Source organism: Acipenser ruthenus, chromosome 22 (assembly GCF_902713425.1).
Source record: "Acipenser ruthenus chromosome 22, fAciRut3.2 maternal haplotype, whole genome shotgun sequence".
Classification (NCBI taxonomy): Eukaryota; Metazoa; Chordata; class Actinopteri; order Acipenseriformes; family Acipenseridae; genus Acipenser; species Acipenser ruthenus.
This window is the reverse complement of record NC_081210.1, coordinates 29,790,672-30,021,003: the sequence shown is the minus strand read 5'-3', so window position 1 is coordinate 30,021,003 and position 230,332 is coordinate 29,790,672. Positions and strand designations below refer to the sequence as shown.

Genomic DNA, 230,332 nt, shown 5'->3' with positions numbered 1-230,332 from the left:
CTGAGCCCCCTCAAGCACGGATTGCAGCTCAGAGAGCTTCTCTATAGCAGGAGCACCGTGTTTAATTGGAAATTCCTGGGGATTTAAAGGGGACCAGAGGTCTTAATTTTCTCACTCGGATCGCCAGACCCCCTGGACACTCGAGATCCCAGCTCCCTTTGAGCTGCGGTCAGGGAGAGAGCGGGGAGAGCGGGGAGAGAGGGGAGAGAGAGCTGAAACCCCATTGAAATGAGCCGGCCGGATTATGCTGATGAGGCCCAGCTCCTGTCTCAGTAATGCTTCTCAATGAGCAGGCTTGCAGAATGCAGGGAGATACAGGCTTGGGGGTTAATTCCCTCAGGGTCTAATTAAAAGAATAGACGTCAGGGCCCCTTGGTGTGAGTATTGAAGGGGCCGGGTACTCTTCAGTCCAGAGAGACGGCGGGCAGAGTAAAGCACAGAAACAGCACTCCGAGGAGAGGAGCCGGCTGACTGGGAACATGCTTGTGTTGGCTGAGGCTATTTTTGTTTTTGCTGTAACTTGTTAACACTGTACCTGGGAAAGGTATGGGGTACAAGCTGCAAAGTTGAAAAGAGTGCATTGGGCATTACAAAATGCTTAAACAATGAATAAAACAAAACAATGAAACACGAAAGGAAAGAACTAGTAGAGTAAATATCCATATATACAGTATATATACGGTGTATATGGGCATTTACTCTACTGAATGTTTTTCTGCATTCGCACTGCCTTGGAACCCTCACTCCACCTCTATCCCAATAATTAGTTTATTAGTGAATTAAAAGCCCCCCCCCCCCTCCCCTTCTCTGTTCATTTGCAGACAGGTTTAATATGCATTCGGAGCGGCACAACAGCCCTCCCTTTCATATGCAAAGCACCGGTATACGGAGCGAGCCAGTTTTGTGGAGGGAGCCCCAGACAGCGCGATTGAGGGGCAGTGGGGCGTAACGAACGTCCTTCTCCCCTCTGCTCGGGGTCCCGGGGGGCCGCCGGAGACAAAGACATCAGCATGAAATGAGGCTTGCAAAAGCTCAGCGCTGGCTCCTCATTGAGATGTCAGTCTGAATAGCAGCTCTGTGATGAGGCCTGTCACAGCTGAAGATCCGCTGATGGAGAGATGGACCGGGGGGGGTGTGATCCAGTGCAGAAGCAGCACACTTATACACTACAGTAAGAGCACAGCAGAGTAACTGCTGTGCTCTTACTGTAGTGTATAAGTGTGCTGCTTCACAGAAAACAACCCGTTTGGAAGATGGTTATCTTCTTTCAGTTCTCCTTCATCCTTCATGGCACAGGCTGCTGTTTCAATCCCCTAACCCTGAACCCCTTTGTGTTTATGAAACAGGACAGCCCCATGCAGGTGAATGTGGAGCCTCAGTACGTTGCATCATTGTAAACGTTGCATTATTGTAAAATGATTGTAATCTGCAGACCTGATCCGTGCTGGTTACAGAAATTCCACCTTGCTCAGGACTGTCCTTTATCACTGTGCGTGCGTGCGTGCGTGTCTGTGTGTGTGTGTGTGCACGTCCGTGCGTGCATGCGTGTGTGGGGGGGGGGGGGGGGGGGGGGACAGAGAGACAGAGACATTGAGCTGGGATTCACAGGCACTCCGGAAACCTCTTCCCAGGGAAAGCGGAGAGCTGTCATCCACACCTTAGAGCCGCTGATGTGTGGGGCTGACCCATGACCTTGGAGAGCCCCTCCCTTCCTGTGTGATTCCCACACTGAGAGACTCCAGCAGCACTGTCCTTCCTAAAAACATTGGATTATTCAGGGCATTGTGGAAATAGAACGCATCGAAATGTACCAGACAAATACTATTTCAAAAGTGTAGGCAAGAGGGCATTGGCTTCAATATATCACCGGCAAGTCAATGAATTCAGAATATTGCATTTGTGTAGTTTGATTGGGGTGTGATAGAGCATGATCTTTAAGCACTAAAGCCACACTGTCTCACAGTCCTGCCTCACAGTGAGCACATAATATATGTATGTAAGTTCTGTTTAATATGAAACAGATGCGCTACAATATATTGTAATTACATGCAACATTTATGGCATCACAAACATGTGTATGGGGAACATATGTATGTCTGTTGGGTATTGGCTGACTCCCAGCCCCTCTGCTCTAACCACTAAGCCACACTGCTCCCAGTTCCACAGTGTGCATGCCTGGCGCCCGGACTCGACAGCTGGAATGGTTGTGTTGGAACCACAAAAGGGAAGTAACTGAATAAAAGAAGAAAATAAATTAAATGATCAATTAAAAAAATAAGTGGCTTTTTGGTTCAAATTACAGAGGTCAGTTCCAGCAAGCTTTCCTGGCTCACAGATCTCTTGTAATGTGTTCTCAGTTCTGTCTTTGAGTGGGCTGGCTGCTCGCAGATCCCTAGTACAGACTTGTGTTAATAATGCATTGGCTTTGCTCTCTCTTAGATCACCAGTACAGAGTTCCCTGCTTGAATGAGCTGCCCTTCGGATCCCCAGTAACCAAGTTCTCCATACAGTGCTAAACTTGCCAGCTCTCGAGCCCCACGGTGCAGACTTCCTAGTACGGACTGTGGTGTCTATCCTTTCACTTGCGTGTTGAAATTCTCGCCCTTACTTGGTTGTCAAAATAACTTCTTTACGTTTGTTTGTTTGAATTGAAGACACTCACATTTTGTTTTAATTACTCCCCCGCTGGGCTGGAACATCTCAACCCCAGCAAGGGGTCCTACCTCTACCCAGGAAGACTGTGAGAGACAACACAGGAAAGGGACATGACCCTGGGTTGCACACACTGAGGAGGTGAGGGTGCTGGGATTTCAACTCCTGGCTCCCAGTCCTGAGCTTGCACTGCTAAGCCATGCAGCATCCAGTCACATGGCTGCAGATTCATGTGTCTTTAAACAGAACATCGAATGAACAACCCTAATTAACGTATACATTCTATGTATATATTTATTTCTGTGTTCATTAAGGCAATTATAATTTACGAGGTAAAACAGCAAGTAACCACATCAATCGGGCCTATATCCCAGAGATCATTCTTTCTGAAACGTCCTTCCAAGAGGCGCTAGCAGTGCTGAGAGGGTTGTGGGCTGCAAAAGCATTAATTTGCAGTCTTTATTACAATTCAACAGCCAGCATGTCTGCCCTCGCGCTGGTTTCTTATAACAGAGTGCCTTCCTAACTCACAATGCACAGCTTGTAGAGAGGGCTCTGCTGCTTCTCTGCAGTTTGACACAGGTTCTTGGTTTTAGGCGAATGTGACTGACGCAGAGGTATTACTGTCTGCAGATCGCATGCTTATTCTCAGCCCCACATCCGCTCTGGTTGTAATATCCACAGCCCACAAATTGGGACCATGTGTCGACGCTCCGCTGGGACAGCTTCCAGACCGAGGCTGTTATTCTTGTAATTCCCTTCAGCGGAGAAAATCCCCCAGTGTACTGACAGGCTCTCCATCAACATGCAGAGAAACCTCCTCCCTGTCTCTCAGTGCTGTCACAAGCAGGTCCCAGGCTTTACCAGTACAGGGAGTCCCAGTGTCTTCCATTGCATTTCTCACTTCTCCTAATGCAGCGTCAATGGTTATAGAGTAGAGACGGGAGTCCCCAGCAGCATGGAAACCCAAAAGAACAGTTAGTCATGCCTTGCTCTGACCTACAGGATACAGAAGACAGGTGCCTTTGACAATGCAGTCATTGTAAAAAAGGGTTAGTGTTACTCTTTCAGTCTCACACGCTGAGTGATTCACGCCCTGTAAACATTCACTAACAAGCAGGAGAGTTCACCAGGGCTCTCCTGAACTCTAAAACATGCTTCGAAACAATGGGAAAGGCGCTGTACAACCATGATGATAATAATAAGGATGGAAACATGAGAAGTTATGTGGAACTACTGGCACTGATGAAGCTGTTAATGTGTGTTTGGAGCCGGAGGTACAGCTGATCTAGGTGTGGGAATGCTCTGGGTTACAGATAGCGTGGGGGAGTAATGGTCTTGCTAAACCATGTGACATTGCTGAACCCTGACCCCCAGGGAGGTCAGCCGTTCATCTTACTGGATTACAGCCTTCCCTTCATAAACACTGAGCTTTCCTTTCATTAATGTTTTTAAAATGCCGTGACAATAACATAAAACACGAAGGGCTGAGCTCACCAAGTATTTCCAGCTGAATCAGCAGCCTTCCAGGAGAAGCAAAAGAAAGCCTCTTCTTCTATCGAGCGTGAGCCAGCACTGTGCAAGCCACCAGCAGCCTGTGGGGAAAGCACTCATATAAAACACTTACTTTATATATATATATATATATATATACACACAGTATATTTAATTAAAGGGATCGCTTGTCCTTAATACTTCTTGTCCTTTGTTAAGTGGCCAAGAGTCGTCATGACGAGCAGACAGACAGACAGACAGATGTGGCAAACCCTACCTTAGTTACCTCTAGTAATAACCCCCCTCCTCCTCCCAGGCTGTGTCCTGATTTAGATAAATATCAATTCCCCTCCACGCCGGCCCCTGTGCTTTCTTGTTAAATTGGATCCCGGTGGAGCGCCTGGCTGCCCACCTGGATAAACAGGACCAGCCCGTCAGCGTGGCTGTGATGCTCCCGGGAATGCGTCCCGGAGCAGAGTGAGAGGCTGACCTCCTCAGGACCCTGCCGCGACCCCCGGGTCAAGTTTATTTACCCGGTGAGAGGCTGAGAGGGGACGAGGAGGCGGACAGGTTGAAATGAGAAAGTTTTGTTCCGAGGGGAGGAGGGTAAACATGTCGCCCCATCCCGCTTGAGGTCTGAAAAGCCCCACAGGTGACACCAGCAAGGCTGGAGATCTCATCCCAACACTGCTGCAGAGGTTATCTTTCACAGCTGGGATTATCACCCTGACGAGACCGCACCAGTATCGTTCACACCAGCAGCCTGGCTCAGTGGATCGCTCCAGCACAGTGTGCCTGCCCTCTGTATATCTGCTCAGATAGATATCTGTCTGTCCAAGGCTTTTACTTGTGGTTTGGTCCTCTAACAATTGTCAGTTGACAGTATTTGCACAATATAAAATATTATTGAGATACGCGTCTAAAGCAGATTGTAGAGGGATTGGTTTGCCATGAAAAGCTGTTATATGACTTTAGAAGTGTAGGTATGCAAGCGTTCACTAGCAGCTCTACATGCCTAAAAGGCTGTAATCCCAGCTCAAGGTTTCGTTAACATCGATATGCATCCTTATTATGCAGCGTTGGGTCCACACTGCTGTGTCCTTTGTCCTTTATTCTGCTGAGGAGAGGGAATTCGCAGAGCTCCATTGTGACCTGTCTCTGTGGATGACGTTACCCTGATGAAAGCAATGCCTCCCCTGTGCCCTTGGACTGTCCTTGGGCTAGTTACTGATTTACCTGGGCAGGTGATTGCTCAGCAGAGCCTGAAACCACACACAATGAAACAGGGAGATACGCCAGCCAACACCTGCGGCGCAAAATCAACAGCCTCTCAGTCATTCAGAAATGAATTCATACCATCCATCAGCCTCACCAGCAGCAAGCTTCAGCCACTTCTATCAAACACTTCATGTGAGGAAGGTGAGCATGAAACCCTAAACACTCCTTCACAAGCTTTTCATTAATCCAAAGATAAAAGGGACTCTTTTTAAAATGCATTACCTGGTAATAACTGGAACACCAACATGTTAACACGGCACAGCTAGTAAATATATATTTACCTATTTATAAACATATACCAAAGGTAGAATAAAGTTAAACACCCTCCAGTCGCTGACATCTTTAAGAGCTGCCGTTCCATTCTGAAGAAACCCCCAAACACTATTCCACCCTACCTCTCAATCTGTGTTGTCTCGGGCACGCGATGCCAACAGACACAAATTATACAGACGTGGACAACGGCTACAATTATGCCTGGTTTTCTCTTGAGAAGACACCTTATACCATAGGAGACAGGAGCAACTATACATATTAACTTATATTAGCGGTAAAAAAAATCAATGACCCTTGAACTTTGGAAGGCAGTATCTATCTGTTTGTAGAGCTTGTGAGTAAAATGTTATACAACTCTCTTTATTCCCACTGCTAAGCAATAAACCCAGTCTGCGGTGGATTATAAACCACGTAGATGCTGCTGATGTGGACAAACCACTGACAAAATCAGATAGCCTCAAGCACAGGGCTCGGAGGGTACAGCAGATCACGCCTATGGGAGATACTAATGTATTTATTTAACCAGGATAGAGCCCTTTAGATATACATCTCATTCACAAGGGGGTCCTGGCAGTAAGAAATAACATTATAAAACCAGTGGCAAAAGTAGACAAATCATTCAAACACGACAAGTCATTAAAAAACAGTAATACAAAACAAAAGCATAGTGATGAACTGAAGTAAATAGCTTTGGGAATTTAGCGCAGTGTTTATAAATACTCTTGTGTAAGTGTTAGGGAGAGGGGTGAAAGGTGAATAGTGAACACAGGCATTCCTGGAAGAGAGTGGCTTGTATCAGACATGTTTATCACCTCAACACTAACACAGAGCACAGGCCAGGCACTGAGAGAGATAACCTGGACCCTGTAGCGACTCCAGACCCAGGACTGGGCTCAGGCCCTGATAAGCTTTGTTTACGTTAAAAGGTACAGTAGAATCACAGTCCTGGGTCGCCATGACTACCACAGAGAGGGGTAACTGCCGACAAACAGCATTGCAATGTCACGTGAGCGCTATTATCGAGTATTTTAAACAAACAGGGTCATTTAATTCACACCAAGTGGAACAGGGCAGCAGTGTGGAGTAGTGGTTAGGGCTCTGGACTCTTGACCGGAGGGTTGTGGGTTCAATCCCCAGTGGGGGACACTGCTGTTGTACCCTTGAGCAAGGTACTTTATCTAGATTGCTCCAGTAAAAACCCAACTGTATAAATGGGTAATTGTATGTAAAAATAATGTGATATCTGTATAATGTGAAATAATGTATAATGTGATATCTTGTAACAATTGTAAGTCGCTCTGGATAAGGGCGTCTGCTAAGAAATAAATAATAATAATAATAATAATAACTCCCCATTCCTGACTCTCTGATTTCCATACGTCATGTCATATCTTAAAAACATATATAGATTTTAAAAGATTGCGTTTAAAAATGGGCGGTTCTCTGTTTGATTGTGTTCCTGATCAGAAAGATTAGATTTAAATATCCTCCTTAACAGATTGCCCCGTTTCGCCCAACCTAAACCCTCTTTTCACAATGATCCGCTGCCCTGTTTCTCAGATAATATTCCCAGTCTGGAACGTGGAGATCCTGAGATAGCTCTCTTGCGAGCTCAGCCTAGGAAATATCTTTAATAATGTTTTCTTCCCTGGTGTTCTCAATGAGCAGCCCTGCGTGAGTTAGAGTGAGTCAGAGACACACGTCCCAGCAACACGAGAGAGGGGAGGAGAATGAGCCTCACAATGCACACCTCTTTCCTGGTTTTGTTTTTTGGTTTGGGACAAAGGGAGGCACTCTTGGGCATTCCTTTCTGAAGACCCCTGTGCTAATCAGCATGTGTCTGGTTTAGAGCTGACACAATGGGGAGTGCAGACCATGGCTTAGCTAGGGCGTAACAAGCCGGCCACTCAGGTGGGAATGGGCTGTGGGCCTGGCCGTTTCCCAAGCTAGAGCAATTGAGAGATTACAGGGACAATATCATCCCGTTACTGTAAGTCCCTTAGCTCCTTAGCTTTTCAGCACACCGGCGGTTTGAGCAAACAGGTTGCTGCTGTGCGGATTTAAACCCGGATTACTAAAATCTCAAACAGTGCCACGGACAAGCAAGAAGGGGAGGGGATGAAGTCTGCCTTGAAGTGAGATAAGGAGCCCTTTATAAAATAGGAAAAGCACAGCAAAGTGCAAAAAAGCACTGAGAAAACATGCCGATGCATCGCAAAGACCAGGAAGGTATGGTAAAGCATATTAAACAAAGAATCATGGGATATGCATGGTATAACCATAGGAAAAGAATTTGCACAATTACTGTGCAAATTAACCGGAGTAAACTTTTATAAGGGGCTGGACCACCAAACCACAACCTTATTTATTTATTTCTCTATCCTATACCCTCCATACAGGTGCAAGCCCCCAACCCCCAAGCAGACTTCCCCAAGTGAACTTGGAAAGAATATAACATTGCATGGATGAGGAGAGGAGGGCAGGTTCGGGAGCCTTGCACTTTATTCTGTCAGCCTCATTTAAAACTGAAACGCCAGAGATACTCCCTGTCAGCCACTGCCAGATAAAGCTGTCCAAATAGAATTTACAACCTCCCCCAATAAAAGTGCCCCTCCCCCCGAGCCTCTATTCCATTGCCAGCTTCTTGAAATCTTAATCGCTCCAAAACTTTCCCACCAGCAGCTCTCCTGCGGGGGGCTGCCGAGCAGACAGGATCGCTGGCTCCACTCTTAAAGGGCTAGAGGCACTCAGTACAGGCCAACATCACAGCACCATAAAAACAAACGGCCTCCTCGTTATCACAGGGTCGTATAGTCCTGTCTCCTGGCCCACCCTCGCTCTCAGGAGTCTGGGGCAGTGTGTCTCTCTGTATCTCATCCATAGCTATTGCACACTACCACAGCTTTATAACTGCATCTGCTCTTTATCATGCCAACTCCCCACACTGTCACTGTATCTGACGTTATTTGGAAAAGCATGTCATTGTTGTTCTGCAAAGATAAACTGCAGTACTAAGAATAGGATGGAGCAGTGTCCATGGGAGAGATTTCTGCGCTGTACGTTCATTCATTCATTCTTTCGCATCTTGTTGAGCTGCTGCTTGTTCATTGAAACTGCATTGAGAGTGAAGGTACACCTCCTCATTCTCTGATACCCTCCCACTCTATCTGATTAATTCAGTGTCAACCACTCTGTGTTTCTCTTTCAGACGGTTAAAAGGAATAGCCGGCATGTTAAACCGATACATTTGCATGTCACGATCACCCAGTAAAAATGAAAATGAGTCTGAAAACAGTTTGCATTTTCCTCCCCACATCCCCTCACTGGCTCTGCTCCTTGTGCCAGCCACTAATGTTTTGAACTTAGGCTCACTGCCAAGTCAAAACTCTTTACCCGTTTTCCAACAGTTTGGTTTTCCAAACCATTACACAGAGAGAGGGTAACCCACAAGCCCAGTATTCAAGGAAGCCACCATTTCCTGACTTGTGGCGAATCCAAGGGAAATTGTGTCAGTCCGGTCCAACAGAGCCCCACCCTTCCCCTTTGAAAGCAGGGATATCTCTGGGGATATCTCCCTGACCTGCCTCTTCAGGAGAGCCTTGTCTACCTGTGCTTCCAATCCAGCCGGAGAGCGTGTGGTTCTGAGGGTCCATAGACCACACGGTAACATGCGACAGTGCAATCTGTGACCCCACAAAAAGGCTTTAGAAAAGCATGTTGAAAAACGTTGCTGTGTCCTGTTTTGTGAACAGATTTCACGTGACGCTAACCGAGGGAGACAGCCTGACTGCGTCCCGTCACATGTGGCTTTGGAAGGCGTTTTCTCCATGATTATTAAGAACTCCAGCCAACTTGTTTGTTTTTTTTAACGGAAAAAGCAAGCAAGTATTTTATTTTTTTATTTTGTTTCTTTTTTCCTGTGTCAACAAAAATAAATAACTAAATAAATAATGAGTGAATCTCACCCATAGTCAGAATAAACAGGAAATCAGTAGGGAGAGAGAGAGAGAGGGAGAGAGAGAGAGATAGAGAGAGAGAGAGAGAGAGAGAGAGAGAGAGAGAGAGAGAGAGAGAGAGATAGAGAGAGAGAGAGAGAGAGAGGGAGAGAGAGAGAGAGAGAGAGAGAGAAGAAGAAGAAGAAGTTTAGCCATTAGTGCTGTTGGTCCCTCACTTTTCACAAGGGCTACAGACATGCCTTGTTCTCCGCTCCCCTGCATGGTCCTGGCTGGACCAGAGAGAAGGAATTTTACACCACACGGTGAGAAATAACATACACAAGGAAATGTCTCTTCAGCCTTGCATTCCTGCAGAAGAAGGGCCTGCATTCTCCAGACAGGAGCTCGTATATCCAGGAGCATGTCTTCCCCTAATATCCACACTACCTTTGAAAGCTGAAGAGACCACTACAAATAAAGTAGCTTAATTTTAGTTTTGCGGTGCCGGCATAGTAATTACAATTAAACTATGTTTCCACAAAAAGAATACTACATAGAATACTAAATTAGTCCTTTGTGTATTTATATATATGGTTTTTCCCAACATTACATTCCAAAGTTCTAAATCAAGCAGCAATAAAATAGAGCCCCATCTACACTGTGGTACTTAATGAAGTCTGCATTTCATAGTGATAAATCTTGAGCTGCTGTAAATGGAAACACAGAGATGATCAATTCAGCTGAACTACAGGACCTCCTCTGCTCTTACTTTATCCACTTCAACTTAATTCAAACAACGGCACTGACAAAAAACAAATGTTGTGCACAATTAGTGTTTCTTATTGTTTTGCTGTTTGTTTTCCTTTATTGGCTTGATTTCCAGGCATTAAAGTCCAGTACAGAAGCAGAGTCTCATGCTTTAGTAAAATCAATTTAGAAAACATTCATTACAAGAACATCTAAACTGGTGGGAAGCTTATTTCTGTCATGTTCCAAACTTTTAAAACTTTATTACGATGCCTTAGTCACATTTTTATATAAAAGCTAAAGCTTCTTCTTCTTCTTCTTCTTCTTCTTCTTCTTCTTCTTCTTCTTCTTCTTCTTCTTCTTCTTCTTCTTCTTCTTATTATTATTATTATTATTGTTGTTGTTGTTGTTGATCTCCCTATGGAGCTGAGCGCCTAACTCTGCCACATGGACCTATCTGCTCCTGTCATCTAAATCTGATTTGAGTTGCTGTGGGTACTTTTACTTCTAGGGGCACTCCTATTCTCTTTATCTCGCTTACAAAAACATTGTCAGCATTTGCAACGAAGCGAAATAAAGCGGTATAGAGGAAGGATCCTGTGCCTTTTTCGCTTGAATAAAAGGTGTTGTAAAATGAGGCGGATATCAGTAATTTGTCTTCAAGGTTGGTTGGAATTAAAAAGCGTGCCAGCTGGTTTATTCACCAATGGAAATCTCATCACAAATCCTTGAGCATCGTTGGTGGGCATCAACCCAACACCTTTTGCGCTGCAAGGGCTAAAACGCAAACTGCAAACCGTACAGCTCTAAGAAGTACTCAATCACACTGCCTTCCACACTGCAGCCCAGCACTCTAACCATTGAGCTACTCAAACCCACTGCCTTCCACACTGCAGCCCAGCACTCTAACCATTGAGCTACTCAAACCCACTGCCTTCCACACTGCAGCCCAGCACTCTAACCATTGAGCTACTCAAACCCACTGCCTTCCACACTGCAGCCTGGCACCATGATTGTCTTGTTGTGTAAATCCTCCAGAGTTAATAACTCCAGGCAGTTCTGTATAATCTTTGTTCATTAAATTAGGTTCAGGAACTTTTGTTGCCCTTTTGTTGCCCCATGACAGGATCTCCTGAGAGTTCCAAACCTGGTTTCTAAAGGGAGGTTTCTAAAGGGAGGTTTCTAAAGGGAGGTTTCTAAAGGGAGGTTTCTAAAGGGAGGTTTCTAAAGGGAGGTTTCCGGCATTTAAACCTGTACCAGATTTAAAAAAACAAACAAACACAACATGTTTGCTATTTTTATAACCCTGCCTGAACATTTCAGCTGCATGCTACTCTTTGAACCAACATTTGGAGTAGTTATTTCACAGATCATTAATACAGATAATGAGTGATAATTTCACCAAATACCCCTTGTGCACTTCCGTCCCCCGGGCTGGGTTCCAAAGCAGCCTTCTGCACACCACGCGCCCTGCGATGAAGACATTATCATATAGGCTATACATTTCCAATAATGACCCATCCCAAAGAGATAATGCACCAGCTGGAAAATTACCTGCAAAATACCTGGAACGTTGTAATGAATTGCCCTATTGAATTGAATGGAGAGGCGAGGGCTGGCCGCGAAGCGCACACCATGCAGTTCAAAGACGAACGGCTTAGTCTGGTTCAAGCTGGGGATGCATACTAGCATTGCACCTTCAGGAACTCATTCTCAAATGAATTCATTTGTTTGCAAGATGCAAAGATGCAAGAATCCCAACATCTCTGTACTCAGTGGTGAGTTCCAATGATATGTGGATCTTCAGTAAGCCTGTGGAGTATTAAAGGTGTAACAGTAATATTAAAATGGGTTAGTTCAGCCCCCTCCCTCTGAAATGCTTGTATCAGTAACACAAGCCTCTGATCTACCTGTCAGCAGGAGGAATCAGAAACTCCTCTTGTCAATCACCGAGACCTGCAGGGGAAATACCAGCAGAGCGTAAAGACAGTAATTAAGCCGCTGTGGAATCCCCCCTCTCTTTCTCTCCCTCTGAACCCTCCAGGACACATTGAAATGAATCACCTGGACTCCAGGACCACCTGCCCACCCATTGCTCTGACCCCAAACCAGCAATGTCTCTCCATCCGCCTGAGCAGAAATACCTTACTGATCACCCACCGCTGCACATCCAACTGCAGCGGGCATGAAAATACAAAATGTAAGGCACAAGGAGCATCTGTGTCCCACAAATAAATGATGCTAACTTTCTTATTTTTGCAATGAGGTGCACAAACAGGGTTTGAAATGGACTGACAGGTTGGATCTGGTCATCCAAATGGTCAGTTCCCTCTTGTGACCCTTGAGTCACTCTCCAATGTATCTTAAGAAGAAGAAACCAGTATTATATAAAATGGTGATGCCAACCGTGCCAGCATTACCATGGTGCATGAATTGAATAAATCAAGAAATACAAAACTAAACAGATAAATAAATAAAGCTTTGTTTGGCTTTCCAGGAAAGCAAAGTACTGTGGAAGTGATGCCCAGGACATCTCTTAGGCTGTCGTTGTTAGTGCACAGGGCACAGCTTTAGAAACAACAAGAATAAGTGAAGCACACAAAGCATTAGTGTGAGTATGCAGCTTGGGGCTGCTCTTTATTATTGAGTTTTAGCAGCAGCAGACACTTTTAACAGCTCGTAAAAGCAAAGCATCCACAAGAGGACCACACAGAAAGGCTTTGAAAAGCAACAGCTTTTTATTTTCTGTCAGAAAACCAAGAGGCTGTACGAGCTCAAGTAGTTTAATCCCAGGACTGACTCACATTAAAGGACAGGAAGATGCTGCGCTGAAGTAATGGACCGGTTGTGAGCCTGCATCTCACTGTCAGCCTCTTTGTTCCAACAACATTCCTGTAAAGTGTCTTTCTCTGTACTGTACCATGTGTTCTGGTTAGTGTCTAACTTGCTTTCACCATGCTCGTTGTGCTAGCCCGTTTTCTGGTGCTATAGAAATTTTAACTGTATTGTATTTTTGTATAACCAACTCTTTAAAGTCCATTTTAGCACCTCTTATAAGCTTCGTTAACTTTTCACAGGTCCCTCTTGTGCAGGCTAGTAAAATAATGTGTAATCTTTTGCTGCTTCACTTTTTATTTTTTTTACATGTAAATATTTCAGGGGCAAAACTATCAATAAATTCATCCTTCACTGTAGGTCACACGGTCGGATTGCTGCTAGACCATTATTGAGACAACAAGGCATGAAGTGATCAAGTGCCAGTATAGAACACAAGCAAAGAACCAAAACAAACAGCCAGTGCTAATGTTAGACGTGCATTTTAAAACCTGGGTTAGAGCTCCTTTAATGGGCACTTGGCTGTGTTTTTACCTTGCCACATAATGCTTGCTCAGAGCTTCGTAAAGCCTGAGGGGCCAATGAAGTGTATGAATGCTGAGGCAGCGATATGAATGCAGTGCTCTGTGTCCTGTGAGTTATTTACATCTGGGCTGTGCCAAGCTGTGCTGCTGGGGCTGCTGCACTCCTGCTAGAAGGAGACTGTATTGATGCAATGTTATTGGATTTAATTGGTGTGCTAATCAGCTGCAGATGGGGCAGCATTTCAACTTCTAGTGTGAGTCAATGAGGAGGGGGGGTTATGAGCACAAAATAACAGAGAGAGCCCCCTCCGAAAAAAAAAACCCAAAACACAATAAATGCACTGGACAGTACCGGAGTGCTTATATCATTGATGCACACGGTATCTGTCATTGGCGTTGCCTCGAGCACTGTATAGCAGGTTCAGCTCAGGCTCTGTGTTATTATATTGCCATCTAATCAGACTGCTCTTCAGTCTGACAACTCTTTTGCTGTCGGTTTTATTGTTTAGTTCCTTTTAAGAGCTGGATGGGTCTGGTGTTCCCCAGGTCCAGATCACTGCCCTGCAGCACCTCAGAAATAAGCCCTGGCTGTCAGTCTTTTTGAAATGATTTCTGACGGACTGATTAGCACCTCTTGAACTGTAATCCCTAAAGCCCGTCCGATGCTCAGGGATGGTTATAGCTGTCACACACACACACACACAGAGCAACTTATTGCATGGAACCTGATCCCCACGGAATGTACAGATGTCATAATGAGTGACAGGGAGAAGAGGTCTCCAGCAGAATCTGTGACAGTTATTGACATTCTGCAAAACAGCAGTGAACATATATATATATATATTTGTTGAAAGTAAATTGACATGCACTATAGTGTATAAGGGACTTTCACTAATTCACTGTTTTCCACATTTCACAATGTTATGCCATATAGTTAAATAGGCAGCACTGTATATATAAATGTATACATCTTTTAATAAGCCATAATAATGCATCTGACTTGTCACATAAAAAGCTAGGAAAGATCTCAGAAATCACGACTGTTCCTAAAGGGGCCTGCACTCACTCCATGCATTGTCTCTGGGCTGGAATTCAGCACATACACAAATAGGTGGCAATATTGATGAGACTCTTAACAAACACAACATCAGAAGCTTTACCCCAGCTTTAAGAAAACCATTAGGTAGGAAGCAATCTTCATCAGGCTTAACCTTAAAATCAGGTCCCTTTTAATGAGTAATACCATGTACCACATAGCAAGCAACTTAGTTTAAAAACAGTACAGCGAGCTAATGTAAAGCAAAGTAAATTCCAGGACCTTTGTAAGCAACACAGCGAAGATAATGGTCAACTCAATCTGGAGTTGGTGGAAAACCAAAGCGGCTCAGGCACGGAGCGATCGCTTCCACGATCGGACACCGGCCTCCGGATCCCTGATATATGCTCTCAGGAGTTAGAAACGGGACTCAGACTCCGTCCCGCATGGGAATCAAATCCAGGCGGACCGAGCTGGAATGAAGCTGAGATAACAAACCAATAGCTTGCCCTCCCTGTGCAGCCCAGCCCCCGCTGTTTTGTTGCCCATGAATGCAGATCAGAATGAATCACTCCGTTTCTGGGATGTACCTGCAGCGAGGCAGGCGCTCCCAGCCCGGGCATGAGGATTTCTTTCCCTGTTGTTTTATTTTCCGCAGACCGCAGGATGTCATGGCTGTGAAAGTCAGGTATGGAGCTCTGCACAGCCAGGCAGGAAGCTTTCAACACTTCATTGCTGCAGAAATGCTTATCTCTCTACACCCTGGAGACCAGGTGGGAATGTTTTTGTTTTTAAATTATTTATTGAAAAGGGAAATATTTTTCCTTTTTTTCTTTTTTTTTTTTACCATATTTTGAAGACACACCTGTTGGTTAGATAAAAAGAAAAAAAAAGGCAGTAATTGAGACACTAGACTCGGGGAGCAGTCAATTATTAAGATCCGGTGTAGGTATATCTAATGGAGGGGTGAATAATGAATTTCTCTGTTATTTAAACAAATATGCAGAGAACCTTAAACCAAACCCTTATAACAAAAATACTATTGCTTTCTACCGCTTTCACCAATGCACTTAAATACAGTTTACTACAGCATGCTACATGAAACGCCCTAGATTTCTATAAACCAGGGGCCACAGCAATGGAACGGTACTATAGTATTTTTAAACATTATATTAGTAAATAACATGTGGAATCCCAGGGTAGGGCGCAGGCACTAAAGTTCACTGAAATTGCAGAGTCAGTTTTTGCTTTATTGGTACTAGGGGCTTGTAAAAGGTCTTAAGTGGCTTCCTATTTGTTTTAGAACTATATTGACAATGTTTTCCTTCAGAAAAAAATGCATTAAGCAAATGAAATTTTGGAGGAAATAGCTTTTAAAATCGGGCCCTAAGTATCTCAGTGTACATGTCTGCAAATATTTGTAAACACGGAATCCTAAGAAATGTGTATTCCATAACTGTTCGATCACGGCCTGCACGCAGAGCCATTTACACAGACCTACAATTTATACTTTAACAGTGTCATGAGATAGAGTACCGACCAACCCCCAGCCTCTTTTGTTAAACAGATTGAACACACGGTAGTTTCAGAGCATTGACCAATGTTTTCTATTGTCATTGCACACAATAAACCCTGCGATTTGCCATTCGAAAGTAATTCATGGGAAAAGTGCAACAGATATGAGTTTGTGACAGGCGGACAAGCCATCAGGATGACCAGCCTTCCCCAACCTCGGAGACGGTTAAATACACGGATTGACCGATCAGATGGAAAGAGGATCACTGTTTGAAACACTCCCTCCGCCCACAGCACTTCAATGAGCATTTAAAATGGAGCAGCAAACTCGTTTGAGGATCTGAAATGTCTCTTAATCAGGGCAGACAATGGCGCCTCTAATCCCTTATTGGCAGTGCAGATCACAGGAAGATGAACCAGGCCATTGGCTAGCAGGTATATCGGGCTCCTTCAGTAGATGCAGCTCAGCTGGGTGCTTGGAGGGGAGACGAACCCCTTAATTAAGAGAGGGATTAACAGGGCTGATTTAAAGCTTGCTCCTGGTCTTTGAACCCCCGGCACTGGGGCTCAGTGGGGCGCACTGATGTTTATCTCTTCCGTCATTATTATGGAAATGGGTTCAGGAGCTTCATGGACCTGCCCGGGGCTTTGCTGCTCTCCATTGTGAGGGCCAACACCCAGGAAAGCCAGCTGGATGGATCCTCTCCCCCTCAACAGAGTCTCTCTCAGAGAGATATGGATCATCTCCCCCTCAACAGAGTCTCTCCCAGAGAGATGGATCCTCTCACCCTCATCAGAGTCTCTTCCAGAGAGATATGGATCCTCTCACCCTCATCGGAGTCCTTCCCAAAGAGATATGGATCCTCTCCCCCTCAACGGAGTCTCTCCCAGAGAGATGACCACTATTTACTGTTACAAATTATCACAGCACCCAGGGAGACTGGACTGCTGTTGGTTTTGTGATGTGGATGGATGTCCAAAGGCTTGTTGAATTCGAACCCAGGGTTCCAGCAAGTGAAATGCATAATGGGTCTAGTCATTTAGTGAATCACCCAAGAACTACAAAGTAATTTAAGTACAGTATACATGTTTTATTGGTAGATACTCTATTATTGGTGCAAATAAGGCACAGATGTAGGAGATAGGCTTTTTCCTACCCCTGGGACAGCAGGGCACAGTTTTTCCTACCTCCACTACCTGTGCCCACATTTATGATTCTCTGTACGCTGTGTCTCATCTACAGGACTGAGGATATTCCAAGGCCTGTTATGCTGCTGTCACATGACCCGTTTCAATCTGGATGAAAACAAACATCACAAAGGGCCCCCTTCACAGCACTGCACTGCCTGCCGCTGAATGACGGATGCAGTTGAAGTCTGACTCTAAATAAAAGCAGACCATGTTTTATTTAAAATCATACACCATGTGCACATTGTTGCCCATGACTCCCTCTCCGTTCCTCAAACTGCAGTGACTGGTTGTAATGAGCCCACAGTGTTACCACTGAATTGTAATTTGTATTAGCTGAAAATGGGGTGGCTGTGTGGCCATAGACCAAGCCACTTTTCAGAACGGTCTTGAACTCATTTCTTTATCTGTCTGTCATGCACCCTTTTATTTACGCACTGTATATATTTACACACGAGGCGTAAAGCCTCTATTAATTGTCTTAAGCCTGATGGCACTGTTTCTCTTCCAGTCATTTCAGCTGGTAAAGAACCTCAGCTCATTAATGCAACAATAACATCAAGACAATGGAGCGTTGTCTTAATGAGCAGTTGGCCTCACCTGACTGTCACACCGTCTCCTGGGGTGGTCCCCATAAACATTAACCCTCCTCATCTCTAATGACCCCCCCATCGATTCGATCAGCAACCACCTCCGGGATCCAGTCTCCTGTTCACATAGCAGAACAAATACAGTTAAGGTAAAGAATATAAAAATAAACCCATATGAAGATTATAATAGCATGAATGTCAACCCTATACTGCACAACTGAGCGAAGCAACCTCTTTTGACCATATTATAAGCAATACATTTTTTTTAGTAATAATTGTTTTTAAAAACTTTTTTTTTCCCCAATGGTTTGGAGGCACATGTTAAAACTTTGTTTTTTTTGCCTCACCATACAGAGTCTTATATCTTGCAATGTTCAATTAGTGTTCCCCCGTTCCCCTTGATTTATAATTGAAGCCCTCATGCAAGTGAAAGACCTCCAGGCTGTGTTAATGTGTTCATTAGGCGAGATCTTTAAGACCGCTAAGCTTCACTACAGCAATGCATTCAAAGAACATGAAGATTTGCTGTGGCCTTCAAAGAAACGTTAGATAACTGGAAGACTTATTAATCTACAGATTTCATAAGGATGGTTTTAACGTAATTACAAAATGTAATAAATACACACACCATCCATACAATTCATTTTAAAGCTACCAGGGAGCACTTCTCTGAGACGACACCTTGCCATGTTGCTCCTCGACTGAACCGGCTCAGTGTAAACTGGACCTGGAGGAGCAGGTCTGTGTTACAAAAATAAAACCCAGAAAGGCTTTCACAAAACAGAGAAGAGAACTCCTTATCTGAAATTCCTCAGGGGTTTCACAGCCATTTGTAGTAGAATTCACAGCTGCAGGTTTGAGTGTCGGTGAGAGTTTTTTCACATCTGATAAAAAAAAATAAAAAAAAAATACGTAGCTGTGAACTTCAAAACAACAGTTTGTGATAAGAATTCTTATCTCTTAATTGTGAAGAGTTCAAGTTTTATTCTTGCGAGAAAACAAAACATGCATTTACGTTGCGCCACATCAATCATTTATTTTATTTTGTGTTGTAATAATGTTATGACTATGTTCCTACTTTCAGCCCTGTTCTTTTTGCATATTGCACATTTATTCGTTTTTTTATTATTACTTCACTGTACTTGTGGGTGGTAGTAACTGGCGCTAATGCACCCAATAGCTCACTCGTACAGTTAATAATGAACCTGCTAACGAGGTACATCAGCAGAGTGACACAGATTATACTACATTGGCTGCAATGATTTCTACTCTTGTGTCGGTTAGGATGGTTAATAGGAAGCCTGAGTGTTTGAATGTAAACGTCTTTTAATAATCAATGCGGTTCAATTCAATTGATCTGAAAGCCAGTTGATTTTAATACAACTGCTGCTTAAATAATTATAATATGACAAAAAAAAAAAAACCCAGGAGGTTCCTATTTGAATGTACTGTGGCTGGTTAGGGACAGTGCAAAACCATGATGTTGAGATAAATGATCTGAGGATCTAGACGCAACACATTTGTATTTCGATCCCCCCAGTGAATGTTTTAAATGATGCTGACGTCTAGATCTTTCACTTTTTGGTTCAAGTCAATACAGCCCAGTTGCTCTATTGGAATATCTGGGCAGTAGATGTTACCCACGTGACCCATCTCATCGCATGGTTGATTCTCCACTAAAAGCTCCCTGGCCTCTCTGGGATCAGTCCTCCTTGCCAGTCCTGCCAGTGCTTACAGAAGCTAAAGAGATCCTGTGAAGCCAGCAGTTACAGCATCAGACCCTGACACGGGACACGCAGGCATTCCCTGCCAGTGCTTCTGCAGTACCAGCGCTGCTTGCATTACAAAGCAGCCCTCTCCATCACTGCATTGTCACAGCAGTGCCTCTAATTATTAACATCAACAGAGAACAATAGCTCTGAACAGACAAGCCACGCTGTTAATGTGTCACCTAGTACACCCTCCCCCCCCCACCTCACCTCACATTCACACCACTGCATACCCCCCCACCCCCGAGTTCAGGGTGAGTCTTGGGACAGCCCAGGCCAATGGATAATAATTCATCCCGGCTAATGATCGTCACCATTGTTTCCTCATTCAGCCTCACCGTATGGCGATTCTATTTAGTTAAGTGAATAATAACAAGCGGTTTCATTTGGCGTATGTTGTATAGAAGGCAATGCTACAGATTTTTAATGATTAGCTTTCCGTTTTGCATGTTGACCACCGGACTGTGCAATAATTAAGAGCTGTAGGACTTTATCAATGTGCCAGTATTTGTGGGCCGTTATAAGAGTATCCATGGGGGGTAATCAATAGCAGAATTGAATATCTCACTTCCAAGGGCATCCTGTTTGAGTGGCAGCGGCGTATTGTTACTAAACATGTTCAAAAGCACGACCGTTATTACAAGCAATCCCACTCTTGGGTCAAATCATCCCTCACTAGAACTTCAACCCTTTGCAAAGTACTGGAGGCCTTTACTTTCATTGCATGCAGAAGCAGCTCTAGAGTCAAGGTAGAGAGTGCCAAATCGAGCCCTGAGCCGAGGAACTGTTACATTTCCTGTGCTTTGAGATCCAAGAGAACACTTTCTATTTAAACACTGAAGCACCCTTAATAATGCCTGTGAATTGAGACCCAGTTATTCCAAGGGTACAGTCCACTGTCTGAAAGCCATGGTGTCCATTGTTACAGCAACTAGACACCTCTCCTGTGCATACTTCTCAACTGACCCCCCAGACCAGAGGAGACTCTTAAAAATACCAAGCATCAGTATCTAACATGAACTTCAAAGCTTTCAGAATCAAACAACTCTGACAAAGGGCTCGATCCGATAAAAGATAAGATCATGTGCAGGGGTACACCTTCTTATCTCAGGGGGTGCTTTCTCGGAGTTACAGATATTTATTCTTCATTTCCTCTTCGGGGAGAGAAGGTGAGAGATTTACAGATGACGTCAGATAAGACGTTTCAATCAGATCAATTTTTGTCTTACTCTGTCTTTTTATCTTGTATAGGATACGGCTCAAGGACAGGTCAAGTAGATTAGGAAAACAAAATGTTATCAGAACCTTGTCATTATTAGGTCTGCAGGTCCGAAAGTATTCTATTTAAATAGAAACCCGTGCCCCTCTGGACTGCATTGGAAATCTCTGGACATTATTTGGCAGTATGTAAATGTCATTCATGATGTGAAATATACAGTGAATGTATTTGATTATTCACAGCCCTCCCTCTGTCCCAATCACATTGGCTATGTTTTTACCATGGGAGACTTTAATAAGGGTATATGGTCGGTATGGCTATAAACCAGTTTTTGTTTGTGTATAGTAAATACAGAATCTGTATTACATGTTCTCTAGAAATATGTTTTAAATAAATAATGCAACCCCAATCCCTCCCCCAACACACACACACACACACACACACACACACACACACACACACACACACACACACACACTCAAGCTCCCTCATTGACTCACACACACACACACACACACACTCAAGCTGTCTCATTGACTCACACAGTATTTTCTCTTTTGTTTAAATGCTAGCCCATCTGCAGGCCATTAACACAACAATTAGATAGAATAACACTGTACCAATACAGCCTTCTTCTCATACTAGAACTGCAGCCTGGCCACCACTGTTTGGACAGCCCAAATAAAATGAAGACACTGGATTTCTCACTGAGACTCGTGTTAGATTTTGATTGCTTTCTTAAACTGAGATTTGCACGGTGCACCAAACCTACTGACACATTGGTAATCCTGGTCATAACCTTGCCTTGGTCTTTATGAAGAAGTGACCAGCAAAGTACACATTCTGATTCTTCAGTGAAATATACCATGCACAGTATACTGGACCACAATGAACTACAAATATGGATGCACCTCCAACAGTCCAGGACAGCGACATGTACGTCCAACTTTATTAATCTGTCAAGAGAGACCCTTAAAATGAGCACTATTTAAAGTACTCAGAGCTTTGTGCAAAATGGCTCAAATATAAAAATGCATGTCCTTTGTATTAAGCAACGTGTGCATCGCACACTTAGAGAACAGTCAAGATCCAAAGCTGGCTTAAAAGCTCATTTAATGATCATGAAAATAGCCATCTAAAGTTGGCAAAATAAAACCTCTGATTTGCCTGGCAGAAAGAAGAACTGGATAAGATGGAGCCATTGAGAAAGTGGAGAGTGGGGGGGATGGGGGTAACAAAGGAGGCACAGATAATAGGCTTTAACGGGGCATTCAGATTGAAGCAGCCGGAACAAAACGTAGGCCCTTGGATTTAGGAGTGAGTATGATTGGGGGGCGTGAACAGCACGCTGCGTTAATGCTAGCTGGGCGAACCGAGCTTGCTGGGACTGGGGGAGGGGAGGGGAGGTGGGGGGGCGCTTTTGAAGAGACAGAATGCTTGCTTGTTTGAAGTGGGATCCACAGAACACGGAGAGAGAGAGAGAGAGAGAGCGAGAGAGAGGGGGGGCTTAATCAAGGGTTTCATTAGCCCCATGTCCTGCAGTGACCAGGCAGGGCTCACTGAGAATGCAACTGTCTCAGTCCGATACGGATACAGTGTCACACATTGTCCCGCAGCTCAGCCCCAATCTGTTCACTTCCAGCCCTGTGCAGAAACACTGCCCGCGCTGAGATGCACCAGTGTGTGGCACAGTTGGCTACGCACAAACCCTTCAGCTTTGGAGGCCTAGGCTCAAATCTGGTTTAACCCTACTTCAAAACTAAAAGAGTCAACCTGATCAAAATGTATCAAACCCTCCAAAACATAACATCCAGGTCATTGTTTTTAAAAAAGAGACAATAAGATAGGTACCATGAAAAGTATTAAGTATTAGCACCTGTGCATCAACACCTGTCTGCCTGTAGCCTATGACTATTGCTATTCCTAACCCTCCAGAGCTATCACCTGTGTAGCATCTGATCACATTAGTATGCTTCCCTTCCAATTCAGTCACTGTGTTATCTGAATACAGCATCTCTGTGTTTCTGTGACTTCATTTAGAAAGGTTCACACTCCTGAGATAAGTTATCTAAAGGGATTTCACTCACCTGGCTCTCAGCAGCAAGTGTGTGTGCTTTCTTATCTGCCTGTATCTGTATGTGTTTCACTTGATCCAGTGGAACAGATAAATACCCTAAATTAATCAGGATGGTGTGACAATGAAGCTGCCCCCAGTAAACGAGCCCCTCAGTGCTGCCTGGTGTGTACTCAGCTGGGGAGGGTTTGACTTGAGGACAAGAAGGGGATAACCTGGATGAGATGAGATGAGGTGAGGTGAGATGAGATGAGATGAGATGAGATGAGATGAGATGAGATGGGACGGGACGGGACGGGACGAGGCGAGGCGAGGCGAGACGGTACGGGACGGGACGGGACGGGACGAGACGAGACGAGACGAGACGAGATGAGATGGGATGGGATGGGATGGGATGGGATGGGATGAGATGAGATGAGATGAGATGAAATGAGATGGGTTGGGATGAAATGAGATGGGATGAGATGAGATGAGATGAGATGAAATGAGATGGGTTGGGATGAAATGAGATGGGATGGGATGAGATGAGATGAGATGAGATGGGATGGGATGAAATGAGATGGGATGAGATAAGATGAGATGAGATGAGGTGAGGTGAGAGGGGATGAGATGAGATGAGATGAGATGAGATGAGATGAAATGAGATGGGATGAGATGAGATGAGATGAGATGAGATGTGATGGGGGTTTGATTCTCCAATACAGAGCATCGCTAATCAATTTCAGCTTTATGAGACAATATCAGGGAAAGAAGCATTACTATTGTATCACCATGACGACCCTATCTTCTGTTGCCTCCATTCATGGCCAACTTAAACTAACGGTATTGATTCGATCTGGAGCAATTGTCTTCAGGGTCTAGATGGAGGTTTAATTGCTTCAATTAAACAATTTGGAGCAGTATTGGAAGAAAGACCAGGAGTGGAAGGGCCAGCTTTGGACACCCCTGGTTTAGACGTGCAGTCAATCTGAACACACATAAACACATTAATGCTTATTTGTATTTGTTTTTAATAAGCCGTCACATGCCTGAAGCACACATACATCACTCCCCTTTGATTATTTCAGGTTACACTGCAGCACAAACTGTGCAAACATTGCTCTGGTGCAAAGGGTCAATAAAACGAGGGCCAGGTTCGATAGTCCACGTAAAGTTTACACACATCTGACGTTTTTTTTTGTATTATTATTATGCTCACAATCACAGTATAAACTTCACACACTCTGCAGGATCATTTAGCCTTTGTCCCTTTGCATAATGAGGGTGGAGAGGTGGGGCTGAGTGAAGGAGGGAATGGTTCATCCAATCAGAACCATGCACAAGGTGACAGTGAGGCAATCAGAAGGAAATTCCAGAATATAGCCCTTGAAAAAACAGAAGAATTCCAATAGAACCCAAAACAAGATTATATTGCATTAAACAGATTTCCATTAGAACAGTTCTAATGTCTGCACAGTCTTAACAAGGTGGTGAGTAGGCAATAGTGCACAGATACTCTTATTAAAGCTTCCCCTACTAAAAGCACAGCAACGTGTAATAGAGCACAGTGAAAACAGAGTAAAGCATAGGGAAGCATGAGGTATGGTAAAGCATATGACCATGGGAAAAGCATGGGACAAACTACAAAAATACCATGCAAAAATACTGTGGTAAACTTTTATAAGAGTACTGTATATGACAAATAAAGCTTCAAGGCTAAGACTTATTTTTGTGTTTCCTAGTTTTCAAATACAGACATGTTTTTAACTAACTGTGCAGCATGTATGCATTATATACAGGAGAAGCACACACTGTCTGATATATCAGGTCGGTTCACCCAGACCACTAAACAGGCAGAGAATGTGTTTGTTGAAACCATACCCTGACACCATTGTTTCTAATAGGCACCACCAAGAAAGATATTACCTTTGTCTCAACCATAAAATAATTGTCAGTGACATGAGATCTACTCATGGTGTCTAACTTGTTTAAACGTGATGGGGGAGCGCTGCTGGTTTGAGGCTGCTTGCACGGCACCCCTGCCCTCCGAGTGAGGGGGGCGGGGGTCTGGCTCAGACTGCCGAAGCTCAGACTTCATTTTCAGATTACGCAGATTCAGTGTATTAAACGGCGTCCATGATCTCAGCAACCTAATCCTGTTCCCTTTTGTCAGGTTGGAGTACAGCGCTTAGTGGGACATGGCTCTCATTACAGCGGTACGGCCCTTTCTCGGGCTCCTTTCATTTCCTTTAAAGCACTTTATAACTCAGAGCCTGTCACACCAGAGCTCACCATTTGAAGCGGCAGATTTTCTAGTTTTGTTTTGTGTATTTACTTATCCAAGCAGATTAGAGCAGAGTGGTAGCTCTGTAAAGCAGCCGTCAAGGAACTCCAGTGTACTACAGTATGCTCTATGGAATACTGTGTGGACTATACACATGAGCTCCTGTGCGTTTGCCCTCTAACCTACTACAGTGTTTTATTTATGTAAGTGGATTACTGAACCGCAGTGTCCATTCTCTGTAGAACCAGCTCATGGCTGCAATGCAGCAAGCATGAGTGGCCCATTGGTATTGAGGCATTAAGAAAGGGGTTTTTTTTAAAGTCAAAAGGTTTGACATTGATTTTACATTGAGTGTATTTTATTTGCATGTCTAGGTTTGCCACTTCTGAGTGTTTTATATTTCTGGGTGACATCAGCAGGCCAGTACAGTTGCACAAGACTCTTGTAAAGCATTACGTTGTTATTGTTTCTGTGGGCTGAGCCAGTCATTTTCAGCCTTATCTCGTTTGCTGGTTATTGTTGTGAGAAGCTGGAGTCACTTCCACGTGAATGGTTATATCTGATAGGAACTGTGTCTCCAGTGCAGGGTACTGGCTGGCTGGAGAAGCGATATTGTAAAGCACCATGTCAGGGTCATTCTCAATTCATGTATTTATTGAAGTACTTGCCTGGGAATGCTAGGCAGAGATTGTGTTCTATCATTTCATCCTGCCGATAAGACACACTTCCGATTAAACAGAATAGTTCAGTGATCAGCAGTGAAACAGTCATGAGTTACATTTTTCAATAGGCTATAGACAGGATTGGATCATTGTGAAGTAATCAATGTGATCAAAGCGCATTAAACACGTTTCACAATCTGCCTCTGACGACATCCTCACATGAAAAGAATGTATTCACAGGTCTGTATGCAGATCACATCAACAAGACTATATGAATATTTCAATGATGTGGTCGTTTTACGATCGTCCCTCCTCTCGTTTGTAAACTGTCTTAAGTTTTTATACATAAAACATAAAGCACACGGTGACACGCTTACAAAAAAAATGTATTTTAAAATTGCTACCAGTGTTCTTACATAGGATTCGTTGTTTTCTGCAGCAAGGATCTATAGCTAAATGAATAATCGTGTAGTAATCGCAATGGGAGATTACAGGATGTGATACACACGCGTTTATCTTTTTAAATTTCCTATCACGATTTAATGAGACCGAAACCGAGGCGCTATTGTAAGTGACTCTGCAGCAGCAGTTGTGATGCATAGTTCACCCCCTAGTCTCTAAGTCGCTTTCGATAAAAACGTCTGCTAAATGACTCATTAATAATAATAATAATAATAATAATAATAATAATAATAATAATAATAATAATAATAATATGAAAGCACAACATAGACTGTGTAAGTCTACCATTCTTTCCCCACGCAAATAATGATTTGCATTTCGCACCATGCTCCTCAATACCAAGGCTTTCTATTTTGCGGTTACTTTGCCATTGGTTATATTTCAGTAAACGGGATAACGATGCTCAAATTACACAGCGGGATACATATCCTTCATACGTGTCATACTGCTGCAGTTTATGGAAAGAATGCGTTGGATACTATTTGGTTGCACAAGTTTAAAAGTTTGTGCGTCGTTTTAGATATTTAGATATAGCTGTTTAATTTGGCTATATATATATTTGCAAATATTTTGTAGAGGTTCTTCTTTATTATAAAGTACAAATGTTGGAGCCTTATATATATTTTAAAAAAAAATAATTATACAGGCATGAAATAGCTAATGTTCATTAATACCAATGTAAAAGAATCGGCTAACAGTCGGTTAATTCCAGTGTGAATGGGGCTGGTTGTACGGAGAGGTGCATTTGGAGGGGGTGGTGAGGGGGGGTAGAAGGATTTGGTTCTAGGGGGCGTGGCTGTGACCAGACCCCCTCCCGTCGTTCTCGCTCTTTATAGCCTATTGTTGTTGTGCTTCTACTCATAGTCCCACAGCAAGAACGCCGGAGCTGTGTAACCGGAGAGTCGCTAATTGAGATTTACAAATGCTCCAGTTTCCGTGAGGACAGATCATTAGAGAACGGGCAGAGCATCAGAGAAGCAAGCATGCACAGATAGCGTTACAAAACAACCACAAAACACGAGGTATATACAGATTAGCATAGCAACACCAAACCGAGCACTTTCTCGTTTATAAACGGAACGAGGGTTGTCTTTATATTTTGCTTACATCAGACTACAGAGAAATTAGTCAGAAATCAAGAAGCAGCAGCGTCGGTGTGCTATTAGGATAAGTGGACACTCGCTGGACTTTGTGCAGACCAGTTTATACCGTCCACCCCCTGCTCTTCTCGGGACTGGAGACGCCACGAAGCCGAGCAGCGATCTATTGTTGTGGATATCTGTATTAAACTCGAGCGCGGCGCACAGCTCTCCTCTCCGTGGGACACGATTCCAGAGGGTCGCATATTCATTTTTTGTTTGAACAGAAATCATAACCAAAAAAAGGATTGTGGAGAAAATACGAATGTTGTGGGAATAAGTCAAGGACCAGCGAAGGAAATAACCGTCTTCCAGGGCTGAAATGGGGAAGCCAACTTGTGTACTTTAAAGAAACGCTGTTTAGGATTGACCTTGCAGAGCAGTGTGGAGACCAGCATCAGGGAGTCTAATAAGGGTAAGGACGTTATCACCTCGCCTTAATCGAGGGCATTGTTTCGATTTATAGAAGCAGGTAACCCTATCTATGCCTACAACTAAGCTGTTTACAAAAATGTAGAATATCCTCTGGATAAAAAGTGATTTAGTGTTGGAGACCAAAAACATATACAGTAATGCACAAATATATGTCGGCTGTGGCATCTATTCGGCTTGTTCTGTTTAATATATTATAGAGTGGTGGTGGTGATGATGCTAATAATAATAATAATAATGCATATTAAAGTTCTTTTAAGAAGCAGGCCCAGTTTAAAATGGTTCCGAGCCCGTGTTTAATTGTACGTGGGTTCATGTTTAATTCTAGGTCTCCTTGGCAGTTTGGAGCGGGGTCTCAAGTGGCCCGGCTAATTTTGTTCTTTCAATGAAATTCTAGAGAGTCCTGATGCTGCATAGTCTAGGGGCGCGTACGCAACCCCGCACCGACTCCACAGTGCTTCCGCTTAGATAGTCTAGCTCCTTTTTGATTAGATATCTACCGTGTCACCAAAGGGCAGCATCGGATAGATTCCATAGTTATATAATGCAAAAATAATGATATTATTAGTAGTAGTATTATGTACGATACTATGACAATTCTAAATAAATAAATATTCTCCAATTTGTGTTCCACCAGTGAAGTGGTGTGCATATATTATTATTATTATTATTATTATTATTATTATTATTATTATTATTATTATTATTATTGTGTCCAATACAAGATAACGTAGCACCCTGTCAACATCTATAGGTCATTTTCAAAGTTTTTTTTTTTTTTTTTTTTTTTTCCTGAAAACACAGTTGTTAATCATTCACAGGTACCCCCACCCCCTGATCGCACGCACGCACACACACACATATATGAATGGATACCCGGCGCATAAGAATACGTTCAGTGGGTGATTGATTAATACGGAGATTAACAGTGTAGCGGCGGAGTCGCAAGGACGCAGATGCTCGCATTATCTGTGCTGTTTGCATTGAGTTAAACTTTAACCAGTGGTACCTAACGACAAAACTGCCATTGGCTGTGATGTGCAAAGCCTTTAAAACTCAAGTTGTAGATTATTTTAAACGGGGAAAAACAATGTGGGAATTGTACGCTTGGATATTGTCGGATTTTTCTTTTTTTTTTAGTAGTAGTTTATTTTTATTTATTTTTTACAGTGGTTTGTGTACATTTGTTAAATCCAATATTTAGATCCATAATATAATAATGAAATTCATAGTTGTAAGGGAGGCATCCTTTTTATAACAGGTAAAATGAATGTGCGTAAACAAAAAACACAGTCTAATACCGTACAGATACAGAACGCTGCTATGATTAATTGGTGCGAATGGAGTGTTGATTACTTAACGCGAGAGATTTCACAGTCGCTGCTAAACTGCGAATGCACCGCTCAAGAGAGGCGCTCCTAATTGGGAATAATCGGCGATGACTGTGAGCCCAATCAAACTTGCACGTGTGCGTTATTAAAAATGTGCGCGTTTTTGAAGCGGAATGGGGTTGGCTCAGGTTCCTTGTAAAAACATAAATCCCGCTACTCGACTGGCGCCTGTGCACGGCTGCCGTCCCTAAAACAGAATAAATATACAATCCAAAAAAAAAAAAGTTCAAAAAGCAAGTTCACATAGACCAGCACTGTTCTCCTCCCCCCACACCCTTGCCACTTGAAGAACGATGTAAACATGCTTATCTTTAAGAGTCACGATGGAGGTTATCTTTTTTCAGAGGGAGAGTGCAGTGTTAAGAAAGTAAGAAGCTCTTTTGTTTGGGGGTGGAAGAAAGGGGAGAGCAGAGAGGAGCAGATGGTGCCTGCCACAAGCTTAGCTCTGTGTTCCTGCCTGTGTTGTTGTTGAAGGTAGAAGTATGGGGAAAGGACTTCTAAAAACTAACACAGCTGATGCAAACTGACTTTTAATAGCAGTGTGCCAATGCTAAAACTGGAGCAAACTCTTAAACATAGTGGATTTTTTTGCAGTTGTGCAGTGCACATTAACACATGTATATGCTGTAATAACTACGCTGAGCGAATATCCCCACCCCTATCAAATAATAATCTGTTTCAATAAGGCAGCACTGTTCATCCTGAAGCATGTTATGACAACACGAAAAAAAAACCCTAGTAAATTTGGGGGGGGGGGGTTAATTACAGGATACATTGTGTTTTCTGTTTAAATTCTTGTGGAAGATTTAATATTTATTTTCCCTAGGATTTTCGGAGGGAGTGCTGGGGTGTGCAGTTAACTTGTCCATGCTGGGACCCTGACTGAAGCCAGCTTCCACTGACTGCTTTTGGTAGCCCCCCCCCCTCCCCCCTCTGTGGGAAGATGAAGACTGTTTGCAAGCTGTGCCTCCTCTTCCTCACCCTGGCTGTAGCTGTGCTGGCAGACTCGATGCATCCAGGAGATCCCAGAATGAAAGGTAGGCGTGGTCTCGCATCTGGATTCATATGCGGTACCAGTTGTACCAGTTGGAAGGTGCGTTTGGTTCGATTAGGTTAAAAACGCTGAAGCTGATCACGGTGTAGCAGGGGATGGAAGATCAAGTGGTGATGTAATCCCTCTTTGGAAAGAGATCTGGATGATAACAGTGTTACTCGAGCCCGCCAAGCCCCTGGGTGTGGAAGTTAAGATGTGCCTGTCCCGGTGCCAGCAAGGAGGGGAGACAGCTGAGCAGGGGAAGGCAGATGTGGGGGGCTGAGATAGAAACTCCAGGAAGGGAAATGTTGGTGAGAAAGCATTTTGTCCCCTCATGTGAGCTGGTATCTTGCTGGTTTTTTTTTTGTTTAATAGTTATTCGGAAGTACTGTTTTTGAATTAATCTGGAAGTAATTTCAGAAATAGAACTCAAAGGCCAGGTCTGAATAGGTAGCTGCTGTTTCAACAAAGCCCTTTGTGTTCTGTTTTCTTATTATGATTTTTCTTTAATCTGAGTTGTAAACTTGGCTCCCACTTTCCCAAGGATAAGAAGCTGGTTTGGTTTCGAGTAACAGTTAGCGAGGGAAAACAATGTGCTATTGAGCCCCTGCCAGGAGAAATTAAAGGCATTTACAGGAGACAGCGATTGCAAAGGCAGAGTTACCTACTAAAAAACATTTAAAAGCCCGAATTCAAAGAAAAAGGTTGCCCTTGGGATATCATCCAGAAAACAGAGGTGGCATGGAATACTCGGCAAGGTTTGAAGCAGCAGTGATAACACGTTTTAGAACAAGTGTTTATCTGTTAGCCAGGAGAGCTGTGCAGAAACCCTGGCTGTGCACATACTCTGCTTTTGTTAAAGCTGTACCAAGTCTGTGTTCCCAATTGTAATTAGTAAGGGGATGAAACTATTAAATTAAAGGGCATTCATATGCAGCAGCGCATGGGAACTTGACTTGCAAGCTCTGGGCTTGGTTTGGTTATTTTTACTATCCATTTTCTTCTCCTTTATGTACGTGGTGTGATGTAACGGGTCCCTCTGAGGTCGAAGCCAGGTCAGTGCCCTGGATAGGACTTGACAAGTTCGTTAGTGTTTACATACAGCAGTAGGGGGTGCAGGAGTCCTCCCCTCTGCATTTTGGGTGGCTTTTGGCTCACTGGCACAGAGGAGAGCAGTTCTAATTGCTGCACCTTGCACTGGCTAGATGTGAGGCAAACTGACTCTTTTTATTATTGTTATTCTTGTTATTTTTATTGGAAAGAAATGCTGCCAAGCTGTCGGTACCAATGAGCAGATCAGGGATTTCTTCGTAGAAGGATGAAAAAGATTATATAAGCAGGTGAAAGGCTTGTTTTGAGAGAGGCGAGAGGTCAGTGGATCTTGGTCTGCCGCAATCCATTTTTCCCCATCATTCATTCCTTTTACACAAACCAAACCAGCATATGGAAAGTAAGGGATTCTGGTCAGGAAACTAGGACTGCATTCACCCATAAAACCCACAGGAAGCAATTTGTGAGGAAATTAGTCTAGAGGTTTTTTCTTCTTCAGTTATTTACATAAAAACTGAAATGCCTGCGTGCATAATGCTAGAGGACATTAATATTGATGGCTTGATTTAATTTGTCCCTCCCCCCCCCCTCATTATTAGAGCATTCCCGATCCCTTCTGCAGCCGGGTTTCCCTGCTAACAGCACCGCGACGGCAGGCAGCACCGTGAAGCTGATCTGCCAAGTCTACAGGACAGGCAAGATGCAGCTGCAGTGGCTCAAACACGTTGAGAGGAACGGGAGCCGCGTAGGGCCTCATGGTCTCCCTTATGTCCAGGTCCTAAAGGTGAGAACGTAACATGATCATTATGGGCACTTGAGTGAGCTGGGCTGATTTGTGCTGACTATTTTCTTTTATATCTTTGAAATATATAATTTATTATTTCTAACTCCATTTCGCTTCATTTTATCTAGTCGGCTTATATGAACACCTCTAAGGTGGATGTCCTGCTCCTACCCAATGTCACGTTCGAAGATGCTGGACAGTACACCTGCCTGGTTGGAAACTCTGTTGGACTTATTTCCCACCAGTCAGCCTGGCTCGCGGTCATACCAGGTAAGCTTAAATTAAGACGGGTGACATAACTGGAGAGAGAGATGAGGGATATAATGCATGCAGGGATTAAAGGCTGGAGAGTTCTGGCTCCTAGTCCCTGGCTCTCATCATCCAATACCTTCCTTCTCAGAAATACGTTTGTGCTGCTGGGGGGGTGGGGGGTGAGTCCCATCATGCTGAGACATGTTAATTCTTTGTCCGCTTGTCAGGCTGTTTGTCCCACAATCCCCTGCAGAGTCTCTGTCTCTCTGAGAATAACTATTTATGTTTTGGAGTTCAAAGGGTACCAGGAGTTTAAAGGTCATGCATTAGGGGTGGGTGGGGGGGGGTTGGGGTAAACATATTTGTTACAAATTTTACTTATTCAGTCAATATGCAATCCATTCTTACTTTTTTGTTCTTGCTCTGACAGGGTTTTCTGGAGCCCAGGCTGAAGAAACTGCAGAGCACTTCCTGTTGGACCAAGGCGACGTGCTCAAACTGACCTGTGAGACCAACCGGACCGTGGGCATCAACTGGTACAAGGAGGCGGTTCGCGTCCAGGCTGGCGACCGGGTGCAGATCAGACCCAGCGTTCTGGAAATCACCGACGTGACTTACGAAGACTCTGGTCTCTACCTGTGCGTAGTGCGTGGCACGGGCGAAGTCCTGCAGAACTTTACTATTACTGTCATAGGTAAGGCGTCGCACCTTCAAAATATACCTGTAATACTTCACAGCTCAAATCAACAAAACTTCACTTTTTCTACAGCCCATTGCAAAATGATAGTTTATTCATTTTCCATTTGTTTTGTGTTTTTTTATTTTTATTTTTTAAATAGACTCCTTTGCGTCGGGCAATGATGATGATGATGATGAAGACAGCGGTTTGGAGGATGAAGCCACAGAATCGGACGATGAACGCGTCTTCTTCAACAGAGGTGGGTCCTCTGACTATGACCGCTTTATTTTCTCCTTTGTTTGCTTGATGACCTTGTCTTCAAGACTTTTATTGTGTTGTCACTACCGCTGCGGTTCTAGAGAGAGCCCAGCCAAGCAGAAAGGTTGTTGACTTTTGGCCCCCCACGCCCATTGTGCAACGTATCTAAAGAGTCCCGTCCCCCTCCCCCAGTCTCCCTCCCTGCATTGTACTGAGACAAGAGCTGAGATGTGGGCACCTTCATCAAATAGTCACACCGGCTTTATTTTTTTGTGTAAAGCAGATGTTTCTCACTGGGGTACCTAGAGGAGAACCTGCTTACTGCAGATAGCAGAAACTACTTTTTGCCATAAACTCTTCTCTTGAAGCATGTTTATACAGTAAACAAAACCTTTAAATAACTGAAGGCTTGCAACCGAAAATAAACAGAAGTCTGGCTGTGCCCCTCCTGATGCCCTTGCTACAGACTGCTGGCTGCATTCCAGTACAAATTGACCACATCCGTGTATATAGCTTAATTATTCTGGCAGTAAGAGAAGAGGGGGAGAGGGGCAGGTCCTAAACTTTCCTCTTTGCTACTGGTTTAGTAGAAGATGTTCCCTGAGGCGTTGTATGCACCCTCTATCTGCCTGCTCCCTTGCCCAGGTGCAGTGTTCTCAGTTTTTTAATCTTGCTTGTTTTTCTCTTGGCAGCACCTTACTGGACACACACTCAGAGAATGGAGAAGAAGCTGCATGCAGTTCCAGCTGGGAACACAGTGAAGTTCCGCTGCCCCGCGATGGGCAGCCCCATGCCATCCATCCGCTGGCTGAAGAACGGGCGCGAATTCCGAGGGGAGCACCGCATCGGGGGCATCAAGGTAGGCTGGCATGGACTGCGTTTGGAATTACAGCATTTGTAGCTCTTAGGAATGTAGTGAGGGTTAACAAGCATTGCCGTTGATTCCTTTTGTGAAGGTTTTTAATGGTGATCTTTTTTTTCCACCTTTCAGTTACGGCATCAGCACTGGAGCTTGGTGATGGAAAGCGTGGTGCCTTCAGACAGGGGCAACTACACATGTGTGGTAGAGAACAAGTATGGAGTCATCTTCCACAGCTACATCCTGGACGTACTGGGTAAGAGCTCCGCTCCACTCCCTGTTCAGCTTCCCACCAGAATTAGCTTTTCGTTTCTTAGAATTGCAATACGTTCACGTGGTCTCAAGCTTGATTTTTATGCCTATAAATGAGTAGTAAATTGCAGTGTTTGTTTCAAATTCAATGTATTTGTGTTTGCTCCAGAGCGTTCCCCACACCGACCCATCCTGCAGGCAGGTTTGCCAGCTAACACCACTGCGGTGCTGGGAAGCGACGTGGAGCTCTACTGCAAAGTCTACAGCGACGCCCAGCCGCACATCCAGTGGCTCAAGCACATTGAGAAGAATGGCAGCCACTACGGGCCTGACGGCTATCCCTACGTCATGGTCCTGAAGGTGGGAATCAGTACTCCTTCCGTTACGGGTTACTGCACTGCACTGCACTGCACTGCACTGCAAGGATGGAAATCAGACTCCTGCTGCACAGCAGCATAGCAGATTTACCTATTCCAGGTTTTACTCTGCCGAAGAGCATAGGCAACAAGCTCAGGTGTCTCTGATTAAACTTGTAGTAAAAATAACAATGGATCATACTGCTATGTAATGGGAGTCTTATTTCCATCCCTGTACTGTATATTCCTTGTATAAATGCAAGTTATAAAAACTGGTTTTCTTTTGCAGACAGCTAGTGTTAACACCTCTGAGATGGAGGTCCTGTATCTTCCCAACGTCACCTACAAAGACGCTGGCGAGTACACCTGTCTGGCCGGGAACTCCATTGGGATCTCCTTCCAATCCGCCTGGCTCACCGTCATACCAGGTAAGCTTAACTTCACTTCACACAGCAGGTTAAGCAGTGACTCAGGACGCCAGCAAGCCTGGCTGGTTAGAGTCAAGGGGACTGGGTGGTATATTAACGCACCATTGTGTTTCGCTCTCTCTTTTCAGAGGAGGAGCTAGAACTAGAGATTGACATGACCGAGACCAAGTACACCGACATCATCATCTACGCCTCGGGCTCGCTGGCCGTCGTCATGGCGATCGTGATCGTGGTGCTGTGCCGCATGCAGTCCAGTCCAAACAAGGAGCCCTTCGAAGTCCTGCCGGTGCAGAAACTCAGCAAGTTCCCCCTCCGCAGACAGGTATGTTGAACTGCAGCTGTGCAATATGGGGAGGAAGAAGGAAAGGTCATGGAAAAGAGAGACTAACTGAAGCGTGTTCTTGCATTGACACCTGCTCTCCTGCGTTCTCCCTCCACAGTACTCTCTAGACTCCAACTCTTCCGGCAAGTCGAGTGCTTCGCTCATGAGGGTCGCCCGTCTGTCGTCCAGCTGCACCCCCATGCTGGCTGGGGTCATGGAGTTCGAGTTGCCCCTTGACCCCATTTGGGAATTCCCGCGGGACAAGTAAGTGCTGGATTTTCTTTCATGCAACCTTTTTGTCACAACAACAAAAGCAACATCCTCCAATTTCAATTGCATTTGGTGTTCTTGGCATGTTCTTAACTGTGCTGATTTTGTATTCATTTTGTTTTCTAGCTTGGTCCTGGGAAAGCCTCTTGGTGAGGGATGCTTTGGTCAGGTAGTCAGAGCAGAAGCTTATGGGATGAGCAAGGAGACTCCTGAGCAGCCCAGCACTGTAGCGGTCAAGATGCTGAAAGGTACGAGCTCCACTCTCTCTGTCTCAGCTGTTCATTATATTTGCAACTCATTCCAATTTGTTGCACATTTTGTCTTGGATGTAAACTAATACTATGATTCATTTTGCTTTATGAAGATGATGCCACAGATAAAGACTTGTCTGACCTGATCTCTGAAATGGAGTTGATGAAGGTGATGGACAAACACAAGAACATCATTAACCTCTTGGGGGTCTGCACCCAGGACGGGCCGCTCTACGTGCTCGTTGAGTACGCCTCCAAAGGCAGCCTGCGTGAGTACCTGAGGGCACGACGCCCCCCGGGCATGGACTACACCTTTGACGTCACCAAGGTGCCCGAGGAACAGCTCACCTTCAAGGACCTGCTGTCCTGCGCTTACCAGGTAGCGCGGGGCATGGAGTACCTGGCGTCCAAACGAGTAAGTACCAGTCGCCCCTGCAAACCCCTCCCACCGTCCCAGATAGCCTGCCTCTGAGGGAGTGTGTGAGAGCAGAGTTGCCTGGTTAAATAAGTGTTTCAGTTCGTTAAGTCCTTCAGTTAGGCAGTCAGGCAGTAAGTGGGTCGGTCATCCTTGAAAGGTGTTTGTACAGGCTAGCCCTTTCAGACAGGTGGAATGATGGCTTGACAGCTCCCATCTGGTAACAGGACCTCTTTCCCTGTGTAAATATTTCAATAAATCTGTAAGCAAACAGGAGTGGCCCTGAGCCCAAGAGTCAACTTGAGAAACTTTCTGTGCCTCGGCCCATTTGGTAGTTTTTTCTTCAGCTTCTCTTTTGGGCTTATTTATTTGCTCTTCCATTTTGTATTTTAACATTTGTTTTTAATTTTTTTTTTTTTAAGTGTATTCACCGAGATCTAGCTGCCAGGAACGTTCTGGTAACTGAAGATAACGTCATGAAGATTGCTGATTTCGGCTTGGCGAGAGGAGTCCATCAAATTGATTACTACAAAAAAACAACCAACGTGAGTACCCCGGCCCAGAGTCTTTTCCATTGATTATGAACAGCGTTAGGAAAGTTATGGACTTGTGACAGTTGACATTCAGCTGCGGAAGTTTGCAGCTTTAATGTTTTTGAAGACAGCCCTTTGATGTGCGGTCCCTGATTGACAGGGTGTCTGATGGGAGGTAATTGGGAGGGCGCGGATCGGAAGGAGGGCTGTCGCAGGATGTCGGCTCCTGTGAGCAGCTGTCCACTCACTGGCTTTTTGTTTTTTCTATTGCAGGGGCGCTTGCCAGTGAAATGGATGGCACCAGAAGCCTTGTTTGACAGAGTCTACACGCACCAGAGCGACGTGTAAGTGCAGCTTATTGCATCAAATGTGCCGACCAGACCGGCTGATGCTTTGGATTCCTCCTTAGCCCCCACCCCTTTGCACATTGTTGAAAGTAGGCTTAAAATGTGGAATATGGGAGCATTCGGAGAATTCAGCAAACCAGCGCTGGGAAAGGGCATGTTAATATTAAAGGGTGTTTCTGTAGATAGATAACAGTTTGAGATTCGGTTTAAAGATGCATAGAATCTAAAACTTCCCATGCTGCAAGTTGGCTCATTTTTTAATTTTATTTATCTTGTGTTTCCGCAGCTGGTCTTTTGGGGTGCTGATGTGGGAGATCTTCACTCTGGGGGGGTCCCCCTACCCAGGAATCCCAGTGGAGGAACTTTTCAAGCTTCTGAAGGAAGGGCACCGAATGGACAAGCCGTCCAACTGCACACATGAGCTGTGAGTCTACATATCCACACCTGCATGCCTTGTCATTTCATCAGCGATGGAAACGGTGACTGGAACGTGTTATTAACTGTCTCTGTTTCCTTTGACAGGTACATGCTGATGAGTGAGTGCTGGCACGCTGTACCCACACACAGACCCACCTTCAAACAGCTGGTGAACGAACTGGACAGGATACTGGCCTCCATTTCAGATGAGGTAAGAGGAAAGGATATATATGGGTAGAGTTGCATATATAGCTATTATTATTATTATTATTATTATTATTATTATTATTATTATTATTATTATTATTATTATTATTATTATACGCTGCCTTAGATTAATCCTGCAGTATTCATAAAGGAACCTGTGTTTTTGTGGCTTCTTGCTAGTTAGTGATCTGGTAAAGCTGAACTCGATGTAAGTGTACTAATTGGTGATTGTTCTTTTCCTCCCCCAGTATTTGGACCTCTCAACCCCATTTGAGCAGTACTCCCCTTCCTGTGAGGACACCTCAAGCACCTGTTCCTCGGACAATGATTCAGTCTTTACCCATGATGCCACGTTGACAGACCCCTGTCTCCTTGGTTACCATGACATCGGATCTAGGATAAGGACCTGACAATACTTTTTATATTTTTTTTTTATCTTTTAAAAAAAAAACAACAAACTATTATTTTTTTAAAACTGTTTCATGTCTGGTTCAGGGCATTAAATAAGAAAGGTGTTATTGCTTTAAGAGGCAGAAGAAGAAGGAGAAAAAAACTAAATAACTTTTATCCAAAAACAGACATTTCCAGGATGGAAGTGCTGACGACTGTTCAGCGGTTGCCATGGTGACGCGTTCTAAATGGCCAAAGTTTTAGTTTTAAAAGCCTTGAAACAAAAATGGTCTGAAATGCCTCTGAAATAGGTAGAGTTCCAAGACCAGTGGAACTCAGAAGAAGAACAAATTGAAATATATTTTGATATGAAACACAAGTCTGCAGCCATTGTGAATTATAAATATATATAGCATATATAGATGAATATTCTCCAATCTGATATTTTAAATGTTGATCTCAGGACCTCTTGTTACGCATTGCTATAGTGCTTGACCTCCTGTGAATAATTTAATATAAATATTTTTTATGTACAAATCTTTTTTTTTTTATAAATTATTTTCGGACGAGATGATGAGGTAAAGAAAGAATTGTAACGCTAACAGCATTTTTTAGTAAGATGAAAATGTTTTAACTATGCATCATAAAATAAACAAATACAATACAATTAGCCTTCTTTGCCAACCAAATAACAAAGAAAAGTTGTTTATTTTACAAATAACGGTACCTGTATAAAAGCAATACAAAATAAAACTTATTGTAACAAAATACAGATTGTTTTTTACGTCTTAATGTGCATTAATGTCCAACATGAAAAGATCTGCCAAAACGTTAAGCAATAATCCACTATAAGATCATATACAGTATAGCTGGGAATGTGCCTGACTTGCACAGTTTAGTCAAACGCATTGCAGATTAAATTGCCGGTTTCTTTTCCTTTTTTGTTTTCTGTAGTCTTTCACCCAGCACTGCGTTCCGTGTGAACAATGGCAGAGCTGTAATGGGTGTAACTGAGTGGCCTGGTGATGCTGAGGCCAATGGTACTTGTATGCTAATCGCATGGCCCTTATTATGTTAATGCTCCCTGCTGCCTGCCATTACAGGACCACATCTTTAACACACACATGCTAATGCTTCAAACTCCATTCAGGGAGTTTCCATTCCTTGAGGCAATACAGAATCCTGTGAAAGAACCCCGGTGTTGCTGCTAAGCACTGAAGCAGAGTATCTGATAATGTGTGGCTTTTAAATTGGGGCTCAGCTGATCTCTGTGTTCAGTGTGGAGGCACCCATTCCTGGGCATGTAGATCATGCTGCATGTAGGATACGTTTTACTAACGGAAGTAATTGCACACCCAGTGAAAACTGCTCTTTACATTGTTTATATAATGGTTATCCTTGTACAAACAGTGTGCATCACTGTGTAAACATCATGGTGAAGTAATATCGATACTAACTGGTGAAATGGAGCCGTTTGCATTTCCTGCTGGGCTGTTTTTTTTTTTTAAGGATACTCAGTGATACACAAAGGATGTAAAGGAATTTAATTTATTTCAGCAAAATCCCTTCACCTTTTAACCTTTCGTCTGATTGTTGTTTAAAAATGTATCTTCTTTCTAATATTATTTCAGCCCTGAGATTTGTGGGAGATGCTATATATTGTATCTGCATGTTTACGCCTGGATTCTATTGAGACAGATATTCCAATCACCTCGTTACAAAAAGGATATTGCTGCTCTAGAAAGAGTGCAAAGAAGAGCAACCAGAATTATCCCAGGTTTAAAAGGCATGTCGTATGCAGACAGGCTAAAAGAATTGAATCTATTCAGTCTTGAACAAAGAAGACTACGCGGCGATCTGATTCAAACATTCAAAATCCTAAAAGGTATAGACAATGTCGACCCGGGGGACTTCTTTGACTTGAAAAAAGGACCAGGGGCCATAAATGGAGATTAGATAAAGGGGCATTCAGAACAGAAAATAGGAGGCACTTTTTTACACAGAGAATTGTGAGGGTCTGGAACCAACTCCCCAGTAATGTTGTTGAAGCTGACACCCTGGGATCCTTCAAGAAGCTGCTTGATGAGATTCTGGGATCAATAAGCTACTAACAACCAAACGAGCAAGATGGGCTGAATGGCCTCCTCTTGTTTGTAAACTTTCTTATGTTCTTATGTTCTTAAATCTACATTCCATTTATGAATTCTAAAGTCATGTTAACATCTGCAATGTTCTTCAAGGTGTTTCATTTGGGTTTTTTTTTCTATTCATCCTTTTGAGACAATTTTACAGACATTACTTTTTGATCTATGGTATATCTAATTTATTGGTTTATATATTAAAGAAAATAAAAACATGTATTTTGCAGTGTTAAATTCATTTTTCAGCCCCATTGTTTTGTAAAGCAGTGTTTGGCCCTGTGCGAGGAGAGGGGTCAGAGGGCATGCGCGTGTTTGTGAGTCGCAGGGAAAGAGATCTTTTGAACTTTAAGAATGAAATCTGCATCTGTAAGGGATGATTCTAAAAATAAATCTAAGTTTGCATATCCCTATTTTGTTTTTGGTATTTTGTCTTCCCCGTGTTCCTATTCCTTAGTTTAAGTAAATTGATGCTCCACTGCAAGATCAACACTCCAGCCTATTCAGGTCCACTGGCCACGATACATGATTATAACAAAACTCAAAAATGATCCTAGAAATCCGCAATGCTTTCAAACACAACCAGCTGGATCCATGACCTCCTGCGCGACCCCCCTGATTGTGACACTTTGCTCGTTCTGGAAAACAGGAACACGTGGAACTGATTTGAACGAGGAGGCTGGGATCAATACGTTTGTCCCTGTCCTTATCCGACTGCCCCTGCCTCTGTCTCTTTGACCAGGTGTAGGCAGCAGGATAGACGACCCTATTGTGTTCCAGCGTTTGTTATCTTGTCAAGGGCTGAGTCTGCAGAGAAAGCCGAGTTGTCCATGTGACGTCTGCCCTCCCCTCCACAGTGTACAGTCCCTGTGTGTGGAGCAGTGCTATCTTACAGATAAGCAATCGCAGTTAAAGATTCAGCACAAGCTGTCTGGAACGATGAGGGCAGCCCTGGCCTCCTTTCACACACTCATGATGCTGTATCTCCATGAAGTTTGATAACGCACTGCCTGGCAGCAAACAGTACAGCGATAAGAAGCATGCTTACATCACACGAGTGCTGTTTGTACCTTTTGTGGGGTTCTCTATTACAATCTGAGTTAGTTACTCTTACACCTCTGACTAGAGGCTGGAACACTTGGTTTCACAACACAGGAGACACATCTGTGCTCCTGCAAGCTTCCGTGCAAGTGTGTTTCCGTGCAAGGCTGGTGTTTGTGTGCAGAATAGCTGGCTGCAAATGAGGGGTGCCAATCTTCCCATCAGCCAGGCCGACAAAACGTTTACAGGTTCACAGGGAGGGGAACGGGGTGGCGAGATCACGCACAGATGTGCTGAGCTCGAGATTATCAGCTCCTCCACTTCAGAAGTAACTTTCTCTTTTTAATCTGATCTGCAGGACCAATCGTAGCTTGCGTCTGTGCGCTTTTTATTTTCACCGTTTGCGAATGCATGTTTTTGGAAATAAAATCTAGCGTGCAGGCTTCTGCATTGTCCTCAGGTTAAAGATCTGTATCTGTTACGATGTATTCAAGCAATCGATAGCAGTCTCGCACGGGCACTATTTCTTGCTACTTTGAGATCCGGCTGATTGCTGGAAACCTGGCCAGCATGCTGACTTCAAATGACCTGCAGAACACAACATTAATTCTCTTGCTGCAGCACATTCTGTTTTCTGAGTTGCCATCCAGTAGTACCCACTTGATTTCTAGGTGATTTTGCCCCTGGCCCATCACGAATACAAAATCCCAGTCACACAAGGAATTGGGAGTGTTTTAATACCTGGTCCCAGGTGGAGGACACTGCTGCTGTACCCTTGAGCAAGGTACTTTACCTAGATTGCTCCAGTAAAAACCCAACTGTATAAATGGGTAATTATATGTAAAAATAATGTGATATCTTGTAACAATTGTATGTCCCCCTGGATAAGGGCGTCTGCTAAGAAATAAATAATAATAGTAAATGTGGATGATCCTGCTCTTGTGTACTGAATAGCAAGGGAGACAGAGACCCCGTCAAAAAGAGCTGAGGGACGGGGAGGCAGCGTGGTTTCAGTGGTTAGTGCTGAGAGACAGTGTGGCCTAATGGCTAGAGCTGAGATGCAGTGTGGCCTAATGGCTAGAGCTGGGAGGCAGTGTGGGCTAATGTTTAGAGCTGAGGGGCTGGGAGGCAGTGTGGCCTAATGTTTAGAGACGGAGAGGCAATTGTGTCTATGCAAATCCAAATATAATAAAGTTGAGCGTTTTGAAAGGAGATGCAGGTATTGCACCACATCTCTTATTAAAATCATTGGAGAGAATGAGCAAGAACCAAGCCAACTAGTGCTCAGCTTGTCACTATATTACTGTTTAATCTGCAGCCTGAATCCCCACAGTCCAGAAATGCAGCAATGCCCTCTATCATGTGCTTTAGGGAACAAAGCCCAGCGGATATATTCTAATCAGTGTTCTACTGATAAGAGCTGCATAGTTAGGCAAAGGGGTCCAAAGTAAACCCTGAATATGAACAGGTACTTTGTATTACCAGCAGTGGGAGAGCCAAAGAATTCTCCCCTGCTGATTTTAATTTGCAATCTCTTCCAATTTGCACACCTGTACCTTGTGTTTCACTGGCATTCAATGCCAGTTTGTTATCTCTAAACATTTTGAAACACAATTATAATGGTGTTTACGACAGTTAACAGCCTGCAGGTTTGTCAGCACTGACAACGACTGGTTTAAAAGGCTCCTGGTCACAAGAGGCATTTGAGAAAACAGGCAGAATGCCTTGAGAGTGGATCTTTAATGGATCTCCTCCTAGCGGCTAATCAATTAATAATACCAGCATCAGCACAAGACCTGTGCTGACCTCTCCACTACAGAGCTGGCTCCTCAGTTGAAGGGTAAGACGTTCTTCTTTGAACCATTTGCTTTGTGCTTCAAGTCCAGCCCTCGCCTCTCCATTCAAGTGTTTTGCAGGCTGTAATGTGCTCCCTCGTTTAACCAGTCAGACTCTTGTTTACAGTAAAGCAGATTTATTGTGCTGTCTGGCTAGGTCTCGCTGCTGCTGCTGCTGCAGGATTCACTGCAGACTTGAGACTCAGCACATTAAAGACAGGTAGTCTTCCATTTCAGTGAGGCCCCTTCTGCAAACACACATAAACACAGCCTGCCGGAAATGTGATGCTATGTCTCTGACAAGCTATCCTGCTGGGAAAAGAATTGCAAAATAAGTAAATAAATAAAAGTGATGGGGCCCCCCCCCCCATCCAGAGCTGATCAGGTAACCAGCCGTGCTCCCAGGGTCACACACAATGGAGTCCTGGGACACTGGAGCTGCCCGCGTCTTCAGGGGAGCCCCCTCTCCCCTCGGCCTCGAGTTTCTAATGTTACTCTGAGAAAGTGCCGAAACACGCAGGGTCACCCGAGACTGAGAGGGAGTCCAGGGGCCCTGTCATCACGGCACATTTCTCACACTGCAATTTATTGCTTTTCTGTTTTTTAGTGTGGTGGGGGATTGGAATGGATTTCTCTTGGATGGCCTTCAGTGGGAATGATCGCCCGCCACCCTCGCTCCCCCTCCTTTCTCCTTTTCTTTTTTTCTCTTCTTTCTTTACTTTTCCGGTGTTTATTTTTTCAATGTTCTTATATGCAACAATTAATAACAATACATGATATAACATGCACAAAGAAATTAGCACTATTACATTCGTTTAATAGCACAAACTAATCCATATATAAAGTGATTTTTTTTCTTCCCTCTTTTTTCTTTCCATCTTCTTCCCATGACCTCCTGGCTGCTAGCAGTGTTGTAATTACAAGTCACTCGTAGACAGTGGGAAATCGGTAGGGAATTAGGATACATAATTAAAATGAAAAGATTAGCAGGGAACTTCCACAGGCAGTATTGCACAACACAAAGCAGTCGTATACAACAGTCAGCTGTGTGTTTAAACAACAGGAGGTGAGATCCGGGGGCTCGGGGGAAAGAGCCTTGATAGGAAACACAGGGTTAATCGATCCCCATTTCTCAGCAGGGACAGTCTGAGGGACTACTCCACGACGGTGATCAGCTGAATTGACATGGCAATGTGAGGTCAAACACAGAGGCTTTAAATCCTTCAATTTGCCTCGTCTGGTGCTGTGTAGCTGAACTACACTTCCAGCTCCACTCCAGACAGTACTCCATTAGACACCTCATTAGTTTCAGAGCACAATGAGCTCTGAGTGCCGCTGGTATCAAGGCGAGGCCAGTTCTGTTATTGACACAACAGCACCGGAGTGAAAGCCGTTCTGCTGGAATATCTAAAGCCTGAGGCCCAGTGCAGGCTGACTGATCGCTCCCTCTCTCCCCCCTTCTCTTTCAGGTAATTGACGGGAAGGTATTATCTCTCTAATTGTCAAATAAATCCTCTGCTTCCTCCGGGCGATGCGTTTAAACAAAACAGGAACCGAGGATTAGAGGAGGCACTGCGGGCACAAATCCGGCTCTGTGACCCACTTCAGTGCTGGGGCTCGCTGTCTCACCCCCCCTGGGTGCCCCGAGGTGCTCCAGCAATGCCACCTGCCCTCTGCCCTGCAGCAGAGCTGTGCCCTACACTGCCTTTCATTTAAAGTCACCTACATGTACCAATGTAAATATTTTGTGCACATTCCTGAATTCTCTATGAAGTGTTTTTGTATCATAAACACACCATATAGTTGCACTGCATCTATTTAGCTGCAGAAATCCTTCCCAAAGTACCAAATGTATTACTAAAGCCTTGCTTTGTTGCTGCATTTACACTGCACTGCTACTGCCATTCACAAGTACTGTAGGTGACCCCAGTAGTATAGAAACTATACCTGATTTTAGTAGTACTGCTACAGTATGGTAGTAGTAACTTAGCACTACCAAGAAAGTGGAGGTCAAATCAGAGACAGCTTCAACTACTCAATGATCGCGAGAGAAGTGAATGTGGAGTTTCTGTAAATGCTGACTTCATCGATCATGCCCTTTAACGAAGCCCCCCAGCAAGGAGAAGGTTCCATTTGTGAGTGATTGCGCACAGATACAACAGCAATATAAACGTCGGCTCCGTCAGCGCACATTATCTCACCGTCGGAGCGCTTTCCTTCTCTCCCATCTGCCCGCTCTTAGCACACAGAGGCATTAATCGCATGTGTTGGGCATTAGCCGCCAGCTTCTGATAAATTGCCGTATCGACAGCTCTTACCAGCGCTGGCTCAGAACGGATTCAAACTCACCAGCTGTTTCAGGCTCCAGTTTCAGTGCACTCCCCCCCAGCTCTCCCCTCTCTCTCTATTCTCCACAGCAGTAGAAGCGGGATCACTTTAATGCCACAGTGCATTCCTGTATTTGTGGGGACTTCTCATTGACTCTCACTAGATTCTTATTTAATACTTCTAATTCCAGTCAGACAAAACTCCACACGGGGTGAAAGTCGACAACAAACTAAATATTTTGGCACTTTTATTTTTTATTTTTTGAAGGCATATTTAGTTCTTAAAAACGTGTTGTATTCATCTTGTATTCTGAAGTACACACAATCTGCACCTTCATGTTGTGGGTCAAGAAGGAAATGTGCTGGATGTGGTACTGTAGGGGTAGCTGCTCGGTTGGCAGGTGATTCCTCTTACGATATGGAAAGCCGATTGCCTGTTTGCTTTTTACTGAAAGTCATTAAGGACCTCTCATGTAGCCCTCCAGAGCCCTTTAAATACCTTGCACCCTCAGCGTATTACATCAGGGCTGTCCTTGCTGGTGAGGATGGCCCGTCCCCATTGGACAGTGCAATGGCGAGGGCTGAGTGAAGGACAGTCTTAGAACAGTTTCAGAAGGGTTTAGTAAAATGCACTGGATTGTGGTGTTGTTTCTTTGCAGCTCGTTCCCAGACACTGGCTGCTCCGCATGGCAATGCGTGTCGTCCACATTTCTCTTTTAATCTCGGTTTGCTGGGACGTGTTGGTCACACATGCTTGAAAGGTGACTGTGAATCAGTTTGCTCTTGTTGGACACAGTGGATTTACATCTTTCTTTTAAAAACATATAGTTTCATATCTTGTTGCAGCTATGAAAATGGATAGCCGCTCAACCTCTCCACTGTGTAAAATGATTAGGAAGATATCTGTGTGAAATCAACAGACAAGCTTCAAGCAAACTCAGCAGAAAGGCACCGGAATTCAGTGTGCACTGTGGAATCCACAACTCCAGGCAGCTTATCAGGCAGAGATCACTGTCCGCAGAGCAGAATTATTGAAATATATAACATTCAACATATAGACTGGAGATAGATTTGTGTTTAAAAGTCATGAGAGGATTTGTTAAATGTGCCACTGTCAGAATTATTATTGAAAATGTTCAGTTTAGTTATTGTGATTATGGTCTTGTAATATGTTCTGAACAGCTGATAATACTATGCTAAAATGCTACCACAGAATCCCTTGACAATGCTGAAGCCCTGGGATCAGGCTGAGGGGGATAGGACTGGTCATGTTTTATTTTTGTTCTGGGACACTCGCATGTTCTGTGCACCGTGGTGGAGGAGAGGGGTAGGGGGATGGGCAGTAATAAACAGATAAGGATCAGCTGTCAGGTAAAAAAAACAGGTGAAAATGAAAATGTTTAGGGCTCTGTGTCGGGTTGAGTGATTCCCCATAACCCAGTGAATACACAGGCCAGCACTTCACAGCACTTCACAGAACAAAAAATGAAGTGCTTATACTGCCAGTGTGACAGCGGAAACCAGCCTTAAACTGTGTGTGTGTGTGTATGTGTGAGGGGGGGGGCTTCCTTCAAGAGGCTGCTGCTGTTAGCTTCCAGCCACAGAGGGTCTGCCAGAGGAATCACTGTGTTCACTGGGAACATGTTATCCCTCGGATCAGTTCCACTCCCAGGCACACAATGCAGGTCTGTGTGTGAGTAAGAGTGAGAACGATTCCATTTCATCACACACTTTTTATTTGATTCATTTATGCTACCCAGGAGCCCCCCCGCGTCTTGTTTCGATTTTCAGTGAGTCTTTTTGTGAGACCCCTGTTCCACCATCACCCCAAAACTCTGGCTTCACCTGCACCCTGTTCAAACAGATCCAAGCTTCTATGTAAACTGGAAAAAAATGACTTTCTTTATTTAACCTTATTTTAAACAAAGAAAGCCTATAGAAATGAAACAAGCAACATGCTTCAGGGAAGGAAATAAGACTCCCATTGCATAGCAGTTTGATCCGTTCCTGTTTTTTTAACATGATTTTAATCAGACACACCTGAGCTTGTTACCCATACACTGGGGCTAATCAAGCTTGTAGTGAAACCCGGAATGAATGAAGCCGCTATGCAATAGGAGGCTGATTTCCATCCCTGTGCTTCACTAAAGCTCTCCAGTGAAGCTGCAGTTAAAGTGCAGTGCATTCAGTTAGAAGGGCGGATCAGCTGGTTTTGCAGGGACCTCAAACGCAGTTTGGATTCTTTACTGTGCTTCAGCAAGCAGCTGCTTGTTTGTGGTACAGTCTAGGTGCTTGCACTCAGGAATGGCTGTGAATGGAGTGTTTGAGCAGCTGAGAAGAAGGTGGTGTGTAATGTGTAATGAAGCAAGGACTCACAGCAACAATGGTATGGTGTGCATGGATCACTCTCTGCTGAATCAACGCCATACGGAGAAAACAAAGGTTCTGAGAAAAGGGTGAGTATTCTGGGAAATATACAATGTGCAATACGGACACAATATGAAGTTTTAGACTGCGCTGTCAAGTAGGGGATTATGAAATGTAAACTTAAAATCGCCACTCTCTCCCCCTCCTCATCCCATTTGAATCCCTAAAACCAGAGAAATTAGTAACGCTTAGCCTTTTCCCAGAATGCCAGTAATCCTGTTATCGGGTTCTCACAGACAAAGAGCCCCTTCAGTCTGTGTGCTGCTAAAGAAACACTGCGGGGCACAGAGGGGCTGGTGGGTGCATCTGTGTTACTACCAGCTGGTAGCGTTTCACACATCGGACACTGTCCTGTCTGACCAACCCCACTGCGAAAACTCAAAACAACCAAAACATCAAACAGCACCGGATGTCATCTCAGGGAAATGTCAACCAGCCCGTGCAATTACAGTACTGCGAGGATTCAACAAAGAGCAGGGCTCAATCTCACCTCCTGCACATTCCAACAATCAGCATTGACATCCAGGACAAAGTAAATACATGGCTCAAATGCACTGGCGCCTTTCCACCTCCAGGGGGCAAGCATGTTGCTAGGTTCTCCGTCCTTGTGAAGTGCTTTGAGACATGAAAGGCACTATATATGAAATGCACACACAGTCCAGTATTCTAGATTATCAAGGCTCTCCAAGCCAATCCAGAAAGTCTGTTCAAGAACTAGACTTCACGCAAGGTGCTTCCCACCCGATTCGGGCTGGGGTCATGCAAACTGCTGTATGTGTCACCATGGCAACAGAACAAGTTCTCCGCACAGCTGTCAGCCGCAGAGAGGTGAAAGTAGCTGTTAAAACTGGATCTGTGTGCCTCTTCTAATTCCCATGTCAAGGAAAGTGATTTGACAGAAGTCATAACAGATGTGTGGATGAGGTTTCACAACAACAAGTTATTTTAATTTGAACAAGACACTTCTCATCCTCCTCCCCCCCCCCCCCCCCTTGAGCGTTCATCAGACAACCAAGCAGACTGTGCAATTGGCCCCAGTGCTGGAGCTGATCCGTACTGCTGGGGCTGAAGGACATCGTGCACACACAATGATCATGTTTCTACACGCTCCCCTTCCAGAGCTCGTTTGGCATTCCATTTTCTGCGCTCATCGCAATGCCACTTGTTTCCTGTAAATCCATCCAGGAACAAATGCAAGCTCTGCTACCAAACCACATTTTTTTCCCAGTGTTTTGTCTTTCTTTTTTTTTTGGCAGGGGTGGGATGGGATTATGTAAAGAAAATTGCTTCCTGAGGAAATGTCTACAATCCTGGCATCTTCCTACAGCGACTGTTATGCTAATCTGTGTGTGTTTAATGCTGGTGACTCTGTGTTGAAATCCAGCATGAAACTGAATAGCAGCGGGCAGGAAGCAGGGCATACTGCATTCATTCAAAGCCAGCCTGTATGGCATGTGGGCTCTGCTGCAGCTTTGTGTTTTTATATTGCGCCACCGTAAGCCCAGCTGAGAGGGAGCATCTTGTTTTCGATGGGGGTCTTGCTACCACCCCCCATTCAACAGCTGAACTGAGATCAATCGATGCACCCAAGCCAAGCACACTCCGAGTCTGTGGCTGTGCTACCGTTCAAACCCTGGATCTCCTGGTTCCGAGTCCTCTGGTGTAACCACTCCAAGTGCTTTGTGTCTTCATTTGCACATATGAGAATTGTTTCAATCTGAGACAGTGTTCGCTTTGTGCAGCCAGAGTGTAGCACAAAAGGCACAATTACAGGTATACATTTACATAAGCATATTGATAAACATGGCAAGCCAGGGTAAGCTATGGTGAAAGCATAGTATAGCCATGGGAAAGGCATGGCACAACTGCAAACATACCCTGGGAAAGTTTTATAAGGGTAGAAGTGCAGATCGCTTATTTTGTCACTGTAATCTACAGCACAGTGCAGTTGGCATGCATGAAGGTTCTCAGTTCAGAAATAAGCTACAAACAGCAACCTGCAAGGCACTCCTCAGTCAGATTCCAGGTCACATGCTTCAGCTCTAATAGGTTTCGTTGGGCATTATGTGAGAATGAACTTGGGTGTCATTTCTACAGTCTGGACTCTGCAGCGTTTTCACCTCGCTGCTTTCGGATCTGGCATTCAGAGGCTAGGTCAGGCGTTCCCGAGATTAACTTTTCCTTTCAAAGCCACTCTGGCAGCGCTGCCTTTGCAGAGGAGGATAGACTGGGGGGGGGGGGGAATCCTTTCATTCCTTTGTAGATCCATTCATCCAATTATTCTTCTTCATCCGCCATCAAATGCTGAGTTTAATAAACCCATCCTGCTGGCTGCCTTCTCTCCAGCAGGAGTTATGCAGTGCCCAGCACGAACATTTCAAATGAACATGGAAGAAATAATCACCAGGATGGTGCACGCATGCAATGTAGTGTCCTTCCCCAAAACTAGATTGAGATTAATGGGCTTCAAACACACACTGGACCCTAGACCCCTTTAAAATCAATAAAACATCCCATGCAAGCCCGATGGTGAAAGACATGTCCACTGTCCATAAGCCAGCAAGGTAATGAGAACCCGTGCCACCACACGTTCTGAGGAGGCTTTTGGAAGTTCTTGATTGCTTTTAAGACCTCCCAACAGCTTGTAGACTCAGTAACAATGTGCCTGTGCATTGTTATTCTGTTTTCCAGCTAGTTATTGGATGGCGTAGATGGTTTCATTTCAGAGGGCAGGGCCTTTACTGTCATGACGCCCTGAAACCTGTTGACAGGACTCCAGAGCAAGGAGATGGCTGGAGAACCAGACATATGTACAGACCAGCGTAGATAGCGGGCAGGCTTATGAATGCTGTCCGATTGCTTGTGTGACAGCTTTCCTCCAGTTCAGTCACTGGCTCTGATGAACACGATTAGTACACTGTACAAATTCCAAACCTCAACCGGATGGTCCAGCCCCATGGTCAGTCAATCGGTCTGCTCTCCCCTTCCCTCCAAAAGTCTTTGATCCCCTCGGCGAAGGTAAAGGAGGATGCACTCATTCTTTCTTTCATTTATGAATTCCTTCCTCCAATCGTCTGTTCATTCAGTTTTCTTGTTCTTTAGCTTGCTTAAGCTTCTTAAGTGAGTTTTTAGCAGCGGGGGTGGCATCCGATTGTGTGTGTGTGTGAATACGGCTGGACTGGGGAGGTTAAGCAAACCGTAGCAAAGCAACCGACTGTGCATGAGCCCGAACTGTCAGGGATCAGCTGCACTTTTATTGTAGAAAATGAGCTGGGAAGTCGTTAATTGCGGGTCCTCTTAGGAGTCGTGCATTTTTTTTTTTTTACCACTTTCTCGTTACACCCACTATTTTGCATACAATCATTCTTATACATCATGCATGCTTTATAGGAGACTGGCACTCTCCTGATTAGCAAGCCTGCTCAAACAAACCCTGCTTGTCAGAGTGTGCTCATATTCAGGCTGGATCTCGGCTCTCCTGTGTGCTGCTTCAATACTGGGCAAGTCGAGAGCTTGTGCTGTCAGTACTGTGTGAATGCTGGAAGTCTAAGTGTGGAGGGTCTGTATGCACAGCATTGCCTGTGTTACACAGCGTGACACCAGGCCAGACCACTCTATGATCACTAAGCCTATGATCCCGTGATAAGTGTGCACCATTTTTTTCTTAACCCTGTTATTGAGTTCAAACCAACAATACTGATAATGACGGGCTTCGATGTGTATGTCTCCTACAACAGCGGCTTAGCGTTAATTAGTACAATATTATGCATTTCAACACCACTGAGACAAGATGAGCTTAGCTGACACGGGGTAGTGACCGAGTCCACCTGCAAGGGTTACTATAGTAATGTATGCTCTTATTATATCTGTAATTATTATTCATTTACTTTGAAGAGACAGCTTTGTGACTGTGTGGTAATAGGTTTTAATCTACACACTGGGAGCGTAATTAAAAGTGTCTTCAGCTTCTTTTAGTTAGACCCACACTCTGTTTTATGCTCCAACGCTGTGGATCAGGTGCGTTTGGGGTTTAATTGCATCTTCTGGATTGGTACATGGAGGTGCTGAAACAAACTTACCGTTTGTTTCACTGCTCTACAAACACAGAGCCCTCGGATCTCAATGAGGCCATTGTTAGGGCTGAGGGAGCAGCGCTGCCTAGTTATATGCAATGGGAGTCTTATTTCCATCTCTGGCTAGATTTACAGTGGGGGTCAGTTTCACTGCGGGGTCTTCATACCCCATGCAAACACCCCTGGAGGGCAGTGCTGTTTGTAGGACTCCAGGTAAGTGAGGTTCTTAAGAGGTATGGCCTGGCCCCCTGTCTGAACAGGTGCTGCACTTAGCCGTTTGCTCACATGTTGCTCCATTTATCCTTGACCAGAGGAGGGCAGAGAGAATGTGTCCATCTGTCATTAGAATTTGAAGTAATGCTGAGGAATGTGCAGATCATGGGGGAAGGGGAGAGCCAGAGAAACTTTCTCCGCTGGGTAATTTGAACCCTGGAACCACCTGCACCAACAGAGCTGCTCTGAAAACAGACTCTATAAAATACTTTTTTTTTTTTTTTTACTGGGGTGAGAGAAACGTTTGTGATAATCCCCATTCGAGCTACATAAGTAGGGAAGCGATTATGTGTGAAAATACCCAGATCAGCATGCAAAAGATTACTGTTGGGTGAAGTTTGGCTGCAAACTAACAATGTTTAACCCCTTCTGCTCAGAAATCTATTTTTCCATACATAAGCAGTTTCCCTTGATCTAATCATTAGAACACACTGCCCCTCAGTCCCTCAGCTCTAACCACTAGACCACACTGCCTCCCAGTCCCTCAGCTCTAACCACTAGACCACACTGCCTCCCAGTCCCTCAGCTTTAACCACTAGACCACACTGCCTCCCAGTCCCTCAGCTCTAACCACTAGACCACTCTGCCTCCCAGTCCCTCAGCTCTAACCACTAGACCACACTGCCTCCCAGTGCATTAGCGCCTATCACTTACTAGTCCAAACTCCAGAACTACTTGAATGTACTGGCTTCCTTTACTTTATAGCTGGGTTCTTCAGTGACAAGAGCTTTAAAGTACCTCTAGAGCATGGATAAACTGAGTGAGTTTATCTGTTCCAGGAATACACTAATATCCCTCACTGTGCAAAGCTGTCAAATAGGGGAAGTTATAGAAGAGATGACATCTCTTTAGTGTTCTCTGGGTCTCATGCTGGTATCATCACCCCTTCAGCATGAAGGGATGGGCACAGCGCAGGTATGCAGGCATGCAGGTGTTTACATTAGCACTGGGAATCTGCCTTCATCTACTTTCCACCCTCTCTCCCTCTCTCCAAACAACCGCAGTGTTGAAAATCATTCACAAGTGTACTGGCATTCGCCCTGCCCCGTCAATCATTAATCTCCTCTTGAGCATTCACACACTCCTTTCATTCACAGAAATCCTCGCTCGAGTACAACTGCTTTTCAGAGGAAGCAGGCATGTTTTAACAAACAATAATCAAATTGTTATTCTTTAACTACTCACTTCAACAAGGGAGCAACACACACACACACACAAGCATGCACGCACACAGACAGACACGTACAGACACACAAACACACGCATATACAGACACGCACAAACACACGCAAGCACATTTGAATGATGCCAATTGCAATCTTTTTACAATTCTGCATCCATGTTTTTTTCTATTTATTTTATTTGTATGATATTTCTTACTGGCACAAAGTTCAAAAGAGAACATGAGAACTAATCTCCCCCAACTGGGGACAGGTGTGCCATTAGCCATGGTGACATCACACCTACCTTCCCAGCCCAGTGACAGGCTGTGCTTCTCTCAGCACTCGCTGTTTACTGGAAACAAGCACAGGAGTTCACACTCACGTTCACAAGCTGCTCTCTCTCCCTCTTTTAAAACCCAGCTGCTAAAAGACTTTTCTTTCTTTCCCATCCCTGTTGCAATGACTAGCGCCCGGCCCAGTCTGGCAGTGCTGGTTTTCAGATGGTCATGCAGGTTCACAAGACCCTTTACTGGAACAAAGTCAAGTTATATTGTCTGTTCATATGTGTGGTCCAATTCCCAAGCATAATCAGTTGTGATACAAGAACTGGTTCACCAACGAACTAGGCCAAACTGCCTCCTAGTCCCTCAGCACTGACCACTAGCCCATACTGTCTCCCAGTCCCTCAGCTCTAACCTCTAGCCCACACTGCCTCCCAGTCCCTCAGCTCTAACCTCTAGCCCACACTGCCTCCCAGTCCCTCAGCTCTAACCACTAGCCCACACTGCCTCCCAGTCCCTCAGCTCTATTAGGCCTCCAGGCCTGTTGTGTAAATGTGGGTATGTCATTTCCATTGCGTAACCCTATTATTTCTTATTTATTTCTTAGCAGCCTATAGGAGAGTAAAGGCAGGCAGTCTGACCCTGGCCCCTCCCCTTCTCTCCACACGATCGGCTATTCCCAAGATACGTTTTTGTTCCTGAATGAAGCGCTGTGGCGTGGCGATGACCCCCCGTCTGCCTCCATTTCTGACAATAGCCTCTTAATTGCAGAGATAGAGCTCTGAATGGAGTCCCCTCCCCCTGATCTCTTATCACCACTCCCATCTGCTCTCACTCCTGCTACAGACCCTCCAAGCCCTCAGCCCCCACATCCTGGCCCCTTGCACTCCCAGTGCAAATACAGGGCCCTCTCACTCTCCTCTTAGCAGACCTGTCATTGGCTGATTAATGGGGGGCAGAGCTCTTTTATACTCTTCCTCCTTCTTTATCATAAACTAATGTTTCAGTTCGCCCTCTGGCCCCACAAAAAAACAACAACCTCAAAACACAAGCTGCTACCTGCCGTCCTGATGCTGTCAAGGTTAATCCTACAGAGACAGTCCATCCTTAATTCTAAACAACGTAATAGTGAGATTTGCAGCAATACTCAATAAAGGTCATCCAGGCCTCCCAGCCCCTATTAGTCACTATTTACTACAGATATGCCAACAATCCCTTTCAGAGGGATTGTGCAATATCCCCCCCCACCACACCTATAAAATACATTTCATAAAACTAAGGAGTTTGTTTCAAGCACTTAAAGTTTAAAAGAAATGATTATCCACAAATAAAAAAACAACCTGCTGCAGACAGGAGCAGTCCGATTCCTGTTCTTGTGTCGTAAACTGTTTCAGAGAACAGGGCAAAAGCTTTGCATTTGCTCTAAAGCTGGGTTCTAGGGGAGTATGAGCAGACAGCTTCAGTCAGTCCTGCTCGCTGAATGGAATTTTATTCTCAATCTGTCAAGAGATTTGAAGCAATTTACTGGCAATAAACAAAAGTGGTTATATTGTCTGAATTGCTTGCTCCCCGGAGGCACTGATCAGGTAGTCTGTCTGGCTGGACTGATCCTGCCAGCCCCCCCGGGAACAGCTCTTGGCAGGGGTATGGTCTATTGAGAAACCTCGAGCTCCTAGCAATGTTTCCACAAATAAATCTTAAAAACTCTGAACACCAGGGGCATGGTGGCACAGTGGGTTGGCATTTAAAAAAAAAACACACTTCTATAATTAAATAGAAAATAATAGTGGCAGAATCTTAAACTAACACATTACTGCACCAAAGCACCGGAGCCTGCACTTGACATGCAAAACACATGTACTGTGTGCAAACACACACACACACACACACACACACACACACACACGATGGATCAGAAATGCATAACCTTGGTTTAGCAATGGAAGTGTTTTCACCTTTCAGATCTCAATATCTGTACAGGCACCTGCTGGCTGATAAACAAATTGCTTCTGCGTTTGTGTTTTTTCTTGGGGTGAAGTCACTGCAGATTTTACTGGGGGGGGGGGGGGGGGGGGCTCTGTGCTTTGCACCCCCTCTCTGTTGACACCCCTGAATAGACACAGCCGCTCACAATCACACAAGGTTAACAATGTCCCTCTACTGAGGCGTAACGAGGGTCTCTGTGTGTTTCTGTGGGGAGGCGTTACAGCTAGTGTTTCACCAGTAGGGAGCAGCGTTTTCCAGAAATGCATGCGGAAACACAAACACTGTTTGGAAGAAAATTACACTTTTAAAAAGCTAGATGCACTTAAAAGTACTTCCTTCATGATATATACCCTTACTGTACTGTATACATCTTTATATACTAAAGATGCAACGTCTCACATATGGAATCCTTTCCCTAGTGGGTGCTTATATAAAATAAAACCACTGAGCAATGCAAGAGAATTGTCCCTTTATGTTTGCATGCTGGCAGTTCTGGAGAACAGTGAGACCAGTGTACTCTGGCTCCCCCTAGTGTACGCCGCCCCCTCCGCCACTCTGTTAATGAGCTCGGTGTAGCAGCTAGAGAAGCGGCGCAGTGTTTATACACCTTGGCGCCTGGCAGGAAGCAAGGTTCCAGTCCTGCGGTGACTCTCTCTCCCTGTCTGGCCAGCCTCTGAATAGAGAGACACAGGCACCGCCCCCTTAGTGGAAATAGATGTTATCAGAGAAGGGAGAGAAAGTGCTCAGTTTATTTTTATTTTTTTATGAATGGAACTTGTCGCAGTGCCAGCACATGGGAACACTGAGTTCTTTTGTTCGGCTAAGCGCATTAAAAAATAAATAGCGGGAGATTTACGTCTCATTTAGTTAAAGAAAATACGCAAAAAACCATGAACTCATATTTTTGAATGAGCATGTCCGCTCCCCCCTCCCCACCCCCCGAATTTACTTTTTTTTCTTTTTTAATTCTTTGGATTCTGAACTTGCTTCTGTAGGTTTTACTGCAGATTTATTAGCAATAACTCTGGGATTGTGTGCTATGGAAATCAAACTATAATAAGATAAACTGTTAAAATGAACTACAAGCACACCACACAAGGGAATCAAACACACTTGCAGGACACCAGGGGTCTCTGACCATCCCCTTGCCCAAGACAGATCGGTGTATGGCCATGCTCATGCTGGCACAAGCTAGCTACAGTACAGGGCCATTCTCCGCTAAGAGTCTGGCTGTCTACACTAAATTATAAACCACGAATCCACTTTCAGCCAATCAAAACACCAGATTACAGAACTTGCTAGTACACTTTTTGTTTGTTGCCAAATTGGATAACTGCATTAAATCTGTGTTTTTTTTTAATTAAAACACAATTTGTAATATGTTAATATGCACAGTTGACCGTGTCTCTGATGGGGTAATATTGTCTTCTGATTTTGTGAGACAGAAGTGCTCTTGTCCACCCAAAATCCTCACAAGAAAAACAGAACTTTATCCAGTACCAGTGCGCCATCTGCTGTCCAACTGTATAAGAGAACAGAAATGCTACTCTACCACATCTTAAACTAGAGAGAAACATGGAAACTAAAAAATAGAAAGAACCATTTTGCATTGGTACACAGCAAGTTTTAATTAGCATACAGGTGCCTCGTACTGTTTTCTTCCTGTAAATGTACAGATCATATTCAATGTCTATAATTGCATACTCCCAGCTTAATCTCGCCACTGGCACGTACAGATTCTGATTCTACCATTCACTGTTATAAAGACAGCTGTGAGAAATAGCCAACGGAAACCAGTCCTGCTGCTGAAGGTTTAGACATAGGTGCAAGAAGGAATTTGCAACTCATTTTACACAGACACAGGTGAGTTTTAACTGATATTTTTATGAAAAAAACTATAAAACTGAAATCGCAGATTTATTTAAAATGCTCTTGTGGCACCTGCGTAATTCTCTGTCTAATTATGGTAAAAGTATGTTTCGTCTCAGTGATTTATTGATTATTTTGATGTTATCTACAGGGATGGAAATAACAGACTCCCTTAGCAGTTTCAACCATTCCAGGTTTTACTACAAGCTTGATGAGCCTAAGTGTATAGGTAATAAGCTCAGGGGTGTCTTATTAAACTCCTAATAAAACCAGGAATGGCTCTAACTGCAAAGCAATGGGAGTCTTATTTCCATCCCTGATGTACACATTTATATCCAAGCTTATCCATGTGTACCATCATTACTGTGGACTGGATGCAGCCAGCGAAGGATGCAAACACAGGACCAGCACACTACTGCAAAGTAGCACAGAGATTCACACAAGTTACACTTTTAAATGCAGAGACAAAAGCAAAATGTAGAACTACTAGCAGCTTTTTCTCTAAAAACAAAACTATGAACACAGTACTGTTAATCACTGCTTGGCAGTCAAGGATACGGCTGACTTGAAGCTGCCTTGGTTTACTCACCACAGCTAGCATGTACTGTACATGTAGGGTGACTAGAGAAAACACTTCAATAGACCTGGAGATTTCATTCAATTATCAACCAAACAAGAAAAGTGGATTTAGAGACAAGCAAGCTTAATCCAATTTGAATTAAGTTGATCCAAATTTCACATTAAAAAAGGTTAAATTAGATTATGTAAAATGAGGTTTTATGTATTAAAAAAGCATCACAATACAGGGTAAAGGGCACATGTTTAATTTCAGTAATTGTATCATGTGTAGTTTTGGAAAAGGTGTTCCTCAGATCCGAGATACAATTCCGATGTTCCATGAAGCAAAATTGACAAGGATTTATAGTTTGTACTGTATAGCCAAAGACAGGTGGAGCTATAATGCGCAAAACATTAATAATATTAATAATAATATTGTTCACACTGCAATGCTTCATACTACAGCTATGGCCAAAAGTTTTGCATCACCCTATAGAATTAACAAACTGTGCTTCATAAAGTCAAATGAAACCTGTTGAATAATGGTACGTTAACTTATTGAATTACACACCGCTTTGTAGTTTTCCATATGCTTAACGAATGTGAGATTTAAAAATCGAACATGAAATACTGTACTACTACGATGGCTTTCGGTAGACTTTTGCGATATCATTATGTACTTCCTTTCGATTACATGATGCCAAATAAAAGATCTAAATTATGTTCATAGTTTTTTTTTTCAATCCTAAAATTCAAACTTTTGGCCAGAGCTGTACAAACCTAACAAACCACCCCCTGTGCCAAACATGTTTCCTTCTCCTTTTTCTTGTAAAGACAGACCATATGTATAAAACAATTTGATGAGCATTGTGACATAACAGCCACTTCACAAACTAGTCCACAACTTAAAACAGAATTAATAAAAAAAAAACAGGGATTAGAATGGAGCTTAATCTGAGCCAACGTCCAAGCGCTCTGAAGCTCGCCCGTTTCCGAGAATTAAAAAAAAAAGAAAGAAAAGGAAGCAGCGCTTTCTCTAAAACTGGTGGGGGAGGAGGAGGAGGAACGCTGGGTGTGTTTTCAGGGGTACTGCTCATTGTAGCCCCCATAGCCCCTGTATTCATCCTGCCGTGGCTGGAGATCTGGAAAGAACTGGCGCTCCGCTGGTGGAGCGGCTGCCTGGCGAACGAAGGAGGCTGCCTGGCGAACGAAGGAGGCTGCCTGTTTCTTCCCAGTCACACTGTCAACAAAGAATATGCTTTTGTTCAGCAATCACACCCAAAATCTCAAACCCAGACCCCCTAATACCCCACTGCAGTCTGCTGCAAAGCGTGGCTACAGCCAAGTAGGTTTACTTTAGAGAGGAGCTAAACAACATTCTTGGCAACCCTTTCCATACACACTCCATATCTCTCTCTGTGTGAAGTGTGTCCTGTTTTTACAGACTCGCATCATGCCTGGTTGGATGTTTGATCTTCATAACCTTGGTAGACACATTTGAATGATCTCAGCGGCAGTATTGGATCAATTGAATAAACCCCGGGTTGGATGCCTTTGTGGTGTTTTTTTTGCACACACAAAATGTTCAACAATGATGCTGAAAAGCAAATGCAATGGACATTATGAATAAAGACCCCTGAACGGCACTTACTTGTTCTTGTGTTTGGCACCGCTGATGTGTGCCTGGTATTGCTCTACGGAGTTCAGCTCGATGTTACACACTGAGCACGGGTAGCCTTTCACTGTGGAAGCTGCGGAGAGAACACCACAAACACTGCTCTGTAAATGCCAGTGCATTAAAAGCCCACAAAACCATGCGCTTGTATGAGCAGCACCATGCTGACGCACACGTCCAAGGACAAGGTAGTAGTAGATAGTAGCTGGCTTGCATGTGTTACACACCAGCGAATTCCTAAGGACAGCAGGACTGTGGTTTGTGTGAGCTTCTGAGAGCTGCTTACCAGGTGCAGAGGAGGGGCCAAAGTGCTCCATGAGCTTCACCTTGGTCATCTGCTTTTTGTGCTTCTTGCCCACATAGTGCTGCTTGGACATGAGCGGGTTGTTGAAGGAGGCATGGCAGATGGAGCAGAACTTCTCAGGGTCGTTGCCCGCCGACACCTCTGGGGGCGCACTTACAGGCGAGGGCTTTTTCGGGACGGTCTTCGACTGTGGGTACACTAAAGCGGGGGCAACAAATAGGACATCGATCATGAACGGGACAGGGGTAAGGTAGAAAGATTGTAACTCTTATAAAGAAGTAATTCGAACAAAAGGCAGACAGATATCCAAAAAGCAGTGCCATGCCCCCTCCCCACCCCCCTCACCTTTTTCAGGGATGCCCTGTTCTTTCAGCTTCAGGTTTTTGGAGTGAACCTTGCCTTGGTAGTGGGACTGAGCCACAACAGGGGAAGAGAAGGTCATGTTGCAAACCGGGCAGGCCTTCATTCGATCCTCCTCCCCGTTACTGCTATCCTGAAGAAAAACAAAGAACACAAGGTACTTTAAAACAGGACCCTGTGCGTGACATACATTTACCCAATATCCGAACGTCCTACTTCCTGTCCGATTCTCTAGTGTTGTTTGTGCTCAGATCATCATTATTTGCCATGCTTACTAACAACCTAATTCCAGCAGGAACTGCTTTTGAAAAGATTCCTCACAGCTGACTGGGGGAAATATCTTACTGTTGCACTGCGACTGCCAATAGATTATTATTATTACTATGAGTTTATTTAGCAGACGCCTTTATCCAAGGAGACTTACAGAGACTAGTGCACAATGCCCCATTGTGCAGTGAAGTTTCACGTTATAAAATGAACCTTGAAAAATGTGGGTCAGTGGGAAATTTTAAAACCAAACCAACAATGTGCTAGTGGAAACAGAGCCATATCTTACATTGCTAGGCGATGGTGGTTTGAACTTCTTCACCACAGGTTCTTCATCCTTGTGGATACTCAGGTATCGGCGCACTTTATTTGCATGTTTCATACTCTACACAGAAAGAGAGTGCAGACTGTAAGTGCCAAAACCCCTCAATGACTTTTCATGCATTACACAATTAAATTAATAGGAGACCAATTCTTATTTATTTTCCCCCAATTTGGAATGCCCAATAATGTTTTTTTTTCTCCTCACCGCAGCGGGTCCCCACACAGCACAGACGTTCTGCTAGCATGTGAGTGTCCTCCGATCTCACAAGCCTAAAGCCAGAATCGCTTTTACACCGAGCCATCCAGAGCAGAGGTGGGCGGGCTACCGATCCCGGAGAACAGAGATCAGCCCTGCCTCTTATCCACTCTGAATGTGCTCTCTGTCTGGCCAGCAGGGTTCGCTGTTGCGCGATGAGGAGAAGCAATCCCTGCCGGTTTCCCACCCCCCACCCTGGGAGCATCAGAGCTAATGTGACGCCCCCTTCGGAGTCCCCAGCAAAGTCTGGCCTCTTTGCACAGCCTGGACACGAACTGGCGCCGTCCAAGCTGTGTGACTCATCCTGCTCTTCCAGCGTCAGCGCTTTAACTGGATGAGCCACTCGGGGATCCTTATATATATTATATATATATATATATATTTTAAATTAGTAAGCTGTTACCTGATAATGTGCAAGTTTCTGTGATTCTGAGATGAGAACAGCGCTGCACACTTTGCAATGGGAGTCAGAGAAGATATCACTGTTCTCTCTGATCATTTTGTTCACTGCAAGGGAAAAAAAGCAGATCTGATAAATCTGTATATTTTTTTTATTTTTTTAACATTTTCTAGCTGTTCCCTCGTACGGTGGTCAACATGACTCCTGTAGTCCTGCCAAGCAGTCTCCAGAACTCCACTGGAACAACATCAGCTGGTTATTTTCTAGTTAAAAATCCTAAACCCTTTTGGCTGGTTTCACAGACCCTGATTAGCACTAGTCCTGGACTAGCCAGTGTTAATTTAGGGAAGGTAAACCAAGATTAGTGCTAATCTGGGTCTGTGAAACCAGCCAATAAAGTCCAGAATTATTGTTGTTGTCCTGAAGAAGTAACTCCTTTATTGAGTATTATTATTATTATTATTATTATTATTATTATTATTATTTATTTCTTAGCAGACGCCCTTATCCAGGGCGACTTACAATCGTAAGCAAATACATTTCAAGTGTTATTCACAAAATGTTTGACATATTTACACAGTACCTCAGACTGGGAACAAGGAGTCCCGCGAGGCTCCAGCGTGATTTCCAATGGCATAGGTTAACATACGCTACTAAGATAAGGCCTTGAGGTCCCACCATGACTGAAAGGGTTAATCTCAGGAATGGTCCAGTAAATACTGCAGCTGTAATGCTCAACCATCATTTTATCTTTGTATGTTGCAATGGATGCGGGACACGTTGCTGACCTCACTGTGAGCTCAGACAGGGCTAAAAGAAGCTCAGATACTGTAAAGCCCGGAATGGCTTGAACAGCCACACAGACGTACTGTGTACCTGTCTACTGAAAGTGTTTAAACTCAGAGTACAGTGTTCTGTTATGGTGCTTCCATTACATCACAGCTGGCATCCACTACTTAAAATATGACACTGCTGGATGGGCTGTCCAGGACCACATTGGTTTCTCTCTTTTTTTGTTCTTTTGTCAGTTGAGTTTAATTCCTTGCTGCAGAAGAGAGGAGAGGCCAGCTATTTATAAGTTAAATTAAATTAGACAAGGGCAGGTTAGGCAAGTCTGTGTCATCTTCGTTTTGTGTGCCTGTTTTTTCAATGTGTTCACTGTTGTGCCCAGACACTCATCTACAGCACAGCAGTAGTATTGCACATAACATAATCCAAGCAAATCTATTTTAAGAAAACTACGAACCTTTGGTTTAGGGTTAGGTTATTTTTATGAAATAAGCTTTGTTTTAGTACCAAAATGTATCACCCTTATCAAGTGATCGGACTGTAGCGTCTAATTACGTTTACTACGAGTTGCGCACGCAGCACTACCCTGTGCGGAGCCTTCGTTCTGCAGCCATACACTCTTCTATGCAACAGCAATATCCCCGTCAGTCACTGTGTGCACAATCGCACCACCTTAAGTGTCATATCTATGTATCTGCACCATTTTACAATACATATGTTGTTTTGTTTTTTTCCCAAAGTTATGGCAGTGCAACTTCTCGAACTCCACAGAGTTCGCACAAACCGTTTTAAAATTCTTAATAAAAACTCGTGACCTAAGCAAGGGGATATACGAGCAGCAGTGTCCCTGCAACAAGCAGCTGTTGTTTTTCATTACCACAACGAATTGCAAAAGCGACGTTAATCCCAATTTTCTTAGGCAAACTACAAACTCTCAGAATTGCAACCCCCCTCATCTCTGCCGTCCTGTAGCCGACCTTGGCGTTGTGTATCTAACACACATCGAAGCATCGCTGCGGTTCATTCATTTAGCATCACAGCTGCGCGCACACGAGAAGATAAACACAGCGGTCTCGCAGCGGGCGACGCTGACCTCCATAGCTCTGTCTAAAGAGACTGCTGTCAAACTAACTAGTCCCCGAACCGCACACACCCGGGCTAAACCAGCTTACCCGCCGCAGCCCCCTTCGGTAAAGAAACCGCTCCGTTTTGTTGTTCGTCGTCCATCTTCACAGACCCAGTCGACACAACAGCGCAGAAGCCGAGAATGACAAACCATCGCGAGAGCTCCGAATGAAGACGAGAGGGGGGGGGCATGCGCGAGCGGGTCACCATAGAAACCGAGCCGAACCATAGAAAGACCGGCAAGTCTGTGAAACTGTATTTGTATTTGTATTTAGTAAACCGTTTTATGAACAATATGTAGAGTACAATACACAAACGAGATAGAGATAGCGCTAGCGCTTTTTTTTTTCCCTCGACCCCCTCACCCTTGCTTTATTATTTAATGTTTTTCATAAATCGTTCATTGCTGTTGGAGTGCCGTACTTATCTGCACTAACACTGCCAGTATCACATTGCACAAGTTAATACGATAACAATAACTTGTGTATAATTGTTGTTGTTTTTACAATGAGAGGCTCGTTGGTTTTACTATAAGGATACATTTCCTACAAATCCGATATTTATTCTGTGGTATTGATCTAGTGTTTTGTGAGATGTCGATGGCAGTTAGTCAGCCAGGTTCCCAGCATTCCCTGCCCCAAGTCACGTGACCGTGGTTGTTGTTGTCTGTGTGCGAGAAGCCAAGTACAGGGGGTCGTATTTTCAGGGAAGAAGTAGGGGGATGTTTAGCGTGGATGTTGTTTTTATTAAGTAAACACAAACCATTGACACTAGTTTTAAATATTTGCGGAATCGCACTTTTTGCTGATACTTAGCAACTCGCTCCTGTAAACAGCAACGCTATCGATGCTGTCAAACAAATAACGCATGTCTGTTTGTTTTTCCCTCTAATTTATCCTCGTTGCTTTCTTTGTCGTTAATGCCCAACAGGAGTACGTTTAATAATATAAAAGCATGCCACGCAAGAGACGAAATCCCTCGGGGGAAGAGATGGCGGTTTCTAGGCGGACGAGGCAACGCACCAATACCAATAAAAACACCAGCCAGTCTATAGTCATTTCTGACAGCGAGAGTGAGGTATGGCATGTGTCTGTTGTGTGTTAATAACACCCAAAAGCTGGCGACCCCTGAACCGCATCTCTAGTGAGCGCCAGCTTTTGAAAGTTTCTGCAAACGCGAGGTGGATCGAACATTTTAAAGCCAACATGATTTTAGGGATGGAAATAAGACCGGAGTTTTGTCCATTCCTGGCTTTACGAGGAGTTTAATAAGACGTATCGTAATTTTACCTGCATTGGGACAATGGTATGGGGTAGAATTAATTTCATATTGTTTGCCTTACTGACTGTAGGAAGGAGATAATGGATTGGTGCAAAGGCAGGACGGACGTTCGCGGGACAGAGAGAAAACAAAGCGACACAGCCCAGGTAGCGTTGTATTTCAAAATGAAATTGCTTTTCACTTTTTGTAACGGTAACTTGTGTAGCAGCTGGAGCCGCTCCAAGCTGTACTGATTACCCAGATCAGACACATCTGCGCTTGAGACCTCTATGGTTTATTCATTAAAGGTCAAGCAGGGTATCATTTTAAATCTACCAATTTAGAGCAGTTTTGGACACACGGTGCATCTTTTGTAGTTTTTTTAGAGGCCACTTAAAATGAAGTGAAAACTGAAATGTTTCAAACCGCTGTATTGCACAGTTAGTTTTACTGTTGTCCCTGCTTTGGGTTTCAAGCCTGTGTCTCGCCACCCCAGGTGTATGTCTGTCTGTCAGGGTTTGAAAAGTGAGAAGCACTTTGAAACGCTGTGTTAAAGGAATCCTATTCAAATGTCATAGTTAGATTAAACCTTTCTCAGTTGCCAATGTAAATTACTAGTCCGAGAACTGAACTATGTTCCTGTTATTAAATGCAGTAACGTACAGTGAAAAGCTTGCTTGTAAATAAAGAAAGACGTTCACCTTGCTGCTCAAGTAACAACAATACAGCAGCAACCTTGTATATAAAAACAAGGGTTTGCGCAGGGAGATGCACTTTGAAACTCTGTGTTACAGGAGTCCTATTGAAATGTAAGTTTGTTTCCTTTATTTATTATTTCAGAGATGACAGAGGAACAGATGCTGGACCTGGCAGTGAGAATGAGTGAACAGGAGGCCAATCAAAGACACGAGGAGGAGGAGGCCCTGAAGAAGGCTATTGAAGAGAGTCTTTGTGTAATTATCTCTAACCTTATTGACTTAAACTGGAGTCTTTATCCACAGAGCTGACTCAGTACACGGAACGACAGTGCAGTTTAACCCATGCAGCCCCATTCCTTCGTGTTGGAACTGTGCTGTGTATTGGAGAGTGCTGGTCTTGTGCACATTGGTGTTGGGGAAACTTTGTAACAACATCATTTTTTTAAACTATTGCAGGAAAATGGCGTTTCCCATAAAGCTGACCAGAGCAGACCAGAGGGTGTTCAACAAAACCCAGGGAATAAAGGAAAAGAAAAAATGCACTCCACTCAACCAGATGCCAGTTTTCCAGGAGACTCCCAGTGGGAATCCGTTCTTGGGAATGCTAATCCTAAAGAGCGAAGCCCCGTTCTCGTCTTGGAGAAGCTGAGCCAAGATGTGGTTGGCAGCTGCCAGGAGTTGGGTTTTGTCGCCTGTTCACAAGAATGTCCTTTGACAGTAACACCTCTGTCTGCTAAAAGAACGAGCGAGGGGAACCGATTGAAACGCAAGTTGAGCTTCCGAAGGACAGATCCGGTAGACAGCTATCGAGCCGACGGAGGGGAGGGCTCGTCCGCAAACCTGTGCAGCGGCAAGAGAAGAGGGCAGCAGGGCAGCACAACTCCCCAGGAACCAGAGACCTGTCAGCATCCTGCAGACGCCCCCCATTTGCCCCTGGTGCAGGTCAGTGCAGTGCAGCTTTTCAGTGTAGTCAGTATGCAACTAATACAGTCATTACTACTCCAAACCCAATCCAAGATTCAGGTGTGTTTGCTGATACCAGCTTTTGTAAATGAGTTAATATATACAGGGACCTTATAACATTAATTAGTTTCTGTGCAGGAGATTCCAAATAAGATGAGAGGTATTTATGATTTATAATTAGCAACTCAATGTTCATGCTAGTGAGGGGTTGGGTTTGAAAGCCATGGGCCCACCTGAACTGTAACAGCAATGTAAAGTCACCCTTCCACACCCCTATATCTATCTATTGATCGATCGATCTATCTATCTCCTTAAAGGGCTACAGTAACTTTCATTTAAACATTATAGGAAAAAAGAACATGCCGTAAAACTGAACAGAATGGATCCCCCTTAAGGATGGAAGAGGATGCTTCTCTAAATGTAATCATGTTGGACGACTCCCAGTATTCTGAGTCCCTCCTGAGGAGTAGTAGTGGTCCCCAGTGCCTGCAAAGCGGCGAGCAGAGTCCCATACTCTTGTTGGGGAGTCAAGACGTGGCTGGCAGCTGCCGGGAGATGAGTTCCCTCACCTGTTCCCAAAGTCCTTTGACATTCTCGCCTTTGAGGAGTCCTCTGCCTTCCGTGAATCAGGATTCTCCTTATCCTAAGAGTCCCACATTCCCTAAAAGAAAGAACGAGGGGAACCGCTTGAGGAGGACATTCTCAAGGAGAGACACGGTACACCGAAATCGAGCCGACGGAGGCGAGAGCTCCTCAGCGGACCTCTCCAGCAGTGATGGAAGAGGGAAGCAGGGCAGCACACCTCCCCAGGAACCAGAGACCTCTTGGCATTGCGCAGCAGCCCCCCGAGAGGACTCGAACACCCCTCTCAGCTGCTCCTCGACACCGGTGGCTACAGAGGGGGCAGGCAGCATGCCCCGGGGAGAGGGCGCGGTGCACTATTACTGGGGTGTCCCCTTCTGCCCCCAGGGTTTGAACCCAGATGATTACACCAAGGTGATCCTGTGCCAGCTGGAGGTGTATGAGAAGAGCCTGAAGCAGGCACAGAGGGGGCTGCTGCGCAAGGCAGAGTGGGGGGAGCCCGTGCTCACAGGCCCCCCTGCAACACACCCCTCCCGCAGGACCAGGCTGTCCCGACTGAGCAAGGGGGCAGGTAAGAGCCGGAGCTTTCAGGACTCTCAGAGCCCTCGGGACAGCGAGCAGGAGGGAGAAGAGGAGGAGAGCTCTCAGCAGGACAATGAGGGCAGAGAGAGAAGAGAGGAGGAGGAGCAACAGGAAGAGGAGATGTCCAACTCGCAGCAGCAGGCAGTTAGTATGGGGAGTCCTGTCTAGTTCATTTCTAGATTTTAGTTAGATAATGTTTTAAAGTGATCTGTGCAACATAGCATGAGATAGACAGACAGTGTTCCTGTTGCTGAGGCACATGTTTGAGGTATCAGAAGGTGTTAAAGATTTTGTCTCTTCTCTGCACAGGCATCTTCAGCAATGATCAGAGCAGAAGGCACCACGGAGACCTGGCTGAACCTGAGGTAAGGGGAGCCAGTGGGAAGGTAAAGAGAAACAAATCAATTGATGGCAAGGAGACGGTAATTCAAATGTTTCTAATCGCCACACATATAATTACTGTGTGCTGGAAATCCTGAATTGTGAAGGCGCTCTTTACAAGTTTACCCATGTCCTAATTTATTAACAAAGGGAATCTTTTTTTTATTTTTTTTGTTCAGCGACAATCTACTTTTTCACAATGTTAACACCTGTATTCCCTGGATCTCTTGCCCCAGTAAGATAGCTTGCTGGTTGTCCAATAGGGCAAATGGTTCTGTTGGTTTGGAATATGCAGATCTGTATAATATGCAGTGGTAATGTAATACAGTGTTAACTGGCTGACAGTGTGGAGTAGTGGTTAGGGCTTTGGACTCTTGACCAGAGGGTTGTGGGTTCAATCCCCAGTGGGGTACACTGCTGCTGTACCCTTGAGCAAGGTACTTTACCTAGATTGCTCCAGTAAAAACCCAACTGTATAAATGGGTAATTGTATGAAAAAAAAAGTGATATCTTGTAAGTCGCCCTGGATAAGGGCATCTGCTAAAAAATAAATAAATGAAAATATATTACTTTTACAATTTACTGTCAACATGGACTGACCATGGATTAATTGGAATAATAGAATCATGAAATATTGAGGGAGCACTGTCTAAGCTGTTGCTTTGTCTCGTGCCTCACCTGTTTGCGTTGCAGAAGGAGACGCGGCCTGAGGGAGGAGAGGAGCCCCAGAGAGCCAGAGGAGCAGCAGAAACAGAGAGAAGAGGAGGAGGAGAAGATGGACTTGGACATGTGTCCAGGTAGGCAGACTATTGCACAATATAACAGTAGAGCCTTTTGTGTAACCTCTTCAGTTCAACTGTGACAACCTCGGCCAGGTCGAAATTTTTTTTCACCAGTTTCTCATTTTCTCCCAAGTTAGAATAGCCAATTATTTTTAGGCTCAGCTCACTGTTACCACCCCCGCGCTGACTCGGAAGGGCGAAGACGGACACACGCTGTCTTCCGAAGCGTGTGCCTTGAGTAGACCCACCATGCAGCCACCTCAGAGCTACAGCGTCGGAGGACAACGCAGCTCTGGGCAGTTTACAGGCAAGCCTGCAGGCGCCCGGCCAGACTACAGGGGTTGCTGGTTCACGGTGAGCCAAGAACACCCTGGCCGACCTAAGCCCCCTGGGAGCTCCCGTCCACGGTCGGCAGTGGAATAGCCTGGACTCAAACTGGCGACGTCCAGGCTATAGGGTGCATCCTGCACTCCACGCGGAGTGCTTTTACAAGATGCGCCGCTTTTTATGTTTTTAATCTCTAGTTCAAAAACCCAGGATTATCAGATTGACATTTAAATTATGATGGCGATTTCCATAATCTGGGATGTACTAGATATTATCAAATATTGTCTGACCTCAAACCCTGTACTCTGCAGGAATGAACGATGGCAGGGAGGCCAGAACTGGTGTAGTATGCAATCTGGATTTAGTACGTGATGAATTATGATACAGTTTTGTTTTGGTTTTTTTGTGCTTTGCAGAAACCCAGCTCAGTGAAGAGTCCAGCCAGCCTCTGCTTAAAGATAGTCCTGCACGGACACAGGTAAGTCTAAATATCTGGGCTAAGTAAAGCGGTTTACTACTTCATTACCCTTTCTGCAGCCGACTAGTTTCAACCACAGAGCTACTCCGCCCCAACATCTAGCTTCTTGTAGACCTGGTGAACTCCAGCTGCACCGTTAACATGAACATATCTTTAGATCTGTGCAGTGATATTTATAGAAGTAGAGTTCACGCTACCAGAACAGGAAATCAGCAGAACTTGCTTAGGGTCACGTATACAATTTCATCATACTCGTAACAGAAATCATTATTTGCCTTGAGTGGACAAAGCAAAGCAAAACTAGAGTAGCTTGTCATGGCAACTATACTCTTTTAAACTGATTAGAGTGAAATACAATGAGGGATTTAATAAAAACTTAAAATACCAGCACCTATTAATAAACAAAGTTTACTACTGTGCAGGTATACAGGCAAGTGAGCAGAACAAGAGTGTCCATCGATGTCCCACAGCTAGTACAGTAGAACTGTAGTGGACAGTGTGCAAGTGTCTCCCTCTCTGTCCCCAGTCCCTGGAGGATGTTGTGGAGAAGCTGGGCTCAGCCCCCGTGTCACAGAGAGCACAGCGTGTGGAGTGTCCAATCTGCATGCAGAGCTTCCCACAGAACCGCATTGAGATGCACGCAGCCTACTGTGATGGAACCAGGGAATCAGAAGAGCTGGTGGTGGAGGAGGAGGAGGAGACAGCCTCACAGGGTAAGACAGCCGGCCTGCGGGGGAACAATATCTCACATGAGGGAGGCATAGATAACATCTTTATCGCTTTGGTTGCCTAGGAGCATTCCTTCATTCTTGAGGGTATATGAAACTAGATCATAGTGATCTTTGGATTGATGAAGGCTGTACTTTAGGAATTGCTTGCCGATATTTTATAAAACCTTGCATGGAAATGTGCTGAATAATGCCACTGCTGAGACGAGCTTACACTTGAGACCTATATCATTGCAGAGGGTCACTTTCATGAAGTCATTTTCACCAGGTTAGATAAGATAAGCAAATGGAGGCTATTATATTTATTGAATAGGTTTTCTTCTTGCCAGCCACACCTAGAATATTCAAATTGACATTAAAAAATCTACTGGATTCTGAATTTACTCCAAATAATGATAATGTACGCTCACAAACAAATGGTGGATTAATCACGGCATTGTAACTGTGGGATGTGTTTGTGTTTTCAGTGATGAGCCTGAGACGAAGCATCAGGAAAGCAGACTCCTCGGATGCTGCTGAACCCAGTCCATCCTGCTCTGACAGGTAAGTGGATACGGCAGCTTTGCAACGGCCCACTACGTCGAATGACACGGTGTTTCGTTTCTGGTAACACATGCACTGTTCAATTGTGTTTAGATCAGCTCAGAAGGAGAAGTGCTACATCTGCCAAGACTGGATTTCAGTAAAGGAGTACCAGAGCCACGTCGACAACTGCATCCGCAGGGGCAAAAACTGGAAAAGCAAGGTCAGGTTTATCCACTGCTTACTGCAGACAGGGACACAAGCTCATGGGGTCATTGCATGGAGAAGTACTCAAATCCTGCTGTAACTTTCACCTCATGCTCTTTCTGAAATAGAGAGCAGTCTCAATGATGTGTATACTATATGTTTGAGAAGAGAGATTTCTAGTAAGGTTAGAAGAGATTTCAAGCTTTTTATCAGACCAATAAAAATAACAAAAAAAGAAAACCCCACATATTTCGAGTCGTATGAACGGGAAGTATCAGTGGAAGTGAAGTGTAACTTTAAGCCAGAGAGTGAGAGTGGAGTGGACAGCAATGATGCCTGACATACCAGGTTAGAGAAAGAAACCCTAGAATGGACAGTAGACACTTTGAATAATTAATTTGTTCTGTATTGCCATTCACAGAAGCTCCTGGCTGCCTTAGAGCATTCAGAACGTAAAGATTCAGGTAAGATTCTTTTTTTTAGAGTAACATTTCTCAGGGTTTATTCCTTGTTAAAATGCTTCTACCTGCTTCAGATATATTATTGTATGATTATTTTAAAAAAGAACGAGTCTTGGTTGGCACACTGGGGGTTGAGTGGGGGGGGGGACGTCACAGGGAGATGTGCTCTAATGCATTTTTTTTACTTTTAGGAAATGCAGAGGTTGGCACTTCAGATTCCTTTTTCAACCACAGAGAAGACGGGTAAACAAAATATGTAATTCATTAATTCAATAGTTATTAATTTGATGAATGGGAAAAGGGCTAGTCAAAATCAGATGGCCCCCTGGACTGTGATTGCACAACCCTGCGCTGCAGTAATCTGTCGCTCCTTTCCTCTTCAGCGGGCTTGTCTCCTGCCTGGATGTTGAGGAGCAGGAGCCTGGCAGCGGTGGAGACGGGCCTGCTTGCCCCTTCCAGCTGAGCGATTCTCCCATCAGATCCTATGTGCCCATCTCCCAAGCCACGGACTGCCTCGTTGACTTCAAAAAGCAACTAACAGGGCCGACTGAGGGGCAGAAGAGGAAGAGAAAGAGAGGAAGATACAGATGAACAGTTGTGTTTTTTTTTCCTTTTTTTGTTAACGTGACAGGTTCTTTATTCATTAAAACATGTACTGATTAAGCAACTTGTAGCCCTGAAAGCAGATGATAATTGCTGCCTATGATTGGGTTTGCATTTCATTGTATTACAGGGTTTTTTTTCTTTTTTTTAAAGGAGTATTTTTTAAGGAAAAATATGTATTAATATTAATTTAAACAATGAAATAAAACAACTATTGTTTGGTTAATATGATTTTTTTTTAAACTGATTACAGACTTCATTACCAAAATAGGAAAGATCTTGACAGCCAGGAATCATTCATTCCTCCTCCATGGAAGAGAACATGTAAGTGATTAGGCTACAGGTGATGAAGATACGAACACAAGTGAAACTCCTATTCAGATTACACATCAAGTTGCACTACTTGCACTCAAACCTTTGCTTCAAAAGGGAAAATATAAGGGGACAATTTAATAAAATACTCAATAAAATAATAATGATCCAATAAAAGAAGAATTCCCTTTTTTACAGCTGGTGTCTGTAATTTAATTAACAATTTATTACATCAACTGCACTTATTTATTTCAGTCATCCTTTCTTAAACAAGAATATTAAAAATAAATAAATAAACATTTAAATAAAGTGCTGGGTCATTCTTCTTGACTTAACTATTACGTTTGGCCAGCCTTTTTGGTCCCCTCGTTCCCTCTATAGTGTGTGTGTGTATGTGTGTATAGATAGATAGATATATAGATAGATACACACACACACAAGCCAGACATCATGGGTGTGTCAGTTTATATCATCACGTTGTACAGCCCAGTATTAACAGGATTAATTAACAGGAACTTCTTCACAAGCACGTCAACATACTTTGGCTTGCAACTGGAAGTGTAACACACTGAAGGTAAAATACTTTAACTATTACTAAGATTATAAGTAGAGGTCATTAACAATTTCTGAAGATCATTGGGGATTTTGCCAAGGATAGCCTTATAAAGGAGTTCAAAATAGTTTGCCTTTAACATGATCCATAAAAATATCTGTAATTGTACTGCATTGGCCTCCAGATATAATAACAAAACAAGAGGGTTCTTTACAACAGCCTGAGCTGCGGCCGTGTGCTACCCAGGTTCAGCCAGCGCCTGCAGGCAGCTCTGCTCTCGCTGGCCCCGGAGTGCGACGTCTCCTTCCTGCTCTCGGAGGACGGCAGTGGGAAGGGCGCTGCCATGGTGACGGCAGTGACCGAGAGGCTGGCCAATGGACCGCACCTCGTTGACAATGCCACTCAGGAGGAGTGAACAGCAGGAAGTGGCAGCGTGTGTGGAGAGGGAGACACGCTGCACGCAGTACAAACCTGCTCACTACAACACTCACAAACAGAAAGTGAAATGAGCACAACATGATCCTTTATTATATGAAGTATGAAGCCTACAAGCAACAGGGGAACCCTAAGGGGTATTATTGAGAGGGCTGCGCTAATTAATGCTGCTAATGATTTTCACCTCTGGAGGTCAAAAAAAACACAATTAAAAAAACTCCCTTTTTTACAACCAGTATTGTGTTGATGGCTTTATTCATTTCAATGTTGTTGTTGTTTTTTTTGTAGTACATCAATTGCACTTTTTATTTATCCCTTTCAAGCATGGCGACCTCATTTGGGGATGGCTAAAAAAAAAGTCTTCTAGTCTTTATATGGGGACATATGGAAGATGCAAATGCATGATAGCCTCATATGAGGATGCCTTTTTTTTCAATATTTAATGCATGAAAGCGTTAAAGTCTGACATGTATTTCAGTCTCCTCATTTCGAATGATTAGCTCTGCAAATATCCCTGGCTAATAGCGTCTCCCTCTAGTGCAGGACTGTGGTACTGCATAAAGTCATTTCCGCTGCATGTCATTAGCTTGTGTGTTGTTGTGGCTATGCCCCCATTCGTTGTGAAGTTCACACAGGAGATGATTACTGTGTGGCATGGAAATACAAATGTATTTCATAACCTCCTGTTGCTGCAAGTATTCCAGGCACCTGCCTGTTTGGGAGAGAAGAACCACTGTGTCCCTTTGGGAATGTAAACAAACTGGACTGGATGGATGTCTTCACTGACACCAAGGGATTCTAGTACAATGGATTTGAACTAATAGAGAGAGTGTGCAGATTCAGACAGACAAGTGGCTGAGCCAATGAGGAGTCTGTATTGTGGTTTGTAACCAATAAGAGTTGGTCTTGAAAGAATTATTATTATTATTATTATTATTATTATTATTATTATTATTATTATTATTATCATTATTATTATTATTATTATCAGTGGTCATGGAGATGATGTTTTGTGACTGGTTATGTGATAAATGTGTCTTTCCTTCCAGAATAGCAATGAGTCTTCTTTGTATTTTATAAATAATTAGTTTGTATGTGTGCTCTATGGTGTTAGTTTGTGTGTGTCCTCTATGGTATTAGTTTGTGTGTGTGCTCTATGGTATTAGTTTGTGTGTGTGCTCTATGGTGTTAGTTTGTGTGTGTGCTCTATGCTATTAGTTTGTGTGTGTGCTCTATGGTATTAGTTTGTGTGTGTGCTCTATGGTATTAGTTTGTGTGTGTGTCCTCTATGGTATTAGTTTGTGTGTGTGCTCTATGGTATTAGTTTGTGTGTGTGCTCTATGGTGTTAGTTTGTGTGTGTGCTCTATGGTATTAGTTTGTGTGTGTGCTCTATGGTATTAGTTTGTGTGTGTGCTCTATGGTATTAGTTTGTGTGTGTGCTCTATGGTATTAGTTTGTGTGTGTGCTCTATGGTATTAGTTTGTGTGTGTGCTCTATGGTATTAGTTTGTATGTGTGTTCTATGGTATTAGTTTGTGTGTGTGCTCTATGGTATTAGTTTGTGTGTGTCCTCTATGGTATTAGTTTGTGTGTGTGCTCTATGGTATTAGTTTGTGTGTGTGTTCTATGGTATTAGTTTGTGTGTGTGCTCTATGGTATTAGTTTGTGTGTGTCCTCTATGGTATTAGTTTGTGTGTGTGCTCTATGGTATTAGTTTGTGTGTGTGTTCTATGGTATTAGTTTGTGTGTGTGCTCTATGGTATTAGTTTGTATGTGTGTTCTATGGTATTAGTTTGTGTGTGTGCTCTATGGTATTAGTTTGTGTGTGTCCTCTATGGTATTAGTTTGTGTGTGTGCTCTATGTGGTTCTGAGCACTGTAGTCCGATACACTGTGCCGCTGCATGTTGAGGCACACACCGCGCACAGCCACAATGACTTGCAGCATCGTGCTTGAAAAACGTCAGCAAGCCAGAGGAAGCAAATGTATATAAACTTCGGGACAATTACATTGCTTATCTTACGCATGCTCGGTCTCCTAAACGTGCCTTGGCTTTGTTTCAGCGATTTAATATCACGGCAACGTGAACTTCACGTTTGCGTTTTAAAAAATAAATAAAAAGTGATTCTGCTGTCTGGTTACTTATATTTAAAACACACACACACACAGAAATATATACGTAGGGTTATTTTAGTAGGCTTTTAAAAAATTTGAGTATACATTAATATTTACAGTAACTAGTATTTTTCAATCCCTCTGTGGCCACACCTATATCCTGCCCTAATTTAACAAAAAAGAAAAAGACGCGTTTTGTTGTGTGCGGTGTTTGCTTGTTTCGTAGCGAGAACCCGGCTGTGTAATTCGATAGGAGTCCGTGGAGAGGGGAGGGGGGGTGAGGGAATGTTGGGCAGCAATGGAGCGGAGTGCAGTCCAGGTAAAACCAATACAGAATGTAGATTATTTTAAAATAAAACAGAACAGCATTTAAACTTACACACGCACTTTAGATGAATCGAAAGCGAATGGAATTGATTTCGTAACACGTACACTTCGATCGCCGCGCTGGGTCAGCATTTCAGTAAAATTAAAAAAGTAACAAGTCGTGTTTTCTCATATTTCGGGATTGGCTGTTACTAACACGTTTGAAATGTAAACTTCGCTGGAGAAAGAAAGGGGGTGACTTTTCTTTTTTGTTGTCGAGTTCGGGGGGGTGAAACTGTCCGGTGGCGATATTTGTAACATTTATATCGATGGCAATTTGATTTCTCTTCATATTTCTTTTTTAAATATCAATATTTTCAATACGATATTTTGCTGTTAATGATTAATAACGTATTTGTGTCGTGTCGAATGCTGTGTCTCCCCCCCGCCCCCACCCGGCGTACTTTTCTATATCAAACACAAATATCATTTTGAACAAGAAACTTGATCGCTACTTTTTTGTTCGTTTTTTTTTTTTTTAATGCTGAATGTGCAATACAGCCACCAAAGCTGCGATATTAAACCGTGTTTCGACATTTGGGCTTTTAAGAATCGTTTTTAGGTAGAATTTCTTTTTTTTTTTATCAAACCCTTTTTATTTTATAGTTGTTTTGTATTTTTTTTTAAATGTATTATTATTGTTTATTTTATTTTAAGATATATTTTTTTAAACATATTGCGTGTATTTGAAAGTTGCAGCCTTTCTGAAATGACGAGGCGGAGCGTTAAAAGCAGTGGTTGGCCTTTTTTTTCTCTGTGGAATTTGTAATTTATTTGTGTGCTTCCGAGAAGCACGGCCGGTCGAGCCTGTACTTGTGACTTGATCAGGGTGAAATGTTATTGTCGGATAACGCCGTACTTACACGATTACACGAAGAAAGGAATATGTGATATAAGCAGATTACTCTGCCTACTAAAAATGTTTCAATAGTTCTAATTTTGTAGTGCAAGTATTTGCAAATCATTAAAATATGTCGGTCATATTTTAGAGCACGGTAACATGGTTTTTATAGTTGCATAATTTAGTCATGTAATGTTTTAATTAAAACATAGCGTTTTATATATGTATATATTTATATTAATAATGTGTAAAAAAATAATGTGATATCTTGTAACAATTGTAAGTCGCCCTGGATAAGGGCGTCTGCTAAGAAATAAATAAATTAATAATAATAATAATAATAATAATAATAATAATAATAATAATATATGTATATATAAATATTATTATTATTATTATTATTATTATTATTATTATTATTATTATTATTATTTATTTCTTAGCAGACGCCCTTATCCAGGGCGACTTACAATCGTAAGCAAATACATTTCAAGTGTTACAATACAAGTAATACAATAAGAGCAAGAAATACAATAACTGTTGTTCAAGCAAAGTACAAGTGTGACAAACCACAATTCAATAATACAGCAGATAATAGTGATAGTTACATCAGGGTATGATTAAATAGTGATAGTTACATCAGGATATGATTAAATACAAAGTACTACAGGTTAAACACTTGGCAGATTACAGTATTCTGAAGTACAGGATTAAATGCAGTAAAATAGGGGGCAGATAAGAGCAAAATAAAGCACATTTACATGAAGGGTGATAGTGTCCCAGGATACAAACAGAGGAGTTCTACAGGTGCTGTTTGAAGAGATGAGTCTTAAGGAGGCGCCGGAATGTGGTCAGGGACTGGGCAGTCCTGACATCTGTAGGAAGGTCATTCCACCACTGTGGAGTAAGGGTGGAGAAGGAGCGGGCTCTGGAGGCAGAGGAGCGTAGCGGAGGTAGAGCTAGTCTTCTAGTGCAGGCGGAGCGGAGAGGTCGAGTGGGGGTGTAGGGAGAGATGAGGGTCTGGAGGTAGCTGGGTGCAGTCTGGTCAAGGCATCTGTAGGCTAGTACAAGATACAAATAGAACACCTTTCAAGTAATGGTAAAGGTGCACAAAGTACAATATACATACACATGTAAAAAAAACTTATATACAGTATATTATATATCTATCTATCTATAAAAATATATATATATATATATATATATTGAAAGGAGGTGTAGCTGCACGAAACATCCTGAAATATTATATATATATATATATGAATTGTACATTACCTTACACACACATGTACACTGTTGTGCTTTTGTCCTTTGCTATAATATTTAATCAGAATAAGATGGTTTGGCCAAGGTCACACAGTCTTAAAGTGTTATCATTTGTACAAAAACAGGGGATCAGTGTAGTGTCAGCTCTACCAGAATACATGCAGCATGTTTTATATATAGATACATAGATAAGTAGCGTTCTATTCAGAAAGCAGTTGCCATATTAACCAATGAGGAGATGAATAAAGTGAACAGAACACAGGAGATGCAATTTCAGTTTGGATTCTGAAGTGCACGATACTGTCTGGCGATGACACGCATAACATTCTAATACTGCAGTGGTAGCAGTGGGTTACTGATGCTCTTCTAGACTGGCCAAACAAACTGGACAGTAAGCCAGGACTGCCATCACACAGTGGAGGGGTACAGCGCTCCTGATGTTAAGACCACGTTGTGTCTTGCTTGCTTGGACATTTCCTTTGGGTGTGTTGTTCTATTGGCTCAAAGGGTTGTAGTCGAATTGGGAATTGATTTTAAAAACGAGTTGACCCTGACCCTGACCCTGATGATGGCAGCCCTGTGTTTCAGGTATATAAAGAATATCAGTGACACATCTTGAGGTTTTCATTTATTTGCACACTGCTGTGTATCAATTCCTCACATTATTTTTTTCTTTAGTGGCTGGGCGCTCCGTGCTGCGCTCGTGGCACGTATGCTTTCTACAAGTCGTTCAGTTGCCGTGGAGCCGTGGCTGCGAGGTGTCCGGCCGTGTGGAGTCTTGGAGAGTTCTACTTCGTGCGCTGCGGGCCGAAGGAGCCTGTGTGCCTCGCCGAGCTCACACTGCTCTGGGAGGACCAGGCACAGCACCACCTGCTGGCCAGCTCCAGACTCTACTTCCTCCCAGAGGACACACCCAAGGGCCGATCAGACGAGCACGGAGAGGTAAGGGGAGGACGGCGGGATGGTTTGAGTGGGTTTTTATATTTCAAGTATTTATAATTTTAAAGACCAGGGTCCTGGTTTTACACTGTGTGCTGCAAGTTTCTCATAGTGGCAAAATGCAGGCCTACATCTTAACCCATTAAGTACCAAATTCATTTTAATTCATAGTTAAAGAGAACATTAAAATAAGAGGCAGATGCCAGGTAAAAATAACGCTCCAAAACATTACAAAGTGTCTGTCCTGAGCTGTGGACGGTGGCACTGAATGGGATTAATAGTGACGTTGTTAAAAAGCGTGGCGTTGTTTCTGTGTATGTGTGGTGCGTTGCCTCAAGGATCAGGCTGGGATGAGCCTCTCTTGCACACTCTTCCTCGGCTCCTCACGGGAGTCCCTGGACACACTGAAACAATCTGCAGTGCAGCAACTGGTGCGGCCCCCCAAACAAATGTTTAGCAAAGTATGAAAACCGATGAGGAGATCTCTGTGCATGAAGAAGCACCTTTTCTGTTTAAACGCTTGGTAAAATAGTACGGCGTTTAGGGCTTTTATCCTGGTTTACTATTTAAACATTTTGAAATTTGCAGTCATGATTTAATGTGTGTGTGTGTGTGTGTGTGTGTGTGTGTGTGTGTCCAGACCCGAGCAAAGACAATGCACAGTCACAAAGCCCCCAGCCTCTCCTGCACCACTGCGCTGTGTACAGATTGGTGATACGTGTCACAGTGGTGGCTGCCCATCATAAACAAGAGGAAGACACGCTTGAGGAATGGGAAATGGAGCATCCCAGCAGTGTAAGGGTTACAGGCCAGGGATTCCTGACCTTCGGACACTCCCTGCGCAAGCCTCTCAATGTACGGCGGGCTAATGGGACCAAACTTCAGTTTTCTGTGTGTGGTTATTTTTCACACAATGACTCGTTGGTGTGAACGATACCGGAGAAGCTTCAGTTTTGGCACTGCTTCTTGTTGTATGTAGGTGACCCTTCCTTTGTCTCCACAGCCTGCTGTACACAATAGCTTGAGAACAGAGACAGTGGTGCATTGTTCCCCTGACTCTCAGGCAATGGGACTTGCTGTCTCGCGCTGGGATAGCAGACTGTCTCGCTGATGCCTCTCCTTTGTGAGCTCAATACACAGGTGTTACTTTCTGATGACCCGGAGGGGGGAGGTGTGGTGTTGTGATGTCATCACGGCACCCATTCTAAAGGCTAGGGTGGGGGAGGGATCAGGGAAGGTCAAGGTCTAAGGACATTGTAAATTACAATCCCAAATCTCTCTACCTACTCCCACCCAGTAGATTACTAAACTATACCAGTGTCATGGATATAGTGCCTTTTATGCACAGTACAAGCATCCTAGGCACTATATGCATTATATATAAACCAAATTAAAAAGAGCTCCCAATCTAAATATCCACACCTAGCCTAGATTTCAAAATGTTTATGGACTCACCGTTCTGGATTGAACCTCAAAAGAGCACCAAAGACTCTCATTGGATTCCCACGTCACTGTCTTTGAATTGGAGAGCATTTCTTTATGTCCTGTGCGTTTATTTGACCGTCTGTCTGGATGGATGTTTTCCCCAGGATGAGGTGCTTGCTGTTTCTAAGAAGATCGTGATCCGGGTGGAGGACCTGGTGAAGTGGGCGTGTCCGGAGCCGTCCGGCTGGAAACGGAATGCCCGGAAGGACGGCGCCCCTGACAGCATCGGGATACTGCTGTCCGACCAGCCACAGGGGGCCAGCGTCCAGTCTGCGGACAGTGCCCAAGGTAGGGTTGCAATGGAGGGGCTAGAAACAGTTCTAATGGTGAGAAGCCCCCATAAGTTTTTGACTCGCTCGAAGGGGCTACACTAATATACAGAATCAATCAATCAATGAAAACCTTTATTTATCCAGATGAGTCACTTTCTCATTTCCAATGACGAGCTGGCAAGAGGCTCCCACCACCACAGCAAACAACATAAAACACAAGAAATAAGAAGTACAGATTCATTCTTGCCAGCGATAGACGACAGGGCTTGTTAGATACTCTTAATCAGCTCGCCATGTCTGCTAAGACTTTACATACACGCATTTGACTGCTGGATTCTAGTGTAATAGAAGCAGCTGTTGAAGTCCTCTCTTGTTGGTGGATTCTAGTGTAATAGAAGCAGCTGTTGAAGTCCTCTCTTGTTGGTGGATTCTAGTGTAATAGAAGCAGCTGTTGAAGTCCTCTCTTGTTGGTGGATTCTAGTGTAATAGAAGCAGCTGTTGAAGTCCTCTCTTGTTGGTGGATTCTAGTGTAATAGAAGCAGCTGTTGAAGTCCTCTCTTGTTGGTGGATTCTAGTGTAATAGAAGCAGCTGTTGAAGTCCTCTCTTGTTGGTGGATTCTAGTGTAATAGAAGCAGCTCTTGAAGTCCTCTCTTGTTGGTGGATTCTAGTGTAATAGAAGCAGCTGTTGAAGTCCTCTCTTGTTGGTGGATTCTAGTGTAATAGAAGCAGCTGTTGAAGTCCTCTCTTGTTGGTGGATTCTAGTGTAATAGAAGCAGTTATTGAAGTCCTCTCTTGTTGGTGGATTCTCTCCCCCTGTCTCCCCTTACAGGTGGGAGTGTGAAGGTGCTGAGCTATCTGCAGTATTGTCGATTCCGCTCCATGCACAAGCGCATGCAGGGTGTCGCACACGCCTCCAGCCTCAAGGACCCACAGCTGTTGGCCCTGGGCGGGATACGGGTGACCAATCACAATACCAGGATTCTATACTGCCGGGACACGTTCAACCATCCAACGCTGGAGAGCAACACCAGCATCTGGACTGAGTTTGGTAGGTCTGTGTGTGTGTGTGTGTGTGTGTGTGCGCGTGCGTGCGTGTGTTTATAGAAGTTTTCTTGATTTCAGCCATTGGGTTTTGTCCAGTTAGCAATCCTTTCAGAGTTTTCATTTTCACACTTTTCCTTTTTCAGGCTTTCTGGGTACAGGAAGTGGTATAAAAGTTGGCTACTCTCCCTCTGACCTGGTTACACGTCCTTTGGGACGGATCCATTGTGTGGAGTTCTGGAGCCAGAGATCCACACAATGGGGCAAAATGTGTGAAATATACAGAAGAATGTAGACATGTTTTGGGTGGTCTGAAGTCTGGACAAATAAAAGAATCAGATAATACACATTCTGCATGCAGTTTTCCCTTAGAAGCCTAGCTGGGAGTAATTGTGTGTTGTCTGCGTGTAGTAAATAGTACACTGGGAATCGGGAGTTATCTGTTCATCCTCATAAAGCACATTGGCCCCTGGCAGCCAGTTTTGTGTGCATGCGTGATTTTTTTTTTTTAACTGAACCAATCCAATCCCAGGATGCACTTCTTTGAGCATGAAGGGAAGACCCCGGAAGAGAAAAGGAAGGGAGGGGAGAGGGGCGGAGCTTGGACCACCTGACCAATCGGAGGCCTGGATAGAGAGAATGAAGGTAGGTGTAAGAAAAACAGCTGTTGCATGGATATCAATTTTTTTTTCGCTCTGAAGCTTGATTTGATCAGTAACAAGCTCAGGTGTGTCTTATTGTTAAACTCATAGTAAAGCAAGGAATGGATCAAACTGCTATGCAATAGGAGTCTCATTACCATCCCTGTATAAATGACTGTATCAAAAGGAGATCATGCAAAGGAAACCAACACATCAATGACATCTGAAATAAACAACACACAGTAGACTGTTTATCACCTTTCGTTTACTCCAGTTATTTTGTATTGTAATATGTTAATATGCTGGTCTCTGCTGAGTTTAACCTCTCTCTGCTCGCTCTGCAGGACACGGTGACAGGCAGTGTGGAGGAGCAGCAGGACTGGGGGGCTCTGGGGGGGCAGTGGCTCCCCCAGCCCGAGGAGCAGCACTTTCTGGAGCAGCTGCACAGCTTCATGAGGGGCCGCAGCACTCCCATCTGCAAGGTCCCACACCTGGGCTTCAAGAAGAGTGAGTGGCACGAGCAAACACAGTGTCTACAAACAAAACACAGTGTCTACACACACGCACACACACACAGCTATTAAACACAGTGTCTACACACACACACAGCTATTAAACACAGTGTCTACACACACACACAGCTATTAAACACAGTGTCTACACACACACACACAGCTATTAAACACAGTGTCTACACACACACAGTGTCTACAAACACAGCTATTAAACACAGTGTCTACAAACACAGCTATTAAACACAGTGTCTACACACACGCACACACACAGCTATTAAACACAGTGTCCACGCACACACACAGCTATTAAACACAGTGTCTACACACACACAGTGTCTACACACACAGCTATTAAACACAGTGTCTACACACATGCACACACACAGCTATTAAACACAGTGTCCACGCACACACACAGCTATTAAACACAGTGTCTACACACACAGCTATTAAACACAGTGTCTACACACACACAGTGTCTACACACACAGCTATTAAACACAGTGTCTACACACACACAGTGTCTACACACACAGCTATTAAACACAGTGTCTACACACACGCACAGCTATTAAACACAGTGTCTACACACACACACAGCTATTAAACACAGTGTCTATACACACACACAGCTATTAAACACAGTGTCTACACACACACACAGCTATTAAACACAGTGTCTATACACACACACAGCTATTAAACACAGTGTCTATACACACACACAGCTATTAAACACAGTGTCTACACACACAGCTATTAAACACAGTGTCTACACACACACACAGCTATTAACCCTTTGCGGTCCATTTATTAATCGCGCGTCAGGCACGCCAGGTCTAATTAATTTTCACACGCGCAGTTAATTTTATACGCGCTGTTTAAAAGTATTTTTTTTCACAGTCAAACGGGTTTAAATGGCCCTGCATATCAACAAAGCACACACTAGGCATCTCCAGCCCCGCCCCAGCCTTTCGTTTGCTATAGCGTTCAGCTATGTAAGAAATAAATAATAATAATAATAATAGTCGTACATACCGATCGATCATCTCCAGATCACTCGTTTTATCACCAAACTCCTCAATAATGCGATCCAAGTCATTATTTTATTACTATAACATCTGAAAAAAGCTCTGCAAATGTCCATGATAGTCTCAGTGCGCTGACGCACTTAGCCAGCTTGTTTACTATGGACGCCCATTATCTGATACCTGATACCATGTATGACTATTCATGAAATACGCCTTTTTTTTTTTTTTCCCCCTGACTTGTCTCGGCTCCTGTCGCTACCACTCGGCAATTGAATGGTTTTCTCTGCTTTTTCCGGAGAAAAAACGACTAAACACCCGTTTATTGCGTTGCTATAATGATGTCGGACCCAGTCCGACAAAGGACCTGTGAGGAATAATTGCAATGTCGGACCCAGTCCGACAATGGACCGCAAAGGGTTAAACACAGTGTCTACACACACACACACACAACTATTAAACACAGTGTCTACACACACACACACACAACTATTAAACACAGTGTCTACACACACACACACACAACTATTAAACACCGTGTCTACAGACACACACAGCTATCACACACACAATAGTCCTGAATTTAGAAACCCTTAAATAAACTTCATAGTAGACACAGGAGAAGTCTTAGTAATTTACAGTTAGGAGTAAAAAGCTTGGTGTGTTGAGTGCTGTATTGGCCAGACTTCCCGCCTGAATGAAAACAAATACCCAGTTCAGTCAACAGATGGCGCTATTACCCTTTCCCTTGCCATTGGAACTGCTTTCCTTTGTATTTCAGCAAGAACCCTGCTTACTAATATAGCAGATACATTTCTTACCATGTTGTAATATAGCAGATACATTTCTTACCATGTTGTAATATAGCAGATACATTTCTTACCATGTTGTAATATAGCAGATACATTTCTTGCCATGTTGTATTTTGTTAAGATTTACAGTCTCTGACTGTAGGAATATTAATGTCTGGAATGGCTGTTTAACCCAGCCCAGTCTCTGACTGGAGGAATATTAATGTCTGAAATGGCTGTTTAACCCAGCCCAGTCTCTGACTGGAGGAATATTAATGTCTTGAATAGCTGTTTATCAGGCTTGCAGTATTCCTGTTTCTGATTCACATTCTTTGTTTCTTTTCTTTTGTTTCCTCAGTTGATCTCTTCCTTTTGTATTCAGTTGTCAAAACAATGGGTGGATATGAAACGGTAAGCCTCTGTATTTTTATATTTGTTTATAATGTGTGTGTGTGTGTGTGTTTATATAAGTATTGTTTAACCACTGGCTCCAGCAGATGTCATTGAATAGAATTGGGAGCAGTTCAGGTCTCCATGTCTCAGCACTGCATGTTTCCTGCCTCCTGTAGGTGACCGAGCAGAAGCTGTGGAAACACGTTTACAATGAGCTGGGTGGGAGTCCGGGGAGCACCAGCGCTGCCACCTGCACCCGCAGACACTACGAGAGGTATGACCCCGGGTCTAACATTAGCAGTAGTGTCACCGTAGATCCCGCTCAGCTTCTGCGTTCTGATGGGTTCACACAGTCCCAGGTGCCGTGGGCTGCAGGCTCGTCATTCCTCCTCTTGTTTCTCCCGCTCTTCAGACTGATCCTGGCGTACGATCGCTATTTGAAGGGAGCTGAGCAGCCTGCCCCCCTCCCTAAACCCCGGGCTGGAGCAGCGGCCGACGAGAAAGGGAAGCCGGTGAAAAGAACCGCAGCACAGCCCCCCCAGAAAGCAAAGAAGGTGGGAGTGCAACTCGATTCTTCTGTATGTATCCGGGCTGATCAGCAGGGCTGGAAATCAGACTCCTATTGCAGAGCAACTTCACCCATTCCAGGTTTTACTACAAGCTGGATCAGCCGCAGCGTATGGGTAACAAGCTCAGGCGTGTCTCATTAAACTCATAGCAAAACCAGGAATGGCTCAAACTGCTATGTAATGGCAGTCTTACTTCTATCCCTGATCAGTCCCAGTTGTTCTGTAAGGATCACCAGCTGACGGATCGGTGCTTTATAGCTGGGAGGCTCGGTTCAGTTCAGTGACGGTCTGCTATATATATATCTTACCAGCCGGGTTGGGAGATCTGCCCTTTTCGAGTTGAGGGATAGGGTTCTTCCTCGCTTACTCTGAACGGTCCGGTGTGACTTTTCAACACGTTTATTTTCAGGATCCGGTGGTGGTCAAGCAGGAAAGCAGAGTGGAAGTGAAGGTGAATGGAAGACCGAAACGGGCCAGACGAAGAGCGGGGAGCGCTTCGAAAGACAGCAGCAAGCAGAGTGTCGGAAAGGAGCAGGGCCAGGGATGGGAGCCGGACTCCAGTGCAGGCGTGAGGATACAGGACCAGCAGACGAGCTCCAGCCCTGCCCTGGGGGTGCTGGCCCTGGGCCTGCAGGACGACAGTATCCCCCCTCTCACTGCCCTGCAGAAGCTGCACCCTGCAGTGGGGGGCTTCTCCCTTCCGGAGGGTCTCTCCCCACTTGACGTTCTCAGAAGCAGACTCGGATTGGGGCCTTCTTCAGAGGGCCCCGGGTCTGTCTCTCAGGAGCCCAGAAAGACTCTTGTCCTCCTTCAACCTACTGCCGGAGACCCAGGTAAGGAGCCGGGAGACCCAAATCCAGCCCTGAAACCCCACGGAGCCCCCCTCGCTGTCGGCCAGGGCAGGTTCCCCATGGCACCCCTCAGGATCATCCCCCTGGACATCGACTGCAGCCTGCAGGTTCAGCAGCTCATGAAGAGCTCTCTGGGCCACGCTCAGCTCAGCTGCTTCACCAAGAAGCTGTCAGAGGCGCTGGCCCAAGACCTAAGCAAGACCCCGCGGCCCAGGGAGTCCGTGCCGAACACTGAGGAGCAACAAGCAGTCCCTCTGAACCTGAGCAAGCGAGCCCAGGTGAAGAGGCCAGCTGACTGTGCAGAACCCCCACCTCCCTCTCCCTACCAGCCCAGCCTCCTGCACTCCTCCTATCCGCTCTACACCTCCCAGCCCAGCCAGGCCAGCCAGGCCGGCACGGCCAAGAAACTCAAAACAGAGCCGGGCCCTCAAGAGCAGGCTCCTGCTGGGATACAGAACGGCAGACTGGGGTCAAACCTTGCTGAAGCTGAAGAGCAGCCTGCAGACCTGAGCTCACCCAGACGGGCCAGAGCAGCCCTCCGAGACGGGGAGGAAAGAGCAAGCGAGCCGGGCTTGAATCTCGTGAGCAGGCCCACATCCGTAACGCTAATTTCGCAGGGGGATGCCCCAGCGGCCACCTCCGCCATGTCAGAAGACCGTCTCTCTGCGGGAGATCCCTGCACAGGCTCCCCCGCTCTGCAGCGTGCTTTACCCACGAGACCCGGCTCACGAGGGAGCGTGGCGGCTGGGTCCGAGGAGCAGGGCGGGGCCAGTCCCGCAGCCTATCCCTTATATCACTTCCGGGGGAGGCAGGTTCATCTGGGAGAGTCGGGAGCCGACTGCCTGAAGCAGGTGAGCTCGGAGATGAGCGCACTGCTCAGCACCGCGTCTGGGGCCCTGCAGAACCAGCACTCCTGGGCCCTGGCACCACATGGCCGCTGATGGACTCTCAGAACCATAAACTGTTAAAGTTCCCCTGGAGTACATGGGGCAGTCAGGGAGCTCCCACTGTTAAGAATCCTCTACTTTCATATGATCTGGTGCCTTTGAAGGTGACACTGTCTGCTAGAAGAGGCGCAGTCTCTGTGTAATATGTACGTGTGTATCTCAAACGAGGTTGGCTGATGCTACCTGATAAAACCTATAGGCTATTGTTCAGTACATGCTGAAAAAGAAGAGGCCAGTACTGTATTAGAGGCAACTATGTCTGGATTCAATACTTGACTGTTCTAACTGATAGTTATTTAAGGTATTCTCATAATCATTATTTTACGAGAAAGTCGTTCACTAGAAAAAAGATCCTTATTGCCACAAATAAAACTGCTGGTCACCTTGATAAAGTTTAGGAGTGATAAAGTGTTATAGTTATGTTTGGAACTTGCACAGGTCATTGCACAAATCCGATTCACAGATTATATATATATATACACACTACACTATCTTGATTATATATATATATATATATATATATATATATATATATATATATATATATATATATATATATATGAAATCATAGTTAGCATAATGCAATTAGGTAGTATTTGTATTTGTATTATCATTTTTTATTCCATTTAAATGTTTCTAATGATGAGACAGTAAGGGTTGCTTAATAAGCTGTAAAGTATATTGCTGTTTGCTTGTATGTGATAGGTCGTGTATCGCAGCACCACATCAGTGTGAGGGGATAGGAGCGTTTAAGTGTGTTGAATAATTTGCTGGTGATTTCACAGTTTCACTACTCAAGGTCCGGCAGTCCAAGTCCAAGGCAGGCAGTCCTCCCCAGCAGCAGCAGCAGCAGCTCTATGAGGACCTGCACTGTGTGCTGGGTGTAAGTGTGTGAATAATGTGCCATTGCTATTTATTATTGTGTCTACTGTTTTTAAATGTAAACTGATGCCCTCTGCCAGACTAACGGGAACGGCTCTTTTTGAATGATCCTTTTCTTTCAATATTCAGGTGCTGGGTAACTCTGAAAGAGCTTGTGGGGGTAGGTCCTGCTGTTTCAGGAAGCCCTCATTCCTCTTTGAAACGTTGCTGTTTTTAGTGATTGATTTTTTAATTGTGTAATAATACTTTGTGGAATCCTAAAGCTAATCGAGAGCAAAGGATCCTGGAATGCAAATGTTTTAAATACAGTTACCACTGCCATGTGTACCAGATTTTATATATTTCAATCTCCGGACCCTATGAAATGTATTACGATGCATTGTTAATAAAAATAAATAAATAAACTTTACTTCAAAATAAACGCGTGTTTGTCATTTAATAATCCATAAGATCGTTTCAATGCAAGTAACAGTTGAGGGCGTCCGAGTGAGTTTGTTGTCTTGGTTTGTCCGAGCCTTTTTGGAACTAGAAATCTGAAACTCCAGTTTTGTCTCTCTGATGTTTAAGCCACTTGGACTGCACCCTGTGTTAAGAAATGTATATACATTTCATACCGGACCTGCCACTGAGAGCCAGCCTGCAGGACACATCTATCATGACGATTGAGTTTAGCATCAGAGTACATGTGTGTAGTGGCTGAAAGTGGCCACTAGAGGGAGATGTGCGCCAAACAGAGTCGGCAGCATCTTGCTCCGGTTCCACATTTTGTTCCAGTTTCTGGAGAATTGGAAAGGGATCCCTGCTTATAATTTGGCTGGGGATCTCAAGCACAATAGAAAGAAAGAAACGCTGATGTACAGGTAAGTAAGCTGGGCTGAGTTGAGTGGGGGACGGAGGGGGGTGATGCTGGGACGCCAGAATCACCGTCGAGCCCTCTTGAGGTGTCGTGGGCTAGTCGACGAAACACTGAGGATGGAAGGTGCCCACTTGAAAACCCCAGAGATGTACCCTACTTAGCTCAATCCAGACGGTTGTCATGCTGATGCGCTGGGGAGGCCGCACTTTGGTTGATCCCCGGAGCCAGCATCGCAGCCGTTGTGTGTGCTGATGCGCCAGGGAGGCAAAATAGGCTGATCCCTGGAGCCAGCATTACACTTCAGCCATTAACACCAGACAGAAGGATATCTACATCATCATATGGAAGGAAACGTAAATGGATGGAGACACATATGGATCACATTAGTTTACTGTAAAGCTACGTCTTAGTTGGTGCTTATCTTGGGGAGAGCCGAGTTCAAATCAGCATGAAGTTTTAATCTACTCTCGTGTAATGGAAATCATGACCCCACACAGGTTTCTTGCAAATTGTTCCCTCTAAGTAAGGCATGGCTTTGCTGCTGTGCCAGTAACGTTCAAGGCCCTTCAGATATACATGTAATAAAAACTATCAGGATCCTTTCCACGCGCTCACGTCAAGCTCCTCAATCTCTCCTTCTTCACCTGTCTGATTTGCATGCAGCCTGTGGACAGATCGAGAGATTGAGCCTCAATCGTTAGCACCGGCTTCCTCCTGCGGCACTTGGGCCAAAACAGAAGCAAGCAGAACTGAATAGGCAGTCATCTGTACATACAGACACTTACTGGGGCCTCCGTCAGATTCCCAGCCTCAGGTGGGTATAATAATAAGACAGTTCAGTTCTAGCACCTACTCTTCCTGACCTGTATAGCTCCTCATAGGCTGTAGAGAGAGCTCAGAGATACAAAATAAAAGACCCTTTTCTTGTGGAGACATTTTCATACGTATGTAGATTTTAAATCAGAGATTTGCATGTTCCCCTATCACTACTGCACCCTGATGCAATCACCCCGCTGGAACAGTAGGGCTCTTTCTCTTCTTCTCCAGGGCCAGGCCCTCGCTCTCCTTCCTCTTCCCTCAGTGAATTAGGGCACTCACCCCAGCTCTGCTTGAGCTCTTCATGCAGTGAAGGAGCACGGCCACGGTCGTCAAACATGCATCCCATCGGACAAGGGTGGCCAATCCCAGTACTGGAGGGCCATTGCACTCCTGGTCTTTGTTCCAATCCTGTGCCAGTGCAATTGCATATGGGCTGGAGCTTGATGAAAAGCTTTCCAAAGTTCCTACCAAACACATGAGATGCCTGAGGACACGCCTACTGTTCAGAGTGCAAGGGGTTAGTATTCCATTAATAACAATACAAGTTGCATGAGCTAAGCAGAATCTGCCTGGCCCTCGATAGCCTGCCAGCGAGAATATGAATCACATTTATAGCTCTATTATCATTGCTATAATCATCAGCACACGAGTGAAGGCCAGTCGACCCCCCTGAAATGTTTTTTTTTCAATAACAGCAAGCCCACCGCAACCTCCTGCCTGCACCAAGACACTGGAGAGGACAGGAACAGAACTCTTTAGACTGACCGAAGCCATTAGAAAGACTGCTGTACTAACACAGCATGAGGGAGCGGTACCATTGACATGCAGTTCATTAGGATCGGCTCCGTGAGTGCATCTCCATGCAGTAACGTTAGGCACTGCTTGACTGGAGTCTTCATTTTTAGTTTCTATTCTGATTGTTAACATCCTCTTTGGGCTGAAGTTCTCATCAGCAGGTGCTGTTTTCTGTGCTGCCATCCAGGCAGGAAATGTGTCTGACACAGAGCCTCCACGGTATTAGACTATTGAAGCTCCGTCTATACACACAGAGGTAGCCTCAAACAAGCCAGGTTCCTATTCCATCCGGGTCCCAAATCCTAATTTAAACCCTGCATTGCTTTCGAGTGCACAGTGTCAGACTTACAGCAAATGCACATTACATGGAAGCTCACTTATCAGAAACACTGATCATCAGAATAAAATGTGTGGAAAAGTCTGGATTATGAAGTGGCTGCTGTACTTCTCATAGTAGAGTTACACAGACTTCATATGATTACTGAGAGACTGGGCTGACTCTTCATTTCTTGTGAAACTACAGCATGTTATTTAAAAACGTTGTTTACCAAAGCCCTGTATATAGTACAGTGAAGACCTATTGGCACCTCTCTGCATTAAACCCCACGGCAGAGCTCATGCCATGTTGTTCTTCACTGCTTTAGAAACGTGCATTACTGCAGCAGAACAGTAACTATCGCAGGCCTGTGACATTGTTAATGCATTGTTTGATTGCTTCATGTATTCCTGCTTCCTGGCCTTTGTTTAGTGACTGGCCACAGGTCACTTGGGCCCTGCATGCTTCATCCCTCCCTGTGCATTAGCCATCTGCTGTTTGTTCAGTGATTGGGATACGGGGCACTAGGACCCTTCACTTCCAGTCATGCCCCTCCCAATGGAAACAGCTTTCTTCATTGATAAAGCACGGCCCCCCTGCCAGCCCCTCCAGTACAGTACAGTCTGGAGCCCTTTGTTCAGTAGGATGATGGGACATTAGTGCACTCGACCCAGTTAATATATGAAGCAATATTGAAAGGGTATGATCCAGTGTTTCACAGAGATGTCTCTCGCTCTGTGACTGCTGACAATACAGTAATGCATTCCTTGTGTGTACGAGGCAACCGGACAGCTCTCTTTTAAAAGATCCCTTCTCTCTAAAATTACATTTAGCTACATTTTTATGATTTCATTTCTGAATGTTAAGGCTGGGATCCCTGCCCATGTTATTTTTGAAAACAGTTTTTTTGTCAATGTTTCTCAAAAAAGGAATGTGAAATCATCTTAATTTGTTTCACACCCACATTGGCTGCCAAATATCAGCCTAGCCACCTTTCTTCAGGTCGTAGTCACCCAATGAGAGACTGCTTGTTTCGTACAGTCAAGACAGAGACAGAATTGTGTGTGTGTGGCTCTAATGTGAGAAATGAGAGTGGGTTTCCAGCTCAGATTGCAAGAGCAGATGGAGACGAGAGTTCTGGGGCTTGTTTTCAGCCCAGTTCCTGCTGGACAGATGTCTGTTTGACAATAATCACCATCACAACAGGCACTAATTGATACCTTTCAGCCAGTCTGTGAGGGAGGCCAGTGATTGGATGGGCGTTGAGAATTAATTACATTTCAACCACTGTGTGAGGGGGAGGGGGAGAAACCTATGCTTTTTTGAAAAGAAAGAAAGAAAGAAAGAAAGAAAGAAAGAAAGAAAGAAAGTGCTGTTTTTTTATTGCAATCTATAAATCAATTTGAAATATTGCAAAGACATCTAGAATTAGAGGTATGTCATTATATAATAACAGTATCTTGCTATCGTTCATAAACAGCCCAGTCATAATACAGACAATATTAAAAATAAATGCAGTTATTAAATTGACAAATGAGGAGAAATCTTTGGCAGGAACATTTGAAATATTTTAAGAGTGTGTTTGAGGGAATGTGAGGCAGTGGAGTAATGTTATTAAAAGAGTTACCCCAAATTTACCTCTTATCAACACCAGCAACATTAGCACTGCTCCATGGTTTCTTGTGTTGAACATATTTCGTTTTATGCTTGCTATGTTTTTAAACTTTAATTTGGAGATAAAAAAAAAAAACAATATATAAAAAAAAACAAGAACTATTAAAGATCCAAAATATGTTCATCACATATGGTGAGGTTTCCCTGTAATACCCATTCCTGTATATCACATGTGAGACAGTGCTTAGTCACCCCTCTATATTATTATTGTCTAAATCCAGCCTCGCAAGCCTCCATTTTTCATATGCAGTACATCATGTGTTAGGAGTGTTTTGTACAAGTAACGGTATCAAGATACATAAATAAAGCAGTTTTTCTCATTTAAAAAATGCTTTGGCATTACAGGGTTAAAGCGTAGGACAGGTTATCACCCCCCATTTGAGATGGCTTGGCGTGGATAATCGCATACTGCCGGGGCGCTAAGACCCAGCAGCCGTCTGTGCATCCCTGTATAATTGCCGGCGCTAGGACCGGGTGGCTCACTTGTGTTAGTGCGGAGAAGGACCGTGCTTCTTTGTTCCAATCTCAATTTCTCTCTCTCCTCCACACTGTCTGTATCTGCAGTCTCGGTCTATCCTCTCTCTCGTTATTCCACTACAGTATTAGACAGGTCTGGATGATTGCAAAGACGGCAATATGGCTGTGAACCTCAGCAAGAATCGACTGAACCTTTTAACCGCTTATCAGGATGTTATCGACGAGAAATCCTCCACGAACTGGTAAGAGAAAACAACATAATGAACACAAGTCACTTGTGTGCTTAGAGGTGATAATACGCGTGGTCCTTCTTTAATCGCCGCACAGTATGAATACGGATTATCGATGTAAGGGTGCTTCATGCGTCGTCATTGGTGTGTGTGCTGCTGTGGTTGCAGCATCCTTTGCTTTGTTACTGGAAACACGTTTGCTAACAGTAAAGCGTCAGCTAGTATAACAAGTGTGCAGAATCGGGTGCTTTGCATGTTCCAACGCCAGCTGCGGTTTATGGAAATGTAATCTCATATCTCACTATGTGGTCTATTAGCATGTCGATTTAATCCCCCCATAAATACATGAATAAATAAGAGAATCGGAGCCTGTCACATTTCTCCACAAATCCGTTATTTCAGAATATCCCAGAAACGTGTACCCAAAGCCTTTAAGTACTGTTGTATTATTTTTTAAAATTATTATTATTATTATTTTTTTTTTTTTTGCAAATGCCGTAATTAAATAAAAATAAAATAAATAAATAAATTCTTGTAAAATATTCCATGGGACAGAAATGGTATGGATGCTGATCGATACTGCATCACGGGTACCGTGTTTTAATTCGATTTTGTAAAGTGCTGTGCTAGGAATACAGGGGCGTCCTTGTGTGTCCGGGCTATGTGAGCTGTCAGATCTGGACTGTTATCCAGAAACACGGTATGCTCGGTAGTTTTGGTATGCATCTATATTTTTAACAGTTTAAACGGACATCAAAGCCCGCTGCAGTATGAGTGATCCTGATTGTGAATGAAAAGCGTTTACTTTGATATTTATCATCAGAAGAGCCAGCTGCAGTCTTCCACCCCCCCTAGAAGAACATTGGGTTAGATCGGCAAGGTGAAGCAGTCTGTGCTACCCTCGCATCAGCTGAGCTTTCCTGAGCTGCGTTTGTTTGCATTGGGTACACCGGTTCTGACCTCGCTTGATCCTGTACATCATAGTTTTATACACTAGCGTTTATCCCAGCTAGGTAAGTGAAATAGGCATGGAATGGCTGTTGTGTCAGTGCACACATGCTTTCTGTCTGCACTGACCTACACAATGCTGCAGAGCAGGTTTCAAAGGGGCCTTTTCTAGGTTTGATTGAATCGTTCTCCCTTTAGATACTGGGCAGCAGTGTGGAGTAGTAGTTAGGGCTCTGGACTCTTGACCGGAGGGTCGTGGGTTCAATCCCAGGTGGGGGGGACACTGCTGCTGTACCCTTGAGCAAGGTACTTTACCTAGATTGCTCCAGTAAAAACCCAACTGTATAAATGGGTAATTGTATGTAAAAATAATGTGATGTAACAATTGTAAGTCTCATGTGGGATCATCCCTGGGGGGTGATGGTAAGGGTTAACACCTGGTCCAGAATCATTATTCCCAGATGGGCCGGGCGGCTGGGGTGAGGGTAGTGCTGGAATAGGGAGAGATTTGGGGTGCTGTTTACAGCAGCAGCAGTCTGAATTGTACTGTATGAAGTGCAATTAAAATCCCATGCAAAGATGCTGAGATCAGAAGTGTCACTGATATATAAGAATAGGGAGGCGGTAATGAGTGGAAGCCAGCAGTCCCGTGCTTTGGTGTGTTTTACATTCTTTATCATGCGTTGGTATTTTCTATGCTTGTGCCAGGGTGTATACCATTGTAGACTTGTCTTTTTAATTGATGTGCTTTCACTGGGTGACGTGCACCGTTTGAAACAGAAAGCAATGCTAGAGCAGCAGATGGAAGAAGCAGATTAAACATTGAATTGCCCAAAGGCACCTGCATGGTTTGAGGAGGAATGTGTTGTAAGCTAGTGGATACTGTATCACGTCTCAGGTCTGCTGCTACTCAGATACAGCCCTGTGCAACACCATCTACAGGGTCAACTCAGATACAGCCCTGTGCAACACCATGCACACGTGCATCTACAGGGTCAACTCAGATGAAGGAATGAGATGATGGCTGCAAGCATGACCACCTTCTTAATGTTAACACTGTGGAGGCCCCATTCGAGACAAAGGCCCCCCTCTAACCCAGATGCTAATCCTGCTCCTAGAATCCTGTTGTCCATTTCATCATGTGTGAATCTGCATTCTTTGTGGTCAGTTGTTTTATGCTTTTTCAAAGTCAAGTTATAAAATAGGTGTTCTCACTAACTAAAGGATGGAACAAACTAAAAGCAGCATGCCAAAAAAGACTTTCTAACTAAAAGTTTAAGCCAAAAAAAAACAATCAGGCAGGCGCTTCTTTTCCCTTTCCAAGGTCCTGTGGGTTGGGGTGGTGATGCAGTTTGTGAGCCCAGGCTTGCAGTTTTATTTCAGGGTGGGAGCTGACTGTCAGCAGCCTGGGCTTGTCTGCTCAGTGGGGAGCTCTTTCCAGCCGCACCTTCCCTCGTCTCGAAGCCGTCTGCCCAGCCTGTAGCCCAGTCCAGCACCCAGCCCGGGGCCCAGTCCAGTGCCCAGCCCTGCTTGACCTCAACGTGAATTCCAGAGTCTGCTGGCAGGCTGCCCAGTCTAATGTTAAAACAAAGGAAGAGGAGCGATGGCGTTTTGTGCTGTTGTTACTGATCACAGTCTTTTCAAGGATTGCATTTAAAACAGTACCCCCCATTGTCCTGTGAACTATTGAACTGTTTTTCTAATATTCAGAGCTTCAAATTCACATCATGGAGGAGGAGTGCATCATGAAGCACATGTGACAGAAACATTTGGCAAACATTAGGCAGTGACATCATACTAAAACCCACTTTAGGAAATCCAGCCTTTTAAAATGATTATTCTCCAGATCATTGACTGCCTCTGTTTACTGAGCACTGTCGCAATTGCCAGGGAAAGCGTAACATCGTTATCTGGTCATAATCGCTGCTACATTGAGTCTTCTTGCTTGACTTCTCCCTTGTTAGTTCGACAGTAAATTCTTGTACAATAGCACTGTCTCTGTCGTTTCCAGAGGAGGCAGGTTTAGAAATCCCATCCTAACGTACAGTACAGCACACGCCCGGTTAAAAACAGCACACGGATCGTACAGCAAGTTCACATTTCATCCCGAGCTGGAACACACAATGGGGTTCTTTCCAGGAAGCGGAACATTTTCTTTCTGTTCTCATCGTGGAATTTCACACTCTCTGAAATTAAAATGTCAGAGTTTCTGATGAATGCTGCCTTCGCCTTGTCATGCCAGATTAAACATCAAGGTAATTGAAGGCACCTGTCCTGCACTGTGAAGGAAATGTAAATCGCTACTGATGGTGTGACTCAGCCTTGGGTCAGGGTTTACATAGAAGTGTATTTGGTTATTGGGGACCAGAGTAACCAACCAGCTGCTGCCTGACATGATTAGAATCAAGTCACGAAACAAAGGAAGTGCCACATTACACCCAAGTCTCTTAGATCCAATCACTGGGCCACACTGTCTAGCGGCCCCTTTGCTCCAACCCCTGGGCCACACTGCTGCCCAGTCCCTCGGCTCGCTGTGGTGCACTAGGGTTTGAGATCTGTCCTCTAAATCACTGCAGGAAGAGATTTATAAAAATAAATAAATAACATAACAAGTGCTCTGGCTTTTCAGTTCTGTACCACATCATGGATCGTTATCGCTGTGTTACCTGTTTGACAATGTGAGCAATAATCCTGACCCTATCGGTGCACCAGAGCGGTCATTTTGAAAAGAGCTTTGAAACAGACTTTGAAGTTCGAAGTGTAAAAAGTTGTCGGGATGTTAAATATGAAAATAAATTACAGGTATGTTATTTAAACAGTATAACGTGGGGACAGATAACGCTGTATTTAAACAGTTGTATAACATGTGGGGATGGGTAATGCTCTATTTAAACAGTTGTATAACATGTGGGGACGGGTAACGCTATACTTTTCGGAACCCCACTACTTCCTCTTTAATGATACAGTACATGCTGATGCAGACCTGTCCCTGAAGATCCACGTCGAGGGCAATTCTTTAATATCCTCCTATGCTCTGAACTTACAACTATAAAGTATTTGATAAGGGTTTACTGCAAAGACAGTGAATGAGAGCACTATTATTACTATTATTATTATTGGATGGGCCAGTGACCTGCTCCCTCAATCGATCATTTCTCTCCAAGTTGTTTTTACCAGGAAATACTATCTTTGGCACGAGAATAAAAGAAGAGAAAACCCTTCTTCCTGCTGTGCGACTGTCAGTTAAATGACATGGAAGGGATCATGCAGTTGAATTGAGTACTGTAATTAGATTCAGCCATTGTCAGCAGCCCGACATTACAGTCACACTGTAAAATGAGACAATCCTGTGAATGCAATTGAGGATCAGGGATGTAGAAATGATTCATTGTCCCAGTATTAAGTTTTAACATGAGGGAATTCTGTTTTTCCGCAATCTGCAGTTCATTATTTATTAATAATATTGCTTAATAACACATTGCAACTTTGAAACTGACAAACACTAATATCATATTACAGTCCTTTTGAAAAAAGCGATTAGATTTTCCCCCAATAGCTTTGGTAAAAAATGGCTTCCTGCAGCCCCTCAATGAAGAATACAATGAAAACTCTGGATTTAATATTGAAGGTCTCTTACGCTGAAGCCAATGTAATCTGGACTGTATAAATACAGCCTTAATTCAGGGATGGCCTTTGTACTGAGATGGTTGTTAAGCAAGAAAGTAAAATATAAAACCTAAATATTATAAGCATTCTAAAAAACCTAACTAAATATCATAAGCATTCTATAGCCACTGTGATTCTACAATATTTACTTGTTCTTCAAACTCCACTTGTGATCCTGTGATTCTTGCACAGATATTTTGTTGCAGTTAACCTCTAAAGAAAAATGAAATGTGGCTTCTAATACTCCAAGTAAATGCTGAGAGCCAAGTCTGCTGTGTAAAACCGGACAGGCTGGGATGATATTGTCACAGTTTGTGCTTCAATGTATTCCTTCACAAAAAAATTGATGGTGGAAATAAAGCTAATGGATTTCAAAGCATTTGAGGTGTTCTGTTAATTTAAGAGCTTGCTTTCATATATCACCCCCCCCACCCACCCCCCCCACACACACTGGCTATCATGTGACAGTTTGCAGCCCTGTCTCTCTACTTTTTCTCCATGTTTCAATAGGGAAGCTGAAAGCTTCCAGCTTCTCTAGCCCAATAGAGTCTCACTCTGAACCAATTCCATAAAAAATAGAAATATTGCACCACTCCTCAGACAAAACTGCAGGCCTCTGTTCTTTTAAGGGAATGTTTAGGAAAGGGCTGTGTAAGCATGGATTGCTCTTGCTAATGGAATTTCTTGTGGGCTGATTCGTATTTGTGTGCATCTGTCTGGCTCTGAGTTCAAGCCACTAACACTCCTCATGAAACAAACCCTTCCCTTGGCATGTAAACTAACCTCTGCACGAAAAAAACAAAGACGCAAGTCCAGAATCTGCCGGCTTCTCGGCTAATGCATTGAATCAAATGTGCAAGTCCCATGGATCGACACGAAAGAAATCATTTCTGTCACACAGCTATCTTTGAGCCGTTTGTAAAAACCTGCCGTTCACACCACACTCATGCTTCTCTAATGAATCACAGTGTTATTGCAAATCGGATTTCTAGGGAAGTGTCCCAAGGGTTTCTTTTTGAATTGCCGATTCTGTTTAAAATTCCCTGTTGAAAACCCCTTGTTTGGACAGAATCTTCACAACAGGGCTGACTGGTACTGATGACCCCCCTGTTAAAAGTTCCCTTCGTCTGTATCATTGAGTCCAGTCTTTGGGAATTCTCTGGGCTTCTCCATCAGTCCCGAGTCAGTATCTTGTATTAAATAGCTGAGCACAACCATACCCCCCCCCCCCTTATCCAACACATCATCAATATATTAATTGTAGTCTCTTTATTTTGTATGCCTGGGCAAGGCGTCGGAGAGTGTGTAATATTAAAAATATCTCAATTTACTGACTTCTTTATCAGTTTACAAAAGACTGTAAGTGCTGTTTTATAAAACGCGTGTTGTTCCTCTACAGTTAGTGCCATGAATACATTAGTTATGCTGTGTCTTCTTTCTTTAGAGGAGTGAACCTTGACTGATAACTACCTCCTTGACCATGCAGTTAATAACTTCATATGAAATGGCCTTTATCGGTGACATTGTCATGGGCCATATCTTCAGAACGGTTTGTGCTCCAACTGTGATATTTTGCATGTTATCTCCGTGGTGTCCACATAAAAGGTGGCTTGAAGCCAAATCACAGAAGGTTAAATAAAAAAAAAAAAGTGTTTATTTACATGGAAGGCCTCCTTGTTTGATGATTATGCACTAACCGCTGCTCCAGTTCTTTGAAGGCACAACACTTGAATGATTAACCCTACAGTAAATGCTCCTGTTCCCTTTTCTACACCACCATGGCGTGGTTTGGTTCAGTGGAAAACGGAGTAACATTACAGCGGTTGAACTGTGGATCTCCAGAGCTATCCCAAGTGGGCTGGGTTGGGTTGGGTTGGGTTGGTGACACATTTTGGTTTCAATCCAAAACTCAAACCACTGTGGCTTTCCTTTCAAACTCCCAAGCGCTCTGAATCGAGCAGGACTTATTCTCGCTCAACACCTAAACACTTTCCCATGATTCAGTGGGACTATGAGAGGGTCACTTCGGGGGATCAGTTTCTCTTAAATAACCCAGATAGTTTGGATGCAGCTGGCCTCTTGAGAGCAGTGACCCTGTACCTGGGTTTGATTATGGCTGGATTCATGTGTTTTTACCCCCAGGTTTGCCTGGTCCCTTGTGATGTGCAGCCAGGTACATTAAACATGATCTTGTAAAGATATCTGGGCATGCAACACTTGATGAAGGGCCTTTCCATTGCTGGTTGTATTAAGCCAGTCCATAGCAAATGAAATGAAAGCGGTGTGTTGAAAACATGATTGATTCCGTGAATGACACACCGGAGCGTGTTGGATATGGTGCTGTGGGGCTCGTTGAAGTTCCTGGAAGTGTGGCCGGTGCCTTCTGTACTGTTGGAATAATAATCTCTCTGATGTGTTTGCAGGGCTAAGCCCTGGTGTGAGTTACATAATTGGGATGACACGGGGTTGGTCTGTTTGGAAGCTCATACTTCAGGGATCGAGGGGATGGGAGGGGGAAGTGATCTCATACAGATCAGGGCAGCCAGACATTTCAACACAGCACTTTTACTTTACGCAATCTCATTGTATCCAAGTACTGAAAAACATATTTAAACGACCCTGTGATACATTACCATGTGGTTTCTTTAAAAGAGCTTAAAGTACGTGCATTGCAATTGAATTCTGGACCTGCTATCTCTTTATAGACTAGTGGATTTTAAAAGCTACTAACACTTATTTAAAAAAATGCATACTCTTCCTTTAATCCACAGTCCTTTTTCTACACTGTAAGGTTGCAGAACCTGTCATGCTTTTGGGAATTGGCTTGCAGTAACAGAGCTAGAACCTTGTGCTGCAGAGGACACAGATCGCTCAGAGAAGCCTGCCTGGCTGCTGGTGCATTAAGATCTCCTTCAGGATCAAGCCTGTTCGTGAGAGCTCTTATCTAACAGCAGGAATTCCTTACTTACTGATGAGAGCAGAAATCCCAGGAGCTCCAATCTGAAAAGATCTGTTTAAGGATTCAAGACTGTATTCCTGCCTCGGAAGTCACTGGGCTTGAGCACAGAGTTCAGTCGTCGTGACCAGACTGGAACCCGGTTCAACATCTTTCACTGTTCAGGACAGAAAGAAATAGTATATCCTTTTGAGGCATGATTTTTTCAAAAGCATTCGATTTTTAGAAATGTTCTTTTGATGTGATAATTTCCACCCAATTATATCTGAGCGTGACCTTTACTGTGATTCTTAAGGTCAAAAGTACCGGAGCCCTCAGTCTGTAATAAAAAAAAAATTAGCTGCACAAGTGACTTGATTAAAACTTTCTTTCTTCGTTAACTAAAACAAATCGCTTTGAGCACACAAATGAGCACCTTAAAGGGCACATAAGGACCTTTTTATTTTATTGTGTTGCATGTTCCCATGTGTTGCTACAACTGTTTACGTAAGGTGTGTGTATTGTTTTAATTTTTGTACCTGCATGGACCTCACAGAACCTTACACAGAGAATTGTGAGGGTCTGGAACCAACTCCCCAGTAATGTTGTTGAAGCTGACACCCTGGGATCCTTCAAGAAGCTGCTAGATGAGATTCTGGGATCAATAAGCTACTAACAACCAAACAAGCAAGATGGGCTGAATGGCCTCCTCTCGTTTGTAAACTTTCTTATGTTCTTATGTTCTATGTTCTTATGTTCTGACTACATTACCCATCATCCTCCTGCTCACAAATATGTAACTCAGATGGATTTACCAGTGAGCAGAAAGAAGATGATGGGAAATGTAGTTCTGAGAGGTCCATGCGGGTACATGGGAAGCCGTCCTGAGGCAGGGAATGCAATTTAAAAGTTTAAAAAAAGGGTCAAAATGTACAAAAAAAAAAATTAAAAGCAACACATGGGAACATGTAACACAAAAAAATAAAAAGGGCCTTCTGTTCCCTTCAAATAGGTGAAAGGTGGGGAAACCATCAGAACTCATTTCACAAAGCCTCTCGCTGACACAAAATCAAATAAACTCTTCTCTTCCTTCAGCACGCTGGACTGGGTCATGTTTTTGTATATCGCGAGGATGTGTGACACACACAGATGCAATCTAGCCTATATGTGTGCAACTGCCATCTGAGTCCATGCAAATCCAGAACATTTCAATACAGAGCCCTATTATTGATGGAACGAAGCCTTGCAGTAGAGATTTCTGTGCAGTGCGATCGATGTGTGCCTCAGAAGCTTGCGATGACTGTGTGTGTGTGTGTGAGATAGAGAGAGAGGGATGCTGCCTGCGTGCCTGAGAGAGATGCTCATCACAGCAGAGCAATCATGCTGGGTAGGATGTTGCTTCAGAGATCTTGTTTGTCAGAGTGTCTCCTGGACTGCAATGTGCTGGGCATTTAAACGCCTACACTAGAACGGCTTGGTGTGATTCTGATAAGGGGGAGGGGCAGTCAGTCTGTCGGTCTCTTCTTCAGTCTTTTAAGACGCTTGTTTTTTATATGTCTCATCTGAGATTATCTGCTCCTCCAGGAAATACCAAGAGTAAAGAAAATGTATTGATTATTGATCACCATATCTTTCATTTAGCAAGTTTCCAATAAACATTTATTGATCGATTGAATTATCCTGATGCCCTATTTTGAAGAATCACTTCTATATCTTATTACTAGCACATGCAGGTGGGGGTGGGGGGGCAGTATGAGTGCTAGACAGTCACACAGAGGGGCTCACTCCAGATGTCTCACCTGAAAGCACATTAATATTCGAGCCCCCAAACCACCCACCACAGAGCCAAAAAAAAAAACAAAGCACATTTTAAACCGATGACGGCGGATCAGAGCTGTTAAACAGAATAGGATTTGAATCATTTTTTCATCAGGAATTTAATCTAGAGGCCAGTCTGTGCTGTTCTAACTCGGGCATCCTGAGGGGTTCACTTTGGGACACACAAACTGACGTGATCACCACTGAGAGGGGGAGCCTCAACTTCCTCCATTCCTTTAGTACTCGAACCACTGAGCTACTCAAACCCACTGCCTTCCGCACTGCAGCCCAGCACTCGGACCACTGAGCTACTCAAACCCACTGCCTTCCGCACTGCAGCCTTCACTCGAACCACTAAGCTACTCAAACCCACTGCCTCCCACCCTGCAGCACAACACTCTAACCACTGAGCTACTCAAACCCACTGCCTCCCACCCTGCAGCACAACACTCTAACCACTGAGCTAGTCAAACCCACTGCCTCCCACCCTGCAGCACAACACTCTAACCACTGAGCTAGTCAAACCCACTTTCTTCCGCACTGCAGCCCTTCATTAGACACTAAGCTACTGTCCACTTACTGTAAAGAAAATCATAGAGTTGTAGGCATTCCGAGCTGCAAGCCACTTTACCTGCTGTTTGCTAATCTTTATCAATGTCGTGCATCCTGTGTGCTAATCTTTATCAATGTCATGCATCCTGTGTGTTTGTCTGTGTCAATGTCGTGCATCCTGGTATCTAGTCTAGACTAGAACATCTGAATCCAGTGGAGGAGTGTTGTGTATTTCCTGATAGAGATGCGGTTGGTGTGACAATGGGTAGAATGAGATGAGAGCTAAAGAGATGCGTAACCCAGACACATTGTTTCACATAATTGGAGTCAGATTGAGTGGGAGAGAGGCGCTGCGAGGATTTCTACATATTCATGAAGGCAGAGTGATATCAAACGCGTGTGTGTGTGTGTGTGTAGCGCTGGGGAGCAGGGCAGCACTGGGAGGATTGTGTTCTTCTGTACAGCTAGAGGAGAGATGCCTGTGTGAGAGATTAGCACTGCGGCTCCTTGTTCTTCAGAGGTTTGTGACCAGGAGATCTGTGAACATTGCACTGGGTGTTTTCTCATGTAAGTTGGTTCTTCTTTGTGTGGCAGTGAGTGAAGGAACAAAGGCTGACGAGAACAGTATTTGTTATGTACAGATATAGCACGCAGAGTTATTCCATACCAAGTTGACCCAAATCCTGACCTGGCTATTCTGTGAGTGTTTGAGAGGCCACACATGTAGGATGGATACATAAGGAGAGTGCTTTATTCAAGACCTATCCAGCTTTCTGATTTTCTGAACTCTTCTTGGCATGGGACGACCCCATTTCGTTTGAAATCGTTTTTATTATTTAGCCAGGGCTTGTTAAACACAATGCTGTTCTTCTCACGAACGCTGTGTTTTTCTTCAAAGAGTGGAGGGGGTCTTTGGTTTTTAATGCAATCTCCTTCCTCAATTGCCAGTGCTGTCAGGTTACAGATAGCTAACCAAGCCCCAAACACCTTACAGAACAGCAGGCTCTACAGAGTGACTAGAGCAAGCTGTGATTCGCCTCTGAGATGTGACAGGGTGACAGTCCATAGTGATGTGGTGGCAGGCAGAGGCACAGAGTGGGTGAACCGTGCTCTTACAGGACAGCTTTCGTTAAAGAGGGATTATTTCTATTTATGAAGTATTTTTACACCCCCTTTTCCTTTCCCTTTCTGGGACCTCCTCTGCCAAGTGGAATTATCCGAGCTGCACTTGTGTGTGCACGAGCTTGGAGCTCTGTTGTTGCAAACCCAATTTAAATGAAGTCTGTCTAGTACAATAGCTCTCGTAACTGGCAAGCCAATTTAAATGAAGTCTGTCTAGTACAATAGCTCTCGTAACTGGCAAGCCAGTTTGCTTGAGTTTCTTTTACAGCGTTGGCGGTTTCTTCAGCAGATATTTTTAAAGGTCCTAAAAATAGCCATTTGATTGGTAGTCAAAAGTGGCAAACAAGTAGCTGCTGCTGTTTTTTTTTTAAGTTGTTTTTTTGTTTTTTATGGTTGGACAGCCGCACTAATCCATGGATTTCTCCCGCTTTAGCCTTTGAGGCGGGCCGATATAATTTGATGTTTAACCCGTGAGCTGTCAGGTCTTTCTCTCAGCTGGGGTAGGTGGGGGGGGGGGAGGGGAGAGCAGCTGACGGCTGCAGCTTATCACGCTTCATGAAGCATCAGTGCACAGCCAGACAGTTGCTGCATAGGCAGGATTTTGTGAAGCTGTAGCACTAACAACATTCTGTGCCCACACACAATGCTGATCAATACCACGTGGGGCAATGCTTATGGGCATCTGAATTGAGATCCAGTAGAATGAGCTTGACTGGGCTCTCTGGGCAAAAGGACCTCAACCTCCGACAATGCAGAGCCTGTCTGTGTTTGGGAATGAGCCCTGATACCTCGGGAGACCTTCCAACAGCTAGTAGACTCATGCCAAAGGTGTGGGGTTTTTTTACAGTGAAGTGACCAGTGGGGAGGTGTTGACATTCCAGACAATCGTAAAGTGGGATAGATCTGCAATCCAGATTTGCTTTGTAGCCAAGCAAGAGCAGGGTGGTTGTTAGTTCTGGACACATTTTAGAACAGAAAGGGCACGGATTAAAATCCAGCAGCATTCGCTGATTCCCCCGTGTTTATTCCTGGCCCATCCAGTCCTGGTCTTTGCTCAAACCAAGTCCCTTAATGATTAAATTGAGCCAGTTACACCCCCTGGTCAGGTGCTTAATCATTTTAACCCTCGGGTAAAATGGCCCTTCAGGACTGCAGTTGCCCACCCCTGATGCAAGACTGTCCAGTTGGATGATAATTTGTTCCAAGCGTAAGGGGTTTGCACTGTGACTAATTCTGCCTGCCGCATCCAGGGGTCCCCCGCGGATTTCTCATGTTGCCTCTCATGGGAACAATAAACAAAGCGTCTGTGTTGCGGGACGGGGGAGTCTCACTGCTGCGCGTCCGTTAATGATTCGCACAGCCTGTGGGCCTGACCCTGAACACCCACAATGCAATGGGCATAGCCTTGTTAGTCCACTGTGGGGGCGATGCTGGAAGCAACATATCTGAGTGCTTTGTGTTTGTAGGAAAGCGTGCTCTAGACTCCACCTTATCCACTGGACACAGTGCAGTCTATATCCTCGGTGTGTGTCACTGTGGCAAAGTGCCCCGCCCCTGTGTGCATTTGTGTGTTTTGTGTATGTATGCGTGTGTATGTTAAATGTTGGTGTATAGATTGGTACACGGGATATAAACAGGTCTGTGTTTCACGTGTGTTTAAATTGTATATTTGTATTTAGGCACGGGATTGCACATCACGCACGTGCATTTAAAATATAATATGCGAGCACGGGGTTGCACAGAATTAATTCACGTGCTGGGATTCAAGTGAATAATTAATTAGTAATTGAATCCCAGCACAACAGTATATATAGATGCACGTTTCATTCAGTCAGGGTTGGTGTTCGGTGAGTGGAGAACGAGTGTGGAGAAGGAGAAACTAAATAGTGAAAGAACGTAAATATTAGTGTTATCTGCTCACCGTGTTTTGTTCGTCTGTCTGTGCACTGTCTAGTCCGTTTTGTTCGTCTGTTTATTTTGGCGTGTAGTGCCGTGTCCAGTGTTTGTGCTGTTTACAACCCTTTTATTTGTTAATAAACGCTGAGTGCAGCCATTGCACTCAGCTCATCACCATCACCGTCTGTCTGTGTTTGAATTCCTTCCTGCTTCCGGTCTGACGCCACCCACTCTGGCCGTCTTTGTGACAGTCACCCTCTCGAGTTTTACTTCCACACTGTATAGGGGAGCCCATCCATTACGTATTGCGGTGCTTGGAGTTCTATGTTTTTTCTATATGTTTAAACACAGTATTGAAGAGTCTTGTTCGATGCAAGTGCTGTATGCGGTACAGTCTAGTGCATGAACGCTGCAGAGACGTGCCATGTGTCGGGCTGATCTTTGGAAAGGTGTTGCTGTGGTTTGCACCTCGTGTTTGAGGTGTAATGCTTCATCTACAGAATACAGAGCCAGTTCTCTGGCAGTGTCCGATCACTGCTTTCCTGTGGCTGTGTGTGAATATTATGCACTTTCCCTCTGCAGTGGTTGTTGATGTGGTTATATTTTGTTGGGTCCTCTTGCTGTATCTGGTGCTGCAGACGGGATGTTCTCATGAAAAAGGTTGTCTCAATGGACCTATAAATGAATAACGGGGTCGGGTCAAAGCGGTTCAAACTCCCCCAGTCGAGCTGGAGTGGGATTGGTTTCTGATCAGCCACTCTATCCCTCCCCCTTTTTCTCTCCGTCCCTCTGGATGATGCTTCCCTCTGCATCTCCTTTCTCCCCGTCTCTCTCTCTCTCTCTCTCTCTCTCTCTCTCTCTCTCTCTCTCTCTCTCGTTTGCGGAGTTTGGGTCCTTGACTAGAATCTGGCAGGGTTTGTCTAGGTAGCGTGAGAGGTCCTCTTTGACAGGCAGAGGGTTAATGCATCACACTAACAGACGACCCTAACAGGGCTAGCATGCCTGCAAGTCTGGATACAAAACATTGCAATGCCATGCAAAGCCTGAAACCATCAGCAAGCTCGATAAACCCCATCAAGTACCTAAAACTGTGTGGAATAATAGATGCTAAAGGCCAAGTGAAATGAATGGCCTCTTCTGCTGTGACTCTTGTAACGTGAATGGCAGGGAATTCCACTGACATGGAGCATTACCAGCCCACCCTACCCCGCCACTGGAAGGAGCAGTGTGTGTCCTGGGTCCTGTCAGCTGTCATTCAGGCAGGAGCCAGGGAAGGTGAGCTTGTAAACTGGGAGCCCTGGTGCAAAATATACCCCCTGCAGCAGCAGGGTGAGATCTGCAACATGAGCAACCAACAGAAATTGAATAGCGTCAATCAGGTAATATCTGAATTGAATAGCGTCACTCAGGTCATATCCGTGGAGGGAAGCATTGCCACGTGTGTACCAGGATAAAGGGGAAAGATGGTTTAGAGTTGCATAGAGTTTAACAATACAGTTCTGCTCTGGAAAGTCAGTCTGATCCCATCAGATTTTAGAAGTCATTCAATTCTTACTTGTGTCCTAGTGCAGATATAGATACAGTAACCTAACGTTTTAAAGAGTAATAAATCCAGCGTTTTATTTTCCCAGTGCAAAGATGAATTAAATGACTCGACCGCTTTTGGAAAGAAATGCACTGCCGTTACACGCTGCTAAGCTGCAACGTTGCTAAAATAAATGTGATTGAAAGACTAACCGTATTGACAAGGCAATCAATAGCGAGCACTCTGAGCTAATGCACGTCTCTCTTGCAATGAAGCGCCTGCTCCAGCATGGTGCTTATAAAACGGGCTCCAGTGGTGGTCCTGTTCAGGCTGCTCTCCTCTGCTCCTCCAGTGCCTGGGAGGGTTCCTGCTGGGGCTCTTAATTGAATCGGGAAGGAGCAGGTGGCACAGCCCCGTGCTCCGATCGGGAGCTGTCAGGAGAAGCATACTCAATATACTAATTGCACCAGAAAAACAAACTCTGCAGCTCCAGCCATGTGCCGGAGTCAACGAAACAAGATCAGGGAATCGCCTCCTCCCCAACCCTGCAGAAACCAGGCATCTAAATATATAAGGTAGGGGTTTTAATCCATTAATGATTCATTGATTAATCACACCTGTGGGCTTTGATCGATTAATCTCGTCTACCAGAGTGCGGTATCAAAAAACGGTGAAAAAAGAAACCTTGGAAAATGGCGGAGGGTACTTCTAAAGGCCTTGGCTGACTGCCAATTACATGCAAGCAAATATTTTCAAACTGTCAATTTATATGTTAGGAAATATGTGTATTAAGCATTAGATGGCATAATGAAACGTTTGCTGCAAACAGCATTCTGTTAATACTTTGTATTATTTGTAATGGTCTTTCAATACAATGTAATCGCTAGCAAAACTGGTGGAATCAGTCGACCACAGATCGGAGGATTAATCGATCGATAGAGAATGTCAAGATTAAAATCCCAAATAAAAAGACATTCCTGGTCCAGGCTCGCAGTGGCACACCTCGCTGCCTGCCTCTGACAGGTGTTGATCCTGAGAGACACAAACCAGAACGGACAGGCACCGGATTCCAGGCACAAATCTTTCAGGAAATTTTCACATTCCACAGGATCAGCTAAATATGTGTAATATGAAATACACTAGCATTCCAAACCGCTGAGGTGAGAGGTGGAACAGGACTGAAAGATAGCCAAAGTACTGTTTGAGAGTTATACACCCAGAACAATAAACACAGCCATGTTTTATCTAGCCATGACATTGAGTTAACCCAGACTCTGAGATAACCACCTCATCACAGAGCCACGCTGGATTTCAGGAGGGTTGAGAAATGCCAGACTCTGCTAGCTTTCAGGATGTGGCAGCTTTTAAAGTGTGGACAAGTTCCCCTTCTTCACTGTTGAAAAGTCCCAGGGATTTGGAGAGTAAGAAGTGAAACCTATGGGCTTGTCATGGAAACCACAGCAGTGTATTGCTGCTTTCTAACCTGAAAGTCAGTTCAGTGATTCATGTGAACCTGCAAGCTTTTATTGCTCAGAGGTTGTTAACAGTCGGTAGGAGTTCTTGGTGATCTCCAGTCTTCAGTATTAATTTCCCTCTCCAGTGTGTTGTTTTTCTCTTGAGCGCATGCTAGTGGTCTGCTGATGCAAATGCATGCTTTCCCTGCAGTGTGTTCTTGAGGCTTAAGGAACGGGGTAAAGCAGGGGAATGTGCTGTGGTAGGTCCCGCTCGCATGTCCCCATAAGCAGGGTGACCAATACCTTGGGGGAAATGATTTTTCTTTTTTTAACCCACATCACAATGCATTAAAGAAAAATAGATGAAAGAAATGCATTGGAATTTGTGTTCAACAGAACTGTCCCACTGAAACAATTTATATCAATGGATGAAGTGCTTGGACACTGCTTGGGGTTAGAGTCCAGGGGGAAGCGAGGCAACGACATGCAATGCAGTGCACCCAGTGTTCATGTGAGGGCTCCCTCACCCAGGCACCTGGAGTCCTGAGACCTCATGAGGTCACAATGCAGTGCATCCAGTGTTCATGTGAGATCTCCCTCACCCAGGCACCTGGAGTCCTGAGAGCTCATGAAGTCACAATGCAGTGCTGCACAGCTAGATTCCAGGATTAGTTCCTCTGCACCATCACCACCTCCTCCAGAGCATTGCATGATAAACATATTGCCTCAGCAGAGCAGCTGTGAGCCACTGGAGCAGGGCTTCTGCCTCCCACTCGTGTCAATAATCGGCAATTTAACGGGCCGCTCCAATTTCTGCTTCATACACGCTGGCGCGCACGCACACCGCTGTGGAAGACCTCATAAAAAGAGAGAACATTGCTGCTTACAGAGCGTGAAGAACTGCACTTCAGCACTTGAATTGTCAACGCTTTCCAACAAAAGGTGCTTCACCTGAAGAGGGCTCCAGCTCCTTTTAATATTCATTTTGGAGGATATTCTCATTTGGTTAGGTCTGTCCGTCACGTTATTACAGGGTCTGTTTAATAGCTGCTGATGACTGCTTCTTAAACATGTATATATTTGACACTACTGCCTTGAAGGTCACATGAACAGAGAGACCTTGCCAAACCAGCGCTGGAAATGACTCTAGAATCTGAGTGTAATTCTTTAAAGCCACATGATTCCTATTACACCGTTGACTTCACAATTGTCCTCCCCTGCCCTTGAGATTAAAGATCTTATCTAATATTATCTAATCTTTCCAGCAATGGCATGATTTTATTTTCCAAATAGATTTGAACAGTCTTACTCAAAAACACTGACGCACCGGTAATTAGCAAAAACTGAATGTTGGCTGGTGAAATTCCGTCCTTCTGTACCAGTGCAGGACAAGAGGGATATTGCATATACTGTAAAAATAAATAAATATAGTAAAATGCATTCGATTTTGACAGTGTTTCCCGTGACTTTAATAAAAGTGCAGGTGCTCTTAAGCCATATACTGTAGTGGCCTGTTCCTGTGCAGTTCACCTACAGTATCACTGCAGTTCAGATTAATGCACACTGATAGGCGATGTCATGCTACAATTCTCTGGCTTTTTTTTATAGTGGAAACAAAGCACTGGATAAAATCTGAACTTTTTAATAACCCCTAGCTATAAAGTTCACACTGAAGACACTTGAATTTCATTTTGTAATGACAAAAAAAAGATTTGCAGTGATGCAGAATTGACATCATGGATACAGAGTGCACTGGCATTTCAAACAGGCGTTTCTGACTGGTCCAGCTTGATATCTGGGACCAGGGCATAATCCAGGGGCTTTACCATCAAAGGTGTCCCCCTTTGACAGAGGTACTGCAGACATATTGGAAAAACTGTGCAGTGTCTGTTCATCCTGTAGTGTCCCGATTTTAGATTGGACAGACCGAGACACCCGAGTATAGCGGCCGATGCAGATTAATAACCATTTCTTTCCTGAATGGGCACCGCACTCCCGAGACAGCCAACCCCCTAAACATCGCACACAGGGGGCAGCATTAAACAGACGCAGGATCTGAAGCCATGGGAGGCTCTCTGGGAGGAATGAGCTGGACCCCTAGAAGCCCTGTCCATTGGGGGAGTGAAGCTGGAAGAGTCTAATGATCTCAGGAATAGGATGAGTGTTGATACTCTGCAGGCTTGGGGGATGGGAGCGGAGTGGTGTAGAGAATAATTTACCTCTCTGCTTGTTCAGCACTTTGCCAGGCTTTGTTTCTCGTTCCTCTGTTCTTTTGTCCTCTAATTTCAGCGGGCCCAGTCCTTCCTTTTAAATCAAACACTGGCTTCTTCAAACTTTTTTTTTTTTTTCTGGGCACAATCCCCCCCCCCCCCCCCCCCCGAATTCTTTGGACGCCGCATTTCCTTTTTGTTGCTTTGTTGTTCCGTCTCTCAACGGGAGTGCTAGTCAGCACTGCACTGAAGCTGTTAAATAAGAAACCTTTTCATACAGAAATAAAAGCAGCTGCTTCACTCCGGTTTGCTGTGCTTTTTGATAATCACCAGTGTAGTTCTAGTTCACCAGCCGCTACGTAAAAAATGTTTTAATAAACATTTGGGGGGTTTAGGAGGTATAAATGCCTCGGGTTATGCTATCACACTGTGCCATATTGTAGATTTAAAATTGTACATTGGGGGAAAGCCATAATCAGTGTATGCAGTATGATTTCTTTAACACGGAATGGATGTACTGGCCTGGAAATGAACTGCATTTTAATACCAGGGGTCAGAGCACAAAGCAGCTGGATGGCAGCAGCCTGGTTTTACTAATCACACCTCTAGAGCAAAGACACAGTTCTTTTCAGTATAGTGATAACCTCTCCACAGTGTGCATGCCTGTACGACCGCCCCACGCAGAACTTCATGACAGATTGCAGAGACCCATCTAAATGTTTTCAGTATAGTGATAACTTCTCAACAGTGTGCATGCCTGTACGACCGCCCCACACAGAACTTCGTGACAGATTGCAGAGACCCATCTAAATGTTTTCAGTATAGTGATAACCTCTCCACAGTGTGCATGCCTGTACGACCGCCCCACACAGAACTTCATGACAGATTGCAGAGACCCATCTAAATGTTTTCAGTATAGTGATAACCTCTCCACAGTGTGCATGCCTGTACGACCGCCCCACGCAGAACTTCATGACAGATTGCAGAGACCCATCTAAATGTTTTCAGTATAGTGATAACCTCTCAGCAGTGTGCATGCCTGTACGACCGCCCCACACAGAACTTCATGACAGATTGCAGAGACCCATCTAAATGTTTTCAGTATAGTGATCACCTCTCCACAGTGTGCATGCCTGTATGACCGCCCCACACAGAACTTCATGACAGATTGCAGAGACCCATCTAAATGTTTTCAGTATAGTGATCACCTCTCCACAGTGTGCATGCCTGTACGACCGCCCCACGCAGAACTTCATGACAGATTGCAGAGACCCATCTAAATGTTTTCAGTATAGTGATAACCTCTCCACAGTGTGCATGCCTGTACGACTGCCCCACGCAGAACTTCATGACAGATTGCAGAGACCCATCTAAATGTTTTCAGTATAGTGATAACCTCTCCACAGTGTGCATGCCTGTACGACCGCCCCACGCAGAACTTCATGACAGGGGTTTCTTTGTAATCTATCTGGAATTGTTGTGACCGATGGTTTCCTCCCATCTTGTGAAACAGATGTTGCAGTTTCCAGGGGCAGGAAGTGATCTCATTGTGAATCTGAGAAGTGAATTCATTTCGAAAGAGACTGAAATAAATCCTGCATTTCCTCTACCCCACATCGTGCACACACACGCACGCACACACACACACACGCACACACAAAAGGCATTGTACTCTGAAACACCACGCTGTTCCCTCTTCTGAGCCCAGGCTGAGGAAAGCTGTTCCACTGTTCCGTTGTGGGCACTTCTCTCTGTCTCCTGACATTGTTTTTGATGAGTTAGAAACCGTAGCTGTGTCTTCACTCCTAGGTTGCTGTCAGGTCGGGGTGTGCTGATACTCGTATCCTTTCCTTTTAAGAAGTATTTATCAGCAGGTGTTAAGTAAATCCATTCATTAACGTGTTGATTTCAAAACAAGAAGAGCTGTCCTTCCCTCGCCTTTACAAATCCGTATCAGGGAATGGAATGGTTTTAAAAGCCGATTTGGAAGCGGGTTTTCCTCTCATCCGGGAAGGACAGCTCTTCTTGTTTTGAAATCCACACGTTAATGAATGGATGTGTTTTAATACCTGCTGATTTCAATACTTTTTTTAAAACCAGCATTCTATCTCTGACTACAGTTCATTATACACTGTTCTGTAATTTCATGCCAGTTTGATCGCCTTACCAAACGCATCGCACTCCTTTCAAAGTGTTTCACAGAGGAGCACATCTAGCACTCGGCAGCTGCTAGCTAGATGAAAAAAAAACAAACAAACAAAAAAAAGAAATCCGCTCGGCTGCTGCTGTTTTCTAAATGGAATGAAAGTGGATTTAGCAGACGGCAGCCGGGGCAGAGTGAGCTCATAGTTCAGAGAGCATGGAGAATGTTCTGTGTGGTGATGTCATCCTCCTGTGACATTTCAGGAGAAGGACTGTATTGAACCATGATCTCTATACCAGTGCCACAGGCTTCCTGTATGTCAGTGCTGCGTGTCACAGGATGGTTATTATTATTATTATTATGACTATCGTTCATTTTCGTAGAGGTGTCAATAAGCATAGGCAGCATGCCTTTACATCTTTATGGTTGGAGGGATCTGTAAAAAGGAAAGAGCAACAGAGTAAGAGATTAATATACCTGGTATGATCTTCCTTTACGAATGGTGAACCAGAAGTGAACAGTGTTACATTTAGACCGTGCCTTTTACATCTGCTGTCTCTCCCTCTGTCAGAAGTCTTAATATGTGTGTTACATCAGAATAATGTACTACTTGCCTGTATAGAAGTAGTGCAGTGTGGGGTGTGTACCAAGTGCTGACCTGCAGACTCCCAGCAGTCCAAGAGCTGTGCTGCCCTTGCAAGTGCAGTTCAATATCCCCCATGCAAAATCTCACATCAAACTCCTATTATTCTGTGCTCTTGTTTTAAAGAAGAAAAAAAAGTTTTTTTGTCACTACAAAATGAAATTCAAGTGTGTTTTGGAATGAGGGAAGTGTTCTGACAATTCATTAAAACTTCACGCCTTCTTTAACAGTAGGAGGGTGATTTGCCATGGCAGCAGAGAGATGGATTCCTACACGATTCACTGCACACCCCCAATGTTAGAACGGAGTGACGTGCAGCACAGCAGAAGGTGTTTCACGTGATCAGTGTTCTCAGCACAGTAGAAGGTGTTTCACGTGATCAGTGTTCTCAGCACAGTAGAAGGTGTTTCACAGGATCAGTATTCTCAGCACAGTAGAAGGTGTTTCACAGGATCAGTGTTCTCAGCACAGTAGAAGGTGTTTCACATGATCAGTGTTCTCAGCACAGTAGAAGGTGTTTCACAGGATCAGTATTCTCAGCACAGTAGAAGGTGTTTCACGTGATCAGTATTCTCAGTACAGCAGTCGATTGTGCTCTTGTGTGCAGCAGTAAGAAGGACACAGACCGAGTCTCGAGCTGTTTAACAGTTGCACAATATTAGTGCAACAGAATCTCCTTTGTTTCCTTTTAAACCACTGCAGACTGACCCCAGCAGCAGCATCTTTGTCAAGTGGATTGAGGTCAGAACAACAGTGTGAATCTGTCTGTCTGTCTAACTGCTAGCAGTCTGCCAGTGGAGGGTCCTGTACTACGAGAGACATTAAATCAAGGGACTTCACTATTATTTATTATTATTTTTAAGGAGAAAAAATGAAATGTTAAAATGAAAGTTATTTTTAAAAGAAAAAAAATCTGTGTACATTTGTACAGCAGTCTTATAGGAAGTCATATGAACCCTATTAAATCCTGTAGGAATCGAATAGAATTTCATCAGATCCTATGGGACCAAGAGGTGTTTGGCAGACTGTTTTAAGCACCCTTTGTGTGTGCGTGTTGTACGTAGATGAGGTCGTGTTGCAGGTAGACCCAGCTGGAATTCTGAGGAGTACTCTAAAGCCTGCTTGGGTGTTTCTCATATAGTGCTGGTCTGGTTATGGGAGGCTCCATCCTCCCCCTGCTAGCAGTGCTGTAGGAGCTCCCTGGCGGGGATTTCAGTTTCCATGGTGACCAGGAGGATGCTGCTGGTTGTCGTGGCGATGTAGATTGGAGGGCGATTTTATAGGCTGGTTAAACAGAAATGAGTGGGAGGGGAGGGGTCCCCCGGGATCGACGTGGATGTGACACCCTGGTAGTCACAGCTACAGCCCTTGCACCGGCACACAGCAGGCAGGCAGGCTGGGCTTACTATTAGTCAGGGCCAGCTGTCGCATGTTTCCACTTCACAGCATGCTTCGTTCTCAAGCCCACACTGGCCTCTGTTTCTTCATAAATGTGTTTGTTTTCCTTGACAGACTGGGTTTCTATCAGGGATTTTAATGTTGAAGCTTCACTTTTAATCGGTTTAATCAGGTGAACGATCGTTTATTCTCATATCAAGTCCTGCATTACAGTATATGAATGGTAATATTCTACCTCCAAAAAAGGTTGAATATTATATCATTTAGTACTCCCCAGAACATTTAGAACTGTACTGAACTGTACTCCCCAGAACATTTAGAACTGAACTGAACTGTACTCCCCAGAACATTTAGAACTGAACTGTACTCCCCAGAACATTTAGAACTGTACTGAACTGTACTCCCCAGAACATTTAGAACTGAACTGAACTGTACTCCCCAGAACATTTAGAACTGAACTGTACTCCCCAGAACATTTAGAACTGTACTGAACTGTACTCCCCAGAACATTTAGAACTGTACTGAACTGTACTCCCCAGAACATTTAGAACTGAACTGAACTGTACTCCCCAGAACATTTAGAACTGTACTGAACTGTACTCCCCAGAACATATAGAACTGAACTGAACTGTACTCCCCAGAACATTTAGAACTGTACTGAACTGTACTCCCCAGAACATTTAGAACTGTACTGAACTGTACTCCCCAGAACATTTAGAACTGTGCTGAACTGTACTCAACAGAACATATAGAACTGAACTGAACTGTACTCCCCAGAACATTTAGAACTGTGCTGAACTGTACTCCCCAGAACATTTAGAGCTGTACTGAACTGTACTCCCCAGAACATTTAGAGGTGTTGTACAGGCAGGTTAGATTTGACCTTGCCATTAGGAAAGGCACTGATTGCTGTCCTTTTAATAATAATAATAATAATAATAATAATAATAATAATAATGTTATTCATGTACACACTGGTGTAAACAAGAACATGTGAAAAATCTAACCTTGAAGGGGAAGTGATTGTTCTTGTCCAGAGGAAATAATATACATGAGAAACATAACAATAAACTGTGCATGAAGTATGAGGTTATTCAATAGACAAAATATATCAATAAAAAAAAAGATATCGCATAGAGAAATAGAAAGCTGTCTGCATATTAATTATTAACCTTCCCTCTGCGGTAACTTTGAATCTTCTCCAGATTCCGTTGATTTGAAGCTTTCTCTTCAGTGGTTTAGGAAATGTGACTCTGAATTTCCCCAAAAGAAAAATAATCGTTTTAATGCGCAATCGAGCACTTTGTAGCTTTTACAGCAAACTTGCTATAATAGATTTCTAGTGCTAATATGAATTAGTCATGTAGCTCGGTTGAAAAACATTATGCATGGCATATTGGGCTAGTCCATCTGGGGGACCGTCTTACAGTTTCTCTGCCTGTCCCATGTACGCATCACAAAGTTGATGAGCATTCCTTCTATAAACTACAGCCCGTTGTATGCTTCTCTCTGTGACGCTGCACGAGTGAAAGATGTTCCCTCGCACAGCACTAACTTTGTATCTGCAGTTTGGTTGTGTTTTAGTGTGTAAAGTTACTCAAATTGAATGCAAGTCTTGATGAGCTGGATGCTGTATCATTTAGTAATGGAGCTTGCAGTGTGACGTCACAGCGGCTGTGGAGAGGGACTGGCAGTGCTCACATACTGTTGGGACTGTTTAATGAGACAAGCGGTCTGCTCTCCCTGATAACACTTCTAATCAACACCTAGCAAACAGCTCTCCTATAGTAAAAGCATAGCAAAGTGTAACGAAGCACAGAGACATGCATGATAAAGCATAGGTGCTGTAAGGGTTAGAGTTAGAGTGGTCCAAAAATACTGCGCTACACTTTTAGAAGGGATGTTGATTTTGTTCCAGTGTCTGTAACCTTTTGCGAGATTGTGAGGTCCCTCTGTGATGGGCACTGGTTTATGTGTGATGGTTGTGAGGTCCCTCTGTGATGGGCACTGGTTTATGTGTGATGGTTGTGAGGTCCCTCTGTGATGGGCACTGGTTTATGTGTGATGGTTGTGAGGTCCCTCTGTGATGGGCACTGGTTTATGTGTGATGGTTGTGAGGTCCCTCTGTGATGGGCACTGGTTTACATTCCCCTGGTACCCTGCACCACCAGCTTGTATACAACCAGCTGCCTCAGCGCTCCGTTAATTATCAGGAGTTGAACTCGCGACTTTGTGACAGCATGCCAGATTAGCGGTGAACTGAGCCCTGCTGCACTGTGCCCGTGGGAGAGCTGATTCGTACCTTTCCATTATCAACACCTCAGAACTTGTTGAAGGTCCCACTTCAGCTCCACTTGAGACAGATGCATGTAAAGCCAGGAAAGCGCTCGTGAAGTGTCATTTTCTTGTCTCTGCGCTTCACGACGCAATGTCAAAACATCTATCCACCTCTGCAATCTCACGCTGCACAATAGCAACAGCTGCTGGGAGGGGAGGGGCTGGTGCAGCTACAGGCTCTCCCAACAGTCGCTAGTGCCTGACAGTCAGCAGTGTATATTTTACTTTCTGATGATTCCTTCAGGTGCTGGTAGGTGAGGCTGTCCTTGGCTGTCCTCCTGATCCCCAGCACACTGCGCTGCTGTGCTTGTGCACTAGATGGAGCCGGTTCAGCGACGCCGGATCTAAATCTGTTTCTTTTTTTGCGGCTGAAAGACCAGCATTCCACCTGCTCAGAGGTGACAAACACGCATTTCAGACAGCTTTCTGAAAACCTGCTATTTAAGTTATTAACACGTATTTTAAAAATAACTCTGTTTCACAAAGACAGGTTTGAGGCTTCGAAGTGTGGAAACAGCAACTAGGGAGAAGGAACTCCAGCATGGAAACAGGAACGTGTGGTTGAGGGTCCCGTGGTTGTGTGTGTGTGTGTGTGTGTGTGTGTGTGTGTGTGCTCTCATCTCTCTGGGCTTGGTGGCTCTGGGTTTTCTTTCTGTCCAAGACTGCTTTCTGCCAACTTTTAAAACGGTTACAGGTTGCCTTGGAAACCAGAATTACTCCCCCCACAAGAAGCCCATTCTGCTTGCTTATTGGTGGTCTTGCATTTAACCAAGACTGCCCCATTCTGTCGATTTTTTTGGGGGGGGTGGGGGGGGTTTGAATCCATAATCTCTATTGAGTTTTCACACCCAGCGTAACAAGCACGTCTTTGTTGCTGTTAATAAACTGTTTGGTTTGTAAGTAAGGCAGCCTGTTTCGCAGTAGCCAGTTTCCAATAAAGTTGGAGTTTGTTGGGGTGAAATATAAAAAACTTCCCCCAGAAACTCTCTTTCTTCTTTTCCCAGCAAGCTCTCATTAATTCAGCCTCAGGCTTCTGCTGTGGCGACACTTCTAAAATAGCACTGCCTGTCAGTGGAAGGCTGGGTGGTGTTGCTATGCCAACATGTTTTTTTCTTTTCCTCGGGTTAGGAATTGCAATCAGCCTCATCTCTCCCGTCACCGATACAGAAAACAGAACCCAGCATCTTCAGAGTAATGCGAGAGGTTCATTAAATCAGAACGAGAATATAATTATCACTCCCCACACCCTGCTAATTAATCAATTCAGGGTGAAAATAAATAATAGACACTGAAACTCAAATGCAGTTATTTTCTTGGCGCTCGTTGGGTTATTTTTGCCTTTTTAATTGGCGCTCCTGTTTTTTATTTGTTTCTATATTAAGGGTTTGCACAGGGAGCTCTGCTATGCGGCAGGATTCAGTACATGAACCCCTGCAGGAGGTGCTGAATCCCTGATGACTGGGCTGCAGTGGAGCTGCCTGCACTCAGTGCTCTGTATTACAGTAAAACCTCTAATTGCTTATCTTAGTGGGACCCGGGCGTTAAACCGAATTGTTCTGCTAATTGAATTACAACTGTGAAATGGCTTGTATGATTCTCCCAATCAAGAAACCCCTTAAGCAGGGGTGCTGGCAACCCTTTACAATGTAACAAGCAGCACCACTAGTAACACTACTAGAGACAGTCGCATTGCTCATCACTTCTGTATATCTCCTGGTTCAAAGCTAGAAGTTTGTGTCCTGGGGCCTCGTGTTTCTCTTTCAGAAGTTCTCGGGTGTTCTGGCTTCATGGATTTGTCCAGATCAGTGTTTAATGGAGGCCTTTCCCGCACTGCTCTGAGATCAGCCCCCACGTACAGCAGAGACAGGAAAGCCTCCCCTTATTTAATTTGATGTGTTTACACTTGTCCTACTTCTCACCGGAGCGGCTGCATTATGAATTCTTTACTACAGCATGTGTCCAGGTCGAGGCTAATGGGGGTAGCGTTTAGGGCAGCTGGGCTTTGGGATCAAGAGGTTGGGGTTCAGATACCCGTCACCTTTTCTTTAACCCCTTCATGCATGGTGACCTCGTATGGGGGAGGGATACAAAAACTATATGGAGACATATGGAAGACGTTATGCATGGTGATCTCATATGAGGATGCCATTTTTCCCCATATAAAACAATGGAAAAATCTATGAAAAAATGTTCAATTAAAAAATATATTTCATAGTTTTTTGTTCTATGTGCACTCATCAACAACCAATACACTCGCAAAATAAACGGTGGCTGTTTGCAGGCTCTCTGACGAAGCCCCGAAATGTATTTGATCTTTCCAGCTTTAGAAAACAAGACCATGACGTTTCGATCGCTCAGTCTCGGATCTTGGTTTCCATCTGTAAAGGTAGTCGGCAGCCAATCAGAAATTTGCAGTACACCAGCGGGTGACCTGATTGGTGGGAATCTCCAGCTCCTGCTCCACATTGTTGCCAGGCAGGAGTGATGTAGTTGATGTTCTAATTCAGCAGTAAGACTCCATGCAGTGGGCAGTATTGTCTGGTAATGCCCGGCTCCTAGTGTCAAAGCCAGGGACCACGTATCGGTCCCCTCAATGCGGAGGCATCGCCCCGTTCAGTCCGCCAGCCCTGTGATGTTCAAAGGATATTTTCTAGGTCAGTACTGATTTCTATGAATAATAAGTGTCAGCTTAAAAGATAATTATTTATAGAGCCTAGGAGATGAGCTAATCACTGACAAACCACCCCAGTCCCTGCCTTCCTTCCTGCCCTCCTGCCTGCCTGCCTGCCTGCAGTGGTGTAGGGAGGGAGGCATTGCAGTAAGGGTGAGGGGGCTGTAGAACTCGGATCCTGTTCTAGGATTTAGTAACGGCTTGAATAACAACAAAAAAAAAAAAGTGAATCGCTCCAGGATATTATTAAGAAAAAGACAAGTTATTGTGTTTTTTATTCTAAACTATGAAAGGATCCCATTACCATCACCACCTTAATTTCCCTCTCCGTCCGTCCGTTTCTCAAGGGCAGCGCTGAAGCAGTGATAAAGCAAGCTTGTACTTATTTTAATCAGTCTATTTATTTTCATAAAAATTGCCAGACGGCATAGCTTGCACGGCCCAGACAAAGCAGTTCAGTTTGAAGAAGAACAACAAGAAGTGTCCGCCTTTGGCAGCGAAAGCAAATCAGCGTAGATTACTTGAAATTACATTTCCAGGGCTCTGGCAGGGTCTCCTTTGGCTCAGTTTGTTAGGCCGCGCTGCTGCAGAAGCAATTTGATACCGGGGACAGAATTTTAGATCAAAGGAAAAAAAAAAAAAGAAGATGAAGAAGAAGAAACAGAATGCTATGTCTGTGACAGGAATCTCATTCTCCTCTCTAGTAAATCAGCAGTGACACCCACAGCTCAATGAGAGTGGGTGGAAGCATGTTCCCTTAGGCAATGTGAGCCGGCAGGGACAAGAATATCTACTGTACCACGGGGCTCTATTTATCGAGTACACCATTATATGTGTGTGTGTGTGTGTGTATATATATATATATATATATATATATATATATATATATATATATATATATATATATATATATATATATATATATATATATATATATATAATAATTAGATCATGATTATTGTTATGCAAGTAAAATATATTAAGCTTGAAAAAACAACCTGCGTGACTCGTAGGGTTAATTTAATAACACAAAGGCTTGCCTACGTTGTTTGCTACTTGTGATGTAAACCATTATATACCAGTTTTTTCTTTCTTGTAATAAAGTGTGGATTGCATTTGGAGGTAAAGGCTTGATAAATGTGGCTCGCAGGGTCTATAGGCGAGTGAAATGGCACAGTAGAAGCCATTGACAGTGGAGCAGATGACAGAGCACTGGTACTGGAGCTGCTCCTAACCCGGCCCCTCTTCTCTTCCCGCAGGGCGCTGTACACATACGAAGACAGCACCGATGACCTGACCCTGGCGTCTTCAGGGGGTGAGTTGTCTTTAAACACGAGGCCGAAGAACACAGCCAGAAAATAAATAAACCGCACCGGCCTCCGGATTTCCAATTATAAAAAGCAATGACAGAGAAATGCATAGCGGTCAGGCAGACTCTCCTGCCCCGCTGTGTGTTTGTTATTGAGAGTGGCAGGGATATACTGCAAAGAGGTTCTTGTTCGCCTGCCTGCTTGCATAGTGACAGGATGTACAGCATCTGGAGAACTGCTTCTGCAATCAGTGATTGAACGTCAGCAAGAGTACAGTATGCAAGTCACACTTTGAGTTTCTGCTGAATTTGCTGGCTGTTAAGTCAAAAGCACACAAGAGCTTCTTTGAACACTGGTGTCCTTTTAACTAAACCCTAAAGATGTACAGCTCTGCTGGTTTCCTGCCCCTCTTGTACATGTTAAAAGTCTTGCTCGTCCCCAGACGCCTCTGTTGCAGGGGAATGCTGGGAGTGGGATCTCTTTGTGCAGCCTGTTCTTCTGACTCTCCCTAATGGTGAGTTGTTTGTGTTTTTTTTTTTTTTTTTTTCTCTCTCTCTCTCAGATGGGGGTCTGCCAGAGATCACAGTGAGCTTCGACAACACCCGGGTCATGTACGGCTTCTGCAGCATGAAAGAGCCAAACGCTGCACTGCCACGCTACATCCTTATCAACTGGGTGAGTAGCAAACACACGCTCACGCTCCCACAGACGCACATGCTAACACACGCGCAGACACACACACAGAGGCAGGAATACTCCTGCCTGTGTTGGTATGGTGACAGCTCTCTCTCTCTCTCTCTCTTTCTCTCCAGGTTGGTGAGGATGTCCCGGATGCCAGGAAGTGTGCCTGTGCCAGTCATGTGTCCATGATTGCGGAGTTCTTTCAGGTCAGTCTCACTGAGGTAACTTCTCACACCCTCTCCTCCTACTCCAGGGCTACTGACCCTCCAATTCACTACTCCCCCTAACCCTAACCCTAACCCTCTCCTCTTACTCCAGGGCGCAGGACTACTGATGCACTACTTTTGCAATGTTGACAAGTGTTTTTTTCTGTGCTGTATGGTATAAATTCAACTGAGATCATCAGGTCTGTCATGCTTATCTTGAGAGGTAATATACTAAACCTTTGCGCCAGTCTTTGTACGAGTCTGTGTACGATGACAAGAAGGAAGGGTTTCTGTTCAATGCAAATAAATCCCATCACTTCCTCTCAAAAGCACCGCAGTGTACAGGGTAGAATAAACCTTCTTCTGAAAACCCAGCCAGAATGATGGTAGTGTTTGCACCACACAACGTGGAGCGCTTGGTGGCACCACCTAGTCCAGTGTTTGCTGTTTCTCAACGACAGTCCAAACACTGCAGTTAGTGCTCTGACCTTGCAGATACGCCTGTGTAAACTTCTGTTAGTGTGCAGTGTGTTCATGTTGAAGCAACAGAGTAATGTGTGGAATAATGCAGAAAAGTTTCCCGTAGAGCATAGCATAGGCAGGCATTGTAAAGACCAGCAAGGCAATGTAAAGCATATTAAAAAGAAAAAACAAACAAACAGGCAAAACTATGGGGAAAGTGTGGTAAAACTGCAGAAGTACCATGGTAACTTTAAGGGGTCCTATAAAGGGTAACTATATATTTTTTTCATGTTTTGTTTTTTTACTTGTTTAAATATCTTATACAGTAGCTGGGACTTCTGTACTCTCTGACACGATATATTCCATTGACCAACAGCAGCAGCAGCTGTAAAGGGGGCAGACCTTAGTGGCACTCCCCCTAGTGGTCAGCCAGTAATGAATTCAATGAGATTGAAATAGAGGATGATAAGAGAACATACACAATTAGATACTGAACAGATAATAAAGTGGACGGCTATTTGGGCAAACCAAAGCACTGTACAGTAGGAGGCCTGTGTCTAGCCAATGTGTTCAAATGATGATGAAGCCCACTTCAGACAATGCATTCTCTTTATCTCCCCAGTGCTGTCTTTCACTGGCCTGAGGGCTGTTTGTGAGATTTCTGTTCTTCTTGTAGTTTAATGTGCAGCAGATTCATTCCGAGTCAGACAGACGCCTACTCTCTGTGATGTGTGCCAGTAGCACAGATGGAGACTGATTTAAGTATGGGGGTCAGGGCACTATGAATGGAAATGCAGCTGAACATGTGCTGCAACTAACTTACTACTAACCACGCCCCCGCTGGCCTGCCTCTGCAGGGAGTGGACGTCATCATCAATGCCAGCAGCATGGAGGATATCGACCCCGCGGCTATCGGCCAGAGACTGACCAACGGGACAGCTGTGATCGCCAGTCCTGTGCTGAGCCGACTGCGAATAAGAGAGGAGGAGCAGACGCAGCCTGTGGTGAGAGAGAGCTTTTCAGTGTGTGTGCGTGCGTGCGTGTGTGTGTGTGTGTGTGTGTGTATTGTACAAGATCACTTTGGAGCAGGGGTGTCCAATCACAGTCTGGAGGGCCATTCCATCCCGGGTTTAACTGTTGGAATGCAATAATGAACTGCTTTAGGGTCTGGGTGGAGATAGAGGTTCAGTTGGGTCAATTATCCAATTCAAAACAGGGTTGGAACTATGAGCAGGACCCTTGCCCACCCCCGTTACCCTGAGCGAGGTGCTTGTAATAACCCGCTCTCCTGTTCTTCCTGCCCCCCCCGTTACCCTGAGCGAGGTGCTTGTAATAACCTGCTCTCCTATTCTTCCTGCCCCCCCGTTACCCTGAGCGAGGTGCTTGTAATAACCTGCTCTCCTGCGCAGGTAACTCACCCAAACTCCCTGTCTCTTCCAACAGGGCACCTGTTATGAGAAGACCAACGCTGAGATCGAAATGAAAAAGATCAATCGAGAGGAGTTCTGGGAACAAGCCAAGGTACGAGCGTGATTCTGTGTGTGTGCGTATGCGTGCATGCGTGCGTGCGTGTGTCTGTCTGTGTGTGTGCGTGCTCGCGTGCGTGCGTGCGTGCGTGCGTGTGTGTGTGTGTGTGTGTGTGTGTGTGTGTGTGTGTGTGTGTGTCGAGGCACAGGCGCTCTGTAATATGGGAGAGAAAGATCTCCATGAATCCGGGCCTGGTGACCAGAGAGGACTGAAACTGCAAGGTCTCATCTTGATCAAGGGCTTTCAGAGCATGCTGGCAGGACCTGCCATCTCTGTGTAATCAAGAGCAGTGAAAGAGGCCAGCAGAGCCAAACACAATTAACCTTTGACATGGACGGCTAGTTCCAGCTGCACATTCCAATACGGCTTCTTCTAATATCCTGTCAGCAAGTGATGCACACTTCCCTATGTGCTGGAAGCTACTTTCTTTTTAAACTGTCAATGTAAATCTAGAGAGAAACGAATCAGAAAGGTCATTGAAGTCCACGGTCTCCTTGGCTTTGACAGATTAAAATGTAATAGAATGTGAAGTAAGCAGCTTTGCATGATAGCGACCCTTACCAATTGGTGAAATCAAAGATACTGATATGCATTCCTTGAGCGTCCTTCCCTTTCCCTAATTACATCCCTTTGTGTTCGTTCAGTTCTGAGTCATTCTGTCTCTCGCTGTAATGAAATTCAGGTGAATGTGATTGAAATGCAATGGATAAAGGGATGGCGTTGAGGTGCAGTGGGTGGTGATGAGGTGCAGTGAGCAGTGCTGTGGTGCAGTGGGGTGATTGTGCCTGGCTCCACAGCGCGACGAGGAGATGCGGAAGGAGGAAGAGAGGAGGAAGGCTCTGGAGGAGAGGCAGCGGTTCGAGGAGGAGCGCATGGAGCTGGAGAGGAGAGAGCAGGAGGAGCGAGAGAAGAGGTACCATGAGAGGGAGATGCAGATCGAGGAACACAGGTAACCCCTCCGCACCGGCTCGACCTCCAGGCAATTCAAATTGCAATCGCAGTTGAACCTTGGCACACACCTACGCAAGAATCATACCATATAGTCAATTGATTTATATAGTATGTTTCTGTATTTATAATAGAGAGGAAACATGTTCATGCGTGCAGTTTTGTAGTGTAATGCTAATTTATAATTGTAATTACTGCAGCATACTTGTAAGTGTGACTGCAATTGAACAATATAGCATTGTGATTGGAATTGCAATTCTTATTGACAGCAGGCTGTTTTTTCTCTTGGACAGGAGACAGCAGCAGAGCAAGGAGGTAGAGGATGTGCAAGAAAGGACGAAAGACCAGTCCATTTTTGTAAGAGAAAGCTGTCTGTCTGTGAGTAAAGCATGCCTAGAGAGGAGCGCAGACCTCCCGCTGGCTAGGGGGCGCTGTGGGTTTCCAACCTGACTCGCGTTCTTGGCTTCACTTTGCACAATCGGCCATGCTCACGTGGACCCCACCGGTGCAGTGCATGTGAAACGTTCCTCCGTTCTCAATGTCCAGCGCACTCTCTGCGTAGAGATATGCATAGCTGTCTGTCTTCTCAGTCTGTCTATCTGCCTGCTTGCCTATCTGTCTTGTCTGTGTCAGCTGACTGTTGTGAGGATGCTGCAGATATTTGAATAAAGCTCGGATAGAGTATATCAGTCCCTTTTAAAGCATTGAAACAAAGATCTGCATTTAAAGCGCAGTGAGTGAAGTCCACCCCATACCTCCAGTGTGTAGAATATGAGATCATCAATAACATTGCAATCTGCACCGTACCACAGCACTGCAGTGTTTGACAGGAAGGTATTGAGGGTTGTGTGGAAACTACAGAGTTGACTTTCCATTTAAAAAAACAAACAAACAATGAAAACGTCTTTTTAAAAAAAATCTTACCACATTTACAATCAGTGCAGTGGAAATGGCAACACTTTGTATTGAAGTTGCATTAGCCCTCACACATCCTAGTGCTGGAGAGAATCAGTTGATTTGGAGCCCCCTGCTGGTAAGAGACGGGAATGACGGTTTTAAAACGCTGTCCCCCTTTCCCTTGCTCAGGTAGAACAGGAGGAAGAGGCCAGTCAGCAGCTCAAGAAGATGGAGTCGGAAGTAGAGGTGGGTTGTTCTAGAGAGCATCCACAAGGGGGCGCAGCTTAGACCAGAGCGTTTTGTCTTCTTCCTTTTTCTTTCTGACTTCTTCTTTTTTTCATGTTGATTATCTGGAATGTAGCCAGAAGATGTACGTCCAGTCAAAATGTTAGTCTTATTAGGTGTCCTTTAATACAGGGGTGTCCAGTCACAGTCCTGCAGGGCCAGTCCAATCCAGGTCTGGATGCGGGTTTAACTGGCTCAGTGAAATAGTTTAGAACAGGGTTGGAACAAAAGCCAGGAGTGGAAGAGACAGCTTTGAACACCGCTGCTTTCGTATTTCTAAACCTTGACCTCTATTAACCCCTTGCTTCCCAGCACCCTATTATAAAAACAGTTACAATTCCTGCAGTGCTTTAGAAGCCTCGGACTCGAATCCACCAATCAGCTGCACCAGAAGGCACGGCCACGTAGATAGATGTCTGTAATAAAATAAAAAACAGAAGAAAAGCAGAACGGTTGAAAATGCAAATAAATCTGCGATTTGAAAGAGGTTTAAAAGAGCCACAAAGGCTCAGTTTAGCAGGATCTACTGTCTATAGAGGGGTTGCATGTGGAGTGTGACGCCTCCTCCTTCAGCAGAACCATGAACCCTGACTCGGACTCAAGCACATTGCACACACTGTACCCAGATTATAAAAACATACAGTCACCGCGTCAGACTGCAAAACAACAGCAACATGGTACCCAAATATAGAGATAGTGAAGACCCCGATGAAGGCACTCTCTGGACAGTGTGCGTCAGAACTCCGTCTTGGTTTCACAGGGCCTGGTGAACACTAATCCTGGGCCGGTCGGAGACTGTAGTGCTAACATGGGCCTGTGAAACCAGCCGTTTTTTACTTGACTGAGCTTCTTTAATCGGTTCCAACACATCGTTAATAAAAATTGCAATCCGTGGTATTCTGTTAAAATGAGCTTCTCACTGTGGCAACAAATTACTTCAATTTAAGTCACTGTTAGTTAGTCAATTCAATTGGCTTCAAATGAAAGCAGCTGAACAATTGTGTAAAATGTCAGTTCCAATTCTCTCCCAAGGAATTTGAATTGGGAATGGATTTTAAAAAGGAATTTGAACTGAAAAGCAGGAACCCTGCCCCAGAGTGTGTAAGCATTGTACGTCTCCTGATGCATGTCCTTCTGTGTGTGTCCTGCAGGAGGCAGCAGCGATCATCGCTCAGAGGACAGACAACCCTCGCGAGTACTTCAAGCAGAGAGAGCGGGCCGTGGCCATCAGCTTCGACAGCTCCCCTCTCTCCAGCCACAGGGCAGGTAGGGTCACATGGTTCAGTCGCCGTGAACCCAGTGATGCAGGCAGCACTCTCCTTCAAAGGCTTGTCTTTGTTTTCTTTACTAATCCATCTGGTACTGTGGACTCTGTTAGTGGCTGAACCGTCCAACCCCATCACTAATAATAAGAACCAGTTACCGTAGCAACCCTCTAGCAGGCTAGGGAAACCACAATAAAGATTCTGTGGGTTTGTGGAGTAATGCTGAGGCAGGCTCAGTGAGAGAGCTGCTGTGGTAAACTACTCCACCCAGATCAGAAAATAGATGCAGGCAGACATCCTTCCTATCTCAGTGTAAAGATCACTTCACAATGAAGGCCTCTTTTTCACAGTACTGATTGGCTCCTATGGAAAGTCCCCATCAGTATTAAGGCCCCCCCTGTATTCAGTATTAAGGCCCCCCTCTCCAGTCCATCATCTCTCCAGTTTTCAGTTGATCTATTTTGAACAGGGAATTTTCCAAAACGCTGTTGCAAACGTACCGTTCCGGATCCCTTGCATCTCTCAAGGTGTTTGGAAGATCAAGAACAGTTTCTGTTGCTGTTTTTGCGTCGCTAGACGGCATGTCTGTTACTGGTAATGGCAGTGGTCAGTCTGAACTAGCAGCTATTCGCTGGTCAGTGCTTTTCTAAGGGTCGTTGCACAGTGTTACACCGAATACAGTAGTAAGGATCTGGGACTAGGGGGGATCGCATGGAAAGCTGGAACAAGTTTTGCCCACATTTGAAAGCACAGCATATTAAACATGTTCCGGTGAGAGTTTCGACTGGCTTTGATCAGCCCTGTGTTCTGCCTCTGTGCATAAATTCCAGTTGGCTGTGTGGGGAGAGAAGGGTAGCTGCTCTCCTTACAGATCTGCAGCTGGAGAGGGTGTGTCCTGCAGCAGAGACAGCACTCTCCATACCCACAGCAGAGCCACCGCCTCCATCTCCTTGTTCTCCTGCAAGAGAGGAGACAGGCGCCCCCTGCTGGCTCTGAAGCCGCAGTGCGATGACTTTAACAGCAATGGGCAGGCAGGCAGGGTTACTGAAGGCATGACCTGCAACGTCTGCACTCTGCATGACGCTCTCTCTCGCTCTTTCTCTCTCTCTTTGTCTGTCTGTCTGTCTGTTTGTCTGTCTTTCGTTCTCCCTCTCTTCTCTGTCTGTCCCTCCCTTCTTCCTCCCCTCTCTCCCTGTCCCTTGTGGCCTCTCTCTCACTCTTCCATATTCACACACTCACTCTATTACACCCCCTGCCTTTCCTCTCAAACCCCACACACCTCCTCTCCTGTCCCTGGCTTATCTCCTTGTCTCCTCACCTGTCTCCTCTCTCTCTCTCTCTCTCTCACACACACACACACACACACTCTCAATCTCCTCTCCCTCCCTCCTTTCACACCCTCTCTTCCTCTCTCCTTGCCTCTCCTCACACACACTCTTTCCCCCTCCTCTCTCCCTGCTTCTCACATACTCTCTCCCTCTCCTCTCTCCCTACCTCTCGCACACTCCCCCTCTCTCCCTCCCTCCTCTCTCCTCACACACACTCGCCCCCCCTCCTCTCTCCCTGCCTCCCCTCACACTCTCTCCCTCCCTCCTCTCTCCTCACACACACTCGCCCCCCCTCTCCCTCCTCTCTCCTCACACACACTCGCCCCCCCCTCTCCTCTCTCCCTGCCCCCCTCTCCTCTCTCTCCCCCCTCCTCTCTTTTCCCTGGCCCCCCTCTCAGGCCGCTTGGAGAGCCCGTTCTTGAAGCTGCACCACAGTCTCCCTGAGCCCAGCTCGTCCCCCCCTTGCTCCCCGCTGCTGTCGCCCGCCCTGCCCCTCACCCAGCTGCAGCCCAGCCTGCCCGGTAGGTACTGCACTGGCCCTGTCTGGCTGGAGGGCTGCTACAGTGAGACCGCCCCCCCTCGCTCAGTCAGCATCCTGAGCTACACAACTGCAGGGTGGTTTCTGTACCACTGCAATGGTGGGAAAGGTGCATCACTGTAGTCATTTACTGTATAGTCCTGACAGACACTCAGGGGGTGTCACTCATGAGATATATAGAAGTGCAGCACTACAAAGAATCTAGACAAACGTTTCTACTCTGTGTGTGTGTCCGTCCGTCCGTATGTAGGTGCGTGTGTCACGTGTTTTTGTGGATTAGGTGGATGTGGATCGTGTGCTTTTCTATCTGCTTGTTTGTTACTAACACACTTACTTTTATTGGCATTATTTTGTATTCTACTTCAAAAATAATTTGTTCAGTTTCCTCCTGGAACCTGGGATTTCCCTGAAGCATTGACCCCTGAATGTCTTTCTAGAAGATGACCTCATCAGTGCCAGCCCTGACCGGAGCCCCACCCCTCTCTTAACCACACCCATTCCCAGAATCGTGACCACACCCATCTTCGAGGAGACTGAGGATGACACGCAGCCGGACAGCCACAGCGACTGGGGTGAGTAAAGAGGACAAACCGAGAAAACCGAAAACAAGAGGCAGGATTCTGCAATAAATGGGCTACATTTAGCCAAAGTGTTTATTTGCAAATAGCTGCAACAACGTGCCAATGCCACTAACTAGGACAGCTAATCTCCTACACAAGGACACTGTGTCCTGTCTAATTTGTCTGATTCCAAGGTTAGTCTGTGTCAGGCGTGGGGGAGCTCAGCTATTGGTTCAAGATCCGCTCCTTAACGCCCCAGTCAAGGGGTCCTTGTGACATCATAAACTGGAAGACTGAACAACCTGCCACTTGTGAGCTCCATTCTGAATGGCCAGGGCAGTAAAGTACGACCATCAGTTTTCATTTCAAAGTAGATTAAAATTTGTCTGATTTGCCAGTCAAATTAGAATCTTTTATCATACAATGTCTATTCTATTTCAGTCACCTGAGTTTATAAAACGCAGTCAGTCATTGGGGTTGTTGTCCTTTAGAAGATGTTCACTTACTTAATTCAAACTAAATATAATGGAAGATAGTTAGTAAATTCAGTTATTTTTAATGTCGTCTAAACACTCCTCAATGAATTTGCAAGGTTTCTTTTAGCAGGTTTGAATTCGGCCCAGTTCAGTGTTTTTATAGTTAAACAAACGGTCTAGTTTTGGAGTTTCATTGCTTCCTTGCAGCAGCCCCCCCACCCCCCGAGCCTGCCCTGCCCCCCTGTGTGGACTCGTCCAGGGACAAGCCTGAGCAGAGCGTCGCCCCTCAGATGCACGAGGAGGAGCCCCTCATCTCAGACTTCCGAGAGATGCACCCCATCCCAGAGCCAGTGCCCCCACCCCAGGACCCCACGGCCAGCCTGCTGGACCTGTGGGACAGCCCCGCCCCTCAGTGTGCTCCAGAGCAGCTGCCCCTGCTAGTGGAGGCCCCTCCCCAGGACCCCTCCTCCTCCGCGGCCCCCCTGCCCCTGCACTCGGAGCCCCCTGCAGCAGAGGGGACCCTCCTGAGCTTCGACGACCTGCCCGAGCCCCCCGCCACATTCTGTGAGGCCGAGGAGGGGGGAGACAACCCCCCCAGCCTGGTGGACATCGGCGGCCAGCACCAGATGACACTCGGGTACCAGCGCGCCCTGCAGGAGGCATCGGGGTCCGACAGCCAGGACAAGGAGGAGCTGCTGATGACCAACGGAGAGACGCTGCAGAAGGAGGGGACGCAGGTAATATAGAGAGGAGGAGGAGGAGGAGGAGGAGGAGGAGGAGAAACAGGCAGCCAGGGTATTCATGGTTTAAAACACAGGGAAGACTGATGACGTCTCTAAAAGCTTTGTTATTTCTGTTATACACCACTAGAGGGCAGCCCAGGTTAAGGACTGTAGTGAGAAAGAGGCAGGGTAGACCACCAGTGCGGGGATGGCATGATTTGGATCATGTGTTTCAAGATTTATTTACATGATTATGGTGGAATAGTTTAAAAAATAAATAAATAAATAAATAAATAAATTGTTTGTTTAACCCTTTTCATACACAAAATATTGATTTATATATATATATATATATATATATATATAAATTTTTTTTATCGAAGGCGAGCGAAGGATATTTTAGCCAATCACAAGAGGAGGAATTCGCCCAATCAGATGAGTGCTCTGCAAAAGTGGCCCCGGGACCCATCTTCTATAACAAGCCTCCAGGTAGTGTTGATGATGATGATGATGATGATGATGATGATGATGATAGCATGTATAGTGGCAGGATGGAGATGAGCAGGGCTGGGGTTACCCACAATGCAGTGTGGCCCTGCACAGAGAAGCCGAGCTGCTCAAACTGTGTGAAATGACAGTGTCTGCTACACACCGTGTATTGCATTATTCCAAATCACAGCTACAAAGATCGGGCTCAGCAGGACTCGCTGTCAAACATTAACCAGTGAGGGATGACGTGTGTAAGCGCTGGATAAGATGCAGTGGAATTTCAGCACTGTGACTTGTCACTGCGTGTGGCAGCTGAATGCTGTGTCCTGTTTGTTTTGCTGCAGAGATTGACATCACCTGCTGGGACACGGACCCGGTGACAGAGGAGGATGAGTACGGAGCAGAGGAGTGAAGAGGGAGAGACGGAGAGAAACACTTTGAAAACTAATAATGTAACAATAAGCCTTGCATCAAAAATTCTGTAAAATGAAAAAAAAACAAAAAAAAAAACGTTTAGAGTTCTTGTTAAAGGTGCAGCCTGTTTTTAATTCATTAAAAATATAAACTGTGGGGATTGTGGCGAATCGTGTTGGGAAGGATCTGCTTCGGAAAGGAAAAGCGAACTGCTTAAATTTGCAATCAAACTTTTGATAGCCTTGCATTAGATATTGCCTTTGATACAGACGACCTGTCTGGTTTAGTGGACAGGGCTACACTAGCGTGTTTGTGATGTTGGGGATGAGAAGCACATAGAAAAATAAGGATACATTTTAAAATAATAAATACCCTATTTCCACACCCTGTGCCATTTTTTATTTGTTATCATATTTTCTAATTTTTGATACTTGATCACTTCTGGGCTAACGAGAAGACGAGCTTGAAGGGAAACGGAGGGTTTGTTAGATCTTTGTTAAACGTGTTTTATAATTTGGGGCGGAGATTCAGGGAGGTAGCCTTCCCCTCGTGCCAGGTTTACAGGACTGACGCCCCTACCCTACGTATTGCAGTTGGAGACGCACTGCACTTCAAGATCATTCATAGTGTTGGAATTCATATACATACAGTGCATGTACATTTTTTTGTGTATTAATTGCATGATCAATCAACCCTTAGCTGCTTTTGGTCTTATACTCCCTCTGGAAATCAGGCTACCACAATTATAAATCCTGAAGCAGCGACACTGCGCCCTTGTATTCCTGCATCTTCAATTATTCCAGAGTTAAAATCGGGGGGGGGGGGGGGGTAAATGTTGTTTGTTGGTATTTTATTTAAACTATCTACCTCTGTTAAATAAAACACCCAACGCAATCGCTGTCATTGGCAATCAAGCTCTTTTTCTGCCGTGTTTCAGTACTACGAGTTTGACCTGCGCTCCTCTCTCTGTGATACAAACCCCAGCAGGGGTGGAGTGTGAGGTATTATTGGAGTTCATGATCAGTCCTGTAATACCAGACCTACACACGGGCGAGCTATTTACATATCGAGGGAAGCGTATGTTGTGCAGGATCAGAAACAAGCAATAAAAACAATCAAATCAGTATTAATAATAATAATAATAATAATAATAATAATGTTTACACCTACATTAAAGAATGTTTTGGGATGCTGTGGCTTTCCTTGGGAGAGGACAGGATTCGTTTGTGAATGAGGGAAGGGAGAGGGCGGGCTGTGGTTTTCCTTGGGAGAGGACAGGATTCGTTTGTGAATGAGGGAAGGGAGAGGGCAGGCTGTGGTTTTCCTTGGGAGAGGACAGGATTCGTTTGTGAATGAGGGAAGGGAGAGGGCAGGCTGTGATTTTTATGGGGTGTTTTTAATTTTCTTTTCTGCTTTGGAGGGGGTCACAAATGATTAGAATGGAGCCGGCATCTTTAACATTGACTCTGGCCCTTTGAAATAATTCACTACATTCTACTTCTTGTTATTCTTCACTTCTTCTACTCCGTGGTCGTGTGTAACCCGTTCTCTCCCTCCACGCTGCTAGGAGATGATCCCCCCCCCTTGCAAGGCTAGCGGTTTCCTTTGCCTTTTTTACTTCATTTCTTTCTTACCTTTTCTTCTCCTCCTATTCTCCTATTCTTCTTCCGTCCGCTTCTCACGCACTCCGTTTTTCAAAATAAGCACAAGATTTGCTAAGTGCTGATGTATGTTAATAAAAGAATTCCAGAAACCTCCATGCGAATGTTTGTTTTTTTTGGTTTGTAAAAGCCGTTCAGTGTTCAGACTGGCAACTACCACTCGATATCAAAAGTCATTGTGTAGATGCAGCAGGGAAGTGAGGTACCTGAGTTGAATATCTTTACTTGGTGTGTATTTTCTCGATTCTTCCAGAGTCTTCCCTTCTGTACATTCTACCCCCAGTACAGGCCTGTGTTAGGAATGCTACAAGCACCCTGCCCCTTGAAACCTGCGCACGTATTCTCAGAATGGAAGAACGGAATGTCAGATGCACAAGGACAGAGAGAGCCGATAATCATCTCGGTATCTAACGCAGGACCTCGAACAAAATGAACTGGAATTTAATCTGCAGCTTGCCAGGGTACTGACGAGGCAAGCAGAGATCAGCATCGCTCCTTCCTTCTCCGTGTAGCTGAGATCCCTCCGTCTGAGAAATGAACTGGAGCATAATAACAACACTGCTGCGTTGAGGCGTTAGCTCCTGGAGCTGCTGACCCGCATCTACATTGAAACACTTTGTATGTTTGCAGAACACAGACTGTGAAACGCAGTGCTGCAGCAGCCGTGACCAGGCCTTAGCAAGAGCAAGCATGGTGCAATGGAATGAAACACAGGCCTGCTGAACACTGCAAAGAGACCTGCATTTAAATTAGCATTTGGAATTTGCATATCATTCTCCAGATAGCATGCAACCACGTGGCACTGTATGTTGCAGACACAGCTGTTAAAATGAGTTCATGTGTTCACTGCAGAAAGAGAAGCAGTGTCACACCCGTGTAGTTATTTCCTCATTAAAGTGTTTTATGCTAAATGTAAGAAATTCAAGAGCAATACTGGAGTAATAAAATGACGATGGATTGTCCCGGAACTACATTCTTAAAATGATCCGATTCCCCAGATATAGGACAGAGTTTCCAGCAATTGTACCAGTTCCATGAACGCACTAACACACAAAAGGTGTTCCAATAACTGCACGCCTGGACCTGCACATTAACAATGGGCTTTTAAAATATTGTAATTAAGCCACTTTAGGCATACACTTGACTTAACCAAAATCTGTAATTTATTTATAGGCTATTTAAGTTCAAATGCATGGTCTGACTGCAGCTAGACCACTGGAGTGTGTTTCAACTACAACCCATGCATGACATGACTGAGTACCAGGAAGCAGCAGCAACGTCTATGGGTGAGAAATGTCAGCCTATTCCACACTGAAGTACAAAAAATTAGTAGTTTTTTTCTACAGGAGGAAAGGGGGACCCATGACATTATTGTTTCCACAAACAGCAGCTAAGAATAAAGTACAGGAGCTGTGTGTGTTGCAGAGGGAGCCTCGTTCTATTCTGGGCACAGATGCTGGGAATGTTGTTTAGTTGGGTCTGCAATTATGCCGTTCGTGTTTATGCCAGCTGCAGTCTCTTCAGCTAATGAAATAATTCCATGAATCGTACATGTCGTGAACCATGTAGCTCTGACGGGCAGCAGGTCTTTGTAAACAGTATAAAACACACTCAGGGAACATTCAGGCACAAACATGAAACACAGTGTGAAGGCATGTGTACAGAAACAGTTTCCTTTATGGTTAAACATTGCAGTAAATATGAAAGCACAAGATGTGCTCACCAGGAGGTGGCAGGTGCTATTAAAAGAAATCCTAATCAGAGATAAACAGCAGCACCTTTAGGGGAAAGTGTGTGTTTTTTTTTTTTTTTTTCGGCACACAATCACACTTGCTTCAAAACCCGCAGCGTATAGTTTTAGGAATCTCAATCAATAAAGTCAATCGCTAACATTCATCATGGAAAAATAAACAAGCTACACCATTGTATGCACGCACACACGCACGCAAGCACACTGTCTGGGAAAGCGCGTGGCTGATCACCTGCATGGCAGTGCAGAAAATAGCATCTGTCGAGCTGAACTAATGGAGTGGAATGAGCGTCATCATCTGAACCAGCAAAAACTGGAGAAGACAGTAAAACAAGAACAGTGCAATAACCCGTCTGATACCGAGTACAATAAACAAACTGGAGTGTGCACACTGTCTAGTAACACTGCACTGGGACGCACTGAATCACTGGAGCTCAACGCAGGGGCATGATAACGGCTCCCCAGGGATCGTCTTCTTTACCTTTCCTGTAAGGTGTCGAATGATATCTACTGGGTTTTAGTACCTCAATGTTCAGTGCTTGTCTTCAATCTCCTGGCTGCGGTGTCTGTTTGCTTTGAGATTTTGGTTTCTAGCGAGGTTGTTTGCACTGGCACAGTGGAAAGTTGCGTGATGGAGGAAGAGACTGGGCAGGCTTTAGAGGAAGCGTCTCGAAAGCAAGCACATGTGAAAGAGACGTGGAAACCTCACCAGTAAAACATAACAAAACAAAACAAAACAAATCCATCGAACGGTTATTTCAGAGCATATTGATAACGTGCTACGGAAACTAAACGCGTGGCTCTGAAGTAGAAACTCCTTTTAAGGGCTGATCCTGCAATCCAATGCACTTTCTTACTTTATTTATTTATTTATTTATTTATTTATTTATTTATTTATTTACAAGCTACAAAAAAAAAAGTGCTTTTCAGAAACCTTTGGGATTTGAACACATCTCCTCTTTACCTTAACTTGTCACTAGCGTACTGGAAATGTTAACCACATTCAGCCACATAGGACCCCTTTTATCTATACTATAAAGTAGTTACAGCACTAAAGGTGCAATATTGTTGGCCCTAACGGACAAATAATGACAATGCATTGCAACTTGCAGCTTCACTTGTGCATTACACCTGCAATGTAAGATCTCTGTATTATTTTCAGTAGTGAAACATCACAATCACTGCATTTGTATTGTTCTCTAGTCACAGAGTGCTTGCCCGACAGTGGCAACACCCTGTCCCAATATAATGCACTTTCATTGCTGTTTCTCACATGGGGATCCATGTGACATTTTGACAACACAATTAAACTGCTCCACCCCCATTCAAAGTCGTCCGGTAGGGGGCTAGCTTCCCTCTCAGGGGTAACTTCTGAAGTTTCCAACAAGCAGCCTGTGAAGAAGATGCGGTCTTTGTGTCCTGCAGCTGTACGCTGCAATGGTTCACCAGGCCTTGCTGAGGAGTGCTACAGTTTCCCCTCTCAGTACAGAAGCAGCCTGTGAAGAAGATGCAGTCTTTGTGTCCTGCAGCTGTACGCTGCCATGGTTCCCCAGGCCTTGCTGAGGAGTGCTACAGTTTCCCCTCTCAGTACAGAAGCAGCCTGTGAAGAAGATGCAGTCTTTGTGTCCTGCAGCTGTACGCTGCCATGGTTCCCCAGGCCTTGCTGAGGAGTGCTACAGTTTCCCCTCTCAGTACAGCAGCAGCCTGTGAAGAAGATGCAGTCTTTGTGTCCTGCAGCTGTACGCTGCCATGGTTCCCCAGGCCTTGCTGAGGAGTGCTACAGTTTCCCCTCTCAGTACAGAAGCAGCCTGTGAAGAAGATGCAGTCTTTGTGTCCTGCAGCTGTACGCTGCCATGGTTCCCCAGGCCTTGCTGAGGAGTGCTACAGTTTCCCCTCTCAGTACAGAAGCAGCCTGTGAAGAAGATGCAGTCTTTGTGTCCTGCAGCTGTACGCTGCCATGGTTCCCCAGGCCTTGCTGAGGAGTGCTACAGTTTCCCCTCTCAGTACAGAAGCAGCCTGTGAAGAAGATGCAGTCTTTGTGTCCTGCAGCTGTACACTGCCATGGTTCCCCAGGCCTTGCTGAGGAGTGCTACAGTTTCCCCTCTCAGTACAGAAGCAGCCTGTGAAGAAGATGCAGTCTTTGTGTCCTGCAGCTGTACACTGCCATGGTTCCCCAGGCCTTGCTGAGGAGTGCTACAGTTTCCCCTCTCAGTACAGAAGCAGCCTGTGAAGAAGATGCAGTCTTTGTGTCCTGCAGCTGTACGCTGCCATGGTTTCCCAGGCCTTGCTGAGGAGTGCTACAGTTTCCCCTCTCAGTACAGAAGCAGCCTGTGAAGAAGATGCAGTCTTTGTGTCCTGCAGCTGTACGCTGCCATGGTTCCCCAGGCCTTGCTGAGGAGTGCTACAGTTTCCCCTCTCAGTACAGAAGCAGCCTGTGAAGAAGATGCGGTCTTTGTGTCCTGCAGCTGTACGCTGCCATGGTTTCCCAGGCCTTGCTGAGGAGTGCTACAGTTTCCCCTCTCAGTACAGAAGCAGCCTGTGAAGAAGATGCAGTCTTTGTGTCCTGCAGCTGTACACTGCCATGGTTCCCCAGGCCTTGCTGAGGAGTGCTACAGTTTCCCCTCTCAGTACAGAAGCAGCCTGTGAAGAAGATGCAGTCTTTGTGTCCTGCAGCTGTACGCTGCCATGGTTCCCCAGGCCTTGCTGAGGAGTGCTACAGTTTCCCCTCTCAGTACAGAAGCATCCTGTGAAGAAGATGCAGTCTTTGTGTCCTGCAGCTGTACGCTGCCATGGTTCCCCAGGCCTTGCTGAGGAGTGCTACAGTTTCCCCTCTCAGTACAGAAGCAGCCTGTGAAGAAGATGCAGTCTTTGTGTCCTGCAGCTGTACGCTGCCATGGTTCCCCAGGCCTTGCTGAGGAGTGCTACAGTTTCCCCTCTCAGTACAGAAGCAGCCTGTGAAGAAGATGCAGTCTTTGTGTCCTGCAGCTGTACGCTGCCATGGTTCCCCAGGCCTTGCTGAGGAGTGCTACAGTTTCCCCTCTCAGTACAGAAGCAGCCTGTGAAGAAGATGCAGTCTTTGTGTCCTGCAGCTGTACGCTGCCATGGTTCCCCAGGCCTTGCTGAGGAGTGCTACAGTTTCCCCTCTCAGTACAGAAGCAGCCTGTGAAGAAGATGCAGTCTTTGTGTCCTGCAGCTGTACGCTGCTGTGGTTTCCCAGGCCTTGCTGAGGAGTGCTACAGTTTCCCCTCTCAGTACAGAAGCAGCCTGTGAAGAAGATGCAGTCTTTGTGTCCTGCAGCTGTACGCTGCTGTGGTTCCCCAGGCCTTGCTGAGGAGTGCTACAGTTTCCCCTCTCAGTACAGAAGCAGCCTGTGAAGAAGATGCAGTCTTTGTGTCCTGCAGCTGTACGCTGCCATGGTTCCCCAGGCCTTGCTGAGGAGTGCTACAGTTTCCCCTCTCAGTACAGAAGCAGCCTGTGAAGAAGATGCAGTCTTTGTGTCCTGCAGCTGTACGCTGCTGTGGTTCCCCAGGCCTTGCTGAGGAGTGCTACAGTTTCCCCTCTCAGTACAGCAGCAGCCTGTGAAGAAGATGCAGTCTTTGTGTCCTGCAGCTGTACGCTGCTGTGGTTTCCCAGGCCTTGCTGAGGAGTGCTACAGTTTCCCCTCTCAGTACAGAAGCAGCCTGTGAAGAAGATGCAGTCTTTGTGTCCTGCAGCTGTACGCTGCTGTGGTTCCCCAGGCCTTGCTGAGGAGTGCTACAGTTTCCCCTCTCAGTACAGAAGCAGCCTGCTTGCCCTCCTCACACCGCCGTGCTCCTGCCTATGACTGGGAAGGCAGCGGGCAGAGCCTCAGTGCTCTCGGCCGGGAGGTTGGTGCGGTTCAGATCTGCAGTGGACAGCAGTGTCCCCTGGGAGCTCCACTGTCCTGCTCCAGGGAGGTGTATGAACGAGGTGTAGGGCTGCTCCGAGAGGACCGGCTCAGGGAGGGACTTATTCGTTTCGGGGTCCTGGTGTTTCCGGGACCCCCCAGCAGCAGCTTTGGGGTAAACGCCACCCTGGGTGTCGGCCAGAACCTGAGTGTAAGGGGGAGGGGGGTCTTCCATCATCACCGCTTCCTCATAGCAAGGGGGTTTCCCAATCACTTCTGCAGGGACACAGAGAAAAGCAAAAAAAAACGACAGTAGTAAGCTGATGACACTGTAATAAAACGAAATCCCTTTTTATGCTTCCTGCTCTTTGCATTACCCTGGTACAGCCGCTTCCTTATAATGTGTACACACCAGACTAGCTAGATTTATAATGTGTACACACCAGACCAGCTAGATTTATAATGTGTGCACACCAGACTAGCTAGATTTATAATGTGTGCACACCAGACCAGCTAGATTTATAATGTGTACACACCAGACCAGCTAGATTTATAATGTGTGCACACCAGACCAGCTAGATTTATAATGTGTGCACACCAGACCAGCTAGATTTATAATGTGTGCACACCAGACCAGCTAGATTTATAATGTGTACACACCAGACCAGCTAGATTTATAATGTGTGCACACCAGACCAGCTAGATTTATAATGTGTGCACACCAGACCAGCTAGATTTATAATGTGTGCACACCAGACTAGCTAGATTTATAATGTGTGCACACCAGACCAGCTACATTTATAATGTGTACACACCAGACCAGCTAGATTTATAATGTGTGCACACCAGACCAGCTAGATTTATAATGTGTGCACACCAGACCAGCTAGATTTATAATGTGTGCACACCAGACTAGCTAGATTTATAATGTGTGCACACCAGACCAGCTAGATTTATAATGTGTGCACACCAGACCAGCTAGATTTATAATGTGTGCACACCAGACCAGCTAGATTCCTGGGTAACAGTACCAGGAACTACGGCCCCCAGATAAAGGTCTGAGGCTGAGGTTTACTTTGGGATATGCAAATACTTCTTCACTTCCTCATGTGGACACAAACTGTACGTACTACCCTGAAACATACAGTTTCGAGCTAGATTAGCAATGGCATATGAAGCTTTACAGCACTGGGTCATTCTTTCAATATCTCCATTGGTGTGCCATATGTATATATTTGCTGATGATTCACAAAGCTGCATTTACCATCCTAGTTTTATAAAGGTGGAGGATATTAAACAACAATGCCAGCATGTTTACTTAACAGCCCAGGGTGTTTTACAGCGGCGACATGCTAAGAACAGTTTATATAACACTCTACAGCTGTGCCCAACAGTTTTGCATCACCCTTTAGAATGAACTCATTTTGCGTCACAGAGTCGAATGAAACCTGCTGAATAATGGTACGTTAACATATTGAATTACACACCGCTTTGTAGTTTTACATACACTAAAATGGTAGGTGATGCAAAACTTTTGGCCACAGGTGGCACATTGCCACCCACGAAATAATACAGCAGCTACATTCATGTTGAGCAGCTGCATCCTTGAAACACTCCAGCTGACACAGCGGGGTCTACCTTCATTACTGTGCGAAAGCAACATGCTGTACTCGGCTGAACGAAGCCTGTCAAGGGTTTAAAGCTCTGCACATGTCCTGATGTTTCATTATTATTTTAAAGGGGATGACAAAAAAAAAAAAAAAACCTAGTATAAAATGACATTATGCAGATTGGTTTGCTTTGGCAGTTACAATATGAGACATGATGCAAAATGAAGCATAAAACTCACAGGCAGTAGGGCTGACTACAATATGTATAACCTCCCGTCAAAAACAGAACAGCTGCAAGGAACTGACAGAGAGAGAGAGAGAGAGAGAGAGAGAGAGAGAGAGAGAGAGAGAGAGAGAGAGGAGAGAGAGAGACTGAAGCTCAGAGCTGCTCAATGCCCCACACTCTCTTACCTCTCTCCTCTCTCTCTCTTCTATGTCCCAGTCCCCTAAGACTCTGAGATTCCCTCTCACACATCTCCTCTTGTGTTAAATCAGCATCTGTCGCCTTAATCTCCTGCCCAGCCAATTACACACTCCTCTCCTCTCCTCTCCTGTCACCAGAGCTGATTTCCTATTGTTTGTTTTCCACCTAGCTGTGAAGAACTCACGCAATTAATGTGCTTAACAGCCCATTCCAGGACCTGACAGACAAGTACAAAAAAGGACAGCTTTTAATGTAATCCTCTAAACATGCATTCGCTTAGCTTCAGTTGATATGCCAGCAGTGCGAGGCCCTCTATAAAGACTGCATGGCCTTACCGTGTGCGTTTGCCCAGGCGCCGGGGGGTTCCCTGGGGGGGTATCCCTGATACACCAGGGCGTCCATCTCCAGCGTGCGCAGGGTCAGCTCTCTGAGTCTCTCCTCGTGCCTCCTCTTCACCCGGCGCTGCATGTAGCTGCACAGACAGCACAGCAGGACGATCAGCGCCCAGATGAGCCAGAAGCCAGCGAAGCAGGTCAGGAAGGTGTAGGTGCCCTGGGACATCCCCATTGTGAGCAGCGGGGTCCCACTCGCTCAAACCAGCAACAATCACAGACCCGTCTCCACACAGGCTCTCAGCGCCTCACAGGGAGGTTTTAAAACAAATCCCCGAGGCTTGTAATCAAGCCAGCTGCAGCATTTTTAAAAATCTTATCAGAAGTATTTGAAGCACGTGAATGAGTCAGTGCTGCTTAATTTACCAGTGTGTATGATAATCCCTGTATGCTGTGCAACATCTCTCCTCTCTCATACTACATCGCCACATCTCTCCTCTCTCACATTACATTGAAACTGAAGGGGCTGCCTCCTGGACACATGAATGGCTCAGGTTCCTAATAGACAGGTAGCTTCCAGTGCTAATGCCACCAAAGACACTTCTACCAAGAAACCAGCGCCAAGCCAGCACAGAGCTGAGAAGAGCTTAAAGTCCTGGTGCTTTCAAAATCCCACAGAAAAAAACTCCAAGAAAACTAGAGGCGGATTACACTGCTAGGAATCAGCGATCCCAGCCAAGGATGAAAAGGAGAGAAGATAAACTAAACAACTGCTTCCACTCCAGGCATGCGTTCTGCTGAAGGCCGGGAGTCTAGTGCTGTAGAACACGTGTCAAGGTGAAACGTCTGCCTCCCGTATTGAACTGGAAGAAGTGTGTGACTCAGCCAGAAACCAAGCCCCCACCTGGACTGCAACAGAAGAGAAGAATCACAGCATGAGAGCAGATAGAAGCTGCAGTACTAACCCCTGTCTAGCTTGCATTAGCTGCCACAATGTGCAAGTGACAGTTCAGTCTCATAGAAAGACGCCTTACTGTTCCGCGTAAGGTTGCGTTGCTGTTGCCCAGAATCGTATAGACCTGGACTGTCACTTTACAAACCCCCCTGGTTTTCTGTGCCTACTTTATGAGGCTTATCCCATGGAAAAATAAGACTGCCCACATGAATGTAACTGCAGTTAGACAGCAGCTTGCATCTTACTGTTATTATTATTATTTGTTTATTTAGCAGACGCCTTTATCCAAGGCGACTTACAGAGACTAGGGTGTGTGAACTATGCATCAGCTGAAGAGTCACTAACAATTACGTCGCACCCGAAAGACGGAGCACAAGGAGGTGAAGTGACTTGCTCAGGGTCACACAATGAGTCAGTGGCTGAGGTGGGATTTGAACCCGGGACCTCCTGGTTACAAGCCCTTTTCTTTAACCACTGGACCACACAGCCTCACATTTCAAAAATCGTCCTGGGGGCGGGGGGGAAGCCATCAACAGCAATTCTAAAACAATAAAAACGTAAGATTGTGCTGGTGACAACTTGAAGTAGATAGCTTTGGGAATTTAGCCCAACGTGTCAATATTTTTGGGCCGTCTCTTGCAGTCTCTTTTTTTATGTCTACATTCCCAGGCCTGGATAAAATTAGAAAGCGTGTGTGTGTGTGTGTCTCAGTATGTGTGTGTGTCATTGTGTGTGTGTGTCAATGTGTGTGCGTGTGTGTGTGTGTGTGTGTGTGTGTGTGTGTCAGTGTGTCTTTTCTTTCTTATTGTTTTATAAATAAATAACCACAATATTATGTCTTCCTGTTTAGTCAAGGCTGATGCATGTGAACCATTCCTTTTCTGGAGCGGTACTTGCCTCCTACAAGTCTGCATTGCCACAGCGAGGGCTTGTGTCATGTCTAGACCAGATTCCACCCTTTCATTTATTATCAGTGCTTTGATAACTTCACAATAAATCACAATATTTTCTGCTGAGAAAACACAGAGTTTGGCTGAGAGCTCTAGAACTGGAGCAGACCCTTTTAAAAGAACACAGAGCTGCTCAGTTTATTTCACCAGGCTTAAACTCTGCAATGCCTCTATCCTGGCAATACTGTGCTGCAGGACATTTCTACTAATGAAAAGATGCATCTGAGCAGATAGATCATGTACACCTGTCCCCATACAGGTGACAGAAGAACAAAAAAACATGTAACCTGATATTTCATTCTGAAACCCCTTTTGACAAACAGCAGAACGAACTTTACCATTGACAGGCTGCACCAGCCAAGAACATTATGAGCTAGTATCTATCCAGATTCTGGGTTTGGCTGCTGCTGGTCTCCATGGTGACATGTTAATCTCGCTGACCTTTTCAAGCTGAATATCTCTAAAAGGTGAGGCTGTGTTCTTACAGAACAGTGCAACTTTCGTGATTTTCAGTGTTCCTCTCTCCTTTTCTGTGTGCCCTCACAGGGATGGAAATAAGACTCCCATTGCATAGCAGTTTGATCCATTCCTGGTTTTCCTATGAGTTTAGTAAGACACACCTGAGCTTGTTATCTATACATTGTGGTTAATCAAGCTCCGAGTAAAACCAGGAATGGGTGACACTGCTATGCAATAGGAATCTGATTTTTATCCGTGCTTTATAATCTAGTTTGAAGTACACGGTTGTATTATTCCTTAAACCTAAATGATGCAATCTCTGTATTTGGCGTTTAAGAACTAGCGCGATGTGGTGTGTGGTGGCGCGGTGCTGGTTTGGGAATTCCAGTACCAGTTTTCATACGGAAACTTAAAAAAAAAAACAAGCAAAGCAGACCCACGTGTATTAAACTTTTTTTTGTGTGTGTACATGTAAATATTTTTAAATAATCTCGCTCATAAACATAAACATTAATTGATTCTACCTGGGAAAGATTTCTCGATTGAATAATTCCATCTTCACTCGTATACAAACTGTTCTGTACATTCAGGTTCACAGCGCATTTAAAGTGTTTTAGTGAACAATTCTGTACCTGAGTCAGGTAATTTCGGTGCAGGATGGTTTTTATCACATTGTTAGTAAAGGGTGTGTTTTTGCGGTTTGTCTTGTGGTAACAGACCTTATTTATTAAAAAAAAAAAAAAAAAAAAAAACCTTCGAGATTTAAACATCGGAAAACACACTCACCACTCCTAGGGCTCATAGTCCCCAAACCACACTTGCACGCTATAGTTCTTAATTAATAATACAAATAATCCATCAGTGTAGCGCTAGTATTTACTCCCTTTATAACAATACATGTGCAATAAACATCATATATTTAAAAGTGCATTTCCTTTGTGGGATAAGCTTTGTCCTGAAGGTAAATTGTTGAACAGCTGTTGCTGCCGTTACTCGTTTCAATAGAGGGTTTAACACACACACTCTCTCTCTCTCTCTCCCTCCCTCTATATAATAAACAATTAAATAAATATTAAAACAAATACTACATAATATACAGATAAATATATATATATATATATATATATATATATATATATATATAATAAAGCACACCTCGATAGCTTTCCTGCGTCCTCGGCGTTGTTTTTTCGTTTGAAAAGCAGGAAGAGAATCGCTATCCACGGCTTCCAAAAGGGTTCCTTTCAAACCCGTGACTCTATTCAAATAATTGCATTTGCTTAATTGCTAATGATATGCACCTCTTTCGCGCTCTCTCTCCGTGTCTGTTCGATGGTACCGGTCGTTATTCCCTTGGCTGTCCAAATTCATCACATTCACAAGGACACCGCGTATGCTTCAGAAGCACGTCTGTAGTGTCTGCTTCCGAAGAGTACCCAGGCACACGCACCGCCACCGCAGCCAGAGCGCTAGTCCGGTGCTGTCTGTCTCTCAGCCACAGATTCCCCGTGTGTTGCGTAAACATACAACCCACACCGTTGTTGCTCAGCTGTTGCTCTCCCCTCTGTTCAGAGTGCGCGTCTCGGGCGAAAGACGATTATGTGCACCTCCCTTCATCATAAATTGGGAGATAACATCTTTCAGACTATTTTGGCTCCTCCCAACGCACAAGAAATCTTATTTAACTATTTCCAAGTGAATTCATTTCTGTAATGTAATCTGCTTCGTCAAGAAAATAATAATATGTGTTAAAAGTGTTTGGAGGCGTAGCCCCAAATACCCAGTCACACTACCGCCAGCAGTAAACACCTATGCAACACGTCGGGACAAGAAAACAGGATTATTGCACTTTTGTCTGGTTAGAGCAAAGGAGGGAAGCACAAGGTGCCAAAATGTAAGAGTATATTCTGACAGGATAGTCATTTTTGCGAAGATTCTGGGCCACCCAATTGTCCATTGTTCTGTTCCCAGCAGAGGTGTACCCATCTCACTCCCACCCCCAGGTATGCGCTAGGAACCCTATACACCATTTAACGGGAAGTGCTGCGTGTGGTGCGCTGCCGTTACGGACTCTGGCCCCTGATGGTCAGATGAGGTTAAAAGTCGGTTCTTCCACTCCTGGTCTTTGTTCCAACCCTGCTAAACCTGTCCAACTGAACAAATCAAACCTCCATCCACGCCTACACGTACTTAATGACATCATTGCACCTGTTAAACCCGGGGCAGCCTGACTCCCCGGGGTCGCGATTGGATACCCCTGCTCTTTTGCCTAGTGGCTAAGACCCTCGTTTGCAGTGTGCGGGTCTAGGTTTGCACCCAGCCGTCGCCCTGTTACGCCTCTGTCTCATACAGCACTCCAGCACCAGTCACAATTGGACAAACAAACCCCAGAGTCCAGCACTTCTGTGCAGCACTACTGCAATGTAAAATGAAAACTTGGCATCTTGCCTGGCGTCTGCAAGTAATAGACCTGCCAGCGCAGCCCTTTGTGTGCCCAGGTCAGTCTGATCCGCCGAGGGCCGTCACTCGTCTTCATTTCATTAAACCCGAGCTCTTTCTGCCTGGAGCAGCGCAGACAGACGTGTTTATCAGCTGCAGCCGACAGGTGGCTGGCACTCCGAGTTGGGTTTAATAGACCAGCACCATTAAAGCACAGTAATGCGTACGTAGGACCGATATATATTTTTTCTTGAATAGTTTCTTAGCTAACATGTGGACTAACTAACCTTGATTTTGATACCAGTGCCCGCGGGATCTCCTTGTTCTCACTCCGCTGTTTCATCTACACAGTAGCAGACCAACGTGACTCTATTTACACCCGTTTCCTGTTATAAATTCAGAGCACGTTTTAACACTTGCATTCTTTTCTGCTCGTGTGAATGTAGGGTCAGGTCATGTGGGGTCTTAGGCTATTATGTGTCAGCAATTCAAATGTAATTCTATACGAACTAACATAAGAGGTTGCATTTTCCTCAACTTTAGGCATTAGCTCTTTGTGACGTCCATGTCACAGTCGCTTAAATATTTCAGCGCTCACTGACACATCTTTCAGAACAACGGTTTCCCTTTTTCTTCTTGGAAAGCCCTTCATTTGTAACCCCGACTGTCCCGGGTGACGGTGGACTGGGGTATGAGTGTTCCTGACTGATTGCTGTTGGGCTGCGGTGAGAACAGAGCGTGTCTCAGTTCTCAGACTTTCCCCTCGCTGAAGCGGCTGTTAGTCACGACCATTCTCAGAGCCCTCCCCCCTCCCTCTAAGGGTAACACTACACTTGCTGTTTCTCAGCAGCTCCCGTCTCTCTATTAATGCACCCGCCTCTCCTCCATTCCACTCTCCTTACGAATGCCATAATGCAATTGCTAAAAATAGTCATCTCAATCTGTTTCTAAGCATGTAACATTGCAAGGCCAACATGCTTGCTTTAGGTCAAAGCTAGTAGTGGTCGCTCGGTGTTCTTTAAGCCGTTTCAACTGAAGCCCTCGTACTTAAGAGAAAAAGCGAGGAGATCCTTGAAACCAACAAACCATTTTCATGTACTGAATTTCTGAACGAGTCGTACAGTATTTGTCTATTAACCCTGTGTCTGCCTATTCCATGTATTGTAGACATGACATCTGATATGTTAAACGCTAATTCCGCTACTTTCTGTCTGTCTGTCTGTCTGTCTGTTTGACCTGCAGTTTACACTAGTTTTACATGCATTTGTAGGACACTGACCGATACCCGTTTAGTGCCCAGCTTGTTAGTTTTACACGTCGGATCACATTCCATATCGCTATTTCAGGTAGCGCCAGCAAAACAGCAGCCAACCAGCTGCTATGAGATGCCAAATACTGCAGCTAGCTAGCGCTCTGTGCAGCCTCTGGATCTGTTCCTGAATGCCTGGCCGAGTTCAGCACTGAGATGGACTGCAACTCGGGAAGGTGCACGAGTTTCCCGCAGTGCATCCCTGCAGACTGCTTCTAATAAAAGGATTGCAGTCGATTTTTAACTCCATTGATCTCCAGAAGCATTTGTAAAACTGCATGACCTTTGGATCGGGATGTGTCCACACTGGCACATAGTACTGCATCTCAACACCTCCAGCACAGTGCTCATACATCCCTATAGTACACTGCAGCTCAGTTCAGGATGCACAGCCTACGGGAATGCCTCATGCTGCATGGATATCTCCAGAGCTGTTCCATCATTTTCTTCTCAGAAAGCAAACTCCTAAAGATTCATTCTGCCAAATTCTGACTACTGATAGTTATGTCCACAGAGAGTTTAATGGGTACCTTCAAACTTGTCCCCAAGCTGGATTAAAACCCAGACCACCCAAGTAAAACACACTGACAAGCCAAGTGTTTTCAATGTGCACATTCCCTGTTGAACTGATGACCAGGGAGGCTGTTACAAATGGACTTGGGTTGCTGTATGTAGAAAACTTGCATAAACAAAATATATAATTTCAATTGCGCTAGTTTGATAACAATGGCTGGTGCAACTGAGAAAATAAAAAGCATTGGCAACAAATATTATCCGGTACGTAGTCATGCCGACAGAAGAATGAGGCATTTTTTCAAGGCTAGCCTTTATCTTCTGATCCTGTAATAACGGAGGGGCTGATATAACATGAAATGACTCAGCGCTGTGATCTAGTGGTTAGGTTAGCTGAGGCGGGAGCGAGCAGGAGTGTGAAATACAAAGGGAGTTACTCACCTGGAGCTGGCTCGTGTCCCTCAGATCTCTGGTTGAGTCGTGACATTTACTGGAGGAGAGAGGGGGAGAGGGAGAGGGGTGTTGGGCTGACTTCAGGTCTACCTCAATGAAAATGAATGACACAGCTTCCTGACCACATGGTGGTAATGGAGTAACTGGTGTGACTTGTGCCACAAATGACACCCAGACGTGTTAGGAATTTTCGCTGCTGATTTGAGAACCGATGTCATGTCTGCTTTGCGGGGTTGCACAACAGAAACACAGGGATTTGCAGTCCGTGCACAGCCATCTGCCCAGCTGAACGTGCAATAGAGGGACAATGCTTCTGCCCTCAGAAATATTACAGCACCCACCCCACAACTTGGGGAGATTTAGATACAGTGCTCCCTCATAATTTCATGATTCACTAATGCCACGTCTTCAGTAACTTGTACATGTGCTTTACGCTGTGTTTTCAAGGTTTCCCTTTTTTGTGATCACAATAGTGGACAGACTGTATTAAATAATGTAAACACATTCCAATGTGCTTGATAAGCCAGCAGACCGATCCATAAGCAACAGCACACAGGACGACATGGAGTCGAGCTATAAAAAAGCTATAAAAAAATTATATATATATATTATATATATATATATATATATATTTTAGCTCAAAGAGCCAGCTGCCCAACGTTTCGATATGTTGTACATATCTTTCTATATATATATATATATATATATATATATTATATATATATATATATACGGTCCCTGGAGCCACTGAGAGGTTCCATACTGTTTGGTCGCTCTTTCTGAAACACTGTAACCAGATTAAAGTCCCATGCCCTCCATGACGTCACGTTTGTGTTCTCTCCTGCTGTTAACTGGTGCTCTCAGTCGTGTTTGGGTTCACTATGTTTTGTTCTTATATATATATACAAATAATGACACTGATGTTTTTTTCTGTTACAGTAAAAAGAAAACCAAAACAAAAAACCACACCTGTAAACCGCTCTAGAAGTTTAGGAAAGATTATTCCCGATTATAGCAGTACATTAAACAAATATAAAAACACATATATACCCAAGTTCATTTATTTTACAGTACAATACACTTCATACATGTGGAGGTAAAGAATTATTATACAGACAGACAGAGCTTATAAATAGATTTTTTTTATTATTATTTTTTATTATTATTATTATTTAAAGTACAGTGCTAATGCCAGCATGTTTGGCCAAGTTTAACAAAAAAAAAAAATGTCACAGGCACGTGTTGAAAAGAATGATATGGGCCAAGGAAGACGCCATGTAGGTAACATGAAAATACACAGTAATGACAGGCACATAGAATTCCTCAGACGTGTGAGATACAGTAATGACAGGCACACAGAATTCCTCAGACGTGTGAGATACAGTAATGACAGGCACATAGAATTCCCTCAGACACTCATCTCTCACGTCACAACAGCATGAGAGGGATGCCACTCCAGTGGTTGCATACACAAGAAATGCATTTGAAAAAACTCCTGTCAGCTACAGTATGGCACCCCTATATAAAACACTAGAACCTCTACATGCCTCCTTTGAACACAGTCCAACTCCCCCCCCACCCTACTAAGACTAGCAGCTCTTCCTCATTTGTACAGTATGTTGCCGCTTACAGCCCAGGTATTCTCAGAATAGTGGAACATTTTAATGATAAGCAAAACAAGGAGGCCAGCATTAGAAGATTCAGTCATACATAAGTTAGCAAATAACAGATTTAGACATCATTACTAATATAACATTATTTAAACACATACCTAAATACAGATAACCAGAGAAGCTGTTTTTGTATCGACACCCAAAAGCTTTTGCCCTGCTGTTACCCACTATGGCACAGAGATTCCAGTTCCACTGTTGGGTCTTTGGCAGCTACGCTGAGAGGACTGGAATACACTGGCACTGAAACACATGGCTGTGCAGCTAGGTAAGGGTGCATCACACCTTGCTTTGTTTTTCTTTACAAAATCGGAAATTTTCTTAAACAAATTTGTAACACATCGTGGGACTCTTCAAGGGGTTGGGGTTCTCCAACTTTGTAAACACACCCGTTGGCAACAACAGGGCCAGTTTTTGTCTACCAAGCCCTGATACGGTAGTACATCAATGCATTTTCACAGGTGGGGCATGCCATGAAAACTGTGTGTTACACTGATACACCATTGATATCAGACCCCTGGCAAGCCTAGCAGGTTTGGGGTGTTGAGCCTGTCCCAATACACACGAGTTGGAACACTTCGAAGAATCATGAGTTTGTTAGTAATCTGATACTGAAGTCTCATTCCATGCAATCTTAAAATGACAACTTCCTACGTCTATGGAGACACCCGCTCTGCACGACCGGAAGAAAAGCATTAAAAAAATGTTTTAAAAAATAAATAAAAATCAGGAGGTAGTAGTAAGATGAATTTGCTGATAGTAACGTTTGTGCGGCTGCATAATGCTTTGAGGAGTGGCGTTATTTTTTTTTTCAGCTGATTTTTCTCCCTTTTTTTACACGTTGCTTCACACTTCTTTTTTTACTCAATTAATCTAGCAGGACTGGCGAGCAGGGAGAGAACCTGAAGCAGCAGGAAGGGGGCTGTATGCTCTAGCACAGTCTGCACGGGACTTTAAAAAAGAAAGCACAGCAAAAATCTGTAGAATCGGACACGCACATTCACACTGTACAACTGAAACCGAGGAAGCACCTTTTAGAGCTCAAACCACTGCTCTGGTTTTCAATATGGGAGGGCAGGAAAAAAAAGAGATTTAGATGAGGTATGGTACTGAATTTGAAAGATGTGGAATAGGTTCCCACCCCCCCAAGATGCAAACCTAGATTGAAGCCAGCAAGTAAGACCTGAATGAAAGGGCACCCCCAGCAGTATGAGCTGATAGAAACTCTGAGGTAGCTGTTCAGACTCCTAGGTATTCTACTGGGGAGAGAACACACAACCCCTTGGCAGTATATGGAGTTAGCCACTTGGTCCCAGTGCTTCAGACTTCTTTAGCAGTACTGCACCAGTCTTATGGGTTTTATAACAGCGAGGTGAGAAGTGCCGTTGTACTCCAAACAGATGCCTCCACCAAACCATTCTAAATTGAACATATGGGAAAAGAAAACACTGAAAGTGTGGGAATCGTCTGTCTGACTGGTCAGGAAGCTAATCATCCTCTTTTCAATCTGCACAGACACACAACAATGATCTAGCATCACCGGTGGAGGCAAACTCAGAACAACACTGCAAGCCCCATCTCAACCCGTTTTTGCGTCTGTGCTAAAAAGAGGTCCTCTTCCTCAGTTCAATAAACAGCTGTTTGTTTAAGTGTTTTTTATATCATTAAAATGTAGATACGGTTACAAAAACATACATATTCACATCAGTGCAATGCAAGCGAAATGACATAACTGTGACTGAATTATTAACTTCTCCCTCCTGTTCACAGTGTGTCGAAGCCTGGCTCAGAAAGCGTTTCAACATGGAAATTCAAACTCAGTCTTGCTCTAGTTTACAGTGTGGTGGTGTCCAGGTTATTGCTAAATAAACAAAACAAAAAGTCACAATTTTACACTGTACAGTACTTTAGAAGACTGGAATGTATTTTTAAGATAGACAAATAATGAAGATGAGGGAGCTGGGATCTTATCCTACTGTTCAGGAGAACTCTTCCTATGGATCTGAAAGTAAGTCTCTTATTCTGTCTCCAAATAGGATAATCCCAATACTCCATTCTTTTACAGAGAAGGACACAAATGAAACCACGGCAGACAGAGCTGACTTGTATGCGGCAGGACGTAGACTTTCTTCATAAAATAGCTTTTCTTCAGCAGTCAAGTCCCTTTCTTATGCACTTTACCTTACACAGTACCTTAAAGCATACGGGCATACAGTTAAACACCTTGAAAAGAGACCACCACCATCACAAGTAAACTGCTCATAACACAACACTAGATTTTAAAGAGCAGTAGCACTGGTTTGGTTAATTTAATCACACGATAGGGAAGATTAAGGGCTGTAACATCTAATGTTGTGAATCGTTCAGTTATTAAGGGGCACACAGTATACTGCACGTGAATGCTTAATTTAAGAGTGTGCATGCGACAGTGAATCTAGTACGCAAGAAACGGGAGGCTTCATATTTTAAGCAAGTTGTTTTGTTTTTTTAAACCCTTGGTCAAGTTAGAAGCATGCAATATACAACTAATTTACTCTAACTCAATTGGAAAAAAAAATGTTTCAAATAATTTGTTTTTATAACAGCTCAATTTGAAGTACCTTTATTAAAAAGGTAGTACGGGTACATTAACAAAAAAAAAGAAAAAAAAAGGTCAAAATATGAATGAGCCAGATCAATAAGGCTTCACAAGATACCCCAACACAGAGAAAAGTCTTCTGTTTGGCAGAACTCGTGTCGATGTTTTCAGACCGATGCCCACTACTGGTGGGTTCAGGTAGTTACGTTTCAAGGCACTAAAGAACAAATAATAGATGCTGTTAATCATGAGAAAACATGCTTCTTGACAGGTAATCCATTGTTGAAAATGTCCCTGAATTAAATAAAATCAATTGGAGAGGCATTAACATCACAAATCTTAATTGTCAGCCTCCCAGACTGCATGGGAGCTCCCAGACAGGTGAGTGGATTAAGACTCCCGTTTGAACCATTCCAGATACCTCGATCATGATGTATAGACAGTATTGCAGTCTTTAATTAACTCCTGCTTTAAGAGGTAAAACACCTGCTACTTTGACAGTACAAAACTAGAACCAAACTAAGTTATGTATTTCAAGCACTCTCAATGGGTTTTGTTTTTCATTTTGCAACATTAACATGTTTTTTTTTCTCCTTTCAAGAAAATAGGTGTGAATTGAAGAAAGGAGGAAACGCTTTGGAAACGTGGCCCTTAGAGTCTTAATGCAAACTGCATGGGGAATTCTGAGGCTTGGTGTTCTGGGAGTTCTGATGGTGAAAAATAAAAGAAGCCACAGTAATGAAACAACAACACTGAGTTCCAAGTCTTTGGAATGAGATAGCACAAAATATCATGATAACCCGTTTAAGTTTAGTATATGGATCCTGCATGAAACAAAACACGCTGGCCCAATTTCCAACAAGAATAAGAAAACTGTTTCTGTTGTACAGATTTTACACGACACGAATATTACTTCTGTGTGTAAACAGTTTGCACATTCACAAACTGAGACCCAGCTGAATGATATAGCCTATTAAAAAAAACTAAAATTAAAATTAAAAAAACACCCACAAGACTCGTAAATACAGCAGAATGCAGTGGTAGATTCTATTACATCTACACTGAACTTTTACAGGATTTTTTTATATATATATATATATATATATTTATCTCGCCTGTACAATTAAAATTGACATGGCCTTCAAAAGACTTGTCTGTTTTTAAAATGACCTCTCTTTTTGATCTCTTGTCCAACCCTGGTAAGTCCATACCCTTTGAAAAGAACTGCAGTGTTTCGCTATTGCATGCAAGAGAAGCGTAATGCTTACAGTAAACGGCTCTCATAATTACGAGCACAATATCAACATCCAACACGAGTGGACAGTTAATGATTCATTCAGGAGGGTTGGTTCAATTATGTACAATAGCTTTCTTCTTAACACACCTGGTGGTAATGCATTTTAGTAAGAGTTATATGCCATCTATCTATCAAAATGTTTTTCAATTAATTCTTTAAAACACCTTGTTGTTTTTTTTGTTAAATGAGTTGATGTAACACCCCTTGGACTATGCTTTAGTTCTAGTTGTCCTTTTCCATTTGAAGGATATGTGGATGCACCGGTTACTGACAAACCACCATCATCATAACTGTCTCTACAGGGGACCTGAAGTCTCTCCAGTGCTGTCCCCAGCAGCTATCGCATGCAGACTACCAGACAGTATATGACAAGTGGAATCTCTCTTCCATGGACTTCCAGTTCATTAGTAGGATATGCGTCTTGCAGCTATCACTGAAGGCAATGGTTTTGGGATCAATCCACTGTATTGGTGTGTCCACAACAGTGTACTGCGGTACCGTTCAATACAAACACTGTACTGAACCCTTCAGGATACCACAGTCCTGCAAGGCTCCTCACACTTTCAGTGCTGTAAACTGGATGACATGGAGCGCAGTTTGAAACTCATCAGGGCTGAACTCCCTTTTGTTGCCATACCTCACTATTATTTTCCTTAAATAACATTTACTGTATGGCTATATACTGAAAATATACATTCCCATATTTATATATATATATATATATATATATATATATATATATATATATATATATATATATATAGAATCGTCTTAAATACAAATGTGCAAAAATTGTAAACAAATTGAATCCTTTTGCGGTGCGGATACCTCTCCACCGAGGGGGGGGGGAATGCTTTTTTCGTGGGGTGGGGGGCTGGGCAGCGCGGGGCAGGCCCGCTTGGGTCTTCGTCACAGCCTGGTGGGTTCCTCCTCACTGTCGCTGCAGTTTCCACAGCAGTCCTGCAGGGGGAGGGGTGGGGGGACAGCTCTGTTATTAATGGGAAACGTTACAATTGCAGGGATGGAAATAAGACTCCCATGCTGTACAATCCCACAGAGTTGAAAAAGCGGTTCTGTAGATCTTTGTAGAAAGGTACACGAGCCTGACAGAAACAGGAAGGCCCCCCTCTTCCACCACTCTTCGCAAACTTACCTGCCTCCCAAAGAGTCGCTGCAGCAGCCCCTTTTTGGGCTCTGGGGAGGGCTGGCCCCTCCAGTCCAGATCTGGTGGCACTGCCCCATCTGCATGGAACACGTTGAGCTCTTTATAGCACTCCATATCAATCATCTGCAAAGACACACCACCCAGCATCAGTGCACAGAGAAGGAGTCTACAAGGCTTTTGCTGAAGTGTAAAAGCTGTACACACACCCTGCTCACAATCCGTATTCATGACACTACAAAAACAAACCATTACAGTAATGACCGATAATTAATTAAGCAATAGTACTGGACATGAAGACTCCACTGCCGGACAGTTGACCATGTCGGCCACTATCGCGGTTGGCAAATTATTCATTTGACAGAATTCCAAACCTGAATTCTACAGTCTGACTGAAGCCTGCAGGAAACTTTTTTTTTTTTTTTCTTCTTCCTAATCCCCAATGGGTAGAACGTCACTTTTAGGTCAGAGCGCTGCCATACCACAAAACCAAACCAAACCAAATTTAAAAAATGGATTTGCGTGTTAGCCAAGTTTCATTTTAAAACTGGTAGAACAGGCTTTGGTACCTAAATATTCTCTCGGCTCCTGGCAGTGGTGATTACAGGGTCTATGCTCACCTCGTTCTGCCAGGGGATGGGGATGCTGCCGGTAGAGACCTTGCTGTAGAAGTCGTTGTCCGTGGGCTCCAGCTCCACCCCCTTCACAGTGGAGAACTGCTCAATGTCCAACACGTCCTTACAGTAGATAGCCTGGGGCTGTTGGGGACACAGGTACACATGCAGGTCACTGAGCAGTAGGGGTTACAGACCGAGAAAAGACAAATCACGATGCTAGGATGACGTCCCGGTTATGAGAACAGCGATAAAGACATAGCGACAGGGTGGCAACTGACTAGAAGCTCTAAAAAGATAAACCCAGCCCAAACAACTACCCAGCCTTGCACACACTGTGCAGTCATAAAATAAATCACAATACAAGATTAGATTATAAGGAAGCTAGCTAGATTTTCAATACCACTCTGTTTTTCAACCTGGTAATATAAAACCCGAAAAAGAAAAAAGTCCAAATTAGGTGCCGTTAAGTTTTAACCTCGTCATGCATGGCGACCCTTATATGGGGACAGATAAAAAACAACTCTCTTCTAGTCTTTACATGGAAGACGCAGATGCATAATGACCGCATATGAGAATGCCTTTTTTTTCTCCCATATAAAAGCAATGGGAAAAAAAATTCTAAATGAAAAATATATTTATTACGTGTCCAAAACTACATTTTTTCCCCAGCTATTGTCAATACTTCATGCATGAAAGGTTTCAATGCATGAAAGGTTTCAATGCATGGCGGCGGATCCTAACTCCACTCACGTCGGGAATGAACGGGGGCTCCAGCATGCCTGCCTCCAGCCTCTTGAAATTGATGGACTTGAAGAGCGGGTGCACCTTCACTTCTGCAGCACTGCCACCCCGGCAGCCAAGCCTCTGGATCGGGTCCTTCTCCAGCAGCTGTGAGGAGCAATTCCAAACATCATGGAAACAAGGCACCCATTGCATAGCAGTTTAAACCACTGCTGCTTTACTATGGGTTTTTAATAAGACACGCCTGAGCTTGTTACCTATACACACTGTGGCTTATCAAGCTCGTGGTAAAACCTGGAATGGGTGTAACTGCTGTGCAATAGGAGTCTTACTGCCATCCCTGTGGCAGCCAGCAGCGCCAAGGCAAAGCTTGAAGTTTCTCCACTTTCAGAAAGACAAGACCAACTCTTATTGACTACCAAACCCTCCCAATTAATGGGGCCACAACAAGACCTCTTCCACTACAATTTCTAGTTATATAGACAAGAGTTCAATGTGCATCATCCTTGGCTATTAGTTACTGACAATTGTATAGCCAATCAAAGTTTGCAAAGGCAGGGTTTTAAACTGGAAAAAAAAAAATCTGAAACATATTGAGAATTGGTGTTAGTCAGTATCCCAACATCTGGATAGAACTGACAGCCAACTAGTTTCAGTCTTCTAGCTGGGGTGTTTCTAGGGTGTAGAAGGAAACTGCATGGTTGACAGGCTAAAGACTGACTGGCTTGTGTTGGCGCTGGAACCAAAGGCACCCACCATCCTGCAGAGGGACTTGGCTTCCTCCGAGAACTTGCTGGAGTACTCCTCCTGGACCTCCTTCACCAGCCGCTCCACCTCCTCGCGATTGATCTTCTTCTTGCGCTGCTGGAAGGGGGACTGGCCCTCAATCATCTCATAGATCAAGCAGCCCAGAGCCCACCAGTCAGGGCTGAAGGTGTAGCGTTCGTTTTTCACCACCTCCGGGGCTGACGGAAGGAAAACGGGGGGGGGGGTGTCAAAGAGAGTTAAGATCTTAACATTAAGAGGAAGCCACTCGGCCCATCAGTGCTCATCTGGTTCATCTCAAGTCATGTCTTTAAAGCATTTCACAGATTCATGACTTGGTAACCCTTTCCATTAGGGGTATGGTTTCAGATCCGTTGGTGGAGTCTGACTAACCCTTTGAGTGTACCGGCTGTGAAGGCGAACTGGTTTGTTTCAGAGACTCGGCAAAAGCCATGCCAACATGAGGAAGTAATGTTACCGATTAAACAGGGTCGCCCTCTTAGCAGGCATGTTTGTATCTTCAACTAAAGGAGATACTGAACAAGCATGCACCTATATTGGTAAATGAAGTACCATCGAGAGTCCAGGCAGGTATTGTAAGTGTATGGGCTCAATTCTCATTCTCCTCTTTGAAAAGTACAAGAGGATCTTTCAAGTAGGCCAAGCAGAGGTCAGTGTTTTTCCATGACTGTTTAAGATTTCCTGTGCCAAAACTGGTTGGCATGAAATGGAAAAAAAAAAGAAAACCTAAGAAAAAAAAATAAATAAACACCTGATAATGAAAAACAACAGTCATTTTGGGACCAACACAGATGTGTGGATTACAAAGGGGATTAGGAGTTTAAAAACACAAAACAAAGAACACACTAGAAACAACGTCACACTGGCCTCTGGGAAGAAGAATGAAACACCCTTTACCTGCCAGTCAAATCTACTAATATAAATGGCTCAAAATAACATAAACCAGGCTGGAGGCTGACCACAACACAACGGGATTAAATGCATGATGCAAAATCTGATTAGATCTTGCTCGGTTACCAATGGTAAAATAAATTCTCTTATAAAACGCTGCTAACAAACTCACTAGCTGTGGCTCTGCTGGTAATCGTGCTCTGTTGGTATTTGGAACAGGCAGGCTACACTATCTGGGCTTATCACCAAACGGATACACGATGCGATACAGAAATCCATACAGTGCACTCACCCATGTATCCCACTGTCCCAACTCTGCCTTTGATCGTTTGCCCCTCTGGCACGTGAACAGCCAGCCCCAAATCAGAGATGCGGATATGCCCTGAACAGAGAAAGAGCACAGGTTCAAAAAACATTTTCAACAGCGCCATGAACACACACCACTGAGCGTCCACTTTTAATAAATTAAAATTTCAGACAGCAAGTCCTTCTTCAGCTGGATGGAAAAAGCAGTGCTGTAAACAAGCCATTTACAAAAAACAAGAATAACCTCAAAGTGCTGCATCCACTGAGGAGAGGTGGAGTGCGCTGGGGACAGGCCAGCAGCAGCAATATATGTGCTTTGCTATTTGTACAGGGACATGAGTATCCTTGTGGTGTAGATGATTTCGAAAAAATCCAAAAAACTTTTGCAATATAACATCTTACTTGACTTCCGAAGTGCAACAGCAGAAGCGCAAAAAAAATTACTATTTATTTTTTTTGTTAGAAATCAATTGATAACTAAGTATTGCAGCTCAGGAATTTACATCTTGCACCCTTAGCATACAGACATGCCTTCAAATAAATACGTGAAGCACCTATCCTGGGTGGTGCCAACGCTGCAGAGGTCTTAACGAGTTGAATGGATTTGCAGTTTGTCGTCTTTAGATATCGGTTAAGGGCCCCATCTGCTGGAGATTAGGGGCCCTACAGGCTGTATATAAAACAGCAACATGACTTTCCACGCCACTGACCTGCATACAGTTCTAGGAAACACATCTCACTCTAAAGTGCAAAGCAGTAGCTAATCTTTTTTTCAGTAGAAGTCATCCAAACGATATTCTTTTAAGTACCAAAAGGAAACGAGTTGATTACAGGTTCTATTTAGGGCTCATGTACTCACCGTGGTCATCTAAAAGAATATTTTCTGGCTTCAGATCTCTGAAAAACAACATAAACAATAAAAAGAGACTCAACATTTCTGATTTGGTACACAACCCCAAGACTCACCCCTTCCAAAACAGACTAATCAGTTCTATAAGGCACTCGTCATTCATGGATACACGATAGGAAACGTGTCTCTAGAAGCAGGGCTGTTGTCCCGATACTGTACGTGCGTACTGTGTTAAGCAGGAAGGAGGTACCTGTACACAATCTTCTCCCGGTGCAGATCCTCCAGCCCACAGCACAGCTCTGCTGCATAGAACACAGCTCTCTTCTCATCAAAGCCTGCCTGTCCCATGTGGTAGATATGGAACTTCAAATCTCCCCCATTCATGAGTGTAAGGACAAGGCACAGGGCGTCTTTAGTCTCATAGGCATAGGCCAAACTCACCTGCAAAAAAGGGAAATGAAGTGTCAAGACCACAGAGTATGGTAAAGCATAGAAGAAAAAAAAACAACATGGCAAAACATAGTAAACTATAGCAAATGCATAGTCTAGCCATGGGAAAAGTGCAGACAAATCCTTTGAAGTTTTAAAACAGCTCCCATGTACTTACTACAAACCTACTGTTCACTTTTTCCAAGATCTGTTTCTCGTTGAGAGCCATGGACTCCCCCTTCCTCTTTTTGATTCTCTTCTTTTCCAGCTTCTTGCAGGCGTACATCTTCCCTGTCGCTCGCACCTGACATGCACAAACCTGGCATGGGGAGAAACGTGAAGGAATAAATACCATCAGGTCCGCTGTTGTGGGCCCACGTCACACGATTCATTAACTGTTAGTGTTAATGTTATTTGGACTACAATAACCCAACTGCAGAACACCACGGTCCCCAACGGCTTGCTCTGTGCCAGCACCAAAACCCAACGCTCTGCGTCGACTGGAGTAGCACAGCAAAATGTTCTGGTGCTGCGTCTCTACAAGCTTGAATAGCACTGTCCAGTAAATCACAAACCACATTAAAAACGCTGGAACATTTACTCAGCAGCAAGCTTGTAAAACAGTTCCACTGCTCTCAAGAAGTTATTCATCAGTCAATGCGACTCTAAAAGGGTGCAGAGTGGAGAGAGGATGCAGTCAGAGATGAGGGAGGTGTGGGAGACACGCAGCTCTTACCTCTCCGAAGCCTCCCTTCCCCAACACTCGGTACTGCCGGAAAGTGTACTTTGTCACAGGCTGCCTAGAGAACAGGAAAGGGGACAACGCGGCAAGGCTTTGAAACAGTGCGAAACAGATCCATCCCGAGCAGTGGAAATGATTTGGTGTGTGAGCCGGGCACAGCCCCTCATGCTACAACTACACCCACCTCTCGAGCCACTTCCACTGCAGAAACCTGTTGAAGTGCATGCTGTCAAGGTAATCCGCAAAGGGAGCCACGCTGAGATAGCCATGGATCAATCTGCAAGGCAATGAAACCGATGAAAATCCATCACTGCAATTAATATGAAGCTTAACACACATCAGCTCAAACACAGCCAGCTGAGCATGGCAACATTTCAAACTATAACACACATCAGCCACCACCACTGATCACACTGGATATCAATTATTTCAGAACCATTTATTGTACAGGAAAATGTTTTGGCAACCATGGGGGAATTCCACCAGGGGGCATCACTTTGCAGAACAGGAAGGGCCCCAGAACACCACGTTGTGACATCCTTAACCATGAAATGTTTCAGTCAGCTGTTTATCATGTTGTTGTGTCAGGAATGCAAGCCATTGTTGACTTGGACAGAGGAGACACTGAGCAAGTAATAGGATAGGCAGCTCCCCCTGGTTGAGATTTATTTATTTATTCAAACCACCAAATTCTGTTCCCCAAGGGCCGCTGAACAGATTTCCAAAACAGTTTTCCTATACATAAATAGATCCAAATTCACTGGGATGTCCAAAGTGCAAATCCCAGAGGAAAGCACATAAACTTGATGTTAAACTGAGTGGTATGAATGGCTCTTTGAGCTAAAATATATATTTTATATATATATATATATATATATATATATATATATATATATATATATAAATAATCTTTAACATCAAGTAATTTCAGGTACGTTACTGGCCTATTTATTCTTAATAAAATTTAGCACATTAAGGCAAGGGACTGATTTCAGTGATTAACATAGAATAATAATATTTCAGCAACACCTCTTTTAAAACGGTTGCCTAGACCCCGCTTAGCCCTAATCTTGCTTACTACATGACATTACCGCTGGTGGGGCTACGTGCTTTATATCCAGGCTTGGTTGTGTACATGCATGGGGAATGAGAGTAATGGATTGGAGTGTCTTGGTGTTTGTTAAACGTGGAGACTCACTTGTTGCACTCCTTGAAGAGCTCCTTGCAGGCCTCCTGCTCCAGCCTCTCAGCACAGCTGCACGCCAGCTCCTCTGGGACCTCAGGGACCTGCTCCTCCGACTGCAGGGACACAGAGAGAGGGCACAGCATCAACACCCACAGCAGGGCCAATCCCTTCCAGTCCAGCTCTTTATTCCAACCAGGTCCTAAATCAGTTAATGGACTCTTAGCAGGTTCGATTAAGGCTTTAGAACCTGCTTGGAGTAAAAACCTGGACTGGATTTTCAAGGGCCACAACTGAATACCACTGACCTACATCAATGCAACTGCACATTCTGCAAAAGGGCTCCAAACTCACACTCCGCCCTGCACCCAGTCGTGGGTTTCACAACAACCTTTAGTTAAAAGTATATTATTTAAAATGATCAGGAGCCAGTAGCTTGATGTTAAATAAACTGTTTCTCATTTATAGCAACTACTGTAGTATTAGTAAAACTACAGACTCAGGTCTGACTTGTTCATGCTGGGATGAGAAGTGTGATCAGTTACTTCAGAGCAGGCTTTAAGAGGAGCTCCTGATACTAGGAGCCCATCCAGTACACACAAATCAACAGCCAGCATTGGCAAAGCTATTGCCAGTCTAGCTCTGGGAAACAATACCATACCCTGGGGTTCAGGTGCTTGTCTATTAGCTGCTGCCCACACTCTTTTCTCTTCTCATCTGGTGCGACCTCATATTCGGCCTGCGGGGAAAACAAACACAAAACACACAAGCAGATAAGGAGACCAGAATGTATGCTCTGATAATCTAGTTAAAGGCTAAATCCATTTCCCCCAGTTATTCCACCTGAACTCAAGATCAGTGTGGCAGGGTAACTGGGGAATGGCCACATCTGTGACTGCTGGCAGGGCCAGAATTAACCCCATCCCTGCCAACCTTACATTCCAACACAGAAACTACTTACAACAGCCAATCAGCAATTCCTGATTTAACTAAATGTTGGGTCAGTTTTCTGACACACACACACACACACACGGGTGCCTTCCTAATGGCTCCTAAACTCCCTATTAGTTTAATACAGTACAAGCTGATCATTTGTGTTGTTGCTGTTTAATTGAACATGCAACATTATGCGTGCAGCTGTTAAAGCCCAGCATAACAGTCTTGTTTATAAATGAGGCGATTCGTACCATTCTGACAAACTCCTTTCCACCACCAGGAAGAGCTGAAGCTCCACTTAGGTGTTTTAATCCTACAGACCTCGACTCTCACTCGTGGGTCTGACAAGACTGATAACTCCTTGTGCATATCAAACACCCACTTCAGATTCTCTTCAAATCTCAATAATGCGTGCTCACGAAACGAACACCGGGGCTCCCCAGCTCGAGTGAAACTCAATGGTCCAGCCCAGAGTGAATCCCTATCGCCCACCTGCACCCTCTCTGCTAAGCATGAGCCTGCTTGCTGGTTATGACACAGGAACAGAGCAGCATGTAAACATAAGACAAACAAAATCTCCGGTCTCCAGGGAGCGGGTGGGGAGAAATTAAAAATAGAGATGACCCTGCACTAATGTTACAACAGCGCGAATCACTAAACATTAAAACAAAACTGATAGGTGCAATGAAAGAGAGGGGGGAAAGGGCACACAGGCGTGCTGGTTGAGCCGAAGAGACACAGCACGGTCTCGCTTGCTCGTTTGGGTCAGCAAGAAGGGGGCGTGGAATCCTTGAGCTGGTTCCTTACCACAGCGTCCAGGAATCTGACACAGCGTGCGAGCTCAGGCCTGGTGTCACAGAACTGCCGGAACAGCAGGCGTCCGATGGGCTGCTTCTCACAGAGGTTGTGGTAGTCTTTCTCTGCGGAAAACACAACAACTTTACCCAGGAGTAAAAGCCAAACACATGAAGCGACCCCAGGGCCTGCAATAACCAACAGTGGACTCAGCCCTGGGAATCCTACACCACGATGAATAACTTTCTACCAGCTTTTTACCTTTACCTGAAGAACTGAATGTACAGTCCATGCTTTTTTTAAATAGATCTACGCGAATAATAACCTGCGACATCAGCTAGCTTTACATTTTGTACATGAACACACCTTTGCCCGCTACCTACGTTATATCATAGCAGCACAATAAAAATGCTGTGTATTATAAAAGTGAACTGGGATTTGCACAAACGAGTGACAGCTATAGTACTGCGCAAGCACATTTGCATGCCCAACAAAGACACTGTGTAAACAAGAGGTATGCAAACATCAGGTAGGGCCAGCAGCAGCCAACATTACCATGTGATTATAGCAATACAAACTACACCATGCATTTCAATTTCAAACTGACTTTGCGTTTAAGCTTTGGCGTGTTGTTGCACTGTTTAGGGGTAACATTGACATTCTCCAGCACCCCAGTCTGGTGTGTGAGGGTGACGTGTTGCTGCAGGATATCCTGACTGACTATGTCAGGGCTGCAACAGGTATTTAATATCCGGCAACAAATTAAACCGTGCCGTATGCAATGCGTGGAATCAATAGATTCCTGAAGATTTCTGGAACATCAGCAATAAAACCCTGATCAAAATTCATCTACTGTACTGTATCAAGAAGTATGATCATTTGCAATCCCAGTTCAGTTTTAAACAAAAGAATATTTCACCTGTTAAAACATGTGTTCTGAAAGGAGCACTCCTAAAACAGCAGGGATGCTCTACAGCACACACACACACATATATATATATATATATATATATATATATATATATATATATATTACACACCTCTTTGTGTTTCTAAATGGCCTTGAAAGGTTGGCGCTTATTAAACATGCATGAGGGATTTGCAAAAATCTTGAACTGTACATCTGCAGTTCTTTTTGTGCATTACAATACGTTCTTAACAGTGGTTTCCTCAAAAACATCCACCTCTGAAACAAGGCACTTGTCAATAACTTTGCAGTATCGAGGATTCCGGTATACTGTATTTGCAGGTCTGTCTACAAATACATACTGTGCTAGACCCCTGTATGCAGATCAATTAGGTTACTTTCACTTGTTTAGTCTGGGTTCCCTGTGACAGGTATGTTGTCAGTCCTTTGTTGCAGGAATTTACTTTAAGAAAACAGACATTTTCTAATAGCAAGCAGACCTTAAAGGACTGGGAAAGCTCTTTTCGTTATCGTTGAATGCCTTCTCCCCCTTTGACATTTTCTTCCCTTTAAGCATTATATTCTGTACTCGGGAGAACACATCCCTATTCTGCTCTCACTTCCAGATGTGGCTTTCTGTCCTTTGCTAAGTGTATTAAAAACAACATGAAAACAATATTATATATACTATAGACACACACTTGCAGTTTGAATGGCAAATCTCAAGTGCGTAAACTCTGAAAACATGCAAATACCCTCCCACCACCACCCACCCCCGCAGGCAACATTCCTAGAATGGACCCCCTTTGGCACCTGTACGTACACATTTCATATACATGCAAAACTTGGATTACTTTGTCCCGGGCTTCCACATTACAGAACCAGTATAATAGAAGATACAAAGCAATAAAACATCATTTGTGCACAGCGGATAAAGCCAACAACGTTAGGCGCTGTCTTTTCCCATTAACCAGAACCTGTGTGTAGTGTGTGTGTCATGACTCTCATAATGACCCTGGTGCTCCTTTAAAAACAAACAAAACAAAAAATTAAAAGACAACTCTGGCCTTGCCCTGTTTTTCATGACAATTTCAAGCACTCTACACTCACCCTCCCCCCCCCCCCCCCCCCTCCCTTGCAGTCCAGGTTACAACATCAAAGCTTCCTGTGCTGAATTCCCACTTCAACACACAGCACAGCCTTTTGCCCTTGAAAGATAACACTGACTTCTATTACAGGTCAAATCAACCACATCATTCTCTCTCCAACAGTGACGTTAAAGGGTTTGACGTGAATAAACTCGGAATGTGCCAAAGGGGGTTAAATGTGGAAGACCTGCTGCAAGCTAGCCCAAACAATTAAGAGGAGATATATACAATTAATTAAAGGAGGAGATATTTTATTTATATTATATATATTATATATATATATATATATATATATAAATATATAATATATATATATATATATATATATAGCTAGCTATACACACACAGGGTTTAAGACGATGATCTGTAGCTGCATTCTATGGCAGCCCTGTTTTCTCTCTTTACAAGTAAACACGGAAGCTGTGGGTTTCCTGTGTCACAATGCTCAAAGATAATCTGCCCAAACCGTCTGCAAAAAGAGGGCATGACATGCTCTCTCCATCCAAAAAAGCAGGGAAAGACTCTGCAGACAGATGCATTTATTTTGCATTTTACAACACTATATATGAACAGAACAGAACCCTTAACATTTAGGTCACTCAGCAGCTTCAACAGATTTTGCGAGCGATAGTGTGTGGTGAAACAGTGAAAAACAGACTTCTCCTGTGCGGTATAACAGATTTCTCTCTTCTCCCTTTAAAACTTAAGGAAACCAAACAACATTTCATAAGCCTTACAATGCTTTGCATAGCAGAGCTTTAAAAAAAAAAAAAAAAAAAAAGAAGAAATGTGTTTGCCTGTGACTGGCTCCAAAATCTCTACTGCAACTCAGAATTGCTTTGAGAAACTCGTTACTGTATTAAAAGCAACATGCTAGTTTTGATTTTTTTTTTATTTTTTTTTATTGTATGAACAAAAAGGTGAATGTGTTTTGACATGCTGCAGTACGCTGCTGGGGGAGGGTGTGCAGCTGCAAACACAGCCCGTCGCTGGTACTGCAGAGCGTCGTCTTCTTGACATCCTCACCTCCTCTGGGGCATGCAGCAGGTGACAGTGTGGGAGTGAGAGAGGAGAGAAGATGTGGTTTGTACAGGGAAGCCAGTTATCTGTGTGGAGAAACAGCAGCACAGGACCCATAACCTGCTGACTTTTTATCTGCAGATTCTTTCACTGAAGCAATCTTGCACAAAGGTTGTACTTATATGGCGTCAATACATTCCTTTCACTAAGAAAGGCTGTCAAATGCCCCTGGATTAAGACAATAATAATAATAATAATATAGAGGGGTGGGTAAGCATTGTGTCACATGTGATACAGAAATGGGCATTCCAGGGTTAAGGGAGAGAGATTCTGCACACATCTTGAGCTGAGAGAGGGTTCACAATGTCAGTCGCTCTCCCTGCTACTCCCCTGACTTTGTCTTGCTGTGTTCAGAGCTTTCACTCAATGTGCATTTTGAATAGTTTCACATTTTGCTGCCTATCATTTACACCACTATACAGTACTTAGAAAGCCTGCAACGTTTACTCTGCCTGTCACTAGACTAGCATTCAAGTAGTCGAGCACTCAAATAAGTTTTTATTCTGAAGACCCACCCTTGTGAACAAGAGACATCCGAAGACCATGAAAAACCAGAGTTTATCTTTCAAAGCAAAGGACAAAAAACAAAACAAGGAAGGCGGCTATTAAAATCAAAACTAAAATAATATCTGTTTCAACGCAGCCTCATTACAGGGCTCAAAGCTCTGGTTACATATATCCCCAGCAATCTGTTTGTATCTGAAGCAATGGCTCTACACATTTCACCACAGCTCTATGAAACTTCCTTCATCTTAATAAAACTTCATTAACTGTACATACAGGACCCTTCTACTCCTGCCGCGTGTTATTTCTGTCTCTATCGATCGCTGTAAGAGGCAGCAGGAGAGCAGAACCACTTGTGTCCCTGCATGAATAAACAGCCCCTTGGAAAGAGCAGGCTGCATTTTGCCTGTCATGTATTCCTTGTGCAGTGGTCATCAATTCATCATCTGTCCATTTTCTACACAAATACATTATTCTAAAGACACCATTAAGGGTTAGGAGACTGAGGGGGTATTATGAAAATCGAATCCTAGTCTAACTTTTAAAAACAAAAAGCACAGAAACAGTGATTGCTTTGTGTTCTGTTAGTGTACACTGCCGGGGCATCCCCTATTGAGCGTCTATCTCTTAACATAGTCCACTTACAACAGTATAATGTCTTCATTAATCTTGGTAAACCAAAGCAAACAATGGATCTCATGACCGCATTGCAGCTGCAGTTTACTGCACATTCCGGCATTTCTACGGCTGTGTAACTTAGGAGACATGTGAAAAATACAAAATGCAAAACCCAATGTAGCCTGAAGGCTTTCCCAGAGATGCACGGTTTATAATCACATGCAAACTGGGGATAAAAACAAATCCCTCCTCGGTTACCAGAACCCGTCCGCAGCGTCGCTATGAAGTGCACGCTTTTGGTGAATGAACAAATGCACGACTAAATAAATAAATAAATAACTAGAAGAGTAATCAGCAAACAAGGGTCTCAAATCGACAGGCAGAAATGCATTTTTTTTCAACACTTTTTTTTTGCAATTAATTATAGATAGTGATATAATCTTGTAAGTGCCTTTAGAAAACGTTATTATTAAAACAGAAAAACAGCCAATGTTTTATTAGGTTCTGACTTTCCCATTAAAAAATTAATACAAAAACGGAAGAGCCTTTTTTCCCAGCAATACGCAAAGAAAGCACTTGTTACTGGGTAGAAAGGACACGGGGGGGCAATTAGTCGAATGTTTAATTGAAGCTTAAGATAAACCAAAGCCATGACGATCAATAAGCGATGAAGCGAATAATTGTTGCATCTACAGGAATAGCTAATCTGCAGTTCTAAGTACAGCATGTGTGGTATGTGTATTATTTAAAGGGATCTGTACCTAAATAGTAGGCAAAAGGCCAAATAAACTAATAATAAATGAATGCATTACATTTTTAGCAATGGTTAGCGGCGGGAACATTAAGAAAACAAATGCTTTTTCAATTTCATACTGATTGATACCCGCCATTCTGCTGGACTCATCAAGCAGAGCAACAGCCGTCAATGACAGAGCACTCGGGGCCTTTAAAAAAGCAATAGGGAGGTACAGTAATCACAGAACACGATGCTTCTCTGAAATCCTTATGCTAAAGGGCTGACAACACCACCAAATAAAACAAACGCTTTACAACATGATATCGTCGCTGTAGTGAACTGCAATATCTGTATTTTTTCAAAAAAGAAAAAAAAAAAAAAAAAAATGAAAATGCACGAACATGTAGCTAGAGCAGCAACAACCCTCTTTACTGTGACGCCATGGAAATGCTGGCAGTCCCCTATCAGATAACAGGAAGATGTGCTGTAAGATTATGCAACCATAAAGCTGGGCTAATGATACGATTATTTAAAGAGGCACGGTCCTATTTCTGACGACTTGACTTTCTGATTAAAACTTTTTGGGAAAGTTTGAAACCAATGAGAAAGGTCATTTTAAGATCCCTCCATCACTTTTTAATATAAATTGTTGCAACAAGTATTTCTGTACAAGACTGAGTATTAAATTGTACGCAGTGGAAATATCATATGTGAAAAAAAGAAGTCCACGCAGTTAGCTTACTTTTATGTAAACACTAAGGCGAACACCTATGTACATTTTTGGTTAGCCACAATTAGTCTACCACAACGTAGTCACACTATCCTAGATCCTTAAAGGTTTCTAAAGCTGAGAAGGGCTGGGCATGGTGAGCACTCAGGACAGTTTTGCAACCCTCTTCTCGGAGGCCAAAGACAAGAGATTGGGAGGTCTAGCAAATCAACAGTATATGAGGAGATTACCGAATCACTTTTAAGCATGCCCACTGGCTGGCAGCATCTCTCCAGCAGGTGGTGTCACACTGAATTTAATCTAGATTCTGAATAAAGTTTGATCACGTTTATAATACTACAGCAGCTACTAGGGGTGTGAAAAAATAAATCTTAATATGGCTTAGTGTAAAGCACTGAAGCAAAGAGCATTCCAACTGAATGCAAAATACACCGCTAATAAAATTTTAAAAAAGCCTGTTGAGTTTTAAGAAAAAACATGCGATTCGTTTTTACTAACTTGTTACAAAATCAGGCTGACACAACCCCTTTCCTAACCGCCCCCCTGTTCTTTACTGCAGCATGTGTCAGGACTGTGGAGAACTTCCCCTTCTTCCTCCTACCACAGCTTCCTGTGTCTCTGCAAAACGCAGGGTGTGAGCAGACATGGGGCAACCTTCTTCAAGAGCTACCTGAACCCCCTGCTCGCTGGCAGATCAACGGACCTCAGGGAGCCAGGGTGAAGTGTGCAACGTGCGAACGTGGCCGTGAACTCATGAAGAAAGAAAACAGAAACGTGGAGAGCGAACACTCAAAATCAGACGGCCGTCAATAAATAAAACAGAGAAGTCAACAACAGAACAGTGCTTTATCCGTGGAATATCTGGATCCCACGGGATCGTCTGAAGAAACGTACCTAAACGCTCCTGCAAGCATTCAAACCCAGATGTACCACATAAACAGGTTACACAAATGAGGAGGGGAACGTGGTAAACATGAAAGTACGAGACACACTTCATGTGACACGCTTCCCTTATCCACCACATTCTGCTAGATTGGCTTTGCCACAATGGGGCTGCCGAGTAATTTTGTTTTTGCTCATTTTGGTTGCAGTAATTATTATGACACTGTAAAAACCAGCATTTCATGGCATGTAAAGTATGTTCTGAAGCTAGTGTGAGCAATGTGGCTGACCCAAATAGACTAAACCAATAATACACAAAAACATTCTGCACACTTCCTGGAACAAGGGTTGATAACACGGTACCATACAAAACATTCTAACACACAAGCCAACACTTACCTTGCCTAAAGATCCACGCACACCCATACTGTACTTTGATTTTTCTAAGTCTGGACTGTGATCATATACTGGACACGGTAAAAAGCAATTCCTGCAGTACTGCTTACCTATGGTCTGTCGTAGCTCCTCACACAGACTGATATGGGGAAACTGCAGCATCTGTTTCCATTTTTTACTCTTGCCTTTTCTCTTCCCTCCACCTCCTGTTAAATGAAAATAAAACAGACTTCAGGGGCCGCAGATCACTGAAAGCACTTCTGCACTGCCAGATATTCCACCAGCGTGTAACTGAGCAGATCCAAACTCTCATTAGCACCGATTAATATGAACAGTACTGTGTAATCTTATGCAGATGAAGGAACAAAAAACCTTTAAGACACTGACACCAACTAAACAGTCTACGCCTGTATATAGAACAGCAGGCAAGGAAGATTCAACAACCCAATCCGCATAATCAACACCAGCGTCACATTCTATTATAGTAAAAGTGTTTCCAGTTTCAAGCAGCAGTGGGTTCATGGCTTTCTCTCCAATCTATATTAAAAAAATAAAAAGAATAGGAAAATGAGATTTCTGCACACGTAAGTGAAAGCAGGCTGCTGACCACAATGACATGTTTGCATTATTTATTTGTATGTTCTGTTAAGTTAAAACCAAGGCAACGTTTCCTTCCTCTTTCATACCCAGGAGACCTACAAAATGCATCCTCTCTTAATCAATCTACAGCCTGGTTTGTAACTCCCAGAAACATATAGCTAATCATATCTGTTCTATAACTCAAGAGGGACTAATGTCTAATATAAATCTGAGGAATACTTCTAAATATGTATTACGGAATACTGCTGCCCATTGTACCCTGTGAAACTTAAAAAGATTATGCAAAAAAAAATAAAAAGACAAATCAGCATACTAGTAGTAATTCTATCATCTTTGTAAAATAGACACATTACGTGGGTAGGAGACAAAACGGAGAACTGACATAGGGGAGTTATTTAAATAGCAAAAGCAAAGTGCAGTGTAGTTGTGATAATGGGTTTGAAAGGTCAGTACTGTTTGTTAGATTAACTGCGATACGCACACGTCTATGTCTCTTTAAATATCTATGGGACCTCTGAGGCACTGAAATGATGTTTTAATGCGGAGTTAGAGGAGAGCTCTTCAGGCAGTCAGTGTAGGATTCCCACCCTCTGCAGGCTACTGTAGAGACGGGTAAGGATGGGGCGACTGTGTTGAGAGCACTGGTGTGCCCAGACCTGCGCTTTACAAGGAGCTAAAGAAGAACTGCACAAGTCAGGCGCAGCATGTCCTCCAAACACTCTGGGTCACTTGCTGATTGTAAAAAGAAAAAGTTTTATTTTATTTGCTCTTGACGTACCAAAAAAAAAAAAAACACATTGATATTTCCATATTCAGACACATCCTGGAAGGTGAAGAGTTTACAGCCATGCAAAGTACAAAGACTTATTTGTCTAAAATGAAACTAGGGAAAACAAAGAACATGGTCTATCTGTAAATCCACCTGAGCAGCAGCTCCACCTGCACTCACTGCATGCAATGATATTGAGCCAACATTTCTACCTGCTCTCCGAAACCAACTTCATGGTGCTTTGTGAGTTCCTTCGACAGTGTCGGCAATTACAAACAAACGTAAGAGGTGGGATCCTGAGCACATCTATAGACAATCTAAAACGAAAGAAAGCTGGCAGGAGTGCACAAGAGGGGCAGGTCATCCCATCTCTCTAAACCTAAGTGCACATCACAGACTGGGCACAGCACCTTCCATGCCAAGGCGTCAGGGGAGTTCTGACTCGACAATACATGTGTAGTGATTAGAAGGAAATGCACTTTACAGAAACTCTTCATTGATTAAGAAAGAGGTTCTACCAGTAGATATGTCAGCAGCACATTTCAATATGATGCTACGATGAGACCAGGGCTGGACCCTTGCATGAGATCAGCTATCTTGTTAATAAGGGTACCCTTGTTGTGATGAGATGTACAGTAAGTGTGTAGGAGTTTAGGCATGAATTGTAATATGCATCATCCTCTGTGAGCAGGGATGGGAATAAGACTCCTATTGAAGTGCAGCTCCACCCATTCCAGGTTTTACTAAGATCCTGCGTGCCAAGCTGTGCGACAAGCTCAGGCGTGTCTTTTTAAACTCATAGTAAAACCAGAAATGGATCAAACTGCTAAAAATAATCAGATAAGACTCAGCTTATGATTGAGCATCGTTTGTAATACAGTAAGTAACAGTAATTTTGGAAATCCTATTCCAAATGACAGCGAGCTGTAATTCTGTTCTTTCTGGAGTAACTAGCACAGTCGGTACTGTGGAGCCCAAATAAGTGCGAGTCCGTTAAAACAAAAACCGTGGACTTGGAATAGCAATGATACTGTGAGCAGGACAGAGGCTATAACATATGCATCGAATTATTAAAACTGCTACTGTAATGGAAACTAGGCAGAGAGATAACAGAACTGTCAACCCGCTGCAAACTAATATAACGGCATACATTACCAAGACAACGCAACCGCTAAGCGAAATGTGGGCACTACAACTGATAACAAAAGTCAACAGATGTTTTGAATAAATAAATAAAATACGTGAATAAATAAACTCTGCTATCTACACGGCCTGCACCAGCTCGATGAATCCCCAGACTTTCCTTGCAGACAGCGTCCCGCTCAATCGCTTACCTTCTCTCGCCTTGAGCAGCACGGTGTTGGCCACGATATTCTCGAGCTCCATGATTTCCTGGGTTGTGTTGCGTACTGCAGGCGCAGGCCCGGCCTCGTCCCCGGGTTGACAGTGTGAATGTGTCTCGTCCTCCCCCACCCCCCCAAGGCTCAACGGTAGCCTCCTCTGACAATCTCCGCTCTCACTCGCTCTCCGCCCAGAAGCATAGAGCCTCCGCCGCTTTGTCAGTCCCCCTTGTGTTTACTCACATTGCCCGCCCACACGCTACCCGATTGGAGCACTACCGAGTTCTGCTGCACACTTCTGGCACTCTATTGGTTTGATCAGTAGGTTCACGCCTACAATCTGGCAGAAGCCTCCGCCCCCACGTCCCTGAAACGTACAGGGACCCTAGGACCACGGGAATCAGCCACAAAGCTGCGCGGTGATTGGTCATTCACAGGTTAAGCAGGTGAGGTGTTTTCCAGCACTAATCCACCTGCAGCATGATCCCAATACAATTGAATAACATTCAAATAAAAAGCACGTCACACAGTAAACAACGTTAAACAGAGATGATTGTTAGAGAGGAAGTGTAGTTCCCCCTCGCGTAAAAACCCGCCATTAAATACCTGTGCAATCAATAGTAATGTAGTTACTACCACCTGTAGTTAGGAGACTTCACCCACAATGTCAATGTTAACTCACTGACACTTTGAAATGCCACTACAGTTTGCTAGAATAAGCAGCAGCGTGGCCTTCAGTTTGCTGTAGCCCAACTGTATATGTTTATTGCGCGTTTCAAGTTGACTGTACAAGGTTTTGCAATAACAACCAGTAAATAATTTGGAACAAAGTTCAACTGATAAAAAAAAAAAAAGAAAAACTATAAATAAAAAAAAAGACAGGCGGCGCTGTTGATCTATACTTTTGAGTCATTAAAGTTTATTATAACGGTTCTCTGTGCTAGCGTTGCTCTAAACACATCTATGCACCGCAGTACCCTGCCTGTTTGTTAATTTGTTTCGTTCCTTGACGTTTCTCACAAGTTTAGCAATGAAACGGGATGGCCTTGGTGCGACTGTACGGCAATACAGGATGAATTTGCTACCCTGCAGTGGATTACAGCACAGCAGCTAGGGTGGGCGTTGACTGTTAAAAACAGCCCTGCTCTTGTAAAAGTTTACTGCGCTATGCCAGGGGAAACGCGTGGCGCAGTGTAGTAAAGAATGGTGACGTAATGTTGCATCACAGGGCAGTGTGGCGAATCCCACAGAAGCAGTATGTTGAAAGATTACTAAAAAAAACCGTGTTCAACTGTATAAGACTCTACAGCACGGCCCAGGTAAAGTGTGCTAACAGAAAACAGGCAGGGCTGAAATCTCAGAACTAAAAAGAAAACAATTACCTGGGACACCAAGGTTAAAAACAACAACTGCAGGTCTCTCCTGCCTCTGTCACGTGGTTTGCGTTACCCGTGCTGGATAATGACTCGGTGTCAGATTTCTTTCAAGCAGCTATTCATCCTTTGCGTAATTGCCTCTAGCCCACCGCTGTGCACAGATGCATTCCTCCGAGACCTCATCTTAAAAGGAAATACAAGTGTTGATTAACCCGGTTTGATATCCAGGGATTGGAGAAGGAAAGATCATTATTTGAGCGTTACAAGGGACAGCCTGGCAGGAACCTTGCCTTGCCAATTAAATTGTAAATAAACACGATAACCTGCGTTTTCGGTGAAGGCTATTTCAGCTACAGCATAGGGACAGAGTGACCCCCTTGTTCAGCGATGAAAAGCAGCTTCCATTGAACTGTGGTTCTAATGCAGGTGCAGAGACTGCAGTTAAACTGCACTGCAATAATGACACGCCGTTTCACCAAAAGATCTGTTCTGTTTTTTGTTTGTTTGTAAATAATAAAATATGTCTCGTTATTATTAGGAGGTTGAAACATTAGTTAATGGCTTTTTTGAATCTCGTTTTTTTATTCTATTGTAAATGAACTCTAATCTGGCTTCTCATTTTAAACCTTTCATTTTCATCAATTCTGTCATCTTCTCCAATCAAACACAGCAATTCGGATCTGAGAGAAAACACATCTTTTCCATTATCCTAATAAAATTACAGGGCTACCGCTACGAGGTGCTTAGAAAACGCCCCGAGCTCTCAAAGGAGGGGTTCTATAATTTTAAAATAAAAAGCTACACTTTGAGCGTTGAACGCCTTGACGGGGGACAGCGCTTTTAAAATTCACTTTCACTAAGGCCGTGGCGCAGCAACACTGCCGTTATTATGACAAATACAAACACTGGCGTGCCGTCTTCATTTTCAAAAGGGCATTTCAAAGGTTACTGTGAGCCGACATTCCACTTAACTGCTTTTGTTATGTCCTAGCAGATAACTGCAGGAAAGACCTGGCCCTTATCACAGCTGACCAAGGCATACAGTAAAATCAAAGCAAAGGATACGCTTCATGAAGTCGAATTAACACCTGCGGAATACTGTTATGTTAACATATGGAATTACATACCGCGTTGTATTTGTCCATATACTTAACTAAAAAATTGAACAAAAAATGACTGTTTTTTTTTTTTTGTTTTTTTTTTTAATAGAGGCGGCTGGTATCTGATATCTACACACACTTTCCAGGTCTTGCTTAATCCTATACCGAGACCTGTCGTTTCTTCTTCAGCTTTGTTATTAGCAGTCCTGGAACACTGCGTTTCTCACACGGTGAAAGCAGCCTTTGTCAGCGAAACAATGGAGACCTGTGCCTATCTTTGGTGGTGTCAGGCTGTGTAGAAGCGTGATGTGAAGGAGGTCTTGTTTCCTGCACTTTACTCTCACAGCCTAGAGGTGAGAGCAGTCACTAATAACGAGGCAGCTCTTAAAACAGGAGTGGGCGTGGAAGGATCCCGAGAGCCGCATGCACAGATCTCATTTGTGAGACACTAAAGAGGCCCTGTGGACGGAACAGCTCAAACGGGCAGGTTGGATGAGAAATTGTGCATCGTGCAGTACTTTGGGTGACAGGACCAGACGGCTGCGCTTCACAGTGTTCTTTCTCATTCCAAAGACCTACACCTTGAAAAGAGAAAAGGAACTGACTCAAGCTGCTGTATGATTTGAAAGCACCGGGTGAGGTTCTTAGTATTATTAATTCACAGAGATTCAAAATCATTTTTTCTTTTTCTTTTTTCTCTCTGCTCTTCCATTTAGTACTTTCAGTGCAACATATCTGTGAATCTAATTGCACCCGAAATGTCACCATCTCTCAGCTGTCTCTTTGAACATCTCTCCCTGGATGTGCTCGTGTCTCCAAATTCAATACACTATAATGGGCCTGTTCTTTACAAAGGACGTGTTGCCATGGCCTCCGGAAATGCACAAAGAACAGCGCAGCGATGAGCCTCTCGTATGAACATTTGAAATATGTGCCAGCCCTAACGTGAGGCCATTAGAGACACATGCTTATTTCTTCCTGTCTCTCCCTTTGTTGTTTGTCCGCCTGTACAAAATCAGCTCTTGTTTCGTTTTTTCTGAACTTGTATTTTCTGTGGTAAATGTATGAGGAAACTGCTAAATTACTGTGGCAAACTTTTCTAAGGGATGCTGCACAGCATCAGGTATGAAATAGGATTTGGGATATAAAGAGAAGGCAAGCTCATTATGCTGGAAGTGTAATTTGATTGCAATTTGATTGCAATTCTAAAGTATAATTGTTGTAGCACAGTCCCTTAAATAATCTCCAAACACACAGACACACGCACACACACACACGCACGCACGCACGCACGCACACACGCACGCACACACAGACACACACAGACACACACACACACACACGCACGCACACACACACACATACACACACAGACACACACACACACACACAGACACACACACACACACACACACACACACACACACACACACTTATCAGATGGACTCTTATGCATGGTAAGAAGCAGGCTGTGCTTTGTGTTCTTGTAGTGTTCTTATTCTGGTGACAGGGGCTCAGCTACAGGAATAGTCATCTGTGACATGTCAAGTGCTGTTGGAAGGTACTTATTGCACAATGCAGCACATATACTAAAATTGGTACTAATTGGTTCCTGGGGAGAAAGCATAGTAAAGTTAGTCAGACAGAGAAAAGTATGGAAAAAATCACACAGGCTAATTAAAAACAAACAAAATGATAAAAAAAAGACAACTAAAAAGAAAAAAGAATAAGAATATATATATATATATATATATATATATATATATATATATATATATAGTGAACATCACTAAAACTAAGAAACTCTATGTATACAGCCGAGGAAGGGAGGGAGTGAGGAAGGAAGTGAGGAAAGGATGGAGGGAGGGAGGGAGGGATTGAGGGAGGGATGGAGGGAGTGAGGGAGGGAGGGATGGAGGAAGGGAGGGATTGAGGGAGGGAGGGAGTGAGGGAGGGATGGAGGGAGTGAGGGAAGGAGGGAGGGAGGAAGGGAGGGATTGAGGGAGGGAGGTAGGGAGTGAGGAAGGGAGTGAGGTAGGGAGTGAGGAAGGGAGTGAGGTAGGGAGGGAGGTAGGGTGGGAGGAAGGGAGGGAGCGGGTGTTTTTGATATGGCTGGTGCTTTGTCTGAAGACATTGTTGGAGAGCACAATAGGGGTCCCCGAAGCGGCCTTCATCATTATACCTGAGGGAATGGAAATCAATTCAGAGACGAAGCCGTATTCTGAACAGAGAGAAATCCAATTTGCACCACTTAGAAAAGAGATATACAAAAAAACAAGCTGTGCTCCACACTATCCAGCATGAGAGAGAGGGGGTGGGGGGGGGGAGCTCCTCTCCATTGAGCAGCCACCCCAGCATGCTCCCCCACTCTTTCTCCTCGTATCCATGGTAACAATGTCGCCCAGGAAAGATGAAATAGCTTCCCAGAAACCGATGGGCTCCTCCACTTTCAAAGCAGTTGCAACGACCCAAGATGTCATTTTCCAAAACCGCTGCAGAGAGTTATGAATTTAAAACAGAGGAAGACATCATCGCGCTCCTCCAAAGACAGGCTTCGTTACATTATTTCTGGGTGGCGTAATAAACATACCTTTTTGTACAGTTGTGTACTGTATCTTTGATCAGGCAAAAGCCATCCCCAGTACAAACTGCTTGCCAGATACATTTAGATTCATTTGTGAAAAATGACATTTATAAATGATTTCTAAGTGTTTATAAATCTGTCTGATCATTTCCAGATATCCCTAAATATTTGAAGATATCTTAAAATACAAACTGAGATATCTGTAAATGATCCTTTGGCTTGCCATACCTCCTTCCACAAAGGTCTTAGCTCTTGAGTATGTGTCACTGATGCTCATCGCTCACCATGAGGTCACACTGCCCCCCAAGCTGCAACAACAAGCCTACCTCTATTCTGAGCACTAGTCCGGCTATTGAACTGTGGGGTTGCTATCCTCCTCACAGCTTTGAAAAAGAACCACATATTGTAGTGCTCTCAATACTACGCAGAAATACTACTACTGTACTGCTACTGCTACTGCTACTACTAACAATAATAATAATAATAATAATAATAAGTACTAGTACAGGTATCAGCACACCCCTATTTTTAAACTACTGTATATAGCCAAAACATGTCCCTATATTTTCATTGTTATTAAACTTGTAGCAAGAATATTAATTTAACCGCGACACACATCTAATTAAAATGATTTAAATTCAGATGAAGTCACATTTCATATGATATATTTAAGCTGCTAAATGTCAGCATGTTAACTTTGCTAAAACCTTGAGATTACAGAAGAAAGGATAGGAACATGTGCCTTGGGCAGTCTCTGAGCAAGCTGCAGCTGCAGGACTGTAATACATTAACACTATACAGACAACTGCAATAGATACAGTCGAACTGCAAAAGCATGTTCATCATAATCTCCTGTAGTTTAAAATGGGTCCAAACGTCATTCAAAACGTGTGTTATTGTTGTTAGCCCTGGTGTCGATCTCCCTCGCCTACGCTTCCAGAATGCTTCAATGGAAAGCGCATGCTGTAATTTTAATTAACCAGCTAAAGCTCATTGAAATGCAAATCTTGTTTACGAGAGAAACCAGAAACAAACAAACAAACTGCAAAGGCTCTTTGAACGTGGTATAAATTAGTTTAACCTACTGCTTTTAAATGTTAATTGGAAGCACTTCATGTACGAAAGAAAAAACGTGTTTATTTCCATATTCATTAACAATAGGCACCTTCAGTCTTTTGTCCCAATGCTCTCATCAACAACACGCCGTGCTTTAAACTAGAGCCCCTTTCACACTGGCATGCTCTACCCTGGTCAGAACCTACAGGCGGGTCGCTTATGTGATTTTACACTACTTTTGATAAAGCAGGGTTGACCTGGGTGACAGACGCAAGTGCACAACGCGTCATATTGATGCCCCAGAAGCAGCTTGTTAAGAACGCTTCCATCCAAGCTTCTCTGGACTGAACCGTCGACCCAAATGTTGATGAGAGCAAATGTTTCTACATCCCTGTTGCAGTCTGGCTCATGCTGTGTCTCAAGCAACACAAATATGGCTAAACAGAATAAACAGAATAAACAGAAACGTTCCTTGTGGAAGGCATGGCTGTTTGTTATTTCATTGGCTCACGAACGGCCATCAAGCATTTTGTCTCGCTCAACCCGGGTCAAAGCGTATCGACCCACATCCTGAGGTGGGTTAACCCGGGTATGACCCAGGTACGTAGTTTCACACTACACAGGATTGTGACCTGGGTATCCAGAACCCGGGTCCGGACCTGGGTAGGAGTGCCAGTGTGAAAGGGGCTTAGAGACACATTTAGCACTTCTCAAGCACTGTAGATTAATCTGTATTCAACAGAACACCCATAATCAGATGGAGGTCCTGGTACTAATGAAACCATGTCAGTAGATCATAGCCAATAAATATCTGGGATTTCACAGAGCTAACAATGCAAATGTAATGCAATGTTTTGGTAACACTTTAAAATGATGATAAAATGCAGCAAATCTTGCAGTGAACACAGTGCAGCTAGCTGTGCTAGACTCCTGATCGCTGGTCACTGGAACGCTTTTGAGTCTGTTTGCAGGAATCACAGGAGTCACGTAATCACATGACTCGTAGATAACCGTGTTTAGGGCTCAATAACTGCATTCACGTTCATCAATAATAAGTGCCACTCATGTCGTAGCAGCAGCACGCTATGGAATTGTTCTGATGGCTTTGGGTTGAACACCCTTTTAAAGGAGACTGTAGCTGACAGATGCAGGGATGTATGGACAGGCAGACAACAAGATATGCACAGCGATAAGCAGATGGTGGGGTCGTGGACTGAAATAGATAATATGGCAGGTGTAGAAGGGTTTGTTATGACTGAATATGTATTTCAACTCAGCAATGGGCTATACCAGGATCCCAGTATGCTGCGTTTAAACAAATCTCCCTCTGATATCCCTCTGGGGATTTTGGAGACTTCTTCTGAACTTAAATAAAACATCAAATGTCTAAACCTTTTTTTGTAGTATCATTAGCAGGCTATGACTTCAAAGGACACCTCATACTCGGGCATTACAGATATTGGCAGTCAGGGCAATAGGGACAATGCCCTCTCTAGTGTACAGCCACATTAAGACATTTTAACACCAATAAATAGCATGCGAGAAATCAGGGATTTGTCCAAACATCAGTGTGAAGTATTTGTTGAAATTCTAGTATGTTTTATCCTGTTCCGAGAGTGCTAGAACATGTTTTAAAGTTTTATATCATTTATTTTCAGTCAGGTATTTTCTTGAACAGTGACAATGTGTTTTGTTGATGTCTCAGGTCATAGTGAAATATTCTGTAACGTGGCTCATGAATTTTAAAGTCGATCTGCAGCTTGCTCATTTTGAACAGATGGTAAATCTTCAGCTATAGTCATGAACGTGTCAAAGAGAGACTGGATTGATGATTGCTGATATGTTTTTTTTTTTCTTAAATTCATTGGCAGGTGAGTTCCTTATTATGTGTGGTGCGAAGCTGACTCTGAACCTAGGATGTCTTTCCTAGATGGATGCCATACATGAGACACAAGAGTTTGCAAAGCAACTACATCAACCTCAACCAAATGCCTGATCATTTTTCAGCGTACTACATCGCTGTGGATCCTAGCACATCCTAGTGCACCATGATTTGTAATCTTTGCACATTCTTTTTTACAAAATCACATGAACATCATTAACAATCTGAAACAGTCAGAATATGAAGTGCTTCTGCTCCTGCATTAGAGCGATCAGTCACCTGATTTACGTCTGTAAGAAAGCCACAGAGGAGCACTCCCCTTCTCTGAAAGTGAGTCATCGGCCCCCAGCTACACTGTGGGGCGCTGTTGAGCCCAACTCAATTCTGAACACTGGACTCTAGCCTGTCTGCATCCCTCTGTCTTTACAAATCTGATAATCAGAAGTAAATTCAGCTGGAATATATTGTTTCTTCTCTTTCCCTCTCAATAGAGATCCTTGCTCTTTCCCCAAAACCTTGTGCCTCCACATTGTCACTTTCTTCCTTGCATCCTCGCTTTATCCTTCGGATGAGACATAAAACCGAGGTCCTATTGTAAGTGACTCTGCAGTAGCTGTTGATGCAAAGCACACCCTAGTCTGTAAGTCACTTTGGATAAAAGCGTCTGCTCAATGACTCATTAATATGAGTGTGATATAAAAGAGAGAACTGATATCTGTGTTAGGCAGCTGTAAGAGACATGGCAATCACGGTTTATGGACACTGCAATGTGAGTTATTTACTGGTAGGACATAAAAACACATCTTCACACGAGCAGAATGCTGAAAGAAAGCGAGTTCTGTGTAGTAACTCCCTTTCATCGTTCTGTAAATACCATCTTGGACGTTTTCATTGCATGACAAATGGACACATGAGAAATGGATAATGCCAGGAAAAGAAAGTTAGAATAGCAAGCAACCCTACTGCAAGATACTGTGGCATTTTTATTATTGCATACGATTGAAATACGTTCTGGATCGGTTTACCCCCTGATTATCAATCTTCCGAGTAATAGCTGTGTTATTACATCGTAATTACATGCAATAAAAGAGCAAGATTCTTTTTAAAGATGCTCAGTCTGAGAGCGGCACACTTCACAGGATGAGAAAGATAGCATCAGCAGATGGCTCTTGAATTCCTGAGTATCTTTGTTCTTGATTGTTTTTCTTGTATAAAACAGTGTTTAATGTTAACAAATAAATAGCTGCTAAAGAAACACAAAAAAACAAACAATAAACAAATCATACTTTGCTGAACAGAGAACAGTACGTCCCCTACAGCCTCAATGATAAATGCAGCATGTCTGACAAATATGCAAGTGCACCTGACCCAAAATAGTTTCCATAGAGCTGCCAGAAATACGACTACCACAGCCTTAGAGATGAGCCCTTACCCAGCTCACTAATACCACAGCCTTAGAGATGAGCCCTTATCCAGCTCACTAATACCACAGCCTTAGAGATGAGCCCTTATCCAGCTCACTAATACCACAGCCTTAGAGATGAGCCCTTACCCAGCTCACTAATACCACAGCCTTAGAGATGAGCCCTTATCCAGCTCACTAATACCACAGCCTTAGAGATGAGCCCTTACCCAGCTCACTAATACCACAGCCTTAGAGATGAGCCCTTACCCAGCTCACTAACACCACAGCCATAGAGATGAGCCCTTATCCAGCTCACTAATACCACAGCCTTAGAGATGAGCCCTTACCCAGCTCACTAACACCACAGCCATAGAGATGAGCCCTTACCCAGCTCACTAATACCACAGCCTTAGAGATGAGCCCTTACCCAGCTCACTAACACCACAGCCATAGAGATGAGCCCTTATCCAGCTCACTAATACCACAGCCTTAGAGATGAGCCCTTACCCAGCTCACTAACACCACAGCCTTAGAGATGAGCCCTTATCCAGCTCACTAATACCACAGCCTTAGAGATGAGCCCTTACCCAGCTCGCTAATACCACAGCCTTAGAGATGAGCCCTTACCCAGCTCGCTAATACCACAGCACACAATGAAAAGATTCAAAGCTCACATTTTCTTGGGAAGAGGAGCGCTTCTGATTTGAAATTATAAGCCCCATTTAGTCCAAAACTAATTTCATAATTAATGTCACAGAGCAAACGTTTTGCTTAAGGCAGTATCATAGTTGCATGCCTTTACTAAAGAAAGTACTGCAGTGCTTATACTACATTATTCTTTATGCACATTTTGCAGTGGGTTTGACTAGCTCAGTGGTTAGAGTGCTGGGCTGCAGTGTGGAAGGCAGTGGGTTTGACTAGCTCAGTGGTTAGAGTGCTGGGCTGCAGTGTGGAAGGCAGTGGGTTTGACTAGCTCAGTGGTTATAACACTGGCTAATACTGTAGGAAGACAAGGCTTTAGAAACATATAGTGCAAATGCTGTCTGTGAGTTTGGAGGTTTAGCGAGAGAAAGCAAGAGAGAGAGAGTGAGAGAGCGAGTGAGAGAGCGAGAGAGAGAGAGAATCTGAAAAGACGCTTTGGATCTGACAAGAAACACTGTGCCGACTCCCTGATACTCACTCAGTCACAAAAAGAAAGATTAAAGACACAAGTCCCGGCTCTGTCCTTCTGACCACCAGCAATGACAGGAGCTCCAAGGCTGGTCTACCTGCAGGTCCTTTCAACCGTCATGACAGTTCAAGGTAAGCTTCTCACCTCATGCTCTTTGAGGTCAGACAAAGTATCGCTTGCCATTTGGGAGGGGAAACGTCTTGTTAACTTCTGTTATTTGTGCTACAGATGATAGATACATATTTAGAACAGCTATTTAGAATGTCTGTTGTTCTTCTTAGGTATTAATGTGATATGGTGGGATTCTGATAGCTTTAGTTTTGTTCTGATATGTGTCCCATTTCTTCTATTTGATCTGCATTGCTAATTATATGCTGTGTTTAAAGGGGAGATCTTGATGTAACTCAGCAGAACAATCAGAAGAGCCTGCCCGGTCTTTGTAGTTGTATGGACTCTGGATGGTGTTTTTTCTCTGTCAGTTTAGCACAGAGCTGCTTGCCGTACAGCGGACGGTGGTTTGTGTGAGTGATGAGTATAAACTGCAACGTGCATTAAGTTCAGAGGGGTCTGCCTGGTCCTTAATCTAGGGGCTGTGGACCTGAGAGCCTGCACATTAAACACCTGATTTGTTGTTTAGTTCCTGGTTATATAGGGGATGCCCTGTTGTTGGCACAGTTTTATTTGCAGCATGAGTGTGAGTAGATGAGAAATATAGGTGGAATGTTACATGTTTCCCCAGATGAAAAGGCAGGGAGTATGCTGGCACAAGCCCTGCTGCGTTATCTAGCTGCGCTTGGCAGCAGCAGTTCTTGATCTTTCTGTTTGTAATGTTTGCGTCATTATTCTTTGAAGGCTTTCATGTCTTCCAATGGGAAATGGGTCTCTTTTATTTGTCTTGCAACCGTGTGAGTTTCAAAAGGATCTTTCCTTGATAAAGAATACATTCCATATGTAAGTAAATCAAAGCTCTGGATAAATTATTAGAGGCTAGATTTAAGGATGTGTATCTCGTTGTAGATCTAAAGATTCTGTATCACAAAGCTTTTCATTGAAGCTGAAATTGGAGCGAGGTCTCAGTTCTCAGATCCATTTAGTCCAGATCATCATGAATACAATTCTTTTCTTCAGAAAGCGAGGCTCCCCAGGGTCTCAGTATCTGAGGACCTTTATCTTCAAGTCATGCCTTCACCCAGCAGTAAGAGTGTTTGAGGAGCATATTTTCTATCCATCAGAACAATAAGTGTCCCGGTGCTGGTGTTGTCTGTGTGTCTCCTGCAGCAGCAGCAGGGTCCTTGCTGGTGAAGAGGAGCACTCTGTCCCCAGCCTGTCCGGTGGGACACTTCCCCTGCGGGAACCTCTCCATGTGCCTGCCCCAGCTGCAGCACTGCAACGGGGTCCAGGACTGCAGCAATGGGGCCGACGAGCTCAACTGCGGTGAGAGATCAGTCCTAGTCTGGAGGTGCAGATCAGTGACAGAAACAGAGGAACACAAAGCACTTACTCTACCACTGTGCTAAGTTATCAAACTGCGAATGTTACAAAGCCTGGAAGAATTAACAAAGGGAAATGCCGGAGCTCCTAAATTAAGCTGTTTATTCCAAGCTTTCAACATCAGCATTTTCTTTTCTTTTTAAGACAAAATCAGGTGTTATCTTTGCACGGTGGTAAATTCTTTGTGAGTAAGGTATTTAATCTCTATGGACCTAATACCTAATACCTAATCCTTTAGGGATCATTAGCGCTTGGTCATTTAGAAGATAACGCTGTACAAAGAGTTAAATGCCTTCACTTGTATTCCCCCAGCTGAGTGGCCTATAAAAACATTGCAATTGTTTATAAAAAAGAAATTGGCAGCGCTACAGCAGCAGCGATCAGTGTGAGGGTCAGGTCAGGAGCGTGCACAGTGACTCGAGTGAAGCATCTGCAGTAAAGCTACCTATACCTAACCTGGGGTGGGGATCAGAAGCTGTGCAATGAACATGCGTCTGTCTAACCCACACTAGAGCAGAAGAGAACGCAGTGCTCACTCCAGCTTCTCACAGCTCCCCTTTCTCTCTGCAGAGGATCTCAGCGGCTGGTCTGGCATGTTCAGGGTGAAGGGGATACCTGATCCTCAGGGCTGGCATCAGGAGTGCTGTGAGTAAAAGGGATTGAGAGAAATTCAGCATGCTGGGACAATGATAACAAACAGTGCCAAAGAGAGCACTGGGGATACACATGCGCTGGCTGGTTCTAGCGCTATACACACAGTGGTTTGGCTTCCCATTTAATTTAACACAAAGGCTACAATAAGTCATGATCAGTCACTAACACGCAAATTCCTCTAGGCCCCTGCTGGATGCATTAACACCTGCATTCCATTCTAGAAATGAGAGCGAGTCTGATGAAAACTACTGTGAGCCCACGACCCCCCCTGATCCACACGCCTGTTTACCATTCAATTGTAATGCTGTCAGATGTTATTGCACTGGGGTCTGATATTGAACTTGATGATGCAATCGTTAAACACAGACTCCACTACGTAATGCAATGATATGAAGCACACTGTGTCAGCTCATACACTGATTGAGCTGCTCTCCTCGCTCATACTCTGTCTCTCTCTCTCTCTGCTCCCCCAGTCCTCACTGAATACCCCAGGGTCTGTGACTGTCAGGAGACAGAGCTGGAGTGTGTGGATGTCAACCTGGACTCCGTTCCTCGGGTGTCCTCTAACGTCACCTTACTGTAAGTCCTGGTCTCCTTCTCAGTGTTGTAGGAAAGAGCCCATTTAGATCTTCTTGGTAAAACCTTGAGGATCTTGATCAGCCTTTTGGTTTTTACAAACACCTCTGTTGTGCATAAGCTGCAGGCATCTGTGATCATTAAATATAAAAATGGTAAGGTTAGGATTGGAGTTAGGGTTAGGGTTAGTGTTAGGGTTAGATTGAGAGTTAGGGTTAAGGTTAGTGTTGAAGTTAGGGTTAAAATTAGAGATAGAAAGGATTAGGGTTAGATAGATAGATAGATAGATAGATAGATAGATAGATAGATAGATAGATAGAAACCTCAATAATATTACTTTCTTTCCTATTCCCTGCAGATCACTCAAACAGAATCACATTAAGAACCTCCCTGCTGAGGTTTTTGTCCAGTTCACAGAGTTAGAGAAACTGTGAGTGCCATTTCTCATCCGTTTGGTCAGCATCTTTCCTGTGGTATGGGTCATGATCCTGGTGTTGCTGGCATGCTGGCTTGGATAAGTGCTTTTCAGCTGCACTCTGCTTTATTTATTTAGCAGACACCTTTATCCAAGGCGACTTACAGAGACTAGGGTGTGTGAACTATGCATCAGCTGCAGAGTCACTTACAATTACATCTCACCCGAAAGACGGAGCACAAGGAGGTTAAGTGACTTGCTCAGGGTCACACAATGAGTCAGTGGCTGAGGTGGGATTTGAACCTGCTACTATAAGGGTTATAAAGATAGTGGGTTAATTGCGACTCAGACCACTTGTTTAAGACCAGGCTCTGAACAGCAGCACATGTCTTTACTCTGCTATTGCTGCAGCACAGATTGGGACTAGCTACTTAACCTGATAACAATCACAGGTTTTCTTGAAATATCATTGCATTTGTGTCCTGTGCTCTCCGTTTGACATAATAAAGCAGTATGTTAGGCCAGATACTTTTTAACTAACTTGTATTGTTTGGGTGTGAACAATTAAAGATGAATTTGTTGAGTTTTTTCTCCTGTTTTCTCCCTGGTCAGGTTTTTGCAGTGTAACTGTATTGAGACTGTCTCCAGCAGTGCGTTTGTGGGGCTCCACAGGCTACAGAAACTGTGAGTGGGTGTAGGGGAGAATGTTACTGTTTGATATATATATAATGCTTGTTTTAAGGCTAGTAGCTAGAACTATTGTCACATGAAGTCACAATTAATTGTGAAGTCACATGAAGTCCTGCAGAAATGTCATTAACCCAAATGCTTTATGTTTTATATATCACACCAGATATCTCAGCCAGAACTGCATTCAAGTATTGACAGCAGGCACGTTCAAAGAGCTCCACAACTTACAGTGGCTGTAGGTAGTGCCGGCTTGTTTCTCTTCATTTTCAAATGTCAAGACGTTTTTAAAAGGAGCTGGGGTAGTGCCGGCTTGTTTCTCTTCATTTTCAAATGTCAAGCAGTTTTTTAAAGGAGCCGGGTTCGAATGTGCACGTTTACAGCGAAGGACAGCTGGCGCAGGCCTCTGTATTAGGTGACCAGAGCTGTTTGCTCTACTGTATGCTAGCATGTACAGTTTAATGTGTGCAGTGCACACACTGTTTCTGAGTGACCTGAGAGCTGTAGGGTTAAACCCAATAAATATCTGCCATTGCAACCTGCCCGCCCCACAATCCACTTCTTCATTCTTCAAATGCAGCTCTGGACAAAAGCTTTGCATCACCTAGAGTTTTAGGATTGAGACACATTTAAAAAAGAAAATTCTGTACTGATCCAGGTGAATTCATTGTCTTCAATAGTCAGTCTCCATTATCAGAGGGATTATGATCTAGGCAGAGCCGTCAAAATCTTGTTGTGCTTTGTGTTCTAGAATTCTGGATGATAACCCCATTAAAATCATCCCCAGTCAGCTGTTCATGGGGCTGAAGTCTTTGTTCTTCATGTAAGTACCTGGATAACAGCGAAGATTGCATTGTACATGTTTCATTAATAGATAATTAAAGAGGTTTTTATGGACACAACATAAAGAGGCATTTTGAGACCTTGTGAAATGAACCTTATGCCTTGTCCGTTAAAACCTGATTAAACTGACATAAAGGGCTGCTACGCTATGTTGAGTCTCTTATGTTGTCTCGTGTGATTCCACCTTAAGAGATACTTCATTTCTTATCTTACAATGATGCATCATAGATTTAAAAACTACGTAGATACAAGGTATTCACGTTTTTTGTAATTGCTCTTATTTGAAATCATTCTCACCCATTTATCGAACTTACTACATGCTCATACTGGACTTTACTCCTATAAGCAAATATTTTTACAATACGTTTAACTGCTCTCAGTGGCACCCGCTCTTACATGTAATTATTTACTGTATTCCTTATTCCTCTCTTATTTGAATTTGATCTTTTTTGCTACTGATTTTATTGTACTTTATAACTGCTCTTATCTGTAATGTGATATTCTGTAATGTGATATTTTACAATGTGATATTTTGTAATGTGATACTTTGTACGTACGTTTCGGACAAAAGCGCTTCTACACAGCTGAAGACGGGGTCTTCTCTGAAACACCCTTAAATATATATATATTTATTATCATGTAAACCTTTTGTGAACATATTAAAAAATAAAAACTATATAAAGTTCACACAAAAAAGTTTCTGCTCCAAAAAGAAAAAGCAGTACAAGTGTAGTAGTATAATTGGGTATTTTGTCCTGTAGTTGTGGGTGATAGACTGTGATAAGACACCGTTCAGCTGAATAACCTCCACAGCAGGGTCAGTGATAAGAGCGTTTCTCCACATTGTTCATGTACAGGTCCATGGTCAACAACTCACTGGAACAGCTTCCGGGAAGCGGCCTGTGCACTGACACTCCTGCTCTCAACTGGCTGTGAGTCGTCACCCTGCCCTGATAGGGACGTGCACTGTAATCAGGCGTGTGTGGGGATCTCTTACTGTCACAGCAGCACAGGGGCAGAAAGACAATAGGAACGTGCACTGTAATCAGGCGTGTGTGGGGTCTCTACTGTCACAGCAGTACAGGGGCAGAAAGACAATAGGGACGTGCACTGTAATCAGGAGTGTGTGGGGTCTCTACTGTCACAGCAGTACAGGGGCAGAAAGACGATAGGGACGTGCACTGTAATCAGGCGTGTGTGGGGTCTCTACTGTCACAGCAGTACAGGGGCAGAAAGACGGGCCAGGCTTTTCATCAATGGGCCAGCTGAGAGAATTCCAATACTGAGCTTACAGTCAAATCTGTTCTTAATGAGTGTTAGGGCAACGGCTGAAAGAGAATGGTTCATGTGTTCCAAAGAATAACATTGGCCTGTCTTTCTGTGCTGTGCTTCTAAAAGTTTACCAGAGACACTGGATTAAAAACTTTCTCTTTTTTTCAATCTGAAACTAAAACTGCTGTTAGTATTTCAGACAAAGGTGACCTTAGCTAAAACAAGATAATTGGCTATGCTTTTTAAGTCTGTGTTATACGATTCTGTTTTCCCATTGGGATTTGATATAACCAGTGATGCAGTGAATTACATGTTTATGATATTTGAATTACATGTTGATACCCTTGACTGGTTTATGTGTATTTGCAGCTGACATGACTTAAAATGTGTTTCAAGTAATATTTGATGCACCCAGATGTGATAACTTAGATAGTGTTTTGAAGTGTACCCTCTTAAATCATTTTGCAACTGAACAAGTCTCTTTGCTGTTGATTCACAGTGACTTTGACAGGAACCTAATCAAGCAGTTGAACTCTTCAATATTTGTGTCCTGCGGTTTCCTCACTGTGCTGTAAGTACCATGTCATCACTGTAATCTTTCCAAGATCCTGGAGTCTCGGCAGCATTCTTTGCTAGAACTCCAGACAAGACTAGGATGTTGTGGTACCTTTTGAGATACCATAGATAGATCCACCCATTTTAGTAAATGGCTCAAGCAAACTGTGGACATGGATTGGTCATCCCACTCCCTTATGAATCGAAACTCTCCATGCAAGTAAAAAAAAGTGCCAAACCATTGCAATTGCAATAGGGATGCTGAATGTATCCCTTTCCTAGTAGAAGTCAGTGACAGGTTTGCAGATTATTATTCTACTTTTTTTTGTGTAACGGCCCTTTTTATTTTGCAGGTTTCTCCGCCAGAACGAAATCAGCGTGATCTCAGAAAACACATTCAGTTCACTTCGGAATCTGATCGAACTGTAAGTACGTCTATGGCAATACTCCAATCCAGGGGTCTTCAAAGCTGTCTTTTCCACTCCTGGTCTTTGTTCCAACCCTGTTCTAAATTGTTTCCTTGAACCAATTAAAACCTCAATCCAGACCTTGAAGTCGTCATTTCTGTTATTGGACCTGCTGTGACCTATGCTCTGCGGCCTTGTCTTCACAGGGATCTGTCAGGGAACAAGCTCCACCGCCTGCCTGCTGACATCTTCCAGGACCTGAGGTCCCTCGAGACGCTGTAAGTAATCTCAGCTCTTTGACCTTTTTTATTGTTGTGTAATGTGGATGTATTTCATTTTTTTTAGTAAAGTGCATCCAATCCATAACTCCATTAGAATGATAAAATACTCACACACAGAAAAATGAATAATGTATATGCTCACATCCGAATTGCTGTCAAAAAGCTCTTAAGAGAGAGAGGAACATCAGTGCAGACCAGAGCGATCAAGAACAAGTGCAGAGCGGTACTGTACCTCTGTATCGGGTACAATGCTAGAGCACACAGCTTTCATGTCAACAGCTGCCTGATATAAGAAACTCTGACAGAGCCAAGACCCGGCTGTCAAATCTCGTCAAACGGGGAGCACGGATTCTTAACCTGAAGTGCTTTTTTTGTTATAGGGGTGTGCTGATACTCATACCCGTACTTCTAGTTGCCTTTCAGAAGAATGAACCCATTAATTAATGTGTTGATTTCAAAACAAGAAAAGCTGTTTTTATCTCCCACCTTTACAATTGAATACCAATCAATGGCAATGAAGTTTTAAAAGCTGTATGGCTCACCCGAGGCCGTACACTGTCAATCTCTATCGTTCCATTGTATGTAAGTTCTGTCATTTTATATATACTGAAGAGACGCTCATGCAGTGCTAGAGGTGTTGGGTTTGTCAAAGTCCCCCTCATTTTAATGATTGAATCAATGGTGGTATTTAGATCCTCCATTTAGATCAGTTGACTTGAAAAGTGGAGCCTGAGTCCTGGAACTGTTTGTCTTTCAGAAATCTTTCTGGCAACAATCTGAGCCACATTCACCCGAGTCAGTTTGACAGCCTGGCCTGCGTGCGCTCCCTGTGAGTATCTCAACTCTTACTGACCCCTTTGAGAAGGGCTCTGCAGGGTACAGAACAAACTCTCAGCAGAATCTCCGCCTGTGGGCAGTGTCAGCAGTGAGGTCACCCTGGAATCTTGGCATCGCCATGGAGACCTGTGGTGGTTAGGGCAATAATAATGTAGTATTATCATTTGTATACTATGATGGTTTAATAATTAGTTAAATATATTATTATTATTATTATTATTATTATTATTATTATTATTATTATTATTATTATTATTGAATTAAACTTTAGCTAATAAGCTGTCACAATTGGCTTGCAAATTTCTATTATCTATTATTCATCGCCGCCCCCCCAATAGGGACCTAGACGGAATTGACATCCCGAATATTCACGTGCGGATGTTTGCTCCAATGAAGAACCTGACTCACATGTAAGTTGCAGTTTAAACAAGGCATGCTTTATTCTCTGCCTCGGGTCAGTTTGTTTGATTTAAACCGATACTGCAGTATTTTTTTATTTTTTTTTAAGACGGTGATCTCAAGCGCTGTATTAAAACACATGTAACGCACTGTTTTCCCGGCAGCTACTTCAAGACGTTCCAGTACTGCCGGCTGGCGCCCCACGTGCGGAGCTGCAAGCCCAACACAGACGGGATCTCCACGGTCCAGGACCTCCTGGCCAGCCCGGTACTGCGCGTCTGCGTCTGGGTCATCGGCTTCCTCACCTGCTTCGGGAACCTCTTCGTCATATGCATGCGCTGCTGCATCCGCGCCGAGAACCAGCTGCACGCACTCGGGATCAAGTGCCTCTGCTGTACGTGCCAGCAGGGAAACTTATCCTTTATAGACCGTGTGTAAGAGGGTGGCAAACTTTCTCCAAACCTGAGACCTGAAAACAACAGCCCAGACAGATCTTCTCAAACACCCATCTCTATTTATATAAATTAATATGTACAGATTACTGCCTTGGGTGTGCAATGGACTTGCAAATGCAAGTATTGTAAATGCATATTCAGTAGTAACACTGCTTTGTTTTAAAGAACCTCTACTGGTTTAAGTTCTCAAGCTGAGGGAACACGAAGCCACTTTGTGTCTTGGAACACACACCAGGGGAGACTTTGGGTTTGATATAGCAAAGTTGCCTCAAACTAGGTCACCCGGTCTCCTGGAACCAGTAGCTTCGTGTTCCTTCATCTTTAGGAAGCAGTCTGAAGTGTTTGCGGTCCCCAGGTGCAGACTGCCTGATGGGGGTGTACCTGTTCTTCGTGGGGGTGTTTGATGTGAAGTATCGGGGGGAGTATAACCAGCACGCCCAGCTCTGGATGGAGAGCACCCAATGTGGGATGATGGGCTTCCTGGCCATGCTGTCCAGCGAGGTGTCGGTCATGCTGCTTGCCTACCTGTCCCTGGAGAAGTGTCTGGCCATCACCTTCCCCTTCAGCACCATGAGACCGGGCCGCTGCCAGACCCTCATCGTCCTTCACTCCATCTGGGTCCTGGGCTTCGTCATCGCTCTCATCCCGCTCCGCAACCAGGAGTACTTCGGGAATTATTACGGACGCAACGGGGTCTGCTTTCCTCTCTACGCCGACGAGACAGAGAAACCCGGAGCCAAATACTACTCCATCGGGATCTTTCTTGGTAATCCCGCTTTTCCTGTCCGCCCGAGTACACCTGTCTGGTATTTTGTTATGGTTTGTTGCTTTGTAGCGTTCAGAGAATGAAGGTCTCTTCTCTCTCTTCTCCTCTCCCTGGTAGGGCTGAACGTGCTGGCGTTCCTGGCCATCCTGCTGTCCTACGTCACCATGTTCCTGTCTATCCGGAAGAGCAGCCTGCACCTGAGCTGCAAGACGCGGCAGCTGCGGCAAGACGTGGCCATGGCGCACCACTTCTTCTTCATCGTGTTCACCGATGCCCTCTGCTGGATACCCATCATCATCCTCAAGGTGCTCTCGCTGCTGCAGGTCCAGATCCCAGGTAACCGTGACGCACCCTAACTCTAAACGAAACTAAGGACTGAAAGGGTTAAATATTCAACACAGACTGAGTGCCTGATCATGTTACCCCCGATTTTCTCCCCAGTTTAGAATGTCCATTTATGTTCCCTCACCGCAGCAACTCCCCACACAGGTTCAGTGGGAGTCCTCTGATCCCATGACCAAGCCAGTTTCCTCTTTTACACCCAGGAACTCGAGAGCGGATATCAGCGAGCTACGACCTCTGGAGAACAAACAGTCAGCATTCTAAGTTATAGAAACGTTTCATCTAGCGTCTTGAGAAAGACACTTGTTTCTTTCTAATTCATCTATTGATTTTCCATTTCTTTTCATCTTTTATCGTAGACATTTGTCTTTGTCTGTGTTGATCGTATTGATGGCTTCCTGACTTGTGTTTCCCCAGGGACAGTGACCTCGTGGGTGGCGATATTCATCCTGCCCATCAACAGTGCCTTGAACCCCATCCTGTACACCCTCACCACCAGCTTCTTCCGAGAGAGGGTCAAGACGTCTCTCTCCAGGGCGCAGAGGAGAAACACTGAAAGCTTATCCAAGAACTCCTCCGCGATGAAGCTCACCTTTCTGAGAATCGGAGGAGCACAAATCTGAAGGGGCATGGAAGTGACACTCACAGAAAAATAGAACAGTATTTATTTATGAAAAAAAAAATCTGAGTATTGCGTGATCCAAGGAATGGTGAAGATTCCTACAATCCCAAAGAGATCTGACTGAAACACAAAAATATAACATGAGCTGCCGGGATCGTCAGTGGACAGCGCTCGCCATCACAGGGATCAGCTGCTCATTAATTCCACTTGGAAAACATTTTTATATTGATGGAAGAGTTCTACAAGGGCTATTTCAACATGCTTGTTTCTCCGGAGCTGGAGGTGGTGTGGGGTCTTTTCATGCCGTGCTGTGCAGATGGTGGTTGAAAATGTCATGAAAACTTGTTTCATTGTACAGTAGAATTGCAAATTGTCATACAGAAGACACACCACACATACGTTATTGTTGCACCATATGCCTTTGTTTAACCTGATTATGTGCCACAGCAGTGAGCAAGACCACCATACCACTGGCAAATGCCAAAACATCTACTAATGGTTGCACATGCTGGCTGTGATCTTCCCACAAGAGGTGCCAGGGGCAGGAAGATCATGGTTCAAGGCAATGCTACGGGCTGTTACAATGTTTTGCTGCTAAACCGAACTACAGTATGTCTATATATAGATATACAGATAAACAGTATAGATATATACAAAGATCAAAGCTGTCTGGTATGATGGTAAAAACTGCTGGTGGACTGTTTATTGTAAAACAGACCCAATGCTGAGATAAAGTTTTTATGAGATTTAGAGACGCCTCTGCACGCCAACAAATTCCCGCTGGTCATCTGTGAATAATAGTGGTGCATCATAAACTAGCACAAAGATGGGTGTCAAGAGGTTAGCAGAACTCAGCCTTATAAAAGTTTGCAGCAGTAAACTTGCATGGTCATTTTGCAGTTTACTGTGTTTGTTTTCCAATGCTGGTGCCGTGTATTTCTCTTGCATTACCAGGTGTTCACCATGCTCCACTGCACATCTGTGGCTTACCTTGCTTTCTGGACCTGTGCTTGATTACACTGTGCTTTTACACTGCAGTAAACTTTCAAAAGGGTACATAGGGTCTAGTAAGGGCTGTGTGCTGTGTGATGCTGCCAATGTTATCTCGATACTGTGAAGCTGTGCATCAGATAGCACTAAAATATCTCCATTCTCTCTCTTTTCTTGTGACCTTTGCAGTCTTTTTATTTTGAACAGAAGATTATATGTTACCTCCAAAGATTATTGTATTAAAAAGAGAAGGAAACATTTTCTTTATATGCACTGTATGAAGCAAAAAAATTAAATAAAAATTAAATAAAACAAATCTACATGTAATAAACATAACAAGCAGTAACTTGTGAGATAACCGAGTTTACAGTAAATGAGGCATTTCCATGTATTGTCTGGACAGATGTTCACTTCATCAGTGATTGTTATTTTCTATGTACTGGCACTCTAACAAACTGGAAATGGCATTTTTACCAGATTTGAATTAAAGAGTGCTTGGATATTGGAGGAAGAGGTTGCTGTGTTTCTTTATAATCTCTACCATGGCATGATCAGGTGCTCACCTGTGAATATTTGCAGCCCATGCACTGACCCAGGAGCACCAAGGATCACCAGGCATCCTTATCTCCCTCATCCTTATCTGAAGCTACTGAACCCTGGAAGACTCCTGACCGGCTCCTGACCAGTAGAGGTAACTGTGGCGTAGCGTTACGGTTACCATATGACTGCATGTACATTAGGACACTTCAGCATTCTGGTATGCTTTACCTGTCTCAGGTAGACTACACTTACCAGGATACATTAGGTGTGAGTTGAAAAGCCTCACACTGTCACAGTGTAGTTGGAGTCATATGGTAACCCTCTGTAATGTGGCCAAACAATCCCTGCTAATTTCCCTTCCAGTGATACTTTTGCCAAGGGCTGAATTTGCATGTGGCTGCCGAGGCTCTGCTTGAGGTCAGCAACACATTACGTTAGCGTGAGAAACATTGCGCTGCCACGCGCCTACGGAGAGCGATCTTGTTTGCATTGTGTGAGGGATGCTTAAATTAATTTGAATACTAAAATTGTTTACAAGAGCCTAAATAAATGAATAAGGGGAATGTTACACAAAACGAAGATAAGCTCTGTTTTGTTAAACTTCCACGCCTAGATGCACTCTTGTCCCTGACTTTTAGGTTGTGCAGTATCATTTGAAACAAGCTGCGGACAGCCGCGTGATTCCTGAAGCAGCTTCATCACCAGCTCTGCTCTGGTTTCTGTCTGCTAGGCAAAGATATCACGTGTGTGTCACATTGTATCCTCCAAAGAGACACAATTTAAAAAACCTTACAAATATTTACAAATATCTTAACATAATACATGAAAACAAATGATTGTACCAAAAAGGTCAAATGTAAATACTGTATTATTTATTTTAGTAGATAATATACAAACAAACAGCATTATGTGGCATGTAAAGAAATGAAGCAGCAAATCAAGCAGAACTTGTAGTTTTTCTACCTTTTACTGCAGGACATATTTTATAAACTGCTTCTTAAGATTTTACATGATGATACCATAGTCTATTGCCATTGGTTACCGTTGTTATGCCAATACCTCTCAACCAAATTACACAATACACATTGTTTACACTGAAGAGACATTTCCCCAATAACCGGTAAACCTTAAAGTAGATATTACCTGTATTGGTTTTCTTTTCTAAAACAAAACTTAAACCATTACAAAGTATGTGTATTATTATTGTGTGTTTTTTTTAAAAAAAAGCGCGCCAGCATGCCCAGCCTTTAAATATTAGAGTAGACCTTTTTCTAGCGTCATCCATTTTACACGCCTTTTCATGACGTAGTGCAACACCCGCTGTTCCTGGTGACGTTCCACACAGTGTCTGTCTGGTGTGGGTTTATTATGGCGGCGCTGAAGTGAATGGAAGTGGGTTTCGATTAACTTAAACGCGTTTTTTTGTGACTTGTGAGCTGCAGCGAGGATGTCGAACAGGACCGCTTATTTCTACGATCCCGACGTGGGCAACTTTCATTACGGTAAGTGCAACTTTAGACATGGAGGGGCTGGTCGGGGTAAAGAAAGGATTACAACTGTATGTTCATTTAACAGTGTTAAACGGCTGGTAAAAGAGATTCTAAAACACACAGTTGTAACATAGTGTTTTATTATTATTATTATTATTATTATTATTATTATTGTATAGCTTGCAATACTACAGTCGCTGAAGGATAGTTGTGTGAAACCTCCTGTAACTGTCGGCAGATTGGCGTTTCTCACAGTGCCTGCGAGATAATAGTTGATGGCCGGTGTATTTTTCTCATTATCCTTGCTCACATTTGTGTATCAATTGGAAGCGCAGTTCTGCTTTATTCTGAATTACTTGTGTGTACTATTTGTATAAGTTTTATTTATCTCTAGTCATTCAAAATTCGCTTAAATAACGTGCTGCTCCTTGTGAATCGGTGAGTTGTGTAGCTGTTTCATGTAAACTATCATGGGGTGGGATACGTCACGTTCGGGCTGTGTAGATTTTCACATGCTAATGAGATTAATAAGACAGTGCTGCAGCTGCAGGTAATACCAGCACTATGCATGATTGCAGCAACAGCGGGCGAGCTTATCTGAAGTACTAATTCAATAAAACTATTAACCATCTAAAACAAGTAGGTGTGCAAACATTGATATGTAACTCATTGATTTTTGCTTTGATGGTGGTGTAAAGGCATTAGTAAATTTGTACCACATTGTCAAGAAGGCTTCATGTGCGCACACAAAGTTTTAAATTGTGGAAGAGTATAGTAAACATAAAGGAACGATCCTGGATGTTAAAAACTGGAACTAAGAGGTTATGTCAAGCACCGTTTGTGTCTGCTTTCTGCTGTACAGGTGGTGGGCACCCCATGAAGCCACACCGCCTGTCTCTCACACACAGCCTGGTCCTGCACTACGGACTCTACAAGAAAATGATGGTACGTACACTTCACTTTTTAATTCTCTGACTATAGCCACTAGACCACACTGCCTCCCACTTCCTCGGCTTTAGACGCTTGACCACACTGGCTCAGCTCAATCCTCAGCCTCTGAGTCTCTGAGCTCAATCCTCTAGACCACGCTGCCTCCCAGTCTCTGAGCTCAATCCTCTAGACCTGCTGCCTCCCAGTCTCTGAGCTCGATCCTCTAGACCACGCTGCCTCCCAGTCTCTGAGATCAATCCTCTAGACCACGCTGCCTCCCAGTCTCTGAGATCAATCCTCTAGACCACACTGCCTCCCACTTCCTCGGCTTTAGACGCTTGACCACACTGCCTCAGCTCAATCCTCAGCCTCTGAGTCTCTGAGCTCAATCCTCTAGACCACGCTGCCTCCCAGTCTCTGAGCTCAATCCTCTAGACCTGCTGCCTCCCAGTCTCTGAGCTCGATCCTCTAGACCACGCTGCCTCCCAGTCTCTGAGCTCAATCCTCTAGACCACACTGCCTCACAGTCTCTGAGCTCAGTCCTCTAGACCTCGCCGCCTCCCACTCTCTGCTCTTTCCACAGTAGAAGACGGGATCTCTGTGTTTTTCCTCCCCACTGCAGGTGTTCAAGCCGTACAAGGCCTCTCAGCATGACATGTGCCGCTTCCATTCGGAGGATTACATCGACTTCCTGCAGAAGGTCAGTCCCAACAACATGCAGGGCTTCACCAAGAGTCTGAACGCCTTCAACGTGGGAGACGACTGGTAAGAACTGATGTCTTTCTCAGTGTGTGTAATACCCAGAAGCATTGCTATACAGATGATGGAACACTTTGATAAGCCTGTGTGTAAAACGCATGTGCAATTCTATTTGACCAGGTTACAACCATTGTGGCTCTCATATCTCTGTAAGCGAGCCAAGGCGGCTGCTTTTATTTGGAAGGCAGGCTCTGTGTAGTTCATGGTGTTTCTGTTGGAGACTGGAGGTACAGAGATGCTGGTCTGTGAGACTGATGGCTCTTCTCTTGTTTTGCAGTCCTGTGTTTCCAGGATTGTTTGAGTTCTGTTCAAGGTACACGGGAGCCTCGCTGCAGGGAGCCATACAGTTAAATCACAAGGTAAACAATGTAATGGTATGGTGGGAACAGCAGGAAAGAACAAACTAAAACTGACTCTGCTTCTGTCTTCACGGAATACCAGTGGAATGAGCAGAAAAGTTCACCCTCTTCTTGCAGCGTTGCATACCCAGGAGACTGGAAGCTGTGCAGTGGCTCTGATGCATTAGGTCTGGCCTCTGATCGTCTGTGGTGTGGAAGCTGCATGATGAGATTCAGCGTTTGTAATAGTCTGTCTCTGATGCATGCATGCAGTTTGTTAAATGTCTTGCTACCTGTAGTAAGGTTGACCTTTTGGTTATTTTCTCTTCTTACCAGATCTGTGATGTCGCTATCAACTGGGCTGGAGGCCTGCATCATGCAAAAAAATTTGAAGTAAGTGTTCAGTGTTATATTACTGTGTGCTTTTCTTTATAATCCTGTGCTCCAAAAGAAGTTTAAATCATGCTTTGTTTGGTGGGGAAGGCACCTCTCATCCGTGCATGAATAATACAGTGCACCAATCCCAGTAACACTTGTTTATGCCCCTGAAAGCAATGGGTTTGTACTTGTGTTATTCATATTTTCATATGAGAAACGTGTGTTGTGTGTTATAATGCTTGCTGATCACATAATAGAATAGGCAGTGTGGATGTAATGCATTCATTTAGCATGTTTTTAGGATCGGTTTATTCCACTCATTCTCTTTCTCTTTTCTTTCTTATCCAGGCATCTGGTTTCTGCTACGTGAATGACATTGTCATCAGTATACTAGAGCTGCTGAAGTAAGATTTCATTTATATTCTGTTTGTTCATTTTATTAGCAAATTGCTGAAACCAGTTACTGGCGTAGCTTTAATATGCTCTCTAAGGGATGCAAGCAGACTCCTTTGTCACTTCTTCTGATGCTGTGTTCTGCCATCTAGTGGAAACTTTTAAGTGAGGCAGTTTTAGGAGACTCTTATTATTGGGCATGTTCTGTCAAAGTGGGCAGCTTTCCCTTGTGCCCATGCTTTCATCAGACCAGTGAATATGCCAGTACAATAGTTGCACTGTGAAGTGACTGGTCTGTGTTCTCTTTGCAGGTACCACCCCCGCGTTCTGTACATTGACATTGATATTCACCATGGCGACGGGGTACAGGAGGCCTTTTACCTCACTGACCGTGTCATGACTGTATCCTTCCACAAGTATGGGAACTACTTTTTCCCAGGGACAGGTAAGCAGGACTGTCGCCACTATGCTGTAACTCAAAAACCAGTGGCTTTCAGCTCTGTTACTCCGGATCAGCCAGCCTCTTAGAACTGCCTGTCTGTGTCCCCAGGTGACATGTACGAGGTGGGAGCTGAGAGTGGCCGGTATTACTGCCTGAATGTTCCTCTTCGAGATGGAATAGATGATCAGAGTAAGTCTGCCTTTTTCTTCAACCCCTAACCCTGCTACTCGGTCTATACCCCTGCACAGATGCAGCGCTTTTTAATGCAGGAAAAGATGTTTTCAGTGTGTCGCTAAAACACTTCAACATTTTATATTTGTTTTGGTTAAAAAAAATATATATAGTAATACTAAAAAATGCAAAAGCTGACTAGTTTTGGCCCAGCTAATAGCCAAGACATCCCAAAGGATCAGTTTGGAAGAGGCACTGTGGGGACACATGTTAAGTTTAGTAACTGATCTCCATGAACTGAAGATCCGCTGTGTGTTTTTAAGCATGTTTGTTTTGTTTTAGGCTACAGGCTCCTCTTTCAGCCGGTGATCAAACAGGTGGTAGACTTTTATCAGCCTACTTGTATTGTTCTACAGGTAAGTGTAAAGAAGCAGAAACGAAAGACAATTGAAACCGTTGTGTGCCTAGTATATTCAAGGTGACACGAAGCGGAGGGGACAAATACAGTCCTTTTATTGTCTGCCTGTCGGAACTGAAGGCTAAAGTTGATTATGAACCTTACATAGCGGCTAAGTCTGTGATTCAGAATTCAACAAGAATAGTTTGGGTGAATGGCTAAGACTTGAGCCAAAAATAACACTAATCATAGAACAATGTAACTTACTGGCCGTTGGCAAAAGCATATTTTTATTGCCTAAAATTGATCCATAACTTCAAAACTCTCCAACAGAATTCCGTGGTAAAACTATAAGAATCGAAGTCAAGTCGACAGTGTTTCTGCTACTGCCTTCTTCAGTGTTGTATTGCAGCCTGTTATCTGTGTGCTTTTGCAGTACTTATTCTACGCTTAAATACCTTGTAGAAGGTGAAGTTTTTGTATATTTTTAGATTAGAGAACTGGGTTATATATTTTGTTGACCTGTAAATTTGAGTTGTTTTCAATAGAAAAAATAAATAAATATTTGAGGCTAATAAACATTTCTTTCTGTCATCCTCACAGTGTGGGGCTGATTCTTTAGGCTGTGACAGACTGGGCTGCTTTAACCTCAGCATAAGAGGTCACGGGTAGGTCCAGAGAATAAACCCACCATGACTTCAGTGTTGTGGGAAGGGGAGTAGCCTTGTAGGAGCCCCTGTGTCAGTATATGATATCATTCAGTGTGTGTATGTAGTCTAACTACAGTGAGACCTTGGAGATCTGTGGTGCTGTTAAAAAGCTCCTGATGAATGTCTAATTGTAAAGTGCTTGCAGTATTGTAGGACACCATTACTGTAGCGAGAGCCTTCCTTGTGCATGTCCTGCTTGTCCATGACCTTGCCGTGCTGATCCAGTCCCTCCTCTGCTCTCTCTCTCTCTCTCTCTCTCTCTCTCTCTCTCTCTCTGCAGGGAGTGTGTGGAGTTTGTGAAGAGTTTTAAAATCCCCCTGCTGGTGCTGGGAGGTGGAGGGTACACAGTCCGCAACGTTGCACGATGCTGGTGGGTATCACTTTACAAGGAGCAGTGCTTTCCATTCCCTGGCAGTGAATCACTTCGCACAGATTTATTTTTATAGAACGTGTGTATGTATAGATTTTTCCAGCTGTCCTTTTCTCTCTCTTATTACTGCCTCTCTCTCCACCTTTATACTTTTTGTAATTCATTTTTATTTTACATGGCAGATCTAAGATCTGTCGTGTTCAATGGATGAAAAACAGTAACAATATATGTTTGTAGTAAAAGGGGGAGGGAAGTAGAAGTGTAAGATTTGCCTGGAGATACACTGAAGTGTGGGAAACCCTGCACTAGATCTTAAGATGTTGTGGGAACAGCCCCCGGTTAGTGATGTAAAAGACCTCCTGTTCCCCTGTCGTCATGATGCACATTTTAAATCTTCAATATTAGTCATGACTTTTAAGAACTCTTGGTCTCATTTCATTGCAGGACGTATGAGACCTCACTGCTCGTAGAAGAACCAATAAGTGATGAACTGCCTTACAGTGGTGAGTATCTGCACTACACAGTATGTAGATGCTCTAACAACCAAGTCAAATAATATTAATCGAAAGCTACCCATGCATTCATGCCTACACCACAACAAAGAAATGGTTAGTGAAAGTTACACAGCTTTGTTTGCAGTGCAATTAATGTATGTGATCTTTTTCTGTCCCTGCTCAGAGTACTTTGAGTATTTTGCTCCAGATTTCACTCTGCACCCCGACGTCAGCACCAGGATAGAGAACCAGAACTCCAGACAGGTGAGTCTTCACTGCCTGCACTTCGCAGTGATTGCGAGGATGGAACCCCATGCATCAACCACAAGTTATTTTCCCATTCACTACCCCGTTTTGAATACATTGAAAAAGACAACGTGTGTCACTGAATTGAAGTATCTTTTAGTATTCCGAAATATAAAATAATGTAACAAAAGTGAATTAACCTTTATTTCAAAGTGTACCCCCTCCCTCCCTTTATTAATAGTTAAGCATTTTACAACTTGCTGAACGCTTTATATGCAGTCAGCTAGGCCCCCACAATGACATGTTTGGATGGCGTGTGGGCCTGGGCTGAGTTCCTCTTGTTTGTGCAGTACCTGGATCAGATCCGACAGACCGTGTTTGAAAACCTGAAGATGCTGAACCACGCGCCCAGCGTCCAGATCCATGACGTTCCCTCGGACCTGCTGAGCTACGAGCGCACAGACGATCCCGACCCCGACGAGAGGGGCTCCGAGGACAACTACTCCAGGTACACCCCACCCCAGCAGCGCCTGCATGGGACTCGGACCCCCTCCCCCCTCTGTATTGTAATTACTGCCTTACTAGGATTGAACGGGTCTGAGAGCCAAACAATCCAACAACATAGAACACTGAATTATCTACACTCGAATCAGGTTAGAGTTTACTGCACTGCACATAATAGCCTTTTAGATTTAAACCACCTTTTTTTTTCTCTTAGTAATACTGTGAAAATATAACCCTTCATTTATTGCTAGCTATAATAATATTTTTTTGCATTTGTGCTTCTCTATCATCAGGCCTGAGGCATCCAATGAATTTTACGATGGTGACCATGACAACGACAAAGAGAGCGACGTGGAGATCTGATTGGCCAGTCCTGAAAAGGAAGTTGATTTGGTGGATCAAAGAGGAAGTGTGCTCATGGTCAGAACTGAGCTCAGGAAGGGGCAAAATAAATATTCAGTGGCTTTACCTACCCCCCCACCCCCCAGAAAGAACATTTCCATTCCTAGAACTAGGGCTGCAATTAAATGAAAATATGCTTTAACCAGTACAGTCAAACCAAGACACATTGTTTACATGCTTCTTTAATGAAATACGTGTCTGTGGCCAAACCACCACGGGGTCAGTGGAGGAATTTGAAAAGAAGTGAAAAGTAGAACCGTGTACACCACCATTTATTTCCAAGCACAGCAAAGGAAGCACTATCTGATCATAATGCAGAACAAAACAAATCGGAGATCTGTATGTTGCCTCAAATAGACGTGGATCGAGATAATGGGGTTATTATGCAAGAATAGATGAACTGTGCTGAAGGCTTGGTATGATAATCTGTCTGCTGAATCTGTGGTTCAATGAACCTAAAAGAATGCAGTCCTTGTTTCTGCTGTAGCGTGTGTTTATATGAAAAACAAAGTCCCAAAAACGTATGAATGGAAGCCCCAGCCCTGAATGTTTACCCATAGCAGCTGCCATGTACCAAGAGCAACTCTGTTTTGCTCAGAATAACCTGATGGACCTGTGCCAGGCTGAGCCTGTGGAACAGAGTTCTGCACCGACAAGAGTTAAAGTGAGCATCCTGAACATTAGAACAGGAAGCAAGAACGGGTTAGTTACATTGTGTATGGATTTTTAGATCATGTCCTTTGTATTATTATTGTGTGACAATGTTTTTTTTTTTGGTGAGATGCACCACCCACTCGATATCGCGGGTGCCGGGGTCCAATAAAAATCTGCTATATATCGAGAGACCCATAGAAAAACGAAACAGGCTAACACATACTGTACAGCCACTCCCTCGTTTTATCAGGGGCGCCAGGGTCCAGTATAAATCCTCTACGCAACCTGCTTTGTAATTTTTCCAATAAACAGCAGCACACTGTTTTAATTTGTACTGTGAAGGGTACTTGCTTCTCATCAACTTCTGTCTCCACTTAATTTCATTTATCTTCCTCTCCTTTCGCTGACGTCACTGCCTTGTGACTTGTGCTAGTGCATTGCTGCCACACGTGAACACCTCGCTGGCTAAAATAAAAACCGCTTCAGCAAGAAGATATTTAATTTGCTTTGTGTTCTTGTTCAATACATGTGTATATGATAGCAGTACAATATTAATGCTTTGTTTTTAATTGTTTTGTATGTTGTTGTTTGTGATGTGCAGGACGAAATAAAACAAACAGTAATTCTAGGTGCCTATGTATTGTAGCTAAGGCATGCACAGTTAAATTGTAAAAATGGGGATCCAACTCCAGGACCGCGATCTATCTGAATACTCTGTATAGCGTTTATTAAACTGCACTGTTGTAGGGCTTTCGAACATCTCTTGTGTTTTTCTTTATCCAAATTCTGATGTCTGCTGTTCAGGATTTGATCTAGAGAGGGCAGTGTTGTGTTCTCAAATACAATGTTGTTTGATTTTATGTGAAGTGTCGCGTATTACTGGATTGGCACTAGAGGGCAATTCAGTTACTGCCAATAAGTGCACTCTGTACTGCGTGCACTCTGTACTGCTTTTCAACCAGCCCACCACGGCTGATTTTCACTTCCACACGCCTCCTAATGTGACATATGGGTGTCATTTAAAGACCAGCATTTGCATGTATTCAATATCTGGAAAACAGAACAGACATGCACTGCTGTTTATGTTAAAGATTATTTTTATTGTGCAGCTCTCATTTTTCCTGCTTATACATACACAGTTCAATGCAAGCTTCCTTATACCTGTTATTAACATAGGGCTCCTTCACAAGCTCATGGTGTTGGAAAGCACCACAAAATAACCCTTTAAAATGCATTTACACAGTCTCAACCTAGAAATAAGGTTCTTGTGAATGCCAAAATCGGGGTTAGTGTAGTACCAGCAGTGCTTTAAATAAATAACATATATAAATATTAGAATCTGATTTACTTTAGAAATAACCCCCTGTACTATAAATACATATTTTATCAACAGTCAGTTCTGTGCAATAAAACATAACCCATTCAAAAAACACACACCCACATAGCACTAAGCCCCTTCACCCTGCTCGGCGTATATAGTTCCTAGCCATTCTACAAGGCAAAACAGACAGCTTCCAGTGTTCAGGCAGTTATTTGCTTAGGAGGGCTGTAAAGCTGTTTCCAAGGATGAACTAAATTGTTTTAATGTGTTAGTGACTGCTCACTGTACTGTAAATGCACTGGGACAACACCCATCCCTCATAAATCGATGGGTGTTGGTGCTAAACCCAGAAAGTGCAACAGAGTCAAAAGGGCGTTGGGTTAATTTAGTGAAACTGGAGAAGCAAAATTTGCTACATATCAACTTCCAAGAAAACTAATTTGGAGAATAGTTCTGAATGTAAGAGAGCGATTGTTTTAGTTGCCCGTAACTGGATCTCCCAGACGCAGCAGTCAGCCAGTCTCTTTGTGCCGTTGTGTTTTTATGCAGTCTATAGCTCGTCGCTCTCGTACAGTGGAGCAGTCTGGACAGGGCTTGCTGGGCTCAGTGACCGCCTGTCCGCTCTCTGCCCGTTCAGTACAGAGTACTGGCTGAATGTGGGTCGCACTTTTAAATGTCTGCCGCTGGGGGTGGACTTGTTCATACGAGCTGAAAAAGAGAGGAAGGAAGAGAATTCTATAAAAAAAAAAAAACCACACACACACACCCCATGGATGGTGCCTAGGTACACAAGTAGTGATACACCCATTTCATTTAAGGTACCACAATGACTTTTTTTTTTAAAAATGTTGCTCCGTTAAAGCACTATGCCCAAGGGGAGGGAAGTGGTTTTAATAGATGACTATCTTCAGATTGTGTACCAATAGATTAAGAGATGGCCGCTATCAAACTAATCAAGAATAGAGGTAGCCATTATTCTATGAGGAATCTCCGACCCGACTGGGAATTGAACCCAGATCACCCGAGCTCAGCTAACATGTCAAACTGCCCCGTCCTCAGCCGAAAATATTTTTTGCTGAACACGCATCCGTATTTAACAGCAGTTCATACATCAAATCTGACCTGCAGGTCAAAGCCGCAGGCTAGCTCTACCATGTGATCCGAGTGTCAGACCCTGGTGACCTGCAGGTTCAATAGAACAGCTCTCCATTACTTTAATAGGCTGTTCAGTCTCCAGATGGCTGGCTAGTGAGATGCACACAGAAAGCTCTCCCGCTTGTTCAAAGTAAGTCCCCAGAAGGAGATTGCATTGCATCTGTACACTTAAGGAATTGACCACCTGTTAGCTTGCACTATACGTCATGGACAACAAGGACTAAAGCAAAGGTGAAACATGCCAAGTAAAAACAAAACTAAACAAATTAACGAATAGGCCGGAGTACCTTTCCAAAGGAAGGCCATGTTATTTGTTTCCAGGAATATACTGCATAAATGCATTACTGTATTGTATGCTGCACACACGTCGGGGAGATTGGGTAGGGGACTGTACTGTGCTTGTGACTATGAAGCACAGCCGTGGGTGGTTGTGGTCACTTACTTCCTATGTCCACTCTGGCGTTGCAGGTGGACATCCCTGCGTCGTTTATGGCAGACACAGTGTACCAGCCAGCGTCAGCCTTCTCCACACGTTCGATCAGCAGACAGAGGCGACCCGTGTTATCCTGGTACACGCTGCAGGGGAAACACAACAAGTCAAACACCAGCAGTGTCCTCGGTTTAGTGCCCTTCCCTCCACCCACAGCTCTCCAATCCAGAAACAGAATGCAAGAGAGACCCCTGCCACTGGAAACACAATGGGCTTCTTAAATGGTAAACGTTACAGAATAACAGAGATTCTAATTCTATGCAATTCTTTATTTTTACATTTGGGTTTGCAGAAGTTTAGGATTAGCCTTTAAGGTCACCCAGGCTCGTTGATGTACTGGTGTAATGTAATAAGCCTCAGCACAAGGAGAGCAGCGTCTCTGAATACCTAATTCGCTCAGGGTCCACACGCAGCATCTCGTTGTCCTTCTTCCAGTAGAGCTCCGGTGGTGGAGCGGCAGAGACCTGGCACTCCAGTCGCACGGTGTCGCCCTCCACTGCCTGGCAGTTCTGCATCTTCTGAATGAACACAGGGGCCTGCCTCCTCTCCTGAGCTGAGAACAAAACAGGGAGCACCATAAGCCTGGCACAGTGCGAAATGGATACCAATTTACAACACTGCAGTACTGTTCATGTTAAATGGCTATAGATAGCAACTGGGCACTTCAGGTTACAAGAACAGAGATCTGGCCCAGGAATCCCTCTAAACTGATAACAGATCCATCAGCTATTCATCCATCTGTCCAGCTAACTAAACACCAATAGCACTTAATAGCAGCTCAAGCCTATAGAACTCAGAGCAGATTCAGAAGAGAGGAGGCTGTTACCCACTGCAGTTTAAGCTCATAGAAACTCTGACTATCAGCAGCCCCAAAGCTCTCCTGCAGTCACAGTGAGAAGAGGTAGCCCAATGCACAGTAGATTGAGATATTCCAGTTTGTTGAAGCTATACTGGAATGGCTTAAAAGAGCAGTGCAGTGGGAGCCTCCTCTGCCCTTGCCAGCGTCTCACCGATGACATCCAGCTGCAGAGTGAAGCGGTTCTCCCCGGCTCGGTTCCTGGCCACGCACTCATACACGCCGGCATGGTCCACGGTGACAATCTCTATGATGAAGGAGTGCACCCCCTTCTCACACACCAGCATCTTGTGGAAGTCATCGGGGCGAATGGGCTTCCCGTTCAAATACCAGACCACGTCCGGAGTGGGCAAGCCTCCCACCTGCCAACACACGAAACAACCTGCTCAGCACTTCACACATGGATAGATACGTCTTACTGAAAATCAAAATCACTGGCAGTGCAGCGGGCTCAAGACCTTGAAAAACACTTTGTCCAAATGTTTTTTCAATCTACTCGTTTCTTAGTAGCACTTAAATGAAATTCTCACACAATCCAAAGGGAGGAGTGCAAATGGATGCCAAGCTCTGAAAACACCAGAGGGACTGGATCATTCTACAGTTTAAGGCTTTATTATGGATGTTGAATTTGGTTTAGCATGTGTCACTACACCCTTTAAGCAAGGACATCGCCGCAAGGATCCTTTCAAAAGCACCGTACAGTACGATGCCTCTGTTCATACTGAAGGACTGCTGGTTTCTCTGTAGAGATCAGCATATACGCAGTGAACCTCCCCTCCTGCTGGGGGCGCTGCTGTACCTTGAAGTCAATCCTGCAGAAGCGGCCCTCCTCCACGGTGAGGTCCTGGGGCACCTGGAAGAATCGGGGGGCGTAGCACTTCTCCTGGATAGAGGCGGTCTCGCTCTCCTCTGATCGAGAGCCAGGCCTGCTCCTGCAACACACGCCCAGTCAGCTGACACAGCGTCCACACCGTGACCTACAGCCGCAGCATGCATCCCACAAGGGCCCTTGTGTACATGTACTTCAGACTTAACTTCAATTCTGGTGCAAAACAAAGTCCCCAAAAGCTCTTACACGAACATAAATCAAACTAGGAAGTCACTCATCAGCTCAAACTAGGAGGCAAAAACGTTCGTCTAATTTTAGTTTTATCTTGTGATTTTAGGCATTAAAAAGGGTTGCTTATTAAATCATGCTAGAATAAAAAAATTGAATAAGTGTCATTAGTACTGCCGGTGTGGATTATGAGAATAACTGTGTTGTAATAATCTAAAACATGAATGTGTCCAGACTCCAGGTGTTGAACCAGGGGTACAGCTTGAGTACTCTGTATACAGGGGTGGGGGGGGTGGGTTTGCACGGAATTCAGAGCCAATGAGGAACAATATTTATATGCTAATCAATAATGACATCATACCAGAGCTTTCCTGTGCCAGTCTGCCTTCCGTCTGGCGAGTCTTGCTGAAAAGGGAATTAGAGAAAAAAAAGGCAGAGAATGTTATGAATAGACTTTGATATGAATTTGACTGAACATAATAACACTGAACTTGGTTAGGGTGCGACTTCTGGCATTTATGGGAATTCAATATATTTGTGTATTAAGTGGGAGGTTCTTTGATCACTCAGTTTCAACTACATTGTTTTCAGTTTCAATATTCTGGTTTTCAGGATTATCTGGGTTGTAAAGAAATCAAACAGCAAGCCCTACAGCTGTTGAGGGGCGAGGTTATTATGAGATGCACCAGGAGAGATGACAGCACAAGCCTCAACAACAGGCTTATTGAAACCAGGACTCTATACTGAGCACACCGCACTTAACCCATTTTACTCAATATGAAAGCAGGGGTTAAACTGGCGTGGAACGGTCCGGAACGGCGTTCCGCCTCTTCAGGATTCTGTTCCTGGTGTTCTGATTGAAAGTAGGATTCCTTTCCCCTTACACAGGCCACGACCGTTCCACCTAAAATCCCAATTTAACCACTGGATGAGACCCTGGGTGGCACAATGTAGAGAAGAAAATAGCCAGACAACTCAACACGGAGGTCTCCATTCCTACACTATCACTACTAAAACAACATCACTCATTTGAAGTGCATTAAAACCTGATGAAAAATAAACCATGAAATACTAAAACCATTCCAAAGCAAGCGGAAACCTTATAATTACTGGTTATTTAATTAAACCAAGAAATCTTTATATTGTGATTCGTATGCTCCAAGAGACCAGTGCTCCAACTACTATATAAATGGTGCTGCTAATTCTCTTCACGATAGCCACATTGAGAAGCTTGTACTGATGTTGCTATTTGATTGTGTGTGTGTGTGTGTCCACATTTAGATATTCCCTAGCCGTTTCCTATCACTCGTCCGTGTCTGTGAATAGCATTCCTTTGGTTGCTGGCAGCCCGCTGCTGACATTACTGTCGTAATGGAGATAACATAGCGATCCCCTTGCGTCCCGACTCCGGGAATGCATCCTGCACACTGTGTCCTTGTGTGTGTGGGACAGGAATAGCAGGCGTGAATTCACACAGTGGCCTTTGCAGGGGCTTATACAGAACACCCCTACCCAGGGAGGACACACACTTCTGCAAGAGCACACCAGCAGCACGCCCGACCCCCTTAACAGCTTACATTTACTGAAGAACGTGAACCCCAGTTACTGCTCTGCACAGCACAAATGTCCCTGGAGTACACAGACCTTGATCTTAACAGAACACTCCCCATCCTGGTGAAACATTGCTTCACTCTAATGATCCGTTAGCATGGTTATTAAGAGACGTGTTCGTTTTTGTTTTTTTGCTATCACCATTTATTTTTTACATGACCACATAGCGTGTATAGATTTTTGCAAAATGTTTCTCCATCAGTTGAAGGAAAAACAAAACAAAATAAATTCTCTGTACCTGTTCCAGGTGGGAGTCCTCAGAATTGTCAAGATCGAACACAGAGGCTGCGTTATGAGGACCCAGCAACCTGCGAGCCATTCGCTCCTCGTAGGTCAACTTCTGTACAGGGACAGAAAAGGAAAATCCATCAGCACCCCGATACTGCCACAGAGATCCCAACAATCAAATCTAACCTATCCACCCCTCACCAGTACAGAAACGAAGCACCACCAAATAAGAGTAAAATTAGAATGATCAGTGGCCTCTGACCCAACGCCCACTGGAATTCACTTCCCATGGTTAGAGGCATATCAGATGAAAGCAGGCCTGTTTCAAAGGGGTTCTTAGAAGGGAGAGTTCCTAGAATGGAGAGTCAATCTGGCTACATGGGGAGAGTGGGGGGGACCGAATCAGTGAAGTCAAAAATAGAAACAAACAAATCTCAAGGTTTGATTAAGAAGCCGAAAAGCATGTGCTTGTTACCAGTTTTGTTGTGTAATTCAGGGATGGAAGTAAGACTCCCACTGCACAGCAGTTGGATCCATTCCTGGTTTTACTAAGAGTTTAATAAGCTGAGCTTGTTACCTATATGCTGTGGATAATCAAGCTTGCACTAAAACCTGGAATGGGTGAAACTGCTATGTAACAAGAGTCTCATTTCCATCCCTGAAGACCAAAGCAGAGCCCCAGAGTCACAGCGTGGTACCTGGCTCCCGTTCTGCCGGCGAGCCTCTTTGCAGCGCAGCTTCCTCTCCAGGTCCTGGATGAGCGCGTCCTTCGATCCCTGGATCTGCTCATCTGTGGAGCGGGGGGCAGGCCGGGGGGTCTTCAAGAGGGGCCTGGGGAAACTGATCAGCGGACAACAGCACTTCAGTGTGAAGGCTACCAGTGAACCAGAGCAGCTAAAGCTGTCCTCCTGAAGCTCAGTATTTCAATCTGGATGCATTAAAAGCAATGTATAAAACAGTACACAAGCAGGCATCCAAATTCTGCTGCAATGTTTAAATCTGTGTGACCGAAAGCAGCAACATCTAAATCTGGAGTCTCCATTCCACTTGACCTTCACCACTTTGCAGCAGTAGAATGACCCTTTTGCCCCCTTAAACCTGCCTGCCGAAGGAGGTTTTTTTTTTTTTCTGTGGATAACATGCATGCCATATTGCTGTTTTGTACAACTGTATCAGGAACAAAATCTGCACTTGCTAAGTCCTGTAAAGGAGTCTTTGTTCAAAAGGCTGTAGATTTGATTTTCCCTCCCCTCTAGTGTTTTGTACTTTTGCTTTTCATCTTTTGTGTGCTAGAAACTCCAGCAGGACTGGACAGCATCTCAAAGTGAGCAGCTCTTACCTGTCCGAGGCCGGAGATCCTCTGGGATTTGCAGGCGGCTGGGTGGGCAGCACAGAGCCGAGGAAGGCAGCGGGAGACAGGGCCTGCACGGGGGAGGACTTGGGCAGAGAGGGGGAGACGCTGGGGGGAGACGGAGAGGGTTGAGAACACAGAGGGGAAGGAGGCTGCAGCTTGGAGGCGAGGAGAGGCTGGGGTTGGGGGTGAGAAGCAGTCTTGGGCTGGAAGAAAGAGACAGGTTTGGGCTGGGGAGCAGAGGCAGACTGTGAAGGCAGGATGGAGCAGAGGAAGGCAGCAGGAGACTGGGGGGCGGTGTTCAAGGAGACTTTTGGCATCAGGGTGACACTGGAGCGCATGGTAGCGTGTGAGGGGGCGGCAGGCTGCTCTCTCGGAGAGGAGGGGGTAGACACAGGGGAGCCGAGAGTGGAGGAGGAAGGGGAAGGCTCATGACCATTAGGGAAGGGAGCCTGACCCTGCTGGCCTTGCTTCCCCTGCAGGCTCTCGTAGCTGGGCGCTTGGAAGAGCGGCTGGGACTGGATGAAGTGGCGGGGCCTCTCATAGTTGAACATGCTGGGGGGGTAGACGGTGGGAGAGTAGGAGGGCACGTTGACCGTGCTCATGTCGCCGGCGGGGTCCTGCTGCTTCCTCGGCTGGCTTGAGCTGGCTTGACGCTGTGGGGGTTCCTCCTCGACTGGCGGGGGTGGCAGTGTGCAGACTTCGGGTGAGACCCGGGACTGTGCACAGGAGCTGGCTGCTTCAGAGAGGGAGGCTCTGTGCTCCTGCAGATCCCAGAACTCACTGGAATACAAGGAAGGGCAGCAGTTAGATAGGAGCATGAATACAGCTTCTCTATTGATAAAAAAATGTGAGGATGCAATTTGGAGTATCAAGATTAATCTCCTGTTGGTACATTAAGTTGTCTCTTTAGGTTGCCCAGTGTTTTATTCATTCTACAATATCACCTTGGTACAGCAGCCATTGTAAAGAATTATTTAATCTGTACTCTGCTCACTGAATATACAGGGATAAAGTGGAGACCCCTTCTGTCACACTTTTTACATGCAGGGGGAGTTATGCATTTCACATGAGGTTAAATTAATCAAAATCAGGCATTCAAATAACTAAACGCACGCATGTTTGCGCTGTATAAACAAAAGCCCTGTCAGATGCAAATATTGACTTCCTGCACAGCTGCTCCAAGACATCCATTGAGGCCATTTGAAACAGTTGTACCCTTCTAGCCAGAATCTCACATGCAGCCCCGCTAATGACCTGCAGGAGCTCAGCCTTCTGTTTTCTAGTGTTCCTTTCTGATGGGATAGCACCACTGTCTCTGCTGGAATGGGCTCTGGTTGCACAGCCCGTGTACTCCAGAGCTTTGGAGACAATGGAGCTGGAAAGGTCTGCATTGGAATGGAACAAATGCATGGCGATTATGTTCCATAGCGATTACACTGAAGCTAGGAAAGGGATCTGATCTCACACAACAGGTGCTGGCTGTGGCGTGCTCCAGAGTATTCCTCACTGACGCAGATTGCACTGGCCAGGGCTGGACGATGGACTTTGGCAAAAGGGCAAATCGTGCACGCCCAGCCCCCTCTCCGAGCCCACTTTCAATACAGTGAAACTCTAAATCAAGGATCTTTACAGGACAGGATCACCAGAGCTATCGAGTTTCACTTTCCCTCCTCCCTCTCTGTGGTAAGAGCTGAATTCGGAAATAAATAAAAAATACTTATTTAAACTGTCAGTAATTGATTTTCATGTATTTATTGAGTTTGTTACCTGGTATAGACATGTAAATGATTCACATCATCATATCTCTGACTTCAGCTTTAAGAAAGTGATTTATGCAAGAGTTCAAACCTCAACTTAATTTGATAATTTAAAATTCCATGAGCGGGATCAAAGACTACACCAAAGTTCACAGTCAATCCTTTCAGCTTCACCCAAACTTCCTATAGAGACAGAGTGAACTTCAAACCACTTCTATGTTGTTCTGTAAACATATACACTCATAGTACTGTACTGGGAAACAAAATGAAAAAAACAAACACAGATCTACCCTCCTCAACACAACAGCTTAGAGAATTTTTGGCCAATGGCAAATGTTTGCTACAACGTGTAGATCAGGTATCCAGACAATACGCCCTCTTCTATTCCGACTCAGTTCCAAGAACTAAACAAACCAGAGTGAATAAAGAGTGTTAAAGTCCCCCAATCTTCCATGACATCATGCATTCCGGAACCCTATCCTAACTGCTGGCAGAATGACACACACTATGGGAATACCCTGCCAGTCCCCCAGCACAGAAATCTACAGCTTTTACTTTCACTGCTAGGGCTGGAGTTACACCGAGCCAGTTCAACCACTTCCATGTGGAAATACTGAAAAAATACAAACGAAACAGAAGTATGCATGCCTTTAAAAACATACAGGTATATTATAAAAAGAGTACAATAGGCGTTTTGTTTACCCTTCTATGTAAACAATTGGACTGGGGTTCTGGGTTACATTTTGTTCTTGTTGAATGCATGTAGTATTTAAAAGTTGGAAGTACAGTAGTAACTTTTGAATCTCCTTTCCTATACAGAACTGTTGTAAAATTACAATTCGCAAACCTGTTAGCACGCCCGCCCATATAGAACAGCGTGTAATATTAACTATGGGATTCCGGTGGCGTCGATATGTCCTGTGTAACAGGTACATTCTAATTAGGGGTGAATGGCAAGTACGGTACCATTAACACAACCGCGAAGAATTCCGGTACATTAACACGAATATGCTAAAACAATCCAAACTATTACGCATGTAAGTACAGGTGTCCTTTTCGACTATTCATTTACTGCTAGCCTACTTTTGTTTATTATCGTTACTGGGGTTTTGTTTCTTACACTTTTTAATGAACATCATTTATTTAACAAATAACATGACAAACAATGTTTTTGGTTTTTTTTAGTTAGTTATTTAATGTACGAGATACGACCGACTTGAATACATTTCAGCGCAGATTCACAACGTTCAGCGGAAAGATCAGGAGAGATGAACCGATCATAGTGACTGGCACGTCTTCACTGGATACACTGACAGCCTCCGTAGTTTAGTTTGTTATACACTGCGGGTATTATTCTGCAAACGGCACAATAATTAGACATCATTCCACAAGAAATACCAAATCAAGAACACGCGGCTATGGGATGTGCATGCATTCTCCAAGCTGGAAACACGTCTTTACCGGTCTCTTATTTATTTATTGTAATAATGTCCAATACCGTTTAATGGCTGGTTTCACAGATCCATTGGCACGAATCCTGAACAGCCTAATGTTACCTTAGGGTTTAGGTGTTAGTGTTAATCGGGGTCTGTGAAACAAGCAGTAAATGTACAGGAACAAACAAACAATACAAATAAATCACAATAACAAAAACTGTGCAGGTGCAATTAACCTCAATTAGGATGAATAATTAACATTACTCTATAGCGTTTTCTTCGATTTTTTTTTTAAATACACCTGCACATTTCAGTATGGACTTACCTTAATATAACAATCTGTTGCGGTTAGTCTTCTTTTAACATTGAACACATTCGGGTGTGTACCGCGCAGACAAGTTTCTAAACGGCACGCAACTTTCAAAGTGGTGCAATCAAACCCCATCAGCTGCTCTTATTCACACCGGTGCAGACTGTGACGCGCTCGCGAGGGTCCGCCTGCGCATCCCAGCACCACAGATCATCCGCATTTCAGAGTACAAGTCCCGTTCAAGAACCGCTGTCTGTGTTGCTGTGCGGAGCCCCCACATTCAACTGCGTGTTACCACAGCATACAGCCGCTAGCACTAGCAAGCATACGTTTATTATAATAGACACATTACCGCCTACGAAATTAGGACTGGCTTAAGACGTTAAACAAAATATCTCCTGGCAAAATATTTAACAATTAGCTTCACCACAAACTCGCAATTTTACACATGGTCTTTGTTTTTTTATTTTAATTGTGCTTAATAAATAAATAAAACATAAGTTGTTTAAGCTTGAAGACGTACATTTTAAACAAAAGAAAGAAAGAAAGTTCATACGGGAACTGAGGCTGGGCAATAATAATAATAATAATAATAATAATAATAATAATAATAATAATAATAATAATAATAATAATAATAATAATGGACATGGCGGAGGCTTTTAAACTTTTATTTTGAAAATAACCCCGGATCCTGGTTTGCTTTCGGGATTCCCATTGTGGATGTTTTCCGCTGTACAATCAATGGACACGGCTCGGTGGCTCGAGCTATCTCCGCACACTGGCGCTTTGTTTGCTCCCCCTTCACTGCGCCTGTGCCCGCAGCCCCCACTTTCAGCTCCTGCAAGCACTGGGGAAATGGGCGTGGAGTAAAACCACTCAGGTAGTGAAAAAACCCGCGGGGTGATGAGCTGGTTCAGTGATTACATTGTGGTTCATGGAAAAAACACCACCTTTATGTATTTATTTCAAATCTCAAATTTTAGCTGATTATTTTATTGAGTTTGAGGAACCAGACCCCTGTTCAGTAATGTGTTCCTCCTCTATATCTGCACGAACAACTCCTAATAGTAAACCTACACACCAGAGAGGGAAATAATATTCCTATTGCACAGCAGCTTCACCCACTCCAGAGCTTGATTAGCCACAGTGTGTATAGCTAACAAGCTCAGGGGTGTCTTATTAAATTCCTAGCAAAGCCAGGAATGGATCAAACTGCTATGCAATGGGGGTCTTACTTCCATCCCTACACACTCACAGGTGACACATACTCATGCTGTGATGATGAGTGCGATCATCCGGTCTTGGTCTCAGGACCCAATACCTAAACAAGGACTGGGTGTTGTGTGCAGGACCAGTGCACTGTCTGCTGGAGTCGGTGCAGGATGGCTGGCAGACTCACCCCTGTGTGGAGCTCTGGGGCGGGAGTGGGGGGGCGCTCTCCTCCTCTGGACTGTCAGGCCACTCGGGGGGCGGGGGGATCCCCGAGGGGTCGCACAGGAATGAAGAGAAGTCCTCCTCTGCCTGCGAGAGCTCACCCTCAGCCAGGACCTCGTCCACACCTGCGGAACAAGAGGCTGGACTGAGAGAGGAGCACTGTGCACCTTCTGATTACCTGCAGTGCTTTCTAACGCTGTAGACGGGAGCCATGATAAACACACTGCACTGTTTGGGATACGTGACGTGACGTGATACGTGAAGACCATATACCTACTGCAGGGGTGTGAGGTGTCTCCAACATACAGTAACATTCAGACACCCCGATACACAGCTACAAAACAAACCAGAGCTTTCCAAAAGCCCTCGGTACAAAATGTTCTAACAAACTGCAGCATGTGATGCAAACCTTCAGACACAGTGCCTAGGTGGTGTGCAGGTGTCTATTCCAACCAACCAGAGAGTTGTACTTTATCTAATAAGTCAGGGTGCCATCGGTTTCTCCAGGGCAGGGCGACTAACCCTAACCCTCCAGCCCAGATGAATGGCATCGTTTAAAGACCTGGGCTGGACTCACCGGAGTACACCTCGAGCAGAGCACTGCAGGACACTGTGCCGTACTGGTTACCCGCCACACACTTGAACAAGCCAGAGTCCTCTGGGAAAGCCTCTGTGATCACCAGGGTGCACACCTCCTCTGAGGGGGAGAGAGGGAGAGGCAGGATGAGAGGTAGTGAGAATGTGAGGGAGAGGGGAAAGCAACAAAGAAGAAAGAGAGAGAGAGAGAGAGAGAAGGAGGGAGAGAGAGAGAGAGAGAAGGAGGGAGAAGGAGGGAGAGAGAGATAGAGAGAGAAGGAGGGAGAGAGAGAGAGAGAGAGAGAGAGAGAGAGATGGAGGGAGAGAGAGATAGAGAGAGAAGGAGGGAGAGAGAGAGATAGAGAGAGAAGGAGGGAGAGAGAGAGAGAGAGAGAGAGAGAAGGAGAGAGAGAGAGAGAGAGAGGGGGGAAGGAGGGAGAGAGATAGAGAGAGAGAGAGAGAGATAGAGAGACACAGGGGGAATGGTAGAGAGAAAACGAGATTCCTTGTTGTTTATTTTTGTTGGGCTACTGTAATACATTCCGATGCTAAACCTAGCTTTCTTCAAATTCAGCACTGGAAGAGAAATGAAAAATATATAAGTGTTTTTGGGACCGTTCTGCCTTCTGGTGGACATTCAAGGCATAGCAAGAACATTGCCCTGCTAGTCAAATAAATGGTTCACTTGGCTGTGTCTCTAGTTTCATACATAATCCAGGTGTTATATTTGAATACATTTCAGAACTGCAGTTAAACTTACCAGGCACTGAGACGGAGCTGGCCTCTGAAAGAGAGATAAGGGACCACAGTTAAATACAGACTTTTTCTTTTTATCACAGTTCATACTATAGACTTCTTTGACCCTACCTATACAAATATAATGTCCTGTTATAAGTCTGACAGATTCAGCACTTGAGTTTTTATTAAATTGACTCAAACTGCTGAACATTTTATTAAACCATTTAGACTAGACCACACTGCCTCCCAGTCACTCAGCACTATCTATTAGACCACACTGCTTCCCAGTCCCTCAGCATTATGTACTAGACCACATTGCCTCCCAGTCCCTCAGCTCTATCCACTAGACCACACTGCCTCCCAGCCTCCCAGCTCTCTTTTATCTCTGGTTGGACTGGTTTACAGTTAGACCACACTGCCTCCCAGCCTCTCAGCTCCCTCTTATCTCTGGTTGGACTGGTTTACGGTTAGACCACACTGCCTCCCATCCTCCCAGCTCTCTCTTATCTCTGGTTGGGCTGGTTTACAGTACACTGCAATGCTGTGACAGACTGCACACACTCTTCCTGAGGATGCGGAAGTCAGCCGAGTCCAGGATCTGCTCCTCCTCTCGGAACCAGAGCACCTGGAGAGGGGGGGTCCCCCGGATACGGCACTCCAGCACCACCAGCTGGCCCTTCACAGTACTGATGTCGTGGAGGCACTGAAAGCAACATGAAACTTTACAATGAGACATTTCCATTGCAGTTTTGTACTTTACCCATGCGTTTACCACTATACACATAGTATGGGTTGCCATATTTGTTTTTTATTGTGCTTACTGTGGTTTCACAATCTTTTGCTACACTTTGCTATGCTTTACCTTCACAAATGCTGGGGTCACTCCTCCATTCCCTGCATAGTTGTGGCTGGAGGAGGGACTCTGGGTCTGCAGTGAAAGGGAGAGGGAGATATTCAGTGCCTTGTTACTGGTTAAACAGTTTACATAAAGACTCACCAGTGTGTTTTTGCATTGGGGCTGCAGGGCGCAGCGTACCTGCTGGGAGTTGATGCAGAGCGGCTGGGCCAGGCTGGACTGTCTCTGCTGGAGCACGGAGCTGGAGGAGGAGAAGGAGGACGAAGACTCTCTCATACAGGACGAGATGGTCAGTGACACAGAGGTCGTCTTCTTCTGGACCCTGAGGGAGAAACACAGTGAAGAGATACACAGTCCTGACACACAGACACACAGACCTACAGACAGACACACAGACCTACAGACAGACACACATAGACATACTCACACACAGACACACAGACCTAAAGAGACACAGACACACATGACAGAGCTACAGCACACACATGCAGACTCGCTTAGAGACACACACAAACAGACAAACACAGAGCTGGTGAAATGTTACTGATTACTGCTAAAGCCGGTTTTGAGTGCATTTCCAATTTAAAATGAAGCCTGATTTGTTTATATTTTATTTTCATTCTTTAGGGAGGTGCATTTATTGTGATAAGTGAACAATTACGTTGAATATAATTACGTTTTGTCGCTACATTCATTTACTGCTGGTTTGACTGAGTTCCTTTTTCATGCAATTTTAATGAGTAAATGTGAGCACAAAATCATTACAAAAATAATCAAATCACATTGGAATCCATTAAGCAACTGTAAGAAGATCAAAAACGTCTCGCAATGATTAAAGAGGCAATAAGGAAAGAAAGCAGTTATGAAAAGCCTTGGATGGGAATTCCTTTACAGTGTTTACCAATGTTCCATACAAGTGGGGCTTGAGTACTCGGAACAAACTTAGTCGAGGTTTAGTGCTCCACTGTAGAGAATGGAGAGTCCCTCCCACTTACTGTGCCATGCTCCTGCCTGCTACAGGATCTGTTGAAATCTGGTAAGACAGAGGAGACAGATTAGAAAAGCAACGCGACAGTGAAGCATGCTGAGTGAAGCACAGATCAAAGCTGTCCTCTCTATCTCGCTTGTGTATTAGATTAGATCAGAACCACGGGACAATGTAGATCTGTCATCATGCTCAGAACCAGCCGACAGATCGTATGAAACTACACCACCGGCAACATTATTACCGACCACCCATTTGAAATTCAACCTCTTGAACCAGTGCAAAGCTAGTTACAAAACTAGCTTCAGCCTATTGAAAGAAAGTGAACACAGTGGCAAATCAATTACAGCACATCACCACAGTGCGGCAGTGCAGCACACAGTCACTGTGAACAGTACCAGCCTGCATGCTGTGGAGGGCTGCTTCCATAAGGCAAGCCCAGTGCACACGATGCATGAGTTGAGCGCACTAGCTTTGCCAGCAGATGGAATATCAATATTACTATGGCTCTTCCTCTGTCTGATATTCTTGATTATACAGGGATGGAAATAAGACTCCTGTTGCATAGCAGTTTCACCCATTCCAGGTTTTACTGCGATTTTGATTAGCCACAGTGGCTAGGTAACAAGCTCAGGCGTGACTTATTAAACTCAAGGTAAAACCAGAAATGGATCAAACTGCTATGCAATGGGAGTCTTATTTCCATCCCTGTTGTACATGTAAGGATTCATGATTCCATGATTAGCAGAGTCAGTTTCACTTGAATGAGCCCTAGAAACGTGCTGAGACCAGCCTCTCTTACACATGACTATGCAAACAGAGGTACCAGTCTAGCAACACAAAACCAGCGCCCACAAATAACCTGGCTTATACACTGAGACAGAAGTACCAGTCTTCCTGGCCACAGGCACATGCTTATATTTCTCATGAAGAAAAAGAGCATGACCATGTTTCTCTCCTGATATTCAACCAAACACCTTCCAGCACAATGGAAAATAATACTGCATTACAATACAGACTGCTCACATGCCACAGCAGCAATGGGGCTGGGAGCACTGGAGACCAACAGATGGGCATGCCTTTAGTTCCTCTTTTGCTGCATCAATATTGCAGTATTACAGATTATTTCATTTGGCCTCTCACTGCTTTGCTCTGGCGAGTTTGTCAGGGAGTGTGCTGCCTGAAGCGTCCTTTCTACCTCCCAATTGTACCCAAGGCTTTTGTCCCAAACAGTAAAAACACCCCCCCCCCCCCCCCAAAAAAAAAACCAGAAACATTTCTACATGTACATTCAACAATTAAAATTTAGTTTTAATAAAAAAAGTAGTAAAACTCTTAGTTTTTGAATTTGAGTCTCTTAAGTGTATTTGTTTTTAAAAGTAAGTAAAGGGTCAGGTTTGGTCCTATGTTTAATATTTGAAAGGTGGTGATATTTAGAAGGACTGCACAGGGCAGGTTGAAATGGCTGTAGGCTATGTGTTGGAAAGGCTTGCTGTGGAATAGTGGCAACATTCGGGAGAGGCCTCCCCTGTGCTTTGGGTAAATAGCAGCACCCGTCCCGGGCTGTAACACTACCCCCACCCCCTCCCCCTCCCCACAGGACAGAATTAGACTGCGCTTTCCAAACACTGCAGCGGCACGGCAACCTGACCCCTCGGAATGCTGAGCTCAAAAACAACAAGAAGAACAAGCTGAGCAGGGGACGTGACTTAAAGAGCCTCCTCACGGTACATCCCCTGGGGGAGTCCTGCCATCGCTGGGATTGACATGACTTAAAGAGCCTCCCCACGGTCCATCCCCTGGGGGAGTCCTGCTATCGCTAGGATTGACATGACTTAAAGAGCCTCCTCACGGTCCATCCCCTGGGGGAGTCCTGCCATCGCTGGGATTGACATGACTTAAAGAGCCTCCTCACGGTACATCCCCTGGGGGAGTCCTGCCATCGCTGGGATTGACATGACTTAAAGAGCCTCCTCACGGTCCATCCCCTGGGGGAGTCCTGCTATCGCTGGGATTGACATGACTTAAAGAGCCTCCCCACGGTCCATCCCCTGGGGGAGTCCTGCCATCGCTGGGATTGACATGACTTAAAGATCCTCCCCACGGTCCATCCCTTGGGGGAGTCCTGCCATCGCTGGGATTGACATGACTTAAAGAGCCTCCTCACGGTCCTTCCCCTGGGGGAGTCCTGCTATCACTGGGATTGACATGACTTAAAGAGCCTCCCCACGGTCCATCCCCTGGGGGAGTCCTGCCATCGCTGGGATTGACATGACTTAAAGAGCCTCCCCACGCTCCATCCATAATTTACAGCACAGAACCGCTTGCAAGGCTTTTTACTTTCACTAGCTTCCTCGTTAATGGATGGAGCTCATACAGTGTATCCCAGCTCCAACTGCTGCAGCACACCCGCTTTATATAATATATTGGTACACAATATACTATAGTTTTGTGTGTTAGTTTTGCTAATAATTCAAAAGCCAAGAAAAATCACATATATATCACATGCTGTATCTATAACTATAAGTAATATTGTATAAGTCACAGGAGAAGATGAAGAATGTATGCAACAGGTAGCTCTAATAGTTTCATATAAAAGGCTCATCTAATTACTACTGCAGAATGTGAGCTATTCAGAACAATGGGGATTGCTTGTGTGTCCGTGTGTACACTGCTGGTTGTGTTTGTGCTATTGGGGTGCCATTGAGTTTTGAAAGGATTGCAATGCACTGCCTGCGACCACGGATTGCTGTTCTGTGTCACCACTGTTGTTCATTATTTTGGTAACGGTTAGTCAATATATACCAGCAACCATGTGTATTTATAAACCAGTAGAAAAAGGCCAGCTAAAACTGTTCAGCAAACATCAGACCCCAACTTCACGACCCCCGAGTCGATCATGCCACTGGAAAAGGTTTGAAGGCACTTTTGAAGATGTCACTGTAGTATAGTTTAGCAGTTGAGATCAGGGTTTATTTTAATGCACCTTTTTTTTATTTTACAAACAGTTTGATCTATACTATTGAGCAACATCCGTTAACGGGCTGGTTAGCGTGTTGTTAACAGATAACAGGCGAAGAAAGTAGACCTTAAATGATGCGTAACTTGTTATTGATATGTCTGGTTACACAGACAACTGTCCAGTCTCTGGTGTATTAAAGGAATGCAATAATTCAGAGCCCCTTTTACTGGTCCACATGCATCCTTAATCAAGTTTCCTAAGTTATGGCGTCCTCATGAGGGATTAAACACAGGCATGTTTTAGAAATCGGAGACGAGCCTGCCTCTGCTGCGGTGCTGAAAGAGTTAACAGCTCCAGAAGCCCAGTGGGGTACAGAAGAGCATCCAAACCCAGAGAAATGTGAGCCGAGCTCCTTCTAATTATACCCCCTCGTTTCTGCATGGGATATAGAAACACATGGCAAGAGATTCATCTTCCCCAGCCAGCTCCCTTGCTGTTTGTAACAGACTGTGTTTTCATCCTCCTGTGTTCGTTTATCCTGCGAGGAAATAAAAGCCACTGTCGCTGGGGGGGGGGGGGGGGCACCGGGAGGGGGGGCACTGGGAGGGGGGTGGGGGGCAGGGGGGCTTACAAGAAACAGCAGCAACAAGTTTCACACTTCACATCCCTCAGGCATTAAAACACACAGCCGCAAGCCTGGAACAACAGTATAGAAAGCAATATTCATTCGTTTTAGATGTCGGCATTAAACATTTGCAAACTCTGAGAAGGCTGTGTTCCTAATGTAATGGCAATCAATTGTAGGTCAGGCAGACTGTAATCAAACACAAGGACTCAGTCCTTTAATCTTGGAACTGTTTCTCTTATTTTGTTCAGCTTGCATTGCAATGCTATTTATATTGATGATTTGGGAGCTTTTGACAAAGGGCTGTAGTTAAAACACTGAATCATATGGTCAATAATCTGTGGGCCGTCAAGGATAAAAATGCCTGATTGGATGATTCATCCTATTCTTTCTGCTATTCTGATATGAAAGAAAATAAGCAGCACAGCTAACACTGTGGAAATACTGTATGGGACTCTGCAAACAAAAGGGGAACAACACGATGTGTCCAAGGTGAAGATTAAATATAGAATTCCATTTGAACTTCCAGTCCGCACACATGGAGGTGCTGGCAGGATGCTTTTCTGCTTGCTATTGATCGACTGCCGGGTCGATTGACACACTCACTGACATTTCTTACTTGCTTGATTGATTAAGATAAATGGTTTAGCGGGGACGCCCCCCCCCTTCGCCCCCCCATTTTCACATGCGTTGAAGTGAATGAATCGGTCTTTATCAACTACCCCTTGTCTTTGTTTTATTATTATTATTATTATTATTATTATTATTATTATTATTATTATTATTATTATTATTATTATTATAATTATTATTATTATTATTATTATTATTATTATTATTATTATTATTATTATTATTCACAGGTAATAGCTTACTTGAGATACAGTCATATTGTTTTATAGAGTATCCTGATTGAAGCCCTTCTTTCAATAGTGTTGCTCATCCTTGTTCATTTCCCCTGGAGAGTGAAATGGACCTACACCTTCAATACCTTCTTCTCTGTCACTAACCAGCCAGCTGCTGCTTCCACTACTGACTGACATGCATTCTATTGCATGCTAGAGCACAGCGCAGCCCAGATACCCTGCTAGTCATGTGTTCATGTCATTAAGGGGTGTTGGGGTATATTTGGCTGCACTACAGTTGCTATATTATATTACTTTTTCATTTGAGTGTCAGCTAATAGTTGTTGCACAGCCACATTGCCAAACGAAAAAGCAAGGCCCTATATAACCTAGGAACACTGTCCTCCCCCACTCGACAAGAGCAATGGCTCTGTAGTAGAAATGCATTTCACAAGCTGCTGATTATAGATCATCTAATCATGATAAAAAGCGTGCCCCAGTTATTTCTTGCACAGCATGCACAAAATACGAGACCTAAACTCTGTTCCTTTCATTAATGTGTCCTGTATTTCACCATGGTAAATGCATGGTACAGTATATCATCGACCAGTGGGCACAGAGAAAGCCTAGAAAATCATGGTGGAAAACCAGAAAGCACTGTAGTGAAGTTTGACAAAAACATGAGCCTTATAGACTGCAATTACATCCACCAAGATACATTAAGATTAATTCACTGTGATCAATGCTTTTGAAGAATTGATTAAATAGATTAATAGAACAAAGCTCAGCTGTGGAAATGTGTGCATGGATAAGTACTGTGCTGTCTGGGATGCACAGCAGGAAGACGACACTGACTATCCTACCACTTTATACAACCGCCACAGCACTGCTGTTCTACTGGCATAACTGTGTGCTCATTGTGCAATTAGACTGCTCTATTATTCACCTGTGTGTTCATTGTGCAATTCGACTGCTCTATTATTCACCTGTGTGTTCATTGTGCATTAGACTGCTCTATTATTCACCTGTGTGTTCATTGTGCAATTCGACTGCTCTATTATTCACCTGTGTGTTCATTGTGCAATTAGACTGCTCTGTTATTCACCTGTGTGTTCACTGTGCAATTAGACTGCTCTATTATTCACCTGTGTGCTCACTGTGCAATTAGACTGCTCTATTATTCACCTGTGTGCTCATTGTGCAATTAGACTGCTCTATTATTCACCTGTGTGTTCACTGTGCAATTATTATCCAGACACCACTTCACATCAATCCATCTGATGCCAACAAGCAAAACAGGAAGCCAAGGTACCATGTAAAAGTGTAAAAGTTAAAAAAGGCAAAAGTTAAGTAAAACAAAAGAGCATTCTGCTGCTATTACTATCATTAGCAATAATAATAACTCCATTGTGCCATTTTGAATCAATATGATAGTTCTTACTTGGAAGCAGAATGAAATACAAACAAACAAAAATGCATCTGTAACTTCATATGCAACTACAAGAAAATAAAACCTGTGTCTATAAATATTTTTATTTTTTAGTTTCCTAGTTTTATCTCCCTGTGTCCTAACGGCAATAAAGCATGGAAGGGGCACCTGTATGGGGGATTAGAGACACGCCCCTTGCTCATTATGCTCCCAGGGGCGTGGCTCTCCCTGTGACTCCGCCCTGTGGAATGCTGGTCGTTGCCTCTCTAAACTCTGACCTCCAGAATGTAGGCGTCCCTTTGTTGTTGCAGTCTGTTTGTTATATATTTACTCCACTTAGATCAATTGAAGGACCACATGTTTGATTTTGTTGTTATTCTATATGAACATTTATTAGACTACGTATAGAAAATATTTCATTTTTTTGTTTAAATGCTTAATTAAAAGCCCCCCCCCCCCCAATACACACACAATGTGGATGCATAAATAAGCACATTTCTTGTTTTATGTTATATAACAAAGGAATTCTAGGGAATAGTTTTATGAAGAGGCAACTTTTTATTACAGCATTTCATTTATTATAGCATAGTTATTATTATTATTATTATTATTATTATTATTATTATTATTATTATTATTATTATTATTATTATTTATTTCTTAGCAGACGCCCTTATCCAGGGCGACTTATAATTGTTACACAAGATATCACATTATTTTATATATAGGGCAGCAGTGTGGAGTAGTGGTTAGGGCTCTGGACTCTTGACCGGAGGGTTGTGGGTTCAATCCCTGGTAGGGGACACTGCTGCTGTATCCTTGAGCAAGGTACTTTACCTAGATTGCTCCAGTAAAAACCCAACTGTATAAATGGGTAATTGTATGAAAAAATAATGTGATATCTTGTAACAACTGTAAGTCGCCCTGGATATATAGTACATCTTTAAATTAGTGCCAGTAATATGTTGTGTATTCAGTCAAATGTTACTTTCTAGTTTCTACAATAACAATCAAAACAAAGTTTATAGTTTACACACCTTCCAGTCAGATCAATGGGATCTCCTGGGAAAATGCCACAACATACAGTATCTCAATGTTTTGGTTTTACTAATGCAGGTATCACAGAGCACAGAATACATTCATTCTCATATAAATACACATTCAGATTCCTTACCAGCGTGTATCTCTGCAGTTGTTAAGCAAACACCATTCCATTAATTCAGAGAGTACTGGGCGTCCCTTGATTTCTCCCAGTCAGTGAATCCCGTTGCTGCTCTAGAAGGACTGACCCCCTCGCACACAGGCTCCACACACCACAGTGACAGCTGGACTTCATCTCATGAGGGGGGAACTACTTGGCCCGGTCCGAAGGCTCCAGATGTCACATTAGTGTCTGAATCGAAGTAAATGGAGGAAGTGAGCTCAGGATGGGCTCGGGTTTCAAACTCTCTCCACACACCAGCTGACTCCACACTTAGAGGGAAAGAGAAACACTTCAGCATCAAATATAGAAACCACCCCCCTCCCCTCCCCTCCCCTCCCCTCCCCTGCTCCACAGGAAAAGCAGGCGAACTTGTGGGAATGTTTTCATTTTGTCTGGGTTCAACTCGGAGGCCCACAGGTTGTTCAGGCGCTGAGATATCCCGCTTTATCAAATCCAAACCCTGCGGATTATTCTGGTATCTGTTCGGACAATAACTCGCGGCAGCTGTTCATGCGATTGTTCGTGGGAGATACACAAGCTGTATCCAGTGTTTGCTGAATAAATTAAAAAGCCAAGAGAAGCACCAGTTTGAGAATTGCGACAGTAAGAGAATGCTGGCAGTGCTGATGAAAACAGATTCTGCAATCGCTATGTTTTAGGTCTCTACTTGAAATTTGGTTTGGGTGACAGCTCTTGGGAGAGTGCAGTTGCAACACAAAGAGGCCCTGTCCTAATTGACCAGAAACTAACTCACCATGTGCCGACCTTTCACTGCACGTTCATCTGCAGCTAACCCCTTGGTCTCTATTGCCTTCTCCATAGGCCAGGGAATAGCTCCTCTG

The 230,332-nt window shown here is 44.1% G+C and overlaps 10 protein-coding genes across 30 annotated transcripts; 6 read left to right on the top strand and 4 right to left on the bottom strand.

Moving 5' to 3' along the window:
- Window positions 1-27,367: 27,367 nt before the first annotated feature.
- Window positions 27,368-39,349, top strand: LOC117431651 (fibroblast growth factor receptor 4-like). The gene is made up of 19 exons (XM_058996480.1): window positions 27,368-28,070; window positions 30,305-30,515; window positions 32,161-32,345; window positions 32,474-32,615; window positions 33,028-33,291; window positions 33,437-33,535; window positions 34,227-34,393; window positions 34,526-34,649; window positions 34,815-35,005; window positions 35,291-35,429; window positions 35,558-35,751; window positions 35,870-36,015; window positions 36,148-36,269; window positions 36,386-36,687; window positions 37,110-37,232; window positions 37,494-37,564; window positions 37,854-37,991; window positions 38,090-38,195; window positions 38,440-39,349. The coding sequence occupies exons 2-19, from the start codon at window positions 30,422-30,424 to the stop codon at window positions 38,599-38,601; spliced, it is 2,769 nt and encodes a 922-aa protein (XP_058852463.1). The 5' UTR covers window positions 27,368-28,070; window positions 30,305-30,421; the 3' UTR covers window positions 38,602-39,349.
- Window positions 39,350-58,802: 19,453 nt separating this feature from the next.
- Window positions 58,803-64,289, bottom strand: LOC117413038 (zinc finger protein 346-like). Its single transcript, XM_034908532.2, has 7 exons — window positions 64,100-64,289; window positions 62,142-62,245; window positions 61,448-61,543; window positions 60,877-61,024; window positions 60,514-60,729; window positions 60,204-60,303; window positions 58,803-59,792 (listed from the first exon to the last, which is right to left on the bottom strand). The coding sequence occupies exons 1-7, from the start codon at window positions 64,260-64,262 to the stop codon at window positions 59,633-59,635; spliced, it is 987 nt and encodes a 328-aa protein (XP_034764423.2). The 5' UTR covers window positions 64,263-64,289; the 3' UTR covers window positions 58,803-59,632.
- A 332-nt stretch (window positions 64,290-64,621) lies between these two features.
- Window positions 64,622-74,161, top strand: LOC117431167 (BRCA1-A complex subunit RAP80-like). 3 transcript variants are annotated; one of them, XR_009308175.1, is made up of 16 exons: window positions 64,622-65,129; window positions 65,404-65,479; window positions 66,153-66,265; window positions 66,467-66,952; window positions 67,322-68,281; window positions 68,447-68,502; window positions 69,212-69,315; window positions 70,044-70,105; window positions 70,632-70,818; window positions 71,301-71,376; window positions 71,470-71,578; window positions 71,984-72,026; window positions 72,215-72,266; window positions 72,407-72,617; window positions 72,880-72,950; window positions 73,738-74,161. XR_009308175.1 is itself a non-coding variant. In XM_034908493.2 (15 exons), exons 1-14 carry the CDS (start codon window positions 65,007-65,009, stop codon window positions 72,612-72,614), a joined length of 2,655 nt encoding a protein of 884 aa, XP_034764384.2. In that variant the 5' UTR covers window positions 64,622-65,006; the 3' UTR covers window positions 72,615-72,617; window positions 72,880-73,247. The 3 variants fall into 3 exon arrangements, 2 of the variants coding, with proteins under 2 accessions (XP_034764384.2, XP_034764383.2); XM_034908493.2 differs by lacking the exon at window positions 73,738-74,161 and having other exon boundaries at window positions 72,880-73,247; XM_034908492.2 differs by lacking the exons at window positions 72,880-72,950; window positions 73,738-74,161 and having other exon boundaries at window positions 72,407-72,852.
- A 2,069-nt stretch (window positions 74,162-76,230) lies between these two features.
- Window positions 76,231-88,507, top strand: LOC117431189 (AT-rich interactive domain-containing protein 5B-like). The gene is made up of 10 exons (XM_058996460.1): window positions 76,231-76,359; window positions 79,192-79,455; window positions 81,042-81,225; window positions 82,040-82,258; window positions 82,784-82,896; window positions 83,237-83,399; window positions 85,585-85,637; window positions 85,796-85,893; window positions 86,032-86,173; window positions 86,598-88,507. Exons 1-10 carry the CDS (start codon window positions 76,339-76,341, stop codon window positions 87,978-87,980), a joined length of 2,640 nt encoding a protein of 879 aa, XP_058852443.1. The 5' UTR covers window positions 76,231-76,338; the 3' UTR covers window positions 87,981-88,507.
- A 5,293-nt stretch (window positions 88,508-93,800) lies between these two features.
- Window positions 93,801-133,845, top strand: LOC117431631 (drebrin-like). 14 transcript variants are annotated; one of them, XM_058996466.1, is made up of 15 exons: window positions 93,801-94,047; window positions 122,613-122,668; window positions 123,226-123,338; window positions 123,476-123,550; window positions 124,870-125,016; window positions 125,456-125,533; window positions 126,337-126,488; window positions 126,781-126,844; window positions 127,574-127,630; window positions 128,821-128,935; window positions 130,661-130,783; window positions 131,238-131,372; window positions 132,044-132,573; window positions 132,942-133,047; window positions 133,392-133,845. In XM_058996466.1, exons 1-15 carry the CDS (start codon window positions 93,965-93,967, stop codon window positions 133,457-133,459), a joined length of 1,902 nt encoding a protein of 633 aa, XP_058852449.1. In that variant the 5' UTR covers window positions 93,801-93,964; the 3' UTR covers window positions 133,460-133,845. The 14 variants fall into 14 exon arrangements, with proteins under 14 accessions (XP_058852449.1, XP_058852447.1, XP_058852448.1 ...); XM_058996464.1 differs by having other exon boundaries at window positions 126,781-126,865; XM_058996465.1 differs by having other exon boundaries at window positions 123,476-123,565.
- Window positions 133,846-136,781: 2,936 nt separating this feature from the next.
- Window positions 136,782-147,251, bottom strand: LOC117413059 (proline-rich protein 7-like). Of its 4 annotated transcripts, none has more exons than XM_058996477.1 (3): window positions 146,623-147,251; window positions 143,107-144,012; window positions 136,782-141,013 (listed from the first exon to the last, which is right to left on the bottom strand). In XM_058996477.1, exons 2-3 carry the CDS (start codon window positions 143,336-143,338, stop codon window positions 140,670-140,672), a joined length of 576 nt encoding a protein of 191 aa, XP_058852460.1. In that variant the 5' UTR covers window positions 143,339-144,012; window positions 146,623-147,251; the 3' UTR covers window positions 136,782-140,669. The 4 variants fall into 4 exon arrangements, with proteins under 4 accessions (XP_058852460.1, XP_058852458.1, XP_058852462.1 ...); XM_058996475.1 differs by having other exon boundaries at window positions 143,107-144,007; XM_058996479.1 differs by having other exon boundaries at window positions 146,769-147,251.
- An 8,351-nt stretch (window positions 147,252-155,602) lies between these two features.
- LOC117431448 (G protein-coupled receptor kinase 6-like) lies at window positions 155,603-176,278 on the bottom strand. 3 transcript variants are annotated; one of them, XM_034052357.3, is made up of 16 exons: window positions 174,869-175,160; window positions 172,276-172,371; window positions 165,177-165,289; window positions 164,095-164,172; window positions 163,449-163,549; window positions 162,435-162,527; window positions 162,245-162,308; window positions 161,687-161,827; window positions 161,330-161,520; window positions 161,089-161,126; window positions 160,216-160,305; window positions 159,003-159,211; window positions 158,256-158,393; window positions 157,509-157,646; window positions 156,880-157,014; window positions 155,603-156,686 (listed from the first exon to the last, which is right to left on the bottom strand). In XM_034052357.3, exons 1-16 carry the CDS (start codon window positions 174,918-174,920, stop codon window positions 156,636-156,638), a joined length of 1,728 nt encoding a protein of 575 aa, XP_033908248.3. In that variant the 5' UTR covers window positions 174,921-175,160; the 3' UTR covers window positions 155,603-156,635. The 3 variants fall into 3 exon arrangements, with proteins under 3 accessions (XP_033908248.3, XP_058852442.1, XP_034782616.2); XM_058996459.1 differs by lacking the exon at window positions 174,869-175,160 and adding an exon at window positions 176,257-176,278 and having other exon boundaries at window positions 155,603-157,014; XM_034926725.2 differs by having other exon boundaries at window positions 155,603-157,014; window positions 174,869-175,164.
- A 1,178-nt stretch (window positions 176,279-177,456) lies between these two features.
- LOC117431700 (relaxin receptor 2-like) lies at window positions 177,457-197,500 on the top strand. The gene is made up of 19 exons (XM_058996457.1): window positions 177,457-177,990; window positions 182,867-185,579; window positions 186,727-186,882; window positions 187,510-187,584; window positions 188,067-188,172; window positions 188,528-188,599; window positions 189,197-189,268; window positions 189,438-189,509; window positions 190,023-190,094; window positions 190,972-191,046; window positions 191,886-191,957; window positions 192,295-192,366; window positions 192,555-192,626; window positions 193,387-193,458; window positions 193,805-193,876; window positions 194,030-194,259; window positions 194,676-195,086; window positions 195,204-195,422; window positions 195,846-197,500. Exons 2-19 carry the CDS (start codon window positions 185,519-185,521, stop codon window positions 196,049-196,051), a joined length of 2,187 nt encoding a protein of 728 aa, XP_058852440.1. The 5' UTR covers window positions 177,457-177,990; window positions 182,867-185,518; the 3' UTR covers window positions 196,052-197,500.
- A 1,375-nt stretch (window positions 197,501-198,875) lies between these two features.
- LOC117431204 (histone deacetylase 3) lies at window positions 198,876-207,009 on the top strand. Its single transcript, XM_058996456.1, has 15 exons — window positions 198,876-199,082; window positions 199,933-200,015; window positions 200,623-200,765; window positions 201,037-201,118; window positions 201,434-201,490; window positions 201,824-201,879; window positions 202,180-202,313; window positions 202,419-202,499; window positions 202,824-202,897; window positions 203,482-203,546; window positions 203,869-203,958; window positions 204,403-204,461; window positions 204,637-204,716; window positions 205,049-205,206; window positions 205,496-207,009. The coding sequence occupies exons 1-15, from the start codon at window positions 199,028-199,030 to the stop codon at window positions 205,563-205,565; spliced, it is 1,287 nt and encodes a 428-aa protein (XP_058852439.1). The 5' UTR covers window positions 198,876-199,027; the 3' UTR covers window positions 205,566-207,009.
- Window positions 207,010-207,337: 328 nt separating this feature from the next.
- LOC117431105 (myotilin-like) lies at window positions 207,338-229,678 on the bottom strand. The gene is made up of 17 exons (XM_058996455.1): window positions 229,461-229,678; window positions 222,436-222,473; window positions 221,621-221,762; window positions 221,447-221,512; window positions 221,146-221,287; window positions 220,607-220,630; window positions 219,848-219,967; window positions 219,236-219,395; window positions 214,316-215,110; window positions 213,675-213,816; window positions 212,987-213,088; window positions 211,499-211,542; window positions 210,880-211,012; window positions 210,235-210,442; window positions 209,612-209,777; window positions 209,177-209,310; window positions 207,338-208,287 (listed from the first exon to the last, which is right to left on the bottom strand). The coding sequence occupies exons 2-17, from the start codon at window positions 222,441-222,443 to the stop codon at window positions 208,130-208,132; spliced, it is 2,544 nt and encodes an 847-aa protein (XP_058852438.1). The 5' UTR covers window positions 222,444-222,473; window positions 229,461-229,678; the 3' UTR covers window positions 207,338-208,129.
- Between the last annotated feature and the right edge of the window lie 654 nt (window positions 229,679-230,332).

Excerpts from the sequence above, each read along its gene's own strand:
- LOC117431651 (XM_058996480.1), top strand. The coding sequence starts at position 30,422 with ATGAAGACTGTTTGCAAGCTGTGCCTCCTCTTCCTCACCCTGGCTGTA. Across the intron at positions 32,616-33,027 it reads CTGGCTCGCGGTCATACCAG|GGTTTTCTGGAGCCCAGGCT; the intron begins GTAAGCTTAAAT and ends TTGCTCTGACAG. Across the intron at positions 33,292-33,436 it reads CTTTACTATTACTGTCATAG|ACTCCTTTGCGTCGGGCAAT; the intron begins GTAAGGCGTCGC and ends TTTTTTAAATAG.
- LOC117413038 (XM_034908532.2), bottom strand. The coding sequence starts at position 64,262 with ATGGTGACCCGCTCGCGCATGCCCCCCCCCTCTCGTCTTCATTCGGAG. Across the intron at positions 61,025-61,447 it reads AACCACCATCGCCTAGCAAT|GATAGCAGTAACGGGGAGGA; the intron begins GTAAGATATGGC and ends GTTTTTCTTCAG. Across the intron at positions 59,793-60,203 it reads GGTGCCAAACACAAGAACAA|TGTGACTGGGAAGAAACAGG; the intron begins GTAAGTGCCGTT and ends CTTTGTTGACAG.
- LOC117431167 (XM_034908493.2), top strand. The coding sequence starts at position 65,007 with ATGCCACGCAAGAGACGAAATCCCTCGGGGGAAGAGATGGCGGTTTCT. Across the intron at positions 65,130-65,403 it reads TTTCTGACAGCGAGAGTGAG|GAAGGAGATAATGGATTGGT; the intron begins GTATGGCATGTG and ends TACTGACTGTAG. Across the intron at positions 71,579-71,983 it reads GCAAAAACTGGAAAAGCAAG|AAGCTCCTGGCTGCCTTAGA; the intron begins GTCAGGTTTATC and ends TGCCATTCACAG.
- LOC117431189 (XM_058996460.1), top strand. The coding sequence starts at position 76,339 with ATGGAGCGGAGTGCAGTCCAG. Across the intron at positions 79,456-81,041 it reads GATCAGACGAGCACGGAGAG|GATGAGGTGCTTGCTGTTTC; the intron begins GTAAGGGGAGGA and ends TGTTTTCCCCAG. Across the intron at positions 85,894-86,031 it reads ACCCGCAGACACTACGAGAG|ACTGATCCTGGCGTACGATC; the intron begins GTATGACCCCGG and ends CCCGCTCTTCAG.
- LOC117431631 (XM_058996461.1), top strand. The coding sequence starts at position 93,965 with ATGGCTGTGAACCTCAGCAAGAATCGACTGAACCTTTTAACCGCTTAT. Across the intron at positions 126,866-127,573 it reads TAAGAGAAAGCTGTCTGTCT|GTAGAACAGGAGGAAGAGGC; the intron begins GTGAGTAAAGCA and ends TCCCTTGCTCAG. Across the intron at positions 127,631-128,820 it reads AGATGGAGTCGGAAGTAGAG|GAGGCAGCAGCGATCATCGC; the intron begins GTGGGTTGTTCT and ends TGTGTCCTGCAG.
- LOC117413059 (XM_058996477.1), bottom strand. The coding sequence starts at position 143,338 with ATGGGGATGTCCCAGGGCACCTACACCTTCCTGACCTGCTTCGCTGGC. Across the intron at positions 141,014-143,106 it reads CGCCTGGGCAAACGCACACG|AAGTGATTGGGAAACCCCCT; the intron begins GTAAGGCCATGC and ends GTGTCCCTGCAG.
- LOC117431448 (XM_034926725.2), bottom strand. The coding sequence starts at position 174,920 with ATGGAGCTCGAGAATATCGTGGCCAACACCGTGCTGCTCAAGGCGAGA. Across the intron at positions 164,173-165,176 it reads TCAGATTCCTGGACGCTGTG|GCCGAATATGAGGTCGCACC; the intron begins GTAAGGAACCAG and ends TTTTCCCCGCAG. Across the intron at positions 162,528-163,448 it reads CTCTTCAAGGAGTGCAACAA|ATTGATCCATGGCTATCTCA; the intron begins GTGAGTCTCCAC and ends ATTGCCTTGCAG.
- LOC117431700 (XM_058996457.1), top strand. The coding sequence starts at position 185,519 with ATGACAGGAGCTCCAAGGCTGGTCTACCTGCAGGTCCTTTCAACCGTC. Across the intron at positions 193,877-194,029 it reads ATGAAGAACCTGACTCACAT|CTACTTCAAGACGTTCCAGT; the intron begins GTAAGTTGCAGT and ends TTTTCCCGGCAG. Across the intron at positions 195,423-195,845 it reads GCTGCAGGTCCAGATCCCAG|GGACAGTGACCTCGTGGGTG; the intron begins GTAACCGTGACG and ends GTGTTTCCCCAG.
- LOC117431204 (XM_058996456.1), top strand. The coding sequence starts at position 199,028 with ATGTCGAACAGGACCGCTTATTTCTACGATCCCGACGTGGGCAACTTT. Across the intron at positions 199,083-199,932 it reads CGTGGGCAACTTTCATTACG|GTGGTGGGCACCCCATGAAG; the intron begins GTAAGTGCAACT and ends TCTGCTGTACAG. Across the intron at positions 202,898-203,481 it reads CTACTTGTATTGTTCTACAG|TGTGGGGCTGATTCTTTAGG; the intron begins GTAAGTGTAAAG and ends TCATCCTCACAG.
- LOC117431105 (XM_058996455.1), bottom strand. Across the intron at positions 220,631-221,145 it reads CTTCCGCATCCTCAGGAAGA|AGGCCAGCTCCGTCTCAGTG; the intron begins GTGTGTGCAGTC and ends TCTCTCTTTCAG. Across the intron at positions 211,543-212,986 it reads AGGACTCCCACCTGGAACAG|CAAGACTCGCCAGACGGAAG; the intron begins GTACAGAGAATT and ends TTCCCTTTTCAG.